The following is a 272,500-nucleotide window of genomic DNA, read 5'->3' on the forward strand; positions in this document are numbered from 1 at the left end:
CACCACCCAAGAACTAAATAAACACCTGGGGCCAGGCACAAGTGGCTGAGGGCCTGGATTGGTCAACCCGCGGAAGGGCAGGAACCCACACAGGACCAATCGGGACCCTCAACCAAAACCAGATCTTCCCAGACATGACACTGTCATGTGACGCTCCACGGGGACTACGCCCTCCCGTTTATGTAAACACTACGTGGATGACATTCTGTAAAAGTAAAACAAGGACACACACAAGATTTAACAGACCACCTCAAAACAATGGGCAGAACTGGAAATATCACGTTCACACATGAGGAAGAACAACAAGGACGAAGAACAACGAGGACAACTCGCTTTTTTGGACATAAGTATTCATCACAAACAGGATGGCAGCATCAAGACCACAATCTACAGGAAACCCACGCACATGGACCAGTATCTACTTTGGACCTCAGAACATTCCATTGCACACAAACTGTCAGTTGTTAGACCATTATTTGAATGCACAAACATTATTATGGACATGGAGGACAGAAAGAGAGAAGAAAAACAAATAGAAACAGTGCAAAAAAACTGTCAATATCCACGATGGGCAATAGAAAAAGGCAAAAATCAGGTAAAAAATAAACAAAGGAAAGAACAAAAAAAAGAGAAACAAATTAAAAGGACAGACAATCAATATGTGGAAACAATCACATTACCATAGATTAGAGCTGTCACAGAACAAATACAATATAGGTACAATAAATACGCCACACAAAAAACTAAGGCAGAAATTAGAGCATCCAAAGGACAGTATACATCCAGACAATAAATGCAATGTAATATATGAAATACCCTGCAAAACCTGCAATAAAACCTATGTTGGGGAAACAGGAAGATCTTTCAACATAAGAAAAAAAGAACACCAAAAGATCAGAGCAGAAAAGGAAAGGGCCACACAAGAAAACCTAAAATCCGCCATATCAGATCACTGCAAACGAGAAAACCACATCATGGATTGGGAAAAAGCAAGCATCATTGGAACAGAAGAACAAAAATACAAAAGATGGATAAAAGAAGCAATAGAGATCAGGAAACGGGGGAGGAAAGAACTTTTCAACATTCCCACACATGGGATCCACTTCTCTGGAGATCATCGAGCGACGGAGGGCGTAGTTGGCGTGGAGCGTCACATGACAGCTCCGCCACGCCGGCTACCCCCAGGAACATCAGCTGATGAGACACATCACAACTGTCAGTTTGACAGCTTCTGAGGAAGGCCGCAGTCGACGCCAAAACTAGTCAATGTAAAGCACAACCTTTTTTTGTCTTAAAAAAGAAAAAACACAGGATGATATAGATTTGTAGGAAGATGATTTTTTTCGCCATCCTTTTGTCTTTTACTGCTTTTGGGATGGAAATAATAACTCCTTGACACATTGTAGGAGGGAGATTGCATGATTCAAAAATATCTGAAACAACATACAACAATTCCTTTATGTCTTCCCAAAAATGACGGTAAAAATTTCCTGTAAGTCCATCTGGACCAGAGGACTTGTTAAGAGATAATCGTTTAACCGCCTGGTCAAGTTCTGCCCTCGTTATATCGTTATCACAAATTTGTTTAAAGTCATCATTAATTTTGTGAATATGACATTTAATACTATTCATAAAGGCATAGCACTTTTGTTCTGAACATTTTGAAGAATATAAATTGCTGTAAAATTAAAAGATTTCAGCTTAAAACTATTTGTCATCTACAGTTTCAACATTGTTTATCATCAAGGAATTTATGGCATTTCAATGTTGTCTTCTTTTTTCTAAATTACAAAAATATGCAGTATGTTTTTCACCCTTTTCTATCCACTTAGCCCTTGACCTAATAAATGCGCCTTTAGCCTTTGAAATATACATTTCAACCAGTTTTAATTGTAGGGTTTGTATTTTTTGTTTTTCTTCAGTTGGATTTAGATTGTAAAAAAGTTTGCAGTAAAAGTTTAGCTGATGGACAAGTTCTAGTTCATTATGCTGAAGTTCTCTTACAATATTTTTGCTGAAGGAAATACACAATTGTCTCACTTTGAATTTGAAGAATTCCAATTTAGTGACAGGGGAATTCAGTTCTTCCAAAACCATAACATCAGAGAGAATGGATCATATACACAATAAGTACTATTATTTAAAAGGTTGGAGTTCAATTTCCAATATATTGATGTTGTCTGTTTTTTGTTTGGAGGTATTAAAATCAAAGAAATAAGGCTATGATCAGTAAGAGGTGCAACATAAATATCAAAGCTCACTTCAGAGGATAACAAATAATTTTGCTACAAGCCAATAGTCAATTCTAGATTTATGGTTTGCGTTAAACCATGTAAATTTCGTCATGCCTCTATTGGCATAACGCCATACAGCAACTAAATTTTGTTCATTGCAAAAGGTATTGAAAGTTGCATTTGGATGACCGGCTGTATATTTGGATGGCCCTTTGTCAAAAAAAAAAATCACCTCGGACAATGTTCATGTCACCTCATACTATAACATTGTTGGTTGAATATGTCAGCCTGAGATGGTCAAGGTGAAGGGCAATTTCTTTTAGCAATAACCTATTCTGGTTAGTAGTATTGTATCCATAAACGTTTGTCAAAATGTTGTTGATGTCAATAATAAGTGTCAGCCAGTGGCCATGTTCATCTTAATAATGGGAAATTACTTGACCTTAAAACCGTAAAACAGCGACCCCTGCAGACCCCTTTACAAAATAAGAAAAAACTTTTCCTTTTGGTTATATCTCTCAAAACCCTTGCATTAATGGATATAAAAAATAAATAGCTTTTCAAACAGAACATAAAACAATTAACAAACAAAAGGAATAGCCACCTATAAAAAACAAATTATAGGTATGTTACCTTAGAGAGAGAAGAATAAAGGAAACAGCAAAACCATGGTTGAAAAAAATGTAATTCTATAACTCACATTTAGGAATTCTATATAACCATTTCAAGTAGTAACTAAAGATACACTCGCTGTCCATTAATGTAGCCGTAGCGCCCTCTGTAGACCAATTTTTAGTTCTTGCGCACAATTGTTTACAAAAATGGTTCAATCATGTTGGCTGCCAATCCAGGAGCGGCAGAGCAGGGGAAAAAGGTATTTGTTTATTTTGTTTTCCAACTTGGAAAAGATTGCATGGACCTCAGGCTGAGGAAATAGCGGAGAAGTCACGTCGGATGGCCTGGATTTCAGCAGTGAGAAGAAAGGATCTCACTTTCAACAAAAAGTTTTGTTTCCCCAAGTGTGTTTGTTCTCGGCATTCTCATAAACGTAAGGGAAACTTTTAATGGCATTTTGAATAATGTTACAAAATTAACTTAACACACCGAAGTCACGTAGAGTGCTTTTATTTCCGCATTCCTCCGCATTAGCATCCAGTCACTGAACACGTTTTCTAGGCAACACTGACATCTAGGGGTATAGCGATACAATTTATATTAATTATTATCTTTATTATTTGAAAGACACGTAAACAACTATATTCAGGTATCAATCGGCGAGGTGAAAGCACTGGTATGACTGCCTCTTTTAAATTATTAATCGTGTGTGTGTTGTTTTTTGTCTTAAATAGACGCAGAGTCTAAATAAAGACTGTAAAGGGTTGTAGTTGGAGCATAGTGTGATCCAGTGTGAACTTTTTCTCTAAATCAAACCTAATGTGTCTTTCAGGTGAGTCAGCATATGGAATGATGGAAAGTGATCAAGACTGGGCCCCATCCCTACATCTTAGACACACATCTATCAAACCAACAGACCCTGGACGCTCTGTGAGATGAAGGACACGGAAACAGACCTTTCAAGCAGCAGAGACAGGGGTACACCATGATGAAGACACTGATGAGCTCCAGGTTTCCCCAAGGACAAAACATTTCATGATATGGTGTCATTTCTGTAGGCAAATTTGAGACATGCTATTATATGGCCAGATAGAGACACTCTCCACAAAGTAATGCCACACCCAGTTAGAGACACTCTCTACAAAGCAAAGGCCACACCAGTCTGTGGAGGCCTTTTGACACAGAGTGGCAGTGAGGTGGCAGTTATTGAATGCTTTGAGATATTTACATAAAAAACATCAAACCTGAAAGCACGTGCCCAAATGTTCTCCAGCTACAAGCACAGCCACGCCATGAAATATTTAATAGATGTAGGTGTGACACCAAAAGGAGCCTATTGTTTTTTTGTCAAAGGGCTGGGGAGGTCGTACAAGTGACAAACACATCATGCTGAACAGTTGTTGCCTGCGGACCTAGTCTTGGCTGACAGGTTTTGACATTCAGGAGTGTGTGGGCATGTTGTGCGCTAAAGTAAAACTTCCTGCATTCACCAAAGTCAGTTAGCAGCTAGAGACGTGGAAGAAACTTGGAAAATAGCACATTTAAGAATCCATGTAGAATGGGTGATTGGAAATATACCAAAAGTATAACCTCTTAAATGGAATTATTCCTATAAGCTTGGTTGTACCATGTGAAGGAGAAGAGGTCACATTGTTGGATAAGGTTGTCACTGTGTGATGTGCCCTGACAAATCACTGTCCAACCGTCGTGTAGATGCATAGATGCCCCAATATGTACAGGTGTTTTGTATTTTATTATTTGTAAAATACCTAAACTTGTAAAGATTCTTTTTTAAAACCAGAATAAAACGAAATCACCAAGACTTTTGAACATTCTTTAAGCATAAAAAATTCTCATGTACATAAACAATAAGTTAAACTCTTTTAAAGTACATTCAACTGATAAGTGAACAGTGTACAAGTACAACACAAGGAAAAGCTTAACATGTACGGTTAGTACAGAGGTAATAACATGAGGTGCTTAGCTACATTTGTGAGGTAAACTCAAATATTATCAATGAAAACCAGCCTTAAATTAACAAATACATACTTTTTTTTTTATCCGAGCACTGAGGGCAAACCCAAAAATCTGACTCAGCTGTTGTGAGGTGTAAGAAAACACAACTCAAATAAAACCATACAATGAGGCATTTTTCATTGTCACAGGCCACCATGTTCGCATTCTTCTAATGTATAAGCACTGACACCAAACACAAGATAGTTGGTGATGTCCACAGATGAGGTAGGAGCAGTAACGTGGCGTCGGAGCTGCAGTCTCTACTTCGGAGGTCATAAGGATCCACGTTGTTAATGTCCGACAATTTAGACATGTAATGGTCCCTGGCTTCCTTGTTAGGTTTTTCCCGGTAAGGTATTTTCTCATTCTTCTTACTTTTTTCCATATGGGCAGTGAAACTGCTGTTTAACTTTTTTGCTAACACGGACTTCCACGCAAAATGGTGTCTTGGCAACAAATGTCTTGTGACTGGCAGAGACCGATAGACCCTTCTCGCTGACGTCACTTTATCCAGAAAGCTTAACTACTGCTTACCCTCCTGGAGGGCAAACAATCAATAGAAATACCCGGAGAGCGCATTGTTTTCAGTTAGCGTTTTGTTTAAATGGTGGAAAAATGGACAAATGTACCAACAAAAAAACGTCCAAAGTAGAAAAGTAGGTTACTGCGACTCACTGGAACCAGACGTTCTGAGCTGCAATCTCCAAAAGCTGAAGTTGGTTGGAGGGAAAGATCTCTTTCTCTCACTCTTTGTGTCTGGATGGATGAAGGATATCGGCTGCGTTCAACATGCCAATGTTTGTCTCGTGGCAGCAAATCTATGTTCTATTTATCTTTTGGTAGACACGGGTTACTGGTGTAAAACGTCATTCATTAAATTGTAATGATTATATACCAGTCACAATCAATATTTCTTTCTCTTCCTTTCCTTAACATTTCACTCATGGAAATATGCGCTTGGTCAACCTAAGGTGGGGTGAGATGCCTCCGTTCTCCCCCTTTTGCCTAAACCAGAGACAGTTCAAAAGAGATTACACTCTTTTGAAGTCAACCACAGACCATCTCACCAGGATGTGAATGTTTGTTTATCACCAGCCAGAACCTCAAGTTTATGGCATTAAAGTATTTATCGGAAAGCATCATCTTCACCCCTGCTGACATTGCAGACTGGCAGTCTGCAAACTCTTATCAAAGTCATAAAACAACATGGGCCAAAAGGTCCGTTGGAATCCTGGTCAGTACATTCCAGCCTTCTTGGAGGTTACACATGACCAGAGTGCCTTCAAGTGGTTACGATCGGAACTGCCCTCACATGAAACACCTATAATCCACAAAGCAATCTTACCCATTTCACATAAGAAATTCATCACATACAAGTGAATTTACGCACAACTGAATGTTTCACATCATGTTATGCCTATAAAGGAATGTCATATGTATTTCAACAGGAATGATGATTGTAAACTCAAGAGATTATTTAGTTATTCCGGAAAGAACAAAATGATCTCATGATGTGTGTTGATATGTGTAACGATAACATGTTTTGCTGGGAAGAACTTGACTTGCCAGCCTGGCCAAATTCAATTCTTAATTATTAATTATTTAAATAATTTGAAATTTAAAAGTCTCTGACTTGGGTTGAGCCAAAAGAAGGACGGCGCCCGCACCCCCTTGTGACAGACAACGCCCAGTAACTTTAAAACAGCCGGCGCGAACTTTGTTCAGCGCTCTTGTTTCCGGCCCTCTGTTCCTGCTTCATTCACCTTTTTCACCTCGTCTGGCCCAGAACTGACAAAATGCCGTACCACGTTTTTCAACCTGTTCTCAAATTCTAATTATTAATTGAAGGTATTATTTGATTACTATCTTAAATGTAATCTTTGCGTGTTCGAAATAATTGCAGATGAGATCTGATGAAGAAGCTTCTTTTGCAAAATATTTATTTTAGGAGCTCCTAAAAGACACAAGACATGCTTACATTCAAAGGTGATGTTAAGCCTCGAGTGTGTCAATATGAAAACGCACAGTCGCTTTATAGATGAAAAAAGAATACTCCTCCTCTGAGGCTGGACAAAGGGTTAGTAATTATAATAGACAGACAAGTGATTTACTGACATGTTTACTCCAGTTCCGTCCAAAGCCGGAAATATATGATTAGACAGGTAATGCCATGCGACCTAGACTCCCTCAGACCCACAGTGTTATCTTCCAGGAGAACTTGAGAACATGACTCCCATGTGCATTCCTATCTCACCAGCTGGAAGGGAGTGAAAAGTGTTATTCATTACAATACAGTTAATATGTCCAATATATTTCACACAAACATTATCACAGTTATATGGCATCTATATACTATAAGTAGATTCATAAACAGTAAAAATATGCATAGAAAATGTTAAATGTCTTCAGCCCCTCAATGAACAAAATATATTTGTTCAAAATAAGACATTAAATCCCTTAGAAATAGTCTAGAGAAAAATTCCAGCCGGATCTTCATCTGATGTCGCCACCGCGGTCATAGCTTTTAGAAGTTACAGATTCTACCATCATATAAGACGACTTGTTTTGTACATCTTGCTTTTCAATGGCTGTGGCAATAAGCCGCGTGCACAACGATCTCAAACAAGGAATACAGCAACAACCGCAAGTTGTCAAAAAAGCTGAAACCAAATTTTTATATCTTCCAAAAGCATCCATCCAGTTATCCCAAATTGACGTATCGATACCGGACTGCTCTTTCATATATATATATATTTTTTTTTAAGTGTTCGGAGTCCCTCAATGGCATTGGTTAAACTTCCACCCGGTGCAGTGTTATTAGGAATAAAAGTACAACATTGTTCTCCGAACATTGAACAAACACCACCCCTTTCTGCAAGTAACATATCAAGGGCTATACGATTCTGATTTAGTCATTTTAGGTTGTTCTGTCTTAGTCATAGTTTTATCAATGCAAATTAAAATTGGAAAATAGGGATCAGTTCCAGAGAACCATGCACACAGCATTAGGCCATAACAAAAGGTGTTATTTATGGTTACATTAGGTGGCCGGATATTATCTTCAGGAAGAACAAAAGTTAATTCGAATTGATTTCCCATTCTACTCAATGTTACTCACTTGCTAAAGTAAACTGCCTCCCCACTGGAACCTGACGGCCAGTATCGGCCACTTTGGGTGGTAATGAAGGTGCTCCAGTCCAGTCGTAAAACACTACTTGTCAAATACCACCAGTACTTGAGCCAAAGGCTTCGTCGGCCCCCCACTACTAAATCCCTTCAAAGATTTAATGGGGAGTTTGACAGATGTTTTTGTGTTAGGAGCAACGGTCAGGACAATTGAGTTACTATACGCCCAGTTCATTATCCATTGGAATTTGGGTAGAAATAACATTTCTTTTATCACGGTGTGTTGTATTCAAACTCACGTCAAGGGGTTTCATGAAAAACCAAAATGGCACAACAATTAACAAGAGAAAAATCGTCACAATGCAGCAATTAGTAGCAGAGTTCTTCATCGAAACCATCTTGAGAAGAAGTTCTTTTGTCGAAGGAGAAGGATGTTTGTCAGTCGTTGGTTGATTATTTATTTTTTTTTTAAGAGGCGTTTTCAGCCTTTTTCCGAACCCTGGCTCACTGCCAGAGATCGCAGGAAAGGTCACGGGACTTCATTCCCAGTGTGACTCTATCCTTGTGAATTGATGAAAAGGGGCATGTGACTCAAATCACCATTGAGTGATTTCTCCCTTTCAAACAGCAGATTGACACTTGGTCAGCTTTGCCCATGGAAAAGGCACTCCAATGAATCTCCTCTCAGGACCTCCTCCGCATGCAGCTGGAAACGGGAGTGGTGGGGCTCGGTGAGATGGCTCCAACTGGTGTGGGCGTAGATCAGCAGATGATTGCCCTTGGAGGCAGCGTTGAACTAGAACCAGCCGGCCTTGTAGATGAGAGATGATACCAAGTAGCTCCTTTCCGATACAAGCGCACCGCACAGGATGTACGCTCCTTGACCTTAAATGGACCTAGCCAACGAGGACAAGACCATTTACTTTTAGTTACTTTCAACCACACATATTCACAATCATTTATTTTTGAAGGAACTTCTGGTTGGTTATCTGTTAGCTTAGAGAATGTAGACACTATCTCTTTAATTACTGGGGGCCTCTCAACGTGTGACTCCCCCAGCGGAACATTGGGGGTGGGAAATGGCCTGTTTTTATGACCCTCAAAAGGAGTCCAGCCTTTTTATATCTTATGAAGTTTTTGTTTTTTCAAATGGGTTTTGTCTAATCCAATATTCCTAAGAAGCCCTTATAATAGTAGATAATGATTAATCAAATATTTTACCATGATATTTACTGTTGTAGATTTAGCATAAATGTACTTTTTATCATACATCAAATTTCTGTATTTTTTACGCTGGTTTTTATTATAGCAGTGTAAATCATTTAAAAACAACATCATCTTAACCCAAAACTGCTCATGTCCGGCCGGGCCATAAACAGTCTGAGAAGAGATTTATATATATTTATACCTTTAATAAACACTGCAGTCCTACAGTTCATTTTTACAACTTGTCTCATAAAATAATGTCCACCAGGTGTCCCAATGTTCCTTCTACACCTAAATGGCAAATTCCATGGGCTCTAGAAATTATACTTTTCAATTGTTTCTGAAATTGAATATACTTACCTTATTTTCACCATGACTTGTCTTCGCCAGCACTTACTTTTCCTCCCATGGTCAAAATCCGAACACCTCAATTCTCCATCTGTGAATTAATTCACTCACATACTATAGAAGTATCACCTCATTCAGACTAACTTATAGTCCTATATTGATTTAATTCAACATGAACTGTTTGTGTGCATACCTTCCTTCGTGACACACACAGACAGACCAGTAACTGACTCCCTCATCTGATAAAGATCAATTTTGATCATTTCAGACCTGAATGTGAAAACTGCAGCCGCTTACAAATTGCTGCTTCAAAAAGGGAAAAAACTGACACCTTGTGTCCTGTTGATAATAAAAACCAAATTGGGGCAATTTGGCCAACACCAAGACTACAGGAGCAGATCCTGCTTAGTCTTGCAACAACAATTCCTAAAAACAAAACCCTTGGAGGCGCAAATTTGAATTCTGTCCAGGCAACACAGAGTGAGGAAAAAACAAACTAACTATAAAATAAGATAAAAGATCAGAATATCTACTTCAAATAAACCAAAGAGTAATCTTAAAATGCTAATTATCCTCCCCTCTTCTACAGAGTAACGGGGCTTGTTAAACACAGTAGGCAACTTTGCAGATCATGACCCAATTAAAAATCAGTGCTACGACCTTAATCAAAAATTAAAAATTTAACCAGCAAATTTGCCGTAAGTGTTCCACATCTGAGTCCAATCCAGAAGCTAAAATTTAAAAGGAAAATGGGCAAAAAATTAGAAGACCAAATTCAACAAGCATCAAACAACGGAAAATATAGTATTAAAGATTAGAATAAATTTTATACTACCCTAATTCACATAAGCCGTTCTCAATTTCCGAAACTGCGTTGCTATAGATCATCTCCTTTTCCGACACAGTACAGAGTGCAAACTGTACTCAAACAGACCAAAATATGGCTCAAAGGCCGATCTCAGATGACTCGAACTTTGAGTCCACACTGGAGTTCATATTCCTTCCTGTCCTTGTTGATAGCAGTTTATGCAGGGCAAAGTTCAAAGCAGGCCTTAGCTGTCACTGGAGACCCCTGACAGTTTCATCAGGACGGCTGTGATGAGAGTTTGAGATGTCTGCTCAAAGAGTTGATGGACATTTTGCTCAGATAATTCATAAGAGTCATTGAACAGTCTCATGGCGAGCGGACTTGCAGTATACCATCCTTTTCGCAGTCCGTGCGATCACTTCCCCCCCCGAAAGTGACCATTGTTCAGTTCGCCGTCCACTCTGTGCCCAACAGCCAGGTTATTCCAGCACGTTGGAGACACCCAAGAACAACACCTCTCGTCAAAGATTGAACCTGCCTGAAACACTTATACACTCGGAACAGACAGAGGGAGATGAGATCATAGCAAGAGATTTATATGCTTGTTATAATTAAAAAAATAATAATAATTTTCTCAAAAAATATGTATTTTGTAGTTTCATCTAAATGTGTTCTACATTATAGCAAGTAGTATTACTATATTTACGCATATGTCTACCATAGACTCCTTCTTCATTACATGTTACCTTAAATTATGCTTCCACATGGAGGGAAGTCTCAAATTCCAGGACTTCTCAGACTTCTAGAATGGGACTCAGATAAGGACAAAGGTTAAATCATTTTCACACCTACGAATAAGTTATCAGAGATGCAGGGGAAATCAAAAAATCAAAAATGAAAAGTCTATTTCAATTAAAATTTGGTTTTATTACTTATTCAACTATATTAAAATTTGGTTTTATTACTCATTCAACTATATAAAAAACACAGATCTGATTTTAAAATAATATGATAGTGGCCTGTAGTTATCATCTAGACCTCTATATCTTTCTGCTTAACAGGAACAATTTGATTTTAACAGATTAGCATTAGAAGACCCCTGCTATTCACACACAACAGACTACAAGTCTCCCAAATGGAGACAATGGGAGAGAGGACTAAACTTATCACACCCCCCTCCCCACGGGAGACAAAAAGGAGAGAGAGAGAAGGGGGGCGGAAGAAAAACTTATCATACACACTCCCCTATCCTTTTTATCTAGTTTAATTTAATTTTAACAGACAACAGTACAAATCACCACCTTCTTAAAACAGCAGCTCACGGCCCCCATCCTTTCAAAATATGCAGATTTCCTGCTACCATTCTTTTTCACCCTTTTTTGAGGACAGAGAAACTGGAGAGAGAGGAGATTTTTCCACCTCTTTTCCATTGAAACCTACTCTTTTCCTCTTCCTACAAAACGCCATTCATATACATCCTATCTTATCTCGCTCATTTTTGGAGACACAAAATACCTGCCTTCCAACAAACTCAGTCCTCCTTTCACTTAACTTCACTTAACACCGCCATCCGCGCAACTTTCACAGAGCTACCCAACGCTAACATTCTAGCACAAACCAACATTTGGTCCACAACCCCACACCGTCTAACTTTTCTTCCATTCGAAGAAACTATAGATGTGTTTTTCACGGAGGTAATCAGCATCTGGCACTGTTTACACAATCAACTTCTACAGACTTCATTAATGCAATCAGACATGTCTCAGATTTTAACGGTGGGAACCAACCTTTATCACAATTAGTCCGCATCCATTCATTTAAAAGATTTTTCATCTTCCGCCGTCGCCGTCGTGGCAGCGCTTCAGCCATGACGAGCGTTGCGGCCGTGACTTGTTCGCTTAGCGACAAGCTTTGAGTATGGACCGGAAGTTTATGCAAATCAAACCATTCTGAGTCTCGGTCAAATATGTCGTCCATTATATGTAGTAATTTAGTTGTTTATAATATTTATAAAGTCAGTGACGTCTCACTTATGATACTACAATAGAACAGATCAAAACTATTCTCATTAATTAAATTAAAATTATTATATATATATATATATTTTTTTTTTTTTAGAAAAAGAAAAAGAAAAAACGAAACAGAAATTAAATATCTTTTTGCGCGACTTAATAAATACTTATCCGGATCTTCGCGGGCGGCTTCTTCACAGCTCTCGCTTCCAATGTGAATGACATCACACGAGCGGCTTCTTCATAGCTCTCGCTTCCAATGTGAATATCACACGAGCGGCTTCTTTATACCAAAATAAAAATAAAAACAAGACAGCCTATTCCACCGCGGAACAAATCTCATATGCCGTTTCCGAACGGCGGAGCGCTCCCACTTGACGTCACTTCCGTATTCAACGGGCCAACCCATGCATGGTTCAATGTCGTAGTAATTGTCAAAATCGAGGACTTTCGCGTCCCTCCGTAACAAATACGACTTCAAAACCCCCCTAACTTGTTCACAGATCTCAAATACAATTTGGTACGGACGTAATGCAGCTCTGAGTAATCCCAAACAAACAGAATTTCTCTACGTGGATAATTTGTCCACTCACCTTGTTAATATTTGCGCATTTAGAAATTCAGTTGTCCAAGATCATCACAGCTGTTGCAAAAACGTCCCAATTTGTCGCCGTCGGAGGTCACCATTTGAAGGTATTATTTGATTACTATATTAAATGTAATCTTTGCGTGTTCGAAATAATTGCAGATGAGATCTGATGAAGAAGCTTCTTTTGCAAAATATTTATTTTAGGAGCTCCTAAAAGACACAAGACATGCTTACATTCAAAGGTGATGTTAAGCCTCGAGTGTGTCAATATGAAAACACACAGTCGCTTTATAGATGAAAAAAGCATACTCCTCCTCTGAGGCTGGACAAAGGGTTAGTAATTATAATAGACAGACAAGTGATTTACTGACATGTTTACTCCAGTTCCGTCCAAAGCCGGAAATATATGATTAGACAGGTAATGCCATGCGACCTAGACTCCCTCAGACCCACAGTGTTATCTTCCATGAGAACTTGAGAACATGACTCCCATGTGCATTCCTATCTCACCAGCTGGAAGGGAGTGAAAAGTGTTATTCATTACAATACAGTTAATATGTCCAATATATTTCACACAAACATTATCACAGTTATATGGCATCTATATACTATAAGTAGATTCATAAACAGTAAAAATATGCATAGAAAATGTTAAATGTCTTCATAATAAATGTTGAATATTCCAACATTGGGTACATGTTTTGTGTGTCGAATTGTTAAAATAAAATCACTGCCGGTAGCCTAAAGTATGATTTCCTATCTCTAACCCGATTAGAGTAACCGTAGGTCGCGCAGAAGTTTACTATTGGATTTATCCTGGATTTAAAAATATAAAATAATAATGCATGGGATTTATATAGCGCTTTTTGAGACACTCAAAGATGCTTTACAATAGAATGGATACATAATGCATGCACTCACACAGGCGGTAAACTAGAGCTAGACCAGAGCTGCCTTGGGGCAGGCTGACAGAAGCGTGGCTGCCAGTGTGCGCCTAACGCCCCTCCGACCACCACCAAACATTTACACTATTTATATACCAGTGTGAGTAGTACTGGAGGTAATGTGTGTGAAGTGTCTCGCCCAAGGACACAACAACACATGATTCGGGGAGAGCCGGTAACGAACAGCAATAGTCAACAAGTAGCCCAGGGGTGCTCAAGTTCGCTCCTCCAGAGCCTCTATCTAGCCTGTTTTCCATGTGCTGAATCTGATGATCAGCTAATCAGCAAGCTTTGCAAAAGCCTGATAACGATCCTGATCATGAATCAGGTGTGTTAGTGGAGAGAAACATGGAAAACAGGCTGGATAGGGGCTCTGGAACTTGAGCACCCCTGAAGTAGCCTATATGATAATAATATGGATCATTATGTGCATATACTATACACCATGTCACAAAGTTAATGCGGCTTGAGTTAGGTTAGGTTACGCCAGCCTATGTGTTTTATATGAAATAAATGCTTTTATACATACTAGTCAAAAACTAGCTAGCTAGCTAGCTAGCTAGCTAGATAGATAGATAGATAGATAGATAGATAGATAGACAGACAGACAGACAGACAGAATATTTATAATCAAGTCATTCGGTACTGGCCAAAATACACATTATTCAAGTTAAAATAATCAAGGAACGACAGAAACAGTATTGGTTCTTAAATGTTAAGTCTCTTGTCAAATTAGGATATGAGACCTACTGTATATCAGTATGTGCTGTGCGCTGTTTTTACTTCTAGGTGTCAGTAGTGCCTAAAGCATGGTGTTCAATGCGGGCATGACGACTACACCCTTCAGCTCCTCTCCATTGTTCATAGCAAATATAATCAAATAATTATTTTAGGTGATTTTATATATATATATATATATATATATATATATATATATATAAATGCCATCCTCTATCAGCTCCCTGTAGTCAAGAATATCCATTATGAATCTAATATTGTTAATTAAGAAAATGGATGTCTAGATTGATATTGACAATCAACTTGACTCCTTTGCATCTGATTTTTTAAATGTTCTTAACTGTATGAATTTTACTCAACATATTTCACAACCTACCCATTTAAAAGGTCATACCTTGACCTAGTTATTACTTTTGGCCTGTCAACACATATTACTACCTCTGTTGTGGATTTAGCTATTTCAGATCATTTTTGTATATTTTTTATAGAGGTGTCAGTCGATAAAAACTTTTAATCGTAGTTTATCGAATGACTTCAATAATTAACTCACGATTAATTGCAAATTAATCACACATTTTATATCTCAGTTTATATCTGAATTTATAATAAAGTGTAAAATATATATTTTTTTTATTATACGGCAGGCCCACCAGGCACCCCACCGGCTCCCCCCATTGATAATGAAAAAATTAGTGACATGGGACTAGAAGAATATGAATTGTTTGCAACAAATAGGGAAAATAGAAGGGGAGGGGGTGTCGCAATAAATGTAGACAAAGCTGTAAGAAGCATTAAAATTGAGTATTTGACTACCACCATTGACAACATAATGGAATGTTTAACCATTGAAAATTGTATGTATAGGACACCAGGATCATGTCTTGACATATTTAATGAAAAACTAACGGACATTCTCAGTAGCCCAAATGATTAAAAAAAAACGCAAATAATGTGTTGTGATTTTAACATTGATTTGTTAAATCTGAATGGGCATCAGAAAACAACTGATTTTATAAATACAATGTATAGTATTCCCTGTAATTATGAAACCTGGCAGAATAACAATTGATACAGCTACACTAATAGATAACATATTTATAAATAAATTTGACCATAAAATAGAAAGTGGACTTCTTATTAATGATATAAGTGATCATCTTCCGGTCTTTGTAATCTTCCAAGACAATTTTAATATATATCTATATTTTTTTTAACAACAATAACTTACACATCCAAAACAAGACTAAAAACACAACGCTCCATGGCTGCCTTAAAGTTGGATTTAGAAAAACATAATTGGTCTGAGGTCTATTCAAACGATGATCCCAATATCGCATACAGTGCATTTCAGTCTACCATTATTTCTCTATACAATAAACATTGTCCATTAATAAAAGTCACAAGAAAATATAAAGGTATAAATAAGGCATGGATAACGGAGGGGATAGAGAATGCATGTAAAAAGAAAAACATTTCATACAAAAGATGTATTAAATTTTGAACTATGGAAGCTGAAATAAAGTACAAGACCTACAAAAATAAACTATTGATATTATATGAACACGTAAGAAAGATTATTACCATTCATTACTAGAGCAGAATAAAAGCAACACACAAGAAATATGGAAAATACTAAATCATGTAATTAAAAATAGCTAAAAATAAAATAAAATAAAAGATTCTCCAGAATATTTTATAAAAGATAAAAATATTGTTATTGAAAAATTTTCAGACATAGCTTATGATTTTAATGAGTATTTTGTTAATGTTGGCAATAATATGGCAAAAGAAATCCCTGAGCCAGGAAACAAACATGAAATAGATAAGCACATAAAAAAAATCCATCCACTATGTGGCTTAATGCTGTTAATGATACAGAAGTATTAAATGTTGTTAAAATATTAAAAAATAAAAAGTCCACTGACTGCTTCAACATTGACATGACATTAGTAAAAAGTATTATAGAATATGTTGTGCAACCTTTCACCTATACATGTAATTTGTCGTTTAAAGCCGGTATATTTCCATCAAAAATGAAAATAGCAAAAGTTATTCCTATTCATAAAAATGGAGAAAGACATATATCCACTAATTATAGACCAAGTTCACTGCTGCCACAGTTCTAAAAAATTCAAAAAAAAAATTTTTCATATAGACTGGACAATTTTACTGAAAAACATAAGCTTTTAAGTGCAAATCAATGTGGGTTTAGAGAAAAACGGACCACCTCAATGGCAGTCATGGAACTCGTAGAATAAATATCTACTAACATAGATAATAAAAAAAATATTGTTGAAATGTTTATAGATTAAACAAAAAAAGCATTTGATACTATAGATCATTCTGTACTAATGAAAAAATTAGAATGATATGGCATAAGAGGTTTGGCATGTAAATGGATGAAAAGTTGTTTTGACAATAAGATAAGATATCAGTATTTACATTTAAGATGTCAGTACTTACAGTTAACACAATATACAATCAAAACACTTGAAGATTACTCATGGAATCTCTCAAGGGTCTGTGCTAGGCCCCAAATTATTTATATTGTACATAAATGATATCTTTTGTGCCTCAAAAATATTCAAACGTGTCTTATTCGCCAATGATACAACGCTCAACTGAAAAGCTGAAGCAGCTTCTGACTACTGTGGAGAATGAACTAAACACATTAAAAAAATTGTTTGATATGAACAAATTATCACTAAACTTAAATAAAACAAAGTTTATAGTTTTTGGTACTAGACAAACCACACAACAGGTCAAAATTTTGGTATTGCTGTTGAAATGGAAATAGTGTATGGAAATAAATTTCTTGGAGTAGTTATTGATGAAAAATTAAGTTGGAGTCACACAGATAATGTCAAAAGTAAAAAATTATAGGGATACTCTCTAAAACTAAGGATGTCCTGAATAAGAAATAATTGTACACATTATATTGTTCATTATTATTACCATATCTGACCTATTGTGTGGAAATCTGGGGAAACGCATATAAAACAAATACCAATCCAAACGGCAAAAAAGAGCCATAAGATTTATAAATCAATCAAAATATTACTTGTGAGCAAGACCCCAAGATACTTGGACTCCTCCACTTGGGGAAGGATCTCATCCCCGACCCGGAGAGAACACGCCACCCTTTTCCGACTGAGGACCATGCAGGTGCTGATCTTCATCCCAACTGCTTCACACTCGGCTGCGAACCGCTCCAGTGAGAGTTGGAGATCTTGCTTGATTGGGCGAACTGCCACGCACCCTTGAGGACCCTGCAGAGGGTGAAGAGCTGGTCCGACATCCCTTAACGCTGGTGTCCACCAGCGGGTTTGAAGATTGCCGCCGCGGCAGGCACCGACAACCTTACGGCCACAGCTCCGATCGGCCGTCTCAACAATGGAAGCGTGGAACATGGCTCATTCGGACTCAATGTCCCCCTCCTCCCTCGGTACAAGGGAGAAGTTCTGCTGGAGGCGAGCGTTGAAACTCTTTTTGACAGGGGATTCCGCCAGACGTTCCCAGCAAACCCTCACAATACGTTTGGGTTTGCCAGGTCTGACCAGCATCTTACCCCACCATCGGAGCCAACACACCACCAGGTGGTGATCAGTCGACAGCCCCGCCCCTCTTTTCACCTGAGTGTCCAAAACATGCAGCCGCAAATCCGATGATACGACTACAAAGTCGATCATCGGACTGCGGCCTAGGGTGTCTTGGTGCCAAGTGCCCATATGGACACCCCTATGTTTGAACATGGTGTTCGTTATGGACAATACGTGACGAGCACAAAAGTCCAATAACAAAACACCACTCGGGTTCAGATCGGGGGGGGGGCGTTCCTCCCAATCACGCCCCTTCAGGTCTCACTCACTGTCATGCTCACGTGAGCGTTGAATTCCCCTAGCAGAACGAGGGAGTCCCCAGAGGAAGCGCTCTCCAACACACCCTCCAAGGACTCCAAAAAGGGTACTCTGAACTGCTGTTTGGTGCATATACACAAACAACAGTCAGGAGTCGTCCCCCCCACCCGAAGGCGGAGGGAGGCTACCGTCTCGTCTACCGGGGTGAACCCCAATGTACAGGCGCCAAGCTGGAGGGCAATAAATATGCCCACACCTGCTCTGCGCCTCTCACCGTGGGCAACTCCAGAGTGGAAGAGAGTTCAACCCCTCTCGAGAGGACTGGTACCAGAGCCCAAGCTGTGTGTAGAGGTGAGTCCGATTATGTCTAGTCGGAACATCTCAGCCTCACACACCAACTCGGGCTCCTTCCCCGCCAAAGAGGTGACATTTCATGTCCCAAGAGCCAGCTTCTGTAGCCGGGGATCGCCCTTGGCTGCCGCCCATTCCACTCCCACCGTTGGTGAACCCATGGGAAGGGGGACCCACGTTGCCTCTTCGGGCTGAGCCTGGCTGGGCCCCATGGGTGTAGGCCCGGCCACCAGGCGCTCGCCAACGAGCCCCGCCTCCAGGCCTGGCTCCAGAGGGAGGCCCCAGTGACCCGCGTCCGGGCAAGGGAAACAACAGTCCATTTATTTTACTCACCATAGGGGTCTTTTGAGCCGTGCTTTGTCTGGCCCCTCACCTAGGACCTGTTTGCCATGGGTGACCCTGCCAGGGGCATAAAGCCCAAGACAACATAGCTCCTAGGATCATTGGGACACACAAACCCCTCCACCACAATAAGGTGCCAGCTCACTGAGGGGAATTTAAAATAGCACAAATAATGTATAAAGTACACAACAATCTACTCTGCCACAGTACTCAGAAGCTGTTTGAAATTAGAGAGTCCTTATAACATAAGGGGTACAAATCTCTACAAATTTTTTTAAACAAGAACAAATATTAAGCAAAGGTGTGTTTCTGTAAAAGGTGTTAATTTGTGGAATGATTTTGGAACTGACCTGAAAGTCAGTCACTTGCTGAATTAAAATAAATGTTTAAAAGCAAAGTTTAAAAAACGTCAGTCATGAGCTGTTAAAAATTTATATATGCTGTAAATTCTTCCGATGTATCGGTATGAGTGCAAGGAAAATTGTATATGTTAGTATGAGGATATGATTTATAAATGTATTATGTCTATGAATTTCATGTACATATGTCGCTGGCAAATGTGCGTATGTTAAAGTGCACTTGTATATGTGATTAGGTTTATACATTTCCTTTTGTTCAAATACATTACCTTAGCATTTTATCAACATAAAACGAATAAGGGGTAGGACTAGATACGTTTTTAACTTCCTCCTACCCCTTTGGAACATATAAGCTGCGTTACCACCGACGTTCGGGTATGAGGAGGGGAAGGGAATTTCACAGGAACCGTCCTCTCAGCCAGCCTTGTGGCTGTGTCTCCACTGTGGAGTACGACCCCTTTCGCAACGTTACAAGTTTTGGTGACGTCATCCAAGCACCGCGCAACAAAAATCACGAGGAAAAAGAAAAACTTTAGGAAGTTGCTGTTTTTCTTTGCTTATTTTATGTACTTGCCGTGGACGGATGGTTTGAGTGAGAGGAGACGGCGTTTAGATGAAGAATTTGAAAAGGCTGACTCACAAGTCACGGGTTTCGATCGATACGTAATTGCCTTGCGACGGTTTCTGTGACGTCACCCAAGTACGGGGCCGCAAAAATCAGAACAACGAGGAAAGACAAAAACTTGTGGTGGTTGCCGGGGTTTTTTTGTGCTTTTTTTTAATGTACTTGGCGTGGATGGATGGTTTGAGTGAGAGGAGACAACGTCCAGATGAAGAATTTGAAAAGGCTAACAGGAGAGTGGAACAAAAATACGCAAAGGATTATTAAGAGAATTGTTTTGGTGGAAGAAATTTAAGCCGAGAATGCATCATGGTTACGCTCTTCACTCGCGGCTGTTTCAGCCGAGTTGGAAACTATTAAAAAGGAAAATAAAACGCTAAAAGAAACGGTTCTGGATGTCCAATCCCGTAGCATGTGGGATAATTTAATATTCTCAGGCATATCCGAGAACACCTCTGACAATACAGAGGCCAAGTAAAAAAAAAAAATTATGACGACATCGTTAAAAATTCCTAAGAAGACAGTAAATAATATCTCTTTTCACCGTGTACATCGGCTTGGAGCCCGTAGGGGCAACAAACCCCTTCTTATTATCGCTAAATTTGAGTATTTTAAACAGAAAGAATTTGTTAAAAGGACGGGAACCTAAAGGGACCTCTTTCGGAATGAATGACCAATTCCCGAGAGAGATTAATGAGGGGCGAAAGGTACTGTTTCCTAAAATGAGACAAAATAGGCAGGAGGGTAAACGGACTACGATGGTCGTTGATAAGCTATACATCGATGGCCAACTATTCCGGAACCCCAACTCCACTCCCTGTCTGTTCTAATTGGCATTGGTGGAACTGAACTTTGTTTGATTATTAGATATATACATATACTGTATATGTGGTTATAAAACCTAAAATATGAATACTCATTATGTTTAGACTATATTACAAACATAATATTAATACATAACTATATCTAAAATATATTTAAACAAAACATCTTACCATTTACTATTAGGTTACCATTTATTGGTGTATTGTTACATGTTTAATCCCCCGCCAATTTCCTTCACATCCACCTTCCTCACCGTTTTTTCACTGTTATATTAACTTACATGTCACCTCTTATCTCACACAAATCACATAAACCACCTAACCACCTATATACACATGACTGAGTTTGTATTGTTTGTATGCATAAATTAGTTGTGGTCCCCTGTAATGTTAGTGGCGCTCGCTCACAGGCAAAAAGAATAAAACATTTTAGACCATCTCTAAAAATTAAAAGCAGATATTTGTCTCCAAGAAACCCACCTACAAAAATCTGAAGAAAAATTACTTATTGACAAGAATTTTAGTCAAGTGTACTTTTTACAGTAGACAAAGAGGAGTCTGTATACTCATACATAAGAATTTACTCTTTACTCTAAATAATACCATAACAGACCCAGAGGGCCGATACATTATTATTCAGGTGACTATATTTAATAAAAATATATACATTTGGTAATTTATATGCCCCTAATAATGATGATACGGCCTTTTTCCATGAATTTTTCTCTCAGCTGTTTGATTTAGCAGCGAACTCTACTATTATTATTGGAGGAGACTTTAACACTCTTAAATCCATTAATAAATCGTTCTAATAATACATGTAAAAGGCGATTACAATCTAATAAAGTTATAGAGGAAATTATGGATTATTTTGGCCTCGTCGACAGCTGGAGACTTCAAAACCCAAATAAGAAGGGATTTAACTTTTTTTCCGTGGTGCACCGGTCTTTATCAAGAATTTATTTTTTTCTTACAAATAATTATTTTGCTGATAAAATTGCTACAAAAATACATCCTATTATTACTGGCGACGACCATGCACCAGTCTCCCTTACCCTACAAGTTGGTTATACCTTTAAACCACCCCCGACATGGCGTTTTAACATCTCACTGCTAAATGACGCAGAGTTTGACAAAATTATAAGAAGAGAGTGGGCAGACTTTTTGGAAATAAATGACTCTCCAGACTGATCTCCATCTCTTCTCTGGGAAGCTGGGAAAGCGGTAATTAGAGGTAAAATTATATCATATTCATTTTATAAAAAGAAACAGGATGAAAAATTAGAAAAAGACTTGGAAGATAAAATTAAAGAACTGATCGATGAGTACGCAATAAACCCAAATAACCAAATATTGACTGACTTACAAAATACAAAAATAAAGTTAGACAATATGTTATCTAAAAAGACAGAGTTTATAATACAGCAGTTGAGATACAACAACTTTGAATATAATAGCAAATCAGGTAAATTTCTTGCAAACCGACTTCAACGCAATCGGGAAAAATCTCTTATAATGGCTATTAAAGGGACAACTGGTGAATGCACACAATCACCAGAAGAAATTAATAAAAAAATTTATAACTATTATTGCAACCTATACTCAGAAACTAACAAGCCTAACCCTGAGCATATTGAGGCATTCCTCAGTAGCTTAAATATAGCTCAGTTATCTTCTGAATATAAAGATATGTTAGATGCGCCACTTACTATAAATGAGCTGTACAGTGCTCTAGTTGCCTAATGGCAGAGCACCTAGCCTGGATGGTTATCCGGCTATATTTTTTAAGCACTTTTGGTTAATGCTTGCTCCATTATTCTTAAGAGTAGTAACAGAAATTTAAACTAATGGTTACATACTTCCACACATGAATACAGCAGCAATTAAACTTTTATTAAAGCTAGAAAAAGACCCCACCCTTCCATCAAGTTACCGTTCGATTTCATTAATTAACACTGATATTAAAATGATCGCTAAGGCTTTCACATCTAGACTAGAAACAGTAATCTCGACAATCATTTATAGCGACCAAACAGGCTATATTAAAGGTCGTCACTCTACTAATAATATTAGGAGGCTCTTTAACCTTATTAGCATGCCACAGCGGTCCACCCTCTCCTACCCGCACCTTTTCTTGACAGAATGATCCCACCAACCAAGGACCCAGCTGGAGGCATTTGGGCTGTCTCGGCCCCACGGCAGCCTCAAGTCCCCGTCCCGGCTCCACGGCAGCCTCAAGTCCTCGTCCCGGTTCCACGGCAGCCTCAAGTCCCGGTCCCGGCTCCACGGCAACCTAAGTCTTGAGCCTGGGCCTCTTCGCCTGTGCCGCGGCCACCCCGTGCCTCCTCGCCTGTGCCGCTGCCTCAAGTCTCTTCGCCTCTGCCTCAAGTCAAGATGATTGAGCTGTCATAAAAGAAAAAATAGTCACGTTAAAGTCAAAGTTGTGTTTGAAAAGTTTGCTTTACAAAAAGCTCTTTACAAAAGTAGTTTTTTTTTTTGTCAGAAATTGGAATTTGGACAAAACTTAGATATAGCTATAGCGATAAAGAAAGGAAAAAAATACATATATATATATATATATATATATATATATATATATATATAAGAAATATTTTTTTTCTGCTGAAAGAAGAGAGTCTCATGTTTTCATCCAAGGGCTAAGATGCATGTCAACACCAGGTACTGAGCAGAAACTGTGTCTATAGTGGGTCAGTAAGTACCTCGTTGTCATAACAAAAGCACCTGAGTTTCGGGTCAACTAACCATCTGTGGTCTAACAAGAAGGGTACCATTGGGCCCACCCTCGGTAATGATGGTGTTTTAATGAACTGATGTAGCCTTTTCGAATTAGGGGCGAAAAGTCTCTTAAGACAAACACAGCAGCAGTTCAGTTGTGATTGGTTCAATGCCCCAAGAAGTAGTTGGCCTGGAGGAATGACAATATCTCCAAGCCTGCTCACAAAGCATTAGAAGTTTAGCCATTACCCAGATAGCAATATGTGGTTGAATCAATGTTGAAAAATAGTTCAACTTAAGTATTGAATCTACGTTGATCTAAAGTTTAAATTATACAGAAAGCGCAAGGTTGATAAAATGTTGAGTCAACGTTTGCTTTTCAACCATAAATCACACAATATCAACGTTGATTCAACCATCATCTAAATTTGAATCTACATCCATCCATTTTCTTAACCACTTGTCCTCAATATATATCAATATATATACATATATATATATATATATATATATATATAGAGAGAGAGAGAGAGAGAGAGAGAGAGACAGACAGACAGATAGACAGACAGATCACAACTTAGTGTCGCAGAGACAAGGGACTTTAGGGAAGTTTAATGGATTCAGTGTCCTTTAAACATTTAGAAATGCTCGAAAGAAAAGCGTATTTTATTGATTTTTAAGGACTCTCTAGGCCAGGGGTGGGCACACTCGGTCCTCGAGGGCTGGAGTCCTGCAGGTTTTGGATGTTTCCCTTCTACACACAGCTGATATATGATCAGCTCATCAGCAAGCTCTGCATAAGCTTGGTAACGATCCTGTTGATTGGAATGAAACCTCCAAAACCTGCAGGACGTCGGCCCTTGAGGACCGTGTTTGTCCACCACTGCTCTAGGCCCTAAATGGAGCCTGCTAAAGGTCCTTTTCACTGGTCCTTTTTCACTGGACCAAGTTCATTGGATTCAGCATCCCTCAAATAACAAGAAATTGTCCTGCTTGAAACAAAATAAATTTCAATAATGTAAATTTGTAAAATTATGGAATATTTAGATGTATGATTGTGCCATAATTATAGCAGGCCTATCCACAGAATACACGACCCCCCCCCTTCCTAATCCTTTCTCCGCTGAAGGAGAAAAAGGAGAAAGGCAAACATAGATTCAACGTTAATTAAACATTGACCTTTCAAACATTGTTAATTCAACCAAAATACAATGTAGATCCAATGTCATCTTTCAAACACAAACTTTAACCAAAAATCAACCCTAATTCAACGTTGATTTAACATCTTTTGCTATCTGGGTAGTAACTAGCTTTGGGGCCACAAAAAGCAGCAAACAATAGTGCCATCTTTTGATCAAGCCACAATTGCAAGGAGAAATGATGCACTATATCATGCAAGATCATCATTCATTAATTGTCACAAGGAGAAGTTATGCAGAAAGGCTGAAAAAACAGTTTAATGCTAATGTTTCTTTTTTTGTGTGAAAAGGCCTGAAAAACAATCACCAACGACATGAGTACCAAAGGTGATTGTTTGGTGCTCATTTTTTGTTGTATGGTGCTCATTTATCCCCCCTGCTCACCGACCTAATGGATGAACATAAATACATACAGCACATCTGGGAAAAGTAGGGCTCGCTGTCTATAGCTTCTGAAGCCTTTATGAAATCAAAGTAAAACATGTAATATGTACTGCTTTTATTTGATGTGTGTGTCAGCAGTGCAAGACAACAAGAGCAGCAACGTTTGCATATTGATTGGTTTTCATTGCTTTCTAAAATCTTGAGAAGCCAACATCTAAATCACCATTACGTTTATTTACAATTACAGAGCCCATGAAGCAGGAATTAGCATATTGCAAATAAAAGTGTAACGTACACAAAAAGGAGACCATGAAACGAATGATGGCTGAAGAAAATGCAAGGCAAAGCATAACGCAGACGCACCGGTCTGTTAGACGATGTTAATAAACTTGCCAGCGAAAGGTGAAAACACCTCCACATCACAAAATATTTAAAAGACAAGCACCCTGACCTGCATAAGCAGCTCAAAGTTCGACAGGTAGGCCTTCCGTACTTTCTGGTTGATAACCTTTTTACTTTTTCCCCTTACGCACTGTAGTTATAATTCATAAATTGTAAATTACGTCATTCATAACTTATGAATGACGTAATTGACAACATAATTAAAGCGGGCTTTAAATTATTTATTTTTGCAGGTTTAATGCTTTTAATGCTGCGAAATGAGCAAGTTTTTTTTTATAAATCTAGGTATAAAATGTGTGCTTTTAATGAGACGATCCTGTATAAATAGGTCGGAAACAATTGCGGTTTCATTCGGAATATAAACTGTCACGAAAACAAGACGTGTTTGTAACTTAAAAGTGTGTTGTGCTTAACGGACTGCCTGAAATTGCATCCCCATGTATCTCTGGTTAGGATGCTCATAGGAGCTTCAAATTTATTTCACTTCCTCTCAGTAGTGCCCTCGGTGTCCGCTGAAAAGCATGTGAGGATTGGACAAACAGAAATGAATTTTTTTGGGGGGGTGAGGGATGGAATCTCAGGCAGGCTGGGAAAAACGGACTGCCTGAAATTGCATCTCCATGTATCTCTGGTCAGGATGCTCATTGGAGCTTCAAATTCATTTCACTTCCTCTCAGTAGTCCCCTCGGTGTCCGCTGAAAAGCATGTGAGGATTGGACAAACAGAAATGATTTTTTTTGGGGGGGCGTTATGGAATCTCAGGATTGGATAAACAGAAATGGGCTTGGGGGGGATGCAATCTCAGGCAGGCTGGGAAAAACTGACTGCCTGAAATTGCATCCCCATGTATCTCTGGTCAAGATGCTCATATGAGCATCAAAATCACTCCACTTACTTTTACTAGACCCCTCGGTGTCTGCTGAAAAGCATGTGAGGATTGGATAAACAGAAATGGACTTGAGGGGATGCAATCTCAGGCAGGCTGGGAAAAACGGACTGCCTGAAATTGCATCCCCACGTATCTCTGGTCAGGATGCTTATTGGAGCTTTAAATTCACTTCACTTCCTCTCAGTAGTCCCCTCAGTGTCCCCTGAAAAGCATGTGAGGATTGGACGAACAAAAATGAATTTTGGGGGTGGGGGTGCAATCTCAGCCAAACTGGGAAAAACAGACTGCCTGAAATTGCATCCCCTAGTATCTCTGGTCAGGATGTTCATAGGAGCTTCAAATTCACCCAACTTACTCTTAATACTCCCTTCGGTGTCTGCTGAAAAGCATGTGATGATTAGATAAACAGAAATAGACTGGGGGGGGGGGGGGGGGGTTGTCCTAGCCTTAAAAGTGAGTACCCAACACACCACTGAAAGAATTTAGACAACCTCGAGGTAATTTGCTATTTTAAAATTTAAATCCAAATCTGTTAGCCTGTTTTCTGACAGTACTATGGCTGTTTGTGATGCTCATCATAAAAGAACCATGTTAATTTGATGGAGAGAAAAACTTTTATTTAAGTTGTTCTATTTAATACATGGATATCGGCATCTCGCTACTTCATGTATTCATCTTAACATATATACTGTAGTAACCGTACTTCTTTTCAGTTTGCAGAGAAATTATTTAAAAAAAAAACTGTCAACATGAGGACCACAATCACGCCAGTGAACAGGATGAGGCAAGATATTGTCACCCGCCTCCTTCGAGAATCTGGTGAATGTTCCTTTTAGTTGAGCAATGTTAATTATCTCATGTTTAAACAGTAATAAATCAATCAACATCAGTTTAAATGTCCCGTAATAGGTTTAGCACAGTAGAATATACTGTAAAACACAGCACTCTTAGTTCACTTCTGAAATAGCCCAACATGTGTAGTGTTTAAATTTGTAAAAAGATAGATATTCTTTTGGATTTCATGAAGTAACATAAACAGTGGTGTGTGCATATGTGGAATCGGTCCTCAAGTGTTTGGAAGGGGTCTTCGAGGATGGGGAGAGGGAGTTCTATTTGTCAGTTTTTTCTTTTAACCTACATTTTAAACATATCACTCTATTAATTTTAAAACAGTTTCTAAAATATAACTTTTTTCCCAGTAATGGCCTAGCTCAAATGATGTTAGTGACAAACTCGATTGAACAGCTAAATACAAGATTGATGATACAATTTAGATCAAATAATCAGGGCAGCCAGAGAAAATACACAGTACAAAAGTGTTTTTTGATTGCAACAATTTAGTTTATTTTTTTTCTTCTTTTAAAAGAGCGCTCAGTATTGTTCATTCATGTCATCATCATTGCTCTCTCTTTTTTCTCTTTTTCTTTTTTTTGAATGTGTGTGAGAATGTGTATGTGCGGATGTGTGTGTGCATATGTGCGTGCGTGTGAGTGTGTGCTCATTAATTCACCAAAAAACTATTAAAAATCCCATACCGTTCACCTAAACCGAATACTTCAGAATCCAGCTAGAGTCGTGAAGTTGTCAGGAGACCTGAGGAAGGATCAAAGAAAATAAAGAAAAGTGAAATCCAGCACCGACCAGACATCACCTACTACCCACCGGGTTACTGAAGGAATTATTTTGATTACTATATTAAGTGTAATCTTTGCGTGTTCCAAATAATTGTATTGAGATCTGATGAAGAAGGATTCTTTGCAAAGATTTATTTAGAAGCTTCTAAAGACACAGTTAGGACACCCACATCTGAATGCAACGTGGAGCCCCAAGTGTGTACTCGAATACACAACATCCACTTATTTATAGTCAAAAGATAAAAGGTTCCTCTTCCCGCCTCTTGATTGAACAAAGGACAGACATATCGACTCCTAGTTGAACAGAGGTGTAATGTTGTTAATAAGCAGACATTTACATACAGACATGTCGACTCCAGGTTGAACAAAGGTGTAATGTTGTTAGTAAACAGACATTTAGATACAGTTCCCCTTCTTGACTGGGGGAACAGATGCAATCAGGATCTGACCCCAGACCTTCAGTCCCTAATGACAAGAGACTCTGATAACATCATGCACATTCCTATCTTCAATAGATTTGAGGGTACGAAGTTCAAATAAAGTTCACAAAATCACCATCATATTCTTTTAAATACTCATGATTATATCACATCTATATGCCTAGTAAATTCAAAAACAGCAAAACTATAAATTGAAAATGTTAAATGTCTTCATTACCAACCAGAATCTTTCACCAAGCCCAGAAACATCTAAATTCCAACAAATTAGGGAGACCTCAAGAGACCAAAGGAAAGGAAGGAAGGGTAGATTAAGCAGAATGAGATCCACGGACATCAGCCTCAACCGATTCAACGACTAGAGGAAGAAGCAGATTGTGTTTGAATTTTGGTAGATGCTGGTGTGGTGGATCTGGCAAGCATGAAAACCTCCACCAAAGAGGGGAGCCGTCGACCAGGACAGAGCATGCACAACCCCCCAGGGGCCCCCAGGCCGCGCCAGCTACACGTATTGTGATATTTCGGGCAACAACCTCTTTCCCCTCAGTCAAGCATTGAAGATGGGTCGTGGTTGGGTCTTGCAAAATGACAACAAACCAAAGTACACAGCCAGTATAATCAAGAAGTGCCTCCATAAGAAGCATATCAAGGTTTTTGTGTGGCCTCGCCAGTCTCCAGACCTAAATACAAAAGAAAATCTTTGGAGGAAGCTGAAACTCTGTGTTCCTCAGCGACAGCCCGAAACCTAAAGAGATCTAGAGAAGATCTGAGGAGGAGTGGGCCAAAATTCTCCTGCATTGTGTGCAAACCTGGTAAAGGACTACAGAAAACTTTTGACTTCTGTAATTTAAAATAAAGGCTTCTGTACCAAATATTGAACCTTCATTTTCTCACGTGTTCAAATACTTGTTTTCAGCACTTACCGTATTTTCACGACTATAAGACGCACTTTAAAGTCTTACATTTTCTCAAAAATCGACGGTGCGCCTACTAGTGAGGTGCGCCTTGTGTGTGAACCAAGGTCCAAAATCTTACTGTGTGAGAGGACTTCCTGCACACATTGCTTATATACAAGAAAGGCGGACCTGACTGAGGACTGACATGAGAGCACAGAAGAGTCAACTTTTCCAGCCCCTCCTCTCCCTCTCCACCTGCCCCACCCCTCACCCCCACGTGTTTACGCTGCCAATCGTGACTTGTTGTGTTCAAACTTATGCCATGGCACTAAAGCATGCATGTTCAGTGAGGATGTGTCCTCTTTTTGCTTGTTTCAGAGCTTAAGAGCCACTTACAAGTTAATTGTTTGATTGACAGCTCTCTCCAAAACAGACCTGTCTGCTCGAGCAGGGAGCGAGATGGAACATACCAAATGCAAAGGGGTGCCTGGGCTAAACTACTACATACAGTAGTGTATTGTTTCCTTTTTTTCTTCTCGTCTTTAAATGCTTTATTGAACAACATGCACTTACAGCAACAGACATCGCAAAAGTCACTTTGAAGTAGAGAAAGTCAACACAGTGTAGCTACACAGATCACACCACATACTAACGACACCAGATTGTTTTTTTCCCACTCGTCACCTTTCCTTCCTTATCTCCGTTACTCAAATGCGCACATTTCTTAGCCGCCGTGAAAAATAAAGTTTGGCAAATGAACGCAGAGCTTGCTTTCATTCCGGAAGGCTGGCGAACACAGCTTTACCAACACTAGGAGGCAGCACTGTGCAAGTTATGCCACAATTTTTCAATGGATCATGAATGCTTGGGCGAACGCAAATGCCGAGGCATCATTTCTGAGGACACGACAACGAGACTGACTCTGACAATGAGACGGCGTGTTTGATGGAGAACCTGCCCAGTTTGTTTCTGATACAGAAGATCAGGAGGACTATAACTGATTCATGGAATAGGATTGATCAAAAGCAACGTGAATACATTGTTATATACTTCAAGTGTTTACATTGTTACTTCAACCGAACTCAGTTTTGTTCCGTTCTCTGCCTTTTTAAAAACATGCGCTAGCACTAGCCCATGTTTTAGCATAATAGCATGATATCATATGTTTTGAGCTACCGTATGTTTAACTGTGCGTGCGCCTTATAATACGGTGCACCTTATGGTTGTGAAAATACGGTACATACAAATAAATTCTTTAAAAATCATAAAATGTGATTTTGAGATTTTTTATTTTAGATTATGACTCCCAGTCGACATGCACCTATGAGGAAAATTTATTTCCTTCCGTCACAATTTTTAAGTGGGTGAACTTGCAAAATCGCAGGGTGTTCAAATACTATACGGATCACAAAAGTCATGGTTCGGATCGGATCACGGATTTGAGTCACAGATCAGATTGTTTTTCGGATCAGAAAAAAACAAAAAACATACAGATATATACTTTGTCTTCATTTATTTTGTAAAACGCTAAATGTCTAATATAGCCATTTAGGATTTAGGAACACAACTTTAAGTGCAACATGATGCAGAAACATTCTTATTTTATACATGGTCCATGTGTAAAATAAAAGGTATGAATGGCTTAAAGTTGTGTTCCTAAAATCTAAACGGCTATGTTTGACATTTTGAGTTGAATGTTTGTCATTATATTTAATAGGCTGTAACAACCACAACTATTTATTTAAATGCTGATAATAGTGCTGTTTGTCTTTATTTATTTTATAAATAAGACAATGTTCTATTTAGCTTTTAATGGGCAGAAGTATTTTATAAAATAAATTAAGACAAACTATTTACTATTTATCTTTTTTTTTTATGATAAGACCTCAAAGTGCAATTTAAGGCACATTCCATTCCTTTAAACATGGAGGGTGAATTACAAAGTAGCCTTGGTCCAAAATACTGAAAAAGGTTCAACTGCATTTTGCACATTTTATTTTCATTGGCACACTATCGTTGTTTTTTGTTCTTTTTTATTTTCTTTTTTTTTGTATGTGTGTGTGTGCGTGCGTGCGTGCGTGCGTGCGTGCGTGCGTGCGTGAGAAAGAAGAAAAAAAAAAAAAAGAATTCCCATACCGTTCACCTAAACCGAACACTTCAAAATCCAGCCAGAGTCGTGGGGCCGCCAGGAGACCCGAAGGGGGACCAAAGAAAAGAAAGAAAAGCGAAGCCCAGCACCGACCAGACACCACCCACCGGGCCACTAACCTTCACCAACCCCAGAGACATCTAAACTCCAACAAATCAGGGAAACCTCAAGGTTTCACACGGACAGGCGACCGCAGCACTGCTCCATACTGCGGCCTGCCCCAACCGATGCCCCCCCCCCCCCCCCCAGTTGTGTGGTGCATTAAAATTTGGAGGGGAGCTGCAGGGCGGAGACGGTGTCTCCACCCCACCCCACTCCCCCCCAAAGTGTGTTATGTGCAAAACTAGTGCAGTGAGTTAAGAGGAGCGACCAGCTGGGCCCCCCCCCAACCGGGCGGGGGGGGGGGGGGGCGCACCCGCCCACCAAAACCCCCACCCACCCCACCGGGCTCGCCCCCCGGAGACCGTTGTTTTTTGTTCTATTGTATTACACCAATGATTAGCATTCCAATTTAACTGTGCACTCCACTGACAGTAAAGGCTACGTTATTCTATTCTATTGTATTCTATTCTATTCCAAGTGTATATCAGACCAAATATATATAAGTAAATACAAGCTAAAAGGTTAAAGGTTGAAGTAACATTGATTATCCCGCCCATCTAAGTGAGGTGAAATTTGCTCTCCGCATTTGACCCATCCACTGAGGGAGCGGTGAGCAGCAGCAGGGGCTTGCGCTCTCGGGGATCATTTGGTGATCTAACCCCCCAATTCCAACCCGTAATGCTGAGTGTCAAGCAGGGAGGCAAAATGGGTCAAATTTTTATAGTCTGGTATGACCCGGCCGGATATTGAACCCACGACCTCCCGATCTCAGGGCGGACACTCTACCACTAGGCCCACTGATCTGGACTCTTTATCTTTTAATGCGAAACCCAAGGTGGGTTTATCTATTTAAACTTTTTTTTTTTTTTTCTTTGTGCTGCAGACAGCATTCTCAATAAAGATCAAATGTATTCACTAGCGGTGTAAATCTCTCCCATCAAGACGATTCGATACGCATCTTGATACGTGGGGCGCGATCAGATATAAGGACGGTTCGATTTTAAAATGGAACGATACGGTTCGGTTCGATTCAGTAGGATTACGATTCGATTCCATTCGTTGTAGCGGTCCATTATTTGATTACTCAACAACTAGTCAATTGTCAAATTAATTTACAATTATTTTGATACTCCATTAATCACTTGAATATATTTTTTTTAAATGATCTAAATCTCTTAATTTGCACATTTGCAGCCATCTGCTTTTATTTTGGAAAACAGTGAGCAACATTTTTGCATATGTTAAGTTCCAACATGTTACACACCAAATTAGTAACTATCAGTCTTTTAAAATGCTGTTTTAAAATGCATCTGCCTAATAAAATACTACACTCCTTAGTTGTAACTACTAATGAATATCTTTTTCAACGTGCCATCTTACTAAATTAAAACTAATTAACTTAAAACAGTTATATCTATGTTACTTTTTTGTTTCTCTTGAGAGCTCAGTATTGTTCATTCGATAATTTTACCGATTCAACATGTCATCATCCTTGCTCTCTTTTTTTTTTTTTTTTTTTGTATGTGCGTTAGTATGTGCATGTGCGGGTGTGTGTGTGCATATGTGCGTGTGTGTTAGTGTGTGCTCATTAATTAACCTAAAACCTATTAAAAATCCCATACCGTTCACCTAAACCGAATACTTCAGAATCCAGCTAGAGTCGTGAAGTTGTCAGGAGACCCGAGGAAGGATCAAAGAAAATAAAGAAAAGTGAAATCCAGCATCGACCAGACATCACCTACTACCCACCGGGTTACCAACCAGAATCTTTCACCAACCCCAGAAACATCTAAATTCCAATAAATTCGGGAGACCTCAAGAGACCAAAGGAAAGACTGAGGAAAGGAAGGAAGGGTAGATGAAGCAGAGTGAAATCCACGGACATCAGCCTCCACCGATTCAATGACCAGAGGAAGAAGCAGATTGTGTTTGAATTTTGGTAGATGCTGGTGTGGTGGATCTGGCATGCATGAAAACCTCCACCACAGAGGGGAGCCGTCGACCCCGGCCAGGACAGAGCATGCACAACCCCCCAGGGGCCCCCAGGCCGCGGCAGCACCCTGTCACTACTTCTTTCATGTTAAGCTCCCTCACAGGACATCAAATGTTTTTGTAAAGGCATCCTTCTCCATAAACGTGCTCTTCCCTCCAATATGCCTCTTATCGACGGTGACATTTATGTTGTCCAGGGTGTCTTGCTCAATCATTGCATATGTACAACACATGGCTGAATGTCCTTGCCTAGAAATACATTATTTTGAGAGGAAAAAAAAGAGCTGAAAAAACATTACCTGGAGAATCCATCCGTCCATCAACTAAAAGAGTAATACAATTATGTTAGCTAATGTTTCATATGCAAAAAAGAAATAGAAAAACAAAAGCTAATGATAAATAACAATAATATTTACTCTTTGACTGCCAAAAACGTTAAATGACGTTTAGTAAAAACCTACGGAGGACGTTGGGTGGACGTTAAAAGACTCCACCCATTTTTTTATTTTTTTGGGGGAAACGGGTGGAGGAAAGCCTTGGCCAGCTGTGCTGAAAGTATCAAGCAGATCCAATTAGTATAATGCCTATTTTTGGCCCCTAGAGGGCAGCGATGACTCTCTTTTGACAAGATCGGGTGGGCGTCAGTAGTAAAAAAGGTGAGGTGGAGATAGAGCCTCGAGGAGAGAATGGCAGAGAAAGGAAAAATGGCGACCGGTGGTAAGCAGCTCACGCTTGATCGGTTTTTACAAAGAGGAGAAGCATCAACCATTGCTAAATTGCACGTTTATGACGACGATGATGATGATGGTGACAACGAGGTTGACGCCGAAGTTGCAGCGTTGACGCGGCGGCAGCTTCGACCACGTCCTAAAGCCTCAGAGGCTAACAATGCTAGCGCCGGAAAACGTGGTGCACGACCGAGCACTTCTCCACACGAGGACGTTGAATCGGACGACGAAGAGTACCCTGAGTCCGACGGATATTCTTCGGAGGAATGGGTACAGTTCGATCACAAAGGCACTGATTCGGACAGTATTTCATCCGCAGAAGACTGCGAAGGTAAGCACAAACTTGCTATGAGATACTTTTCCGGCACGCTGCTAGCACCTCGTGTAACGTGAATGTGCAATTCATAGATCGTGGATCGTGCTCACAGCGACGTCCCACTGCAAAGACGACAAAGAGAGGTATATAAAAATAAGTGTTTTCAATACACCGCAACAACAAAAGAAAACGGTCTTTCGATATTATTGTAATTGTATATATTTCTTTCAGCTGCAGCTCAGAGTGACGCTCCTCAGAGTGAGCAGAATAAAGGTCCATCAACCAGTGGATCCAAGAAAAAAGGTAAACATATATATTGCATCACACTGATCTAAAATGAATATTATATGATATTGAAATGTATATTTGCAGATCCCAAAAATTCTGGCTGGCATGAAGCAGGCTGGCAGCCAAACACATTCCCCTTTACTGCGGAGCCAGGACCGAGAGGTGCCGCAGCAGAGCTGAATTCTACCCTGCCAGCTGACTTCCTGCAGCTGTTCATCACGGACGAATTGCTGCAGCACATTGCCGATGAAACAAATCTATATGCACGTCAGTCAATGCAAAAACAGGCTGAAAGTCTGCCACACTGCAGGAGTCGTGCTTGGAAGCCAGTGTCTGTGTCCGAACTGAAAACTTTTTTTGCACTGCAATTTCTTACTGGGTATATAAACAAGCCCAGTATAGAAATGTATTGGACTCAGGACGAAATAGAGACGACACCGTTTTTCAGTCGCCCGATGCCTCAAAACCGCTTCCAGTTCATCTGGAGTTTCCTTCACTTCAATAACAACGAGACACACAGTTCAGACGACAAACTATTCAAAATTCGTCCTGTGTTCAATCACGTTGTCAGCAAATTCAAGGAACTGTTTCAACCGGGGAGGAATGTATGCATTGATGAGGGGACGTTGAGTTTTCAGGGACGTCTTTCATTCAAGGTATACAACCCCCAAAAGCCGATAAAATATGGGATCAAGTCATACATACTGTGTGACTCCCAAACGGGGTATTGCTTCAACATGCAACCCTATGTCGGTACCAGTTGTTCTCTGCCTGATACAGTGTTCAACTTACTAGATCGTCTGCCAGGAAATGGGTACACACTATTTATGGACAATTTTTATAATTCAATTGCTTTGTGTGAACGTCTCCTGGCAGCACGTACCAATGTATGTGGAACGCTGAGGAAAAACAGGGGTGAACGCAGTGAGATCACGTGCCTAACCAACACTGGCCTTGGGGTGGGGGGGAAACTGGTAAGGCACAACACAAAAGTTTTGATTGTGGCATGGCAGGACAAACGTTTGTTGAGGATGGTGACAACTTTTCATAAAGATGAAATGCGGAGAGTGGAGGTGTGGCGGAAGTGAAGAAGGTATATTAAAAATCCATACTTTTGCGTGTCCAATAAATCTAATTATGGGATAAGAAATGAACAGAGTTCCTGCGCAGGATGATTTATTCCGGAGATTTCCGTTACATCATTGAATCAAACTCCAACAGTTTTCAGATCAATAATGCCACTCCTCTTTCGAAGAGCCCACACTTTATTACAATCAAATCGCAAGAACAGTGTCTCCAACACCGCCCCTCATGAATAAGTAAATGTGTTATAAAATGGAATAATACAGGTTGAAAAACAGAATTCTCAGCACACAGATACAGCTGTATTCGTCTCTAGTCAAAATATACTTTCAAGGCACTTCTCAGTACTTTCTCCCATAACAAAATCTCACAAACAAGTTGAACTCAACAGCTCCTAATGTAACATAGTTATGAGTGTGCGCTCTCTCTCACGAACAGAAATGTGTTTTCGCACAGAGAAGGAACTTCTAGACCAAACAATGGGTCCCACCTTAAGGTCAAATTATACTGAGTTCAAAACTACTTTACCTACTTCACATCTATAAAACATTTCAACATGTTTAATGTAAAGAATTAAAATGTTAATCATGTATAACAGAAGGCACAAAAAAAAAAGAGTGCCTTTCCAAAAACCCGTGTGTGTTCTGGACTACAATTCCACGCTGAATGGAGTGGACAAGATGGATCAAAACATCTCGTACCACCCATTCACGCGGAAAACTTTGAAATGGCACAAAAAGTTTGTTGCATATCTGTTTCAGATATGCATGTTCAATGCATACATCTTGCACAAAGCTAAACATCCTGGGAAGTGTCAACACTTTTTGGAGTTCATCCAGCAGGTGGTGAGAGGGTGGCTGTTGCCACAAGATCAGGAGGAGGAAGTTGGAACTGAAGGGCATGAGGAAGCCAGACAAAACAGGTCACCGTATAATGATCCTGAAAGCCGACTTGATGGCAACATGGCCAAACACACACTGCAATACATTCCTGCTACTCCAAGAAAAAAAAGCCTGCAAGAAAGTGTAGGGTCTGCACGCGAAAGGGCATTCGCAGTGAAACAAACCTGTGGTGCAAATCCTGCTGCGTCCCCTTGCACCCAGGGGAGTGTTACACTGTATACCACACAAAAAGAAAAATTGTGTAGTTCAAACTCCACACAATTGTAAATAGTCACACATGCACAGTTGCACACCTTTGTAAATAGTTTGTCAAATTGTTACACTGTTCTATGTAAATAAACTGTTATTTTGCTATCAAAAGAGACTTTTTCATTGTTGGTGGTAGGGTTTTAAAGAAGTAAAGCACTATTTAGGTGTTTGTGGCATCATTCATGGACAAAAAGAAGTGTAGAATTCACTAGAGTGCATGAAATAACATCGTTTCACAAAAAGCTCTTTTTCTCCGTTTTTTGTTTCAAAACAGAGCATTTCGGTGAAACTAACCTATTTTCTATTGTTGATTGCTGAAAAACGGAATAAGGTAGAAACAAACTTTTTTTCTGATGAAAGATGAGAGTCTTTCATTTGGTAGTATGTGTGTTTCCATAGTCTAGACACAACATTTTCTGTGGACCTTGAAAGATCAGTCAAAATGCTTAAATCGGCTGGCACTGGCGACATCCCGTTTCTGAAAACGTCTGGCAGTCAAAGAGTTAACTTCAATTTTGGACATAGGGGTGTTCTGCCTGACAGTGACATAAACATGCGGTCAGTAATAGGAAAAAAAAAAAGTTAATGCGACTACTCATCTTTCTTCAGCTAATGGCTGTAATATTATATAAGGGAGATCTTCTGCAGAGAGTAATGTCTCCAAATTAGATTATATAGGCAACCTGGTCTCTCAGGTTTCATAAGCTCAAATGTCTGAACATCAGTCAGTCCATAAAGCTTTGTAAAATGAAGAGATTATGTATCTCATTGACTACAATGGTCACTATATATCCTTCTTATTTTAGCTTTACAGGAACTACTGTCCTTGTTCTCGGAATGCAGTACTTAAAACGATAGCAAAAACACTGTGTTCCTCTGGTTAGTTAAAGCATAAGGATCTAAACTAAGGCCCTGTTCACAAGGAAACAAATCCAGTTTTGTTCCTCAAAAGAATCTTGTACACACAGAAACGTTTTAAGACATGTGTGTGTACAAAAGAAGACGCTGAGGACGCTGTAATGTATTTGCCAAGTCTGGAGTAGCGCTGTAGAGCAGCCACAGGGAATCAATGGAAAGCATAGAAGAAGAATCAGTGAAGAAGACAAACCAATGATCTGAATAGCCGATAAGCCAAGACCTTTGTATATACGCAGTGTGTGTGTGGCCCTCTCCGGCAAAATGGTCCACATGACGAGAGGATTAATCTGGAGATATTAGACAGCTGGACATTATTTGTCCATTTTGAGATTTATCCACAAATAGCCTCCTTGAGGTCTCTAGTTTGATTTCCTAGCTGCACAAACGTAAAAATTGTAACAGAAGCGTATAAAAATAAGCAAGTATTAGAGACAATATGCATCATAACTATATATATATATATATATATATATATATATCCCCCCTGGGCGTTATTTTATTTTGAAATGGCTTGGTCAGAACCAACAAAAAGCCCAAAAATGGTCAAATAACGCCCAGGGGTTAAACATACATACAGTGCTGCTCAAAAGTTTGTGAACCCTGCAGGCATGGTCAGATTTTTTTGTATAAAATATTAAAACTAGAAAAATTCCCGCGGAAATTTTGAATGGGACTGATGACTCTTTGGTAATGAGTTGAACAGTTTAAAATTTAAACCACTGGAATCGCTCAAGAAATGTGGAAGTTAACCATAATCAACATCAACTAAAAGTATCTCACTGTCCCTGAAAATGTATTTCAAAAAATGTAAATGAGCTGAACAGTTTAAAATTTAAATGACTGGAATCGGTCAAGAAATGTGGAAGTTAACCATAATCTAAAAATATGTCACTGTCACTTTAAGAGCGCACATGCATTTTTGACTTGGAGCCGTCACTCGCCCCACATTCCATTGAGATTGCATGAGAGAAGCACCCCTTCAACAAAAGCCTCTCACGACTTAACGGTTGAAGAAAGAAATGACTCGTTAGAACGGCAAGGGTTTGGGGAACACGAGCATGTTCTCATTTTCTTAATCGGATAAAAAATGACCAAATGAGAGCAGGTTGAAAACTTATGATTTATCAGAAATGGAGAGAGGAAGGCGCCTGAAATTAACATGTAAAAGACAGGCGAATTAGTCCGACTTCTCTTGCTTAAGGTGAAAATAAAGGTACTAAATGACACCTTAGCCAAATAAAAGTTAGTTTGTCTGAAAGAAGACACTCGTGACTACAAAATGTGAGAATTTGATGTCTAGTGAGCAAAGATTGTGGAGTGACGTGTGAGTTGAAGTGACGTCACGCACCCACATTGCATTGAGATTGAATGAGAGACGCACACCTCAAAGAAGAGCCTCCCACGACTTAACTCTTCAAGATACAGATTCAAGAAATGGCTCGTTAAAACGACAAGGGTTTGGGGAACACGAGCATTTTCTCATTTTTTTAATCGGATGAAAAATGACCAAATGAGAGCAGGTTGAAAACTTATGATTTCATACCTGTCAACCTCTGCTGATAACTGCCCTTATAAATGATTATGATTCCCCTTACAAACCCCAAAAAAACCTTACAAACACCGTACGACGCATGTTTACTCGCGGTAACCAGACAGTGTAATAGAAATAACAAAGGAAATTTGCATACAAAGTCTTTTATTCAATTTAAAAAGTTTACAATGCAATAAACTGTGCCTTCAGTGCTTCCTATTGTAAGCCAATGTGCATGATTTAGCAGACTTTATCTGCTCTAATGAGGGTCTCACTTGTGAGCAACAGTTGTCACAGTTCAATTTCATCTGTAATAAAGAAGTAAGAGTGTCTGTTCCCATTGTCTTTCTGTACTCTGTATGAATTTTCCTCACATGGCTGAAAACCCGCTCGCTATCAGCATTACTGTGAGGAAGGCTGAGTAAAATTAGATACATCTTTCTCATCAGTGGAAAGCGATCCAGCCCCAAACCAGTTTTCATTTTGAACACATGAGGCCAAAATGTCTCTGGACGAATTGGTTGTCCATCCTGACTTTTCTGAGGGAGAAGATCATCAGGTATTAGTTGATAGTCTTCCCATTCATCTTTTAATTGTTCCTGATCAAAGTCTGGTGTAAACCTGTTTGCAAGCTTAACAATACTTGCGTAATCCAACATCTCTCTCTTTCTTGGGTCCAACACCACCAAGTCACTCAGTATTGTATTCTCAAATGGAAATTTTTGTATCATTTTAGTTACAACAGCCTCGTAGAAGGAGCGAACAGAGGGAAAAAAAGTTGCTTGCATGGCTGGTGTGATGCTTTGCCTGATTTCATCCACCTCATTGGTGTCTTGGAAGAGGGCCCTGGTGCCCAAGCCAACAGCAAGCCTGCTATCTTCATGCTGCAGGCATCTGTTTGTATAATCAACTGCCAGCAGGCTATCAGCAGATTTGACATGTTCCATTTGCACAAATTTCACCAAGAGTTTCTTTAAGAGTCTTTCCATTTCTGGTGTCGACCCGATCCTTGAGTTCTTCGTTTCTTACTAGGTGGCTCCTCCATGCTTGCTTCCACGATATTTACTCTATGTATATCTACGCATGCGCATGTCAGCGCATTTTTTTTTCCCCGTACAAAAGTCGGTGTACGGCGTACATGATTTGAAATGGTAAAAAAACGTATAAAATACGTATAAAACGTACAAGTTGACAGGTATGTGATTTATCAGAAATGGAGAGAGGAAGGCGCCTGAAATTAACATGGCAGAGATAGGCGAGTTGGTCCGACTTGTCCGAGCTTAGAATGTATAAATAAAAGAGAAATGTGAGAAAATGTAAATGCCTCTATGAGAAAAGTGTATAAACTGTGTGGTGAGGGGTTTTAGAGCCTTAAAACTTTTATAATAAATGTAAAACATAGAGCTAACTATTTTCCGAATACAGATACAGATAATTGAGATGGTCGAACAGATACAGATACTGCTGTACTCGGCTTGGTGGTTAACTTAAATTAATAATTAAAACAAAATAAATTAATAATTAAGAAAATAAATTAATAATTTAATTTATTTGGAATTATCGACATATGGATAATGGATAATCCCAGCTGGCTTCGGGCCTACTGCCCAGCGCCCCCCGCGACCCTTGTGAGGAAAAGCGGTTAAGAAAATGGATGGATGGAATTATCGACGGCACAAATCAATTCAAAACACCCAAAAATATTATTTTGAACTGAGGCAGCTGAGCAAATAAAAATCAAACTTGATAGAGACATTTAATTTTATTTTAGTTTGCCATGACTATAATACCTTACTTTTCTGGTATGTACAGTTTTTTTCTTCTTTTTTTATGTATACATTTTTGTTATAAGCTACAATATATGACATTGTTGTTGCTGCTGTTGCTTTTTTGTAGTTGTTGTGGATGTTTCTATTCTTTCTTTCTTTCTTTTTTTTTTAGGGTCCAAGGGGTGGGTTTGGATTTGGTCAGATGTTTATATGTTAAATTGTTGTAATGTCTGTTTGGTGTTAATTATTCTCCGTTGTCATTGTATATTTCACTGTTGGTATTGTTTATAAAAAAGAAAAGAAAATACAAATAAAATATTTGATCAGAAAAAAACATTCAAATTATTATTTTTTTAGTTTGTTTTAAAATATAATTCTAAAATCGAACACTATGGTAAACGATTAACATTAAAATAAAAATGTTTTTAATATTTTAGTAATCCAAAACATGTCAGATCCAACGATGTGCGCCACTCGAATGTCTTGTAAATTTGGCATACCTCACGTCAAGCACCTCAAAGAAACATTAAGATTTCATAACATCTATTGTCTTCATAGACAAAGCTTTTTTTTCTCTCCAGAAAACAAGAGACATAAATCTCTCTGCAAAAACTGTCAAAGATTGGATTGGCAGATTGGAAATAGTCTTTATTTTCCCCTCAGAAGTTGTTGACCGCACACTCCAAGTATACACAATGGAACACAAAATTAGCATTTCTGTTTGCATTGTTCAAGCACTGGTGGATAATATTTGGATAAGTTTGGATTTTTGTCTCTTAAACGGACAGTTGACTGCACAATCCAGTATACTACACAAAATGGCATCTGCAATTCTGCGGTGTTGCATTTTTCATTTAGTGTGATTGGGTACGTTTGGATTTTTATTTCTTAAAGAGTTTAGGGTTGAATTGAGTTTTGGTTGTGGTTAGGATTAGGCAATCAGTTATGATGGTAAGGGGTTAGGAAATGCATTATGTCAATGTGATGTCCCCACTATATTAGGAGCTAGAGTGAATGTGTGCAAGCATACAGCGATTGGGGCTATGAGAGCATTACACTGAGAAAGAAAGTGGAAACGTAATGATGATAATAGCAGATTGATGAAGGTGGTGAGTGGGCCTGGGGGCGGTATCTTGGACAAGAGTGGGTGAGGGTGAATTACAAGAGAGATTTTATTGGGGATGGACACTTGGAGTATCGGCTGGATTCTACTTTGTTCAGGTGAGTTCTCTTCTCAGACTTGAAAATGCAGTTTTCTTTCAACTAAAGTTAATGCCATTTTGGGACCAAAAGCTGTAATTGCTAAAGGAATGTGTGCATGCTGCTCCAGTTGTAATCCAGTTAATTAACTATTTAATTTAATACACTCCAGCGCCCCCCGTGACCCTTGTGAGGACAAGCAGTTAAGAAACTGGATGGATGCATGGATGGACTTGATGATGAGGATGATTGTATTGTAATTTATCTGTTGTTTCACATTGTGATCATACCTTCTTACACAGTACTAGCATGTGGTCCTGCATAACTGACTTCTTCACTTATGAAACCACTAAGTCAGTGGTTGTCAAGAGCTGGACAATTGGCATCATCAACCGAGCTGTCCAACTCCTCATCTTCACTTACTTCATTGGGTGAGTATTAGTCTATTACCCAAAATCCAAGCTGTAACTGTTCTATATTGTAAGGCAAGGCAAGTTTATTTGTATAGCACATTTCCTACACAAGGCAACTCAATGTGCTTTCCACAAGAAAAGACAACACTTATAAGCATCAACAAACACAGTAGTTAAATGTCTCATATTATTCAACTTTTAAACATACTAAAATAGTTCTCAAATGTGTAAAAGACATGTCTGTGACATGCATTCGTCAAAATTTACTTTGGATCTGATATTTTTGCTGTCCCTAAATCAGCCCAAAAAAACCCCGCCCTGTTCAAAAAAGCCTGTTTTAGGGGTGTGTCACATTTATGTAAATAGCTGCACCAGGCCACACCTAGGCGATACCCTTCTCTCTCGAAGGGGCAATGATTTCGGTCAAGATAGACATGTGCTAATGTTGTGAATGGAAACAAGTGGCCATGGGAGCAGAAGAAAAGAGAAATACAAACATGTCTTTTACACATTTGAGAATTATTTTAATATGTGGCAAAGTGGCATAACGTTTTACCATAAGAAAAAGTAGCATAACGTTACTACAGAGACTATGTTGAAGCGTTTGTGATTGTTTAGGCAATGGCTATTATGCCGTAACCAGCAAATCTCCAGCGAAAGTTATTTTGCCGTGAATGTCTCTGATTTGCCGTGAATGCTTGTAGACATTTACAAGCGGTTATAAATAACACAAATGTGCACATTTAGGCCACTGCGCAGTCGCAACGTGCAAGCAGTCTCATCGAGACCACTTAGCGGCCGGTTAGCATCACAAAGTCATGTCAACTAGGTGGCGAGTTGCCAGTCACGGCAAATCAACCACCGCGGATTGTATCTTGACAAACAATACGCAACCGCTTCATATTATCCAAAAAACACTTTATCATATCTGACCTCTTGTAACCAAAAAAACTCCACACAACAAATGTGAAAAAAAAACACACTAAAAATACACCAGTAATATGGTAGAATGTGCACATCTCTTATTAGAAAGGATAGGAAGGAAGGCTAAATCAAAAATGTTAAACTTACATCTTTCCCGTTTGCAGTCGTGTCACACTGTTGGGACCGATCCATTATGTTTAGACGTGTTGCAAATCCAGCTCTGAGCAGGCTTTCACTAACAAAACAGTCCTTTGAGAAATGGTGTCGGTACACGCCCTTCAAAAATAAAATTAATCCACTGTCTTCTCAAAGACTTTGGACGAAGGAAGCAACCACTTTTTCCTCATCAATGTTTCCCCTCTCCACGGAGCATTTGCGAGCAGGGAGAAAAAGAAAGGCGCAGCCAGCTTCTTGAATCTCAGTGGGTGTGACAAACCTTTACCAGAGGTGGTGCCACTAACCCGAGGGGGCTGGGTCGAGTGCACTTCCGTGTCTCTTTGACGTCACTAAGTCACGGAAGTTTAAGCTGCCCGTTTGAAGCACATATTTTAGAAAGGAGGAGAAAGCTAAAGAAGTCGTGGACGGACTTTTTTCATGCCTGGTTGGATTGTAGACAGGCCGGGGATGCATATTATTGATAGAAACCCCTACTAAAGTGCATTTTCATCCTATGGGACCTTTAACATTCAGAGCAACAACCAAAAAAAAAAGAGTAAACGAAAGCAGATTACAAAATTTACTAAAAGAACATAGATTGACAATGTTTAAACATAAGACAGCAAACTTTAAAAACATTTAAAGTTTTAAATAATAATAATAATGATGATGGTAATGATAATAATAATAAGGATAATTAAAAGGGGCAACATGATTTAAAACTTTTTAAAATACCTTAATCAAAGGTATGTGAAAAAAAGCAAAATTCTCAATCCGGATTTAAAAGCATTTACACTCGGGGCTGATTTAACTTCTGTTGGCAGCTTATTCCATTTGGGTGGAGCATAACAGCTAAATACAGTTTCACCATGTTTACTTCAAACTCTGGGTTCCACTAGTTGACCCAAGTCTGTAGATCTCAGAACCATGCTGGATTTGTATTCAATCAGCGTTTCTTGAACATATTCAGGATTCAAAGAGACCAGTAGCAGACTTTTGAAATCTATTCTACAGCTGACTGGGAGTCAGTGAAAAGCCTTAAGGACTGGAGTGACACGTTCTGATCTCTTTGTTTTGGTCAGAACTCGAGCTGCAGCGTTCTGAATGAGCTGCAATTGTCTGATGTTCTTTTGAGAGAGTCCAGTCAGAAAACCGTTACAGCAATCGGGTCTGCTGGAGCTAAAAGCATGGATAAGCTTCTCTTGGGATCCATTTCACAAAGCATGTTCAACAAACACCAAGACTAACCCTGAACGGCGAGTTGACATGAGATAGGAAACTCCGCGTTTTCGCTTCCAGGACAGCTGTAGTAGTTTCACCTAGCGTTGCCACTACACTAAAAAGTCCACATCAATGGAGCCCCGATTCGTGGAGTCATCATGGCAACAGGGAAGCGCAGTGCGCGGCGCCCCCCCTCTGCTTTCACGTTTTTTTTTGTTTTTTTTTTACCCCTCTCAACTGAAAACCTTAATGCGATCTTATGGCGAATTTGAACATGTCTTTAGAAAAAAAGTGCAACACCGCAGCGGCTCCCCGTAGGCGGTGTGGGAGAACGTTGCTGCTTGGATGTCGGGACAGTGCATACATTTAAATGTAGTCCTTTGCAATCACAATAATATTACAGGGGAAACCAGTTTAATGGTAATTAATTCATTCATTTCATTTAGGTGCAATCCTGCGGGGGAGAAGCGCACTTGACCTAAGATGAAATATAAAAACATTATTCAAACGGTTATAAGAAAAACAGAGCGAAACAAACAATATATGCTGTGATGTGTGAGCCCATGACTACGGCGCTCGTAATGTTGCAAATGTAAGGACGGATTCCGATGTGTATGTAGATGATGGACTGTGATGTGAAACGGTACCGCTCAAAAAAATAACTGTCCGGAAATGACACCATATCTATGCGCGGTCTGATAACAATCTCACGACGAATATTTAATTCCCTGCGCAATAATGTGTTACTTTCATCAATAGGGTCATTGTCAAAAGTACATGCCATGTTCGTGACAAAACTTGACTTTATGCTATAGAAAATAGGCGTATTAAGGCAAAAACTCGCAGCAGCGGACTTTATGAAATGAGGAAATGTGGATGAAATGAGGCGGGGGCAGAGAAAGCCTTGAGGTTCATTGTGAAAAACCTGCAACCGACCAGGTTCGGTTCATGGAACATGTTATTACGGTAACTGACCGAGAGCTTAAATTACCTCTTTTTATGAAACAGGCTAGAGTTACCTCTTTTTCTCTGGTTTCAATTACCTCCCTTTGTGAAACGGAAAACGCAGAGTTTGCCACATTTCAGGGTTTCTTGACCCAGGGTTCTCACTAAACCTGCTTTGTGAAATAGACCCCTGGTCTGCTTGAAGCATGTCCTTCAGTCTGGATATGTTTTTCAGCTGGTAAAAGGCTGTCTTAGTGATTGATTTGATATGATTGCTGAAAGTCAGGTCTGAGTCTATTACACCCCAAGATTTATTGTACATAACAAAAATGTGTTGGGAATTTTGCTATTGTATTTCAACCTTTGAGCATAAAGATGACAGAACAATTCAATTCTATAGATACACTCTGCATGATCAATAGAGGGCGGTGATTTTCAACCAACAGACTCCCTAGTGGTGCTCCAACACAAGCCCATTTGCCTGGGAAGAAAAATGTGCAAAACACCAGCCAGTCGCAATTACTGAAGTTAAAGGTCACATCGGATTCAACTTTTCCACATACTTAAATAGTTCTCAAATGTGTAAAAGACACGTCTGGGACATACATTCGTCAAAATTTACTTTGGATCTATATTTTTGCTGTCCTTAAATTACTTTTATGTAAATGTCACGGCTTGTGAATGGAGGACCCAGATGCAGGGAGGTAGGAGAGCCACGGCAAGGATTCTTGTGGGAGCGAAACCAGTCGGGTCAGGAGAGTAGCGTCTCGAGGTAATCACCCGACACTCCTTGCTGTGTCCGTCAGGCTTTTATCCTGGCCTGATGGAATGATGGGCAGCAGGTGTGTATGGTGGGCTCCGCCCACCAGCTGTTTCCCCAGTGCCTGCAAGGGAAACAGAACAGCTGACCCAAATCATGAAAGTAAATAGCTGCAGCAGGCCACGCCTAGGCCATACCCTTTTCTCTTGAAGGGGCTTGGCTTCGGCTGTGCTCGTCACGTGCTAATGTTTTGAATGCAAAGCACTTCAGCAGTCGGCAATGGCGAGCTGAATCAGCATGGTGCAACCATACCAATTTGAGCCAGAGTCTGACCCAGAGGGAGAGGCTTCGGCAGAAATTCAGACTCAGCGACAGCAGCAGGACATTTCAGAGTGGTAAGATACAAATACTTTGTGTATACACTGTTACACGTTAGCTTCTGCTAACAGCTGTCTCGTTATTACTTTGAGGTCTTTTGGCGAATGAGTATTTTTATAAACACTGCAGTAACATTATAGTTACCTCTCTTCCGTATATTCTTGAAAGCTAATGATTAAAAAAAAAAAAGGGAAAAAAAGAAGAAGTTGTCATCACGGGGCTGTAAATAACCCCAGCAAATACTAAGACTGCTACCAGCGTAAATGCTAAAATTGAAGAGATACTTAACAATCAAACTATGTCACTAGGCCAAAATTATATATATATAAAGTCTTGCAACATATTCAGCAGAGCTGTCTTGTCTGTGTCCCGAATATAACATGGTCAAAATTAGAAGCAGTGCCATAGTGCTTAAAATGCTACTGTTCAGCATCTCAACATTAGACAAATGTCACAAGTCTTAGCCAATTCTGCTTGTGTTGGCAACTTTCATACAGGTGAAATTCTAACTTTTTTCTTCTTTTGATAGGTGCTCCTGTGGAAACTGTAAAACAATGCCCACGGAGCAAGAATATGTATGCTGCTTGGAGATACCACAGGTAGGTAAAGACATTCAAAATGAAATCTAGTTTGTCATGATTATGGTTTATTGCTAAATGAGACATGATTACATTTATACTTTGTAATATCTATTAGGTTAGCAGACGCCTGTGCAGGTTGAGGGGGACCTCAAATGCATGGTGGACCATTCAGGGTTGAAGCCAGTATGCCTGAATCGGTTCTCCTTGCAGAATGCAAGCCAAATTTATAAGGCAGACTATGGTCTGTTGCGGTTAAAGGGAATTCACTGATATGTTATGTTTGCTAAATGTTATATTCACAAATTAATAGTTGACTTAGTTTAGGCTACATATTTCATGACTTTTCGTAATTTGGTGGGGACTGTTTAATTATCATGATGCAATTTTTTTTTTCAATGTATATATTGCATTGCACGCATATCCCTGGTGTCAAATTGACTACAAGGGTAAAATGTAATATTTGAAAAGGGTTAAAATTAAAATCAAAGATTTTATGGATTACTTCTTCACTTCAGTGGGTAAAGGTACAAAAATGTAACTGTAATAAAGTTTGACAAACAGGATATCTTTGTGGTTATATATATATATATATATATATATATATATATATATATATATATATATATATAAAAGTTCATTAGCAACCAATGTGTATGTAACCAAATAATTGAAAGGGGTCGTTTCAATGTACACACTCAAACATGTAATGCAATTGAATTATTTACAGATAAGTTATAAATGTGATAATTGCAACACAGTATCCATGGACCATCACTTCAACTGAGGAAACAACATACAGCACAAGAAAACTACAACAATATTGTATGAATAGTGCGAAAGTCCATTGAAGAAGTTGAAGCACTGCAAGAAGATGTCATCAGGGAAGTGGGTTCTCATCCAAATCCAGCCCAGTAGGATGGGGGAGCTATGTCCATGGCAGCAACTCCAAGGTGATGGTCCGCCCCGGATCTCGTCCCGGTCAACCAGCGCATAACCTGTAAAGCAGCCTCCAAATCGGTCATTGACACCTAACTCCCTCTTCTAAGCCGTGGAGAAGTGAAGAAAAGAAAGCAGTGGCATTCACCAGGCCCACATAATTCAGCCAAATGTAAGAGTATAAAAATGAGTCTTGAGAAGGCAGCGCTAAGTAATACATCGCTGTCAAGTATAGTCTGTAATAAGAAAAAAAGAAAAGAATCAAAGATGTCAGAAATTTTAGGTTACACACGTCAAAGTTACAAGCAAGCACAGTTTTATTTACCTGCATAGCATTCCGAGAAACGGAAATACAACATTCTTCGGGGCAAAGCGAAGGATGACACTATGGAATGCCTCCAAAGATAAAGTATAGTAATGTGGGCTAAGTTTAGCTACATCCTGATCCTTTTGTTTGCTATCACCTTCTCAAGTCTGCAGAAAACAAATAACCATAATTCAAAATGTTATGTTACTTTTTATTTTTATTTTTTATTTTTTAAATAACAGTTACATGTAATTCCCCCAAAGTGAAGTATTCTTTAAATACAGGGTAATTCAAAGAGAGTACATCATTCATACGCCATTATTTCATCATCATTTCATCATGCAATATTTCAAAAACAAAAACAATACAAATCTCTAGTTTAGACACGTGTTGTACATACCTACAAGTTTTTATTTCATGTTTTACAAGTGATAAATGTGGCCACCACCAGCAGCACGGACAACACATCATGCCGATATGAGAATTCCTCCCATTCCCCCTTATCATATTTGCAAAACATGAAATAAAAACTTGAAGGTATACACAACATGTTTCCAAAATAGAATTTTTCAATTTTGAAATATGGCATGATTAATTTGGCACATTTATTTGGAATATATATATATATATATATAGATAGATAGATAGATAGAGAGAAATCAGAGAATACATTTTTTAGCCAAACCTGCAAAAAAACATGTGTTTTTGTCGCTTGTCTTCCTCTTCCAACGCTTCCTCCATATCCTTGTGAGCCCTTTTTGACGGTCGCTTTACTGGTGTGGATGAAAACTGGAAGGGAGCTGCATCATTGGAGATACCAACACCAAAATCCTCATACAATTGAGATATGTTTTAAATTAGGGATGTTCAATATCACTTTTTGAGACAGATACAGATACCGATACCAATAATCAAATCTTCAGTGCTCACTGATACCAAGTGCTGTTACTATTAGTACTTATATGTAAAATTTCCCAAACAACAATGACAGATAACATTTTTTAATCAATAAAATGAAACAAATAATCCAGTGGCCAGAAAAAATTAAAAAAAACTATCAAAATATGTGGTTGTACAAATTATTCCTAAGGAATACAGTGCCAAGAATTCAATTCAATACGAAAGTGTTTCAAGTACATGTTAAGAATTCCTCAAGCTGTTTAGCGTATGATGTTTAACTAATTTGCTCCCAAAAACGTATGAATACATTCTATTTTAAATGTTTTAAGTGTCCCAAAGATGTTTTTTTATGCTATCGATCAGTTCCAACTGCAGCTCCGGCGGTGCTGTTTCAGGCTCTTGTGACAGGACACCAGCTGAAGTGATGAGGCAATTTGTTTAAAATCAGAGAAGCGACGGCAGAATTCTCTGAGCAGGTCGTCCAGTGATTTGCAGTATTTATCCGTGTTTTGGATGGTCCCTTTCTGCACGGCTAGTGTGGGGAAATGAGCGAAAGATTTGTTTGCCATTTGTCTGGAAAATAAAATCAGCTTGGATTTGAAGGCGCTCACATTTGTGTACATGTTGTGCACAAACTGATCTTTCCCCTGTAGCTTCACGTTCAGCTCATTCAGCTGTGAAAATATGTCCACAGCAAACGCAAAGTCAGAAAGCCAGTTCACGTCACTCAACTCGGAATATTCTTCGGATTTTCCCATTAACTCCAAAAACGAGCTAATCTCCTCTTTGAGCTCCCACACTCATTGTAACACTCTTCCCAAACTTAACCAGCGGACACGAGAGTGGTAAAGTAGGTCCTGGTGATCCGCATCGGTTTCCTCCAACAGTGTAACGAACTGACGATGATTAAGTCCCCTCGCTCGTATGGAGTTAACAAGTTTTACAACTGGATCGACAACGTGATTAAGCTGCAACACAGACTTACACAGAGACTCCTGGTGAATGATGCAGTGAAGGAAAATAACGTCCTGCTCAGGGTTTTGCTCCTTCACTTTATCCCGGATCCTTTTCAGCAGTCCGACGTTTTTTCCTGTTAAATTTGGCGATCCATCCGTGGTGACATTGGAAAGTTTACTCCAAGGAAGCTTCATCCTCTCAATGACAGCGGACACATGTGCATACAAGTCCTCTCCTCGCGTTTTCCCCTTCAACGACTCCATGCTCAAAAGCTCCTCAGTTATCTCAAAACTGTCGTTTATCCCTCGGTTAAAAATTAGGAGCTGAGCAGTGTCTTTTATGTCGTTACTTTCATCAAGTGCCAGTGAATATAACGTAAAGGCCCCCGCCTTTTTATTTAACGTGCTCACTATATCTTCATCAATCAGTTCCACACGGCTGGTCACTTTCCTGCGAGATAAACTGATTTTTTCAAACTTGCCTTTGGTCTCCGGACACAAGAGACTTGCTGTCTCTACCATGCATTCTTTCAAAAACTCGCCTTCGGAGAAAGGCTTGCTAGCCTTCGCCAATTTGAACGCCAGCAAAAAACCTGCCTTGGTACTTGACTCCTGAATTGAAGTTTGTCGGTGAAAAAAATTCTGCTGAGCCTGTAAATTAGCCGCCAACCTCTGTGCAGTAGCCTCCCGTTCTTGTGTTGACTGCTTGCTAGCATAATTTGCATGTTTCGTGGCAAAGTGACGGCTGATATTGTACTCTTTAAAAACCGCAACGGCTTCTTGGCATATCAGACATACAGCCGTTGATCGGACTTCCGTGAAAAAATATCGGGTTGTCCACTCGTTATTAAACACTGCGCCCCCACCGTCCACTTTCCTTTTCTTTGATCCGCTCATTTCTACAGACGGGGTCAGATGGCAACAGGATAAGAAAGTAAATCGCTGTCCTTGCTACCCGCAGTAAAGCACTATTAGGGACGTGAAGGGAATTTTCTCTGGCCCGCCCATTTTTCCTCAGGCCCACCCACAATAAAAATCCTGGCGCCACCTATTTGTGAAACGCGGCATTGCAGGGACAAAATTAAATCAATGATTTTGAATTTTTTTCTAGCCTTATTGGATAAGTTCGGCGGGCCGGATTGAAAAGCATAACGGGCCGTATTTGGCCCGCGGGCCGGGGTTTGCCCATGTCTGTGCTAGAGCATACAGAAGGCTTTGATGCAGCCTCTCAACTGCAAAGAACAGTTGAATAAATTGTAGTTATCACAAAAACGGCCAGGAGGTGGCAGCAGAATATAAGAGATCAATCAGGGCCATGTTGAAAAAAGCTCACAGTTCTAAGATTTGTGAATAATGATGAAACTTAGCTATAGGTGGGTTTCATGTGACGCCAGGACACGTGGCCCAACCAAAGATGGGGGGCAGGAAGTAATTTGTCCATAGCAAAAAGCTGAGGAAATGCCGAAGTTATGTGCTGTTTATCGCCGTACCAACCGGTCTAATTGAGAAAAAAAAAAAAGCTACTTAAGTGTCCCGAAATTAGTAAACCACAAAGGCGAAAATAAAATAAAAAATTACCTAAAGAAGACGGCAGACCTGGATTAAAAACCTTCGTCTGAAATCCGGAGGAGCTGAGACGGTCAACGGTCATATATGCAGTGATCACTTTGTGAAAGGTAAGGCTACAGTAATTAAACTACTTACATAGCTGAATAAAACTCTAAACAGGCCAATGTGGTATTACTGGAAACTTAGCTCACTGTGATATATTACTATGTGGAGTTTGTTCTACAGTTTGTGTGTACATCAAGGTTATTTTAGCTAACTAAAACTGACTAAATTCAAATAACAATTTCGTTAAGGAAATAAAATAAAAATGAAAATGCTTTTTAAAAAACAAAAACTAACTGAAACTGCATTTTATGTTTACAAAACTAACTATAATTATAGCAAAAATTTCCTTTAATTTATTCTTTGGTAATAAATTTAATGCATGAGCCTTTGGAGGTGATTTTAAATGTGATTTTAAGTAGATTTATTTTGATATTAACTAGATTAAGGACATTTAAAAGTGTGTCACACAAAAGTGACGTCATCTAGCAGCAGCCAATAGAAAAGCACCTTCAGATGACATTGCTCCCATGGTGTTTTTTAAATATTGCGCACAAGTAATACACTATTTTTTTTAAACTCATACTAAAACTAACTAAAACTAAGCATTTATGAAATAACTAAAACTAATAAAAACTGACAGAACCACCTTGAAAACTAATTAAAACTAACTAAATTTAAAAACCTAAACTCAAAACGAAATAAAAACTAACTAAAATGAAAAATTCCAAAACTACAATAATCCTGGTGTCCATGCTAGGTGGCTGGGTCTTTGTTTTTTTTAGCAATGCTAGCTACGTTAGCTATCACGAAGAGTGGTTCTTGAATTGAGGTCCTTCTTCCTGGAAGGCCACAACATACTGATAGAAATACATACTTATACTTAAGCATTCATTCACAAGACGTTTACATGATTACAGAACGGAGATACATTACTGATGAGTCTCTGTTTGACCGTTTAAGTCTTTTAAAGAAGAACGCAACAGGAAGTCAGACTCTTGCTCCACCCCTCACTAAGATTTGAAATCGGCGCTCAAAGGGATTGTTGCCTGGAGGACCGTTGGGTTGCGAATGGGAAGAGGGTTGGGCATGGTCTGGCTGTGATTGACAGCAGCAATTCACTAAGAAGCCTTTTAAGGAGGCGTGTACGAGAATGAGCAAGTTGGTGGCAGGGGCGACTACGTCATGCAGAACAAGTGACGTAGTCTGTATCGTCTCGTGTAATGTAAGAACAAACAGCCAAATTGTGTTTATCTCAGTGTTTAACCTTAAGATGGCACCAAACACACAGTTTTTGCCCCCAAATCAAGCTTTAAACAAACATGTACTAATATGTAAAAATAATGACCAGGACATGTAAACGGCATTTGTAGATACCAGTTTATACAGTTTATCAGCAAATAAAGTTGATTAAGTGTTGAGTTGCTTTAAGGGCTTTAAGACCAGTCGTAAAAGTTAGCCAGCTCGCTTGTAACCTGACGCCAGTGGTACGTTTGTGTACGTTTGAGTTGAAAATAATTCAGAATCACTTTTTACTCACCCGAGCAAAAACAAGACGGCAGTCATTTAGTGTTTCTTTTGATCCGAGTTCGCTGACCTAACCACACAAGAAATAGTTGTAAGGCTCCAGGCTTTTATACGCCTTCATTTGGCTAGCGGTGTAGTACAATGTCTGGAGAACGAGATAGTTTGTGATGTTGATTGCCTCCACACCTGGCAATCTCTTTTTGTGAGAGTGTAAGGATCATATCCGACATATTTTACTATTTTTAGAGCGTATCGGCTACGTCCAGGCTCACCCAATGATTTTGCATAGTCACTTTCCATTCCCGCCGGAATCACGTAATTGCAACCCTCCTATATTCTAATGCTAATTGCTAAAAAACAAGGCGAAAAGTTACAATATTTGGAGTTGGGCATGATCAACATCTTAAGGCTTTTCTAAAAAAAATTAACTAGATCCCTCAAACGGGCTCGGCACAATAGATAAAAATGTAAAGTATGACATTTTCACCACTAGGTGGCGCTACATGTATAACCGAATATTATCATATAGATGCTTTCAGGCCATGGCTATTAAGATACATGAGAAGTTTGGGATTTTTGGGAGCTTGTACAGCGGAGTTATTGAGCATTTCCTCTTTTTTGATGAAGGAAATATTAAAGGCAAAATTTGAGGCCCCGACCCCGTCATATAGTATTTCAAAAAGTCAAGATTTTTCCCCCAGTTGTTGTCCCAGGTCTTGAGATGATACATGCCAAGTAAGAAGTAAATCGGAGGAAAACTATTGGCAAAAAGAATGACCACAGTGGATGTGCAAAAATGGGACAAAATTGGACATTCAAAAATTCATAGCTCACTTCCTGTACATTTTAGGATATGGCTTCCACTAACTTTTTTGTGCGTCTCGGGGCGCTTCACGTGCCTGCCAATTTCTGTAGACCTCGGTCAAACGTGCCGCAATTGGTGCATATTTTTCCACACAAGGGGGCACTATATGTTGTTATAATAATAACATCGAATTTTTCGCCGAGCCAGAGGAGTATGCAAAGTTTGGTGAGTTTTTGTAAATGTTTAGGTCCCCAAAAATGTGATCGTTTACAAAGAAGAAGAAGAAGAGGAAGACGAAGAAGAAGAATATGGACGAACAACATTAGGGGCCTCGCAGCGCTAGCTTAAAGTACAAAGTATACACATCATCGTTAGTTTTATTCATTGTACAATATTGCTTTTATTGTCCATACAGGGCATAATAAATAAATAAAAAAGTACAATCTATGGATAGGTCTGATACCACTAAAAAATGTAAGTGGTCTAAAAAAAAAAAACATAAATGACTTAGTTATCGAACTTACAAAGAGTATCCAAATTTGGGACAAAATATCTCATGTGTCGGAATTTTTTTTTTTTGTCGACCCAAGGGCTAGATGGCGCTATATTTATAACCGACTATTGTCATAGAGATACCTTCAGATCGTAACTATTAACATACATGTGAAGTTTAGGATATTTTACAGCATGTACCGGGGAGTTATTACGCATTTTGTCTTTAATGGCAAAGGAAATAAGAAACACAAAAAAATGATGCCCCGCCCCCGTCAAATTGTATTTCTAAAAGTCAAGATGTTTTACCCTATTGATAGGCCAGGTCTTGATATGGTCCAGAACAAGTTTGAAGTCAAACGTGTAGGAGAAATGGGCAAAATAATTTTCGTAGATCTTGTTCAAACGTACAACCGGGGCTGCTTTGCTAAAAATTAGTAGGGGGCACTAGTGAGTCATTTTTGTAAAAATCGGGCAATGCACAATAAAATATTGCTTATTTTGCCAGGCCAGATGTGTGTACCAAGTTTCACGAGTTTCTGTGCATGTTTAGGCCCTTAAAATCAGCGTTGTCTTCTTGCAGAGTGGTGTGTCAACGGTTGTACGTTTAAGCAAGATCTATGACAATGTTTTAGGTATCCGAGGAAGCCCAACACCTACAAAAAAGGATCTTGGAGCCATATGCCAAAATGAACAGGAAGTTGGCTATGAATTTTTAAATGTACAATTTTTTGCAGATTTTTGCACATTTTCAGAGGGCATTCTTTTGCCCATTTCTCCTACACGTTTGATCTGATTGACTTCAAACTTGGCCTAGACCATGTGTAGATCAGGTCCATCAACAGGGGAAAAAATCTTTACTTTTACAAATACTGTTTGACGGGGTGGGGCATCGTATTTTGTGTTTCATATTTTCTTGTAGAGATGGGACGTTTGACACTGAGACTCCGGAGCGTGTGTCAGCCGAGTGAGACAGACTGCTCGAAACAATGTATCAAAAGCCCCGATGAAACCTCCATGATCACGTGCTGATGACGTATGGGGCTTCATTCGCGCTAATGAGATACCGGAAATTACGTAACTGATTCAATTGTTTTGGCGCGGTGTCAGCTGTTAAAAGGAGACACCGAAACAACCACTGCCTCCCCCGTAGTGATGGGATTTTCGGCTCTTTTGGGTGATCCGGTTCATTTGGATCGGCTCAGTAAAAAGAGCCGGCTCTTTTTGGCTCTCAAGTGGCTCTTTAAACTTTAGCTTTTCTTTTAAATATTTACGACAAATTTACGTGAAAAAGAGAGAGCGACATATGTGGAGAGGGACACTTCAACGAGCCGGCTCTTTGTACCGGCTCGTTCGCGAACGACCCATCACTACTCCCCCGCGCCCACAGCCTTTTGAGAGAAAACTGACTTGAGAGAGCTTTAGGATGGAGAATTCCAATGCAAGAAAACGATCTCGTGTTTGGCAACACTTTGACGTTGTGTCACCCACAAAGGTAAGATTTTAATTATTTGGCATAATATTAAATGGTATATTATCAGCATTATCATCATCATTGTAGTGTTGTATTTACTATTGTACAGTTTTGCTAAATGGCTCACCGCAACATTTGCAATAATAAATGCTTACAGAAAATGAATTAATATTACTGTATCACTTTTAATAATGTTAAAACTTTAAAGGATTTAAAGGTCGCTGGGAATCTTGGCTGTGTTACCTACATTTAAAAATATCACAGCCTGCAGTATGTCCATGGTAACCATAATAATATCTTGATTGTTTCAGTATTGCATAACAATCAGAGGTGAGGTACTTACAGTATACATATATGATATGAAAAGTGGCACTATTGTTATGTTGTAATGAATGTAATGTTATGCTGCTGAAACTAAATTTCCCTATCTATCTTTACTTTGATTTATTAATCCAGTGCAAAAATGATTATCTGTCATATTTTTCTTTTCTAGATATTTGAAGGACAAACTGCTTCCCCGGACGGAGAAGCCACTACAATATTGGTTTCTCCACAAAACCACATACCCACATCTGTATCCAGTGGATCTGCAGTACCTCTCAACACCAGCATCTTCAGTCCCCTGTGAGAGGATTTTCTCAAAGGCTGGTGAAATTGTCAGCCAGAGAACAGGCCGCTTGAAGCCGAACACAATAGAGCAAATATTGTTTTTGAATAAGAACTTATAAAACAAATAAATATAAAAAGTTGGGCACAAGCACAATTCCCTCATGTAGGTATTTGGTTCACTTTATGTTCACCTTCCATGTGTACCTGATGATCATTAGACAGACACAAATGTAAGACTGAATGTACTGGTGTTATGTTGGAATATAAAATCAGGCTTTGAAGACTATAGTTGGTATGACTCCAGCTGACCACCAGATGTCACCGGTACGATCTATCTTGTGGGGCTTTGAAGCTTCGACTCTTTTTCCAAAGCAATCAGCCGAAAGCCTCAAAAGTGTCACAAGGCTTCATTTTCCCATCTCTATTTTCTTGGCCATCAAAGACGAAATGCTTAATAACTCCCCAGTACATGCTCCAAAAGATCCCAAACTTCACATGTATGTTTATAGTCACGGCCTGAAGGTATTTCTATGACAGAGGTGGGCAATCTCGGTCCTTGAGGGCCGGAGTCCTGCTGATTCCAATCAACAGGATCGTTATCAGGCTTATGCAGAGCTTGCTGATGATCTGATTATATATCAGCTGTGTTGGAGAAGGGCAACATGCAAAACTTGCAGGACTCCGGCCCTCAATGCTCACCTCTGCTCTATGACAATAGTCAGTCTGCAAAGTTCCACTCTGAACATCAAGCATAGCAGGAGAATGCTGTTCATTCCATTTCCAGCACTTTTTGGTTGAGTCACCCAAGTGAAACACCTTTCAGTCAAAGATTGAACCTGCCCGAAACATTTATACACTCGGAACAGACAGAGGGAGATGAGATCATAGCAAGAGAACACTGCTTGTTGTCATAGCAAGAGAACACTGCTTGTTATCATTCAATTTCCAAGACAAAATAAAATAAAAAATTCCCCCAAAATATTTTGTTTTTCAAACCCCTAATTTATTCATTTTGTGGTTTTATTTGAATTTGATCACTACACTATAGCAAGTAGTAGTACTATATTTACGCATATGTCTACCATAGACATCTTCATTACGTGTTACCTCAAATTTAAGAAACATGTGACAGCTGTCAGTCACCCTGGCCACTTGGATGGAAGTCCTTTCCAGACTTCTAGAATGGGACTCAGATAAAGACAAAGGTTAAATCATTTTCACACCTACGAATAAGTTATCAGAGATGCAGGGGAAATATAAAAATCAAAAATGAAAAGTCTATTTCAATTAAAATTTGGTTTTATTACTTATTCAACTATATTACACAGATCTGATTTTAAAAAATAATATGATAGTGGCCTGTAGTTAACACCTAGACCTCTATATCCTTCCGCATAACAGGAACAATTTGATTTTAACAGATTAGCCTTAGAAGACCCCTGCTATTCACACACACAACAGACTATCAGTCTCCCAAATGGAGACAATGGGAGAGAGGACTAAACTTATCACACCCCCTGTCCTTTTTATTTAGTTTAATTTAATTTTAACAGACAACAGTACAAATCACCACCTTCTTAAAACAGCAGCTCACGGCCCCCATCCTTTCAAAATATGCAGATTTCCTGCTTACCATTCTTTTCACCCTTTTTTGAGGACAAAGAATTTTGGAGGGAAAAAATTACTTTCCCCCCGTCTTTTCTTTCTTTCCTACACTTAAAAATCACTGTCTTAAACAAACTTACACTTCCATTCACTTACCTTCTGCACTTTTCTCATCTCCACAAAGGCAGTGAGGAGAAACAGACCAAATGGCCATTTTGATTTCTAAAATCTCGCTAGAACATCACACAACACACCTTTCCCATAATTCAAAATTGTTGGCATCACATCCACTGGGGAGGGAAAGGCCGCCCTCAGTTCCCGAAACAACGCCTCCGCGATCTCCGCCAGGGGCGTTTCTCTCCCCAGCTGGCGGGTGCCAGCTGCCCCCTTGACCTGCTCTCCTCACTATCGCCCCTCCTCTCTTCCTCACTCAGCGCTCTGAGCATCTGCCGCTGCTCACGTAACATCACCTCACCTTCCTCATCACTCTCCACTTCCCCCTCGCGGTGATCAGCGTTGCTGGGCGTTGCCTGCCCCCGTCTCTGTGTCCCTGTCACCATTTTCTCTAACATCTCTCTTTCCTCAGTCTGCACCTTCTGTCCATCAAACAACTTCCCCTGTGCCTCCTCCCTTATCAGCTTCGGAGTCCTCTTATTCCCTGCACTAGTGGTGCCCCCGTCTCCTGCTAACACCGCCCCTGACGTGCGCACGGGCGACTCACTCCCCCGCAGCCTTTTCCTCTCATTATTCACAGCCTGTTCGATCAACTGTATTGTTGCTGGCGTCATCCGTGACCCGTCATCTTCCACATCTAAAAGCATTCTGCCCCCCAAAGTGACTACGGGGGCCATCACTGACGCCGTCGGATACGGAGGGGGCGCAAATACATACTGTCCCGAGCTCGGCAACTGTGGATAAACGCCTCTAAAACATTCCGCCTTTTCTCCCTTATCAATCACTTCATCCTCTTTCTTTTCCTCTTTCTTTTCCTCTCTTATCGCTGCCAGCGCAGTCGCAATAGTCGCCAATTGGTGAATGCCCCGTCTCTCATTCTCTACATCTTTAACTTCTTTTCCAAGTTTATGACGCTTTCGCCATCCGACTCGGCTCTGTTCCTCCTCCATATCTTGAATATTTGCCAACATTCTGCTCTCCTTTTCCTGTAACTGCCGCGCTAACTTCGACATATCCCATGTTCCAGGTTCTCCGCGAAACAATTCATCCTTCTTTAATTTCCGAAACAACTTCTGACACCGTTCTCTTTCCTTCTTAATTCTCTTACTTTCTATTCCACTAATCAACTGTGATTCCAGCTTAGCGTAATGACCATTAATCTCCGACCAGACTTCAGGGGACCCGAGACCCTCATCACACTTTCTCTTATTTGCCATCCTTAAATCCACTCGCGCGTGTCCTAATCACTTCTCTTGCAGTTCAATTTTAGTTTTTACATTCACACCGCTTCCACACTGATACGTAAATCCCAGATTTTAAACCGTATCGATACGTAAATCCCAGATTTTAAACCGTATCTAACCACGAATAGTTCCAAACTATTCTAGTAGGTAAATCCCAGATTTTATACCCTACTAATGTCCACACTGTTACACTTTTACGCCGTTCCGCTCCTCCTTTCTCTTATAATTTAGCGTTGCCAATGTGCAGAATTTGAAAAGGAATCTGCTTACCTTATTTGACTGTGGATCCAAGAGAAAAGACGGTCGGAGGTATGGCTTCTTTATCAGGTCGTCACCTGGTGTGGACGTGGATCCCAGATCCCCGAGTCCCAGACTCTTGTGTTTTTTCTCGAAGTCCCAGACTTCTTTTTTTTACCTCTCTTGCATCACGTCGGGGTCACCATAAATTGTTGGAATTTATTGCTATATTAATATAAACTTAAGTTAATAATCTGACTCCAATTTGTGACCTTACCAAACTATCACCCATCCAACAATAGCATGCTCGTTCTGCAATAGAAAGGTATCAGGAAGCCGGCATTTTCACACACGAGTGGATTTATTCCTAACACTCAAATCTAATACATAACAGCTGGGGTCCCGGGTCCCTATCAATACAATTCTATACGTCTCTGTCTCAAGCAGCCAACGTAGTCTCATCCGAGTTGCCCCAGTGAATAGTTATACTACACAATATTTAAATGACACAGAAACAAAGGCATCCTGACATTATTCTATTGGCTATGTGTTTTCTGCAGTTTAACTTTAGCTTGCTTTTCATTGGCCGATCTTCATCCGCAGCGTCACTGGGTGGCTTCTCCTGTTTTGTACTTTTCCGCCCAGGTGTAAAACAAATGTGGTTTACAACCTACTCTGACCTTATCGCGGCTCTGCATCTCCCCCTGCAATTAGCATCCTTTGTTCTGCAACATTCCATTCCTAAAACCCCCACTTGCACAAACTCTTAGATTCCTTTATCAGTTATAAACATAGCGCCACCTAAACCTTGGGTTGACAAAAAAAATTACAACACGTAAGGTATTTTGTCCTCAATTTGGATACTCTTTGTAAGTGTGATAACTAAGTCATTTTGAAAAATGTTTTTTACCTCCACCACTCGAAATGTTCAGTGGTATCAGCCCTATCAATGCATATGTACTTTTTATTTGTTTATTTATTTTTGATGACCTCTATGGACAATACAAGCAATATTGTGCTATGAGTAAAACTAACGATGAAGTGTATATATGTAATTTTAAAAAATGCCAATCAGGGCAACTCATTGTCCAAAAATAAAAACTGACGACGATTTTTGAGGGTCTTAACATTGAAAACTCTTTGGCTTTACACACATCACACCTGGCAAAAAAAAATAAAAACAATCCATAAGTAAAGGTGTATTATGCCATTTTCAAAACTATTTGGCTTTGAATGTACCTCTACCCCAACGTGCCTGAACCCCAATGTGCAAGTACCCCAAAGTGGCCCGGGCTGCGAGGACCCTTTAAAACAGCTCGCAGCTGTAGCTCTTCTTCTTCTTCTTCTTCTTCTCCGCAAATGATAATTTTTTTGACTCCCTAGACATAGATGAAAACTCACCAAACTTTGCACACTCTTGCACGATATTATGAAGTTGTCATAATGACATAGCTCCATAGCGCTCCCTAAAGGACAAAAATAAAAACCAATCCCGGTACGTTTGACCTACAGCTACGAAAATTGGCAGTCACGTGTAAGCACCCCGAGACGTCCCAAAAAGTCCATTATGGCCATATCCTAAAATGTACAGGAAGTGAGCTATGAATTTTTGAATGTCCTATTTTGGCCCATTTTTGCACATTCACTGTGGTCATTCTTTTTGTCCATTTGCCAACAATTTTCATCCGATTTACTTCTAAGTTGGCATGTATAATCTCAAGACCTGGGGAAAAAATCTTGACTTTTTGAAATACTATATGATGGGGGCGGGGCCTCAAATTTTGCCTTTAATATTTCCTTCATCAAAAAAGAGGAAATGCTTAATAACTCCGCTGTACACGCTCCAAAAAATCCCAAACTTCTCATGCATCCTAATAGCCATGGCCTGAAAACATCTAAGATGTTGATCATGCCCAACACCGAATATTGTAACTTTTTGCCAAAGGGCGTGGCTGTTACAGTGCCGTGAAGTCTGATGATTCACCATGACAATAAAAGCTGCGTTAACTTGACCCAGATGATCCAATCTTCTCAAAATGTCACACATTTGATGAGAGTCCAGGTCTGAATACATCTACAAACTTATATTTACTTGTACTGATAACGCCACCTACTGGCATTTAAAAAAAATAAATAAATAACTTTTTTTCTACTACTTTTTTCTCCAACCACGTTAACTGGATCTACCTCATATTTGTTCAGAAGAGTGTTTAGGGCTTCATGATGTCATAAAACGAAGTTTGTGAGTTTTCGCGAATCGCTGTGGGCGTGGCAAGGTACTGTTTGTCAAGAAAACAATGCCAATTTTGAGGGCCTAAACATGCACAGAAACTCATGAAACTTGGAACACACATCTGGCCTGGCAAAATGAGCAATATTTTATCATGTATTGTGCGATTTTTTTTTTATTACTCACTAGCGCCCCCTAGAAATTTTCAACGAAGCAGCCCCGGTTGTATGTTTAAGCAAGATCTACGAAAAAATTGTCGTATATGAGGGATCCCAAGACCTACAAAAAAGTCTATTGGACCAATCTGCTAAAATAAACAGGAAGTGTGTTACACATTTTTGAATATCCGATTTTTGCCAATTTTTGAACGCCATATTTTGTGCTTCATATTTCCTTCACTTTGAAAGACAAAATACGTAATAACTCCCCGGTACATCCTGTAAAATATCCTAAACTTCACATCTATGTTAATAGTCACAACCTAAAGGTATCTCTATGACAATAATCAGTTATAAATATAGTGCTACCTAGCCCTTGGGTCGACAAAAAAAAATTACGACACATAAGGTATTTTGTCCCAAATTTTAATACTCTTTGTAAGTGTGATAATTAAGTCATTTATGAATATATATTTTTTTACTTCCCACCACTCAAAATGTTCAGTATTATCAGAACAATCAATACATATGTACTTTTTATTTATTTATTTTTTGCCCTCTATGGACAATAAAAGTAATATTGTGTTATGAGTAAAACTAACCATGATGTGTGTATATGTGTATATGTATATATATATATATATATATATATATATATATATATATATATATATATATACTTTTAATACAATGCCAATGGGGAAAACTCATTGCCAAAAAATAAAATAGGACGCTGATTTCTAAGGGTCTTATCATTGACCAAAAAGCTTTACACACTCATCACACCTGGCAAAAATAAATAAATCCATATATAAAGGTTTATTATGCCATTTTCAACTAAATTCTGCTTCCAATGTGCTACTACCCCAACATGCCAGTAGCCCAACCTGTAAGTACCCCAAAGTGGCCCGGGCTGCGAGGGCCCTTTATAGCTGCCCGCAGCTCTAGTTTTTAAATTGTTTTTTTTAAATCTACATTGTACACCCCCTTTTTCCCTTCCGTATTAATCTTGCATTATTTAAAATAGAACTTATTATATTCATATTTTTATATTATTTGTAAGTGCATAGAGATAAGCAAGGTAAGAATTTCTTTGCTCAGTGCTTGTTTCCTTTTTAGTGTGCACAAGACAAAATAACCTGTTCAATCATGAAGAATCACCTTTTCTGTTTCACTGCTTCATTATTATCGTTATTTTTTGGCCACATTGTATTTCAGATGGGTGTTTGTTTATGAAAAGGCTTACCAAGTGAGGGACACGGCAATTGAATCTTCAGTGATGACAAAGGTAAAAGGTTTTGGAGTCTACAATGACAAAGTCATGGATGTTGCAGACTATGTCACACCAACACAGGTATGAAAAATTGGGTTGCTAACATTCTATGGCATACGTTGGTGATGTGCTCATTTGTTTGTTTAGGGAGCTTCTGTCTTCTGCATCATTACTAAACTGATAACGACAGAAAATCAAGTCCAAGGATACTGTCCAGAGGTCAGCCCGTGTTGTCATGATTGTAACTGATTGAGTATTGCCATTACAATTGATGAAGCGTGATTATGTCTCTCTCCCCTTCTCCTATTTCTGCTCACTATGCCTTCTGTTCTTCCTATATGATTCGGCCTGGTTAAAACTAGTAACCAGGTTATTCTTTTGATGGAGGAGGCCAATTTACAACTAGAAAAATTCCCGCAGAAATTTTGAATGGGACTGCTGACTCTTGTAAATGAGCTGAACAGTTTAAAATTTAAACGACTGGAATCGGTCAAGAAATGTGGAAGTTAACCATAATCAAAATAAACTAAAAGTATCTTACTGTCCATAAAAAAAATGTAAATGAGCTGAACAGTTTAAAATTTAAACGACTGGAATCGGTCAAGAAATGTGGAAGTTAACCATAATCAACATCAACTAAAAGTATCTCACTGTCCCTGAAAATGTATTTAAAAAAATGTAAATGAGCTGAACAGTTCAAAATTTAAACGATTGAAATCGGTCAAGAAATGTGGAATTTAACCATAATCAACATAAACTAAAAGTATCTTACGGTCCCTTTAAGAAAAATGCACATTCACGCACACACATTTGATTTTAACTTGTTGGACACCTTTGACTTGGAGACGTCACGCACACACATTCAACTGAAATGAATGACAGACGCACACCTCGAACAAAAGCCTCACATGACTTAACGGTTTAAGATGCAGATTCCAGAAATGGCTCGTTAGAACGGCAAGGGTTTGGGGAACGCGAGCATGATCTCATTTTTTTTAATCGGATGAAAAATGACCAAATGAGAGCAGGTTGAAAACTTATGATTTATCAGAAATGAAGAGAAGAAAGGGGCCAAAATTAACATTGAAAAGATAGGCAAATCAGTCCGACTTCTCCTCGCTTAAAGTGAAAATTAAGGTACTAAATGACACCTTAGCCAAATAAAAGTTAGTTTGTCTGAAAGAAGACACTTGTGACTGCAAAATGTGAGAATTTGATGTCTAGTGAGCAAAGATTGTGGCCATGGTGACGAGTTGAAGTAAAACTTTTGCAAATAAATGTTTTTGTTCCCGGCACTGTAAGGCTAATTGCTCCACTCTAACCAACGCAATACACAACAATGGGAGAAGGCTATTTGTCTCCTGTTTGCTCACTGTCTTTGAACCCGCACAGAGGGAAGAGCTTACATTCCTTAAAAAAAAACACTGAGCTAAAGACGAGAAAAATTGCTACAAAATGAGCTAAAATTCATATCGCTCGGTTAATGTATGCGCACGCAGCGTGTCTTGGAAAAAGATGCTTGAGATGATTTGATCACCTTCGGTTTCCCATTTTTTTATTTTTTATTTTTTTACAGGAGAGCTCAGTATTGTTCATTCGATTTGACATCATTGCTCTCCTTTTTTTTTTTTTTTTTTTTTTAAAAAATCCAACAAATCAATTAAAAAAAAATTTAATAAATGTTTTTTTTTTTTTTTAATACATATACATATATATATACACATATACACACACACATATATATATATATATATACCCTTTTTTGTATGTGTATGTGCGTGTGTGTGTGTGTGTGTGTGCGTGCGTGCGTGCGAGCGTGTGTGTATTCATCAGTTCACCTAAAGCCCATTAAAAAAAATCCCATACTAATAATATAATATAATAATAAATTGCCAGATGCAGAAACATCAATGTAAGTTATCACGATGTAGTGGCTCTCGCTAACAGACAGAATTAAGTAACCGGAATTAGGTTAAAAAATTCTATATACGTAGACCATGTTTCTATAAATTTTGATATTTGGTTTTTATTTGAGGCAGATATTTTTTCCATTAAAATGTGATTTATGAGGAGGTTAGACCATTGGTCGATATTCAGAGTTTGTTTATTTTTCCAGTTAACAAGAATTGTTTTTTTAGCGATAGTAAGGGCTACAAGTGTAGATTGAAATTGTTTATGTGGTAAGTCAGTTGTTGTTAGGTCACCTAGCAAACACAAGTTTGGAGATAAAGGTATCCTACAGTCCAAAATAGCGGAAAGTTTTTCTAAGACTTTAGTCCAGAAATACATAACCGGAGTACATAACCATAAAGCATGAACATAAGTGTCTGTGTGTTTTGTAAGCATTGGAGACAAATGTCGGAGTCTGAGAGTCCCATTTTCTTCATCATATATTGAGTAATGTATGTTCTGTGAATAATTTTATATTGGAGAAGTTGTAAATGTGTGTGTTTTGTCGTTTTAAATGCGTTTTCACAAACTTGAATCCAAAAGTCAGGTTCCGGTGCTATAGACAAGTCTGTCTCCCATTTCGAGATGGGTAAAGACATTTTATCAGTATATGAAAGTAACTTATATATTTTTGAAAGTTTTTTTGTTGTTGTCAGAGAAAGCTTGTTAATATCTTTAGCTAAAACAGGCGGTTGGAGCGTACCCCGAAGTGTTGGAATTTTTTTCTTTATCATATTTTTAACTTGTAGATAATGTAAAAAATTTCCGTTTTCTATATTGTATTTTTGGAGCAAGGATGTATATGATATAAACATATTATCTGAGAAGAGATGGTGGAGATGTGTAATTCCTTTCTGCTCCCACACAGCTAAATGAAACGGTTGGTTGTTAAGTTGAAAGTCGGGGTTATGCCATAGGGGAGAAAGTCCACAGGGCTCCACTTGGGCTTTTGTCAATTCTAGTGCCTTCCACCAGGCAGTCACGGTGGCGGAAATCATTGGGTTTTTAAAACAATTATGGCGCTTAATTGATGTTGTAATAAAGAGTAAATCTCGAAGTCTGAGGTTATTACAATCCTTCTGTTCTAGTTCCAACCAACAGTTAGTGTCTCTGTTGGGTTGTGCCCATAGAACGATATATTGTAGCTGGTTAGCTATATAGTAGTACATAAAATTTGGTGCCTCTAGACCACCTTTGGATTTGCTTTTCTGAAGAGTAGATAGACTAATCTTTGCTTTTTTTTTATTCCAGTAAAATTTTGTTACGGCTGAGTCCAACAACTGGAACCATTTAGCCGTAGGTTTAAATGGAATCATTGAGAAAAAATAGTTTATTTTAGGTAAAACTTTCATTTTAATGGTGGCTATTCGTCCTATTAGAGAAATAGGAAGATTATTCCAGCGCTCCAAGTCACTATAAATGTTATCCAGAAGTGGAGAAAAGTTTAAATGAATTAAATCAGTTAATTTAGGTGAGATTTTTATGCCTAAGTATTTTAAATTACCTATAGGAAATAAGTAGTGTGGGTCCTGGCTTGCAGGGTTCCATGAATTTTCTGTAATAGGTAGAAGTGTTGATTTTGTCCAGTTAATAGAATAATCTGATAACTGTGAGAATTTAGTTATTAAATTAAATACTTCCCCTAGCGAAGTAGCCGGCTTTTCTAAATAAAGTAAGATGTCATCGGCATATAGATTAATTTTATGTTCTGTTACCCCAGAGTGAATTCCTTGAATCCTTCTTTCCTGGCGTATGGCTAATGCAAATGGCTCAATAAATATTGCAAATAATAAAGGGGATAGTGGGCATCCCTGTCTTGTGCCTCTCTGTAAAGTAAAGCTCTGAGATATAATCCCATTAGTAGTAACTGTAGCTTTTGGAGAATCATATAATACTGATACCCAGTGGATAAATGATTTCCCAAAGCCAAATTTATTTAAAACAGCAAAGAGGAAGGACCAGTTAACTTTGTCGAAAGCTTTTTCTGCACCCAATGATATAATAACTGCCTTTTTATCATGCCGCTGTGACATGCTAATAAGGTTAAAGAGTCTCCTAATATTATTAGTAGAGTGCCGATCTTTAATAAAGCCTGTTTGGTCGCTATGAATAATTGTCGAGATTACTGTTTCTAGTGTAGATGTGAAAGCCTTAGTGATAATTTTAATATCAGTATTAATTAGTGAAATCGGACGGTAACTTGATGGAAGGGTGGGGTCTTTTTCTGGCTTTAATAAAAGTTTAATTGCTGCTGTATTCATGTGTGGGCGTATGTAACCCTTCGGTTTCCCATTAATTCCTATGGGATTTTTGGGGGGATGTTTTTGGGAATAGCGTCGCCATGGTAACTGGGAATTCTTAGAAAAATAATGCCGCACCGAGTCAAATCGAGCCGCATCGTTTGATATCTCATTTGTCCCGGTGCGATCTACGGTACGGGCCGCATTTTAGCGGAAAAATCGTGGAATAATAAATAATAACTAGAACTAGAAAAATTCCCGCGGAAATTTTGAATGGGACTGCTGACTCTTTGGTAATGAGCTGAACAGTTTAAAATTTAAACCACTGGAATCGCTCAAGAAATGTGGAAGTTAACCATAATCAACATCAACTAAAAGTATCTCACTGTCCCTGAAAATGTATTTTAAAAAATGTAAATGAGCTGAACATTTTAAAATTTAAATGACTGGAATCGGTCAAAAAATGTGGAAGTTAACCATAATCTAAAAATATGTCACTGTCACTTTAAGAGCACATACATTTTTGACTTGGAGACGTCACGCGCCCCACATTCCATTGAGATCGCATGAGAGAAGCACCCCTTGTACAAAAGCCTCTCACGACTTAACGGTTGAAGATACAGATTCAAGAAAGGGCTCGTTAGAACGGCAAGGGTTTGGGGAACACGAGCATGTTCTCATTTTCTTAATCGGATAAAAAATGACCAAATGAGAGCAGGTTGAAAACTTATGATTTATCAGAAATGGAGAGAGGAAGGCGCCTGAAATTAACATGTACAAGACAGGCGAATTAGTCCGACTTCTCTTGCTTAAGGTGAAAATAAAGGTACTAAATGACACCTTAGCCAAATAAAAGTTAGTTTGTCTGAAAGAAGACACTTGTGACTGCAAAATGTGAGAATTTGATGTCTAGTGAGCAAAGATTGTGGCCATGGTGACGAGTTGAAGTGAAATTTTTTCTAATACATTATTTGGTTCCCGGCACTGGATGGCTAATTAGCCAACAGAGTGTGTGAGAAAGCTAATTCAGCCACTGTCTTTGAACCCGAACAGGGGGGGGGGCTTTCATTCCTTAAAAAAGATTTCGACACTGAGCTAAAGATGGGAAAAATTCCTACAAAATGAGCTAAAATTCGTATCGGTCGGATAACGTATGCGCGCGCAGCGTGTCTTGGAAAAAGGTGCTTGAAGTGTGATTTTTTTCCCATTCATTCCCAATGGGGAGTTAATTTGGGAGTTTTTTGGGAATAGCGTCGCCAAGGTAACTGGGAATTCTTAGAAAAATAATAGCGCAGCGAGTCAGATCGAGCCGCATCGTTTGAGACCTCATTTGTGCCGGTGCGATGTACGGTACGGGCCGCATTTTAGCGGAAAAATCGTGGAATAATATATAATAATAATATTAACAACTAGAAAAATTCCCGCGGAAATTTTGAATGGGACTGCTGACTCTTTGGTAATGAGCTGAACAGTTTAAAATTTAAACCACTGGAATCGGTCAAGAAATGTGGAAGTTAACCATAAACAACATCAACTAAAAGTATCTCACTGTCCCTGAAAATGTATTTAAAAAAATGTAAATGAGCTGAACAGTTTAAAATTTAAATGACTGGAATCGGTCAAGAAATGTGTAAATTAACCATAATCTAAAAATATGTCACTGTCACTTTAAGAGCGCACATCCATTTTTGATTTGGAGCCGTCACGCGCCCCACATTCCATTGAGATTGCATGAGAGAAGCACCCCTTCAACAAAAACCTCTCACGACTTAACGGTTGAAGATACAGATTCAAGAAATGACTCGTTAGAACGGCAAGGGTTTGAGGAACACGAGCATGTTCTCATTTTCTTAAACGGATAAAAAATGACCAAATGAGAGCAGGTTGAAAACTTATGATTTATCAGAAATGGAGAGAGCAAGGCGCCTGAAATTAACATGTAAAAGACAGGCGAATTAGTCCGACTTCTCTTGCTTAAGGTGAAAATAAAGGTACTAAATGACACCTTAGCCAAATAAAAGTTAGTTTGTCTGAAAGAAGACACTCGTGACTACAAAATGTGAGAATTTGACGTCTAGTGACAAAAGATAGTGGCCATGGTGACGAGTTGAAGTGAAATTGTTTCAAATACATTATTTGGTTCCCGGCACTGGATGGCTAATTAGCCAACAGAGTGTGTGAGAAAGCTAATTCAGCCACTGTCTTTGAACCCGAACAGGGGGGGGGGGCTTTCATTCCTTAAAAAAGATTTCGACACTGAGCTAAAGATGGGAAAAATTCCTACAAAATGAGCTAAAATTCGTATCGGTCGGATAACGTATGCGCGCGCAGCGTGTCTTGGAAAAAGGTGCTTGAAGTGTGATTTTTTTCCCATTCATTCCCAATGGGGAGTTAATTTGGGAGTTTTTTGGGAATAGCGTCGCCATGGTAACTGGGAATTCTTAGAAAAATAATAGCGCAGCGAGTCAGATCGAGCCGCATCGTTTGATACCTCATTTGTGCCGGTGCGATGTACGGTACGGGCCGCATTTTAGCAGAAAAATCGTGGAATAATATATAATAACAATAACGACAAGAAAAATAAACCACTGTCCTAGGTAGAATAACAATATGTGCCTGCTTGCTTCGCAAAGCAGTCCCATAACAAGAAAAATAAACCACTGTCCTAGGTAGAATAACAATATGTGCCTGCTTGCTTCGCAAAGCAGTCCCATAACAAGAAAAAAAATAAACCACTGTCCTAGGTAGAATAACAATATGTGCCTGCTTGCTTCGCAAAGCAGTCCCATAATAACAACAAAAATAAACCACTCTCCTAGGTAGAATACTAATATGTGCCTGCTTGCTTCGCAAAGCAGTCCCATAATTAACAACAAAAATAAACCACGGTCCTAGGTAGAATAACAATATGTGCCTGCTTGCTTCGCAAAGCAGTCCCATAACAAGCAGCCGCATTTTAGCGGAAAAATCGTGGAAGATAATATAATAATAACACCAATAAACCACTGTCCTAGGTGGACAAGCAAGCAGCCGCTTCGCTTCGCTGCTGCTCCGCAAGCAGTCCCATAATAATAATAAGCCCATTTTTCTAGGAATAGTAATATGTGCTGCTTGCTACGCAGTCCCATAATAATAAACCACTGTCCTAGGTAGAATAACAATATGTGCCAGTCCCATAATAACTAGAAAAATTCCCGCGGAAATTTTGAATGGGACTGCTGACTCTTGCAAGGTGGAAAGCATGCGCTGAACCGTTTGCCAAATGTTGGTGTACTTTACCTCTCAATCTGTGTCAAACCACTTTTCTAGGGTGGATATTGATACGTGCTTAGCAGTCCCATAATAAGTAGTGTTTGTAGTTTTAGTAATTTTAATAGTAGTAAAATGGCCAAGATGGCCGCCGACCCAGGTGGGCGAGGGGGAGAGAGTCCTTGGCGTACCTAATCAATTGGCCAAGATGGCCGCCGACCCGGGTGGGCGGAGGGGAGAGAATCCTTGCCGTACCTAATTAATTGGCCAAGATGGCCGCCGACCCGGGTGGGCGAGGGGGAGAGAGTCCTTGAAGTACCTAAATAATTGGCCAAGATGGCCGCCGCCCTGGGCGAGCGGAGTGGCGAGAATCTTTGGCGTACCTAATCAATTGGCCAAGATGGCCGCCGCCCTGAGCGAGCGTAGTGGCGAGAATCCTTGGTGTACCTAATTAATTGGCCAAGATGGCCGCCGCCCTGGGCGAGCGTAGTGGCGAGAATCCTGGGCGTAACTAATTAATTGGCCAAGATGGCCGCCGCCCTGGGCGAGCGTAGTGGCGAGAATCCTGGGTGTACCTAATCAATTGGCCAAGATGGCCGCCGCCCTGGGCGAGCTGAGTGGCGAGAATCCTGAGCGTACCTAATAAATTGGCCAAGATGGCCGCCGACCCGGGTGGGCGAGGGGGAGAGAGTCCTTGCCGTACCTAATTAATTGGCCAAGATGGCCGCCGCCCTGGGCGAGCAGAGTGGCGAGAATCCTGGGCGTACCTAATCAATTGGCCAAAATGACCGCCGCCCTGGGCGAGCAGATTGGCGAGAATCCTGGGCGTACCTAATCAATTGGCCAAGATGGCCGCCGCCCTGGGCGAGCGGAGTGGCGAGAATCCTGGGCGTACCTATTCAATTGGCCAAGATGGCCGCCGACCCGCGTGGGGAAGGGCGAGAGAGTCCTTGGCGTACCTTATTAATTGGCCAAGATGGCCGCCGCCCTGGGCGAGCAGAGTGGCGAGAATCCTGGGCGTACCTAATCAATTGGCCAAGATGGTCGCCGCCCTGGGTGAGCGGAGTGGCGACAATCCTGGGCGTACCTAATCAATTGGCCAAACTATCCACCTCATTGCAGCAAAATCGGGTATGTAAAATCGGTTTAATTTGTGGTTTCTGGTAGTAACATCTCAAAGTCAGTTTTGTTATATTAGGAATGGGCATACATTGAACCCCTGCTGTTATGTGAATTTGGAAAATCCTCAAATAATTGATTCCTTATGACAGGAGAGGGATCATAAAACATCAACACAGAATTACGAACCTATGTTATATAAATAACTATTCAGTAGGAAATTATTCATCACAACCAAACCATTTCACATGGTTCATCAATTGTTTTTTTTAATTTATTATATTTTAAATAGGTATTTAAACAGTTTAAATTAGGGATTAATTTTGAGTTAACTTAAAAGTTCCACAATTTTTTTTTTAATGCGAGATTAATGACAGCCCCTTCTTTGGAAAGTCTGTACTGGGGGAATTCCAGTCGCATCGCAGCAGACACGGATGTGAACTAGAAAAATTCCCGCGGAAATTTTGAATGGGACTGCTGACTCTTGCAAGGTGGAAAGACGCATGTATGTAGTACTTGTAGACATTGTAGTAGTAGTATAGTAGTAGCAAGTACTTGTAGTAGTAAGTAGTACTTACTTCGCTGCTGCTTGCTTCGCTCAGCAGTCCCATAATAATATACGCAACAATAAACCCATTTTCTAGGATGGATAGTAATATGTGCTGCTTGCTTCGCTCAGCAGTCCCATAATAAACCCATTTTCTAGGATAGTAATATTTGCTGCTTGCTACGCTCAGCAGTCCCATAATTAGAACTGTAGTGGGTGAAGCAGCATTTGTCTTTCTTGCAAGCATGGAGAAAAAATATGCATGCGGTGCAATCAGGAGTGGTGTGCAGTTCCACAATATTGATGTCATCAAACAGGCAAAACAGGGGGCATGTGGGGGTAGGGTACTAGTTTGTAAGTTGCTTTTTCGCAACATTTTAAACCTTCATTTTATGTTTACTTGGGTTATCTTTGTCTGATTTTTACATTTGTTTGGTGATCTTAAACATTAAAGTTGGGGGAAGGAGGCGGAAAAAAAAGAGGATTTGAGAAGAGATACAGTTCTTTTTTGTAGTCAAAGTTGACTGACAGGATGAGTCATATTCCATCACTATTTTACAGTCATACAGTATTAGTCATATTTACAGTAAATATCTGTAGGAAAAGCACTTGATAAATATGAAACAGTAAGTACTGCACTAATTCACTGCATGCCAATCATGACCTCGAAACAATGTACAGTATGTCATAGTATGCCTGTAATACACACACACACACACACACACACTGAGTCCGATCGGATATAAAGGTGGTTCGATTCTAAAATGGCACAATTCGGTTCAGTTTGATTCAGTAGGATTACGATTCGATTTGGTATAGCTGTGCAATGATTACATTATTTGATTACTCAATAACTAGTCAATTGTAAAATGTATTTATAATTATTTTGATTCCATTAATCGTTTGAATATCTTTTTTAATTAAAAAATTTCATAATTTGCACATTTGCAAACATCTGCTTTTATTTTGGGAAACAATGATCAACATTTTTGCATATGTACTGCACCGACATGTTACAGACCAAATTACTAACTAGCTGTCTTTTTAAATGCTGTTTTAAAGGGACAGTAATGTGAAAAACTTTTTGGAGCTTTTAGCCATGTTAAAATGCCTAATCCTTTACCAAAAACATCACCGAAGTGGTGTTTTTCTCCATTCGCCCCTCTATGAGAAATTCTAGGTCACTCTGCTCTCTCAGCACCAGCCCCTCCCAACCCGAGAAAACGAGCAGGTACTCACTCTATGACATCATCAGGTGCAGACCCACCCTCGCACCGCCTATGCCTAAACACACGTCCACTTTTTCTGAAACCTCCATGCTTGCAGGATATTGATAAAAGTAGCCAGTTTAATCAGTAAACATTCTGTCCAAATGAATTCAAAGCAATCAATTATCTTTCACATTTGCAATGCCAAAGTGCAATGACAACTGGCTTTCTTAACTTCCCAGAAAGGTTCCATGGTAGCTACAAGTAAAAATTTCTGCGCTATTGAAACTAACTTAATGAATAGTGGAGTGGTCAGCAGCGCGCTCACCCTGTAAGCAGAACGTCCCAGGTTCGTGTCCCACTAATGTTTTTTGTTTTTTTCTCTCCTCCTCCCACTATAATTTATTGCGGCAAAGGAGCCATTTTGTTTCAAAAGTGTATTGAAGAATTGAACATCCATTCAATTTCCACATTTAAAGAAGTACTTCAAGGGCTGGCGGTGTCTTTTGTGACCACTCAGAGTGCTCGATTGCAGCGCTCAAGAGTTTTGTGGGCGGTGTCCACAGCAGCCGTCTTAAGACGAGAGCCTTGTGGAGAATAAGCTGTTAAGAAAATGGATGGATGGATGTCATGGTTTTTGTTCCGTTTCATCGGTTTGTGCCTGGCCTCAAAACAGCATGGTTCCCCTGCAAAAGCCTTTTTTTCCCTCAAAATCCTTAGTACATATCTCAAAAGTAAATATTTGTGTCACTGACCATGTCAGTGCCATCAAAATGAAGATGCTGTTTCTAAGTACTGTCTCAAAATGTTCTCCAATTTCGATACTGTAAATGTATAGGATCGTATGCCGTGAAATGTTTCTTGGGACAGTAATATGGCGGCCTTGTAGCTTCAAAAGTCTTGGTTATCCAGTAATATGTTCAGATCAGTGGTTCCTTGTCTTTGCTGATTTGTCTTCTATGCTTTCCGTTAGCTACAGCGGCACTCCAGACTAAGCATTCATATTACAGCCATTAAACGTCCTCAGCGTCTTCTTTTAGACACTCGAATGTCTTGAAACTTTTCTGATTTCTGAAAGATTTGTTTGAGGAACATAGCCTTTGCTTCCGTGTGAACAGGGCCTAACTAAGTGTTGAAATGGCTTGCTCTTGTTGACGATGCAATGTTAACAGTTGAAAAAAGGTTGACATTTCTGAAAAGTGATGATTTGGGAGCTTCAAGGACTCTGCACGACAGTGTTTTACTGTATGCACTGCAATATGTTGACAAACCATCTCATTGTGATATAGAAAGTAAAACACAGCACAGCATATCACAAGAAAACTAAAACTAAAATAGTAGCAGCAATCCCTGTAAGAAATCCAAAGTCATGGCAAAGAGGGCAAAGAGAATCTGCGAGACGAGGGGAGGGGGTATGCATCATCGAGTGTGCACATCATGCGTGGTCTCTCCAACATTGTTAACATGTTGTTGAAACATCCATCATATTCCCGTTGACAATTATCCGTTTTCCCCGGGCATCCAGCGATGTATGCGCACATCATCGTTCCAATCAAAGAATGAATTAATCATGCTTTAATTGACCTTACCGTGGCACGCCCCTACCCGCCCACTAAATGCGACGAGCAGCCCCCTCTGACATTAACTGGTCAAGATGAGCTTAAGTGCATACACAGTAATAACGAAGTGATTAGATCTTCCTTGTGATTTCTTGGTCGGGTATTTTCGGGACACCAATATTTCTCTTTTAAGTAAGCAGAGGGGGCTTTACATTTTTGTGAAGGGTATCGTCACTCTCTCACCATGCAATTTTGCCCAAAAACAAAGGAAATACACATCACTGTCTGCTGCTACAGAAGTCAGAAAAAGACAGTCGTCTCACTCACTTTGACCAATTGTCAGCAAAACCAAAGTTTCTGGACATTGTTCTTGTCAAGCAGGGTAAGAATGAATTTATATTACCTCATAGTTTCAATGTTTGGTTGGCATTAATAGTAAATAGTAAGTCAACAAACGCGTGGACGGTTAGCTACCCGGAGCTATCATTAGCCTTTGGCTAAAAACAACAATGGAGAACATTACCTTAGTGCAGACGTAGTAGTTTATGGTAATTTTGGAAGGATTCAACTGGTCGTGTGGTCTTCCACAAAGTTTGATCCAGCTCAGACATTCTTTCTTTTTTGTTGTTGTTGTTGTTGTTGTTTTTTCTGGAAAGCTCAGTATTGTTCATTTGGTAATTTTACCGATTTGACATGTCGGACATTCTTGTAGTTGTTTGAAGGTTTAGGGAGGGCAATAAACCGGATACGGTTGTCTCTCTTACACAAGCTGTGACCACAGCAGGACGCCGGTTAGTCGATCGGGATAACGGTTACCACCCTTATACAAGCCGTTTATTGATTTATTTTATTTTATTTTGTATAACCACGCAATGCATCACCGGGAGCTGGATTGCTTTGTTTGTCCACAGCAAAACACACGTGCCGACGCAAATATGACGTCTTGCGTCTTGATTGGTTTACTGTAGGTCATGCGGGTGTGGTTTACGGTAAGGTAAATTCCTCCATCCCACTTAGATCGCAGGTTATTTTTGCATCAATTGTATGGAATCATTTCCTGTTCACATAGCTGAATTCATGTTATTGTGCTTTCATTGAAATGAAGTTGCAATTGATCTATGACTCGAAATGTTTTGGAACTCCTTAATTTTGGCTTGCTGGTGATGTCTGTAATAATGTATCTCCCTAATATCTGTTGTTTCATTGTTTTACCGCAAGGTTTTGTGCACGTGTGGTCAGAGCAGTGTGTAAATTTACGCACGTCACACACCAATGAAATTGATAAATCCCAGACTTTGCATGGCAACGTTTATATGCACACTTCTGTTCGTACCCACACTTGATAAATGAGGCCCCCGTATGGTAAGTTGAATGAACACTAAATTGTCGGTGTGAGTATGAATGGTTGTTTGTTCGTCTATTTGTGCACTGCAATTGACTGGCAACCAGTTCATGGTGCACCCCGCCTCTTGCCCAATGACAGCTGAAATAGCCAGGCACCATCACCCCCATGACCCTAGTTAGGATAAGTAGTTCAGAGGATAGATGTATGGTATATTTTCCATTCATGCAGCTTTAATAATCTGGTGGAACTGTGTGTTTTGTAGAGTGAGGATAAATATGTGTGTACCCATGACAGCAACTGCACGCGGCTTGTTAACAAGCCAGGAAGCTATGGTGAGTTTATCGTCTCTGTACAAGTACATTTCCAGGTAAGCCTCACAATTCAACTATATAAGCAAAGAAAAAACTAAAACTGTTTATTCTGTTGCTGCTCAGGAATTCTTACAGGGAGATGTGTTGCTTTCAAAGCCACGATTAAGACATGTGAAATTAAAGGGTGGTGTCCTGCTGAGGTTGATACCATAAAAACGTAAGAGACTGGGATGTTGCATATGTATTCTTCCCTTACTCATGAACAAGACCTGAAGACGGTAGACTTGAATTCCTCTACTTGGGGGTAGTCAGAGATGGCTATTTAGCCCAAATGCGTATTTAATAACTTGTTGGAATTTATTGCTATATTAATATAAACTTAAGTTAATAATCTGACTCCAATTTGTGACCTTACCAAACTACCACCCATCCAACAATAGCATGCTCGTTCTGCAATAGAAAGGTATCAGGAAGCCGGCATTTTCACACACGAGTGGATTTATTCCTAACACTCAAATCTAATACATAACAGCTGGGGTCCCGGGTCCCTATCAATACAATTCTATACGTCTCTGTCTCAAGCAGCCAACGTAGTCTCATCCGAGTTGCCCCAGTGAATAGTTATACTACACAATATTTAAATGACACAGAAACAAAGGCATCCTGACATTATTCTATTGGCTATTGAAGGAATATTAAATTACTATATTAAGTGTAATCTTTGCGTGTCCAAAATAATTGTATTCAGGATCTGATGAAGAAGTTTTCTTGCAAGAATTTATTTAGAGGCCTCTAAAGACACAGTCAGAATATCACATCAGAATGCAACGTGATGATTCCAAGTGTGTCACAATTTACAGAACATCGACACATTTATACAAAAAAGCTAAAAGGTTCCTCCTCCTGGCTCATGATTGAACAAAGGGCAGACATGTCATCTCCTAGATTGAACAAAGGTGTAAGGTTGATGGTAAACAGACATCTTTATACAGTTCCCCTTCTTGATTGGGGGAACAGAAGTAATCAAAATCTGACCCCAGACCTTCAGTCCCTAAATGACAAGAGACTCTGACACATCATGCACATTGCCCCTCTAACAGCATTTGAGGGTACAAAGATCAAATAAAGTTCACAAAATCACCATCCCACTGTATTCTTTTAAACACTCATGATTATATCACATTGATATGCCTATAAGTAAATTCAAAAACAGTAAAACATCAAATTGAAAATGTTAAATGTCTTCAGTCCTACCATTGAACTTCTATAAGTTCAAAAACGGGACATTTAATCCCACAATAGTCTAGAGAGAAAGTCCAGCGCGGATCTTGATCGTCGCAAAATGAAGCAATGTTTATGTTTGGAGTTTAGAAATAAGAATAGCAGGTGAGAGAGAGAGAGAAAGATAGAGAGAGAAAGATAGATAGAGGGGCTTAGCAGTCAAAATTCAGTTTGATTCATTAAAAAAATCAGTGGAAGGGGCATAATAAATGTGAGGCATAACACTATGTGATGTGGTTAAGTGTCACGACGCAATAGCAGATGTGTCCGTCCCTCGAAGCCATCTCCTGATGAAGGTCTTTGTTGAATGAAAAGTGCGTTCGACAGTTGGTCAATTTTTTGAAAAAAGAGGCGTTTGTCAGCCTCTTTCTGAACCTGGCTGACTGCCAGAGATCGCAGGAAAGGTCACGGGACTTCATTCCCAGTGTGACTCAATCCTTGTGCATTGATGAAAAGGGGCATGTGATTCAAATCACCATTGAGTGATTTCCCCCTTTTACCAGCAGATTGACACTTGATCAGCTTTTCCAGGCGAATCAACTGTGCCCATCTTTGCCCATGGAAAAGGCACTCCAATGAATCTTCTTTCAGCGACCTCCTTCAGCTTCTTCTCAGTCCTCCTGACCAGCCGGGATGCTTGTTGACGCTCCTTTGACTCAATGTCGAGCTGCTCCTCCATTTGAGCGATTTTGGCCTCCAGGGAGGCGATGGTGTACTTGTACTTTGACTTGATGGTGCTTTCAAGCTCCTGCAGCTTCAGCTTCAGCTCCTTGTTTTGGCGATCCAGCTGGGAACGAGTGCCCTCCAGTCGCTGGACGCTGCTGTGCTCGGCTGTGGCAAGATCCTCCTGGTAGTGCAGGGCATCTGCCTCCAAGGCCTCCAGCTCACGGGCTAGCGTTAGCACCCGCGTGTCCTTCTCCCTGGCGTCTGCTTCGGCCCGGTCGCGCTCCTCGGCATACTGGCTGGAGATGGTCTTCTCCTCAGCCAGCATCTGGTCGAACTTCTTCTGTTTCCTTTCCAGGTTGGAAACCACCTGCCTCAGGTTGTCCCGGTCCTCCATGAGGTCATCCAGCTCCCGCTGCAAACGGGTTTTGAACTTATCCAATTTGTCGTAAGCGGCCGTCTTCTCTTCCAGCTGCTGCTGCAACGAGTCGGCGTCACGTTGGACGCGTTTGCGAGCCTCCTCCGCGCTCTCCAGGTTGGCCGTCTCCTGATCCAACTTCTTCTTCATGTCGGCCAGCTGTGCCTGAAACGTAGCAGACCTGCTTCTCCACGTTTCTCTTGCCCTCCTCCTCTTCATCCAGCATCTCGCGCAGGTTGTTCTGCTCATCCTCCTGCTGCCGCAAGCGAGTGGAGATGTTGAGCTTCTGACGAGTCTCCTCTTGGAGCAGTTCCTGTGCATCCTGAAGCTGAGACTCCACTGAAGAAAGGTCTTTGCTGAATTTGATGTTTTTGCCCTCGGCTTCAGTCAGAAGGCTGTTGACATTGTCCAGCTCAGACTGCATTTTGGCCATCTTGTCCGCCATCTCCTGCCTCTGCCGTTCGCTGTCTCCAAATTTGACCTGAAGCTCCTGAATTTGGGACTCTGCTTTCTTGCGACGGTGCTCTGAATCGGATTTGCCTTGCGTCAGGGTCTTGAGCTCGATTTGCACCTCGTTCCATTCGCTCTCTAGGGCCTGTTTTGATTTCTCCATAGACATCTTGTTCCGCTTGGCCTGCTCCAGCTGTTCATTAAGCTCGTCAAAGGCCTGGTTGTGTTTCTGTCTCATGTCGGCCATCAGCTGCTCGTGGGCCTTGGCCTCGTCCTCCACAATCTTCTTGAGATCGGCAACCTTCGTCTCACGTTTGCTCCTCAGCTCCTGCTGTGTTCTCTGGCGTGGTGGGAGCGCTTCAATCATCACGAGCGTTGCAGCCTTTATCTGTACGCTCAGCGAAGAGTTCAGAATATGGACCGGAAGTTTATGCAAATCAAACCAGCCGGAGTCTTGATCAAAAATGTCGTCCATTATATGTAGTAATTAGTCGTTCTTAATATTTATAAAGTCAGTGACGTCTCACTTATGATACTACGATATAACAGATCAAAAGTATTCTCATTAATCCCCCCAAAAAAAAAAAAATTTTTATTTTTTTTTCAGACAAGCAAAAACAAGACGAAAACGAAACAGATATTAAATACCTTTTGCGCGACTTCAACAAATATATCCGGATCTTCACGGGCGGCTTAAACCACACAGCTCTCGAACGTAACAATGTACGGACGGCTAATATTACACCACACACCGTTAATATACGGGTGTTCAACACAGCAGACGCCTTGTGTGATCAACACAGGCCGCTTAAAGCACAACACACACAACAGCACTCACTTAAGTGTGATCAACACTTAGCGGCTAATAACACAACTACAATCAACCCAACAGCCAATCCCCCGTGGTACTCAATGTCACATGCCGTTTTAAACGGCGAAGCGCTTCGACTTGACGTCACTTCCGTAAACACGGGGCATTTCCATGCGCGACTTAATATTTTCCCGGCTTCTCATTTAACACAACATCCACACACCGAGGAATTATGTCCCTCGTTTCAATAACTCCACACAGCACACACCTTGTTAACACACAGGCGGCTAATCCACTCCGCACTCCCAGTATCTTATATACTGACGGCTTATTCATACGAAGAAATAAAAACACAACCTATTCCACCGCGGAAAAAACTCCCATGCATGGTTCAATGTCGTAGTAATTTTCAAAATCGAGGACTTTCCGTCCCACCGTAAGAAATATTACTACAACCCCCCTAACTTGTTCACAGATCCCAAATACAACTTAGCACAGACGAAATGCAACTGTATTGATCCCAAACAACCAGAATTTCTCTACGTGGATAAAATGTCCACTCACCTTGTTAATATTTTTGCGCTTTAGAAATCCGGTGTTCAGGATCAATCACAGCTGTCGAAAAAACGTCTCAATAAGTCCACGTCGGCGTCACCATTTTGAAGGAATATTAAATTACTATATTAAGTGTAATCTTTGCGTGTCCAAAATAATTGTATTCAGGATCTGATGAAGAAGTTTTCTTGCAAGAATTTATTTAGAGGCCTCTAAAGACACAGTCAGAATATCACATCAGAATGCAACGTGATGATTCCAAGTGTGTCACAATTTACAGAACATCGACACATTTATACAAAAAAGCTAAAAGGTTCCTCCTCCTGGCTCATGATTGAACAAAGGGCAGACATGTCATCTCCTAGATTGAACAAAGGTGTAAGGTTGATGGTAAACAGACATCTTTATACAGTTCCCCTTCTTGATTGGGGGAACAGAAGTAATCAAAATCTGACCCCAGACCTTCAGTCCCTAAATGACAAGAGACTCTGACACATCATGCACATTGCCCCTCTAACAGCATTTGAGGGTACAAAGATCAAATAAAGTTCACAAAATCACCATCCCACTGTATTCTTTTAAACACTCATGATTATATCACATTGATATGCCTATAAGTAAATTCAAAAACAGTAAAACATCAAATTGAAAATGTTAAATGTCTTCACTATGTGTTTTCTGCAGTTTAACTTTAGCTTGCTTTTCATTGGCCGATCTTCATCCGCAGCGTCACTGGGTGGCTTCTCCTGTTTTGTACTTTTCCGCCCAGGTGTAAAACAAATGTGGTTTACAACCTACTCTGACCTTATCGCGGCTCTGCATCTCCCCCTGCAATTAGCATCCTTTGTTTGGCAACATTCCATTCCTGCAACCCCCATTCACACAAACTCTTACATTCCTTTAAACTCAACGAAATTTTTAGGGCCCGAGCAGCTACTGCTGCGAGGTCCCTCTTGTTTTTCGTTCGTATTATTATTAGAGCCCGAGCAGCTACCGCTGCGAAGTCCCTCTTGTTTTTGTAAGAATTCTTCTTCTACTTTGTAAACTATCTCATTTTGGGGGACCTAAACATTTACGAAAACTCACCAAACTTTGCACACTCCTCAGGCCTTGATATTATGAAGTAACATAACAACATATAGCGCCTCCTAACGTGGAAAAATATGCAACAATCCCAGCACGTTTGACCGAGAGCTACAAAAATTGGCAGCCACGTGAAGCGCCCCGAGACATACAAAAAAGTCAGTGGAAGCCATATCCTAAAATGTACAGGAAGTGGGCTATGAATTTTTGAATGTCCAATTTTAGCCCACTTTTGTAGATTCACTGTGGTCATTCTTTTTGCCCATTTGCCAACAGTTTTCATCCGATTTACTTCTAAGTTGGCATGTATCATCTCAAGACCTGGGACAACAACTGGGGGAAAAATCTTGACTTTTTGAATAACAGGGGCGGGGCCTCAAATTTTGCCTTTAATATTTCCCTCATCAAAGAAGAGGAAATGGTTAATAACTCCGCTGTACAAGCTCCCAAAAAAATCCCAAACTTCTCATGCATCTTAATAGCCACGGCCTGAAAACATCTATATGATAATATTCGGTTATACATGTAGCGCCACCTAGTGGTGACAAGAAATGTCATACTTTACATTTGTATCTACTGTGCCGAGCCCGTTTGAGGGATCCAGTTGAAATTTTGTCAGAAAAGCCTTAAGATGTTGATCATGCCCAACACCAAATATTGTAACTTTTCGCCAAAGAGCATGGCTGTTACGGTGCTGCGAATTCTGATGATTTACCGTGACAATAAAAGCTGCGTTAACTTGACCCAGATGATCCTATCTTCTCAAAATTTCACACATTTGATGAGAGTCCAGGTGTGAATACAGTACATCTACAAACTTATATAGACCTAGGCCAAAAAATTGAAAAAAGTCTTGAGTTTTCAAAATACTATATGATGGGTTGGGGCATCATATTTTTTGTTTCATATTTCCTTTTCCATGAAATACGCAATAACTCCTCGGTACAAATTATTTTTGTTTTTTGCTTAAAAAAATTCCCAAACTTCACTTGTATGTTTATAGTCACGACCTGACACATAAGGTATTTTCCTAATTGTACAAAATTTTGATACTTTTGTAAGTGTGATTAATAAGTCATCTATGAATTCTTTTTTTACTTTCGACCAATTTTTGTGGCATCAGACCTATCCATACATGTGTATTTATTTGTTCATTTATTATGTCCTCTATGGACAATAAAAGCAATATTGTGCTATGAATAAAACGATGATGTGTATATATGTACTTTAAAATCGGGGCAACTCATTGCCAAAAAATAAAATGGAGGCTGATTTTGAGGGTCTTAACATTGACCCAAAACTCATTGAGCTTTGCACACTCATCACACCTGGCAAAAAAAAAATCCATAATATGTAAAAGTTTATTATGCCATTTTCAAATAATTTCTGCTTTGAATGTGAACTACCCAAACGTGCCAGTACCCCAACGTGGGAGGGCCCTTTATAGCTGCCCGCAGCTCTAGTTTAATTTGTTTTTGTTGGTTTCGACTCATTTTCTGCTGTTCATACTTAGAAGTTAGAACCATATATACATAATACAGTGTGGGTGCTCGTCAAAAGATTTGAATATCCTCAAAAAGTTAAACTTTTAACATGGCTAAAAGATTATAGATTTTTTAAGTGATTTCAAATATTTATTTGTTTGTTTATTATTTATTTTTATATACATTATTTGGGCTTCCAGCTCATAAAACCCACAAAAATTTTTTTGAATAATGTGAAGAAATCACCACATATACTTCCCAGTCTTTTACATAAAAAAAAAGATGGATGGATGGTATTTTTAAAACGATATGTCAATCTTCAGTAGATAGATGGTTGGATTCCCTTTGCCTTAATTACTGCATCGATGCGCCGGGGCATTGCCTGGGGGGTCCTGGAAGCCCATTCTTGGCACTTGCTGTCAGCTCTTTGTTTTTGGATCTAGTGGCCCTCATTTTCATATACTCAACAAAACTATAAACGCAACACTTTTTTTGCTCCCATTTTTTATGAGATGTACTCAAGGATCTAAAAGTTCTTCCACACACACAATATCACCATTTCTCTAAATCTGTGATAGTGAGCACTTCTCCTTTGCCAAGATAATCCATCCCACCTCAGAGGTGTGCCATATCAAGATGCTGATTAGACACCATGATTATTAGTGCACAGGTGTGCCCGCAATAAAAAGCCACTCTGAAAGGTGCAGTTATATTTTTTTTGGGGGGGTGGGGTGTATGTGGTTCATGGGGACCCAGAAATAACTGGTTTTCTGAGTCCCTAGCAGAAAGAGTATCAGCTTTGGCTGATTTACACCACTTGTCAAAAAGTATTCCCTTCTTTCGAGCAAACTCAACGCAAGTGCGGCTTGGGGCTTTTATGTAATTCCTGAATTTTTGACGATAGGCTTCAGGTACCAACTTGTATGCGCATAAAAGGGCCGTTTTGACTGTCTCATAACATAAATTTTCTTTGAGCGACAATGCAGCCATCACTTCCTGTGCTTTTCCTTAGATTTTGCAGTGTAACAGGAGAGGTCAAATGTCACACGGCCATTGTAAAGCTATCGCAGTTCGTTCGAAAGCAAAGCCAAATGCGAATCGATGTCGCTTTCTCTAAAAGTAAGCTAAGCAGAGCTTAGTGCTGCTGAGCACAGAGTCTGCCTGTGGTGTAGTAGTGTCAGTGAGTGGGGGAAATGGCCTGTAATGTGTGGGAAATGACTGGCCAGTCACGTCACGGACTCTGTGATGTGCCTTTTCAAGAGAAAGAGAGAAGCAGCCTGAAGCAGTGAGAGAGCAGCGCTAGAACGTCGAATATGGATAATAAGGGATTATGGGTTATGTTCGTACCCGATGCTTGAGTTGTACGGATATCCTGCTCATCCCTAGTTTGGAGTCTAATAAAGGTACCCGCCCTGAGTCCAATTTACATTCCAAAAGAGAGTTTTCCATGGCTCCATGTTGTCTGCAAATCCACCACACATAAAAAGAGAGAGAAAGATGGCAGGTAGAGGTGGCAATCCTTACGCTGTACCCTGTAACTAATATATTTGTTACCACTCAGAATGACTTGTCCAGTGAAATTGCTAGATCTGCCTGTTACTAACAAATAATGCAAAATGTAAAAGAGGCATGCCAAATAATTGTAATAATTGAAGGCAACGATTAGTTTTTGTTCCTTAAAAGGACTGCAACATGAAAAATCAACTTTTTGGAGCTTTTAGCCATGTCAAAATGCTAATTGCTCACCAGAAATATGACCAAAGTTGTGTTTTCCTCCATTCGCCCCTGTATGAGAAATTCTAGGTTATTCTGCTCTCAAAGCACCAGCCCCTCCCAACCTGAGAAAACGAGTTGTTGGCACTGTGCGGACTAAACGCGTGTCCACTTTCTCTGAGACTTCCCTCCATGGGATAATAACAAAAGTAGCCTTTATCAATAAACATTCTGTCCAAATGAATTCAAAGCAATCAATTATTCTTCGCATTTGCAATGCCGAAGTGCAATGAAATGACAATTAGCTGTCTTAAAATCTATTGGATGACACTGGTGTAAAGTAAAAGTAAAACATTTGTGCTGATGAATTTATACGAATGGATGGTGTAGTGGATAGTGCGCTTGCCCCATAAGCTACAGGGCGCGTGTTCGTGAACCGCTGTGGTGCTTTTTTTTCTCCTCCTCCTTTCCTCTAACCCAGAGGTGGGCATTGAGGGCCGGAGTCCTGCAGGTTTTGCATGTTGCCCTTCTCCAACACAGCTGATATATGATCAGCTCATCAGCAAGCTCTGCATAAGCCTGATAACATTCCTGTTGATTGGAATCAGCTTGTGTTGGAAGTGAGAAACCTCCAAAACCTGCAGGACTCCGGCCCTCGAGGACCAAGATTGCCCACCTCTGCACCTCTCTGCTCCCCTCCTCTTCCACGATTTCTTGCGGCAATGACCCGTTTTGTTTCAAATGTTTATTCAAGAATTGATGGCTTGCGTGACCGAACGCAGAGATCTAGCAACCTGTGAAATTTAGAGGCCATATTAAAAATCTCTAAAACCGAGTGTTTGACTTCCCGGTAAGAAAATTAGACACCAAAATAACTCATATTTCATAAGAAATTACATTGCGATTGTGTCAAAGGTAAGATTTCATCATTATATGCCTATAGGTAACTGTGGAAGGGCTTAAAATACAATGGTGTTGTCCCTTTAACAAAACAAGTTAAACTGCAACACAACAGTATTGTAACTATATAAACTCTCTTCTTTCTTCCTATTCTTGTTTATTTATTATTATTTATATTTTAGACTTGTAATGTGTTTTCTTTGTGTTTATATGTTCAATAAACGAAATCAAATCAAAATAAAAAATAAAAAAACTCTTCAATATTTAAATCCTCTCTCTGTCGTATCCCTTGACATGTATATGTGACCCGCTCTGGCAAAATGATCTAGATGTTTGAAAGTGGCAAGTCCCGTAATTCAGCAAAATAAAGCATTAGGTCGATAATGTCGAGTTTGAGATTGCTCCAAAAATAGCCTCTATAGGTCTCTATTTTCATTTCCCAACAGCACAAAAGTTAAAATTGTAGTAGAAGTGTATTAAAATATTCAATTGTTAGGACAAGTGCAGCGTTAGCCAACATGTTTATTAGCCGACTTTAGCGAGCAACGTGTCTCGGAATAACCCAGAGTTCCTCGTGTAACAGGAACACCTGGAATGTGACTTCACAAATGATTGACATATATGGACATAGAAACCAATAAAAGTTTAAATACACCATAATGTAACCATTCAGCACGAAAGTAAACAGAAGACGCATGACATAACACAGCATCCTACCTTGTTGTACAGTACAGTAGAAGTGCACCGTCATCGCACCGCGACGAAGGTTTGAAATCCAAATCGTAATCATCTTAAATTCCAGAATCTCTTTCTTTGACGAGTCTATTTTTACTTTAATGTAAATGAACTATGCACTGCGCATTTTACCAAAGAGACAGGGAGAGACTCGACAGCTAAGAGCAGCGTGCTCTGGTGCACCTGAAGCATTACAGTGACTCGGATAAGTGTAAACGTTTTGAAATGCCGCGTATGTGATAATGTAGGTTAATCTATTAATGTATTGTAAATTTCCTAAATAATGAAATGTTTTGATCACTCCTCGATGTCACGTCTATGAAAGACCACTCTGACGTGTCACGAATCAACCGTCTGCTTCAAGTCGCATAATATCATCGCATAATATCATTCCATGTGTTACGTTGGAAAAAGAAAAAAAAAACTGTTGAACTATCAAAACAATTTCTTTATGTGACCAAATGCATTTTGAGATATAACATCCATAAACTTGTCACAGGCCACACCAAATAGAAAATAATCTTAATTGACATAAAATTATTAAATCTAATTTCCCACTGCGGTAATATGACCTAATTTAAGCAAGAAAATACCATAAGGAGCAACAATAAAATAACCAAACTTTAACTAATGCCGCAAAAGATGAATTGTAAGCTCTGAAGTCTGATGTCATTTGTTCAGAGGTCAAACTTTCAAAACTTTTAAAGGGTTAAAATCTCGGACTTTCCACAGATTTTTTTAACAGTTCCTGAAAATGTCAGGTTCATATCTTTTTCCCAAGTTACTGGTTGCTATAGACATTTGAAAGATGCAAGTACCAAAACTTTACACCTGTTTTTCTCACAATTAGGGATTTCTACCTTCCAACATTAAAATTGCTGTAACTTTGTAAATTTTTTGAGGTACATCCATTTAATATATATCACTTTAAATGAAATTAAGTCTAGAATTTGAATCTCAATTTTGATTTTTGGGCACATGAGGACCCTTTTGCCACATATATATATATATATATATATATATATATTTTTTTAACAGTTAAGGCACACAAGACAGTGGTCAGGAAGAACTTAGCATACTAGCTACTACTCCAACAACTAGCGCCACTTCTTTTTTTTCGTCAGTGGGATTCAAACTGACCTTTGAAACAGTTTTTAAAACAAGTTTTACTCAATTTTATTTTTCCTCCCTTTCTGTCAGCACACCAATGATGGAAGTGGAAAACTTTACAATTTTCATCAAAAACAGTATTCGATTTCCAACCTTCAACTACACAAAGTAAGTTTATGTGATGAAATATGAAATGCTAACATTATGGTATGACTTTTTTTTTTTTACCAGATATATGGTGTATGACGGAGACGATACACTATATTGTGTTTTGTCTTTGTGTGCAGAGGCAACTTCCTCCCCACCATCACTGACAAATACATCAATGAATGCAACTTTGACATGGTCAACAATACTTATTGCCCTATCTTCAAAGTCGGAGATGTGGTCCGCTATGCACTGCAAAATTTCACGAAACTTGCGGACAAGGTAAAGTTCAGTATTAATGCTTTTTCCCAGTGACTGCATTTAACATTGTTTACATATTTAATCCATTTGCATTAAATCTAAGAAATGTGTATGGATGATGTGGTCAATATCCACATATTGTACAATTTCCTTTTAAACCAGGGATGGCAAACTGCGGTCCTTGAGGGCCGGCATCCTGCAGGTTTTTAGAGGTTTCCCTACTTAAACTGCAGCTGATTCCAATTAACAGGATCGTTATCAGGCTTATGCAGAGCTTGCTAATGAGCTGTGATCATGAATCAGCTGTGTTGAAGAAGGGAACTATCCCAAACCTGCAGGACTCAAGGCCTCGAGGACCAGATCTTGCCATCCCTGTTTTAAACCATTGTAACAAGGGACTTTTGGCGGAGCATGTACGATGTAAGACGTGTGTGATGGGAGCTCTTGGGGAATGTGATTAAGTATACGTTTATTAATATTATAGAGTTTGCCCAAAGTGCGCTGTTGCAAAGTGTTGGGACAGTGACTTGTTACTATACTTTGGCAGAATCGAAATCCCAAGTATTTCAAGTCTTAGTTCAAAGACCGATTCCACCAATTCGGGCCGTGGCAGCCTGACTCCCCTAGGAAGCCGAAGACTAATAATGAGGAGATGCTACGCTGCATCAAAGTAATGTTGGAGGAGCAATGAGCGGAGATTGACTCCAAATTTGAGACTATATTATCTGAGTCTGTCTCGACCGCTCTGAAACCACTGGAAGCAGCACTGGCTTTACAAGGTTTCGTGATTTGGAGCACTCGGCTATCGAGCATAGTGAATATATTGCTAGCGTGCAAGCTGAGGTGGCTGAGATAACTGCGTCAGTCGACTTTCTAAATAAAAAGTGCGAGAATTTGGAGGCACGCTCCAGGTGGAACAATATTCAGTTGGTGGGCCTGCCTAAAGGACTGAGACCCTTTTTATAAGGTTTATTGGGACTTAATGAGAAACCCACGCTGAAAAGGGCCCACGGCACATTTCGAGCCAAACCGACGGACCACAAACCGTCGTGTCCGATGGTCATCAGGGTGACGCAGTTTCAGTCGCGGAGCTTGATCCTGTGCTGAGCCGGAGAGGTTTCCCCCCTGCTACACATCGGGAGAAGGATTCACATTTTCCATACTTTATACCGACTGGCGAAGAGGAGGGCGGCTTTCATTCCAGTGAAGCTCCACAGCTGCAAATTAACTGAGGTCACAATTAACTCATTCACTCCCAGCCATTTTCACTAAAACAATACTGTTTTACTGGATTTTGACTGAATTTGCAAGGCCCACAGAATATTGTGTTCTATTATAAAAACATAAAACCTACCAAAAGAAGGATTAAAGTCTCTTCTTTCATCAGGAAAAAAAAGTATATTTCTATCTGTTTCCGTTTTGCAGCAATTAGCATTTGAATATAGCTAAGTTTCATCATTATTCACAAATCTATTTAGAATTCTGAGTAATTGGGGATTTTTTTAACATGGTCCTGGTTCATTTCCTATGCTCTGGCCGTTTATGTAATAACTACCATTTATTCAACTGTTCTTTGCAGTTGAGAGGCTGCATCAAAGCCTTCTATATCCTCCAGCATAAAAAAAATTAAAAAACATAACAAATGTATAAATATGTCTTTGGGACACTTAAAACATTTAAAATAGAACGTATTTATACATTTTTGGAAGCAAATTAGTCAATATGCAATTGCACTTACACAAAAAGATCGGATTTGAAAAAAAAATCAGAATTGAGCATTGTGTGAACGTAGCCTTAGTCACTCTGGGCTTGGCCATATCTACCAAAAGCACTTTATTTGCTGATTTTGAAACGAACCAGCGGCCCAAAATAAATCGTGCCCTCTGGTGCCCCACCAGGAATTGTCTAGATGGCCTAGTCCTGGTTGGCAGTAGAAGACAACATACTACAGCTTAAAATGTCATCATATCTGTTGTTATAAGTATTCACAAATTGACAAAAATATCCACCAAAAATCAATGAACACACCTTTTATATCCTGATTGCTGTAGGAGTTAGCAATACTATAGAGCACCTGTACAAATTGACATCTGGTGAAACATGATGCATCATTGTCCCTTCTTGTTAGGGAGGAGTGATAGGAATAAAGATTGGATGGATGTGTGATTTGGACAAATCAGACGACCAGTGCAACCCTTCATACTCATTCACCCGACTGGATGCAATGTCACAGAAGAATGCTGTCTCACCTGGTTACAATTTCAGGTATCTCGATCCAAGATCAGGCAAATGTTTTGTAATAACGCTTGACTGAAAGAAACTTATCTATTGAGCCTTTTCAAAACCTTTATACATCAGATAAAATGTCCTTTGAAGTATGACTTCAAATAGCATGGATAAAAAAAAAAAGAGAAGGAATTACATAACTAAAAATATATGTTGAAATCACCAGCTGATGACACTCAGATTCAAACCTCAAGCTTTTTCTTTGTTTTTGAGGTTTGCCAAATACTATAAGATGGAAAATGGGACCGACTATCGTACACTGGTGAAAGCCTATGCTATAAGGTTTGATGTGCTTGTCAATGGAAATGTGAGTTTTTAGTATTGTGGGTTGGGTCTTTACATTTTTTTATGAATTAAACATATTAATGTGTTTTCCAATTTAGGCTGGCAAATTCAACATGATTCCCACACTTATCAATATAGTAGCAGCCTTCACTTCAATAGGAGTGGTGAGTATTGCTCAGGGAACATTGATCTAATTGAATTCTTATGCTACGCTTACACAGCACACGAAATGAATGACGAGTTGCTGCCAACAATGGAGTTGTTGGCAACTCATTTTCTGTTACCAGTGAAAATGAAAAGTTCCATAAATTTAATTTCATAACAGAACGCATGGAATAAGAGTGCATTCACTACTAAATGACTTAACATGAAAAATAAATTGACAATAAATTATGACAAAACCTGTTTTTTATTCTATACTGGCTGCATATTCATGTATTAATTTGTACAGCTGAAATGTAACCTCCTCTTTTTTAGTCGGTGGCACTCTTTGCAGGGCCCGCTGTTTAAGAAAATCACCTTCTCCCTATAACTAGGGTGCAGGTCGGTTCAATTCAATTCAATATAACTTTATTTATCCCCTAGGCCTAAGGGCAATCAAGAAGCAGCAGCAGCTGAACAGCATCACCTTTAAAAGACAATAAAAATAAGTCTAAATGAATATACACACAACATAAAATTTGGGATAAGTGAGTACACCACTATCTGTATCTGTAGCTGTTCAACTATCTAGATAATCTGTATTCGGAGAGGGCGTGGCCTAAACCGGGCATGGGCGTGGTTTGATCGGAAATAAGTGGAGCTTACATCGGACTGACTTGCTCACGGCACGGAGAAAAGAGAGAGAGAAATGAAGCAGCTGTTGTACGGATACCCAGCTCATCCCTACATAAAATACACAATATCAAATAAAGTGATTAGAATGAGTGGGATGGAGTGCAGGAAATATAAAAAGGATAAAGTGGGGATGTGGGCGTGGTGGAAAGGGGGTATGCAGTATGAAGCATAGGGTATTTAACAGCTGTTTGTTCATGTGTAATGAATGATATGATCAAATAACAAAGGCACGTCACTGATTAGGCGCCCCTCTGCTCCATGACTGTCACCCCGTGCAACAAGTAACATTATAGTGGTAACATAAGCTACGTTCACCCTGCAGGCAAATGTGACCCAGATCGGATTTTTTGCCCAAATGCGACCTGTATCTGACTTTTTTATGTCAGTCTGAATGGCTCAATTCAGATTTTTTTCGGAATGTGCTCCAAGATCTGATACGTAACGGCTAGGTCGCATATATCCGACCTTGACGTCATCAAAAATCCAATATGCGCTCCGCGCAGGCGGGGGCATTAAGCTTGATTTATGCTTGATGCATTCGGGAGGTCCGCTCGACTCTGGAGATGTACGTGAATCAGCAAAGTTTTTTCAAGTAACAGTTGTGACTTTATATTTGACTTAAATTTAATCCCATTTAAAACATGAAGTCTAATGATTACATTTGATGTCATTACATTTGTGGTGCTAATTTAGCCACACAGATGGCTCATTTATTACGTACGGCAATGACATGACGTCATCGTTAGAGAGAAAAAAAAGAAGGTCTCCGTGAGCTGAGGTGCTCAACAGGCTCGCCTCATTTTCCCAAAATATTATTTCTACCCCCTCCCGCATCACTCCGTCCTCTGTAGATATGAGATGATAGAAATATGAGCCCCGATGACGGACTTATAAAAGTCCGTGGCCCTGACTAGCTGGGCCATATGTATTTACTTCCGCAAACAGCGTTGTGACGTTGTATCTTCTTCTGCGCATGCGGGTCACTTTGGGGACTGTTGACATTTAACATTTTCAATTTATATTTTTACTGTTTATGAATTTACTTATAAGTATATAGATGCCATATAACTGTGTAGTTAAAGGAATAACACTGTGATAATGTTGTTGTGAAATATATTGGAACTTTTCACTCCCTACCAGCTCTTGAGATAAGAATGTGTATGTTTTAAAGGTAGTTAAGTTCTCATGTCATTACTCATTTGGTCGTACAAATTGAAGGTCCAAGGTCAAAGCCTGTCTACATAATTTCTTGGAGGCTGGTAGAGAGCTGAGATAATCGTATCAGTATCATCATGTCTGCTTATTAAGAACACTACTTCTTTGTCAAGCCTAAGGGTGGGAGTATTCTTTTTTCAAGTATAAAGCATCTGTATGTTTTCGTATTCGTCACACACTTGAGGCTTAAACATCACCTTCGAATGTAAGCCATTCTCCTGTGTCTTTAAGAGCTCTTAAATAAACTCCTTAAGGGAACTTTTTTATACGATCTCAATTCTGCAATTTATTTGAACACGCAAAAGATTACACTTAATAAAGTAATCAAATAATGCCTTCAGGACGCATTACGTTCCACGCAGCAGACAGACTGAGGTCGCAATTATTAGGTAATGTGTATGCTTATTCAAAAAAATCTAATTTCACCCCAAAAAATCGGAGGTGATTATTGGTAGATGACCAAAGATTCAGTGTATCACTTAACTCCGGATGGAATCGGTACCGATGACGGCACGATTCACGTTAAATCAGACGGTGCCATATTCCAAAGCACATCTTAAGTTGTGACTGAGCAAGAGTAGATGTGTTGGTAATTTTCTATGGCGCACTTGAACGCAGCAGTGTACGCACCACCAGTGTACTGACGTCACCCACTCGCACTGGATTTTATTCACGCTACATTTCCGGGTTTGTGTGGAAGCAAGCAAGATTTGACCGCCGACAAGCCAAACGAGAGTGAAGCTTCGCGGTTCCTAGCATGCTTTGGTTGAGCGTGGTAGCACTACTACTAGCAAGCATTACATACTGCATCGGATACATTTAAATAAGTTTGCTCCCGAGTCCCATTTCTTCTCTTCATTGTCATTCACGTCCTCTGTCATTGTAAAGAACTTTCCGTCACACTTTGTAATTAATTTGGTATTATTTAGATATTGTAGTTTTTTTTTTTACTCCACTTTCTCTGGCTCATGTGTTTTAAATTCATGATGTTTTATTATTTGTCAGATTTTATTCAATCAAAAAGTAACTGTTAAAGTGAATGTTCTTTTAAAAAAATATTATTTTATTGTTAAATAAATTAACATTTATTACCACAAACAACAGAACAAAAGTATTGAAAATTGGTACTGTTCAAACCGGTTCAAATGCAAAATAGTGATGGGAATTCCGGCTCTTTTTAGGGAACCGGTTCTTTTGGTTCGGCTCACTAAAAAGAGCCGGCTCTTTCGGCTCCCAAATGGCTCTTTAGATTTTTTGTCGCTCAAATAAATATATTACCAACAACAATTTAAAACTATGCGCAATATGAATTACTAATGTGAAAAAATTGCACTATATCAAATGTTTGTTGTATAAAATACACTTTTATTTATAAACTCGACTATAAACTCAAATAGAAAGTGCAAACAAATTAGATGCAAAACAAACATTTAACTATTTACAAATTAACTTAAATAAGGTTTAACAATAACAATTTTCAAGTGAAACAACAGACAAACAAAATTGCACAGCAAAATATAAATTAAAATGTGTAAAATAAAAATAAAATAAAACATCTGCATCCAGAAAACAGTGTTCTTCAGTCTCGATTTACATTCAGAAATGCCAAGTGCCTCAACTTTGAGGGGCCGATCCTATTTCTTCTTCTTCTCATGTGCCGCTGTAAATTGTTTGTACAGCCTCCCCGATATGAAATTTTAGTCTTGCAGACTTTACACTCTGCCTTAGTTTTGTCAGTTGTTGTATTGAAATGTGTCCATATATTGCTGCGTTTTCTCTTGTCACTCATTTTTGAACTGTTTTTTTTTACCTTTCCGTTTATACAAGCGCTCTCCTCTCTCTCGTCTCCTCCCTCCCGTTCGCGTTTGAGTGTGTGACTGCTTGCAGTGTGCCCCTCCCCCCCTCTGCTGCTCAGCGCTGAGCGCAGACACAGAGACGTCACACACACATACTCACCAATCAAATGTGGCTTTAGAGAGAGAAAAAAGAGAGAGAGAAAAAAAAAGCAGCTCCCAGTCAGGAGCCGGCTCCCGTCGTTCACGTCAAAGATCCGGCTCTCAGAGCCGGTTCGTTCGCGACCGACACATCACTGCAAAAGGTACCCATCCCTACTTAAAGGCATTGCATGCTGTTTTTTCAACATCCATCTATAGTCCAATAAATTTAGCAAAGATGTTCGCATTTTCAGTTTTTTTTTTTGATGCCATAACATTTTGATCATTTTGATTCACTATCCCTTCGTCCACTACAACCTTCAACTGAAGACGATGCAATCATCTAGGCTACCAGTGACATGGCAAAGAGAACAAAGCCTCTTGCATCAGCCAGGGCTAAACGCTAAACATGGAATGCCCAGTAAGTCATTAACTAAGCGGTTTGTGAAAAACATACGACTAGAGGCAGCGAAAACTAGACAAGAAACAGCGAGAAGGGATCGTGAATCAAGAAACGTGGAGCTAGGTAGCTAACTATCATTCATTGGGCTGTGGAGGCAAGCAGATAAATCGTCCGACAATGAGAATGTGTCTTTCGCCTTTCATAGGCAACACAAAAGACACAGTCTGAGAGCACAAACATTACAGACATGACAAAGCTTGTCATTACGGTCGAGGTTCCTTTTACGGCAAATAGGAAATAGGAACAAGATTAAAAAAGGTTAAAACAAACAAAGATAAGAAAAAATCAGCTAAAGCGGTGAATTGATAGAATTTCTCTTATCAGGCAAACATGGGACCAGAAGTTAACCTAACCATTCTACCCAATTGGAAGCACCAATTTGTACAATCTAGTTAATGTCTGCAAAGTAACACTTACAGCTGGTCTGGTTTCTGGTCCGAGAAGTGTTGAGGTTTGCCCGTACTTGAAGTTCAGCAAGCAGATTCGTTAAAGAAGAGATGGGAAAAAAAGTTCAGCAGGGAGATAGTACAAGACAGAAATTTTTGTTTGGCTTCGGAGTGCCTTTGTCGGCCACCCTGAAGGCCTTCGACCCTGAAGGAATTACCATTAATTGTAATTGTTTGCGTGTTCAAATAATTGCAAGATGAGATTCTGGTGGAGAGGGTCCTTGCAAGGTTGGTTTATTACAGAGATCTCTGGTCACACAGTTAGACATCACCCAAGCAGTGTCATCCAATGTGTGTGTCTTCTTTTGCCCACACAGCCTCTTTATTCAAAACATGAGGAAACGCCTCTGTCATCCCGTGACGCACAGAATGAGTTTGCATTTTCCCAGTAAACTAGATCGTCCTTGAACTTTTGACAACCGGATTTCTAATGAACAGCAACTAGACTTCTTAGATAAACATAGAAACATTTTAACTTTCTCATTTCTGGGAAAACAGTACAAAAGATAGCAAGAATGTCAAAAGCATTACTCACACAGGTTATATCAGGTCAACATAATTACACCTTCATCAACACATCTATAATGAAATGTAAAACAGGTAAAAAGTAAAATAAACCAATAAAAATGTTAATAATGTCAACAACCCTAGCACAGACCAAAGAGCGTTGTCCACACATACCACAGCGTTTTGGAGCCATGTGACATAGCCACCTTATGTGCTAAGTACTGATTGAGATCAGTTTATCAATGCAACTCATTCGGCTTAAGGTCTACTTATACTTCTGCAAGAGGCGACAGCGGAGACGATACGGCAAAGTGCCGTTCGTGCGTTTGCCTTCTCACTTGTACGCAATACACATATAGTTGTTTTGAAAATGTGCTGCAGTTTCACTCCAAGTCGTTTCAATCCAAGTGTTGCTACAGCTGGCATTGGCCAGGATGCTACAGAGTGGAGATTGCTCTGCATTTTATGGCCAATTCTGTCATTTTTGTTTTTCTGGGTCAAGGAACAAAGTGGAAGAAAAAAAAAGTTGGCTGCCATTTGTGTGTCTTTTAATGCCTCGAGCTTGCATCATACAAATGCATATTGTCACGTTTGAGCAGTGATCAGGCCAAGCGATTATTTAATGCCAATTTGCAACCGTTACTGTCGGCCGTAACCACGCCCACACGCAACACACTACGTGCTTAGCAAACAGTTGTTGTTGTTTTTCAATACAACCATACAATCAGACACAAACGTGGTCCCCCCGGAAGGGAAGCGAATCCGGCCGCCTGTGCTTATTAACACAGTTGCGTTCCCGGAAACTATCGCGGGGGGTAAAGAAATGCTAAGTACGCCATCACAGCTATAGCATGTTACTAAACGGAAACCGATGTTACGTCCTGCCATCTACGGCATACAAGACTTGGTGACGTGCGCGCAGCACACAGCCGCGAACTACGGCACACTTCTCTGCGTAAATCACGTGATGTGCGCCGGTCATTAACGCAAGCGCAAACGCAGTAGTATAAATCAGGCTTTAGTCTTTGCGCGAATGCAGCGTAAAGCCTGTATCTTACTGAGCACCGCAGATTTGCAAAAGTGTATGTGCGTACGAAGCAAGTGTTGTTTGTTCGTCAGGGTTTTTCAAGGTTGACGTTCATCAGACACTTGCAAGTCGTTTTTATGCTCGCAAACTGTTTTTCTTGTCGCCATCAAATTTTTAGCATGCTTAAACTAAGCCTTCGCCGGTCAGTGAGATATCACCTTAACATGAGGGAGACAATTCAGCACCAACAACTAAACCATCTTGTGGTAATTCAAATACTGTCACATTTTATGGCAACTCTTTTATAGTGTTTTTCTGAATTCACTAAACATTCAGCAGATTTAATCAACATTTGGGCACCTTGTTTCCTCATTTAGTGGGCTTTGCTGTGTAAATGCAGTGCTTCGCTCATGTTCTGATCATCTCTTTATTTAGTATTTTTGCTATCATTTAGGGTACTGTGCTGTGTGACATCATACTGCTGAACTTTCTGAAGGGAGCAGCGCTGTACAAGGCCAAGAAATTTGAAGAGGTAACGTGAATGTTTTTTGATTGTTTTAGATGCGGGTCCCAGAGCTTGGAACCACATTATATGAAATTGGTGTATTACGGTCAGGTATCTTTTAAAACTGGTTGCATGCATAGGGTTCGATTTACAATCACCAACCCTACGCACAACTCACCTGTATGCACTTGCCAGCTTTCCCAATTCATGTGGGATAATTGGATATTCCTGAATTTCACTTTTATCTCCTGCATAGTTCCCAATCAATCATTTTTCCCACTAATCCTAATTTTACCATGAAGTAAACAGTTTACCTTGTGAGGAATATTTGACACCGAATATATATGTTAATAATAGAATATAATATAAAAAAAAAAACTTTACCAAATAATATATGGAGATCAATGCCTTGGATCGCTTTTATTTTGAAGTTGTCTTGCAGAATGTTTTTTCCGCCGTTCATATTGCCACACTAACTATTGCGGGGTGGGAAAATTCTAGTTTTAATTATTTATTTTTAATACCTATATATCCTTCGTTCATGTTTTGATATGATAGATTTCTGAGACTGGTAGCTTTTTAGTGGTTATCACCTCATGAAGTAAACGACTTAGCTGTGAAAACCGCATTTTCAACAAACAAACCTAACATAGACGAATGGACACTGCAATTAATTCTGTTCTTGCAGAATTACTCACCGTTTCCTTTGTAAATGTTGAAGAGCGAGAGCCGCATTTTTATCTGGTAAAGATGTTCATGCTTTTTTTTCTTTCTGTCTAAGACGAGACCGAAGACGACATTTTGACTCCTTTGTGCATTCCGGGCTGGCCGGGAACCAATTACTTCTTTTATGTTTGCATTTTGACGTCTTTTAAATCCTGCCCCTTGTCGACTGCCATATTATCCTTCCCGCCGCTGCTGAAAAAAATCCTACAGCAAACACTGTCTATATGAGAGAGAACGTGCCCGACATGAGCTTCCAGAGAAGGCAATTAGATACTACAACTACCATGCATCATGGAGATGATCCGGATAACTAAATTATGCTTTTGCCAAGCATAATTATGCCCACTGCCTATCCTCTCCTACTACTATGCCAAAAAGATGCAACTGAAATACGCTTCCACTTGACTAGAGAAGTCTTGCATCCACATTTGTAGCCAAAATCCTGTTGTTCCTGTCGATCAGACCATCAAGGAGATAAGGCACTCAGACCTTTAGACTCAAACTTGGAGCTTTATAAACGTATGCCTGGTATTATTCTGATGAATCCATGTCATTTCATTGTCAGAGTCTTGAATAGATCGCAACTGGATGGTACTGGTTGTCTTAGAAGGAGATTCACCTCAGTCAGTTCATGCAACAAATTTATTGAGGACCACTTGCCAGGCTGGTAAAGACAGGATGGTTCTCTCCTATCTAGCCTTGTTGCATACTTGTGTTGATCAAAGTGCTATTTAATGATGACGTAAAGATTGACTAGACATACAGCTGCAAAATATTTTACTGTAACAAGATCTGTCTGCAATAAAACAGTGAAAAACTATATGGGCCATGATGGAATAAATCACACAAAGTTATGTTATTTTCAGTATTAATGATTACATGACACATTGATTACACACATGTTTTGCTAAGATTGTTTTATTTGCATTGTGTTTAGATCAAACATCTTTACAGGGAAATTTAATCAATTCACTTTCAAGTACAAATCAAGTTTATTTACACATAAGCAATGGTCAGGCTGACCAGTATATGGACCAGTACAATCGGTCAGTGGATTTTACTTTTTGCAATATGATGATAACAAGGTCATTGTGAACTTTTCTAATGATACGCTGTTGACTAACGAGAAATCATGAGATGCAGACTTGGGCGGAAAAGGGGAAAACAAACTCCCTTTTTGGTACAAAGTAGATTAGGAGTTAACGTTTAGACTGGCTGTTATTGAAATATTGTATAAACAAGGAGGGCCTTTCTTTGGGATTGTTCACACAATCCTCTTCTCGCGCAGACAGATAAAAAATACTGCCCTCAATTCAGAACTTGTACTCTGACTGAATTCTGGAGATAAAAGCAGTTCAACTTTGACAGACCTTGTGTCCAGTCAGTTTTATCCTCTTTGGGTCCAAAACGAACACACACCTTTGGTAAGTGAATGAATACTATTGGAATACTAAAAAGATAACTTTTGAACATAAGAGCAAATAAATGCTAAAATTCCAACAACCATTATAAAAAAAAAAAGATTTCACACCCCAATTCTTTTTAATGTATGCCAGCTTTTATAGAGTGATAGAAAGCCTACATTGTTTACATATTTGCAATTATTAACAGTAAATGCAATCATGGACTTTTTTTCTGTCTGAGTTTGAAATGCCCGACAGTATTTTAATGCAGCTTGCGGCTCGCCAAACGCTGTCTGATGTTTATGCTCCCGTTAGTGGCTAGTTCCTAAGGCCGGAGACTTTTGCCGTATAATTCAATGACAGACTAATTAACAGACTAACTTTCTTAGCGTCTTTAATTAGCAATTAAATATAATTTCGATGTGGTGTTGTGTTGATGTTGGAAGTCGAGCTGTCAAGCTGGGCGCCTTGAGCCGGAAACGGGCTTCTCAATGTCAACTGGGTCAGCCTGGATCGAGGTTTGGTGGTTCCCATACATCGATTTGCATCACTTTTTTAAATCCACATAAAGGCAGCTTGCTAAATAAATATGACGTGGGCGGTGTCGATTTGTGTGTCTGACCACCCCCGACCCCCCATCCCGATTGTCATTGGCTAGCTTTAGCTGACTAACCAGGGTGGGCACGGCCCCCCTGCCGCCGGGTCCGGTCCTTGGTCGGGAAGGGGCAAAATTGTGACAAAAACAGCCCGATTGTCTTTATGCGTGTAGCCGGCTTAAATTCAAGCTCGAACACCATGTGGACAAAACTTATTTTGACCACTTGTATCCGTGATTTTTTTTTTTCTGCCACGACCTACAGCTCATGACCATAGGTGAGGGTAGCAACGTATAACTGGTAAATTGAGAGCTTCGCCTGACGGCTCAACTCTTGGCTCTCCTCTAGGTGGTGAGCCCATGGGACGTTATCAGTCATCAATTGATTATTAAAACAGTCGCTAGTTTCAGCCCTAAATAAAGGTATTGTTGCAAATTGGCAGATTTTTATTTAGAGCGAGAGACGTAACCCCTGTGATAAATGAATAAAATACTGTAGTTAATATTTAGACATTTAGCAAATTAGTCTTTCTGACTGTATTTACCTGGCATACTTTCCTTGGATCTTTGTTAATGCTTATAATACAGAAGGTGAAATAACCAACCAATGTCTGCCGTTGACGTACTTGAGAGATAGTACAGTACTCTGCGTCATTAGTCCGCAAAATCCATTAAGATCCTTTAGTAGTAGTGTTGTGCCGATTCCGATACCAGTATCCGGAAGGGCCCCGATACTGCATTAAAACGCTGGCATCAGTATCGGCGAGTTCTAACAAATGACAGGTCGATTCCATTTATCGATACTAGTATAGAAATAACGGTGTGATATCGGTACGGTATTGGCATTGACCGATACGGCACAGCCGGGTAAAGGAATCCGCCTGCAAGTCCACTTTCAGCAATGCTAAGTCCATCAATTTTTCTAAGTTTCTCGCCAATCGTCATCAAAATAGGCGTCTGTCATTGAAGGTTTGATGGTCAATATTGATGTAATGCCCAGTCGGCTGTTTAACAAACATTATGCTTCTGAACGCAGTCATCTCATCTAGAGAATTTCCTCCCCCCAAATCTGGATCTCCCTATCTTGAAATGACAATAGTTGTAATGAAAATTTTAAGAATCTGGTGTGCAGCCAGCATGATTTCAGCTCCCATTCAGTGATGGCTACAAATAATAAATAAGAAACAAAATTAAAACTTCAACCAACAACAATCAAAATAACAAAATAGTGAGTAGTAATTTAAGTGCAACAGCAGCAGCGAACAAAACAAACATTATAAGCTACTCACCAGGTCCAGGATAAAATACATTATTTTATTTCAAATTGGCATTTGGAAAAACTAAATACTTCAACTCTTTTCTTCTCTATTTGTTTTCTCCTCTCTCTCTGGCTGGCTGAGACGCAGAGCACGTGCTCCGTTTCTCAGCCCGTCTCTTCCTCTCTGAGCAGCGCACCCAAACCTTGCATCAGACACGTGAAAAAAAGAGAGAGAGAGAGAGAGAGAGAGAGAGAAAGAGAGAGGAAAAATGACAGAGCCGACGGTTCTTGGAGGGAGCTCTCATCGTTCACTTTAAAGAGTTTGTACCGGCTCGTTCGCGAACTATTCAGCTGAGATCCAGCACCCTCTGACCCTGAACAGGATAAGCAGTGTTAAAAACAGATGGATAGACAATAAAACTCTAAATCATATTAGCATAATTTATTTTCTAAAGACGCCATTACGTGTTCCTTCCATAAAACCCCAAAGTCTTAAGGATGGATGGATGGATGGATAACATATCCCGTTGAGTTTATAAAATTGTACCATTTCCATACTCAAACTGTCTCTCATGAATTACAGGTGTCAGACAACGCACTGGATTCACAAAACAACAGACTTTATCGCAGCCACCTTTCTCTTCAAACTAATGACACATTGATGAAGTCCAGTGACTTGGGATCTTATTCCATTGAATATTACAGCTAACACTGTGTACAAAGTGGTGATTTCCCTTTAAAATATCAATAAAGAATGTATTTAAAAACTTGAAAAAAAAATTTGCATGGTGAAAGTTTGTCTGTTTTTTTCCAGAAATACAAATTATTGGTGTAAAACAAATCTTATTTTAGATGTTGCTAAAGGAATAACAGTGGAACTTCAGTTTACAAACTACCCGGTTTAAGAACAAATCTGTTGATTTAAAAAAAAAAAAAAAAGAGTTTGGGTTACACAATTTTTCGGTTGACAAACAGCTTTGGCGGGGCTGCAGAAGCCTCAGAACTGTGCTTTCTTGCTCCACATTGGCTTCATACAGTGTTAATCAACAATTTGAGATTTGGGTTCACAGCAAGGGCATGCAAAGCACCAGGGTTGGGAGGGTTACTTTTAAAATGTATTCCGCTACAGTTACAAGTGACCTGCTAGAAAATGTAGTTAGTAACATAATCCAAGTACCATAATATTAAAGTAATGTAACTGGATTACTTTGGATTACTCCAATACCAAATATGCTCATGAAGACAAAATAAAAATAAATATCACCACAATATATATTTCTATACAGTGCACCCCCTGCTATTTGCGGGTGATAGGGACCAGCCTAAAAACAGCAAAAATCCTTGTATAATTGACAACCATCAAAATGCATGTATGATTGATTGATTGATTGAAGGCCATATGCTGTTTCGAACTGTCACTGAAAGCAACCACACCTAGATAGTGTTAGATTTTAGACTACGCTGGTGACTCCGCCCACACCAACAATGTTTCCTTGAGTTAGTGATACCAGACCATATGATGTGATACTGACTGGTTACACTGCACTCTATATTTTTGACAGACATAAGGTGATAACATTTACAGTAAAACATTACGTAAATAGAACAAACTGATTGGCAACACTCTATACACACAGATTTATTATATTTTAAAAAAACTTTTGATGCTTATTTTGAGTTTATCTGATCTGTCTATTTTAAAACAGTCAGCTTTTTGGACCGACATCAACAAGGGGGACTAGCAAGCTTAATGGTAAAATATTAAAACTAAGGGCAACTTTATGTATTAATAATAATTGATGGATTGGCTGAAAACTGAGGTTCTTTGTAAAATTCATTGGCTTAAGCTACAATATTTCTATAGTACAAAAGATAATACTGGTAAATTTCGTGTGGTTTCAGAAATTGAAAACAGCTAATGTGAATAAAGATAAGATAAAATTTATTTCAATCTTAATTATTATATTTTACGCTTATTGAATTTATTCTTTTAATATTTTCCTCTTTTTTTTTTGAAATTTGAATAGTTGCTTGGGACGCATTGTCAAATTTACTGGTTAAATTTAAAAAAAATTCCCCTCTTTTTAAACAAAAAAAGCAAGCAAAATTTATTTACTGCAGAACTTTTATATATTAGTCTGAAAAATTCTCTAAAGCGATCTTTTCAGATGGGGGAATTATTGGTCAGTCTGGGTATATCGTCGCAAAGGACACAAACAGTCCATGTTGAATTAAATAAATATAAAATTAAAAGTTAGTCTTAATGTGATAATTATAGATAGTCCGTGAGAATGAATGCAATTTACAGGAGGACAATTGGGGATTTCCTTGACCATGGAGAAGGAGTAAATTTTGGCAGAGACGGCGAAAATAAGGTGAATATGTTCCATTTCTATTTTTCCCTGGGGCCCTGGAGTTAGATGTTATTTTTTGATTTTATTTGTTGGCGAAAGTTGCATTTATTTAATGGCTGGAAGCACATTCATGCCATATCTATAACAGTAAATATTATAATAAAACATTCCAATAATCATTACACTCTTGGGTTCTAAAAGAGCTGAAGGATCCATCCATCCATTTCCTTGACCGCTTGTCCTCACAAGGATTGTGAGGGTAATGGAGCCTATCCCAACTGGCTTCGGGCAGTAGGCGGGGTGCAATCTGAACAGGTTGCCAGCCAATCGCAGAGCTGAAGGACTCTGTTTGAAAAACAAACAAACAAACGCAAGAAAAAAAATGGAACTGACAAACGTCCTTCACATTCAACAAAAACTTCCATCGCCCAAAACGACAACAAGTCTTCAATCGCGTCTCCAATTGCACGTACATAGTGACACTCTTTCTCATACTGACTGTCATGCCAATTTGCTATTTCTGGGATCCCCCACCACAATTTTGAACATAATCACAACACATTGTCTTCATATATGATATGCTTATTTCACTGAAAAAATCTTTTAATGAATCACATTGTTTTGACATATGACTGACCTCCTCTCCTGCTAAAAAATAATGTTTTTTTATTCTACTGTTGCACCTGCCATTGCGATGATGCAGATCCTGCTGGAATCTTTGTGTAAAAATGTTTAAATGTTTAGTTATTGGGCTTTATTTAAATAAGCCCAAAGGGCGGACTGTTAGATATTATTAACATTTAAATTCTTTATTTCATATATTAACCATTGTTATACATTATTAACATTTTAATTCTTTATATTAACCATGTCGAAATGCTTGGTAGATGTGAGGTAGTGTTGAACTCAGTATAATTTGACCTTAAGCTGGAACATATTGTTTGGTCTAAAAAAATTCCTTCTCAGTGTTCTGTGCGAAAACACATTTGGTCCTTGAGAACAGAATCTGCTTCGAACACACACACACCCCTGACTCTGTTTGCGCCATCGCTCACGGAAAAGTACCCAGAGAGTATGTTTTGTCTACAAATGAAAGAGAGGCGGTCTGTTTAACTATAAGAAGCCATCTTCCCCGCGGAAGAGACACATTCGGCACTCTGAAATTCCACCTGTTACGTGATGTTTGGAGTCTGTCACGATGTCCAGAGATCTCTGTTTTTTTATTAAATCATTTTTGCAAAGGTGTTTTTTCTTACATTAAAACTGTCTTCATATTTTTGGAACACGCAAAGAGGAAAAATAAAATATTCCTCTTCAATAGACGTAACTATGGTTCTATTCCCTGCCGACCGCCTGATGGCAGTGCTGAAAAGAGCATGGAAATGTGCATGCGTCACTCAAGAAAGAATTCATAGATAGATAGATAGATAGATAGATCAATAGATAGATAGATAGTCATCCAATGAGGTAAAGTAAAGCTATGCCTGCTAATAAAGCTGCTGTTGCTGTAATGTGGAATGAGGAGTAAAGGGAAAATTTTTGCTTTTGAAAGCAACATTTCCCATCGTAGCTCATTTTACCCACACTCATGCATGCACTAATAATGCTATGAGGATGTCAATGCGTGACATCAACTGCAAAATGAACTTTTATCCCAGTCACGAGTTTAGCCTTGTATATGTTGTTGAGTTGGTGGGAGGGATATTTGTTCGGAAGGTGTAACTCACATTATGGTGTAGCGGCAGCTAGCAAGAATTTTAGCGTAGCATGCCGCAGAACTCTCAGCTCAAACTTTTTCTTTGCTAAAAATAAATCTGTGAATACCAGTCGCCACTTCCTCTTTTTGTCTGTGAAGCATTTTCAACTGTCTACATGTAGAGGACACAACATCGACAGTGCAAAACGGTGTCTCTCTCTCTCTATTGTAATTGTAATCCCTTGAAATAATCCCCATTTTTAATAAATGTACCTGTAATCTGATTAAATTTTTTCCTGTACTGTAATGGAATACAGGTAAAAAAATAATAATAATCTGAATACATAACGCTGGTACATGTATTCCGTTACTCCCCAAGCCTGCAAAGCACAGTAGATGTGGATTTTCTTCAGTATCAGTGGCGGACAGTGGCGTTTAAGAATAATTGTGTCAACGGTATAATGGCATGGCGCGATCTACAGTGATTAACTTTTCCCATTGGAACAATTCTGTTACCGTTACTGCTAATTTAGTGATATTGACGACATAAAATCAAGCTTTCAAACACTTTCTGGATAAAATTCAGCGTCAACCCAAGTTAGACGAAAGACGGCTGTTTGCCCAACGTACACATGCCACTAGTGATGATGAATGAAGCCCCATCAAGCATCAATACTTTCAGTCAACATTTACTCTATGGTGCCAGCAAGTGGTCAAAAGACAAAGCAGTAAAATATCCAGAATCAAATAAGATTGTAGGTTTAACAGAGACATGATGCCCATAAGTAGAAAAATTGCAGTTTTAGCAGTAGGCTACAATGTTTATGGGTATAAATAAGAATGAGTTTTAAACTTTCAAAATGTAAGAAGGTGATCGGGAACCAACGACACAGGAAATAAAACAGCAAGGCTTTTATCAATTGCGACAGCTGATCATAATGCATAACAACTTGCAGCAAGCAATGATAATTTCATACAATGACTAAATCGGTCGTTATTGAAAATAAATCAAAGTGCTATGTATTATTTTCTCATGCCCACAGTGACTCTAAAAAGCAGGGGTGGGCACACTTGGTCCTCGAGGGCCGGAGTTCTGCCGGTTTAGGATGTTTCCCTTCTCCAACACAGCTGATATATGATCAGTTCATTAGCAAGCTCTGCATAAGCCTGGTAATGATTCTGTTGTTTGGAATCAGATGCATTGCAGGAGGGAAACCTCCAAAACCTGCAGAACCCCAGCCCTTGAAGACTAAGTTTGCCCACCACTGCTCTAAGCCCTAGAGGAGAGAATTGGCCCCGAATTTCCCTACCCGACAATCGCAAGGTACTGACACGCAAACGATAATCTTAACAGATAATCCTGCCGTGTGTGTTGACACCACACACGGAGCATCCCGATATCGGTACTCAGAAGGACCTTGGAAATCGGGGATATTCAACATATTGGATTGTTTTGGACCGACTTCACTCCGTGTGCGGTGTGCCCCGAGGACAAACCACCGCGCAGCCGGTTGACAGTGATGTGCAGCCAATCAGAAAGCGAGCCGGCGAGGAATCCAAAATCAAAACAGTCAAGACGCAGCAGAAAGTACGTGCTTGCGCTATTACACTCCTCCCCCAATTTTTTTTTTTTTTTAATTTTTTTTTTTTTTAATACTCGCACACACATGCTACACAAATAAACGTGGTCTGAGGGTGGGACAGGAACCCGCACTGCCAGCACCGAGGGCAAGCGATGCCTCGGCGCCCAGAGCCCATTTACACTCCTTTAAACAACGCCTTTTCTTTTTATGTCGCTTTTTCGGCTGAAAACCAGGAAGTATCGCGACTGGTCCTGCATGTTTATTGACTAGGAAGTCACGTTTAATCTTGAGAGGTTTTACGAGACTTCCCGTCACATTCATGAAATGAACTCGGCTCGTGTGTGGTACGTTCAAAACTGTTAATCCCGCGATTTTTTCTCTTCACGTGTGGTGTCTCTCTGTCTTTTAAAATCTTGCCGTGTGAACCAGGCTTAACTCACCAATTATTACCCCTCAAGCCAGAATGAATGCCCGGGGGCCACCACCCCATTGGCCCCGACCTCCGCACTCCGCCAGTTATTGAAATTTGTAAACTGAGGTTCCATTGCATATATATCAATAACTGTACCGATACTTACATTTCATAGGTTTGCAATGTTATGCTAATTATTGTTACTTCTGTATCTTAAAATAAACATACATTTTGACCTGTGTGTATATTCATTATGGGGCATATTCTCCTATTCAAGCTTGTAACAATATTGCCATGATGGATGTCAGATCAACGTGGGACGCTCCACCAGGGGAAACTAAAGATAGTCTACGTATCCCCTCCCAGACACGGCCACACCAACCAACCCCAGGGAGTCTGCAAGACCCTTTTCATCTAACCAGAGAATACAATTGGGGTTGTGTTTATTTTGTTGCCAAACTGGCTCAACAATCCTTGGGAGACACCTCGCATGTGGATTGAAAGCCAGTCGGCCAGGCACCGAGACCCTAATCAATTCTCGCCTGGTATCTGACTGGAACAACTGTGACTATTCCTCCTGCTGGCATTCCGAAAGACCAACATGTAGGAATCTTTCCAACAGAAAGCCTTGGATAACTTTTATGAATGTATTTCTTGCTTTGGTACAGATTGTGCCTGACCGAATGTAATTTCTCTGCCATGTAAATTATCACAACACATGATCATCACGTTGAGTAATAATGTTCATATGTTCAATGTTCTGACTTGAAAAAGATCTATCACGTTTAGATTATCCCACCTGCCAATAATTCAGCCAAGCGTGAATACATTGCTACACATAAGAACATTATGAAACAACTAAAGTTGATATGTTCAGAGATCTAAATTAATTAAGAGAAATAAAATTTTTGAGCCAGAAGAGGGAGTTTCCCCTCCACAGAAAGGTACCGCCTTTCCAAAGCCTGGGGGTAGGACGAAAACTATATAAGGTGAGAGCTTCCTTCTCTCTCCCTGTTTTGCTGCTTCCGCTACGAGCAACACAGTCAGCACACATGCGTGCTGCCCCCTCCCTCTCACATTGCTCCACTTTCTGGTAGGGATGTAACGATAACGGCAATATTGTGATATCGCGATATTAAAACTGCCACAATGACTACGTTTACTTGCAGTCAATATTTGAGTTACGGTCAGAATTCCGGTTTCTGAAACAATTGAGGTAACACGTTTACATGTTTGGCGGAAAGCAGTACTCGCGTCTACATGCTCATTTGTGTTAAATAGAAATAACCAATTCTGACCGCGACGCGTGGACAACTTAATTACATAAATAACGTCATTTCCGCTTTTAACTTACTACGTTCAATAAAAGACATTATATTTACGTCACTCATCATCCTAAATGAAGTAGTCGGTTTCCACCTTGCTGCAGAAATGTGGTTCTTTGCTGGGAGCGTCATGTTTGTTGACAACGGCTTGAATATTTCCGGTGGGTTACACGCCAGAAACACGGATTTATATACTTGTGTTTACTGAATGTTTATATAGGCAAAAACTGGCGTTTTCGCCGTAGAGTCACAAAATCATGTGAAAATGCAGCAGAGAAATCAATGTATTTAAGGGAGGCTCTTTTAGCAAGTAGGACGGAGCTGCGCATATAAGTCATGACTACGTAGACCAAGGCCCAATACCGCCCCTTACCCCTCCTTTTGTCTCTCCTCCTTATGAATGTGCGTTCACGCGAATAAAGGAGTTTCCCAATTCTCCTTAAGATGTAGGGGGAGGGTTAAAGACGAGGGCTGCAGGTCCCTTTTCACGAAGATAGATGCCGACCTCCCTAGGTTCTCCCTTAATACAGTCACGCCCTTTTGGCAACACCGCGTGAAGCAATGGCAGAAGCAATGGCAGAATTAATGGCGAGACCAGGAATTAACAAAAAAACGCAGGAGACATGTAAATGTAAGTATGCTAATATTAGTTGAATGCCATAATAATGATAGTGGTTTTATCGAATGTTCTATACTTTGGCCGAAATTGGCACAATTGTGTGTTTTAGTAAATGCTCGCTATTGTCGCGTCCGTTACGTCACAACCAGCACGCAGCTGCGGCGGCTTTAGGTAACGACGTAGCGTTGGATAGTGTTAGTACGTTCCCAATTCCGAGAAAGATTTTTTGTCTTTGCCTCTCCAAAGAAGTAGAAGGGTGGGGTAAGGGTGAAGAGGAAGTAATGGGATTGGGCCCAAGATTCCTTGCAAATCAAATAAGTGAAGAAGAAGAAAGTAGCGAGCATGTGCACACCGAAAAACATTGCCCCGATTGATCGAGGTATTCCAAATGCGTTAATAAGAGCAAGAATTCCAGTTATGCAAGTAACCCAGTTCTTAAAAAGATCATATTTGGATTATTGCGCTTGATTACATGGCCTTATAAAACCCGAATATTGACAATATTCGGGTTTTTAAAGGGTTATTGCCTGCATGTAAATGTAGTCATTATAAGAAGGTCATCATGTCACGATATTAAAAGTAGCACGTTTTAAAAAAGTCAGATTTCCATTTGTGCAGTTCTGGCACCCTCCTGAGGTGTTTGAATTTCCCAAAGAATGTATTAATATGGTAAAAACCTTGTATAAAGTTCCTAAGGCACACGTTAACACCAATGGTGTTTCATCAGAACCTTTTTCATTAAACCGAGGTACTGCTCAAGGGTGTCTGTTGTTCCCTGCAGTATTCACGATGGTAGAAAGTATAGCTGTAATTACCATAAGTAAGAATGAATATAAATTAAGTTTATATGCTGATGATTTGTTGCTATATCTAACTAATGTGGACAACTCAATCCCTAGTGTGCTTAACATAATAAATAAATTTTCGAAAATTTCAGGTTATAAATTAAATGTTAGTAAGACTGAAATTGTTAGCTGTTGGTTAAAGCCGGGGAAAATTGGATAAAATTTAAACAATTAAGAATACAAAGTTGTGACAAAATATTGTGGCTGTTATATTAGTGCAAATAAAGAACAACTGTATAAGAATATTTTTTAACATTGAAAAGTGTCTTTAAACAACATTTTAATGAATATCGCGATTTAAAGTGTTTCAATTTAATTGGTAGAATAAAGATGATTAAGAAGATGTGGCTTTCTAAGTTTGTTTATCTTTTTCAGTGTATACCGTTAACACAACCAAAATCTTTTTTTTTAAGGAAATAAACTCAATAATGTCTTCATTTATTTGGGCTGGAAAGACTCCAAGAATAAAAATCATTTATTATTTTATTTAAAGCAAGAGGGGGGTTTAAATCTCCCTAGTTTAGATTATCAGGTAGCAGCTCAGATGTATTATATTGATCGTATTATTAATAATACTAACGAAGATTCATGGTTGGATTTTGAAAATCACCAATTGCAACCCAATGGTTTACCATCTATTATGTTTTCGAGGCTAAAAGTTAAAATTAATAATTTTGTCATTAATAATACCTTAAATTTGTGGGGGGAAATAAAGCATCTATTGGGGGTAGAGATAGGTACTCCACTACAGATTAAGATTTGGAATAATCCTTCTATTAGAATTCAAGGTAATAATTTAATGTGGAAAACTTGGATGAATGGTGGCGTGAATACATTGTCAGATATAATTTTTTCAAATAAAATATTTTCAATTTATAAATTATAAGATTTATTTAAGCTTAACGACTCTGAATTATTTAAATACACAGTTAAAAAAAATGGATTAAAGAAAACGGAGTTCCAGTAACAGCAAAGTACCTCTTAGATCAACATAATCAGAAAAATAAATGTATAAGCGCTCTTTACAAATCCTTTATCAATGCTAAAAATAGCAATGATTTATTAAGTAAAATATATGATGGCTGGGACAGTGACATACAAAGTTTATATTCAAAAATAAGATGGAAGGAATGTTTACATTTTACACATATTCAGTTACAACCAATGAAAATCTTTGACTAGTCCAGTATAAATTAATGACAATAATTTTCTTAATTAGTTTATAAGAAGTTATTGTTACAACATTGGAAAAATACAGACCCTCCAGGAATAAGTAAATGGAAATCTTTAATGTAATTTTATTTAAAATATTGAGAGAACTATATCAGCGGACAATAATAAACAAAAACAGTTTGATTTTGTTTGGAAGCAAATATTTGAGGCCCTGTAATTAGCCCAATACTATTAGTATTATTGAGTTTAATTAGTATATTAGATATAGTATTTACTTACTATTTCTATAAATTATTGTTTTCTTTTTTTGGTCTGCTGAATGTCTTTTTTCCTCTTTCTTCCATAACGACTGTATGTTGAAAGTAGCACCAGGAATATATTGTGTTTGTGTGTATATGTGTGAGTGTGGAGTAGGACATATGTACGTGTATATAATAATAATAATAATAATAATAATAATAATGCATCAGATTTATATAGCACTTTTCTAGACACTCAAAGACACTTTACAATGTAATGGATACAATATTCATGCACTCACACATTTACACTGCGGTGTGTACTTAAGTAACCACAGCTGCCCTGGGGCAGGCTGACGGAAGCGTGGCTGCCAGTGTGTGCCTACGGCCCCTCCGACCACCACCAAACATTCACACTTTCTATACACCAGTGTGAGTAGCACTAGAGGCAATGTTTGGAGCAGAACAAAACGTACAGACACACTGCAGTCAGGGGCGGACTTACGGACTCAGGCAAAACTAGGCAGTTCCCTAGGGCCTCAAGCTAGTAGGGGGCCCCATAAAATTCCTCATACGCTAATGGACAATACCGTTTTTACTTATTTGCGCACATTATGTGCAGCATAAGACCACCATTTTGACTTGTGACGACAAACCAAAATACAAACAGTAAATCAGTTAACAGCGCAGGTTAGGATTTTGTTTTGCGCTGCAGACATTTTTTTTGTCGTGGTCGGTCCATTCTGTTAAGGTGAAATAGAAACTAGTGTTGCCAACGCTATACATAAATAAGGGACACCTTATCGACAAGGACGGCCGACCTGATTGCCTTCAATCTTGCTGGCCTGATTTTTTTGCTTTTTTTGTAGGTGAAAAATTTTTTGACTATTTAAACCCAAGTTGAATATGATGCATATTTTTGAATGATATTAACGCATGGAAAAGTTATGATCGAGAAATTTACTTTAATACAAACTAACAAAATTAACCTATCAAAATAAGTATCTCTCAAACAGAAACTTATCCTGCTGGTTAAAACTGTATACATTAATATAAAACAATAAGTAATAAGCAGAACATTCATCCTGTAACTTATGTTTAGCTCAATTTCACATTAGGTGGAGACTATTTTTTCCATATATTTTTCCATTGTCATTCAATGTTCTAATCAATCAGCCTTAGAGCACAGTCAGCTGAGTTATAGCTCAAACCATGCTTACAATGTGATAGATATGGCTACCTCTGCAGCAATCCCCTCTAAATTTGAAAAAAAAAAATAATTTTTTTTACTGTATATATTTAAGGTGTCGTATATCAACTGTCTAAATTAGGGGGGGGGGGCTCTTTAATACTGTATATATTTATAGTGTTGTAAAATCAACTGCATGTACAGTAAAAAATATATACATACCTGTTTTAACTTGTAATCAATGTAAGGCTGTGTATATATTATTCATCAATGATTACTTTTATGTATTATCTATTTTAACGTACTTGTTAATCAATTTTACTTGTTTATAACACCCAAAAATTATTATGTGTTTACTTTTCCATACAACACTGACATTCATTGCACATTTCCATATTAACCTTGATCAGAGGGTTAAAGAATCATTCTTTACATACTATATCTATCTCTGGCGTTGCCTGGTGGACAACACATTTTTTCTAAGGCTCCCTAGTTGTACCTTGTACAGTATTCCGCATGTGTCGACCACTGGAAGTATGTTGCTTAAGATCAGTCAGCCCACCATGGACTATGTTAAAACTACACCGGGAGACAGTACAGTGCGTTTGATAGATGCTTTCTCGCACTTTTTCAAACAAGTGTTTTCTGCTTCCCAGTCCTCTCGGTGTTTTTGCAATAATTTCTGCTGCTGCCGTTGTTCTGTCGAGCTGAGCTCCCCCGTCGAAACCGGTCGTAGCCAAGACTAGGTCCCCAGTCAACTTGTCAAGGAAACCACTGTTCAGCATAATCTGTACGGCCTTCCCAGCCTTTTGACAAAAAAAGGCTCAGTTTGGTGTCAAACTTATTAAATATTTCATGGTGTGGCTGTGCTTATAGCTGGAGAACATTTGGGCACGTGCTTTCAGGTTTGATGGTTTTTCTGGAAATATCTCAAAGCAGTCAATAATCACTGCCACTCTGTGTCCAAAGGCCTCCACAAACTGGTGTCGCATTACCTCGTGGACTGTCTCAAATTTGCATACAGAAATGACACCATATCATGAAATGTATGCAGTCCTTGGGAAAACATCATGGTGTATCCCTGTCTCTGCTGCTTGAAGGGTCTGTTTCCGTGTCTCCTCCCGCATCCTTTGTCTCACAGAGCGTCAGGGTCTGTTGGTTTGATAGATGTGTGTCAAAGATGTAGGGATGGGGCCCAGTCTGGGTCACTCTCCATCATTTCATATGCTGGCTCACCTGAAACACACATTAGGTTTGATTTTCACACTGGATCATACAATGCTCCGACTACAATCCTTTAAAAACAACACACGCACGCACGCACATAAACACAAGAATTTAAAAGAGGCGGTCATACCAGTGCTTCCACATTGCTGATTGATAGCTGAATATGGCTGTTTACATTTGTCTTTTTAATAATAAAGATAATAATTAAAATACATTGTATTGATGTACCCCTAGATGTCAGTACTGTCTAGGAAGTGTGTTCAGTGACTGGATGTTAATGTGGAGGAATGCGGACATCAAAGTATTCTGACTACGTGACTTTGGTGTGAGAAGTACAAAACAATAAATAATTATAGAATACAAGTAATACATTTTGTAACGTTATTCAAAATACCATTAAAAGTTTCCCCTACCTTTATGAAAATGCAGAGAACAAACACACGTGGGGAAACGCTTTTTTGAAAGTGAGATCCTTTCTTCTCACTGCTGAAATCCAGGCCATCCGACGTGACGTCTTCGTTATTTTCTCAGCCTGAGGTCCATGCGATCTCTTCCAAGTTAGAAAACAAAAGAAACGAATACCTTAATCCCCTACTCTGCTGCTCCGGGATTTGCAGCCTACATAATGAACTACAACTACTGAACTGTATGAAATGCTTATAAAATAAGATTAAAACAATAAATGGAGCAAAATCGCGAGAAAGACAGTTTGCTGGAGGTCAAAATGAGTTTTGAGGTCCAAAATAAAATAACAAAATTATCACTATACGCCATTTTGGTTGTTTACTTTCGCCTCGAACGCTTTCAAGTCAAAACTTGGAAAAATCAATTCAACTTCCGACCATTTTTGAATGCAGCATAAATACACCAACACTAAATGACATGACGATACACACTCGGGCAAGACACAAGTAGTTGAGGGCACTGATTAGTTGACACGCGAGGAAGGGCAGGCAAACACAGGTGGACCACATAAAGCTTGGCGAGAGAAGGTACGGACACAGGGGAAACCTAACAAAACAGAGAGATCACACAAAGGACAACAAGAACACCCAAAATCAAACAAAAATCCAACCACACAGAACCAAAACAAGATAGTACCTCCAACTCCCCACCTCTCAAGGGACAGCTCCCAGAAGTTCACAAAGCACAAAAAGACCAAAAAAAAGCACCCAAAAAAAAGAGGCCAGCCCGAAAGGGGCGTACAGACGCCAAACAAGAATTGCCATGCAGGGCCAGTAAGGAGGGCGTACCAGTCGCCAGACGCCCGGCGGGGCCAGTCAGGAGGGCATCCCGGACGCCAAATGAGAAGTGCTTGACGGGGCCAATCAGGAGGGTGTTCCGGACGCCAGACGAGAGGAGCCTGATGGGCATTTCAGGAGCGCAACCTGGCCGCCAGATGGGAGCAGAAGGCGGCAGCAGCTCGTGCGCCGCCGGACGAGGACCAGAAGGCAGACGCGTGGTTTGCGCCGCCAAAACAAGATCAGAGGACGGCCGCGGGTCGTGCGCCGCCTGGTGTGGATCCTGAATCAGTCGCGGGACTTGCGCCACCTGACCAGGAACTTGAGAACACCGTGGCAGAGGCGAGGAGACTTGGCGGAGCAGAGGCGAGTTGACTTGAGGCTGCCGTGGAGGGGACTTGAGGGTGCTGTGGAGCTGGGGCGGGGATTTGAGGATGCCACGGACGAGGATCATGGACTTGGGGCTGCAGTGGACGAGGATCATGGGCTTGGGGCTGCAACATACGAGGATCATGGACTTGGGACTGCAGCAGACGAGGATGGCTGCGGCTGGACGAGGCTGCGCCTGACGTGGCTTGGTTAACTAGATAGACCGAGACTAGGTAAGGGACGTGGGGACATAATCACAACATGAAGGTGACAAGGGGCTAGGTGGTGTGCACGACTGAGGCTGGGGTGATGAACATGCTGGGAACCGAGGTGACGGAGATTTAAGTGTGGAAAATAAATCATCAAAAGAAAACCACGACAAAAACATGCTCTTAAAAAATGTAAGTCTGTGTTGATATTGGAGTCTGAATCTGTGTATGTAAAACAATGGGGTGGTAAAATAGTGCATAGGGCAGGGACTTAAGGGAACTAAGGGGATCGGGTGAATGGGAGACGGAGGACAAGGGGGAACCAGACAGAGAAACAGAACGTACATGGAGGGAATGGGGTTGGGCGGCAGGCTGACGGCGCTTGGGAGCCAACCAGCGGTGTGCCGGTCGGGGACGGAAGCTTCCTGTTCGGTCCGGTCGTGGTTGGTCCATTCTGTTAGGGTTTGAGGTGAGGTTGAGTACCCAGGTGCAGGGAAGCAGAGATGAGGAGGCAGAGGTGAAATCCAAAAAAAGGGCTTTTCTTTTATTAAACAAAAACTAGGAGGTGAACACGAAACTGACCGGCAACAAAAACAAAAACTCAAGTAGCATGGCAAGACGTGGGGGTCAAACAAGGCATGACATCAACACAAACTCTTAACAGCAACAGACAAACAATAGACCGACAAAGACTGAACAAAAGACAAGAGACTAAGGCCCTGTCCACACGAAAGCCCGTTTCAATGTATCTGCACAAGTTTCTTACCGTTTGGGCAGTTTGTCCACACGGTGGCGCAGTTTCAGAGCTTGAAATTGATCACTTTGGGAACCGGGCTCCAGAGTGGAAAGATTTCAAAACGTGCCCCCTACGTTGCAATGTGGACACCATATGTGGGATACTTTTCTAGTGATGATGTAGTGGTTGTAGCTCGATGATGACGTGTTGTCATAGTTTGATGATGTATGCTCCAATTCTCGTGTGACCGTGCAAACTGCAAGTCTGTCAACAACAATGGCGGATAGCCGTGTCGTAGTCGTTTTGAGCAACCTCCTTATCTTGCTTATGCTTTTACAGCAAAATATCTCGCGTGTTGTTGTATTTGAATCACCCGCCATTGTCACTTCTCCTGTGTTCGTCTCACAGGGTGGCCATCTCGCGAGCAGACTACTGTATAAACTACTTTGAAGAGCCCCTTTTTCTTTTATCGCTCAGTTCCTTAGACCCCAATGTTACATTTGGCAGTCATCTTTTGTTGAATTACAATGATAACTTTTAAATAAAAAGATATACAAGTTTAAGCATATAATTCATACATGTATTTAAAGCAAGTTGTAAAATGTCAATTGAATGTTTAACAAATTTAAAACATCATAAATAATGCTGTTTCTACTAAGTACTGTCTCAAATGTTCTCCAATTTCAACACTGTAAATGTATAGGATTGTATGCCGAGAAACATTTCTTAGAAGGAGCAATATGGCGGCCTCGCGGCTCCAAAAGTCTTGGCTTCTCGGCTATACAGTCATATATTCAGATCAGTGATTACCTATTACTTTATCTTGTACATTTAGAGTTGTGCTCATAAGTTTAAGGCTAGGCCAGGGTATGTAAACTTTCAAGTAGTGCTGTTACTACCGAATATTTTTAGAATTGATTAATCTATTGATTATTCAATCGATTAATCGACTAATCATATTCATTTAAATTTTGCATTAAAATATATTACAAAAGCATTTTCCCTTTTATTAACTTGTGATTGGTATTTATTTCATCTTCGTATAGTGATAAAAAAAAGAAGAAGGGGGGATTGATGTTGTACCGTCAGTCATTGTTTTCCAAAGTAAAAACATCTGTTTGTAATCACAGAAGATAATCCGTCTTTTTTCATGAAGGATTTACATAAATCAGTGAATGATTACTGTTGATATGCTGAAATCAGAGGATTTGGACAATTTTTAATTAAAAAAATGGTTCCAAACGATTACTCGATTACTAAATCAGTTGTTGATTAATTTGGCAATCGATAACTTGTCGATTCCGCTAAGTGCCCACCCACAGACTTTGATGGGGTTTGAAGCAGAGGGGATAGGTATGACAAAATTTAAACATGAAATAAATATTGAAATAATTACATAGATGTTGAAACGTGTTTTAAAATAATTAAATACATACACATTTATTTAATTTGGATAATGTATGTAAAATGAAGAGGCATTAGTAGAGGTAAAAAGAGCAATTAGATACTTTCAAGAATATGACTGGGGTACTCCATATCCAGGTGTGCAAAAGGGTCTTTCAGTTGGTGACTGAGAACTGGAGTAAGCAGACCTGCTTGGAAAGCTACAACCACCATCACTACATGAAGCTGGGTACACTGCGGTATTCTGGGGGTGGCTTTGTGTGTACTGGCCAAAAGCTGATCCTGGGTTTGGAACAGAGAAAGTTGACTGAGTTGGATAAGGGCAAGGGACTGAAGCCACAGGTCTGCATGCTGGCCTGGTAAAAGGTAAGCCTGGAAAAGACAGGACCTGTGATGAGGGAATGACTGGGCCAGAGCTTGTCAGTAACGCAGGAGGGAGGCATTCATTCTTATTGCTGGAGGTCTGGCAATTGGTGTTTGCTTGTTCCTGCTGATTTTTTGCTGTTGCTGTTGTGGTATGTGGATTCCATTGATTAACAGGAGGGCCTTGGCTGATGCCTGGTGATGATGTTATAGCTGTGGCTTTTTCCTCTCTTTTCTGTTGCATGGCCTCCTGGAATTTCTCTATTTGCGCACGTCTTTTATGAGCAACAGAACGTAGAACAAGGAAGCGGTCAAGGAATGAGTCCAATGGCAGAGAGCCCTCCAGAAATACATCTGCTAGAACCTGTAGACAAAGTAGTGACTGGTGAGGCACTCAATCCTCTGAGTCGGATATAAAAATTTGAACCCAAAATAGAAGATTAGCATATTAATTGAAACAAAGCTTTTAACTCATTCACTCCCAGCTATTTTCACTGAAGCAACCCTCTTCAGTCCCGGCTGTTTTACTGGATTTTGACTGATTTTGCAAGGCCCACAGAATATTGTGTTCTATTGCTATTGCTAAAAACATGGAACTTACTAAAAGAAAGATTAGAGTCTCTTCTTTCATCAGGAAAAAAAAGTATATTTCTATCTGTTTTTGTTTTGCAGCAATTAGTATTAGAATGTTGTTAAGTTTCATCATTAGTCACAAATATGTTTAGAACTGTGGGGAAATCAGCTTGTTGCAACATGGCCCTGGTTGATCTCTTATACTCTGCTGCCACCTGTTGGCAGTTTTTGTAATTACTACCATTGCTTCAACCGTTCTCTGCAGTTAAAAAGTTGCATCAAAGCCTTCTGTATGCTCTTGCATAAAGAACATAGAAATACGTGTTTAAGACACTTAAAACATTTAAAATAGAACGTATTTATCCGTCTTTGGCCCTTGCAAAATCCAGTAAACTGATGTTGACCGTTTTCTTTGTCGAGGCTATGCTTGTCTGCATCCAATTGAGTGGAATCAGCTGGCACGGATGGGCAGGGGAGTGCAGTGCAGCGCTACTTTTCAATGTTGTGGATCCAAAAAAAGAAGAAGGAAAAAGCCATTTTTTTCAACAAATGTTGGGGCAATCCACTGCAAAAGTCCTGCATGAGGGTCTTGAAGTCGTTTCAAACGTGGTGTGCTATGTAAAAATGATGTCTGCCATGAAAGTACGTTTTTAAACAGTTTATTTGTAAATTGTAGTCACTTGAAAAGCTTAAAAACACCAACAAAAAGGCCGGGTGCCAAAATGACTAAAAGATTCGGGTAAAAAAACAACAACACAAAAACACTTTCAAAATGGTCACATACTTACACGCACTAGCGATTGAAAAAATGTTCCGCTTCCTATGGTCAAAAAACCCTAGCATGCACACCTGTAACTGCCCTTTATAAATTGACTGGTTGATTGCTTCACAAGCCACATGTGTGCAGGTATCCATAGCAACCAATTAGTGCCTCACCAAACACACATGCAACACACAACACAGCATGCATGTAAATTGACTACACCTTATGCATATTCATGAGGAAAACGACATCATTTGAGATCAACTCTATTGTAACTGTAAAAATGATTATTCTCTCTTCTTCGAAATGAATCACATTTTTGCGGACCTAAACATGTATGAAAACTCACCAAACTTTGCTAACTTGTGGGCCTGGTGAAAAACGTTAGATTTTAAAGTTGTCATAAATGATAACTGTAAAATGGCTCTGTAGCGACTCCTAATGGAGCACTATCCCGTCACATTTGGCCTAGGGTTACAAAACAGCAGGCATGTGTAGCACCCTGAGACGTACAAAAAGTCAGTAGAAGCCCTATCCTAAAATGAACAGGCAGTGAGCTATGATTTTTTTTTGAATGTCCAATTTTGGCCCATTTTTGTACACTCACAGGGATCATACTTTTTGCCCCCTTTTCTAACAGTTTTCCTCCGATTGACCTCAAATTTGGCCTGTATAATCTCAAGACCAGGGATAACACTTGGGGGGGGAGGGGGGTAATCTCGAGTTTTTGAAATATTATATGACAAGGGCGGTGCATCAAATTGTGCCTTTTGTATTTCATTTGTCACAAAAAAGGAAATAATAACTCCCCTGGTACATGCTTCAAAAAATCCCAAACTTCACATTGTAAAGGTGTTTTCAAGGATCTTCTCGAAAAGTAGAAGACAACGTCACTTTGTCACTTTTTAAAAAATGCACATGCGGACGACCATCCTACCAGCTCTCCTGCTCGTCCGGGAGAAATACCTATCAAATGTCAAGAACGTACAACCTCATCTTCATTATTATCTTCACCAGTCTCTGCAGTCGCTCTCAGCCATTTTCAAAGTATGCGGTGAGATTGGTGGAGCTACAACGATGAATGGCTGAGTCCGAAGCTCTGCGGCTACATACTACAAACACTCGAAGTGCACATGCGCAGCTAGGAACGAGCACACACGACACCGTTATGGCAGATTAATTGTCGAGATCGACACTTCACGGTCTGAAGACATCTACATGGTAAAATTTGGTTATACAAGAAATGTCATTCTTCACGTTTTTCTCTACTGTGACGAGTTTGCCAGAAAAGACTTAACATGTTGATCAAATATTAAATATCGTGACATGGCAATTACGGTTCCACAATGTCTGTTGATTCACTGTGACAAAAGCTTCTCAAAATTTCACACATTTAATGAGAGTCCATTCCTGAAGACATCTACGAACTTATATTTCATTGTAGTGTGTAACGAATATTGCCCGTCACCCTCAATTTGCCCATTTTATTTGCCTTTTTCAACATTTCCCCCTGGGGAATGTGTGTGCGTGTCTTAACTCTGTGTTTTCAGTTCAAAAAGGACTCTTTGAGTTTCACGCTCCCAAAGCACGCATTAAGCAAGGACTCGCAACCACCCTGCGCATCCCCAAAACGCGTGTGTTTGTCCAGCCGTGAGCCCGAGGCACCCCGCAGCACCCATACCAACTGACTGTGGCCTCTCAACCGCGCAAGTACATCACCACCAACCGGGACGTGCACCAGCTAAGGACCTGCCGCGGCCTCCACGCCACGCGTGCACTTTGCCATCAGCCAGAGACTCCCGTCCAGTCCGTGAGTGCGCTGTTTATTGCAATCTGACCATATATTACTGGTGCAACGCTTTTATTCAAAAAAATAATAATTGACAGGTCAAACGCTTCCATCTTTATCTACCTTTTTCATTCCCTTTTTATCTTAGTTACTTAGGTTGCATGTTTTCTTTTTATCTTTGATTCACATTTTTATTCCATTTCATCAATAGGTTAGACTGTGACTGATATTTGTGTGTTTATTAAATAAATTTGTTGTCTAGAAATTCCATTTTGCGAATCATTTGTGTTTACTGAGTGGATTAGTAATTCTCTTATGAAAACAAAGAACTCCATGATTAACTAAGGTAGCCAGCCACTTCAGATTATGAATACTTGATAATAGGATTTTTATCGTTTATTTTGCTCCTACAAACCAGCAAAGTCAACGTGGTGCCCCAGAGATTGCTGAGGAAATTACAACTCCCCTCAGTACCGTCTAAATTTCTCATAAGCCATTATGGCAACCCAAATAATCGCTCCAAGTGCTAGAGTCACCGACTGGAAAAAAGAAATACATGGTATTGTCTTTTGATGTTTTTTTCCAAGACCTACCTCATATTTGCTCAGAAGAGAGTTTTTGCAGGTATATGATGGAGCCTAAGACCTACAAAAAAAGTATCTTGGAGCCATATGCTCAAATGAACAGGAAGTGAGTTATGATTTTTTTTTAAATGTCAGATTTTTGCCAATTTTTGCACATTTAGACGTGCCATCGGATTTACTTTAAACTTGGCCTGCACCATGTTAATTGGGACAAAAGGGGAAAAAATATTGAGTTTTTTCGAAATACTATTTGATGGGGGCGGGACATTAAATTTTGTGTTTCATATTTTCAAAGACAAGACAAAATGCTTACAAACTCCTCTGCATAAGCTCCAAAAAATACCAAACTTCACAACCATATTAATAGTCACGGCCTAAAGACAGATATATGATAATATTTGGTTGTACATATAGTGCCACCTAGTGGTGACAAAACATTTTTATCTGCTATGGCAAGCCCGTAGAACGGATCCAGTTAAAAAATGGTCAGAAAAGCCTTAAGATGTTGATCATGCCTATATTACCAAGTGGGCCAGATCGGTAATAATGATTAAATGGTATGGAACTTAACTCTTTGACTGCCAGACGTTTTCAGAAAAGGGATGCTGTCAGTGCCAGCCGATTTAAGCATTTTGACTGATCTGTAAAGGTCCACAGAAAATTTTGTGTTTGGACTATGAAAACACACATACTACCAAATGAAAGATTGAACTCTCATCTTTCATCAGAAAAAAAGTTTGTTTCTACCTTATTCCGTTTTTCAGTAATCAACCATAGAAAATGGTTAGTTTCACCCAAATGCTCTGCTTTGAAACAAAATACGGAGAAATCAAGCTTTTTGTGAAACGATATTTCATGCACTCTAGTGAATTTGACACCTTTTTTTTTCCATGAATGATGCCACAAACACCTAAACAGTGCTTTACTTCTGTAAAACACTACCACCAACAATGAAAAAGTGTTTTTTGATAGCAAAATACATTTATTTACGTTCAACAGTGTAACAATTTGGCAAACTATTTACAAATGTGTGCAACCGTGGTACTATTTACAATTGTGTGGATGTTTCAAATACAGTTTTTCTTTTTGTAACACTCCCCTGCGTGCAAGGGGACGCAGCAGGATTTGCACAACAGATTAGTTTCACTGCGATGGCCCCTTCGTGTGCAGACGCTACACTTTCTTGCTGGCCTTTTTTTCCGGGGAATAGCAAGTATATACTGCAGTGTGTGTTTGGCCATGTTGCCATCAAGTCTACTATCAGGATCATGATACGGTGACGTTACGGTGGTGTTACGTCTGGCTTCCTCATTGTCCTTCACTTCCTATACCGGGTGGTTGATCCATCTTATCCGCTCCATTCATGGTGGCATCGTAGTCCATAACCAGTGTCTTCTTCGTGATCAGACTGTACCCACCCACTCCTCCGATGAATATGCATTGGACTCGGGGCACTCTTCGTCGTCCGATTGAACGTCCGCCTGAGCAGAAGTGCTCGGTGTGCTCCGCGTTTTCCGGCGTTAGCATCGCTAGCCGGTGAGGCTTTATGACGTGATCATAGCCGCCGCGTCAACGCTTCCAACTTCGGCGTCAACGCTTCCAACTTCGGCGTCAACCTCGGAGTCACCATCATCATCATCGTCGTCATCAATGTGCTCTTTAGCATTGGACGATGCTTTTCGTCTTTGAAAAAATGCCCAAGCGTGAGCTGCTTGCAACCGGTCGCCATTTTGGCTTCCTCAGCCATTGTCCCCTCAACACTCTAGCTCCGCCTCACGTTTTCTACTGACGCCTACCCAATCTTGTCCAAAGAGAGTCATCGCTGCCATCTAGGGGCCAAAAATAGGCATTATACTAACTAGATCAGCTTGATACTTTCAGCACAGCTGGCCAAGGCTTTCTTTCCTCCACCCGTTTCCCCCCAAAAAAAAAAAACTTGGTGAACGTCTTTTAACTCTTTCACTGCCATTGACGTTTATAGACGTCAAGTAAAAACCTACGGAGCACTGCAAATGACGTCTAAAGACGTCATTCAATGATTTTATTTTTATTTTTTTTAAACGGGTAGAGGAAACCCTTCCGCATGTCTGGTGAAAGTTTCCAGCCTGTCTGTTGTGCCTAATGACTATTTTTGGCCCCTAGAGGGCAGGGATGACTCTCTTTTGACAAGATCGGGTGGGCGTCAGTAGTATAAAAGGCCAGGCGGGGCTAGAGCGTCGAGGAGTAGACGAGAATTGAGGAGAGACGAAAAATGGCGACCGACGGTAAGAAGCAGCTCACGCTTGATAAATTTTTTGGAAAAGGAGAAGCATCAACCAGTGCTAAAGTGCACCTTTATGACGACCGCGATGATGATGGTGATAAGGAGGTTGACACCGAAGCTGAAGCGTTGACGCGGCGGCAGCTTCGTTCACGTCCTAAGGCCTCAGAGGCTAGCGGTGCTAGCGCCGGAAAACGTCGTGCACGACCGAGCACTTCTGCACGCGAGGACGTTAAATCCGACGAAGGTGATGATGATGGCGACAATGAGGTTGATGCCGAAGTTGTAGCGTTGACGCGGCGGCAGCTTCGACCACGTTTTAAGGCCTCGGAGGCTAGCGGTGCTAGCGCCGGAAAACGTGGTGCACGACCGAGCACTTCTCCGCACGAGGACGTTCAATCGAACGACGACGAAGAGTATCCTGAGTCCGATGGATATTCTTTGGAGGAGTGGGTACAGTCTGACCACGGAGAAAGTGATTCGGACAGTATTTCATCCGCAGAAGACGTCGAAGGTAAACACAAACTTGCTATGAGATACTTTTCCAGCACGCTGCTAGCACCTCGTGTAACGTGAATGTGCATTCATAGATCGTGGATCGTGCTCACAGAGACGTCCCACTGCAAAGACGACAAAGAGAGGTATAAAAAAAAGTGTTTTCAATACACCGCAACAACAAAAGAAAACGCTCTTTCGATATTATTGTAATTGTATATATTTCTTTCAACTGCAGCTCAGAGTGACGCTCCTCAGAGTGAGCAGAATAAAGGTCCATCAACCAGTGGATCCAAGAAAAAACGTAAATATATATATTTATATATATATATTGCATCACACTGATCTCAAATGAATATTATATGATATCGAAATGTATATTTGCAGATCCCAAAAAATCTGGCTGGCATGAAGCAGGCTGGCAGCCAAACGCATTCCCCTTTACTGCGGAGCCAGGACCGAGAGGTGCCGCAGCAGAGCTGAATTCAACCCGGCCAGTTGACTTCCTGCAGCTCTTCAGCACAGACGAACTTCTGCAGCACATTGCTGATCAGACAAACTTATTTGCACGTCAGTCAATGCAAAAACGGGCTGAAAGTCTGCCACACTGCAGGAGTCGTGCTTGGAAGCCAGTGTCTGTGTCTGAGCTCAAAACGTTTTTTGCACTCCAATTCCTTACTGGGTATATAAACAAGCCCAGTATCGAAATGTATTGGACTCAGGACGAAATAGAGACAACACCATTCTTCAGTCGCGCGATGCCTCGAAACCGCTTCCAGCTCATCTGGAGTTTCCTGCACTTCAACGACAACGAGACACACAGTTCAGACGACAAACTATTTAAAATTCGTCCTGTGTTCAATCATGTTGTAAGCAAGTTCAAGGAACTGTTTCAACCGGGCAGGAATATCTGTATTGATGAGGGAATGATGAGTTTCCAGGGACGTCTTAGGTTCAAGGTGTACAACCCCCAAAAGCCGGTCAAATATGGGATCAAATCATACATTTTTTGTGACTCCCAAACCGGCTATTGTTTCAATATGGAACCCTATGTTGGCATTAGTTGTTCTCTCCCTGATACAGTGTTCAACTTACTGGATCGTCTGCCAGGAAATGGGTACACACTATTCATGGACAATTTTTACAACTCTATTGCTTTGTGTGAACGTCTCCTGGCAAACCAATGTTTGTGGAACGCTGAGGAAGAACAGGGGTGAACCCAGTGAGATAACGTGCCTAACCAACACTGGCCTTGGGGTGGGGGGGAAACTGGTAAGGCACAACACAAATGTTTTGATTGTGGCATGGCAGGACAAACGTTTGTTGAGGATGGTGACAACGTTTCATAAAGATGAAATGCGGACAGTGTAGGTGTGACGGAAGGCACAAAAAAAAAAAAAAATTTGTGTTGTGGACTACAATTCCAAGATGAATGGAGTGGACAAGATGGATCAAAACATCTCGTACCACCCATTCACACGGAAAACGTTGAAGTGGCACAAAAAGTTTGTTGCCTATCTTTTCCAAATATGCATGTTCAATGCTTACATCTTGTACAAAAAAAAAAATCCTGGGACGAGTCAACCTTTTTTGGAGTTCATCCAGCAGGTGGTGAGAGGGTGGCTGTTGCCACAAGACCAGGAGGAAGTTGGGATGGAAGAGCATGAGGAAGCCAGACAAAATACCAGGTCACCGTATTTTGATCCTGAAAGCCGACTTGATGGTAACATGGCCAAACACAAGCTGGAACACATGCCTGCTACTTCCCGGAAAAAAAAGCCAGCAAGAAGGTGTCGGGTCTGCATGCGAAGGGGCATTCGCAGTGAGACAAAACTGTGGTGCAAATCTTGCAGTGTCCCCTTGCACTCAGGCGAGTGTTACACTGTTTACCACACAAAAGTAAAATTTATGTAGTTCAAACATCCACACAATTGTAAATAATCACACATGCACAGTTGTAAACCTTTGTAAATAGTTTGTCAAATTGTTACTGTTTTCTATGTAAATAAACTGTTCTTTTGCTATAAAAAAAGACTTTTTCATTGTTGGTGGTACTGTTTTACAGAAGTAAAGCACTATTTAGGTGTTTGTGGCATCATTCATGGACAAAAAGAAGTGTACAATTCACTGGAGTGGATGAAATAACATCGTTTCACAAAAAGCTGTTTTTCTCCGCTTTTTGTTTCAAAACAGAGAATTTCGGTGAAAGTTACCATTTTCTATTGTTGATTACTGAAGAACGGAATAAGCTAGAAACAAACTTTTTTTTCTGATGAAAGATGAGAGTCCAATCTTTTATTTGGTAGTGTGTGTGTTTCCATAGTCCAAACACAACATTTTCTGTGGACCTTGAAAGATCACTCAAAATGCTTAAATCGGCTGGCAGTGGGGACAACCCGTTTCTGAAAACGTCTGGCAGTGAAAGAGTTAACGTCTTTGGCGCTCCTCCGTAGGTTTATACTAAACGTTATTTAACGTTTTTGGCAGTCAAAGAGTTAAAAACAATTGTCGTCAATTATACGCAGATTTTCGATACGTGGCCCTACATTATGGAGCTCAACTGTAATCATATTGTTCCAAAAAATAACACAAATGCAAATGGAACGTGGCAACACTTTGCCTGTATGAGTTCCGGACGTGTTTAATCTACCTGTTTGCATAGACACTGTACCCAGAATGCATTGTGTGGCGCAGTTCATTAAGTTATAAGGATGTTAATCCTTATCATATGTTTATGTTACCAGTAATTGAATTTGTGTCTTATTCAACACGTTTATGTCGGTCTATGATTTAAAAAAATAAATAAAATTAAACAAACTGTAACTTTAGGTTGTGTGTAAAATACTGACATCCAGGACGCTTCTGTGTACAAGTTGCATTGCTCATCTGAGGACTGCTTGTGAAATTACGAATTTATATGTATTCATTGTGGCCAGCTGATTCATTTGTCTGACATTACAATTTTTTTTTTTTTACTTTACAAAATTGTCTCACGGGTTGAATTAAACCCCTCGGCGGGCCTAATCCGGCCCGTGGGCCGTATGTTTGACACAACTCGTTTAGACTTTCACGTTGAAACGGTAACTTTGTGATTTTTCGTGAATACTATTGCTGTGGCAACACATTGTTCGTCAAAAACAAAAACAAAAACAAAAAAATTATTTGGAGGGTCTTAACATGGACGGAAACTCATTAAACTGCACACTCATCACACTTGTCTTAAAAAAAATTTTTTTAATCCGTATGTAAAGATTTATTGTGCCAATCAAATATGCTTGTACCCCAACGTGCAAGTACCCCAAAGTGCCCCGGGCAGCGAGGCACTCATAATATTTTCAATTTAACTAACTAACTAACTAACAAAGTTATGGGGCAAACAATTAGCTATATAAACAAAACATTCTAGCTAGCCACACAAGTAAAAATAGAATGAAAATATGTATTTGTTGGACAAAATTAATATTTTTTTCAGGTCATACCACATGATGTTAAATATGACTACTACATACCAGTTACTATATTTTTACATAGTTGTGAGATTGTACAAGCCTGCTCCTATGTGTAATGACTGTTTTGTGGATGATACAAACTCATTATAATTATTATTATTTATGTATTATTATTATTATTATTATTATTATTATCTATTATTTGAACCGCTTATCCTCACAAGGGTTTCGGGTGTGCTGGAGCCTATCCAAGCTGAATTTCACTCGTGGTGAAATAAGTTTTGCTGATGTAGTGTCTTATTAGTCCAGTAGAGGGCCTCATTATTACACTTGTTGCAGAGCCATAGAGCTTTTGGCCAACTCTGTTTCAAGCAGGGTAACAAGATTTGTCATGTGACCAGCAGTTGACCAATCAGCATGATTGGTCAACTGCTGGTCACATGACATATGGCTGATAACAGATAACATATAACAGAGCACAATATGATAAGATGCATGTTTGAGAAGGGGCAGAAAGAAGCTAAACTTATCAAGTTAGACTCCCCTTTACATAATTTAAAATCTGAATCCATAAAGACATACACAAGTATTTCATTGCATTTTAGAATATTAAAATAGTTTAAGGACAAACCTCTTTATGAAGGAAAATAGTAAAAGGATCAACATGAATCCTTAAAGCTTCTGGAGCTTCATTCTTCATAATATGTGTCTCGCTGCACAAAGCTGAGAACGTGTTGTGGGGGCAAAATATTAACTTTAACCATAAAGCACTGATAACAAGACAAAAATGTACTTAAACAGTCAAATGTATTAGTTAATTTTCTAGTTTGTTTTTCTTTTTTTAAATAAAGTTACAAAAGGTCATGTTTGTAACAAGGACAAAATGTAGATGTTAAAATAAAAACATCTTTTGGTTATCAAATGAGTCATTTTTGTTTTAATTGAACTGAATAGAAAATCGTGAACTGAAATTCAAATCAATCGAACTTGAGTGAATCATTACATCCCTACCATGAATAATTGATGGCCAGAGAAATACATTTGGAATAAAAATCTTCACACACAAAAAAGTGTTTTCCATGACAAACGCTGGGAAAATGTGAGGAAAGTGTTTATTGGGTGGAAAAAGCGCAAATCTGCAGCGGCCAAAGCGCGAGTATACAGGTGTCCACTTCACTGATTTAACATTCAAGTAAATTGAGATACAAGCTTGGCCACCTAACAAATTAAACTCACAAGTCAAGTTATTTGAATAGTTTAGCACTGACCTCTGACTCAGCTTCTGCTTTTTTGCCCTCTGTCTTTAGTCTGGAGAAGAATGATTCTTGAGACACCTGGCCAACTATTCCATCTGTGCAAGAAAAAAAAAAGTAGATTTTTTTTTTAAAGAAATAATTACAAATAAATACATTGTATGCATTTTTTTTTATCTACTGAGCCGAGCCTGTTGTAGAGATCCAATTGAAAATTCATCAGAAAAGCCTTATGCATCAGATTAATACAGCACATCTGGACACTCAAGGACACTTCACAATGGATAGATTATTCATGTGCTCACACATTCACACTCTGGTGGCAGTAAACTACATATAATGTAGCCACAGCTGACCTGGGGCAGACTGATGAAAGTGTGGGTGCCATGTGCGCCTACGGCCCCTCTGAATACCACCATTCCTGGCTCAAATTGAGGTAGAGGTGGTACTACCAGGTATACTGTAGGTGCAGATACCAGTCTCATTTTAAGGTATTCCGTTTCACGATGAAGAACTAGAATTTAGAAATAATAGAAATAAAAAAATGCCATTATTTTCATGCAATTTTAAGGATAAATAATAATATATTGGAGTATTTAGGTCTTTCTTTAAATTCATCTGTCATTTTGGGGTAGGGAATTGTATCTACTAGTGGTATAAGTATTTGGTAACAGTATTGGTGACTGCTCAATAGTTGAATATGTACCGGTCGGAAACAAATTGGTATCGAACATCCCTAATCCTGACCATACACTATGACGTGCATGTATTCTGTAAATTCAACTGACTTACTTTCTTTTACAGGTAACATACTTTAAGTTAAGAGTTCCAATAAGAATATGACTACAGACGCTCCCCTACTTACGAACATTCGAGTTGCGAACAACGGTACATACGAACATTTCTGCGCGTACAGTATGTCGAAAAATGTTTGGAAAGAAATGCTGTAAGTTAGATTTTGTATTGCGCGTAGTGCTTCTTTCCACCGCTAATACCGACGATTGGCGCTGTGAGAGCTCATTGGAGGCTGAGCAACGTGGCGAGGAGGAGGAGGAAGAAATGCCGGTCCCCATGAAGCAGGAAATAACTTTTGAAGCCGATTCCAGCGACGACGAAGAATCTCTCATGATATAAAATCCTCCTCTTCCTCCTCTTCCTCCTCCTCCATCATCTCCTTAAGCATCCAGTACATCTTCCAAAAGTAAGTTAAACTTCATTTTATTTATCTTTACGTACATGTACATACTGTGTGTGTGTGTCTCGCTCTCTCTCTCTCTAACATACGTAGTACAGTACAGTACTGTACGTATTCTCTCCATTTTATTAAGTTTTTTTCAGTACAAACCAATGCAGGTTACTTGTACAAGCCTTAAACATACTTATATAAACCTTCAATATACTTATATAGGTTTTAAACATAAATTATAATACAAAATATAGCACTGAAGCAACTTACGAACAAATTCACCTTACGAACGATCGTCCGGAACGTAACTCGTTCGTAAGGTGGGGAGCGTCTGTATTATCATGTTAAAGCATCTTCATTAAAAATGGTTCTGCCATAAAATTTCAGGAGTGGCAGTGCAGTCTCGGCCACTGTTTTTGCCAGGATTCAAAATATGAATTTCCATTGCATGATGTGGCGAGTCACAACCAGGCACCTGCCGGCCGGCCAGCATCATGACTGCACTAAATATATATAGACTACAAACATTATGCATTTTACAACATTAAACCTTATTTACAATTTCATATAAACCACCACGGATGAAATATTGCTGTCATGATTTCGCGAGCGCAGATTCATTCTGAATGGAGAAGCCGCCATTCCTGAAGTTGAAGCTATGACCATGGGCCGGGGAAGTGACGAAGCTCCGGGGCACAACTGGCTGGAGCTCTCATTAAGTGGATGGCCCGACTGCGACCCGGCAGCTGTATGCGCCCGTGAATAATAATAAAAAAAAAACTACAATCATTAAACATGTATTCACTAGGACATATTAAATTGTAAATGTAGTTCAGTGTTGTGATTATGTTTATTGTATATAGTGTATTTTCATGATTTTGCGACAGTTGCAGGGCGCCTCTGATTCGCTTGAAACCAGGAAATGAGCTTGTGCAATGGAGCTGCTCCGTGATCTGTTTCTTCTTCGGTAGTTGCTTCAGGTCTTTCCGGCGCACTGCTGTTGATATAGCGCCAACATAGTGGCACAATTCTGCAACTGCAGTTAAAATACGTTGCTGCCGTGCTCAGTTAACACAGCTGGAGCGCTGTGTTGAGCAATATCAGTCGCTCTGGTTGGAGGTGGCACAAAAATTAGCTGTAGGCGGTCGCCTCCGAATTTTGAATGCAGGAAAAACCCTGAATAGTCCATGTTTAATCATCTTCCCACCAGTGACTCCTCCCCAGCCATTTCAAACAGCTCCTCCGACGGAACACCAAGGCGTTCCCAGGCCAGCCGAGAGACATAGTTTCTCCAGAGTGTCCTAGGTCGTTCTCGGGGATTCACGCCGGTGGGACATGCCCTGAACACCTCTCCAGGGAGGCGTCCAGGAGGCATCTGAACTAGATGCGAGAGCCACCTCAACTGAGATTGAGAGGAACCTCAATGTGGAGGAGTAGCGGCTCGACACCGAGTCCCTCCTGGATGACCGAGCTTCTCACCCTATCTCGAAGGCGGAGTGAGGCTACCCTCTGATCCACCGGGGTAAACCCCAACGTACAGGTGCCTAGCTGGGGGGCAATAAGTATGCCCACACATGCTCTGCGCCTCTCACCGTGGGCAACTCCAGAGTGGAAGAGAGTCCAATCCCTCTCGAGACGATTGGTACCAGAACTCAAGCTGTGTGGTGGTGAGTCCAACTTTATCGAGTCGGAACTTCTCGGCCTCACACACCAGCTTGGGCTCCTTTTGTGCCAGAGAGGTGATATTCCATGTCCCCGGAGCTAGCTTCAGTAGCCGGGGGTCGGACTGCCACGGTCGCCGCCTTTGGCTGCTGCTCAGTTCATTGCGCACCCGACCCCTTTGGCCCCTCCCACAGGTGGTGAGCCCATGGGAAGGGGGACCCACGTTGCCTTTTCGGGCTGTGCCCGGCCAGGCCCCATGAGTATAGGCCCGGCCACCAGATACATGCCCTTGAGCCCCGCGTCCAGACTGGGGCCCCGGTCACCCGCGTCCGGGCAAGGGAAACCGCAATCCAAAATTGACGTTCATCATAGGGGTCTTTTTGAGCCATGCTTTGTCTGGTCCCTTACCTAGGACGTGTTTGCAATGGGTGACCCTACCAGGGACATGAAGCCTCAGACAAAATAGCTCCTAGGCTCATTGGGACACGCAAACCCCTCCACTACGATAAGGTGATGACTCACGGAGGAGTTAACTGAATAATATTTTTAAAACTCTAATGAATTTAAATCTGAAAGTTAACGCTTTAATTTAAGAAAAACACAGAAGCAGAAGTAGAACAATTTGATTAATTGTCAACAGTGAAAATTGTACGATTTATTAGTTAATTTTTAATCGTAGTGCTGTCAGGCGGTTAAACTTTTTTATCCAATTAATTACAGGATTTGTAATTATTTAATCTATTTTAATCTCATATCTGCTAAAGGTCCCTAAATAAAGAATTTGAATTCTAGGACATTACGGAAAATTCTTTTTACGCAAAGTACAAATCACTCAGTTCTTGTCAACACTCCCGTCTTTGCTCTTATTATAAATGAACTTGCTGTTCAAAGGTCCAAGTAAGCTTGCCTCACTCTCCTGTGTCGCACTTGCGTCCATGTCTGTTGTGACCCTGCTTTTAACTAATGGCGCAGGAAGGAAGTAACGTACCACTGCAGCCTACGGTCAATAAATGGGCCAAATTTCAAATGCTTGCGTGGATTTCACTTCACATTCATGGAACCTGACTAAATTAATCCACAGGCACCATTAGCATCCATAAGATAAGGGTCTTTGTTGAGTTGGCCAAAAGGGCAGCCAACTACCCTATTGGTATTGAAATGACAAAAGCCAAATGACTACTATTTAGTTAACTAGCCATTAGAAATTACAAAATCCCAATTGGAGCCCTGCGGGGCTCTCTCCCATCTGGCACAAGCCCAACTTTCAACTTAACAATCAGTAGTTTCATTCAGGTGTGTGGGAGCAGAAAGGAATTACACACTTTCACCATCTTTTCTCAATTAATATGTTAATGTCATATACAAACTTGCTCCAAAAATAAAAAAATTAAAGTTTTTACATTATCTGCAAGTCAAAAATATGGTTACGAAACAAATTCCAACACTTCGGGGTAAGGCTCCAACCGCCTGTTTTACCTAAAGATATTGCAAAGCTTTCTCCGACAACAACAAAAAACTCAAAAAAATATGTTCCTTTCGTACACAGATAAAATGTACCCATCTCGAAATGGGAGACAGACCTGTCTATAGCGCTGGAATCTGATTTTTGGATTCATATTTGTGAAAACGTATTCAAAATGACAAAACACACAAGTTTACAACTTATCCAATATAAAATCCTTCGTAGAACACACATTACTCAATACAAATCTGTCTCTACTGTTCTCAAAACACTGCCGACTAGGGCTGTGCAGATTGATCCAAATATCGATAGAATTGATACTAACGTAGCGCTAGTATCAATATTTTACATAAATTTATTTATTTTGGTTTGTCATGGGCCCGTCACGCAATCCTTTTGTAGCACACGCGCATGTGCCGGCCAGCCAATGACAGCGGTGGGCGCCACTGGTGGTAACAAATACGAAATTATTTTTACAGTGAATGACATAATATGACAATGCATGACATGAATTACGCTTCGTTTGAGCTTTTCCAACTACTAGTTGAGCTAGGTATTAGTGTAGCCCATTAAGCACAACATGTAAGTATTGTTTATTTAATGTAACTAGACTAGAGGAACTTCGGCTGACTTTTGGGTGCAGAAGAGTGACAGGAACTAAGTATAGGAAGATTATTACTACTTTACAAATTTAAATAACAGCCCTGGTATGTTTCCGTTGAGGATATTATATTATGGCATATTTATGAAAGAGGAAGTCTAATTTGCACAACCAAAAAAAAATACAGTGATTTAACTCTTTGACTGCCAGACGTTTTCAGAAAAAAGGATGCCGTGGGTGCCAGCCGATTTAAGCATTTTGACTGATCTTTCAAGGTCCACAGAAAATTTTGTGTTTGGACTATGGAAACACACATACATCATCTTTCATCAGAAAAAAAAAGTTTGCTTCTACCTTATTCCGTTTTTCAGTTATCAACAATAGAAAATGGTTAGTTTCACCCAAATGCTCTGTTTTGAAACAAAATACGGAGAAATCAAGCTTTTTGTGAAATGATATTATTTCATGCACTCTAGTGAATTTGACACCTTTTTTTTTCCATGAATGATGCCACAAACACCTAAACAGTGCTTTATTTCTGTAAAACACTACCACCAACAATGAAAAAGTGTTTTTTGATAGCAAAATATGTTTATTTACATTCAACAGTGCAACAATTTGACAAAACTATTTGGCAAACTATTTACAAACAACCGTGGTACTATTTGCAATTGTGTGGATGTTTCAAATACAGTTTTTCTTTTTGTAACAGTCCCCTGCGTGCAAGGGGACGCAGCAGGATTTGCACAACAGATTAGTTTCACTGCGATTGCTCCTTCACGTGCAGACGCTACACTTTCTTGATGGCTTTTTTTTCCAGGGAATAGCAAGTATATACTGCAGTGTGTGTTTGGCCATGTTCCATCAAGTCTACTATCAGGATCATGATACGGTGACGTTACGGTGGTGTTACGTCTGGCTTCCGCATGTCCTTCAGTTCCTATACCGGGTGGTAAGAGATGTTCTGATCCATCTTATCCGCTCCATTCATGGTGGCATCGTAGTCCATAACCAGTGTCTTCTCCGTGATCAGACTATACCCACTCCTCTGATGAATATGCATTGGACTCGGGGCACTCTTCGTCGTCCGATTGAACGTCCGCCTGAGCAGAAGTGCTCGGTGTGCTCCGCGTTTTCCGGCGTTATCATCGCTAGCCGGTGAGGCTTTATGACGTGATCATAGCCGCCGCGTCAACGCTTCCAACTTCGGCATCAACCTCGGAGTCACCATCATCATCATCGTCGTCATCAATGTGCTCTTTAGCACTGGTTGATGCTTCTCTTCTTTGAAAAAAACGATCAAGCGTGAGCTGCTTGCCACTGGTCGCCATTTTCGCTTTCTCAGCCATTGTCCCCTCAACACTCTAGCTCCGCCTCACCTCTTCTTCTACTGACGCCTACCCGATCTTGTCCAAAGAGAGTTATCGCTGCCATCTAGGGGCCAAAAATAGTCATTATACTAACTAGATCTGCTTGATACTTTCAGCACAGCTGGCCAAGGCTTTCCTCCACCCGTTTCCCCAAAAAAAAAAAAAAAACTTGGTGAACGTCTTTTAACTCTTTCACTGCCACTGACGTTTAAAGACGTCAAGTAAAAACCTACGGAGCGCTGCCAATGACGTCAAAAGACATCATCCAATTTATTTTTATTTATTTTTTGAAACGGGTAGAGGGAACCCTTCTGCATCTTTGGTGAAAGTTTCCAGTTTGTCTGTTGTGCCTACTGACTATTTTTGGCCCCTAGAGGGCAGCGATGACTCTCTTTTGACAAGATCGGGTGGGCGTCAGTAGTATAAAAGGCCAGGCGGGGCTAGAGCGTCGAGGAGTAGATGAGAATTGAGGAGGAAGGAAAAATGGCGTCCAGTGGTAAGAAGCAGCTCACGCTTGATCGGTTTTTTGAAAAAGGAGAAGCATCAACCAGTGCTTAAGTGCACCTTTATGACGACGGTGATGATGATGGTGACAAGGAGGTTGACGCCGAAGCTGCAGTGTTGACGCGGCGGCAGCTTCGATCATGTCCTAAGGCCTCAGAGGCTAGCGGTGCTAGCGCCGGAAAACGTCGTGCACGACCGAGCACTTCTGCACGCGAGGACGTTAAATCTGACGAAGGTGATGATGATGGTGACAACGAGGTTGATGCCGAAGTTGCAGCGTTGACGCGGCGGCAGCTTCGACCACGTTTTAAGGCCCCGGAGGCTAGCGGCGCTAGCGCCGGAAAACGTGGTGCACTTCTCCGCACGAGGACGTTGATTCGGACGACGACGAAGAGTATCCTGAGTCCGATGGATATTCTTCGGAGGAGTGGGTACAATCTGACCACGGAGAAAGTGATTCGGACAGTATTTTATCCGGAGAAGACGTCGAAGGTAAGCACAAACTTGCTATGAGATACTTTTCAGGCACGCTGCTAGCACCTCGTGTAACGTGAATGTGCAATTCATAGATCGTGGATCATGCTCACAGCGACGTCCCACTGCAAAGACGACAAAGAGAGGTATAAAAAAAAGTGTTTTCAATACACCGCAACAACAAAAGAAAACGGTCTTTCGATATTATTGTAATTGTATATATTTCTTTCAGCTGCAGCTCAGAGTGACGCTCCTCAGAGTGACGTTCCTCAGAGTGACGCTCCTCAGAGTGAGCAGAATAAAGGTCCATCAACCAGTGGATCCAAGAAAAAACGTAAATATATATTTATATATATATATATATTGCATCACACTGATCTAAAATGAATATTATATGATGTTGAAATGTATATTTGCAGATCCCAAAAAATCTGGCTGGCATGAAGCAGGCTGGCAGCCAAACGCATTCCCCTTTACTGCGGAGCCAGGACCGAGAGGTGCCGCAGCAGAGCTGAATTCGACCCGGCCAGTTGACTTCCTGCAGCTCTTCAGCACAGACGAACTTCTGCAGCACATTGCTGATCAGACAAACTTATTTGCACGTCAGTCAATGCAAAAACGGGCTGAAAGTCTGCCACACTGCAGGAGTCGTGCTTGGAAGCCAGTGTCTGTGTCTGAGCTCAAAACGTTTTTTGCACTCCAATTCCTTACTGGGTATATAAACAAGCCCAGTATCGAAATGTATTGGACTCAGGACGAAATAGAGACGACACCATTCTTCAGTCGCGCGATGCCTCGAAACCGCGTCCAGCTCATCTGGAGTTTCCTGCACTTCAACGACAACGAGACACACAGTTCAGACGACAAACTATTTAAAATTCGTCCTGTGTTCAATCACGTTGTAAGTAAGTTCAAGGAACTGTTTCAACCGGGCAGGAATATCTGTATTGATGAGGGAATGATGAGATTTCAGGGACGTCTTTCTTTCAAGGTGTACAACCCCCAAAAGCCGATCAAATATGGGATCAAATCGTTTTGTGTGACTCCCAAACCGGCTATTGTTTTAATATGCAACCCTATGTTGGCATTAGTTGTTCTCTCCCTGATACAGTGTTCAACTTACTGGATCGTCTGCCAGGAAATGGGTACACACTATTCATGGACAATTTTTAGAACTCTATTGCTTTGTGTGAACGTCTCCTGGCAGCACGTACCAATGTTTGTGGAACGCTGAGGAAGAACAGGGGTGAACCCAGTGAGATAACATGCCTAACCAACACTGGCCTTGGGGTGGGGGGGAAACTGGTAAGGCACAACACAAATGTTTTGATTGTGGCATGGCAGGACAAACGTCTGTTGAGGATGGTGACAACTTTTCATGAAGATGAAATGCGGACAGTGGAGGTGTGGCGGAAGGCACAAAAAAAAAAGTGCCTTTCCAAAAACCAATATGTGTTGTGGACTACAATTCCAAGATGAATGGAGTTGACAAGATGGATCAAAACATCTCGTACCACCCATTCACACGGAAAACGTTGAAGTGGCACAAAAAGTTTGTTGCCTATCTTTTCCAGATATGCCTGTTCAATGCCTACATCTTGTACAAAAAAAAAAATCCTGGGACGAGTCAACCTTTTTTGGAGTTCATCCAGCAGGTGGTGAGAGGGTGGCTGTTGCCACAAGACCGGGAGGAAGTTGGGTTGGAAGACCATGAGGAAGCCAGACAAAACACCAGGTCACCGTATTTTGATCCTGAAAGTCGACTTGATGGTAATATGGCCAAACACACGCTGCAACACATGCCTGCTACTTCCCGGAAAAAAAAGCCAGCAAGAAGGTGTCGGGTCTGCATGCGAAGGGGCATTCGCAGTGAGACAAAACTGTGGTGCAAATCTTGCAGTGTCCCCTTGCACTCAGGCGAGTGTTACACTGTTTACCACACAAAAGTAAAATTTATGTAGTTCAAACATCCACACAATTGTAAATAATCACACATGCACAGTTGTACACTTTTGTAAATAGTTTGTCAAATTGTTAGTTTTCTATGTAAATAAACTGTTCTTTTGCTATAAAAAAAGACTTTTTCATTGTTGGTGGTACTGTTTTATAGAAGTAAAGCACTATTTAGGTGTTTGTGGCATCATTCATGGACAAAAAGAAGTGTAGAATTCACTAGAGTGCATGAAATAACATCGTTTCACAAAAAGCTGTTTTTCTCCGCTTTTTGTTTCAAAACAGAGAATTTCGGTGAAAGTAACCATTTTCTATTGTTGATTACTGAAGAACGGAATAAGGTAGAGACAAACTTTTTTTTCTGATGAAAGATGAGAGTCCAATCTTTCATTTGGTAATTTGAAAATGTCTGGCAGTGAAAGAGTTAACGTCTTTGGCGCTCCTCCGTAGGATTTTACTAAACGTTATTTAACGTTTTTGGCAGTCAAAGAGTTAATAGTACAAATGATTTCAAATAAGATAAATATTTTATTAACCTAAAAGAGTCGTGAGGACCAAAGAAAAGAAAGGAAAGTGAAATCCAGCACCGACCAGACTCCACCCACCACCCACCGGGCCACCAACCAGAGTCCTTCAACAACCCCAGAAACATCTAAATTCCAACAAATGAGGGATACCTCAAGAGACCAAAGGAGAGACTGAGGAAAGGAAGGAAGGACAGACGAAGCAGAGTGAGATCCACAGACACCAGCCTCCACCGGTTCAACGACCAGAGGAAGAAGCAGATTGGGTCTGAGTTTCGATAGATGTTGGTGTGGTGGATCTGGCATGCATGAAAATCTCCACCAAAGAGGGGAGCAGTCGAACCCTGTCAGGACAGAGCAAGCGCAACACCTCAGGGCCCCCCAGGCCACGGCAGCGCCAAGGGACAACCCCCGGGCCCCGCAGGGGCCACCGGCCGGAGAGCAAACCCAGGAGCAGGAGCGCCCCCCACCCCAACACGGCCCGCGCCCCCAACCCAAACCAGCAGGACGGGGCACTGCAGGCCCGCCAGGCACCCCACCGGTCCAAAGACCCCGCCCCCCAGGGCGGTCAAAGAGTTAACAAGAATTGTTTTTTTTGCGATAGTAAGGGCTACAAGTGTAGATTGAAATTGTTTATGTGGTAAGTCAGTTGTTGTTAGGTCACCTAGCAAACACAAGAGTTTGGAGATAAAGGTATCCTACAGTCCAAGATAGCGGAAAGTTTTTCTCAGACTTTAGTCCAGAAATACATAACTGGAGTGCATAACCATAAAGCATGAAAATAAGTGTCTGTAGTGTTTTGTAAACACTGAAAACAAATGTCGGAGTCTGAGAGTCCCATTTTCTTCATCATATATTGAGTAATTATGTTCTATGAATAATTTAATATTGGATAAGTTGTACATTTGTGTGTTTTGTCATTTGAAATATGTTTTCACAAACTTGAATCCAAAAGTCAGATTCCAGAGCTATAGACAAGTCTGTCTCCCATTTCGAGATGGGTAAAGACATTTTATCACTATACGAAAGTAACATACTGTATATATTTTTGAGAGTTTTTTTGTTTGGTAATATCTTTAGCTAAAACAGGCGGTTGGAGCGCACCCCAAAGTGTTGGAATTTGTTTCTTTATCATACTTTTAGCTTGCAGATAATGTAAAAAAAATTCAGTTTTTTATTTTGTATTTTTGGAGCAAGGATGTATATGATATAAACATATTATCTGAGAAGAGATGGTGGAGATGTGTAATTCCCTTCTGCTCCCACACACCTAAATAAAAAGATTGGTAAGTTGAAAGTCGGGGTTATGCCATAGGGGAGAAAGCCCGCAGGGCTCCACTTGGGCTTTTGTAATTTCTAGTGCCTTCCACCAGGCAGTCAGGGTGGCGGAAATCATTGGGTTTTTAAAACAATTATGTCGCTTAATCGATGTTGTAATAAAGAGTAAATCTAGAAGTCTGAGATTATTACAATCCTTCTGTTCTAGTTCCAGCCAACCGTTTGTATCTCTGTTGGTTTGTGCCCATAGAATGATATATCGTAGCTGGTTAGCTTATATAGTAGTGCATAAAATTTGGTGCCTCTAGACCTCCTTTGGATTTACTTTTCTGAAGAGTAGATAGACTAATCTTTCCTTTTTTTTTATTCCCTTAAAATTTTGTAAAGTCAAATCTACTCAGAAATGAGTAGTGTGGTTCCTGGCTTGCAGGGTTCCATGAATTTTCTGTAATAGGTAGAAGTGTTGATTTTTTCCAGTTAATAGAATAATCTGATAAATGTGAGAATTTAGTTATTAAGTTAAATACTTACCCTAACGAAAGAGCAGGCTTTTCTAAATAAAGTAAAATATCATCGGCATATAGATTAATTTTGTCTTCTGTTACCCCAGAGTGAATACCTTGAATACTTCTTTCCTGGCGTATAGCTAAAGCAAGCGGCTCAATAAATATTGCAAATAATAAAGGGGACAGTGGGCATCCCTGTCTTGTGCCTCTCTGTAGAGTAAAACTCTGAGATATAATCCCATGAGTAGTAACTGTAGCTTTAGGAGAATCATATAATACTGGCACCCAGTGAATAAATGACTTCCCAAAGCCACATTTATTTAAAACAGCAAAGAGGAAGGACCAGTTAACTTTGTCGAAAGCTTTTTCTGCATCCAATGATATAAAAACTGCATTTTTATTATGCCGCTGTGACATGCTAATAAGGTTAAAGAGCCTCCTAATATTATTAGTAGAGTGACGACCTTTAATAAAGCCTGTTTGGTTGCTATGAATGATTGTCGAGACTACTGTTTCTAGTCTAGATGCGAAAGCCTTAGTGATCATTTTAATATCAGTGTTAATTAGTGAAATCAGACGGTAACTTGATGGAAGGGTGGGGTCTTTTTCTGGCTTTAATAAAAGTTTAATTGCTGTTGTATTCATGTGTGGGCGTTTGTAACCATTAGTTTTAATTTCTGTTACTACTCTTAAGAATAGTGGAGGAAGCATTAACCAGAAGTGCTTAAAAAATATAGCCGGATAACCATCCGGGCCAGGTGCTCTGCCATTAGGCATACTATCTAGAGCACTATACAGCTTGTTTTTTATACTAAGTGGCGCATCTAACATATCTTTATATTCAGTAGTTAACTGAGGTATATTTAACTCTTTTACTGCCAAAGACGTTAAATGACGTTCTGCAAAAACCTACGGAGGAGCGCCAAAGACGTTAACTCTTTCACTGCCACTGACGTTTAAAGACGTCAAGTAAAAACCTACGCTTCACTGCCAATGACGTCAAAAGACGTCATCCAATGATTTTTTTTTTTTTTTTTGAAACGGGTAGAGGAAACCCTCCCGCATGTCTGGTCAAAGTTTCAAGTCTGTCTGTTGTGCCTAAGCACTATTTTTGGCCCCTAGAGGGCAGCGATGACTCTCTTTTGACAAGATCGGGTGGGGCGTCAGTAGTATAAAAGGCCAGGCGGGGCTAGAGCGTCGAGGAGTAGGCGAGAGTTGAGGAGAGACGAAAAATGGCGACCGACGGTAAAAAGCAGACCACGCTTGATCGATTTTTTGGAAAAGGAGAAGCATCAAGCAGTGCTAAAGTGCACCATTATGATGACCGCGATGATGATGGTGATAAGGAGGTTGACGCCGAAGCTGCAGCGTTGACGCGGCGGCAGCTTCGTTCACGTCCTCAGGCCACAGAGGCTAGCGGTGCTAGCGCCGGAAAACGTCGTGCACGACCGAGCACTTCTGCACGCGAGGACGTTCAATCCGACGAAGGTGATGATGATGGCGACAATGAGGTTGATGCCGAAGTTGCAGCGTTGACGCGGCGGCAGCTTCGACCGCGTGTTAAGGCCTCGGAGGCTAGCGGTGCTAGCGCCGGAAAACGTGGTGCACGACCGAGCACTTCTCCGCACGAGGACGTTCAATCGGACGACGACGAAGAGTATCCTGAGTCCGATGGATATTCTTCGGAGGAGTGGGTACAGTCTGACCACGGAGAAAGTGATTCGGACAGTATTTCATCCGCAGAAGACGTCGAAGGTAAGCACAAACTTGCTATGAGATACTTTTCTAGCACGCTGCTAGCACCTCGTGTAACGTGAATGTGCATTCATAGATCGTGGATCGTGCTCACAGCGACGTCCCACTGCAAAGACGACAAAGAGAGGTATAAAAAAAGTGTTTTCAATACACCGCAACAACAAAAGAAAACGCTCTTTCGATATTATTGTAATTGTATATATTTCTTTCAGCTGCAGCTCAGAGTGACGCTCCTCGGAGTGAGCAGAATAAAGGTCCATCAACCAGTGGATCCAAGAAAAAACGTAAATATATATATTTATATATATATATTGCATCACACTGATCTAAAATGAATATTATATGATATTGAAATGTATATTTGCAGATCCCCAAAAATCTGGCTGGCATGAAGCAGGCTGGCAGCCAAACTCCTTCCCCTTCACTGTGGAGCCAGGACCAAGAGGTGCCGCAGCAGAGCTGAATTCAACCCGGCCAGTTGACTACCTGCAGCTGTTCATCACGGACGAACTTCTGCAGCACATTGCTGATCAGACAAACTTATTTGCACGTCAGTCAATGCAAAAACGGGCTGAAAGTCTGCCACACTGCAGGAGTCGTGCTTGGAAGCCGGTGTCTGTGTCTGAGCTCAAAACGTTTTTTGCACTCCAATTCCTTACTGGGTATATAAACAAGCCCAGTATCGAAATGTATTGGACTCAGGACGAAATAGAGACGACACCATTCTTCAGTCGCGCAATGCCTCGAAACCGCTTCCAGCTCATCTGGAGTTTCCTGCACTTCAACGACAACGAGACGGCACACAGTTCAGACGACAAACTATTTAAAATTCGTCCTGTGTTCAATCACGTTGTAAACAAGTTCAAGGAACTGTTTCAACCGGGCAAGAATATTTGTATTGATGAGGGAATGATGAGTTTCCAGGGACGTCTTTCTTTCAAAGTGTACAACCCCCAAAAGCCGGTCAAATATGGGATCAAATCATATATTTTGTGTGACTCCCAAACCGGCTATTGTTTCAATATGCAACCCTATGTTGGCATTAGTTGTTCTCTCCCCGATACAGTGTTCAACTTACTGGATCGTCTGCCAGGAAATGGGTACACACTATTCATGGACAATTTTTATAACTCTATTGCTTTGTGTGAACGTCTCCTGGCAGCGCGCACCAATGTTTGTGGAACGCTGAGGAAGAACAGGGGTGAACCCAGTGAGATAACGTGCCTAACCAACACTGGCCTTGGGGTGGGGGGGAAACTGGTAAGGCACAACACAAATGTTTTAATTGTGGCATGGCAGGACAAACGTTTGTTGAGGATGGTGACAACGTTTCACAAAGATGAAATGCGGACAGTGGAGGTGTGGCGGAAGGCACAAAAAAAAAAAGTGCCTTTCGAAAAACCAATTTGTGTTGTGGACTACAATTCCAAGATGAATGGAGTGGACAAGATGGATCAAAACATCTCGTACCACCCATTCACACGGAAAACATTGAAGTGGCACAAAAAGTTTGTTGCGTATCTTTTTCAAATATGCATGTTCAATGCTTACATATTGTACAAAAAAAAAAATGGGACGAGTCAACCTTTTTTGGAGTTCATCCAGCAGGTGGTGAGAGGGTGGCTGTTGCCACAAGACCAGGAGGAAGTTGGGATGGAAGAGCATGAGGAAGCCAGACAAAGTACCAGGTCACCGTATTTTGATCCTGAAAGCCGACTTGATGGTAACATGGCCAAACACACGCTGGAACACATGCCTGCTACTTCCCGGAAAAAAAAGCCAGCAAGAAGGTGTCGGGTCTGCATGCGAAGGGGCATTCGCAGTGAGACAAGGCTGTGGTGCAAATCTTGCAGTGTCCCCTTGCACGCAGGCGAGTGTTACACTGTTTACCACACAAAAGTGAAATTTATGTAGTTCAAACATCCACACAATTGTAAATAATCACACATGCACTGTTGTACACCTTTGTAAATAGTTTGTCAAATTGTTACTTTTCTATGTAAATAAACAGTTTTTTTTGTTATAAAAAAAGACTTTTTCATTGTTGGTGGTACTGTTTTATAGAAGTAAAGCACTATTTAGGTGTTTGTGGCATCATTCATGGACAAAAAGAAGTGTACAATTCACTGAAGTGCATGAAATAACATCGTTTCACAAAAAGCCGTTTTTCTCCACTTTTTGTTTCAAAACAGAGAATTTCGGTGAAAGTTACCATTTTCTATTGTTGATTACTGAAGAACGGAATAAGCTAGAAACAAACTTTTTTTTTCTGATGAAAGATGAGAGTCCAATCTTTCATTTGGTACTATGTGTGTTTCCATAGTCCAAACACAACATTTTCTGTGGACCTTGAAAGATCACTCAAAATGCTTAAATCGGCTGGCAGTGGGGACAACCCGTTTCGGAAAACGTCTGGCAGTGAAAGAGTTAAAAGACGTCCTCCCATTTTTTTTTTTTTGAAACGGGAGCTGGGAAGGCTTGCGGAGCTCTCCTGAAAGTTTTAAGCAGGTCTCGTGAGCCTAATGACTATTTTTGGCCCCTAGAGGGCAGCGATGACTCTCTTTTGACAAGATCGGGTGGGCGTCAGTAGAGGCGGAGCTAGAGCGTCGAGCAGGAGATCAGAATGGAAAACAAAGGAAAAATGGCGGCCGGTCGCGAGGAGCTAACGCCAGAGCTGTTTTTTTCAAAGACCAAAAGCATCGCTGAAAAAGCACATTGTTGATGACGATGATCATCATCGATGATGAAGATGATGGTGACTCCGTGGTTGGAAAGCATTGACGCGGCAGTAGAAGACGTTAGATGGAGCTAGATGGAGGAGGGAACGGGCAATGGCGAGCGTTTGCAAGCAGCTCTACACTTACAAGACAAAAGGCATCGACCAACGCTAAAAGAGTACATTGATGACGTTGATGATGAAGGTGAATCCGAGCTTGACGGCGAAATTGGAACCGCTGACGCGGCGGCTATGACGGTGTCGTAACGCGGAGCGCAACCGAGCACGCACAGGCGGACGTTCGATCGGACGACGGAGAGTGCCCCGAGTCCAATGCATATTCATCGGAGGAAGTGTGTACAGTCTGCTACTTGCTTTTTATTCCCCGGAAAAAAAGGCCGTCAAGAAAGTGTAACGTTTGCACGCAAAACGGACCAATGTGAAAGTGAAAGTAAACTGTTGTGCGAGTCCTGGCGTCACCTTGCACGCAGGAGAGCGTTACAAAAGGAAAAACTGTATTTGAAACATCCACATAATTGTAAGTAGTACCACAGTTGCACACATTTGTAAATAGTTTGCGAAATTGTTTTGTCAAATTGTTACACTGTTGAATGGAAATAAACGTATTTTGCAATCAAAAAACACTTTTTCATTGTTGGTGAAAGCGTTTTACAGAAGTAAAGCACTATTTAGGTGTTTGTGGCATCATTCATGGACAAAAAGAAGTGTACAATTCACTAGAGTGCATGAAATAACATCGTTTCACAAAAAGCTCTTTTTCTCCGTTTTTTGTTTCAAAAGAGAGAATTTCGGTGAAAGTAACCATTTTCTATTGTTGATTACTGAAGAACGGAATAAGGTAGAAACAAACTTTTTTTTTCTGATGAAAGATGAGAGTCCAATCTTTCATTTGGTAGTATGTGTGTTTCCATAGTCCAAACACAACATTTTCTGTGGACCTTGAAAGATCACTCAAAATGCTTAAATTGGCTGGCACTGGCGACAACCCGTTTTTGAAAACGTCTGGCAGTCAAAGAGTTAAGCTACTGAGGAGTGCCTCGGTATGCTCGGGGTTAGGCTTGTTAGTTTCTGAGTATAGGTTGTGATAATAGTTATAAAAAATTTGATAAATTTCTTCTGGTGATTGTGTGCATTCACCAGTTGTCCCTTTAATAGCCGTTAAAAGAGATTTTTCCCGATTAAGTTGAAGTTGGTTTGCAAGAAATTTACCTGATTTGTTATTATATTCAATGTTGTTGTATCTCAATTGTTGTATTATTAACTCTGTCTTTTTAGATAGCATATCGTCTAACTGTATTTTTGTATTTTGTAAGTCAGTCCATATTTGGTCATTTGGGTTTATTGCGTACTCATCCGTCAGTTGTTTAATTTTATCTTCCAAGTCTTTTTCTAATTTGTGATCCTGTTTCTTTTTATAAGATGAATATGATATAATTTTACCTCTAATTACTGCTTTCCCAGCTTCCCAGAGAAGAGATGGAGATAAGTCTGGAGAGTCATTTATTTCCAAAAAGTCTGCCCACTCTCTTCTTATAATTTTGTCAAACTCTGCGTCGTTTAGCAGTGAGATGTTAAAATGCCATGTCGGGGGGGTTAAAGGTATAATCAACTTGTCGGGAAAGGGAGACTGGTGCATCGCTAATAATAATAGGATGTATTTTTGTAACAGTTTTATCAGCAATAAAGAGTTATTTGTAAGAAAAAAAAATCCATTCTTGAAAAGACCGGTGCACAGCGGAAAAGAAGGTAAATTCCTTCTTATTTGGGTTTTTACGTCTCCAGCTGTCAACGAGGCCAAAATCATCCATATATTCCCCTATTACTTTAGTAGATTGTAATCGCCTTATACATGTTGTATTATTAGAACGATCTATTAATGGATTTAAGACTGTGTTAAAGCCTCCTCCAATAATAATAGTAGAGTTTGCTGCTAATTCAAACAGCTGAGAGAAAAATTCATGGAAAAAGGCCGGATCATCATTATTAGGGGCATATAAATTACCAAATGTATATATTTTATTACATATAGTCACCTGAATAATAATGTATCGGCCTTCTGGGTCTGTTATCATATTATTTAGAGTAAACAATAAATTCTTATGTATGAGTATACAGACTCCTCTTTGTCTACTGTTATAAGGGGCAGAGTACGCTTGGCTAAAATTCTTATCAATAAGTAATTTTTCTTCAGATTTTTGTAGGTGGGTTTCTTGTAGGAGGCAAATATCTGCTTTTAATTTTAAGAGACGGTCTAAAATTTTTATTATTTTTGCCTGTGAGCGCCACAAACATTCCAGGAAACCAGAACAAATTTTATGCATACAAACAATATAGACTCAATCCTGTGTATATATCTGTATAGGCTATTTGTTAATTTTGGCATGTTATAGGATTGAATCAAAGTGGTTAGGTGGATTATGTAATTTGTGTAAAATATGAGGAAACGTGTGAGTAAATATAACAGTGAAAAAACGGGTAGGGAGGTGAAAGTGAAGGAAATTAGCGGGGGATTAAACAACAATACACCAGTAACTGGTAACCTAAGTGAGATTTTTTGTTTAAATATACTTTAGATATAGTTATGTATTAATATTATATTTGTAATATAGCCTAAACATAATGAGTATTCATATTTTAGGTTTTATAACCACATATACAGTATATGTATACATCTTTCGCCGCTGTAGGATTTCTTTATCTCCAAGCTTGTGTTTACTAGGTGATTTAACAGCAACCAATTTACCACACAAAAAATCTCAATCTACACTCATAGCCCTTGCCAAAAAAACAATTCGTGTTAGCTAGAAAAATAAAAAAAAACTCTGAATATCGATTACTAGTTAAGCCTCCTCATAAATTACATTTCAATGGAAAAAATCTCTGCTTCAAATAAAAACCAAGCATTAAAATGTATACAAACCTGGTCTACGTCAAGGGTGTTCAATGCATCGATCGCGGTCGAACCAGTCAACCGCAAACGTATTATTGGTCGATCGCATGACAACACACGACCTTAAGAAAAATAAATAAAAAAGTGCCACCTTAAAACAAAACAAAACAAAAACAGGCAATATTCCATCATCGATCCCGCCACTTGATTGGGCATCTGAATTCTTTTGACGCGCACATGCAGCAAATGCAGCAAGCATCGCCGTGGCACACGCACGTTTCCTTATTTTTACGCAAGCGAGGCATGAGGCGCCTGCTGGTCTTCGCCAAAGTCATAAAAATACAGTATATACAATAAATATAATGTTTTGCAACAAGGCTGAACAAGGCTGGATTTGTAATGATTGTGGTTTTAAAAAAAAAAATTCCCTTCACTTTAATGGGATGCTCGCGCTGCAGTTATATGAATGAGGCTGAGCTCTCCATTCAGAAATTGCTTTGTAAGACGGTCGTGAAATCAAGACCGCAATATTTCATCCATGGTGGTCCATATGAAATTGTAAATATGGTTCAATGTTGGCGCGACTTCCGAGTGGTGCGGTAGGGTTGTGGTAGCGTGCCGTGCTAATTTAAATTTAATTCACGGTCGCGGGCGATGTGAATAATTAAGTGCGGCAAATGAATACGGAGCTTGCGATAATTCCGGGAGGCTTGACAAAGGAACTCCAACCACTGGACATCAGTGTAAACAGGGCGTTGAAGTTGCAAGCTTCGTGTGGGCGATAGATGACAGATGGCGAACACAGCTTTACTCAAGACTGGGAGGCAGCGCAGAGCGAATTATGCCAAAATTTGTGAATGGATTGTGCACGCTTGGGCTACCGTGTCTGCTTGCACTATTGTTCGAGCTTCCGCAAAAGTCGGCATCATTTCGAAGTGTCATGCTTTGGGGCTGTTTTTCTGCACAGGGGACAGCACGCACACACACACACACACACACACACACACACACACACACACACACACACACACACACACACACATACATAAACACACACACACACACACACAGTCATAATAGGCTGCTGTGAATTGAATTCTGGGGGAAAACAATAATCCATCTAGAAAAAGGCCTGCAACATGAAAATGTGGACAAAGTCAAGCTTTTTGTTTCAGGATGTCAGCATTCTGTACTTTTCTTGAGCATACCCATAATGACGTAGTGTTCTTTGTAGGTTTCTCTGATGGTCTTAAGCTGTGCATATCTTTCCACCAGAATCTCTCTTCTGGATTCCAAGTGCGGCCTCATGTCCAGGTTTTGCTCCGCAAGGCTGCGATTGGACGCCAAAGCCATTTCTCTCTCCAATTGGATGTTCTGGACCTTTTGCAATGGGATTTCAGAAAACAGAACTTAACTTAATTTGCTGAATTTTATTACATACAAAACAATAGTGTAGTAAATAGGGCTGTGTTAAAAAAAATTAATAATCAATATTGAATCAACTTTCTTTTTCAAGCCCGATATTGATTGAGAAAACCGTGAATCAATTATTTTATAAATTTCTTTTTCCCATAAATTCTTAAGAAAATAGAATTTTAAAGGCAATTTTTTTTTGTATCTTACAGTTTTCTTCAGCTGGGCTCATTAAACTCATACGTCATCAAACTCATTTGAATTAATTACCGAGAACTCTAAGACGCTGTGGAAACACAAATTATAAATTCCTCGCACAATTTTTACAACCAAGAACTCCCTTTATCCAGAACTCAAAGATCCAGGGCTTGTTGGTGGAAAAGCAGCTATTGGCACGTTTCACAGATGCACCATCTGTGTATTAGAATTAATACTATCGCCACAAATGTCCACATTGTGCTTTGTTTGTGATTAAAATGAAGTCAAATATCACCGCTGCTTTGCAGATGTGCTGCCGCTTGCATTACCTTTGATTGGTTGCTAGTAACTTTTACACCAAAAAGCCCAAGAACTTTGAATTCCTGGTACCGACTGTTCCTGGTTATAAGATGTTGTATGTAGCCCACTGCATTCACACACAGCAGCAGTTGGCAAGCTAGTTCATTCCAATGAGACTGATGACGTAGAGGAGAAACAAACTGCACTACCCCTTTTGTCCAGCAGGTAGTGGGAACAAAAAAAAAGCCAGGTTACAGAATCACAGTGGAGCATTTATTTGCCATCCTATGACATAGGGGAGAAATAAACTGCACTACCTCTTCTTTCCAACAGGTAGTGGGGAGAAAAGCTAGGTTACAGAATCACAGTGGCGCATTTATTTTAGAGATAGACCGATATGTTTTTTTTATGGCCGATACCGATAATTAGTAGTCAGGGACGCCATAACCGATATTTGGAGCCGATATTCATTTTCACTAAAAGGGAAAATATTGGCATCAAAAATTAAAAAAATATCAACTCTAGCTCTTATTTATTTATTTATGCATTTATTTATTTTAAGCATATGTTTATTGAACAACATTTAAGGTTCTTAAAATATTGACGTTTAAAAATGATTTTTTTATTACTCAACAATTAGTCAATTGTCAAATTAACTTACAATTATGTTGATGCTCCATTAATCATTTGAATATTTTATTTTAAAATGATCTAAATCTCGTATTTTGCACATTTGCAACCATCTGCTTTTATTTTGGAAAACAGTGAGCAACATTTTTGCATAAGTATTGTTCCGACATGTTAAAGACCAAACCAGGGCCTAGTGGTAGAGTGTTTGCCCTGAGACTGGGAGGTTGTGGGTTCAATCCCCGGCTGGATCATATCAAAGATTATAAAAATGGGACCCATTGCCGCCCTGCTTGACACTCAGCATTAAGGGTTGCAATTGGGGGGTTGGATCACCAAATGATTCTCGAGCGCGGCCCCTGCTGCTGCTCACCGCTCCCTCAGGGGATGGGTCAAATGCGGAGAATGTGACAATCAGTGGTACTCTATCAGTTTTTTTAAATGCTGTTTTAACATGCATCTGCCTAATAAAAAAAAGTTGTAACTACAAATGAATATAAAAAAAACCTTGGCAACACGGTCGCCGACGAACTTTTCCGTGACCCCGTTAGGACCCAGCAATCACAGTTGAACGGACACGCGCAAGTCCTGTGCGTCACTTAACACCCGTTTCCAGTGTCCCATCGCAGCGAGAGCTGGTTCAACGGCTGATCTCCCTTGGGACGCAGTCACGCAGCAGATCTAGGCCTCAGGAGCGGGTTTTGACCAGCTGATACGCGGATCTTCCCGCGTGCCGAGAGGACAACTCTGGCTGAAGTCCCGACCGCACCTGAGTAGAGTTGTGTCGCCCTCGTCCGACTGTGGAACAATTTTTATAATTTTTATTTTTGCTTTGTTTGTTTTTTTGGAGCAGATTTTTTCTTCTTTCTTCAACATATCTTCCCTCCGTCCGCTCGATCCAACTCACTCCAGTAAGTTGCAGATCTCATAACCAATTTGACATATCGCTGGTGCAACTTCCATTTCAAACATTTCACAGATTTGGCAAGTCAAACCTTTCCTTTCTACCTCGTCAAATTGTTCCTTTCTAATTTCTATTAGTTTTACTTTTATCTTTTTTTCCACCGTATGATAGTTAGGTAGACAGTATTTTGATTCTGTATGTGTAACCGTAGTGAATTTTTTTTTTTTTCAAATCTAGTTCAGTCTCAATCGTCCTGGTGTCCGAGTGGATTAGTAATTTTTTTAGTAATACAAAGAACCACAAACTTTGAATGTGGCAACTGCAGATTATGAATAAATAAACGAGAATTTGTATTTTATTCGTTGTGTTTCTCCAAACTGAAAGTAAACAGAACGTTGTGCCCCTATAAGCGATTGAGGGAATTACGAATTCCTCAAGCGCTGATCAAATTACTAATTCGCCCAAAAGACAACATCAATTATTGCTACATCTGCGTATCACCATCAATTTTTAAACATGCCAGAAATTATGGTACAAGCTGCAAAATCTAATTAAAGTTCAATGTCCTACAATCGTAATTGTCTTTATTATTAAATGGTACATGCTTTTAATTAAATAATTCAAAATGTTGGTTTTAAAACAGGCAGCCGCTTTTTGGTGCAATATACTGGTATTTACATATTGTCGCTGTCCTGTGAAAAACACGTCCATTTTTGTCATTTTTTACATTTATGAATGCAGACATCCCAAAAACGTCCAAAAACAAATGGACATAAATGTTTTTCACAGGACAGCGAAGATTTTTTCCAATTAGTCGACTAATCGCGACTACTGTTGGTGATTAATCGACTAACTAAATAATCGTTTGGGGCAGCACTAGTTTATATATGTAATTGTTTTTTTGCCATGTTTTACTCTACTGTCTGCATCCTGGCTGTCACTGCAAATACCACCCAGACCTTACCTGGATAAATAAAGGTTAAAAAAACAACAACACGACTTTATTAACTCTTTCAATGCCACGCGTTATCAGAAAAGACGACCCCTAAAATGTCAGCTGATTTTGAGCATTTTCACTCATCTTTCAAGGCCGACAGACTATGTGCTGTGACCATATAAACAAGGATGGTACCATTTGAAAGAATAAATTCCATTATTTCATTAGAAAAAAAAGTATGATTCTACCTTTTGACGTTCTTTAGTAATCACTATTTAAAAATAGGTTATTTTAGGACATCAAGCTATTTTGGACAAAATACAGAGAAAATTAGCTTTTTGTGAAAAGATGTGTTTTCTGCACAACAGTGATTTTGACACTATTTTTTATTTATTGGGGTTTAGTGGCATTTCAAACATCTCAACATCTTTCTCTTCTATAAAACGTGAAGAATAACAATGAAGATGTGTTTTTGATGGCCAAATAATTTATGTACATATTTGATAAACAATACAAACTGCAACATTTTTACATTTGACAACATATTTACATATTTTTTGTTAGTTTTACAAGAATGTTTGTGCATATGAGTGTGCATATGAGTGTGCATGTGTGTGTGTGTGTGTGTTTATTTTTTTGAGGACAAATTCTGCAATGGAAATTTTGAATTAAAAATGTTTGTGTCAAAAGATTATTTGCCATGCTGTGACAAGGAAGTTTATTGATATTTTATCATTATGGATATTACATCTCAAATACTTTAACCACATAAAGAAAATGCAATTATGACATTTCGGTAATTCAACACAGTTTGTTGTTGTTGTTGTTCAAATAGCAAAAATCCAAGTGTAATTAAAAATAATGTCGGATATTGATTGATTGATTGATTGATTGATGGCCATATGCTGTTTTCGAACTGTCACTGAAAGCAACCACACCTCAGTTAGACAGACAGACAGACAGACAGACCCAATGAGAATGACGATGCGTGACATCAACTGCAAAATGAACTTTTCATTGTTACAAATTGAGCTGTGTATATGTTGTGTATGATGTTTAGATAGTGAATTGGTGGGAGGAAGATTTGTTTGGAAGGTGTAACTCACATTATGGTTGTAGGCTAGCGGGCTAGCTAGCAAGAAACTACAGTGCGTAGCATGCCGCTGGACTCTCAGCTCAAACTTTCGCTCCGATTAAGTTCCAGTGAATACCGGTCGCTATTTCCTCCTCCCGTCCGTGAAGCTTTTCAACCTGCCCGCGTGTGGAGGACACGACTAGTCAGATCATTCGTTCCCACCTCCCCGACATGTAGCAACGGTCCCTCCGTCCCTCCATCCCTCACTCACTCACTCACCCACCCACCCACTCAACCACCCACCTACCCACCCTCCCTCCCTTTTTTTTTGAAATCTGATTACGTAACGGCGTAACATGTATTCCGTTACTCCCCAAGCCTGGTAATGTGTCATCAGTAGTTAACGTTGCATGAATGACGACGTCAAGTGATCAAAACATTACATTATATACATTACATTATTAGAGTAGTATAGCAGTAAATTACACAAACGGTATTTCCAAACTTTTTTTCTTTTTTTACACTAAATCCTGACTCGCTACTCCGCTGGTGGGACGTGCTCTCATGTAAACAATCGTCTATTACGCCCTCGCAACCTAACTTGCTTTAATGCGTAAATAAAAGCATTAAATTAAAAGTGGACATAGGCTCGCTGGAACTGACGATGAATTATATTTGGATTATTTGCTGATGAGCAAATCACATGACGATCTGCAATAAGGTAAGGAAGAGCATGTAGAGCTGTGACGCAAAAATGTGCATCTTGTTATTCAACACGGCTGGACGTCCATCTGGCTTCTGTTTGATTTCGTTATAAGGGACACATTATGGTGTTTGTGACTTTTATGTCCATTTATAGAAATCAGCAGCTCTAAAGATGGTAAAACCTCATTTCTCACTTGTTCCTCACTTTTGTCACATGTCAATTTGAGCTTAGCTGTCAGTCTAACACAATCAGACTCTGTAATTTGTCTACAAGAGCGATCAAATTACGAGGCATGTTTTGCTGACATTTCTGCATTTAAAGCATTGTGGACTTGGTCACTTTTTACTCACGACAGCCATCTCTGGCCTAAAGTGTAAAAGCAGCCTATGTAAAGCTTGTGCATCGCACCCACCCCCACCCCACCCCTCAAGTAACTATGGCATGTTTGGGTTGAACACTCCACACTGAAAGGAAGGGAAGATACAGGCTGATAGGTGAAGCCTGCCGATACGTGGCTCAGATATTGGGGAAAAAATTGATCTGGTATCTGTCAAAAAATTTATACTAAATCCCGACTCGCTACCTCCGGTCTAGATCCACACCCTGATTCACAGAGGCTTATCTCCTGGGCGCGCGCACTTTCACGTCTCCAATGACGAGGTGAAACGGGAAATGGTGAGGTAGATATTTCCCCTTTGCTATGTTGGCACAGCCAATGTCTGTCAAAATTGCACTGGGGAACATCTGAAGCCATTTGGCAGGAAGGCGGGCCCTGCGTCGCCAGCTAGCGGAAGCCGTTCGGCAGCGAGAAGCAGCCTCCTTGCCACCGGCTCGCTGCCTTGCCGCCGTCAGGGGACATTCGCGAGAGAGAGCGGGCACTGGTTGGTCTCACCGCCTGCCAAGCGGGGACCCCCGTGAGAGAGAGCGGGGGCTGGTTGGTCTCACTGCCGGCCAAGCGGGGACCCCCGCGAGAGCGAGAGGGGGACTGGTTGGGGACCTCTGCTCTTTCTCTCGCGAAGGACTACCCCCGAGCCGGCAGGCTGCGTGGAAGGACGGCCGTGTGGGAAGCGGCAACAGTTTGCCGAGGCGGACAAGACAAATAATAATATACTTAATTATGCCTGTTGTAGTGGCATTTTGTACATAAAGGTGGCATTTGGTGATCATCTATTTTCTTAAACTACGAAGAGCAAAAAAGCATGTAGCCTATGAACATTTCTCTCTGTGCAGACATGAAAGACGGTGTGTAGACAGAAACAAGTGGCGCATTATGCACAGTTCCAACATGAACATTGCTTGATTGTAAGAAAATAAAATTGCACCGTCACTTAAATAATGATTACATTCATTCAATATACATTCAATACATGTATTGAAAATATTGAATGAAAATCATACTCCAATAAATGTAAAAAATAAATAAAAATACTTTGAAGACATTAAAGTACATCTAAAAGCATGTATTGAAAATATTGAATGAAAATCATACTCCAATAAATGTAAAAAATAAATAAAAATACTTTGAAGACATTAAAGTACATCTAAAAGCATTTGAGGTTTTTTGGTGGAAATATATAGAATATTATTGGGGGGACTAGTGCAAAGAAAATTTAGTATGGATCGGATTGGTATTGGCAGATACTGAACTCAAGATATCAGTATCGAATTGGTAATGAAAAAAGTGGATTGGATTTCTGGGTGGCTGATGGCTCTCCTGAGCTTCCAGTTATTTCTACAACTCAGATTTTTCTTTGATAGAGTAATTATAGCGTTTGTGGGCATTGGTATCCAATGTGCCCTATTTCAATGGCCTCAGAGAAGTTGCAGTCACTCAAAATCACACATAAGAAGTCGGACTTACTCGCCTATCTTTTCCATGTTAATTTCGGCGAATTTTTCCTATTTTTGGATAAATCCAAAGTTTTCATCCTGCTCTCATTTGGTTATTTTTCATCCGATTAAAAAAATGAGAACATGCTCGCGTTTCCCAAACCCTTGCCGTTCTAACGAGCCATTTCTGGAATCTGCATCTTAAACCGTTAAATCGTGATAGGCTTTTGTTCGAGGTGTGCGTATCTCATACAATATCAATGGAATGTGTATGCGTGACGTCTCCAAGTCAAAGGTGTCCAACAAGTTAAAATCAAATGTGTGTGCGTGAATGTGCATTCTTCTTAAAGGGACAGTAAGATACTTTTAGTTTATGTTGATTATGGTTAACTTCCACATTTCTTGACAAATTTCAATCGTTTAAATTGTGAACTGTTCAGCTCATTTATATATTTTTTTAAATACATAAAAATAAAAATAAAACACATTATTATTATTATTTTTTTAATGCAATGGAATCCACTGCTATTTAAATAGTGCTTTTTTTGCTATACTGCCTGGTCTCTCACTTCTGCATAGCAACTGCCTCAGCCAATCATCTCTCTTACTGTTCAGCTCAACTCACCCCTTTTTTTCTTGGTGTACTCAAAGCTTGGCCTATGTACGGGCGGCCATCTTGGCCAATTGATTAGGTACGCCCAGGATTCTCGCCACTCTGCTCGCCCAGGGCGGCGGCCATCTTGGCCAATTAATTAGGTACGCCAAGGACACTCTCCCCATCGCCCACCCGGGTCGGCGGCCATCTTGGCCAATTAATTTGGTACACCAAGGATTCTCTCCCCTCCGCTCGCCCAGGGTGGCGGCCATCTTGGCCAATTAATTAGGTACGCCAAGGACTATCTCCCCCACGCCCACCCAGGTCGGCAGCCATCTTTGCCAACTGATTAGGTACGCCCAGGATTCTCGCCACTCCGCTCGCCCAGGGCGGCGGCCATCTTGGCCAATTAATTAGGTACGCCAAGGACTCTTTCCCCCTCGCCCGCCCGGGTCGGCGGCCATCTTGGTCAATATATTAGGTAAGCCCAGGATTCTCGCCACTCCGCTCGCCCAGGGCGGCAGCCATCTTGGCCAATTAATTAGGTACGCCAAGGACTCTCTTCCCCTCGCAGACCCGGGTCGGCGGCCATCTTGGCCAATTGATTATGTACGCCCAGGATTCTCGCCAAACTGCTCGCCCAGGGCTGCGGCCATCTTGGCCAATTGATTAGGTATGCCCAGGAATCTCGCCACTCCGCTCGCCCAGGGCGGTGGCCATTTTGGCAAATTAATTAGGTACGCCAAGGACTCTCTCCCCCTCGCCCACCCGGGTCGGCGGCCATCTTAGCCAATTGATTAGGTACGTCAAAGACTCTCTCCCCCTCGCCCACCTGGGTCGGCGGCCACCTTGGCTATTTGACTACTATTAAAATTACTACAACTACAAGCACTACTTATATTAGTACAAGTACTACTTACTACTACTACTACTACTACTACAAGTACTTGCTACTACTATACTACTACTACTATTGCTACAAGTACTACATACATGCGTCTTTCCACCTTGCAAGAGTCAGCAGTCCCATTCAAAATTTCCGCGGGAATTTTTCTAGTTAATTAAAATATTATTATGAAATATTTAGGCCTATTTAGCACTGGCATTTTAACAAAGCACAATATAAATTGAAATGCGTCCACACCACAGACATGTTGGCGAATGGTACATTAAACACCAAACGCTGGGTGAGCAACTTAGTTTGTGCTAACCGGCCGCTAAGTGGTCTCGACGAGACGGCTTGCATGTTGCAACCGCGCAGTGGCCTAAATGTGCACATTTGTGTTATTCTTTCTATTGTATAAGCATTCCCGGCAAATCACAGACATTCACGACAAAATAACGTTTACGGGAGAATTGCCAGTTATAGCAAAATAACCATTGCTTTAACAATCACAAACTAACGCTACAACATAGTCTCTGTAGTAACGTTATGCTACTTTTTCTTATGGTAAAACGTTTTGCCACTTCTCCACATATTAAAATAGTTCTCAAATGTGTAAAAGACATTATTGCATTTCTCTTTTCTTCTGCTCCCATGGCCAGTGGTTTCCATTCACAACATTAGCACCTGGCTACCATGACCGAAATCACTGCCCCTTCAAGAGAGAAGGGTATGGCCTAGGCGTGGCCTGGTGCAGCTATTTACATAAAAGTGACACACCCCTAAAACAGGCGGTTTTGAACAGAGCTTTTTTTTGGGCTGATTTAGGGACAGCAAAAATATTTGATCCAAGTCAATTTTGACGAATGCATGTCACAGACATGTCTTTTACACGTTTGAGAACAATTTAAGTATGTTGAAAAGTTGAATAATAAGAGACCTTTAATGTACAGTAGTTCGCACCGGCGGGAACGGATGCGTGCGGTGAGGATGGCGCATTTATAGGCTATTTGGAGTGGGACACCGTGCAGCACACTTAAAATCGGCACATTCCCATTTTCACCAACATTTAAAAATTAATAAATACATTTCTTTGCAATCAGCTTTGGCAAAGGACTGCAAAGTCACACACGGCTTCCTGTACATGTCTGAAGTCACCCAGAGATAGTGGTAAGTGTTTACATGATTAAAACTGTTGATTGCAATAGTGCTAACTAGTGATGCACCGAATTTTCGGCCGGAAATGTCAAAAATTTGCATTTTCGGCGTTCGGCCTAAATAAAATTCAAGCCGAAAGAATACGGCCGAAAGAGGATGATGTGGTGACGCAAGCAAAAACAAAAAAATGCTGCAAGCAAGTGTCTTAAACACCAAACACGAGAGTGTGTGTCCGCCTTGCTCGCATTGGTGAGTACCCGCAGCTTCATTGTGCACACCGGAGAAGGAGAGGGTCGCTTGGTAGACTATGTCAAAAAAGAGAGCGCTGTAGAGTACTGCACTACAGGTGAGCCACTCTTTCTCCTGCAGCGCCTTCCTTTTTTTCTTTGATGAGAGGCCCTCGAGCGCTTCTGTACAGGACGCCGTGTGTGACTTTGCAGTCCGTTCCCAAAAGCTGATTGGCTGGTGCAAAGAAATGTATTTATTTTTAAACGTTGGTGAATATGCCGATTTTAAGTGCGCCGCACCGTGTCCCGCTCCAAATAGCCTACAAATGCGTCATCCGCACCGCACGCATCCGTGCCCGCTAGTGCGAAGTACTGTACATTGACTATAAAGTGCAAAAAATGCTAATTTGCTTACCCCGCGTTTGGTGTTTAATGTACCATTCGCCAACATGTCTCTGATGTCTGTGGTGTGGCTTTTTTTAAATGCCTGTGCTAAATAGGCCTAAATATTTTATAATAATATTATAATTTTAATTAATTATAATAAATGCAATGATAATAAAAAAATTGCATTATTTTTTGGGGCATTTTTGGCCAAGCATTTCTCATTTTTGGCCAAGCAGTTCTCATTTTCGGCTTTCGATTTCGGCCCAAAAATTTCATTTCGGTGCATCCCTAGTGCTAACATTAGCACACAAGTATTGAGCACGGCCACCAGAATGCAAGTGAAAAAGTGGAAGCACTCGAGGAGCTCTAATCACAGAAAAAAGGAAGGCGCTGAAGGAAAAAAAGAGTGGCTCACCTGTAGCGTAGTACCCGGCAGCGCTCTTTTTTTCGACAGTTTACCAAGCGACGCCCCTCTCCTACTCAGGTGTGCACAATGAAGCTGTCGGTAATCACACACGCCAGCAAGCAGCGAGGCGGACACTCACCCCCACGTTTGGTGTTTAATTCAAACAGACGCTTGCTTGCAGCGTTTTTTGTTGTTGTTGCTTGCGTCACCACAACATCCTCTTTCGGCCATATTCCTTGGGCTTTAAATTTATTTCAACCGAATGCCGAAAATGCATATTTTCCATGGCCAAATATTCAGTGCATCACTACTGTATACAGTGTTTTATTTTACTTTTTACTAATTTAACTAAATTAGTTTCGATAATAAGGATCTTTACGTAAAGTAGAAGCCAAACGTCTGTATTTCACTTTTTTAGTTCACACAGTTCTCCTTGCTCGTCTGGGGGGAAACGCCTATCAAATGTCGGCAACGTGCAAGATCATCTTCATCATCAACTTCATCAGTCTCTGCAGCCAGCTTCACTTCATAGACGGACGTCCTTTTGCGGCTCTCAGCTATTTTCAAAGTATGCGATGAGATCAGTGGCACTACAACGATGAATGGCTGAATCCGAAGCTCAGCGGCTACATGGTAAATGGACTGCTTTTTATATAGCGCTTTAACTACACCAAAGCGCTTTACAAGTTAAGCCTTACATTCACCCATTCACACACACATTTACACACCAATGGGCGACTGCTGCCACGCAAGGCGCTGCCAGGTCCATTGGGAGCAAATCGAGGTTCGGTGTCTTGCTCAAGGACAATTCGACATGGTCAACAGAGTTGAGGATCGAACCCACAACCTCATGGATGGGAGACAACCACTCAAACACTGAGCCATGCCGCTCCCATGCTACAAACACTCGAAGTGCGCATGCGCAGCGAGGAGCGAGCATGCATGACATCGTTAAGGCAGATTGATTGACGGGATAAGGAACCAATCGTTAAGATGATCAACCCGGAAGCCGCAGCGACAAAAGATCCTTGAATGCACTTTTAAAAGCTGAGCTTTTAAGGATTCTAGAAATTTTATTTTCCTCAAAATTCAAGGATACAAATATCCAAGGTTTTTTTTCCCCCATACGAACACACATTTCCACATGACACAACAAAATACAAAGCCTAGGGGTAATGTAATGCTTGAGTTTGAAAATGAAGAATGAAAATGCAAGAGGCTTGAATTTCACATGATAGTTACAATCTACTTTAAGGCCTATCTATACCTGCATAAGTAAAATAAATAAATAAAGTAATTATTTAATTAATTATTTAATTAATTAATTAAATATTAAATCGTATTAACTCTTTGACTGCCAGACGTTTTCAGAAAAGGGATGCCGTGGGTGCCAGCCGATTTCAGCATTTTGACTGATCTTTCAAGGTCCACAGAAAATTTTGTGTTTGGACTATGGAAACACACATACTACCAAATGAAAGATTGGACGTTACGGTGGTGTTACGTCTGGCTTCTTCATGTCCTTCAGTTCCTATATACCGGGTGGTAAGAGATGTTCTGATCCATCTTATCCGCTCCATTCATGGTGGCATCGTAGTCCATAACCAGTGTCTTCTCCGTGATCAGACAGTACCCACTCTTCCGATGAATATGCATTGGACTCGGGGCACTCTTCGTCGTCCGATTGAACGTCCGCCTGAGCAGAAGTGCTCGGTTGTGCTCCGCGTTTTCTGGCGTTAGCATCGCTAGCCGGTGAGGCTTTATGCCGTGATCATAGCCGCCGCGTCAACGCTTCCAACTTCGGCGTCAACCTCGGAGTCACCATCATCATCATCGTCGTCATCAATGTGCTCTTTAGCACTGGTTGATGCTTTTCTTCTTTGAAAAAAACGATCAAGCGTGAGCTGCTTGCCATCGGTCGCCATTTTCGCTTTCTCAGCCATTGTCCCCTCAACACTCTAGCTCCGCCTCACGTCTTCTACTACTGACGCTTACCCGATCTTGTCCAAAGAGAGTTATCGCTGCCATCTAGGGGCCAAAAATAGTCATTATACTAACTAGATGTGCTTGATACTTTCAGCACAGCTGGCCAAGGCTTTCCTCCACCCGTTTCCAAAAAAAAAAAACTGGTGAACGTCTTAACGCCTTTGGCGCTCCTCCGTAGGATTTTACTAAACGTTATTTAACATTTTTGGCAGTCAAAGAGTTAAATCAATATTAACATTCCTCTGAAATTGTGTGCTTCAAAAAGTCTAATTTTAAACATTAAATAGAGGTTTTAGAAATTGAACGTTTAAAGAAAAGAATATACTCAAATTAAAGCAACTGGAAAAACGGTAAGAACAAATACTGAGTGTTCTGTGCGTTTTGGCCTCTAGTGTGGTGGTGTGGATGCATGATGTACACACTTAAAGTGAGTACAGAAGAAAGTCATGATTTAATTCTATTAAAATAGCTCGTTTTTCACACATTGGGAGGAATTTGTGCCTTTGTGTAGAGTTATCTTACCTGTAGGTATGTGTTCCCACTGCATTTGTGTGTGAATATTCGTTATGTGAAGGAAAACCACTCCCGAAGTCGACGCTAACTTCCAGTTAGTGTTTGAATGGGATCCTCCCTTTGCTTTTAGCATTAGCGCTAGGCTAGCAAAGTTGCAAAAATTAAACATGTTTTGGATATAAATATACAGTGGATGTTATTCTTATTGTCGAGTGTTTAGTTTTACAGTTAACTCTAACTGGGATGTCATTAAACAGCTTAAAGGACGCTTGGGGGGCAGGGCCCCCAGAACCAGACTGAACCGCTACAAGAACTCATTCCTGCCGACATCCATCAAACCACTTAACAACCGACATTAACTCAGTGCAATAAGATATATGGTGCAATGTTGTGTGTGTGGAATATTGGAATATATGCAGCCGTGCTGTACATACTCATGTGTATATATATATATATATATATATATATATATATAGGAGTGTGTGTGTGTGTGTGTGTGTGTGTGCAGTCCTCATGTATGTACTTCTCTACACATGTATACTTCTGTGAAGACTTCTGGGAAGTCTTCTACTTATTGCTGCACTTCTTTATCTCTTTCTATTCTGTTGTTTTTTTTCTTTACTGTAAACTGCAGCTGGACGGAGTCCAGGAAAAAGTTCCCCACGGGGAAAATAAAAGTATATCGTATCGTATCGTATCGTATATGCTACACACTTGCTAGTTGCTAATGCTACGTAATCAAAATGGTGCATTCAGGGTACTTTCATAGCGTCGTAAATGTTGGATTTCTTCGATAATAACGTTTTAAGGGTTTGTTTTGGCAGGTATTGAGGGGCAATAATCGGCTGTTTAAAATTGGCGGCCGATTAATCGGACAGGCCCTACAATGTACCATTTGTTAAACAGTTCTTGCATATAGCAAAGTCCTTCTCCAGCATTGTTTGATCCACATTATTATAAAATTCGAAATGTATCCATATTAGGCACACATTTTCCTTATATGTCTTTACTTGCGTCTTGTTTGCCTAAAAACGTCCCCCATTACCCCGCCGCTCTTGTGAGGCGCTCCCCCTAGCGGCCCACCAAGTAATTGTTCAATAAGCATGGAGCATTTATAGAGGCCATCTATTAACTAAAAAATTGGTACTTGGTGTAGGCATATCGATAATCGATCAGGAGACAAAGCACAGTGAAACATCGGAGTTCGAACGTCTCGGAACTCGTACAAATCAGATTTCGACCCAAAAATCTGAGTAAAAAATGCCTCGGAGTTTGATCTCATTCTCGGAGTTTGAACACCAAAGCAAACCAAGCAAAGCCGAACGTACCTTGACCGGGGTAGCTGAGTGAAGCCCAGCAATGCCGAATGCTCACGTTGCGGTAGTTGAGACAATGCATTGCTCATTTCCAATCAGAGTGGGTGAACACTCACAGAGGTGCTCCGTACATTCACGAGTGCATTTGGATTTTTCCACGACAATTTTCTTCGACATAGGCCCAAAGAAAGACAGCAGTGCCAGAGGCAGAAAAGAAAAATGTACAGTGCTATGAGCCTTAGTGGATTTAGGAAGGAGATTATCTTGCCGTTGTGACTACTTCCGTAAATACTGGCACAAGGACCCACCCCCCCTTAGCTGTTCAACAACGTGCCTGATGCTAAACAGCGCACAAGGACCCCTTGGTGGTCTAACAATATGCCCAATGTAAAATACACTAACTCAGCACTGAACTAAAGCATGCATTCATTAATATAGCATTTTTTATCCACTGAGGCTATCACACCACAACAAAAATACTGTACAGGGTGTACATGTTTTTTTACATGAAAAAAAAGAAAGAAAAGAAAAAGAAATTAAAATATGAATTTTCTGTTTTTGGAGCTTGGGAACAGATTAATTGCATTTACATTATTTCCTATGGGAAAAAATGTTTCGGAGGTTGAACAAATCGGACTTTGAACACTTCACAGGAATGAATTGTGTTCAAACTCCGAGGTACCACTGTATTGTGATTCATCTAATGTAAAGTGTCTATATTGCTGACTGAAAGGGGTGTTTTGAGAGTAGTTAGTTATTTACTGATTTTTCTCAAATAAATTGTTAAAATTAAAAATTTAATCTAAAATAATTTACTTACTCATTTCTTTCATTATCCATTTATATTATGTATAGTACAGTATAGCACTGCGGGTTGCAGTCTCCTCTCGTGCTGCAGCTATCGAATATTTTGGTATTCAATATTTATATAAAAAATTCTATTGAATAATCAGGTATTTGGATAAAAATAATATTTTCACAAGGTGAAAGAACATTTATGAGTACAGAAGACATTAAAAATATATTTCCACTTACTAATGACCGACCAACTTTCATTTCTAGATAATCACCTTTTTTTTTTTTACTTAGATTTAACATTATTTTCCTCCAGAAAGTTAGGGATATTTTAGACAAATGTCTCCCCATGGATTTTGGAATGACGTTCTAATTAAAAATTAGGCAACCTCCCTCTCTACCCACTCTTAAAACACATCTTTGTTCTTTGGCGTTTGACTCGGCATGAGACTCATCATTGTTTCAATGTTTTATGGTGCCTGCTGTATTTTGTTATTAATTTATTTATTTTATTAACTTACCTAACTTGTGTTATTTTATTGACTTATTCATTTACCCACTTAAGATAATTATTAATTTATTTAGTGTTATTTTTGTTTTACCTGCCTTTATTCCATGACTGAATTTTACTCCATGTACAGCACTTTGTATGAAATAAAATTCCGAGTTGAGTAGTTTTTGGTCTGTGAGACAAAGTGATTTTGCCGACCGTCAAGTGCACATGTGAAAGAGCTGGGTTTATTTATTAAGAACGGCAACTGCGTCCGGCTGTCAGCACCAAAGTGTGAAAATCATCACGTCGATTAGACTGCCTTTGAAAAGTAGTCCGATGACTCTAGCTGCAGCCGCTAGCACCATTAACACGCTAACACTGTAGACAGGCGCTGTGCAATACAATGTCAGCATACTTAAGTCTTCTTTTAGTGCCCTTAATTGGTGATCAAACGTGATTTCTGTACGAACTTGTTTTGTTGACGTTGGTCGCAATTGTTTACACCGGCAATAAGAACGGCAAAGAAAACATTCTGCAGGACGAGTCAACGGGACGGGAACAACTTCAAAATAAAAGTGTTCATTGGCATTGCGCTCCACATATTACTTGGTATGGAGAGGTTTATTTTGAAGTTGCCAGACATGTCAAATATGTCAAATGTTAACTCTAGATTTGTCATTGCGCTAGTGGCTCTTACGCCGGAAATCCGGGACCGTGGCGGAGTTCTTTAAGCCCTGCATTTAGTCTTGTAGTGTCTATGAACAATTTCCTTGTGTTTGATTTGGAAACAGAACGACTTATAGGTATTAGAGAGGATTCTGCGGCAAACGAGTAGCCCAACGGCTGTTTGTGGTTTTCTCAATAGCGCGCACGTGTAAAAATACCCCTCCTCCTCCCTGCCTTTTACGCAGGAAACACCTGTATAATAATATGTATAATAATGTATAATAATAATAAATAATATTTTGTGTTTGCTATAAATCATTTATTTTAAAAAGATTAACAATTTATACTTTATAATTTATATCTACACGACATACGCTACTTGCAAAACATTCGCTGTGTATATAGGAAAAATTTGCGTCAATAAACAAACCATTGAGCTGCATTGACCCTGGGGTCATACAACTTTATATGTTTACAGTAGCACTAAGGAACTTTTTAAACTTAACAAAATATCTTCATAACTCTTCTGATGAAACATCAACTGAGGGGTCTGTATCATTTTTACTGGCAGTAAGCAACTTTGAGGAGGATGGTAAGAACACTGCCACACAAAAAACTACAAATGTGCTGACTGCTTTATGGCATACGTCACTTCCCCCTTACCCCATTCATTACAAAGACAGTTGTCAATTTGAGCTAAAAAACAACGCAATGTGCTTGTCCTCATTGGAAATGTGATCTTCCTTCAGGCATAACATTACCGCTTTTAGTCCTTATGGTGCGGCCATAATCAATTGAACTGAAAGTTCCTTAGTGTTGCTTTAAAACTAGCACTAATAGAATTCTAAAACAACTAGATCTCCCAGAGCAGTCATTTTGACGGCACTTAGGTAATCATACTAATATTGTTATTACTCACTGTTTTGAGTAACTAATAAAGCCCCTCCCTTGCTTTTCTGTGCTTATACTACCAAAAATGTCATGACTCCATCACATCAAGGAGCCTACTTTTTACTCTAAGCTTTTACTCTACCTCGAGCTGCGTCACCACTTCCAGTGGAGCGATACACGTTTCCTTTTAGCGGCGGTGGGCTGGTCTTGTTTGGACTTGCTGTCTGAAAATGCCGAGCTATCCAGCAACCACTCATTGTGATTCGTCAGACTCTGTCAGCTTCTCAGAATGTAGCTGTGAAAAGCATTAACAACTAGCAAGTGTGTAGCATATGTTGTTCTGGTTATTCTGTTGCCCCCCACCACCACACCCCAAGCGTCCTTTAAGCTGTTTAATGGCATCCCAGTTGGAGTTAACTGTAAAACTAAACACGCCGACAAGAATTGCATCCATTGAATATTTAAATACAAAACATGCTTCGTTTTTAAAACATCGCAAGCAAAGCGCTAATGCCAAAAGCAAAGGGAGAATCCCATTCAAATGCTAACAAGAAGTTAGCATCGACTTCGGGAGTGTTTTTCCTTCAAATAAGGAATATTCACACACAAATGCTGTAGTAGCACAGAAGATAACACTACGCAAAGGCACAAATTCTTCCCAATGTGTGATTTTTATTTTATTTTAATAGAATTCAATCACAACTTTCTTCTGTACTCACTTTAAGTGTGTACAATGTGAATTCACGGCACCACACTGCCCCCAAGAGGCTACACACAGGAACAGTCAGTATTTTTTCTTACAGTTTTTTCAGTTGCTATTATTTTAGTTTATTCTATTCTTATTTCACTTCTTATTGTTTTAATTTGTTATTGTCCTTTTTAAGTTATATTTAAAGTTGATATTATAAGAATTCAAACACTTTCCTCAAAATTCAAGGATGCAAACATCCAAGGATTTTTTATTTATTTTTAACACACATTTAAAACACATTTCCACATGACATGGCACAAAATACAATCCCCGAGGTCCCAGGTTAGCCCAGTATGTCCCAAGATTTGTGAAAATAACACAAGATAAAAATATATAAAAGAAAAGGTTAATGCTTTACAGCAGTTGTAAACAAGTAAGAATGGTTTTATTATTGACCTATAAATCTATACAATAACCTTGTACACTTCATGAAATTTGTTGGTAAGGTCATAAAATGGAGTTGTCTTCAAAACAGAGAATCTTAATAACGAAAGTTTGTGTATAAGTGACACACATTGAAACAGAATTGGTTGGGGGGGATAATTGTATACATTAAATACATACATATATATATATATATATATATATATATATATATATTATTTATTTTTATATAAATCGCAGAATAATCGGTAATCAGTATTTTTCTCTGCCAAAAATCGGTATCGGCATCGGCTTCAAAAAAATGCATATCGGTCGGGTCCTACTAACATTCCGTGTCACACCCACAGTTTGTTTTGTTTTTTGATAAGTACAAGTCTGTTATATAATAATCGGTAATCAGTATTTTTCTCTGCCAAAAATCGGTATCAGCATCGGCCTCAAAAAATGCATATCGGTCGGGCCCTACTAACATTCCGTGTCACGTCCACAGTTTGTTTTGTTTTTTTGATAAGTACAAGTCTGTTACAGGTTGATAAAGCGATTTTTAAGTGAATCAGACAACTTAATTTGTAGTAAAAGAGCCATAGTCTGATATTGTTTTTCAATAGTCTTCAAATTGGATGAGACAATGTGGTGTTACTACACTCCATTAAACAGTGTAAAAAGTGTTTTCATAAAAGAATAAACTAATTCATGCACAAAAATGTTTGTGAGACTTCTTACATGATATCATGTATCTCAGCTCTCACCTCGTCTGACTCTTGGGCCATAGACACCACCTTTTCCGGGAAATCCAGAAGTTCCTGTAACTCGGATTGGCTCAGGTCAAGAATCTTCTCCATTTGATTTGACAGGATTGCTATTCATCATACAGGGGCCAGAAAACAGTTACCAGTATATTTGGAAATGGTTTAGAGTTACTTGGAGTACTTACATGCTGCTAGCAAACCAAATTCCACCGTATACTGACTGGGAGTCAGCTTGGATGTACATCCAAACACCAGCGAGATTTACTATCAGGCAATTTAACGTTAACGTCCACCTGAACACCGTTCTGTTCTGACTGAAATAAATGCTCTCCACGTTGCTTATAAGACAGTCCGTTTTATAAATCAAGTGATGTCCAATTTCACCTGTCGGGCGTTTTTACCAGTAAAATTAGAGCAGTTGGGATACTAGCCATATCAGTGACTACGATCATCAACTTCGAAGGAAGCCCGTGCTTTGATCATCAACTTCGAAGGAAGCCCGGGCTTTGATCATCAAAGCGGAGCAGAAAAAAATATTTCTTGCTTCCGAGTAAGTCTCCGTATACAACTGATTTTGATCAAAGTATGCCTAACTCCCAAAGACTGTCATGCAATTTGAAGTTTCGCTTCACACAAACAGAAACGGGCGCCATGTTGAGAATAATCCATGTTACTGTGTCGCAGGGGTGTGTTCGGAGGGGGGGGGGGGGGACAAACATGGAGAGGTTATTGTGACAATGTTTCCTTTTCCTTTGCGCTCTATCACTTTAAGGATAATGGTACATTCCAGTGCTTTTTTTTTTAGTCTTAAAACTTTATTTTTAAAGGTGTAACAATTCGCAGTGTGGCACCGTGCCACGGGGTAGCGCCTCTTTGTTTTTATGGGCATGTTCTTTTTCGTTTTTGGCTGTTAATGTTTTTAAAGGCAAGTTGTCCTTTTTTCTCCTTTTCTTTTACTTACTTTATTTTTTTTTTTATTAATACAGCATATACAGACATTCAAAGTCACCATATTACAATCAGGATACTACATAACATACAATGAATGTGCAAACAAAACTAATAATTATATAATATAATTAAAACTATTTCAACTCTTGTCAGGGGTCACAGCAAAGGTTTTACTCAGGTACAGCGTTCAAAATGTACGTTAACTTTTCTTATTTTTAACAAGGGACACTGCATTATAAATGATTAAAAGTGCAACTCAACCCCTCACTAATATTTTACAACAGACAGGTGGTTTTTGTGTGTCAATGTGTGTAATCGCCCAGGGCGCAATCAATCTGAGGGCGCACTCCGGCGCCCTAAAAAAAATAATAATAATAATTCCGACAGTTTACTCGCTAGACTACCGCACGTATCCATGTCGGGTTTTGCCAGGCATCCGGATTTAGGCCAGACAGTCCTAATTTTCAGTGATGTGTCCTGCGTAACCCTAAACCGAACACTGAACCCAACATCAGTTGGGCTCCACGTTTGTCACAACTGTGATTGGCCAAGAGTGGCTTCAGTTAAAAATCTCGTATATCAGTGATTCAACAAATATATACAAAACTCCACGTGTGGCTATCTGACTAGTCATTTCCTCGCCGTCTTCTTTGACAGCAGCGCTTGCAAGCAAAAAAATAAAATACAAAATGCAGCACTACCAAAAATGCCAAAACGCCGGACATCTTTTCATATTGAATGGACGAAAGAGCACAATTTCACGGCCAAAAGCAATCGAGACTCGTTTCACAGTTTCTGCACGCTTTGCCGGTGTGATGTGGAAGTGAGCAGTCAGGGCAAAGCAAAGCAGTCATTAAAAGTCATGCGACGGAAAAGCATAATAGCAGGTGAGCAGCATGTGCGTCATCATTGAAGACATTATTTCCTCGTTATTTGCTTTTCATAATAAATTATGTTTTGTGGCACGTTGTACTTTTATGTCACTGCTTAGTGTCTTAAAATTATGGTACTGTAAACTAAATAATTTGTCCAAAAAGTTTAACTCGATGTTTTTTACCATTTAGTTACACAAACATGACCTATAAACCATGCAAAACTTTATTGATGATGAGAATATACCGCAAGTCTGATGTACAGTGTTCCCCCATTTTCCGCTACATTTATTATGTTTTAAGGCTCTAAAACACCTAGCACCACGCAGTTTATACACTTTTCTCATTGATGCATTTACATTTTCTCACATTTCTCTCGTTTAAACATTCTCAATGTTCAAACGAGAGGTGTCTGTGCATTACAGCTTTTAATCATAGTTAATCGCATGACTTCAATAATGAAGTCACGATTAATTGCAAATTAATCACATTTTATGTCTCAATTTATATCTAAATTTATAATTAAGTGTACAATATTTTTTTCTAATTTTTCATACTCTTGTTAACATAAAAGAGGGAATAAATATCAACCTAATAGAAATATGGTTGCATTTTTTTTAGTCATTGATTCAGTAATTTCTGACAATTCATAAAAAATATATATATTAAAATGGGTACTGTACTGTAAAAAAAAAAAAACACAAAAACAAGTGTGACTGATTTGTGTTGGTCATTTTTCTGTCAAAACATGGCATACTTGCGTTTGTAAGACAATGGTGACAGGTCAGTGCATTTTTATTTTCATATTAAGAGCTAACTAATTTTTAACGAGGTAACTTTTGAAATTCTGAACATTTTAAAAACTAAAATACAACATGACCCCAGTCACACAAATATATGCATTGTTATTTAATTTATTACTACTTAATTGTGTTTCAATGACTCCTTTGCACAACGTGAAATGCTTTTATTTTGTTAAGTTCAATACGGATGTGCATTGTAAAATTACGCAACTTTACTGGAGACGAACCATAATATGCGGTGGGCGGAGGCGACGTATCTGCTTTACTTTTTGAGATCAATTATCCCTGGTGAGGGAAGACGTAAATCGTTTATGTTTTGAAGTTAATTTTTTCCTGAATCAGATTTTGTTAGTTGGCATTCGTAATTATTGCACATTTTTCCAAAATCAAGTTGTAAATTTCATTAAACGTGCAGGCAACGCTGCAGACTACTATGTCAGTTGAACTAGCTGGTCACGCTACACGACGAAACATTACACAAAATATGTGCGAAAGGCGAAGCGTCTACGTTTGCAGGTGAGTATACATATTTTTGGAAATGACGAGTGATGCTATTTATATGTTGTATAAAGTTTGGCGATGCAAATGACGATTAAACGGGCCAACTGTTAGCATGTATGTTAACAAATGTGTTGTTTACAAGTCTTGCTCAAGCACTTGTGAAGCTCGAGACCTGAAGCTATATTTCTTTGTCACTGAATATTCATCTCGAATTACTATTACATCATCAGACATGATGTAGGAGGGAAAACAAAAAACAAAAGTTGGTGGTAGTTGTGTGGGTTTAAGTGGCAAATGGCCATGCAGCTTCAGACAGTGAAGGGCTTGATAAGCCACGCACTCACGGTGACAAGTTGACGTTACGGTTTAGTTTATTAAGGGTATTTTATTGATCTTACAGAAATGTAAATGTCCATAGAGGGCGAGATCGGGGGAGGAACGTATATGATCTAAAAATATGATCCTTTGTGGTCGCTCAGCAAAATGAAAAAAAATAAAAAGTATCATGGAACTTTGTTGGACATAAATAATTATCCAATACCACACACCCTAGAGTTTGTATTTTAGCCATCTTAGTAGCATATCAATGAACTAACTATTAATTAAATTAACAACAACAACTTGAGTTAGTCATCTTCAAATGACCTATTGCCACAGATGGTGCACTGGCACAAGTTTGTACATGGCAGCTGCTTCAGTTTGCAGGTGCATCCCCCCATAACATGATTTGTTTTCATACAAGAGCAATGCACCAGCTCGAGTATTGGCTCTGGAGCTGAAGGGAGTGATCATCCAGTCCATTCATTCCACATCGCAGCAGACCTGTCTCGGACTACGAACACTGCGACGATGTTGAAGAAGGCCCAGCAGCGGCTCCACTTCCTGAGGGTTCTCAGAAGGGAAAACCTCAACACCCCTTCTACCGCTCCTGCGTAGAGTCTGCTTATCTACGCCATCGCAGTGTGGTACCCCAGCTGTACTGAGGAAGAGGTTGCAGAGAATATAAAAGTATAAAAGGAGAGCAGAGAAGATCATCGGTTGCTTTCTGCCCTTTCTTCTGGATATCTGCCACTCCCGCTACTTCAGTAGAGCTCAGAACATTATTAAGAAAAGAAAAGAGTCACCCAGGTCACCATCTCTTTGACCTGTTACCCTCGGGCAGGTGTTACAGGTCACTAAAATCAAGAACAAACAGATTCAAAAACAGTTTTTTATCAAAGAGCTGTTCAACTCATACTCATCTTGATCATTTAAATGACAATTTTTTATTATGCACTTTACACTACTGTACTGGGTACTTAATTATTACAATGTATATTTTTTTAATCTACCCTTTTAATCTGAATATACTATTATTTATTCCATACTGTGTGTTGATAATTGTTTTAATTTTGCATGAGGGAGCAACACAATCTCGTATCTTAATGTTACAACGACAATAAAGGCTATTCTATTTTATTCAATTCTATCCATCCATCCATCTTCTCAGGGGCAGGAACAGGCTTACATTCAAGGCTGCTTCTGTGGACTGCAGCCTGATAGTTGGTAAACTAAACGTGCGTAAGCAAGGAGTCTATCTGAAATAAGTGTTTTTTTTTTCCTTCTTCTCTGAGCTCATTTTATGTTTGGATGTTGGCAAAGTGCATGTAGCAGTCTCTGTGATAGCTGCTGTTGGCTGGAAATGCAGCAGATTCCTGAAATTTAACTTCTACATATAACTTATAATGGGATAATGCTTGAACATACATATTAGTCAAAGGTAATTTTCAGTTTCAGTTTCTAGGCAAACAAGCCATCCACATAACATGTAACAAACTTTGTTTTTAAGGTTATGCAAAGCCTCTTCTGCTACTTGTACCAATTGGTCTGTCCACAGAAACACAGAATTTATACAGCAGTCCATTTCTGTGTTGTTAGTTAGAAAACAGTTTCAACAAATGTGGGCGTGTAATTATGTAGCTCATTTTTGTGACATGCAGACTATTGAGAATAATTTTTTTCCTTGTTTATTCAAGCGGAAAAAAGAACACTTTGGAGATCAAATGTGGCAAGTCTGTCATATTTATTATATGCAAAGTTCGCAATGAATTTTAGGCAATAATGTTAGAGAAGCCTTAAATTTTAAGAAGATGGCATGACTTTTCAAAAGAAGTGGCAATAAGGACTATTCCAAGTCAAGTTTAAAGACTAACTTCAACGACGTTGCCGCATTTTACCTTTCTGAAAGTGACTGATGTACAAGTGTTATTTTAGCAATAAATGTGTCGATGTGTGTAAAAATATTTAGACATAAGGTATAAACTACGACAGTGCTTAAACATTACAGGTTATCAAGTCGCTAGCTAAACCTGGAAAAACAAACCAAGAGGGCGCATTTTGAAGCGTGCCATTGGACAATAACCACAACTACGTCATGTATGACGGACCCCGAGCATAGCTGCCTGCTCAGTTCGCCGGAGCCGGTAACCCACAAAAAGTTGCAGATCAATACAAAATGTGCAAGAGATAAGAGTGCCAACCATTTTTGTTTGATTTGTTGATAAATGAAGCTGATAACAAAAAAAAATAAAGTACTCCCTCGTTGGGGATCGTTTAAATACACGAAATCGGCCCACCGCCTATAAAAGATTGTTGTGTTCTTTTCATATGAAGAACTATCTAATCTTTAAAATGAAGTAACTTGCGAACTTCTTAAAAATTTTAAAATTGTAAAATACAACTTCACGCCAGTCCCCACAAATATATATATATATTTTTTTATTACTGCTAAATTGTGATATATATATATATATATATATACTGTATATATATACTCCTTTTCACGACGAACGCTTTTATTGTGTTAAAGACCCAACTTTGAAGTAATTTCATGAAATGCCAAAAAGGGTCACAAGTGATGTAATTAAACATTGTCCAAAAAATTAAGCATGAAAAAATAATTTATATTTTGTATATTTGACAAAATAATTGTTTTTCCGAAGAGCCTGGCAACCGATAAACCAGTGATACCTCACACCGGGGACAACAATGGCAGACATCAACACAGCATACAAAGCCAGTCAAAAATTTATTCAGAAAACGATATGTCGAGCTTAAATGAGGAGATCCAAGACTTTGCAGAGTTGGAGGAAGAGGAGGAGGTTGGCATGTTATATGTTGGACCATATATGTATGAGCCAGATGCTGATCAGGACGCTGAAAATGTTGTGCCCGGAAGACCTGACATGGAGTGGAGACGAGACCAATCGAGATTAGAAGATTGGTATATACGCTAGCATATAGCATGCTTTCACTTGTTAGTGTATGTTTTTAAAAGGGCAGTGAAGCAAAACTGAGTCTGGTTGTATTTAACAATGTACTCGCGTCACTTTTGATCAATCCCCAAAGTGAAAGTCCTAATCTTCTGTATCGGAAATGTACAGGTGGGCTACTTCTCCATCAAACGCCAGGTTCCTTCTCTCGTCATTGTAGTATTGTCAGAGTCAGTCTCATTCCGTGCGGCTCCTCAGAAATTATGTTGCTTTTGCGAAAGCTCCAACATTAGTGCAAGCGTACACGTTTAGCCCAAGCTTGCACATCCATTCACAAATTGTGGCGTAACTCGCTCTAGTCAAGCAGTTCCATTAAATGAAGCCAAAATAATGACACCATAGGTTCTAGTACTATATAAAGGAAATCCAGCCCTAAATAAGGACTGGCAGGCATTAGAACCCAATAGACTCGCGTCGTTAATCAAATGTAAAAAAAAAAAATTGTGCGGTTAAAGGCACTTTAACACGATATTAACATGATAATTTTGACACCCCTAATATATAAAATTTAAATATACGAATATAAACTGTAAATAACTGCCAGAAATGAAAGTTCCAGGTGTTATGGAAAAGGGGGCGAAATTCACATTTGCAGGACATTTTATTACCTTTTTACAGTCAAATAAGCCAAAAAAAGGAAGCCCAGGCAGATATTTTTAGGCTTAGATAATAAAGCAACACTAAGGAACTTTCAGTTTATGTAATTTATGGCAGCACCATATGGACAAAAGCGGTAATGTTATGCCTGAAGGAAGACCACATTTTGCATGAGCGCATTGCATCACTTTTGAGCTCACGCCAGCAAGTGAAAGCTGGGCCAGTGTTGATTCTTGACTGTCCTTTTACAGTAGCTTCCATTTTTCTTTTTTGTCTCCTCAGACAAAACTTTAAAAAAGTTGTTTTGCAGCTTCTGCCAGGAAAGCAGTAATCGTGCGTCTACATTCAAATTGACTTCTGTCTTTGTAACGAAGGGGTAAAGGGGGGAGTTTGTGTGGCAGTGCTCCTACCATTCTCCTCAAAGTTGCTAAGTGCCAGTAAAAATGATACAGACCCCCTCAGGCCATAGCAAAGGGTACCTTTGTACTTTGTACCTTTGGGTACCATTCAACTAGTTTTATGTTGATGTTTCATCAGAAGAGTTATGAAAATATTTGATTATAGTTCAAAAGTTCCTTAGTGCTACTTTAAAGTGTTAACTCAATAGAACAGATGATGCAGTCATTGTGTAGAAAAAAAAATACAAAACATTTACACAACAGTTTCTTTGAATAAAACTCATCCAAGTTGTTTGAAACGTGTGTGTGTGTGTGTGTGTGTAATTATTCTCACATTTTTACGGACTATAGAAAGCTCATAACTGTTCCCTTCTTCCCAACCTGGTGAGGCTCCAAACTGTTGAACTGAAGGGTAATCCTGTGAATCAGGGGGGGACAAAATGTCAAGCACTTACCAAACTTTACATATTGATGTTGCTTGTGTCAAGCATCATCAGTGAATTGATTTGTTCTAAAAAAAATAATATTGCTAATCTCCTTGGTAGGGCTGGACGATTTTGCCTAAAAATAAAATCCCCGATTTTTTAACCACAAATTCAATTTACGATTTTTTCCCCGATTTTATATTATTATTGTTTTTTATTTATTTATTTATTTTGACAGAAACCAAGAAGCTAAAAAGTTTTTCTTTCATTATATCAGTTAACAAAAGTAACCATATTTCTCCTCTTGGAGTTAATGTGCAGAACTTCAACCTTGAATCAAATACTTCTGGAAATGTAAATGTATGTGTTGATAAAGTGGAAAAGTAAAACTTGATTTTTTTGCCAACTTTGTTTTAAAAGATAAACAGCGCTACTCGTGTCCCTCAATATGACACAAATATCACCCTTAGGCTTTAATTTAGGAACCGAGGTCCAACTGTTTGCTGATTTTACAAGTACAAGTACTGTTCTGTAAATTGAGGTGGTTATTTTGCCATGACTGGCAATTTTCCTGTTAGCGTTATTTGATTGGCCAGTTCCCGGAGTAAGAAAGTCTTGGCCTGCCGTAAATCTGCTATTTTACCGTGATTAGACCGCTTCATCCCCTTCTTAAGATCTTTTTTCATTTTTCAATTAGTTTTGTCACTGAAAATAAGCTGTTATTAGCTTTACCATACCAGCCCTAGATACTACATTTCATAAGCAGACGACGCAGAGGCTCAGAGTTGCTGCTGAAAAGCGTCATGGGCACGGCGAATGAAGGTAAGCTTGTCTTTCGTAAGTGACATGACATGACTTTTAACTAAGTGCTTGCGAGGCGAGTCCGTCTTGACGAGATAGCGTACATGTTGCGACCACGCAGCAACATAAACATGCACACTTGTGCTATTCACATAAGTTGTAAATGTCTATAAGCAATCATGGTAAAATATCCAATTTACAGCTCACTAGATTAAGATTTCCTCGCTCCGGCGAATGACCAATATTGGAGCCGTTGAGAGCAAAAATATCGCTAGCATTTGCGTTGCCAGTCACGGCAAAATAACCACTGCCTAAACAAATGGCGTGGAGCAACTTGAGCAGTATACTTGCGGCTAGGTAGCAGTAGCACATACCTGGGTTCTCCCTTTTTCAACAAGTGGTATACCTGTACATGGATGCCATATCATGAGTGAGGTGCAACGTGTCCGCTTTGGTGATCGCTTTCATTGTGCCCCTTTCTTGCCATACGTGTTTCCTTGTGTAAATGACTCCTCCACAATAACAAAGTAAACTGTTTTTATTTAGCGGGACTTTGTTTCCTGTTGTTGAGTCTCTCCCGTATGGAGTGTGTGAGGACACGACTGGCAGAACATAAGTTACAAAAGCAACCAAAGGGGGAAAAAAAACATCGATGTTGTAATTTTTTTAATTGTCTACAACAAAACACTCAAATTAATTCAAAAAATCAATATATCGCCCAGCCCTACTCCTTGGTTTAAGGAACGTCATCGCCAGTGATTGTGAAGTGACGATATGATCAGGCATAGCATGCACAACAAAACAGTAAACTTCAGTACTTACCTGTCTTCAGTCAGAGCAAGTTCTCTGGTCAGAAACTCAAAGAGCTTGGCACTGTGCTCCTTATTCTTGTCAGCTGTGTCAAGTGCCCCGATAGCAGATATCGACAGCACCACACAGGGAGAACAAGATCCTGCCATCAACATTGGTAACCCTGGTTTCACAATCAAGTGCATTCTCTGTAACAGAGGAATGTGTGGATAAATCATTAACATCACTGATCAAAAACCGAGATAGCAACTACTGAAGCTATTGTAAACAGGACATGGCGGTATGTACGCATATTGTGGCTACTCTCTGTACCAATCAAACGGTGATGTAGATGTAAAAAAAAAGTATTTTCAGTATTATTTATTTTATTTATCTATTTATTTAGTTATTTATTTAGTACGCCAAGTTAGTTTCTTTCTTTTTTAATGTGTAACACCTACAATAATTGTTCCAAAATGTACTATTTATTTGTTTCCACTTCTCGTACAATTACGTCACTGTCAGTTTCAGAGAATCTTTCCACCCTCTTTGTCATGATTTCGGATTTCTTACATAACGAGATTGCTGCTACTTTACGGGGTCAAATTAAAGCATTTCTCAACGCAAATGAGGCTAGATGTGCGCAAGCTTGGTTAGTTTAGAAGTTGAACTGGTGGAATTCATCAACACACATTAATTACTTATGTGCATAGGATAGGTGTCTGCACACTTGATAAATACGTGTTTCTTTTGTACTGGATAAAAATTGGTGTAAAATTACTTACAACAACAGGCTTTCCCAAAACAGCCGCAGCGAATGAACAAAGCTTTTCCATAAAATCTTCGGAGAATGCGCTTGCTGGTAAATTGCTCTGCAAATCGACAAATGGCATATTTTTCGATGTGCAGGAAGCAACGGATTTCACTTCTTGCTGTTCAGTCCGTGTTCTGTTCTCAGTTCTTCCCTCAGCCAACCGGAGAGTAGACACGATCAAACTATCGGGATGAACGGGTGTCTCGCGAGAGTAATGTCGTTTTTTTTGTTTTTGTTTCTTCTTTTGGTGGTGGTGCGAAAGTCACGGGTTTACTTATGAAAAATCCATGGGAGTTGAGCGGTTCTGGCCAATGGTTGAGCAGATTCGAGCTTAGTTGTCTCGGCCAATAGTTGAACGAGAGCACTGCGGACCAATCGTATGGCTCCCGCAGACGCATCCGGAAGCGTTTTTTTTTAAATTGCTTTATTTAACAAATTGAAATCAAAAGCCAAACATGGCAAACATTAAGCAAACAAACATCATCACAGTACACAACAATATCACAATAACAGTAAAGGGGAAAAAATGAAATATTAAAAACACCTAAATGAGAACACAAATTTAAGGTCTTGATAGCCTTCTTATTTTTGGAAGGAGAGATGGACTGTAAATATACAGCCATCTCTTTCCATCTCTTTCAAAAACTGGAAGAAAAAAAATAGGTTTCGACTTTACACATTTACATTTATGAATATAAAACTTGGCAAGATAAATTAAACAATTCATAAAATATTATTATTTTTCAAATGAATTGTCATAGTTCAAAAATCCAAACAAAACATTCGGTAAGGAAAGCTCAAAATTCAAAAGGATATTATCCAAAATACATTTGCAAATGTCTTGCCATAGCTTGCGAGCATAAAAACATTTCCAAAACAGATGCACAAGAGTCTCTGATTGGGAGCCACAGAAGGAGCAGTACAGATAACCAAATTTAACAAAAAAGTATTTCACAGGAAAACAACGATGAATAATTTTGAAAGTCACTTCCTTTATCTTGTTCACTAAAACGAATTTCTGAGGCAGGGTCCAAATTTTTTTCCAACATAAATTCTTTACACGACAGTTCCAGTATGATATTGGAGGTGAGTGACAGCACGGATTTTGCGATTGTTTTTTATGACAAGAAGGTGTGAAACATAATTTACCAATTGGTGATTCAGTGACATCAGCAATAGGGGTGTCAGCTACAACACCAATGTGACCCCTATACAGCATTAATACACCAAAAGGAATAGCATCATAAACTACAGCAAATTGTTTAGGCGTCACAGGCATCAGAAAGTGTAGACGAAATTCCTCATAGGTAAATAACACTCCCCTGCTGTTAAATAATTGATTCACCCAGATGATGTTATGATCAAACTAAGACTTTAAAAAAAATTGATTTGTTCTTGTAACAAATGTCTTGGTTATTCCAAATAGAGTAGCGGTGAGGTGAAAAGTTATGCTTGTAGATGAGTAACCAAGCAAGCAATGCCTGCTTATGGAAGTTAGATAAGCGAATGGGGATTCTTTCAATTTTATAATTACATGACAGCAGAAATCTTAATCCACCAATTTTGGAAAAAACATAGTTCGTAATACAGTTCCAAATTGAGTCAGGATTATTCTGAAAATACATAATCCAGTTAATTAAAATGTATTATTTAAGGAGTCAAAATTTAAGAAGTTAAGTCCCCCTTTCTCATACGTGTTCATAACCACAGATTTTTTTAATGCAATGCGTTTTATTCTTCCATAAAAAATTGAAAAGCATCTGGTCTATGTCTTTAATGGTCTTATTATCTACATATAATGAAAGGGCAGCATAAGTAAGTCTGGAATTACCTTCTGCTGTACTTGTCAGAGTTCTCCCTCTTAAAGACAAATCTCTAAGAAGCCACATGTTAAATCTTTTTTTAGTTTTTTCAATAATCGGTGCAAAATTCCGGGGACTTCTGTTTTTTTCATCTTTATTAATAGCTATTCCTAAATATGTAACCGTGTCTTTGACAGGAATGTTCGAAATCGTGCCAACAACAGAGTCTTTTACTGCCATAAACTCACATTTATTTACATTCAGGTATAGTCAAGAAGCCCGGGAGAACACATTTATGATATCCAGAGCAGACGCTATCTGGTCAGACTCTCTGAGAAAAAGAGTGGTATCATCGGCTAATTGACTAATAAATATTTCTCGCTCTGCAACTTTCATTCCTTTTAAAGTGCTTGACTTAATATGGTTAGCTAAAAGTTGCGTAACAATGAGGAAGAGGTATGGAGAAATCGGACATCCTTGTCAATTCCCCGTTTAATGTCAAAACGAGGAGTGGTACCAGTACTCAATTTAATAGAGCTGTTATTATTAGCATACAGTGTGCGAATAGCTTGACAAAAAAAAAAATTTTTTTTTTTAAAAGATTGTAAAATAAACTTGTGTTCAAATTTCAAAAGTTCCCACTTAACACTATATTTTTTATCAGTTTGGGCCTCATTCCAATATTTCTCAATCAGTCTTTTAATTTCGACTCTCACCTCATCATAATTTAAAATAGCACTATTCATCTTCCAATATGAGGGAATATGGCGGTGGGGTGCCTGGCGGAACTGCAGTGCCCCGTCCTGCTGCGTTGGGTTGGGGGCGCGGGCCGTGTTGGGGTGGGGCGCGCTCCTGCTCCTGGGTTTGGTCTCCGGCCGGTGGCCCCTGCGGGGCGCGGGGGTCGTCCTTTGGCGCTTCCGCGGCCTGGGGGGCCCTGAGGTGTTGCGCTTGCTCTGTCCTGGCGGGGGTCGACGGCTCCCATCTTTGGTGGAGATTTTCATGCATGCCAGATCCACCACACCAGCATCAATCGAATCTCAGACACAATCTGCTTCTTCCTCAGGTCATTGAATCGGTGGAGGCTGGTGTCTGTGGATCTCACTCTGCTTCGTCTGTCCTTCCTTCCTTTCCTCAGTCTCTCCTTTGGTCTCTTGAGGTCTCCCTGATTTGTTGGAATTTAGATGTTTCTGGGGTTGGTGAAGGACTCTGGTTGGTGGCCTGGTGGGAGGTGTCTGGTTGGTGCTGGATTTCACTTTCCTTTCTTTTCTTCCTCGGGTCTCCTGACGGCCTCACGACTCTAGCTGGAAGTGTTCGGTTTAGGTGAATGGTTTGGGATTTTTGAATAGGTTTTAGGTAAACTAATGAATACACACACACTCACACGCACGCACACACACACACACACACACACGCACGCACACACACACACACACACACACACACCCACCCACCCACACACACACACACACACACACACACACACACACACACACACACACACACACACACACACACACTCACCCACATACAAAAAAAAAAGAGAGCAATAATGATGACATGTCAAATCGGTAAAATTACCAAATGAACAATACTGAGCTCTCCAGAAAAAAAAAAAAAAGAAAAAAGAAAAAAAAGAGGGAGCATGGCAAGGAGAAGGAAATAAAGAAAGTACAGCTTTGTGATCAGTTAAATGAGTGCCTAATTTGTTAGACCATGTAAATACTCTTTCAGTTGGGAATTTCTCTCTCTAAATATCAATTAAGTCAAATCTTTGCATAAAAAGCTTCAAATAACAATCAAAATTTGTTTTGCCTTGGAGGCCATCGATCTAAAGAGCTATCAAGAGCTATATTAAAATCACCGCCAATTAAAAGTAAAGCATTCGGTAATTTATGTAACCATATCGAAAGTTTTTGCTCAATTGTGTAAAATAAATTATTGTTTTCCTCTCTGGAATTGTATCCATAAACATTTACAATCATTAAGATATTCTTGTTAAAGTTAATACCTTGACATATATAATTACCCTTATCATCAAAATCAGAGTGAAGTATGTTACCTGTGAAGTTATTTTTCAACCAACCCCTGCTGAGTGTTCCGACACATGTGACAGCCATATGTTGTTTCCCCATTGTGATCTCCAAAAGTTTTGCAGTGGAGTGAGTTTCTTGGAAAAAAAAAAGTCAACTTCACATCGCTTAGCATACAACAACAAGGCTTTACGCTTCCCATTATCTCTTAGACCCCTGGCATTTAAAGAAACAAAAGATAAAGACAATTTAACTCAAATTTTGAATAAAACAATTATATAATAGACAATTAAGTCACAAGTAACTTACCACTATTAGAATAGCACCAAGAACTGTACCATAAACAATCAAAATCTTGTGAAATTGATCATGAAAAAATAGCAATATTTTCATCCCCATCTACTGTACTATCAAATGTATGAAGACAACTTCAAAACAGTAAACAAATGAAACCCAACCCATCTGGAGAAAAGTTGCCTATTATTCATAGAATGAACATGATCCCATTAGGTTTTATAGAATCAAAAACAAAATCCCAATATCCAAAGATTATCAAGGTGGGGGGGAAATTTCCCCATTTTCAATGAAACCACAACCACTAAAAAAGTAAGCTGATTTTCCTTCCTTGCGAGCCGTTTCAATCATTGGCCACAATTTCTTCTGGTTTTCTCTGTCGATCTTGCAAAGGTCCTCAGCGAAAGGTATCGTGAGTTCTTAGCAGCCTTCCACACTGCCGCCCTATGAACCCGAGATAAAAACTGGATAATCTCGCTTTTGGGCCTCGATGAATTATTGGAGCCAAGGTGATGGGCGGTGTCAATCACTTCTGGCAGATGCTTTTTATCCTCGGGCAAGACAGCCTGGCAGATTTTGATCACTTCCATTCGGACCTGCAGGTTCTCGATGGATTCCGATATGTCATTGATTCGCAGATTTCAGCGCCGAGAACATCTTTCCATATCATTTATGTCAGTATTTTTTGTAAACTTATCCCCCCCTGGCATGTTATTTGTTTTTGTTATGTACAGTCAACAATTGTTTCAGTCGTTGGTTTGTCATTTTTAAAAATGGCTATTGTATGTTTTGCAATATTTAAAAAGCACTGATCTGAATTAGAGTTGTCAAACGATTATTTTTTAATCAGATTAATCACATTTTAGAATTTTGATTAATCACGATTAATCGCTTAATTAAAAAGGCTTTTTTGTCAAAAAATTTTGCCCGCCAAATTTGACGAGCACCTGTTGTTATGTGTTCATTCTTTCGATATTTAATGTTATGACGTCTTCAACATTTTTTTAACCACTGCACACGCTCATCCTCCTGTTTTTCTACTCAGTTAATTACTTGCATAAACCAGCTTGTTATTTTTTTATTTTATTTTTTCTTGTTAAAAAATAGTGACCACCCCCGCCCCGGCCCTCTACTAAGTGCCTACGAGTTGTATATAATGTCTAATCTGTACTAATACTGGATAATTCTTCTGCGAGGCAGGTGGATCGGAGCAGGGGGGTATCATTTCCCTCTGCTCCATCTCACCTGCTCCCAATTTTAATGCACCACACACACACACACGCACGCGCACACACACACACACACACTTGTATATACACTGGGTGGGGTCACATCCACGGTGTAGGGGTAGAGTTCACCAGTCGGCGAGCTGGCGAACTCAGTAACAGGGTTAACTTTCACTAAGTACGCTGGTGTGACGACCGGGGCCTTTCCCCGCTGGGCCTGGGGTTCGGGGGTGCCGGCCGTCCTCCGGTGCTCCCATCTCCCCTTCTGCCCCCAGTGTTCCGTCCCACCACGCGGCTGGGGGTGGGGTGGGCGCGGGTGACCTCGCCTCTCCGCTGTCTGGCCCCTCTCCGGCACCGATGCCTGGGTACGGGGGGTCCCGGGGTTTAGGGGTCGGAGTTGGTGGGGTCGGGGAGGGTGGCGGCTTGGTTGGGGGGGGGTGGGGGTGCCTGGCGGGTCTGCGTTGGGCTGGGGGCGCGGGCCGTGTTGGGGTGGGTGGCGCTCCTGGCTCCTGGGTTTGCTCTCCGGCCGGTGGCCCGGGGGTTGTGCCTTGGCGCTGCCGTGGCTTGGGGGGCCCTGAGGTGTTGCGCTTGCTGGAAGGGGTCGACCGCTCTCCTCTTTGGTGGAGATTTTCATGCATGCCAGATCCACCACACCAGCATCTATCGAAATTCAAACATAATCTGCTCCTTCCTCTGGTCGTTGAATCGGTGGAAGCTGATGTCTGTGGATCTCACTCTGTTTCATCTATCCTTCCTTCCTTTCCTCAGTCTCTCCTTTGGTCTCTTGAGGTCTCCCTAATTTGTTGGAATTTAGATGTTTCTGGGGTTGGTGAAAGACTCTGGTTGGTAACCCTGTGGGTAGTAGGTGATGTCTGATCGGTGCTGGATTTGACTTTTCTTTCTTTCTTTTTTTTATCCTTCCTCGGGTCTCCTGACAACTTCACAACTAGCGGGATTCTGAAGTATTCGGTTTAGGTGAACGATATGGGATTTTTAATAAGTTTTAGGTGAATTAAAGAGCACACACACACGCACATGTGCACACACACACCAGCACACGCACTTACCAAAAGAAAAAGAAAAAGAGAGAGCGAGAGTAATGATGATGACATGTAGAATCTGTAAGATGACCGAATGAACAATACTGTGCTCTCAAGAAAAAAACAAAAAACAAAACAAACATATACTGAATAATTACTTTATACAATATTCTGCTTGTGAGATGGGAGGAGCATGATGGCCGCCCTGTGACCTCAACGGCTTGCACGGGCGTGTATGGGCTATCGGCTATCCAGTCATACATTCAGATCAGTGGATGACTTCCATAAGGGTCTATCTGTCAGGATGGGTGAGTTTGAGGACCCAAATGCGGGAAGGCAGAGCGAGGAGACAGAGGTTCAGTCAAAAGAGGGATTTAATTAAACCAATAACAAGGAGGAAGACACACCTGGGGCAAGACACAAGTGGCTGAGGGCACTGATTGGTTGACACAAGGAAGGGCAGGATTACATTTAACAAGACCAAGGGAGACACACAAGGAAAAACAGAACCCAAACATGACACTTGCTGCAGATGCTGGGCGAGTGGAGCATCACCGGAAACACGTGACTTAGAGCATTTTTTTAAACAAATCATTTTTTTATACAAATAAACAACTTTATAAACTAACTATTTAGTTAATTTGAACAAAACAGTATACAAAACATGTAGACATTTTGAATATAAACAATGTATACAGCCAGGAGCGTAGCCAGAAAAGTTTTATTGGGGTGGCCAGTGGGATTCTATAATAAATAAATACATGAAATATAAAATAATAGATTAAAAATATAATAATAATAATAATAATAATAATAATGAAGAAGAAGAAAAAGAAAAATCCTGGATACTATAATTTTCCCTTAGTTATGGGGGTGGACAGAGAGTGACAAGGGGTGGCCATGGCCACCATGTAGCTCCGCCCCTGTATACAACATCAACAACACAACTCCATCGGAAACGCATTGCCTCTGAACAAAGCCCGACGTACAGACGGACTTAACATAGGTTATGTGCATGTACAACGTCCTCAAATCAACCGTGATTTAATGTCGACCTTTGTTTATTTTAATTTTATTTTTTTTAAGGAAAACAAAAGTTTTGAAAGAACATTGAGGAGGGTTAAAACAAAGCAAGTCTCGGTGGTATTTGATAATTTAAAGAGTTTATTGTCTGATTAGACTTCTTTTTTGTTTTGTTTTCTTTTCCTTTTGTCTCGTTCGAATGCACAGTTCTATTTTGTGTTGTGTGCTCAGTTTGCAATTCTCATGTTCTATGGAGAAAGACTTGGATGCTGGTTTTTGGATTAATGGGTGGGGTGGGGGTGAGGGGTGTAGTCGGTTAATTTTCTCAAAAAAAAATTGTTTGTGTATTATTACACTATGTCGCCACAGGGTGTTATCCTCAAACTTGTTTACAATTGCATGTGACGCGTTATTCATTTGTTTACACCTAAATAAAAAGTTAGGAGTACTTTTGTGGGTTATTCCTAAGTTTTTAATTACTTGCATTCGCGCCATGTTTTAAAATGCTTGAATTTGCAAGAGCGGGATTTAAAATGGAAAGCTGCTGTGCCTGTTAATGACACCGATCTAGAAAGATGTTCAATACCAAATAACAGGTGTTGTGAACTGGAATGAGCTGCCTGCAGAATACAGAATTATGTACATTACTTCTTCAGCACCCACCTCAACTGCCGATGCTTTTGTTCATAAAAATTTCCATCACAACATAAATCAGAGTTTCAGTTTTGGTCCTCCATAACAGCCGTCTTAGTTAAAACAGCAAAATATACTCAAAAATACAAATAATACTACTTAACGTTAGTTTGAGTTATGATTATAGTTATATTTAGTGTTATAGTTATGTTTAGTGTTATAGTTACGTTTAAGCTTAGTAAAATAATAAGACGGAATTGGAGGTCATGTGTTTCCAGTAGAGCACCACTCGCCCATGGTCTGCAGCTAGACTCTTCTCGTGCCTACCACTGACCTGAATATATGACTGGATAGCCGATAGGCCAAGACTTTTGAAGCCGCAAGGCCGCCATATTGCTCCTCCCAAGAAACGTTTCTCGGCATACGATCCTATACATTTACAGTATCGAAATTGGAGAACATTTGACACAGTACTTGAAACAGCATGATTTATGATGTTTTTAATTTGTTAAACTTCAGACGTTTAACAACTTGCCTTAAATACATGTATAAATTATATGCTTAATTATGGAGGCGGAAACATATATTTTTTAAAGAATTATAACTGTCTTCTTCTTTTCCTATCGGCTTTTCCCACAGCGAATCAGTTGCCTCCGTCTAACCCTGTCCTCTGCATCCAACTACCTTCATGTCCTCTTTAACTACATCCATAAACCTCCTCTTTGGTCTTCCTCTAGACCTCCTGCCTGGCATTTGGAAACTCAGTATCCTTCTGTAAACATACTCACATAATCTCTAATCTAATCTCTAATTTTCTCAGTGTCACTGTCTCCAGACCAAACAACATCGCTGGTCTCACCACAGTTTTATAAACCTTTCCTTTCATTTTAGCTGAAACTCTTCTATCACACATCACAACTGACACTTTTCTCCACCCGTTCCAGCCTGCCTGCACACGCTTATTCACTGTCACGGTGTGGTCACGGAGCGGAGTTGAGTCTGTCGGCGTGTGAAGTAGAGGACCCAAAATGAGGGAGGCAGGAGAACCACGGCAGGAGTGCGGGTTAGACTGTTGTCTTTTATTGTATAACTCAAACTCAAAAACGGCAGAACAAACTCCGGGGGTGACCGTGACAATGGCAATGATCCCACAAGGGACTGATCACCACCCGGGAATTAAATGCACCCACACCAATTAGGGGATTAGTCACACCTGGGGCCAGGCACAAGTGGCTGAGGGCCCGGATTGGTCAGCCTGCGGAAGGGCAGGCATCCACTCAGGACCAATCGGGACCCTCAACCAAAGCCAGCTCTACCCAGACATGACATTCACTTATTTTCCACACTCTCCATTGCTCTGGACTGTTGACCCCAAACACTTAAACTCCTCCACCTTCTTGGTCTCTTCGACCTGTAACCTCACTTTTCTAACCTTCATTCCCCTCCTTTCCAGGGCAAACCTCCACGCCTCGAACTTCTCCACCTGTTCGCTGCTCTCACTACGGATCACAATGTCATTCGCAAACAACATAATCCATGGAGATTCCTGTCTAACCTCGTTTGTCATCCTGCCCATTACCATAGCGAACAAGAAGGGGCTCAGAGCTGATCCCTGATGTAGTCTCACCTCCACTTTGAACTCCTCCGTCACACCAGCAGCACACCTCACCACTGTCTTACAGTCCTCATACATGTCCTGCACCACTTGAACATACTTCTCTGCCACTCCAGACTTCCTCATACAAAACCACAGTTCCTCTCTGGGCACCCTGTCATAAGCTTTCTCCAGATCTACAAAGACACAATGCAGCTCCTTCTGACCTTCCTTGTACTTCTCTATCAACATCCTCAAAGCAATTACTGCATCTGTGGTACTCTTTTTTTTGGCATGAAACCATACTGCTGCTCACAAATGTTCACCTCTGCCCTCAGTCTAGCTTCAACTACTCTTTCCCATAGCGTCATTGTGTGGCTCATCAGCTTTACTCCTCTGTAGTTGCCACGACTCTGCACATCTCCCTTGTTCTTGAAAATGGGAACCAGCACACTTCTCATCCATTCCTCAGGCATCTTCTCACTATCTAAGATCTTGTTGAACAACCCAATCAGAAATTCTACTGCTACCTCTCCTAGACACTTCCATACCTCCACATGTATATCATCAGGACCAAGTGCCTTTCCATTCTTCATCCTCTTCAATGCCCTTCTCACTTCATCCTTACTAATCTTTGCTACTTCCTGGTCCACAACAGTCACCTCTTCTACTCTTTGTTCTCTCTCATTTTCCTCATTCATTAACTCTTTAAAGTACTCTTTCAATCTTCCCATCACACTACTGGCATCTGTCAACACACTTCTATCCCTATCCTATTACCTTAACCGGCTGCACGTCCTTCCCATCTCTGTCTCTTCGCCTTGCCAACCTGTATAGATCTGCCCCACCCCCTTTACTGTCCAACCTAGCATAAAAGCCCCTTGTTTGGCCTTTGCTGCTTCTACCTTCACCTTACACTGCATTTTCCTGTACCCTTGTCTACTTTCTTCAGTCCTCTCAGTGTCCCACTTCTTCATAGCTAACCTCTTTCTCTGGATCCACTTCTGCACCTTCGCATTTGAAAGATATTATAACATTTTTAATACCTAATTTCATATATCAACTATTGTTACACATTATGAACATTTTAATTCTTCATATTAACCTATAAGAAATATTTTGTGTCCTGTGCAGAGCAGATGGTGTTGATTTCGGTATAATATGACCTTAAACTGGGTCATATTATTTAGTCTAAAAAAAGTTCCTTCTCAGCGCTTTGTGCGAAAACACATTTCGGTCTTGAAAACAAAATTTGCTTGAAATAACACACACACACACACACATTGTTTTAATCTTCATCAGTCACGGCCACCGTAAATTTGATTCATCTTGTTTGTGAGATTTTACTATGGGAAAATCCTTCAACTATATAACACATTCTGTCTCAAAAACATCCACCTGACCTTGTTTACGCCATCTGCTCATGGAAAAGTACCAGAGAGTATGTTTAGTCTACAAATGAAAAGGAGGAGGTCTTTTTAACTATAAGAAGCTATTGTACACGTAGAAGAACACATTTGACGCTCTGAAATCCCACGTTTTTTCAAGTGATGAAATCGGAAGCTGTTGTGTGTCTCAGAGATCTCTGAAAAATTAAAAATCATTTTTGCAAAGGTGTATTTTTCTTGCATCAAACCTAACCTCATTTTTGGAACACGCAAAGAGGACAAAATTCCTTTAAATTCCTTCAGATGGTGACCCCCGACGTAGCGACGTTTTACAGCGGGGGCGTTCAGAGACGGGCAGAATTCCCGGCCACATATTAATTACGGTAAGTGGACACTTTATCCACGTTTTAGGAATTCTGTCTGTTTCAGAACGCTGCGGCTGGTAAATTCGTCTTGTAAATTTATATTGAGGATGGAGTTTGTGTAAGAAAAATAGTGATAAATTTTGAAATCGTGTGGTTGGACGCGAAGTCCCAGATTTCGGATTTTACCACGGTGTTTGAAGTACACGTATGTGGTGACGTAAGCATTGTTTACGGAAATGCCGTCACGTTGTTGGGAAATGCGCTAATATGAAATAAAGATGAAGTTGTATAAGTTGTTGAAGTTGAGAGGTAAATCAGTTTGAAAAGTATTTTGTTTTTACAAACTAAGATATGTGGAAAATTGGCTTGAAGTCCATATATAAAGTTGAAGAAAAGTCGGCTTGAAAAGCATCTTGTTTTTACAAGCAGTAGATTCTTGGGTGATTAGAAATGGACCTTGAATGAAGTAAGTCGCCGAATAGACGCAGCAGAAAGTACGACTGCTGACTATGTAATCGGGACTGGCTCAACTTTTGTATGTGTTAAAGTTGAGGAAATGAAGTCGCCGAGAGACGCAGCAGGGAGGTACGACTGCTGTTATGTACTCGGGACACGCTCAACTTGTGTAAGTCGGATTGGCATAAAACGGATTTAATACGCCGTTTTAAGATTAATGCCAAGGTCTTTTGAATAATTGGTTATTGATATTCTTAGACAAGATATAAGATATATTTGCTCAACTCGTGTAAGTCAGGTTGGCAATAAGCGGAGTAAATACGCCATTTTGTGATCAATCGCGAGGTCCTTGGATGATTGAATATGGATATTCATGGACAGATCTGTTCAGCTGACAGACAACAGAAAGATGAATGCGCAGATGAGGATATATTACCAGAGATTGGTACGTAACGTTACGAGGGGTTTCTGCACAATTGAATCGAGTAATTGTGAACAGACAGGCTATATTAGTCGAGAGACTGCTTCGTAATTGACTTAAAGCGGTATTTATTATTTTGAGAGAAGATCATGATATTTGTTGTGTATTATTTGTATGTGGTAGAATAGTCGACGTCATTGTTATTGTTTTTACGGGGGCGCAAAGAGCTATTTTGTCGACTAATTCTGTTATAAGTGAGACGTCACTGCATTAATAAATATTAATACGACTTAAATATAATATAATATAATATAATAACCTATAAAATACGTCAATAATTAAGACGAAACATGGACGCTCTATTTGAACTCGAAACACAATGGTTTGACCCGAATGGGCTTCCGTCGAACTTAGACGGGATGATGCTGGACAAACAAGTTGGAAACGCATGTGCTGTGGCTATTAGAAGTTTACCTACACAACAGAAACGGGAGAATAAAAAAGAACTTCTCGACTGGATGCAAGACGGCTGTAGAAAAGTTTTCAGAGCAGCTGTGCTGAAAGGAATTCCTAAGTCTGTTGTGCAGGCTTTGGACTCAAATCCAGATTTGCCAGGTGGTTGTCTCATCTTAAACATCATTTGAGAAGGTATGCAAAAAATATCGACTCAAAAACTAAAAAACACAAGAATACTGAATATCAACTAGCAATTATGCAATTGCAAACTTTAAAGAAAAAAGAGGAGCCACTTATAGCTCCGGCCTTCACTGATGTCTCATCACCTGATTCTGTGAAAGAGTGCGCTGTGTTCTGGTCAGGTCGTTTTGTGAGACGAGATCAATGCTACAAATGTGGGGCAACTGGCCACTGGTCAAAGCGATGCCGACAGCAACCAGATGAAAATTGGAACAGAGGCCGCGGGCAGCAGAGAGGGCGGGGGAGCCCCTATCAAGATCAAGATGGTGGCCACTTCTATCAACAATATGGCCATGACTTCTATCAACGCCGTGGCCGCGGAAATAACTACCGTCAGAGGGTGCGGGGCCCACGTGCGCGAGCAATGTCACAACAATATCTGCCTTTTTCCCCAAATCAGCATTATCTGCCACCTGCCGGACAAGAACAGTTCCTGTCGCCTCCAGTCGAGCTACAATACCCACCACCACCACCAGATGAACAACATGGGTTCCTGGCGCCACCTGGTGGACAGTTTCCGCAATGACTGGACACTCAAATCACATGTACAGGTCTGGATGAACCTATGATTGACATTTCAGTATGTGGGTCTTCGTTATCATTTATGGTAGATACTGGAGCTCGTCACTCTACCATTATGACACTGCCACCTGGAATATCCCTCACCACTGATGGCATTTCGCTGATTGGATTTAAAGGAGAGCAAGCTACTCTAAATCTAACAGCCCCAGCACATACACAATGCTTCACCCAAACATTTCTACATGCATTTGTGTACGCACCGAACTGTCCCGTGAATCTTATGGCAAGGGATCTTCTCGTAAAAACTGCTCCATTAATCCAGTGTGGGTCGAAAGGACTTACGCTTCAATTCCCAGATGGACATACCTATCACTGCACGGGTAACTCCGCCTCCACCCAGTTTCCATTGGCACCTCAACAAGCTATGACATGTGCCACTTCAGACGTCTACTGGGCCAGAATTGACACTGATTCTCCGGGGTGGAAGGATGCTGAAAAGTTCTGGACAAAATGGACTACTTGGGTTCGTAACCTTCACTCGTACAATATGGTATCTGACTGCATCCATTGTGCTCTTTTTTATGACAGATGTGGTGATGAGGTATACAATGAGGAGTTCCGTGCGATTGTAGATAACGCCTGGGAATTGCGTATAGGTCATCTGTTCGCAGGTGGGCCCGGTGTGGCTTTTTCTGTGAATTTGACTGAAGAGCAATCCCGATGGTACAAAATGGCGGAGCCAGCTGATGAATCCATGCTGGCGTGTTATCCTCATGCATCACTGATGGTGTCATCCCGGCACACAGCGAAAGACCTGGGTCCATTTGTCCTGGCTTGCACAAGAGCTACTGACTGGCAAAACACTATACACACAGATTTACTATATTCCAAAACTCTTGATGCTTATTGGATTAAATCTGATATGTTTGCTTCCATGTCAATTTTAGAACATCAGCTTTTGGACCGCCACCACGGGAGGGAATCTTCTAACGGCGACCTTAAGGGTCTGCGTTAAATAATTAAGCGACATAATATAACTGTTAACATAAATAATTTTATGAGCCCTCATTTAAATCTCCTAGCTGACCGCTAGGTGTCACCCTTTATAAATTAATGACGCAGGTCAGTTTGAAAATTTTAGTTGCTGTGACTCATTTTGACCACCAGATGTCCCCCTTTTTCAAATAAAAAATGCCAACAGCCATCAACCTTTGTAATGAGGTCAAATAAAATGTTTTTATAAAAGGTAATGTTAATTGTGTGATTGTTAATCTGCTTTTAAAGTTTAATGAGAATTTTTTTTTTTTTTTCTGGGATTGTTTTTAGATTAAATAGTTTAGTCTCTACTCTTATTTTAATAATAATAATAATAATAATAACTAAAAACGAATAATTTGAATAGCAACTCTATGTGGAATAATTCTTTATATAGATGATTGTTTTTTCCCTTATGATTTTGTTTGTGCGCGAGAACATTGTTTAATAAATTTTAAATATCTTTTCAGAATCAGGAGACACACCCATTAAGGACAATTGGGGTCCCACCAAAGTGCCATATTCCGGTCCTGGGGATGAAGTAATGTGTTAATTATAATTTAAAAGGAGTTTTTTATTTATTTATTTATTTATTTTCTCCCATGTTTATAAATAGGAAAATAATTTTAATCTCTCCTCAATATATTTAACCTTTGAATTCGACATTTGAAGTCTCATTACAAACAGACTGGGGAAGCTATCTGGAAGAATCACATTTTTGACATAATTTGAGGTGCTATGTAATTAAAAATCATTCCTGCTTTGACGTTTGACCAAAGGCTGACTTTACGGGCTGCGGCCTCCATTGAGAAAACATTAATTGAAAACTACACACTTATTAATTAACTATATTTGTAAATTGTTAGAGTATATCTGTCCTATCTTATCCTAAGTATTATTTATGAAGGTATGCAAAACATATTAAATTAAATATTGTAAACCATAACAAATATTGACATATAATTAGCAATTATTTAAAATTGTAAACTTTCATTGTTTTAATTATTATTATTTTTTAAATTATTTTATTTTTTATTTTTTATTATTTTTTACTTTTAAAAAAATATATATATTTTCTTCCCCTTTCTCAACATTTTTTGAAGTTTTTTTTTTTTTTAATAAAGGAAGTTTTTGTTTTTAATATTTACTGACATGTTATAACCTAAATACTGTTGGGGCAGATTTTAATGTTTTCAGTCGAGTGAGGATTATTGGTCAGGGTTCATTATTTCAGAACAAAGTCAACTGGCGGGACACAGACCTCTTTAAAACCCCCCCACCCACAAAGAAACTGCAACTGCCACCACCATCAGAGGGGCGTGATGCAGCCATCATCACAAAACATCCTGCCAATACCTGATGGAGAGGGGAGGTTCCTGGCGCCACCTGTTGCAACAATGACTGTGCCATCATATACAAATGTGATAAAAGAAAAACTGCTCCACTGCCCAATGCACACAATGCTCCGCACGAACTGTCCTATGAAAAACTGCTCCATATGCTCTGCACAAGCGTCCTTAAAGCATTCCTGCGTCCAGAACTGTCCACTACGATGGTGACTCAACCCCACAAACAATGCTTTCCTTGAATTAGTGATACCAGACCATATGATGTGATACTGACTGTTTACACTGCACTCTATTTTTGACAGATATAAGGTGATAACATTTACAGTAAAACATTTCGTAAATATAATGAACTGATTGTCAACACTATATACACACAGATTTATTACATTTTAAAAACGTTTGATGTCTATTTTGATTTGATCTGATTTGTTTATCTCTGTCTATTTTAAAACAGTCAGCTTTTTGGACAAACATTAACAAGGGGGACTAGCAAGCTTAATGATAACATTAAAACTAAGGGCAACTTTATGTATTAATAATAATTGATGAATTGGCTGAAAACTGAGATTCTTTGTAAAATTCATTGGCATAAGCTACAATATTTTTATAGTACAAAAGATAATACAGGTAAATTTCGTCTGGTTTCAGAAATTGAAAACAGCTAATATGAATACAGATAAGATACAATTCATTTCAATCTTAATTATTATATTTTACTTTTTTAAGTTTGGTCTTCTAGTGTTTTCCCGAATACTCTTTTGAAATTTAAATAGTTGCTTGGGACGCATTGTCGAATTTGCTGGTTAAATGTAAAATTTTCCCCTCTTTCTAAACAAAAAGCAAGCAAAATTTATTTACTGCAAAACTTTATATATTAGTCTGAAAAATTCTCTAAAGCGATCTTTTTCAGATGGGGGAATTATTGGTCGGTCTGGGTATATCGTCGCGAAGGACACAAACAGTCCATGTTAAATAAATAAATTTAAAATTAAAAGTTAGTCTTAATGCGATAATTATAGATAGTCCGTGAGAATGAATTTTACAGGAGGACAATCGGGGATTTCCTTGACCATGGAGGAGGAGTAAGTTTTGGCAGAGACGGCGAAAATAAGGTGAATATGTTCCATTTCTATTTCTATTTTTCCCCTGGGGCCCTGGGGTTAGATGTTATTTTTTGATTTTATTTGTTGACGAAAGTTGCATTTATTTAATGGCCGGAAGCACATCCATGCTATATCTATAACAATAAATATTATAATAAAACATTCCAATAATTATTACATTCTGTAAACAAAATTGGCCTCGTCAGATTTGAACTGGCTAAAGATTTTCATTTTTTGCATTTAAGAATGTGCTCAGGTCATTAAAGTCAGCCAAAGGCTGGATCCTAATTGAATGTCACAACAAACAGAATTTTTTCCCACAGGAGAGGCCCACAGAACTTTACTAACATTTACTAACTCCTAACTATATAACACTACCAAAATGCTCTTTCAAAAAGAAGGGATGTGAATAAATGTTTATTAGTGACTAATGAAAATGTCCTGCGCCCAGAATGAGGTGATGGAAGGGTCAATCTAGTCCAGTCCACGCGGCACCTGGTTCCACATCTGGCCTATCAGACCTGCCGGGTCCACTTTCTACTCACCCCCACAGGAGCCAGCCACCACCGGGAATCAACAGAGAGACCAGCCAGCTGCTCCAGTGACCAGACGTGCCAGCCGAGAGGCCATTCAACTGCTTCCAGTTTCCACCAGACGACCCGAGGATTACCCAATGGAGATAGGAGGAATGTGTCCCTTTTCCGGGGTGTTCCACAAAGAATGAGTCACACCCTGGGAAACAAATCCCAGCGATGAATCCCTGCATCTCTGGCAGTTGATGTGGGCTGAAGGATCCATCCATCCATTCCCTTGACCGCTTGTTCTCACAATGATTGTGAGGGTGCTGGGACCCAACTGGCTTCGGGCAGGAGGCAAGGTGCAACCTGAACAGGTTGCCAGCCAATCGCAGAGCTGAAGGACTCTGTTTGAAAAAAAAACAAAAAAAACAAAACGCAAGCAACAAAACTTCCCTAGCCCAAACGACAACAAGTCTTCAATCGCGTCTCCAATTGCACGTACATGACACTCTTTCTCATACTGACTGTCATGCCAATTTGCTATTTCTGGGATCCCCCAACACAAATTTTTTAACATAATCACAACACACTGTCTTCATATATGATATGCTTATTTTATTGAAAAAAAGAGAAAAAACACAAAAAAAACAAAAAACAAAAAATCTTTTAATGAATCACATTGTTTTGACATATGACTGACCTCCTCTCCTGCTAAAAAGAATGTTTTCATTTTTCCTCTTCCTATGTTGCACCTGCCATTGCGATGATGCAAATCCCGCGGGAATCCTTTGGTAAAAATGTTTAAATATTTAGTTATTGGGCTTTATTTTAAATAAGCCCAAAGGGCGGACTGAAAGATAACATTTTTAATACCTAATTTCATATATCAACTATTGTTACACATTATGAACATTTTGATTCTTCATATTAACCTATAAGAAATATTTTGCGTCCTGTGCAGAGCAGATGGTGTTGATTTCGGTATAATATGACCTTAAACTGGGTCATATTATTTAGTCTAAAAAAAGTTCCTTCTCAGCGCTTTGTGCGAAAACACATTTCGGTCTTGAAAACAAAATTTGCTTTGAAATAACACACACACACACATTGTTTTAATCTTCATCAGTCACGGCCTCCGTAAATTTGATTCAACTTGTTTGTGAGATTTTGCTATGGGAAAATCCTTCAACTATATAACACATTCTGTCTCAAAAACATCCACCTGACCTTGTTTACGCCATCTGCTCACGGAAAAGTACCAGAGAGTATGTTTAGTCTACAAATGAAAAAGAGGAGGTCTTTTTAACTATAAGAAGCTATTGTACACGTAGAAGAACACATTTGACGCTCTGAAATCCCACGTTTTTTCAAGTGATGAAATCGGAAGCTGTTGTGTGTCTCAGAGATCTCTGAAAAATTAAAAATCATTTTTGCAAAGGTGTATTTTTCTTGCATCAAACCTAACCTCATTTTTGGAACACGCAAAGAGGACAAAATTCCTTTAAATTCCTTCACATTCCACTACCAAGTCTCCTCATCTCCTTTCCTTCCACACACCAAGGACTGTCCTACCTGTCTCCCTAAACACATTTGCTGTAGTTGTCCAGTCATCTGGAAGAACATCATGACCATCCAAAGCCTGTCTCAACTACTGTACTTCCTGAAAGTCATACAACAGTCTTCTTTTTTCAGCTTCCACCATTTTGTCCTGTGCTCTGCCTTTGTCGTCTTTGGCTTCTTCAGGACCAGAGTCATCCTACACACCAGAGGTGTGGACTCAAGTCATGTGTCTTGGACTCGAATCAGACTCGAGTCATGAATTTGAGGACTTTAGACTCGACTTGATGAAAATGTTAAAAGACTTGCAAATTGACTTGGACTTTACCATTAATGACTTGTGACTTAACTCGGACTTGAGCCTTTTGACTTGAAAATACTTGCTTCTTCCACCAAAACAAAAAGATTCAAATGCATGTACGAGTAAGTTCCTCTCGGTGAGTGTGCGCGTGTGTGTACGTGTGGAATCTGGGCTGACACAGTACCGTCATTCAGTAATGTCAGGGAAGCCGCAAATGCGCAAACACACGCCGCCTACGCTAAAGCAAACTTCAAAATAAAGCTGACTAAATAATACATTGACACCAATGCAACAGCCTTGGCGGATTTTACTTTGAGGTCTGCCTGCATGGTGGCGTGAACGCTAGTTTGACTACTTCCATTTGACTACTTCCATTTGACTACTTCCATTTGACATTTTGGCTTGCATTATCAATGTTTTTATTGAAATGTAATTTCAATAAAAACATTGATATAATATTTTCTACCAGCATTATCACAATGCCACCCAAAAGTGTTTTAAATAGCGAATTTAGGACGCGAAGATACCGCAAATTAGTTACGCCGTCATTGCACGATACAGCGCAAGTTCCAGGCGTTCGCATTAGCATTGAGTGCCTGGTTACCAACAGTAGTTTGACTCTGTTGCTTGGCTCACTTGCTTTTCTTATGGTTTTCGATACTGTGGACCTATGCTACTTTGTAATCCACTCTCCCTGTTTAAACAAAGGGAATATGCCTTAAATTGCAGTTAGATGTATTTTTCATTATTAAAAAATAAATAAATAGAACTTTGTCTTCATTTATAATTATTTTATAAAACACTAGCTTTAAACAAAAACAAAACAAAAATACATTCAAAATGTCCAATGTGGCTGTTTGGACTTTAGGAACGCAACTTGTGCATTACAAGTGCAATTTAACGTAAGGCAGGATACCTTCACCATGTATCTTGCCTTATAATGCACTTAAAATTGTGTTCCTAAATCCTAAGGGCCATATTAGACATTTTGAGTTCATATATATATATTTTTTTCAACAAACAAAAGCTAAATTTTGAAGTATTTGTATTAAAGACAAGATGTAAAAAGGCAGTGAAAGACTCGATAAAGTCAATTTGTTCTGTTGATGTTTTATATGATATGTCTGCCCATACACAGCCTTATAAATGCATTATTAATATTATTTAGTAGATTCAAGCGCATTTCTTGTTTGATGTGTGTGTTCTGTTTTTTTTTTTAACATATTACAGACAAGCAATATATAGTCAAAAAACAAACATTATGTATTAAGTTAATGTCAGTTCATATATGTTATATGTTGTGTGTTTTATTTCAAAGAACATTTCAAAAACAAGTTCGAAGGTCCATTTTTTGTTAATTCTGTGGGGAGCTGGTTTACTGCAGAAACATACATACTGTACTGTCAATGTGTATGTTGAGGATCTGTTGTATAAAAAAAAAGTACCCTTCCCCATAAATTAGGGTTGGGATATGTTTATATTTTAAGTCCTTCTCCTTTGCATAACTTTTATTACATTCGGTTTGCTCAGCTACTTCCCATGCGATTTTTGGAGCGGGAAGTACCCCAAAAACACAACATGTGACCTATCACAACCCCAAACCCCCCGCTCTTTGTACCACCCAAGCACCTCCAAACGTCTTTATAACACCCCTAAACCTCTGATCCTAGAATCGCCTCTGGCCACCCCGCCACAAACCCCCTACCCCCGGCCCTATACTAACTTCCTATGAGTAGTACAGTATGTCTAATCTGTACGTACTGTATACCGTATAGTTTATACAGTAGTCTGCTATGATCATTGAGCTTGTGCGTGTCGATCTGCTAGGCAGAATATTAGTGCCAAAAATCACGTGACTGTTATCCATAGTATACTATATATATATCATAAGTCCTCCCTTGTTGGGGATCGTTTGAATGCACGAAATCGGCCCTGGGCCCACCATCTAATTTGGAATGGGCAGAGGTAGTGTGTGTGTGTGTGTGTGTGTGTGTGTGTGTGTGTGTGTGTGTGTGTGTGTGTGTGTGTGCGTGCGTGCGTGCGTGCGTGCGTGCGTGTGTGTGTTCTCCTTGTTCTTGTTAACATTATTAACATTTTTAATTCTTTATTTCATATTTTAACTATGTTGAATTTAGTTATAGATGTGTAGAGCAGGTGTAATAATGTTAAACTCAGTATAACTTGAAATTAACCTATCTGGTACCTTGTTTTTGTCTAAAATTTCTTCTCAGTGTCCTGCGTGAGAACATATTCTGTTCGTGAGAGAGAAAGCACACACACAGTTCCCACAACTATACTACATTAGAAGATGTCAAGTTCAATCTGTTTGTGAGATTTTGTTTTGGGAAAAAAGTACGAACTGGTACACTGAAGAATATGTTGTGTCTAAAAGATGAACACAGGTGCGAACTGTGTACTGAGATTCTGTTTTCTTCTCTGTTTTCCTTCTGTTATGTAAAATTGTGAGAACCAATCTGTTTTTCTTATTCATGGGAGGAGAAAAGGGCGTTTTGCTTTCAAACTCGGATTGTATAAAGAGCTCTCTCTCGCAAGGGAGGGGGCACGCACTCTTGGATTGACACACTCTTTACGTGATATTCAATTTGTGTGATCGGAGATCTCTGTAATAAATCATCCTTCGAAGGAGCCTTTGTCACAAAGAAGGCTCATCTCCAATTTTTGGAACACGCAAAAGATGACAAATTATATCATCATTTAACAGATGGTGACCCCCGACGACAAAAGGACGTTTTGCGAGCTGGGCGTTCACGGACGTATAGAATTCCAGGCCACATTAATTACGGTAAGTGGACATTTTATCCACGTTTTAGGAATTCTGTCTGTTTGGGAGCGCTGCAGCTGGTATTCGTCTTGCAAAATTACATTGGAGATGGGATCTATGTGAGAAAGGTAGTGGTGAATTTTGAAGTCGTTTGGTTGGACGCGAAGTCTCTGATTTTGGATTTTACCACGGTGTTTGAACTGTACACGTACGTTGTGGCGGAAGCATTGTTTACGGAAATGCTGTCACGTTGGTTTATACGCAATTGCTTAGGAAGTCAGTTTGAGAAACATTTTGTTTTTACAAGACGAGAGATACTTGGAGAATTGATTTAGAGTCCTTGTATATGTGTGTTATTATACTCAATTGCTTAGGAAGTCAGTTTGGGAAACATTTTGTTTTTACAAGACGAGAGATACTTGGAGAATTGATTTAAGGTCCTTGTATATGTGTGTTAAGCTGAGGGGAAAACAGTTTTTAATGAGAGGTTCTTGGATGAATTTGAGGTTAAGATTACAGATTTACACAGCGGTTAGTACGCCCGCTGTTACGGAATTGTAATAGATCCTTGAATAAGATATATTTACTCAGCTTTTGGAAAACAGATTGACATGAGCGGATTTAATACGCCGCTTTGAGAGCGATCGAGAGGTCTTTGAGTGATTGGATATTAATATTCTTAGACAAGATTGTTCAGCTGAAAGTAAAACAATCATCCGGATTTTTATTTGTTTTTGTGTGTCGCAAAAGGGACATTTCATGTTTGTTTGTCTTTTGTACAATAATCGGACGTCATTATTATTATTTTAAAGGGAGCGCGATGAGCTATTTTGTTGACTAATAATAGTGTATTATAAGTGAGACGTCACTGCATTTATAACTATTAATACGACTTAAATATAATAATGACTATAATATAATATAATAAGACCCGAATGCACTTCCACTTCATGAGAACAACATGAAGTTGCTAACGCATGCGCAGTAGCTGTCGGAGCCATGCCTACGGAAAAAGACGTGAACTTAAAGACGAATTAAACGAGTGGATGTACAGTTGCTGTGAAAAAGGTTTTTCCCACCGTTACAATCTATGGTATGTTTAATATCATTGATGAAAGCCGTTGAACTTGCATGTGTAAAAACGTCATGCACTGGACGAACTCATACGAGACACATCTGTAATTTCTTCGAGTGGAAGAAAAGCGAGACATGATCGTGGATTCGTGGATAAAATGATGAATAATGCTAGAATGCTAGCTTTGGGTATTTCTGTGAAGTTATAACTATTTATATAACTTTACTATAATAATAACTAGATAGGTTAATGTTTAATATAAATTACGGGGGTGCTTTTTGTCTGAAAAACCGAATGGGTTGACCTGATAGTACTTCCGCTAGACGACTTGAGAAGCTTCCGGGGTTTGTAATCGGCCGTTGATCGTTAAACAATGACGTGAAATGTATTTAATATTGAACTATTGGATTTAAATTTATTGTGGAAAAGGTTAGTTTACTCCAATAAGATCTGGGGTTTGTTTGATGTCTTTAAAGGCGGCAGTTTAACTGTATATGTACGTAAACGCCGATCGCTGGTTAAAAAAAGTGTTAGAGATATATGTATTTGTTTTATATAGAGGAAAAACCCGGACGTAACTGTAAGAAAAGTGTATTAAATGATGATTAATGCTGAAATGTTGACTTTGGATGGTTTTGTAAAGAAAGCTCGTATGGTTTTGATATATCTAAGTAAATAGCGTTCTATTTTTTCTCGCTTTGCAAATAAAAACAGTTGTAGACGACGAATTTACGTAATAAAATAAATAAAACCGTTTAGTAAAAGCTGAACGGGATAAATTGATTGGGACGGTAATATTACTAATAAAAATCTCCAACGCGACTCTGTTTTACAGGCCGCGAACGTCAGTGCCTACGTTAAATAATTAGACGACATTACATAAATTGTTGCCGTAACTGATTTTCTAAGGCCCTCAATAACATCTCCTAAAGACTGATGTTGACATACTTGATTATCTGGCATCACAGCGCACTTGCGTCATACCTAAATTATGTTTAATACAAATCAAACGAATAACAGCACATAACATAGATGTACAGTGTCAAAATATTGCAACACTTCCATGTGTACCTCACGTTTATTACACTTACACAACTGTAAGACTGAATGTATTGCTGTGATATTGGAATATAAATTAATTAGGTGAATCACTTTGAAGATTATAGTTGCTATGACTCTGACCGCCAGATGTCACCCTTTTTCCAAATTAAATAGCCAAAAGCCTTAAAACTTTTAGAAAGAGGGAATATAATTTTTTCTATAAAAGAAAAGGTGTTAATTGTGTGATTGTTGCGCTTGGATGTGCTTTAATTAGGTCTGCTTTTAAAGTTTAAGGAGAAAATATATATATATTTTTGGATTGTTTTTACATGAAATATTTTGTTATAGTTGATTTTTTCTCCCTCATAATTTTCCTCGTATGCGAGAACATTATTTAACCTTTATTTTCTCTCTTGAGTTCCATTTCAGAATTTGAAGTCGGCCATTTTGCATGCGAGTCCCTGAGACTGGACAGGACATTACATGAGGGCGTCATCTGGGAGTTGTCACATTTTTGACATAGTTTGAGGTGATATGTAATTAAAAATAATCTCTGACTTGATGTTTGACCAAAAGCTGACAAGGGGGGCTGCGGCCTTCATTGACCGTGCTCTTGTGGAATATTCATTGAAAACTGGACACTTGCCAATTGACTCTGTATTATATTTGTAAATTTTTAGAGCAAAGCTGTCCTATCTCATCTTAAGTATTATTTACGAAGGTATGCAAAACATATTAAATTAAATACTGTAAAACATAACAATACTGAATTATAATTAGTAAATATTTAATTGCAAACTTTTAAAATTTTATTATTTTTTATTTTTTATTTTTTTTAAATAAATGAGGATTTTGTTCTTCTGACTTTTTACTGATATGTCATCACCTAATAATGTTGGGGCAGATTTTATTATGTTTCAGTCAGGTGCCTTTCATTAATCAAGATCATTGTCTCAACTGAGGTCAACTGCCTACTGGACAAATGACTGTAAATGAATGCAGACAGGACACACGTGGCATCTGGAGCAGAGGCTGCAGACAACATGATCACGGCTTCCATCAACAACATGGTCGCGGCTTCTATCAACATGAACAACATGGGCGTGGCTTAAGTACGCGGGCATCATCACAACAATATCTGCCCTTTTCCCCTAATCAGCACTACCTAGCGCTGCCTGATGAACAACAGCAGTCCCGGCCGCCACCTGATGAACAGCAACGGTTCCTGGCGCCACCTGGTGGACAGTTTCCGCAATGACTGTACACTGACATGCAAAAATTTTAAATGCAAACAAACTGCTCCAATACACAGTGCTCTGCACAGACTTCCTTGCATGCATTCCTGCGCCCCGAACTGTCCTGAGAATCCTATGGGAAAGGATCTGCTCATAAAAACTGCTCCACTGCGCTGGTGACTCCGCCCCACCAAGAATGTTTCCTTGAGTTAGTGATCTCAGACCATATGATGCGGTATCTGACTGTGTACACTGCACTCTATTTTTTGACAGGTATAAGGTGATAACATATACAGTGAAACATTCCGTACACAGAAGCAACTGATTGGCAACACTCTAAACACACAGATTTATTATATTCTAAAACTCTTGATGCCTATTTTGATTTAATCTGATTTGTTTGTCTCTATGTCTGTTTTAGAACAATCTGCTTTTGGACCGACATCAACAAGGGGGACTAGCAAGCTTGATGGTGACATGTTAAAACTACAAAACTAAACTAAACTGCGGCACTGTGGTCTATTGACCCAACTGATGTGGGCCTGTCTAAAGTGGCTCTAATAACTTTTAAAATTAATACCCCACCCGTCTGGGTGCCGCAATATTAATGATAAATGAAGGGCGACTTCATATCTTAATAATAATTGATGGTTGGCTAAAAAGGGTGTTCTTTGTAAATTTATGGGCTTAAGCTACAATATTTCTATTTTTATAGTAGAAAAGATAATACTGGTAAATTTCGTATGGTTTCGGAAATTGAAAACAGCTTATGTGAATAAAGATAGGATAAAATTTATTTCAATCTTAATTATTATATTTTCCGTTATTTGACGCTTGTTGAATTTGGTCTTCTAATATTTTGCCCATTTCTCTTTTGAAACTTAAACAACTGAGTTGGGACTCATTGGCGAATTTACTGGTTAAATTTAAAAAAATCCCCCTCTTTTTAAAGCAACAATTTATTTACTGCTGCAGTTCTATTTTTATATACTGGTCTGAAAATGATCGATCTTTTTTCAGATGGGGGAATTACTGGTCTGTCTGTGTATATCATCGCGAAGGACACAAACAGTCCATGTTGAATTAAATACAGAATTATATGTTAGTCTCAATGTGATAACTATATAGTCTGTGAGAATGAATGAATTCACAGGAGGACAATTGATGATTGGTGATTGGACCTACAGACATGGAAGAGAGTAAGTTTTGGCAGAGACGGCGAAAATAAGGTGAATATGTTCTATTTTATCTCTCCCCAGGGTGCTCACGGTCCGGACGTGACGGCCCTAGGGTCAGATGTTATTTTATGATTTTACTTGCTGGTGATAGTTGCATTTATTTTATGGCTGGAAGCATATTCATGCCATATCTATAACAGTAAACATTATGATAAAACATTTCATTAATCATTATAAGCTGTAGAAAAAATTGGCCTCGTCAGATTTGAATTGGCTATAAGATTTTCATTGTTGCATTAATGAATGTGCTTAGGTCATTAAACTCAGCCAAAGGCTGGATTTTGATTGTATGTCACAACAAACAGAATTTTTCCCCAGGACGGACCTACAGAACTTCACTAACATTTACTAACTCCAAACTAACAAAAAACTACCAGATGCTCTGTCAAAAAGAAGGGATGTGAATATGTATGTTTATTAGTGACTAAATGAAAATGTTCTGCACCCAGATGAGGTGATGGAGAGGTCAATCTGGTCCAGTTCACTGGGGGTTAGGGTTAGGGTTCCACATCTTGCCTATCAGACCTGCCGGGTCCGCCTTCTACTCAACCCCCACCAACGGGAGCGACCTGACGAGTCGGCTGGAAGGCCAGGCCTGTTTCCAGTGTCCACCTGACGACCTGCTCTCGCTGAGGACATCATTCAATGGAGATTGGAGGCACGTGTCCTTTTCCGGGCATCATTCCACAAGGGTTGAGTCACACCTTGGGAAGACAAATCCCGGTGATCCATCCTTGCATCTCTGGCAGTTGACGTGGGTTCTAAAAGAGCTGAAGGACCCATCCATCCATCCATTTTCTTGACCGCTTGTCCTCACAAGGGTCGTGGGGGTACTGGAGCCTATCCCAGCTGGCTTCGGGCAGTAAGCGGGGTACACCCTGAACGGGTTGCCAGCCAATCGCAGAGCTGAAGGACCCTCTTAAATAAAAATAAAAATGCAAGAACAAAAACGGAACTGACAAACATCCTTCTCATTCAACAAAGAACTTCATCGCTCAAAACAAAAACACGTCTTCAATTGCGTCTTCAATTGCGGTTACATCAGGACACTCTTTCTCATATTGACTGTCATGCCAATCCGGTAGTTCTGGGATCCCCTCGCCACAACTTTGAACATAACCACAACACATCGTCTTCATATATGATGTGCTTATTTTACTGAAAAAATCTTTTAATGAATCACATTGCTCTTGACATATGACTAACCTTCTCTCCTGCTAAAAGAAAGTTTTCATTTTCTCTTATTCTAATATTGCACCAGCCATTGCGACGATGAAGATCCCGCTGGAATCTTTTGGTAAAAATGTTTAAATGTTTAGTTATTGGGCTTTTTCAAGCCCAAAGGGGAGACTGTTAACATTATTAACATTTTTAATTCTTTATTTCATATTTTAACTATGTTGAATTTAGTTATAGATGTGTAGAGCAGGTGTAATAATGTTAAACTCAGTATAACTTGACCTTAACCTATCTGGTACCTTGTTTTTGTCTAAAATTTCTTCTCAGTGTCCTGCGTGAGAACATATTCTATTCGTGAGAGAGAAAGCACAGCACACACAGTTCCCACAACTATACTACATTAGGAGATGTCAAGTTCAATCTGTTTGTGAGATTTTGTTTTGGGAAAAAAGTACGAACTGGTACACTGAAGAATATGTTGTGTCTAAAAGATGAACACAGGTGCGAACTGTGTACTGAGATTCTGTTTTCTTCTCTGTTTTCCTTCTGTTATGTAACATTGTGAGAACCAATCTGTTTTTCTTATTCATGGGAGGAGAAAAAGGCGTTTTGCTTTCAAACTCGGATTGTATAAAGAGCTCTCTCTCGCAAGGGAGGGAGCCCGCACTCTTGGATTGACACACTCTTTACGTGATATTCAATTTGTGTGACCGGAGATCTCTGTAATAAATCATCCTTCGAAGGAGCCTTTGTCACAAAGAAGTCTCATCTCCAATTTTTGGAACACGCAAAAGATGACAAATTATATCATCATTTAACATTCTCCTAATAAAATATTGTTTGGGGCCCCAGTTTGGTCTTTTGCTATTCTTTGATGATTTTAGCTGTGTTCTGGGTCATTATCCTGTTGTAGGATCTGCAACTGAGACCAAGCTTTCTGACACTGGGCACCACATTTATTTCTAGAATACTTCTATAGTCTTGAGACTGTGTTGTACCTTGCACATTATTCAAGACATCCAATACCAGATGCAGAAATTCAGCCCTAGAAGAATACAGTTGTACCTGCTTTTGATGTCCAGGCTGGCTCAAATTAGGATAGGGTTAACTGACACACTTTCCAACAATCCAAGAGTCCACAATGAAAGCTCAAATAGTGTATTGTGATCAAAACTATTTCCAACCGATTCACAATTCACAGTTCCAAGCGATCCAAAACACAAAATGTATGCAAAATGCAAAGTGGTAAGTAAATGCAAAAGTGGTCGAAAAGAACCCACCTTGCACGTTGCACGCCTCTTTTCACACCTGCCGTGCGTTTGCTAATCAATGGCAACATAAGCCTGCCATACCTTAATAACACAAAGGGGCGTCATCCTTCCAAATTCCAAATATTCCAAAACTTTAATATATACAATGGGTTTACAATTATAGAACACAACATTGAGCCTAAACTATAAACAAAGAACTGTCAAACCTAAAATATCTCAAATAAAGCAATGTGGCTCCAAGAAAAGTATATAAGTACTTGAGTAGTATCATGGAATGAGTCCAAATTTATAGTGAATATTAGCACTAGATGAGGCTTCTTCTTTTCTTTTCTTTTCTTTTTTTACCTCTTCCTATTCTCTTTGAACATTCAACCTCTGATGAACAAAGTTCCCCCCCCCCTTGTGTTCATTTCCCCCCCATTTTTTTTTTAAATTATAAATATGTTACGTTTCTGTATGTTCAATCAATCGCTACTTATAAAGGTATAGTTGTTGTTGCTAAATAGCTATTGAAGTTATTTCAGTGTGTCTGTGTCTGGATATCATTCGGTTTTGAGGGCTTTGAGAGCGCTGACTGAAATGAGGCAGTGCAGGAGAATAGCACCAATATCACAGAGCAGCAGCAGCAGTATCACGCTCCAGCAGTATTCCTGTAATAGACAGGTGCTATGTTATTGACTAGTATGATGTCACTGTCACAATATGCATTATGTTACTCATGTTTGCTACAAGCTGTGTTTGAAAGTAAACAAGCAACTGTAGTTTTCTAACAGCCGATAGGTCGTTCATCGGTGAGTAACACATAAAGAAAGATTGGTTCAATTCTCTAGTGGGATGGAGGAAAAAATGTCTAACTCAGTTAAGTCGACCACCAAAATTTGTTGACAAAAATTTCTGAAAACCATATGTGTACTGCCCGGAACTATGTTTGGCCATTGCCTGTTTAGATATTTGTTGCAGACATCGTACAGTATGCACTCAGTCAATGTAATTGTTGCGATGGACGATTACACAAAAAGATTAGCAATGTTTGGGGTAGATTTAAAATAAAAAAAATAAAAAATTAAGTTTTACAGTATGTAAATACTGCAAAGCGGAGCTTGGGTAGCAACATTTACAACATTTTAGCACCAACTCATCCTTCCCCAAATCTCCACGATGCTGTGCTAAAATCCTCACAGTCGGATCTCCTAGGAGCCATACCATTGGATATATGGGTTAAAGTCACCAAAGTAGGAAAAAAGCTCCTTGATGGAGCCCGGGAGTGGCTGAGACCTGCCTGGTATTCCTAAAGGCCCTGGATGTTGTGGGATGGTCTTCAGGATTGTCAGACTTTACTTGGGAGTTTGAGACCTCCGGCCTGCTAATCCCGAGGCACCCCTTAATTAATGGAAAACATGTCGGTGGAATTGAAGAGGTCTTCAAAGTGTCCACAATGTGAACTGTTTTCCCCTTCAGGGGGCCAAAGAGACTTGACAGGACTCCATCAGCTTGACAGAATCCCCACCTCCGATGTCCACCAAAGGGTTCAGGGATTTCTACCCCAAAACCCAAAAGGCACAAAGACCTTACAGCTCTGGCTGGATGCCTCAACAATGAAGGCATGAAACATGGCCTACAGGGACTCAGTGTCTCCCACATCCCCTGGGACATGGCCAACGTTTTGCTGGAGGTGGGAATTGAAATTCCTGCTGACGAGGTGCTCTATTAGACATTTCCAGCAGACCTTCACATTATTTTTAGGTTTGCTTGATCGGACTGTCATAGGACCAATATACCATTAGGTGGTGATCAATTGAAAACTCACCCCCTCTCTTCACCACAATGTCCAAGACATGCCCAAGGTTTGATTTAGCTTTTTTTTTTGCTTTTTTTTTGAGGAGCATATTTGCCAAGTAATGGTGTAATTTGAGCAGCAACTTTGTAATATTGAGGAGCAGTTTTTTTTGCGGGTTAATCCCGGTGAGGGGTCGGGTGCATAGTGGGCTGGGCGGCAGCCAAGGGCAGGGACCTTGGTGGTCCGATCCCCGGCTACAGAAACTAGCTCTTGGGACATGGAATGCGGTCAGTGAGGCAAAAACTCAGACATGGAGGAGTTCGGTGAGGCCATGGGAAACGACTTCCGGATGGCTTTGAAGAAATTCTTCTCCACCTTCCGGCGTTTCAGGAGAGGAAAACAGTGTACCATTAACACTGTGTATAGTGGAGATGGGGTGCTGCTGACCTCGACTCAGGACGTTGTGAATCGGTGGGGAAAATACTTCGAAGACCTCCGCAATTCCACCGACACGTCTTCCTTTGAGGAAGCAGGGTCTGGGGACTCTGAGGTGGGCTCTCCTATCTCTGGGGACGAAGTCACTGAGGTGGTTGGAAAGCTCCGGCAAGGCCCCGGAGGTGGATGAGATCCGCCCGGAGTTCCTAAAGGCTCTGGATTTTGTGGGGCTGTCGTGGTTGACATGCCTCTACAATTCACATGGACATCGGGGACAGTGCCCCTGGATTGGCAGATCGGGGTGGCCTCCCTGGTAAGGTCTATTCAGGGGTGCTGGAGAGCAGGGTCCGTCTGGAAGTCGAATCTCTGATTCAGGAGGAGCAGTGTGGTTTTTGTCCTGGACGTGGAACAGTGGACCAGCTCTACTACCGTCGGCAGGGTCCTTCAGTTCACCCAACCAGTCAACATATATTTTGTGGACTTGAAGAAGGTGTTCAACCGTTTCCTTTGAGGAGTCCTGTGGGGTCTACTTTCACTGCTTTGGGAGTACGGGGTACCGAGAACCCTGATATGGGCTGTTCGGTCCCTTCACAACCGATGTCAGAGTTGGTCTGCATTGCTGGCAGTAAGTCAGATTTGTTTCCAGTGAGGGTTGTACTCTACCAAGGTTGCCCATTGTCACCTATTCTGTTCACAAATTTATGGATAGACTCCGAAGCACTGAGGGGGTCCGGTTTGGTAGCCTCAGCATTACATCTCTGCTTTGTGCAGATGACTTATTTAAGCCACAATCTCCAACTCTCACTGTAGTGGTTCACAACCGAGTGTGAAGCGGTTGAGATGTGGATCAGCACCTCCAAATCCGAGACCATGGTCCTCAGTCGGAAAAGCGTGGTGTGCTCTCTCCTGGTCGGGGAAAAGATCCTGCCCCGAGTGGAAGACTTCAAGTATCTTAGGGTCTTGTTCACGAGTGAGGGCAGGATGGAACGACAGGCGAATCGGTGCAAACGTCTGCAGTGATGCGGGCTCTGTATCGGTCTGTGGTGGTGAAGAAGGAGGCAAAGCTCTCGATTTAGTGGTCGATCTACGTCTCTGCTGAACCTTGCCAACCACTGCTGCTGTGTTGGTGTGCCATGTAAGGTCTACACTAACATGCACCCCCAAATATTTGGAGGAGACCCTCTCCACAGGAACCACATCTATATGTAGTGGGGCAGGGTTGCTTCTCTTCCTCCTCCAGTCTAGCAGCATCTCTTTGGTTTTACTGGTGTTCAGCCTGAGGTTATTCGTTGAGCACCAGCATGTCGGACTCTGGACCTCCTCCCCGTATAATGTCTCATCACCATTGGAAAAAAAGACCCACCACTGCAATGTCTCCTGTAAAATTTCACTATGAAATCTGAGTGGTGGGCGGGGACACAGTCATGGGTGTACAAGGCACACAGGAAGGGGTTCAGCATGCAGCCCTGGGAGGAACTAGTGTCAGGGTAGAGGATGTATGACAACCCACTCTCCCCTGCTGTGGGCGGTCTGTCAGCAAGCTGTAAATCCAGTTACAAGTGGGGGCTGGGAAGTTCAAATTAGTCAGCTTTCTGATTTGAATACTTAGCAAGATGGTGTTAAATGTTGAGCTAAAATAAAAAAAGTAGTCTGACGTAATTCCCCTGTTGCTCGCGGTGGTATGGTGGACAGTAGTGATTGCATCAGCGCTGTGTTGAATAGTATTGAATGATTTGGAATTAGGGCTGGGCGATATGGCCCAAAAAAAAAAAAAAAATATATAATATATATATATATAATATATATATGTAATATAATATATAAAATAAAAATATAAAAACTTTTCTCCAGTCATTCAGGACAATTACAATTTTAATCGATTTTAATCTAATAAACTCAAAAAAAAGTTTATTTAAAGGTGCCATTTATTCAAAAATAATTCTTGTGCAAAATGTTCAGACAACAATAATGTATACGATACTAAATCAGTTCTAACATTAACTTAACATTCAGTTAACAAAATTACAACTCACAATAACATCTGGATGTAACAGAACATGTAAAACAGAACAGTCTCAGTGCATTCATTTAGTTCCAGATGGTAAAAAACAGACCAGTCCAGTCAGTGTTTTTAAAGCATTCCTGGAGCTGGTTGAGTGGTCCCTCATGCCAGATTTTAACAGTTATCATAGCTGGTAGATTTGTCTGGCTGCCAATCAAAGAATGCGTCCCCCTGACTGTCTGACAGCCGGGCATGCGCCTGAATTCATTTGAGTTGATGACTTTTTGGCTCACAACACAAAGCAAAAAATTAACCAAGCAAGAGCTCATAGCTCAAAAAACTTTTCAGCACTCGTAAGTCAATGGTACCACTGTACTTGATTTCCCATCTTTCACGTTTTGATGTAGAAAAGGCATTCTGATGGCATCAATAAACTTACAAGCAGGACATCCCCAGGACAACCATATTCATCTCTGGACACTGAAGGACATGGATCTTTGCTGTTTACATTGCTGAGGTGGAAGCAGTAAAGGCAGAAGGCAAGCAGTGCACTCAGCAAGCCAACTCCATTACTGCAGGCAGAACCTTGAAGCTGCAGAGTGGATAGAGTGAGACACATTTAAATACTTTTATTTTATGTACATGTGATAATGCAATATTATGAATTAAACTATATGACGCATTTTCTGGATAAATTGAATTTGAAATGCTGAATGAAAAAAAAAAGAAATATGTGGAATCATATTGAATGATGTGGAGTTTTGTCGAAAGATATGGAACTGTGTTGAATAGTATTGAATGATTTGGAATTAGGGCTGGGCGATATGGCCCAAAAATAAAATCTCTTTTTTGTCATTCAGGACAATTACAATTTTAATCGATTTTAATCTAATAAACTCAAAAAAAGTTTATTTAAAGGTGTCATTCAAAAATAATTATTGTGCAAAATGTTCAGACAACAATAATGTATACGATACTAAATCAGTTCTAACATATAAACTTAACATTCAGTTAACAAAATCACAACTCACAATAACATCTGGATGTAACAGAACATAAGAACTACAGCTTTTAATAATCCAGAAGACAAAATTCGATTTAACAATTTAGCAAATTTTTAACGATTAGATTTTCAAAATGACAATTAATCGAATTAATTTGATTTATTGCCCAGCCCTATTTGGAATGATATTAAAAGTTGTTAATACGATGTAGAATTATCTTGAATGGTAGTGGTAAAATGCATGCATCGAAAGATGTAGAATTATATTTAATTTTATTTAATTGTATGTAATTAGGTGACTGCGATTGGCTGGCAACCAGTTCAGGGTGTACCCCGCCTACTGCCCGAAGCCGGCTGGGATAGGCTCCAGCGCCCCCCGTGACCCTTGTGAGGAAAAGCGGTTAAGGAAATGGATGGATGGAATTAGGTGAAATGATATTGGTGAAAATGTGCAAGATGTGAGTGAAAAATGTAAAATATGTAGAATTGTGGGAATGTTGAAAATCACTCCCAAGGTGAACAGAACCAGAAAAACATCTGCACAAGCTATGGCTTATTTTCAATGCATTGCCTTTGTCTTCTATGGGAACATTGCCGATAGCAATCTAGCAATAGCTACAATAGAATTACCATCTAGTTTCTTAGTGCTCCGCTCAAACTTTGATCGCCGCAAAGAGTTTCACAATGGGCGTGGATCGCTGTCTGGACTTGTAGCAGACATTGAAGTTTGGTCTCTGTATTATTCTCAATAATCAGGCCTGTATTCATTTATTTATCCACACATATTAAGTTTAGCAGAGCGCTAATGCAATGACGTCACAGACTTGTACTATTTCATGAAGTCATGTACGTCATTGCGTGGCAGCCACCCATTGTTTAGATACAGAAACCAAAGTTGAAAACTGGTTAAATAGTAACTATTCCTAAATGTTACCTGAAGCACTCATCTTCTTTTCATTGTACTTTTTTTTAAATTATTTATCCATCCATCCATTATCTACCACTTATTAAGAGACGGGTCGCGGGGGCAGCAGTTTTAGCAGGGAAGCCCAGACTTTCCTCTCCCCAGCCATTTCAACTAGCTCAACCGGGATCCCAAAGTGTTCCCAGGCCAGCCGAGAGACATAGTCTCTCTAGCGTCTCTGGGTTGTCCCCGGGGCCTCCCGTCAGTGGGACATGCCCAGAACACCTCTCCAAGGAGGCGTCCAGGAGGCACCCGAACCAGATGACCGAGCCACCTCAGATGGCTCCTCTCAACGTGGAGAAGCAGCGGCTGAGTCCGGTCACCATACTCCACAACATTGCTCCATGTGCTGTGCATAGATCCACACAACAGCAGAAACTTGGAAAATTATTTTTTCCCCCTGTTCGCTAGCCCACAAGCTAATGAGCTCACTCGCTCAATTCATCTTTTAATTGTACATTTAATTAGATACTTATCTATTAATAACCTAAACTGAGAATGGTGTAATAATACGTGAAGTATTTTGATTCTAATTTTGCAGTTGATTCTGATTTTTGGGGGATTATTTTGCTTAGTTGTCTTACCAAAAGTCTTCTGGGATTTCTCTTATTTGCCATGGTAAATGATCCACCAGCAACAATCTGTAAAACAACACACACACACACACACACTAACTAAACTAATTTTCCAGGGGTCAATAGTTTTTCAGTCGATGACTCCTTGAATTTTATCACCGAATTCTGAGTACGCGCGCTAAAGATGGCTGGGTGCCACTGTACTTCAATTGTTGCTTGTTTGTGAATTTATGACTTTAGAAAGGAAAAGCATGATCCATTGTTTTGAGATGTGTTCACCGTTTAAGACATCAAACATCATTACATTAAGAGTGTAGGCACATTTAGTCAAATTTACAATGAAGAAACAGCTTTAGAATGTAAATATGGAGGTTTTACATCATAGTGTATAACAATGATAATTCAAGAACAAAGCCATATTACACATCAGAAATATCTTCTTTTGTTTTTTTAAAAAAAAAAAACTTCCATATTCTTTAATTAGATTATTGTACTTAAAACCAAGGAACACCTGTATCAGAACCACGGGAAGAGAATTGTATGGAGAAGAGAAAAACTAGCATGTTTTGGTTCCTTGGTGTTGGGTTTTTGTGTGTTCTTGTTTTTTGGCTGTGTGATCTGTGTTTTGTTATGCTGTCCCTGGCCGTTTCTCAATATGCGTTCTTGTCTGTACTTACGTCCTTGTGATCTTGTGAAACGTCATCAGTTGCGGTCGAAGTAATGTTCCAATTGAAAGTATGCAAAAAGCCATAAGGGTTGAGCAAAGAACGGACGGAATACCCGGATGTTGTTCTTACTACGAACTTCCTGGTTCTGACGTAACTGTGTACCACGTGACTAGATGTTATATAGTTATGAGTAATAAAGAAGTATCAATATAGGATTATATTGGGGAAAAAAAGGTTCTGGAAAGACACCGATGTGAGTTGCAGGTTTTTTTCTGATTCTGCTGAAATTGTGGTACATCCAGGGATGGACTGCGCTCCAAATTCAGCCCGGGAATTTTAGTTGGAGAGGCCCTCAATGCGCATGAAAAAAAAGTATTTTTTTTTCTCTTGACGCGTTTCAACGTTCCAAATACAAAACAATAAGCGGTGACAGTGAATTTAGGTCTCATCATTTTTGTGGTACAAACTGAAGAGAATCTTATGACGTTGACCTTCAAAGCACTTTAAGATGCCATGTTGATGCCTGCCTTACTAAACTTGGTATACAAATGTTAACGTTGCACAAATACTAGCCTATGGGTGACAGAATCAACCAAGACAGCTACTGTGACTGTACTAAAATGTGAACTACTTTTCAAAAACTTAAACATGGCCTAATAGTGGCCTTAACAGCTGATGTTTCTGCTGCTATGATAATGATAAATGTATATATAATTATAATAAATAATATTAACTATTGTGTTCTTAATACACATAGCAAGCAATGTAAGAAAAAAAAACACACACATAAATGTTCCCCCAAACACACACACACAAACACACAGGCTTATGTGAAAGTAATCCAGCTAATTTGTCCACATATCAAACAATATAGAAGTTCCGTCTAGTGCGGCCCGTGCTCTCCTGTGGGTTGATGAGCTTGTGCGCTAGTGTTTGTAGTTAATTGGCTGCTGCAGCGCTGCTTATTATTGGCCACAAAGCAACAATCCGACGGACCATGAATGGTAAAATAAAATTTAATCGAGTATAAAAATAGATAGCTTTCTTCATTCATAAATATTCGACATAACTTCACGTAACAATGCACGTCACAGTATGCCGCTATATCCCTGCATGAAATTATACAGAGAACTACTGAACTGTATGAAATGCTTATGAAATCAGATAAAAACCATAAATGAAGCAAAATTGTTTGCAGTAGGTCAAAATGAGTTTTGTGGACCAAAATTTTAAAAAATGCTATCATTATACGCCATTTTCGTTATTGACTTTAGCCTCGAACGCTTTCAGGTCGGAACTGGAAAAAAAACAACTTGGATTTATCCGTCTTGCGACCATCCTCGAATGCAACATTACAAACGTGATGCTGGTGGGTGGCAGCAACGCACATGCCGTGCCCAGTCTGCCGGAAATGAAAGAAGAACAAAGAAGAAGAACAAACGTGATGCTCCTCCGCTGCCATTCGTTCCTTGGAAGTATGAAATGCATCTTGAGATATTTTCCCAGCCAAGCCTTTAACAAGCAACAACCAATGCATCTTTGTTTTAAGCAAGCAAAAAAGAACGACATCTGGGAATTCTGTGTGGTCTTGGCTTATGCATACTTTCGATTGGACCAGTAGTTGGGCAGCCATTGATGATGTCTCACGAAATCACAAGGACGTAAGTAAGGTTTTTAACCGATGTATGTTGTACAAACACATTTTGAAACATCGAAATAGTAGTACAAATTAATTGAAAGCTAGTCACATGATATAACTGCTATGAATTACGGAAATACGCCAATGAGATATGCGTGCTTGAGAAGTATATTCTTGAGACCGGGCTTACCAAGAACCTACTCGTGTGTCAAAAGAATGTACTTTGTGTTCTTGATATTGAGAAACGGCACTTGTGTCCTTCCCTTGTCTCGTCAAGTTTTATGTGGTCTACCTGTGTTTGCCTGCCATTCCTCGTGTGTCAACCAATCAGTGCCCTCAGCCAGTTGTGTCTTATGTCAATTATTGTTGGTGTATTTAGTCCTTTGTTTTCTGTCAGTCCGTGTTGGTCCATTGTATGTGTCAGTGTTATTATGTCTTGTCATTCCCACACGTCTTGCCATTAGTGGTGGCCGGATCGATCCAAATATCGATATTATCAATAGTGTTGTTCCGATACCAGTATTGGGAGAGGCCACGATACTGCATTAAAACAGTGGTAGCGGCTTCGGCAAGTACTAACAACTCACATGCTGATACCATTATTTCGCTAATATAGGACTTTGGATGCAGCATCTTGTGTCTTGCTCGTGCATGACTGTCATGTTCATTCAACCTAGAACATTTAAAAATATACAGACACAAGGACTGGAAGACAAAACTTCTTGGGAAACTTACAAGGAGAGCAGAGAGTTGGCTCCCAAAACCCCTCTGCCGAATCTCTTGCTCTCCTCTCTTTTTATTTAGTTAGGTGGACCCTAGGTTACAAGAAAGCGTTGCACCTCTAAAGTGGGTGGGGAAATATGCAATGGTGCAATGCTGCATTGTCTCAAACACATTTGCCTGCTTGGGTGTGAGTGTAAGCGTATAAGCATGTGGTTATCTTGTCAGCAGCTACAAACACCGAAAGTTCCATCAGCGTCCTTATTTTTGGGCGTAGTTCTTCTTTTGATCTTTGGCCCAGACCGCGTGACTCATCATAAACACAATCACACAGGCTAGAGCTCTGAAGCAGTTCATTTAAAGTTCACATGTATAAAAAGCATTTTAGCAAATATATGATAACTTATATACACTTTTATTGGAACATTGACATTTACTTATGTGCGACGTGTTCACTGCATGCCGAGCCAAGATTGGCCCTTGAATGCTCTGAACCAATGGCAGGGCAGCTTTTTCATGTAAAACAAACAAACAAACAAACAGGTATCGGTACGATATCGGCCAATTCTGCTAAACTGGGTATTGGAATCGGGGCCCAAAAACGGTATCAGAACAACTCTAATTATCGATACCAAGTCGGTATCGATATTGGATCGATAGTGGCACTATAATATCGATCTAGTAGTTTAGTTTCAGTTTGGTTCTTTTATGCACTGCTGCGGTTTGGTCAACGTGACAGGCACGTCACAGTCGCCACAGGCAGACTTGCTCTCCCTCCTCTCCTCCTGTGTTTCGATTGTGTGCCATCATGTGACTTAGCATCTCATCTTTGTAGTCAATTGTGTGAATAGTTGAACACATACAGTATTTATTTTTTGGGGTATGTTGTTTTATGTTTTAAGTTTTATTGTTAACATTTTTAACATCTTGTTTATTTAGGTTGAAAAAGGCAGAATTTGTTGTTATTTTTTTGTATTTGTTGTTTCTGAACAGTATATGATTAAGTATTTGTTTAAATTTCTTTTCCTATGATCACTTTGTTTAAGATAATAAAAAATGTTTTTTGTTATGTTTGGAACTATTTGGAAGTATTTTCTATTTATTAATAAATTTTGTCCTTTGTTTTAAAAGGAAACACCACAAAAACACTTAAAGGTTGAAAATTGATTGTGAATAAGAAATTTGATGATACAGATACCTTAATAAAAAAACACAAAAAAAAACCACAGAATTTTCAAAAAGTATCAATATCGATACTGGCCCTGTATTTACTTGGTACCAGATCAATACCAAAATTTGCAGTATCGCACACCATTACTTGCCATGCTTGAGATTCGAATTTTGTTTTTTCCGGCCTGTGCCTTGTTTGTCTCCTTTTTTTTTTCATTTAACCTTTACTTAACCAGGAAAAGTCCCATTGAGTTACAATAACTCTTCTCACAGGGAGTCCTGGCCAACAAAAGCGGCAGATTGTTGCATATCAAATAAGAGACAAAATAAGACTCTTTGTTTTTGTTTAATTAAAAATACCTTATTAGACTCCACCTCTGCCTCCTTGCTCTGCGACTATGAGTTGTGGGGTGTATAGGGCTATACTCACTGCTTATTTTTATTCGAATGTTACTAAATGTACTATATTGGGCAGCGCTTGGTAGTTCATATGGCTAATAACACAAAACTTAAGACAATTTGAAGGCAAAGGAATTTAATATTCTCAACAAAATAGGTTTTCAGGCACTTTCCAAATAATTCTGGACCTAATATTATGTCTTTTATAAACTTGTCTTTGCTGCGATAAACAGATGAGTGCCTGGTAGCATTCTATATAAACATTTGTTCCTTTCAGATTCCTGGCTTGTTTCATCAGTTGTATTTTGGGTTTTCTATTGGCAAAGCGAATAATTATAGCAGAAATAATGTTTTTATCCCTTTGTTTTTCAGACTTGTATGTTTTCCTTATCAATGATTATGTTTTTGGTCTGTAAAAATGTGAGCACTTGATATCTCAGGGGAGAAAAAGTGGACTGGGAGTCATTGATTGACGGGCCCTACTTCATACGTTTAATTATTGTGGGAATGCTGGAAGCGTTCTCACATACGTTATTAGGATTCTTTATTATACTTATTATAGTATTTTATTCTCCACACTTTTTTGCAGTGCGATAAATCCCACATATTACTTCTGATTTAAACCGTTCAAATTTCAACTTGCTTCAAAAATTCACTATTTTGAGAAAATATCGTCTAATTCTACATTACTTACAGTTTTTGCATAATTTAACGTTTAAGATCAATTTTTTTCCCATTAATTTCCAATGGGACGGACATTGAAAGGTTTCATGTGCAAAAACTCCTACATATTACATCCGATTTACACTGTTCAAATTTCAACTTGCTTCAAAAATTCGCACCCTCCTGGGAATATATCGTCTGATTCCACATTACTTACAGTGTTCACACAATTTAATGTTAAATATTAACATCACCCCTTTTATTTTCAATAGGACTGACATTCTGTCTCCTTTCATTTTTTTTTTTTTTTTTTACTTTACTTTGAATTTCAATATTGCTTTATATTGTTTTTTTCTTTTACAAATGAATGAAATCAATTGAATTGAACTTTTTCTAAGTCCCACTTTTCACGCCCAATACCATACATACAACTTACCATTAAAGTAAATTGTTCAGTAACCAGGACTTCCCGGGTTCAAATCCCACGTCCGACTGTACATTATAAATATATTTATGGCCATTATGCTAAGGGTTACATGTATACCAACTGACTATCATATCAGGAAATGGATTATAATTTCTCTGAAATTATTAAATCCCACTTTAGGCAGATTGCAGTTCAAATTTTCTTTTTATTCATTTGTCATTTAAAGGATAACTCAACAGGAAGTCAGACTCTTGCTCCACCCCTCATTAAGATTTTGGCATATAAGATGCAGATAAGAAATTGGCACTCAAAGGGGGTGTTGCCCGGAAGACCGTTGGTTAATGAATTGCAAATGCAAAGAAACAACAATAAATAACAAAAAGGAAGAAAAAAAATCTAAATTTTAACATTGTCAAGATCATTACAAGATTATTGGCGTCTCATGACTCAGACCGGCCCACTATTGTTCACCAAATTTTCCTGAAGTTGTATAATATTTACCTGTACTGTATATAGCTTACCATATTCCTCCAACCTCATTTTTTATATTGTATTCATATGGCATTTGTTCCCCAAAATTTTTTTGGCCCCCAATACCTATTTCGATATTGAGTTTTGCAGTATCGGCCGATGCCGATACCGTACCTATACCTAGGTTTTCCCCCCCCCCCCAACATTAAAAAGCTGCCCTTCCATCGGTTCAGAGCATTCAAGGGCCAATAGGATATCTTTATCGGCATGCAGTGAACACGTCACACGTCAGTGAATGTCATGCATGTAACTTGTTAGTACTTGCCAATGCCGATACCACTGTTTTTAATGCAGTATCGGGACCTCTCCCGATACCAATATCGGAACAACACTAAAAATTACAACTGAATGTGCTTACAAGATCACAATCAGTACATGTTTACTGTGTATTTGAAAAAGTATGGGAGCATAAATGGTTAAAATTGACACAAGCAACCAATAGGCAAACATAAATAATAGGATAGGATAAGACACACATCCCACAAGACGAGCCAACCAACCAACCAATCAATGTCCCCCCCTAGGGGTGCCAACTCGACCCGACCCGATTGGCTTTAATCTTGGCTTCATTCAATTTTTGGGGGGAAGGTGAATAATTTTTTGGACTATTTAAACCTAAGTTGAAGAGTCTGCATATTTTTGAATGATATTAACGCATCAAAAGATGACAAATGGACGCTGCAATTAATTCAGTTCTCGCAGAATTACTCACCGTTTCCTTGTTGAATGTTGAACAGCGAGAGGCGCTTCATGCATTTTTATCAGGTAAAGATGTTTGTGCCCCCCCAAGACGAGAAAGAGGACGACAGCTTTATCCGTGGCCGTGATTGGTCAAAACAAACGTGCACAATACCCCATTGTCCAATCAGCTCGAAGTGTACTGACTATCCTTCCTTTTCCAGATTGATCATGTGAAGAACTCCCTTGAATGAATCACAATTATCAATCTGGCTTTTGAGGTTAGCTCTGTTTACATTTGTAAAATTCCGCACACAAAGGAAATTTTTATCAAGTGAGGTGTTGGAGAAGTCAGAGTTGCACTAATCACACAATGGAAATTGTCTGTTTTTCTGGTGAGAGAGGGGTTGTAGAATCACATTTGCTTACAATGCGAGGGATTTAATTGATAAAGGCCTGTCATCAATGCTAATTTGAAATAAGAAGTACCGGCGACATATAGAGAAGAGATCATCAATCGTTATTTGACTTGGGTATCCCTGATGTTGCAGATGTCATAGAGGTCAATCAATCATCATTCCTGGTTTGACATACAGAAAGTAGCTGCCAACATCCTAGAGGTCCTACAGGCCAAACATCAATCAATCATCAACCTCATCAATCAAATTTGACAGATGACACCCAAAGTTATGAAGGTCATCATCAATCCATCATGAGTCATTAAACTCATAAAGCAACATTTGACAAAGCGACATTCCATATCTCTCACATGTGATGTTGATGTGAAATACTTGAGTGAGATACATACGATAATTCCTGATACAAGGGGAAGGATGAAGAGGTATGGGAGACTTTGATCAGTGTAAGCCAGTGGAGCAGCCAGGAGCAGTTGGAACAGACCCAAAATGATGATCACTACCTAAAGTAACGGACAAGTGACCTCATACATATAAATACTTAAAAAGTCGATGTGCAGCACAAACCTTAAAAATTGTAAAAAATAGTAGATCTCAAAGCTTTTCGTCTTACTCATTGGGAGGAAATCATCAGAATGAGGAAGAAAAATCCTTTTCCTAAGAGGTATATATCGAGCATGGGGAAAAGACAAATCATGGCTCAGACAGACCCCTTATGGGTCAGACAGACCTCTTATGAGACGAAAAAGAAAAATGGATCTAGGTTTCCCTTGCCTGGACGCGGGTCACCGGGGCCCCTCTCTGGAGTCAGGCCTGGAGGCGGGGCTCGAAGGCGAGCGTCTGGTGGCCAGACATTCACCCATGGCCCGAAAAGGCAATGTGGGTCTCCCTTCCTATAGGCTCACCACCTGTAGGAGGGGCCAAAGGGGTCGGGTGCGTAGCGAGCTGGGTGGTGGCCAAAGGCGGGAACTTTCCGATCCCTGGCTACAGAAGCTAGCTCTTGGGACATGGAATGGCACCTCTCTGGCGGGAAAAGGAGCCCGAACTGGTTTGTGAGGCAGAGAAATTCCAACTAGATATATACGGACTCTCCTCCACACACGGCTTGGGCTCTGGTACCAATCCTCTCGAGAGGGCCTGGACTCTCTTCCACTCTGGAGTTGCCCATAGTGAGAGGCGCAAAGCAGGTGTGAGCATACATTTTGCTTGGCGTCTGTACGTTGGGGTTCATCCCAGTAAACGAGAGGGTAGCCTCCCTCCACCTTCGGGTGTTTTTAATGCCTATACACCAAACAGCAGTTCAGAGTACTCACCGTTTTTTGGAGTCCTTGGAGGGTGTGCTGGAGAGCGCTCCCCCTGGGGACTCTCTCGTTCTGCTGGGGGACTTCAACGCTCACGTGGGCAATCACAGTGAGACGTGGAGGGGTGTGATTGAGAGGAATGGGCACCTCTGATCAGAACCCGAGTGTTCTGTTATTGGACTACTGTGCTCGTCACGAATTGTCCATAACGAACACCATGTTCAAACATAGGGGTGTACATATGTGCACTTGGCACTAGAACACCCTAGGCCGCAGTTCGATAATCAAATTTGTAGTCGTGTCATTGAATTTGTGGCAACATGTTTTGGATACTCGGGTGAAGAGAGGGGCGAAGCTGTCAACTGATCACCACCTGGTGGTGTGTTGGCTTCGAAGGTGGGGGAATATGCCGTTCCGACCTGGCAGACCCAAATGCACTGTGAGGGTTTGCTGGGAATGTCTAGTGGAATCCCCTGTCAGAAAGAGCTTCAACGCCCACTTGCGGCAGAACTTCTCTCTTTCGGGGGCAGTGAGGGACATTGAGTCCGAGTGGGCCATGTTCCGCGCCTCCATTGCTGAGGCGGCCAATCCGAGCTGTGGGCGTAAGGTGGTCAGTGCCTGTCGTGGCGGCAATCCTTGAATCCGGTGGCGGACACCAGTGGTAAGGGATGCCGTCAAGCTGAAGGAGTCCTATCGGGCCTTTTTGGCCTCTGTGACTCCGGAGGCTGCTGACAGATACCTGTTGACTAAGCAGAATGCGGCTTCAGCAGTCGGTGAGGTCAGGGAAAACAACTTGCGGACGGCTTTGAGAAAATTCTTATCCAGCATACAGCGTCTCAGGAGGGGGAAGCAGTGCACTATTAACACTGTGTATAGTGGAGATGGGGTGCTGCTGACCTCGACTCGGGACGTCGTGAGTCGGTGGGGAGAATACTTAGAAGATCTCTTCAATTCCACCGACACGCCTTCCTTTGAGAAAGCAGAGTCTGGGGACTCTGAGGTAGGCTCTCCTATCTCTGGAGTCTAAGTCACTGAGGTAGCAAGGCCCTGGGAGTGGATGAGATCCGCCCAGAGTTCCTAAAGGCTCTGGATGTGGTGGGGCTGTCAGGGTTCACACACCTCTACATCACGTGGACATTGGGGACAGTGCCTCTGGATTAGCAGACCGGGGTGGTGGTCCCCCTTTTTAAGAAGGGGGACCGGAGGGTGTGCTCCAACTATAGAGGGATCACACTCCTCAGCCTCCCTGGTAAGGTCTATTCAGGGGTGCTGGAGAGGAAGGTCCGTCGGGAAGTCGAATCTTGGATTAAGGAGGAGCAGTGTGGTTTTCGTCCCGGCCGTCGAACAGTGGACCAGCTCTACACCCTCGGCAGGGTCCTCAAGTGTGCATGGAAGTTCGCCCAACCAGTCTACATGTGTTTTGTAGATTTGGGAAAGGCGTTCGACCGTGTCCCTCGGGGAGACCTGTGGGGCGGTTATTCGGGAGTACGGGGTACCGAGCCCCCTGATATGGGCTGTTTGGTCCCTGTACAACCGGTGTCAGAGTTTGGTCCGCATTGCCGGCAGTAAGTTGCATTCGTTCCCAGTGAGGGTTGGACTCTGCCAAAGCTGCCCTTTGTCACCGATTCTGTTCATAACTTTTATGGACAGAATTTCTAAGCGCAGCCGAAGCGTTGAGGGGGTCCGGTTTGGTGGCCTAAGCATCGCATCTCTGCTTTTTGCAGATGATGTGGTGCTGTTGGCTTCATCAAGCCGTGATCTCCAACTCTCCCTGGAGTGGTTCACAGCCGTGTGTAAAGTGGTGATCGGTGAAGCGTCTGCAGTGATGCGGACTCTGTATCGGTCCGTTGTGGTGAAGAAGGAGCTGAGCCTAAAGACAAAGCTCTCGAGTTACTGGTCGATCTACGTTCCTACCCTCACCTATGGTCACAAGCTGTGGGTCGTGACCGAAAGAACAAGATTCCGAATACAAGCTGCCAAAATGAGTTTCCTCCGCAAGGTGTCCGGGCTCTCCCTTAGAGATAGGATGAGAAGCTCTGTCATCCGGGAGGGACTCAGGGTCGAGCCGCTACTCCTCCAAGTTGAGAGGAGCCAGTTGAGGTGGCTCGGGCATCTGGCTTGAACACCTCCCTGGAGAGGCGTTCCGGGCATGTCTCACCGGTGGGAGGGCCCGGGGATGACCCAGGACACGCTGGAAAGACTGTCTCTCGGGTGGCCTGGGAACGCCTTGGGATCCCGCCGGAGAAGCTGGTTGAAATGGTTGGGGAGAGGGAAGTCTGGGCTTCCCTCCTAAAGCTGCTGCCCCCGTTACCCGACCCCAGATAAGCGGTAGTAAATGGATGGATGGATGGATGGATAGATGGGGGAATGTCTGATTTGTTGGGAAGGAGCCAAAAAAGGTCACTAAATGAGTTTAAAACTGTAAACAAACTCCTTTTGTCTGCATAGATTGCGTTGAAACAACTTAAAGTAGCTTCAAGTGCAGACAAATGGAAAGAATTACTGTGTGCCAGAATAGAAAATTTATAATAATAATAATAATAATTCATTTCACTTAAAAGCACCTTTCAAGACCCTCAAGGACACTGTACTGTACAACAGTTAAAAACTAAATTTAAAACTAAATTTTTACAGATTAGATAGAATAATAATAAAAAAGCAGTGTAGTTTAAGCTGTGTAGGCAATCTCGAAGAGGTGGGTTTTTAGTTTGGATTTGAAAATGGTCAAGGAGGATGAATTGCGGAGATCAGGGGGCAGAGAGTTCCAAAGCTGAGGAGCAGAGTGGCTGAAGGCCCTGCTCCCCCATAGTACTGAGGCGGACAGGTGGAACAGTCCTTCCGGGTAGGTGTTGTTTAGTAGTTAACACAACACACAGTTTGACAGTCAAATAACAGCGTTGTACTGCCACTTTAATTAGCTTTTCAAATTGAGTCGAGACAGCTCCCAGGGTAGGTGTAGATAAACTGGGCACTTGCTGGGTCCAAATTTTGCCAGCTGATTAAATTGTCGAATCTTCTTGGAGAATGTGTATGTTATGATGTGCTCCAGGTAACCAATAGCAAACAGGGTAGATCTGAAGACTACATTTAGGGTTTTGGCTCACGCATTTTGTGGCACCCCCATCGATTTAGGCGACTTTCTCATGACCAAAGAATGTTTTCAGGTTGCAAAAGCCTTGTGAGCCAATAGCGACATTACCAATGGCGCTGGCGTTGTTATCCTTGACTAACACGACTATATTTTGAAGATGTAAACTATCCTTTAGTATACATCTAAATTCGTGACCCTCGGCCCTGCCCGAGGAAATAACAGCGCTAAGATGGAATCTCGCATTCAGCGCTGCCTGTTGGAGCTTAAGAAGGACGGTCTCATTCCTGCTATAGTTTATAGTTTATAAGGTTGGGGAGAGGGGGTGCGTATGTGGGTGAGGGTGGATTGGGCGCCCAGGGCGCAAATCTAGACAGAACCGCCTCTGGACATACACTTTCACTTTCGATCTACCCTTGTTGCTAATGGTTACCCGGAGCATATCATTACATCATGACGACATGGCGACATGACCCAGTGGTTGAGTGGTTGTCTCCCATCGGTGAGGTTGTGGGTTCGACTTCGATCCTCACCCCTGGTGTCCATGTCGAAGTGTCCTTGAGCAAGAAACTGAACCCTGATTTGCTCCCAATGGATCAGGCGGCACCCTGCGTGGCAGCAGTCGACCATTGGTGTGTGAATGGGTGAATGTGAGGCATTGTGAAGCGCTTTGGGCACCATATGGTGTTAAAAGCGCTATATAAAAAGCAGTCCATTTACCATTCACCAAGACGATTCGACAATTTAGTCAGCCGGCAAAATTTTGACTCAGCAAGTGCCCAGTTTATCTACACCTTCCCTGGTTGGAAGCTGTCTCGACTCGATTTGAAAAGGAAATTACAGCGGTAGTACAACGCTGTTATTTGGCCGTCAAACCGCGTGTTGTGTTTACTACAAAAAAAACTCCTACCTGGAACCAGAAAGGATGTACTTCAATATGTGTGCCACTATTATAGTCGGTACATAGGGCGTACATTCCAACGGTTGCAGGACCGTATTAAACAACACATTCCCAAATCGATACGATCTCAACAGTTTTGTCAAGATCGTACTCATTTCTCCTGTGCCTGCAAAGATAATAATAAGAAATTGCTCCATGACTCCGCGATTGGACATCTTGTGGAAAATCCATCATGTGCACACCAGTACAATGATGATTCTTTCCATTTGTTTGCACTTGAAGCTACTTTTATTAAGTCATTTCAACCCAATTTATGCTTTATGTTTGTTTACAGTTTTAAACTCTTTTAATTAACTTTTTTTTTTGAGTCAGACATTCGTCCACGCTCGATAAATACCTCTTTGGATTTTTCTTCCTCATTCTGATGATTTCCTCCCAATGAGTGTCAGATGAAAAGCTTTGCGATGCATCTACTCGTTTTACATATAAATATTTTATTTTGAACTGAAAAAAGGTATAAATAAATATGAACTCAAACTCAATTTTAACTATTTGATATACTCACTGCAGCCGCTTCCGTGTCAAAATAGGAGAAGATATGTTGTATTCTGACTGCATCTGCTGACATCAGCCCTTCCATTGCAAATTTTCTGCAATTTAGAAAATGTATTAAGTCACATATAACAATGATCTGGAGAGGATTGTTTAACTGTTTTTCACATACATACTATCTACAGTAATTATAATTACATACAAGCCTTTGTCAACATTGTTTAAAAATAAATAAATTTCCTCAACCGCAGTAACACTGGAAGCAGGTGTTAAATGGCTTGTATGTATATGTATATATATATATATATATATATGATTATATTGGATAAACCCAATTCCCACTTTACAAATTGTGAATAAAAACTGAATGCAACTATGTGGAAGTTCCAAATTTCAATATTTTGTTCAGAATAGAACATAGTTGACAGGTCAAAAGTTTAAACTGAAAAAATATATAATTTTAAGGGAAAAATACGTTGATTATAAATTTCATGGTGCCAACAAATCTCAAAAAAGTTGGTACAAGTAGCAATAAGAGGCAACGTCAATTACACCTATAAAAAAAAAAAACAGCTGGAAGACCAGTTACCACTAATAAGGTCCATTGGCAACTTGATTGGAGTATAAAAAGAGCTTCTCGGAGTGGCAGTGTCTCTCAGAAGCAAAGATGGGTAGAGAATCACCAATTCCTCCAATGTTGCGCAGAAAGATAGTGGAGAAATATAAGAAAGGTGTTTACCAGTGAAAGATTGCAAAAATGTTGAAGTAATCATCATCTTCAGTGCATAACATCATCCAAAGATTCAGAGAATCTGGAACAATCTCTGTGTGTAAGGGTCAAGGTCGAAAAATCATACTGGATGCCCATGCTCTTTGGGCCCTTAAACGGCACTGTACCGCAAACAGGAATGCTTACTGTAAGGGAAATCACAGAAAGGGCTCAGCAATACTTCCAGAAAACATTGTGGGTCAACATAATCCACCGTGTTAGTCGCCGTTGCCAGATGAAACTCTACAGTACAAAGAAAAAGCCATTTCTAAAGCAGACCAAGAAGCGCAGGCGTTTCTCTGGGCCAGGGGTTATTAAAAATTGAGTGTGGTCAGACGAATCACGATTGGAAGTTCTTTGTAGAAAACGGGCGCTATATCATACTGACTAAAGAGGACAAGGACAACCCAAGTTGTTATCAGCACTCAGTATATAAACCTGCATCTGTGATCATATAGGATTGCATGAGTGTGTGTGGCATGGAAAGGCATCGTCAATGCAGAAAGGTATACTCAGATTCGAGAACAACATATGCTTCCATTCGGGCATCATCACTTTCAGAGAAGATTTTGCATTTCTCAACACGATAATGCCAGACCACATGCAGCACTAACTACAACATGGCTGCATAGGAAAAGGATCCAGGTATTGAAATGGCCAGCCCGCAGTCCACTTCTTTCACTTTTAGAGCATATTTGGCACATCATAAACGGGAAGGTGCAACAAAGAAAGCCCAAGAGAGTTGAACAATTAGAGAGACACGTGTTAGACAAGAATGGAACAGCATTCCTATTTCTAAACTTGAGAAACTTGTCTCCTCGATCCCCAGACGTTTGCAGACTGTTGTAAGAAGAAGAGGGGATGCCTCACAGTGGTGAAAATGGCCTTTTCCCAACTTTTTTGAGATTTGTTGACACCATGGAATTTAAAATCAACATAGTTTCCTCTTAAAATTATATATTTTCTCAGTTTAAATTTTTGACCTGTTCTCTATGTTCTATTCTGAATAAAATATTCAGTGACCGCCAAAGCTGCATTCCGCTTGGCGAGCCGGTACCTGACAGCTGTCAATGGAGTCCCCCAGGCCAAAAAGGCCCGATAGGTGTCCTCCTTCAGCTTGACGGAGTCCCTTACCGCTCATATCTACCAGCGGGTTCGAAAATTGCTGCCACGACAGGCACCAACCACCTTACCCCCACAACTCCAATTGGTCGCCTCAACAATGGAGACGGGGAACCAAGTCCGCTCGGATTAAATGTCCCCCACCTCCCCCGGGACAAGGGAGAAGTTCTGCCAGAGGTGGGCATTGAAACTCTTTCTGACAGGGGATTCTGCCAGACGTTCCCAGCAAACCCTCACAATACGTTTGAGCATCTCCCCCCGCCATCAGAGCCAACACACCACCAGGTGGTGATCAGTTGACAGCTCCGCCCCTCTCTTCACCCGATGACGCAACCACAAAGTCGATCATGTGGCCCTGGTGCCAAGTGCACATATACCCTTATGCTTGAACATGGTGTACAGTCAGTGGCGAGCACAGAAGTCCAATAATAGAACACCACTCGGGTTCTGATTGGGGGCGTTCCTCCCAATCACGCCCCTCCAGGTATCACTGTCATTGCCCACGTGGGCGTTAAAGTCCCCCAGCACAACAAGGGAGCCCCCAGAGGGAGCTCTCAGAGGGAGCGCTTTCTAGCACACCCTCTACACACCCTCCACTCTCCTGCTGTTTGGTGCATAAGAACAAACAACAGTCAGGACCCGTCCCTCCACCCAAAGGCGAAGGGGGTAAACCCCACTGTCCACTGAGGTAAACCCAACGTACAGGTGCCAAGTCGGGGGGCAATAAGTATGCCCACATCTGCTCTGCGCCTCTCACCGTGGGCACCTCTAGAGTGGAAGAGAGTCCAACCCCTCTCGAGAGGATTGGTACCAGAACCCAAGCTGTGTGTAAGAGGCAAGTTCGACTATATCTAGTCAGAACTTCTCTGCCTCGCACACCAGCTCGGGCTTCTTCCCTGCCAGAGAGGTGACATTCAATGTCCCCAGAGCTAGCTTCAGTAGCCAGGGGTCGGACTGCCAAGGTCCCTGCCTTTGGTTGCCGCACAGCTCACTGCGCACCCGACCCCTTTGGCCACTCTCACAGGTTATTATTGTTATTGTTAATGCTGTTATGTAAAATCCAAGTATATATGGAATATCACTTACAAATTACAAATAACAAGTGTATTAATCCTCATTAAGTCTAATAATACACCAGGTAGCCCAATAGTATACTATTTATCCATCCATTTTCTTAACCGCTTGTCCTCACACTGAGTTCGGGCAGTAGGCGGGGTACACCCTGAACTGGTTGCCAGCCAATCGCAGGGCATAGAGAGACGAACAACCATTTACACTCACAATCACACCTATGGACAATTTGGAATGTTCAATTAACTTGCCATGCATGTCTTTGGAATGTGGGAGGAAACCGTAGTACCCGGAGAAAACCAACGCAAGCACGGGGAGAACATGCAAACTCCACCCAGGAAGGCCGAAGCCCGGACTCGATCTCACGTCCTCTGTACTGGGAGGCGGACGTGCTAACCAGTCAGCTACTGTGCTAAGCAAAATTCAGACTTCTGTTCTGCCAACAATGCATCTCTAGAAACAGTTACCTGGAGTTCAACAGGCAACTCAAGATCTTCCGAGAAGCTGTGCTGAGTGACTAATAATAATAATAATAATAATAATACATCAGATTTATATAGATTAATGTAGCCACAGCTGCTCTGGGAGAGGCAAAGGGAAGCGTGACTGCCAGTGTGCGCCTACGGCCCCTCCAACCACCACCAAACATTCACACCTTCCATACACCAGTGTGATTAGCACTGGAGGCAATGTGTCTGAAGTGCCTTGCCCAAGGACACAACAACACATGACTTGGGGAGAGCGGGGATCGAACAGCTGACCTTTTGGTTCTCTACACACTGAGCCACGGCCGCCACGCACAAACAAGAAAAATCTCAGGAGACACATCACAATCTGAAGACAAATCTCTAGGGGGTGCCAAAGACTACTTATCATAACGATTTGGTGTCCTATCAGCTCACACCTTCTTGCCTACTAGGTCATGCTTCAAAATCATGTGCTACTACTCAAAATCTTAATTGGAAATTGCTGGTCACCATCAATCAAAAACACAACACTATCTGAAATAAATGCTGAGAAATCAAGGTTAGAAGACTGAGGCTTCAGCTCCACGTGAATCTGGGGAAGCTCCCCCTTGTGATTATCGACTGCAATGGGAGCAGCCATCACAACCAACTTAACTTGACCGGACTTCTTTGGCTTAAACAACGGACAGTGCTTCTTCCAGTGCCCCTCCCCCAAACAGTACCAGCAAGTATTAGCATTAACAGATGATCGAGAGCCTCCATGACCAAACTTATGCTGCAACTTTTGGAGAAAAAAAAAACAGACAACACTGGAGGCCTACTTTGCTTAGACGTAAACTCCGAAGACGTTCGGTTTAGGAAAAAACTCATTCTTCTGTGGCCTAAAATGACTCCTGTGTGTTAATGCATACTCATCTGCAAGAACTGCTGCTTCAGATGGAGACTTAACTTTATGTTCAATAACATAAGTAGTCACCTGCTCAGGCACCGAGTTTTTTAACTGCTCTAGTATCACCAAATCACACAAAGCCTCAAATAAAGTAACCTCAGAAGCTGCACACCATCGATTGAAAGCACTAGTCAAATCACCCACACACTCTGAATAAGTCTGACCATCAAGTTTCCTCCTATACCGAAAAAGTTGGCGATAGGCCTCCGGAACAAGCTCGTAAACCTTTAAGACTGAAGACTCAACTGTAGCGTAAACCTTACTGTCGGCTACACTCAGTGCTAAAAAAAATTCACGTGCCTTTCCTGTGAGGACACACTGCAACAACGTAGTTCTATCTACATCAGACCAAGCTGTGGAATCTGTAATACGTTAAAAAAGAGTGAAATACGTATCAGGATCTGACTTATCAAAAGAAGGCAACAACCGAAGATTCTAACATCAAACTGTCAACCTCGGGTCTACTACTCCCCCTGAACCTCTCTAACTCCAGTTGCATTTGTAACAGTTCTCTCTGCTGATCAATGGTTAGCGTTGAACAAGACTGAAACTGGCACTCTGATTGCTACTTGATTGACCGCCAAGCACACCTGCCTCAACAAGTCTATGTTTTAAAACAACACTATCCTTCAACTTTTAGTCACCAATCTCAATCCGAAAGTATTCAGCAATCTCAATCAACTGTTCCTTACTGCATAAATGCATGTTGGAGGAGGGGACACAGATGGGGAAGAACAATGGCGGCGTTTGGCCGTTCTCTGTCTGTCTCATAAGCTTATGACAATAAAATCCTTCGAAGGAACTGTTCACCGATCTCAACTCTGATTCTGATAATCAACATTATGAACACGCGGAAAACAAGAAACATTTTCCAACAATACAATGACAGCGTAATTAATTAGCTGTTTCTTAGCGTCCTAAATTAGCGATTGAACATGAGTTCGGGATAGCGTTGTGTTGATGTTGGTCGCAACTACAATGTCAATCAAAGTAACGTCTAAAAGCGAAGTCAAGTTAGCCATCGCGCCACGACGTGGGCGAACTTCAAAGTAAAAGTGTACTAAGGCTTGCATCGCCGTCAATGTATTACTGTATTTGGTAAACTTTATTCTAACGTTAGGTTTAGCCTGTTACGTTCAGCTTCCTTATTGACTGTGAATGCGCACTTAGCTTTTGTTCTGACTGTACAGAGGAGGATTTTGTCACCAATACATTGTAGTTAAACAGTGCGTGTCCGCTAGGCTAACGCTAACGTTATCCTAACGCTAGCAATATGGATTAGGATAATGGAGGGAACCCGCGCAATTGTTAGTTTTCAGTAACTGTATAATTAACCCAGTTTGCAAAGACTTTTATGCCAAGTGTTAGATGAATGAAACTGGAAAAAATGCCCAGACCAGAGATTATATCACAGTGCCCATACACTGTAAAAATTGTTACATGCATTTGTTCATTGAAAGTAATAATTTCCATTCAAAAAGTATAAAGTTATTGATTTGATTGTGAAAACCATTTATTTTGCATTGACATGAACTAAATATACATCCAAAGGACCCAAAATAAAGTCTTTCATTTCCTTCCAATTAAAGATTTTTCTTCATGCCCTCCAGGTGATATATTTAGTTTGAGTCAAATGTACTTGCGCATGTGCATTGAAAACGACAGAACATCAATACCACCATGGCATTGTACTGTAGCTGTAGCCATTTAAGGCTATGCTATGTTGTTGGGCTTCATTGTTTTGATTTTGGTTGTTTGAGGGTCATCTGCTTTCAGAAAGCAATCTTTCATTTGATATTGTTTAATTACAGCTCAGATTAGTGCTGGGCGATATGGAAAAAAACTTCTATCACGATATAGGCTATGTTATCTCACGTTAACGATATACGATAATATATTTTCAGTTTTTCTATAAAAAAAATACACAACACATTATGACTGTTTATTATGGGACTGCTGCGTAGCAAAGCAGTAGCAGAGCTATTGTTTGCGAAGCAAAGCAGACACATATTACTATCCTAAGAAAAAGGGTTTATTATTTCCGATCAATTTTATTCTTTATTATTCCACTGATTTTTCCGCAAAAATGCGGCCCGTACCGGCACAAATGAGGAATCAAACGATGCGGCTCGATCTGACTTGCTGCGGCATTACTTTTCTTGGAATTCCGAGTTACCATGGCAACGCAGTTCCCCAAAAAGTCCCATTGGAATGAATGGGAAAGGGAAAGACAAAATCCCAAATCAAGTATCTTTTTCAAAGCCACGCTACAAGCGCAAACGTTAACCGGCCGATATGAATTTTAGCTCATTTTGTTGCAATTTTTCTCATCTTTAGCTCAGTGTCGAATTTTTTTTAAGGAATGTAAGCTCTCCCTCCTGTGCGGGTTCAAAGAGAGTGAGCGAAAGGGACAAAAATAGCCTTTTAACATTGGTGTGTATTGCGTTTGCTTGAATGGAGCAATTAACCTCAGAGTGAAGAGAGACAAAAATCTACTTTGAAAAGTTTCACTTCAACTCGTCACCATGGCTTCAATCTTTGGTCACTAGACATCAAATTTGCACATTTTGTAGTCACAAGGGTCTTTTTTCAGACAAACCCACTTTTATTTGGCTAAGGTGTCATTTAGTACCTTTTATTCACTTTAAGCGAGGAGAAGTCGGACTTTGTCGCCTATCTTTCCCATGCTAATTTGATCGACTTTTTCACTTCATTTTTTAAAGTCAAAAGTTTTCAACCTGCTCTAATTTGGTCATTTTTCATCCGATTAAAAAAATTAGAACATGCTCGCGTTCCCCAAACCCTTGCTGTTCTAACAAGCTATTTCTGGAATCTGCATCTTGAACCGTTAAATCGTGAGAGGCTTTTGTTCGAGGTGTGCGTTTCTCATTTCTCATTCAAATCAGTTGAATGTGTGTGCGTGATGTGTCCGACAAGTTAAAGTCAAATGTGTGTGCCTGAATGTGCATGTTTCTTAAAGTGACAGTAAGATACTTTTAGTTTATGTTGATTATGGTTAACTTCCACATTTCTTGACCGATTCCAATCGTTTAAATTTTAAACTGTTCAGCTTATTTACATAAAAAAAAAAAAATGTTTTTTTAAGCACAACATTATTATTATTATTTTTTAATGCAATGGAATCCACTGCTATTTAAATAGAGCTTTTTTTTTTAGCTATACTGCCTGGTCTCTCACTTCATCATAGCAACTGCCTCAGCCAATCATCTCTCTCACCGTTGAGCTGAATTCAACCCCTTTTTTTCTTGGTGTACTCAAGGCTTGGCCTATGTACGACTACTACTATTGCAAATACTATTACTACTACTACTACCTTGGACATATGATTAGGTACGCCCAGGATTCTCGCCACTCCGCTCGCCCAGGGCGGCGCCCATCTTGGCCAATTGATTAGGTACGCCAAGGACTCTCTCCCCCTCGCCCACCCGGGTCGGCGGCCATCTTGGCCATTTGACTACTACTAAAATTACTACAACTACAAGTACTACTAATACTACTACTACAAATACAAGTACTACTACTACTACTACTACTACAAGTACTTGCTACTACTAAAAGTCCTACTATTACTACTATTGCTAAAAGTACTACATGCGTCTTTCCACCTTGCAAGAGTCAGGAGTCCGATTCAAAATTTCCGCAAATTTTTTTCTAGTTTTCTTATTTTATTTTGAAGTGACAATAAAGAGATCTGTATCAAAAGAGAAATGCATCCAGTAGGGCTCCTATATAAAATTATTAAAATGTTCACAAAAGAGGCACAGTAACCACTGACACATCTTTTACAAATGTATTTATGAATTTAAATAGGAGATACAAAAAATGTTTTAGAAAGAAATTGTTTAAAAAAAAATAATGATGAGATCTACTGTAATGTCATTTTCAAAACATTTATTGTGCAGATTTCGAGTCAATATCAAAACTCAGGACTGCAGTGTGAAAACAAATATTTAGTGAAAGGTATTCACTTTAGTATGGCCTATCCATCCATTATTTGAATCACTTATCAAGCCTGTTGTTTAATCTTCCTCCTCCCGGTTGACGTATACAAGACGCCGTAACAATCACATCACTTCCTGTTTAGCTAAGTGTGTAGCATTACTTTTTCTCCCCAAAGACTAATTAAAAGGCCAGCTGTTTTTCTATTAAAAGTTTGACATGCTCCGCTTTAACGTGGTACCAGCGAGAACTTTGTAAAAAGTGTAATAATCACCCATGCACTTAAATTAATAAGAAAGTTTCACAATAACGTTAGCCGGTTAGCAAAGCGGTTAGCATAGCAGGGCTTGTTAGACAATCTGTTTTTTGTTGTTGTTGTTGTCTGACATTTTTCGAAAGACTGCCTATGGGATAATATAAATGTGATATTCTGCCTTCTCCATCATCTTCTTTTTCCTATTCTTTCTCCAGCCTCACCTCATCTCTAGTTCATATGTTGCATATTGCTCATATTTTAAGATTAATAAATATATTTTGAGTATACTTTGTTAGCCAAGTGTCTTTTTGCAGTGTTTATAAGACGCGCAATACAATTTTTCATTTTTATTTTATTATTTATTTATTTATTTTAAATAAAATAAAATAAAATAAACCAGCTCAGTGGTCTACTGGTACAGTGTCCACCCTGAGACTGGGAGGTCGTGGGTTCAATCCCCGGCTGGGTCATACCAAAAGACTATAAAAATGGAACCAATTTGCCTCCCTGCTTGACACTCAGCATTATGGGTTAGAATTGGGGGGTTAGATGGCCAAATGATCCACGAGCACAAGCCCCTGCTACTGCTCACAGCTCCCGCAGTCACTCAATTTAGTTTCTGTGAAGTCAAATATTTTAGATATGAGATCTGGACATATTTTATTTTTTTAAGTTTAAGCGGGGCTATAATTTTACAGTGTAGGAAGCCCCCACCCCACCACCCCACCCCCACCCCATTTTTAGGTCTAAATAATGTTAGCCAATTAAGTTACTCTTATACTTAGCCCTATTTTATGGAGGACCAAAAGTTCCAAAATTAAGTAAATAAATGTGTCATGAAATAATTAAATGTGTAATTTATTAATTAAATATGGAATTAAATAAACCAATAATTAAATAAATGTGTCAAGAAATAATTAAATGTGTAATTTATTAATTAAATATGGAATTAAATAAACCAATAATTAAATAAATGTGTCAAGAAATAATTAAATGTGTCATTTATTAATTAAATATGAAATTAAATAAACCAATAATTAAATATGTCTTGTAATGTGTCATTCATTAAATTACCTACATATATAAATATATATATAATTATTTCTGTATTTATTTATTTCATGTTTCTGTGTTGCAGCATTTCATGAATTTATTTTATTTGTCAAACTCGCCCGTCAAAGTTAGTGGGCGGGGCTGATTCACTCAAATCTTGTCTAATCAACTGCTTCGGCCTGAAGAGCTTAGAAACGTGGCGGCTAAGGTGATGGATTTTTTTGTTGGTGTAGAGTGATCAAGGCTTGTTATTGTGCAAAGCCAACATAAAAATAAAAGCGATATTTCTACTATTTCGCTTAAGTACAGTTTTGACTTTTAAGTGTTTCCATTGAAGAGTGATTTGCTTCTGAGGCGTAGTTCTCGCAATGTCCCGCTTCGACTCTCGCGAGATCTTGCAGTTCTTTTAGGTGGTCAAGTCACCCTAACGGCTCCTCATGAACGTCACGAGAATAAATAGAATGCATGTATGGAGCCGCGGCAGTCTTGGCTCAATAAGGCTTGTTGTCCCCTCAGGAAGCAATTCCGACACAAAAGCGAGTGGCCCTGTACTTCCAACTTTCTTTTCTTCCTTTTACTGGGCGGGGTCACATGACTACAGGAAATGCGAAAAAAGTGACTTCCATTTCAACACGTCTCAAAAAGCACCGCATGAGAGCGTAAATTGGAGTCTAATGGTAACGCACCCATTGAGGTCAATAGCGCCACCCAGCCTATGGAATTGTATTTACTAACTACTCACTCTGCATCAATCCATTATTCTGAAATGGATTTGCCTTGACTTGGTGAGGAGGGTGACCAATCAGGTGTTAGGACCTGCCCACCAAACTTTGATGGGTGAGTTTGACAGATAAAATGAATTCATGAAACACCGCAACACAGTGACCATGAAATAATTAATTCAATAGAGAAATATATATATATATATATATATATATATATATATATATATATATATATATATATATATATATATATATATACATACATATATATATATATATATATATACATACATATATATATATATATATATATATACAAATAATCATAGGTAATTTAATTAACTAATGACACATTTAATAATACATTGGTTTATTTAATTCTATATTTAATTAATAAATGAAACATTTAATTAATTATTGACACATTTATTTAATTATTCAATGGTGTATTCATTTATTTAATGTTGCCATTATTGGTACTCCATACTATTTTACATGATGTAGTTTAACTTTATAATAGATAACATATTATTCATGTTTGCCTCATAATAACTGCATTCTACATTACAAACTGCTCGTAATCAAATCATGATAATTTTATTATTGTGACTGGAGTAACTAGAAATGACGGCTTTTTCCTGCATGTCACCGTTTCTAAAACAGGGTGTTTTCCTAGACTTTAAAAAAAGGAGGAAATTCAGAGTATACCCACTTCTCCAGGGACCACTACACCGTCTGTAGTGATCCAGCAACATCCTAAATTCCATAAAGGCTAAGTACTGTACAAACTGTTATTAGGCTTTTCCTTTGCCCCTTCCAGATAACAAACAAGAAAATCAAGCTACATTTCAATTTTGGCGTTTCTATTTTAAAACAAAAATCTAATAATGAGCCATTTTTCTATTTATAATATCTGTATCCAAACGTAATAACGACCACATGAGACAAGGACCGTTTTCCTCATCCACCAATTTCTCTTGCAACACACATTGTTTGTGTAAACTCGTGTGGGTGCACGTTACTTGTATGAGTATCCCCATAACCTAATTGTAAATGTAAACCTTCTATGAAAGCAACATGTAAGACTTTACAGACTGCCAAGTAGCAAGAACAAACGCACAAAACTAAAACTTACCTCTTCCAACCAGGAACGAGTTCAGAGGAGAACAGAACACACAAAAAAAGTGTCACTATGTAAAATTGTCGGTGTGCTCGGACACAGCAGTGAAATCAGTACAGTACAAATTCATGAAATGTAGTGGAGGCGGAGTTTCGCGGAATCAACATCACATACTGCAGCTGTTTTTCTGCCCGCGCCCATAGCTGGCTCGTCTGCCTCGAGGAGAAACGTGGCAGAAATTCAGGAGTGGTTGCGGTAGGGGGGTTCTACTTTCTATTTTTTATTGTTTTTATTTATGATTTGTATTTTGTTTACTTCTACGAGAGTAAATGTTGGAGGTATTATCTTACTTTATTATCTATCTACAGTATCTATATATACTATATATAGATAGATAGATAGATAGATAGATAGATAGATAGATAGATAGATAGATAGATAGATAGATAGATAGATAGATAGATAGATAGATAGATAGATAGATAGATAGATAGATGGATAGTCAACTGTGCAATGTGAAACAGCATTTTGAACTTGGAACAACAAAGTGCACTCTTAAATTGTGCAATGTACAAACCACAACCTTCAACACCCCTCCCCCTTACTGCATTATTATGTAATACAAATAAACATGCAACCCAAACACGCAGGTTTTACATCAGCAGCTTTGGTCAGCTTTAGGATTTTCAGTAATGCTCGATATTTTGTAATTTTTTTGTATATTGACATACAATTTATATTTGATACATTTCTACAAAAAAGGACAATATTTCTATTGATGTTTGGATATCTGCTGCCCTTTTGCAGGTGATGGCTGTTGCTGTCTCAAGGGATCTGTCAGTGCAGGTACTTGAGGATGCGAATACAGTTAAACTAACTGACCGACAACAATGTTTGCGTAATGCTAAACAGCGAGGACAGCCTAAATGTATTGGGGTGAGTTACGACTACAGGCAATGAATCTCAATATTATTATTGCACCAATGCACCTGTTGTGAATGTAAAATTTGTGATTGTACAAACACATCATATAAGTTTTTATATGCTAGGTTACATTGCCACGCACAGTGCCTTGGAAAAATATCCATATATGTTGGAAAAATTGTATAATAAGTTATCACATGAATAAGCACTTGAGGGGGAAGAGAGACAGCTGGCTGAATTACTAACACTGAACAATATACATAGAAACAATGGATATGGACACACTGGATCACAAACATTGGACAATACACACATTGGAGCACAAACACTGGATATTACATACACACTCGATGGATTAAGTACATAAAAAGAACACGTGTTGCTGATCGACAAACATATAGGTGATGTGCTGGTAACCTCTCCCTCTCGAAAGGACAATAAAAAAAATAAAAAACAGATGATTTCTAGCTGCAATTTAACAAGGACATCTTGACTTGAAAGGAACGTGCGACAACACATTGATTGCATTTTATGGACAACACTTTGGATTATATTGTTGTATTGATTATTATTCCGTTAATATGTTTGTGGATGAAAAGAGAATGTTACGTTACGCTCTATGTGGTATTGATATTATTGACAGAACAATAGGATGAGGATTTGGATGACACCAATGTTTTAAGTGAAAGGAACATAATGAGTACACGTGTTATGATTTTTATCAAGAAAATCTGTTGAAGTTTGACAATATGATGTTTAAATGTGCTAATCATTTGATAATTAGGGGGGAATGTTGGAAAAATTGTATAATAAGTTATCACATGAACAAGCACTTTACTATTTGCTGCAATTGAAATACTACACTCACACACACACTAGATGCAATGTTTTTCATCATTGTGAGTATAGTGCCGTCTTTTGTTTCCGCCTTCTAAACTTATGAATAAATGCGCAGAGCAGGGAGGTGGAGGCAGGAAGTTCTTTGGTGCTAAGGGCATCCACTTCCTCCTTTCTGCAGAAAGACAAACTTGGGTGTGGTCCTTGATTCCTGTCTCACGGAGTTGCATCATTTAAGGAAGATTTAAATGTAACCCTGACATTTTTTGGTCCTGAGAGCCGAATGGCAAATATCTGCAGTCCCGGGGCGCAACGACTGTCGACGATCGAAAGCCTGTGCACAGCCAGACTAGGTCTGATAATCTAAGTCGACTTTTGATAGTGGCCGATCGGCCTTCGGTCGGCTCCCCGAGATCGCGGATTGACTGCAATTCAGAACAGCAGCTCCCTGAGATGATGAAAGGACGCATGTGTTGAGTTTTTTGCCGTTGTTGTTGTTGAGTGTGTGTGTGTGTGTGTGTGTGTGTGTGTGTGTGTGTGTGTGTGTGTGTGTGTGTGTGCGCGTGCGTGCGTGTGTGAGTGTGTTTGTGTAGCGCTGAGATAGGGGGTTGAAATTCCTCCTGGCCGAATCCTAAAAAGGGGGAAGTGAATGACTGGAGGTCATTGCGCGTTAAGAAATTAAATAAATTCCGTAGAGAAAGGACGTCGGAGTCCTGTGTACACAATTCCGTAAAATATTGTGTGCTTTGTCCGTGTGAGCTCTTGTGTGTGTCTGTATGTCATGTTGTCAGAATGAGTAATACTTTTATAATGTGAGGGATATGAGTTGGAAATTAGATTGCGGCATTTGTGTAAATGTTGTTTGTAAATTGTTCCCCTCACTTAGTCTGTGTCTGTCTTGTGGGCCCGTACGTGCGTGTGTGTGTGTTTGTCTGTCTGTGTGTTATTGTCGGTAAAAGAAGTCTAGAAGGATTTTATTTGTGTAAAGGGGATTGTTAGGCAGGGTCTATTATGTCTGTACAATTATAAGATGGAAATAAGAAATTTTGGGAGGTGTAAAACCTGAGGTGAGTGGGCCGAAAGTGGTCCTGTCAGGGGAAATTTGTGAGACAAAATAATAATGAAATAAAAACATTGTGGGATTGAATAAGGTTAACTTGAATAACTAAGGGGCTTACTTGGATGGATTGGTACTCAAGGGAGTTGATTCAAGATAGTATTAATTAAAAGTAAATCAAAATTTGCATTGCTGTGAATGGTGAATATATGTACTAAGGGGGGGCGTCTGTTCGGTGACTAATCCTGAGGGAGTGAATGTGTTTTATGATTATGCCCATCTAGTGAGTGGCGATTAATCGGTGGTCGGTCCGTGCTTGTTCTTGTGCCATGCTTGTGTGGAGCAGTCGGATTGGCCATTCTTGTAGCGCAGTTGATCGACGCCTGCTGATTGATTGGTCATCCGCCTCTTTAGAGAGGGGAAAGGTGAGAATTGCACATACCCCAGATGGGTTGCCTTGTTGAGAGGAATTAGTTATTGTAAATGTGTCCTGGAGGCATGCAGCAAGAGAACTATTATGCATGGTTAGTGGTGTGTTTGAAAAGAGAGAATAGTTAAATAAAAAGGAAGGAAGGAAGCGATAAAAATAAGTTAATAATTCGTATTAATATATATACGTATATAATTAACAAAGAGCCATAGATGAAAGAGGAGATTTTGATGAAGAAATATTAAAAAGTAGTTAAATTGACATTTTTTTCTTTTTAACTTAATATGACAAGCGTACAAATAGTAGGAAAATGATTGGTGAGCAATTAAAATTAAAATTATTCATTACACAAATACACAATTTCTATTCTAGGTTTGATTGGCAATAAAAAAAAATGATTAAACGGCAGACAAATATGTGGAGTTCTGATGATTGTTTAGGTGAATTAATTAAAAAAATTCAGAAAGGTGTTATAATATTGAATTTAATAATTGAATGTAGTTCTTAACTCTTTGACTGCCAGACGTTTTCAGAAAAGGGATGCCGTGGGTGCCAGCCGATTTAAGCATTTTGACTGATCTTTCAAGGTCCACAGAAAATTTGTGTTTGGACTATGGAAACACACATACTACCAAATGAAAGATTGGACTCTCATCTTTCATCAGAAAAAAAAAGTTTGTTTCTACCTTATTCCGTTTTTCAGTAATCAACAATAGAAAATGGTTAGTTTCACCCAAATGCTCTGTTTTGAAACAAAAAACGGAGAAATCAAGCTTTTTGTGAAACAATATTATTTCATGCACTCTAGTGAATTTGACACCCTTTTTTTTCCATGAATGATGCCACAAACACCTAAACAGTGCTTTACTTCTGTAAACAACCACCAACAATTAAAGTGTTTTTTGATAGCAAAATACGTTTATTTACATTCAACAGTGTAACAATTTGACAAAACAATTTGGCAAACTATTTACAAATGTGTGCAACCGTGGTACTATTTACAATTGTGTGGATGTTTCAAATACAGTTTTTCTTTATGTAACACTCCCCTGCGTGCAAGGTGACGCAGCAGGATTTGTACAATAGATTAGTTTCACTGCGATGGCCCCTTAGAGTGCAGGCGCTACACTTTCTTGCTGGCTTTTTTTTCCGGGGAATAGCAAGTACATACTGCAGTGTGTGTTTGGCCATGTTGCCATCAAGTCTACTCTCAGATCATGGTACGGTGACGTTACGGTGGTGTTACGTCTGGCTTCCTCATGTCCTTCTGTTCCTATACCGGGTGGTAAGAGATGTTCTGATCCATCGTATCCACTCCATTCATGGTGGCATCGTAGTCCAGAACCAGTGTCTTCTCCGTGATCAGACTGTACCCACTCCTCCGATGAATATGCATTGGACTCGTCGTCCGATTGAACGTCCGCCTGAGCGTGCTCGGTTGAGCTCCGCGATTTCCGGCGTTAGCATCGCTAGCCGGTGAGGCTTTATGACGTGATCATAGCCGCCGCGTCAACGCTTCCAACTTCGGCGTCAACCTCGGAGTCACCATCATCATCATCGTCGTCATCAATGTGCTCTTTAGCATTGTTCGATGCTTTTCGTCTTTGAAAAAAATGCTCAAGCGTGAGCTGCTTGCAACCGGTCGCCATTATGGCTTCCTCAGCCATTGTCCCCTCAACACTCTAGCTCCGCCTCACGTCTTCTATTGACGCCTACCCAATCTTGTCCAAAGAGAGTCATCGCTGCCATCTAGGGGCCAAAAATAGTCATTATACTAACTAGATCTGCTTGATACTTTCAGCACAGCTGGCCAAGGCTTTCCTCCACCCGTTTCCCAAAAAAAAACGTCTTAACGTCTTTGGCGCTCCTCCGTAGGATTTTACTAAACGTTATTTAACGTTTTTGGCAGTCAAAGAGTTAAGGGCTATAAGGGATCTCTGTAAGAACACAGATTTGTCCATTGTTGTAATTTTTGAATGAATAAGTCACATAGTATTAATTTAATTCAATAAGGAGGTAGTAAAGTTAAACAACTTAAAGTTATGAAAATGTACTTCTAATTTTTGATATATGGATGGCATTAAGTGTGAGACTGAGGAATGGCATTTGACAAGATTTTTGTTTGGTTACTATTGTGTTAATAACTCCAAATAGTATAGAAAATGTACTGCTGGGTCTGAGTGGTATCAATGATGAGTTATATTTGAAACGAAGTAGAGGAGTGATTTAATTAATTGAATGTAAATCAGTCATTAATGAGAATGTTAAAAAGGGATAGATAGGCAGATAAGTTGAAGATGCAGAAGAAGAAAGGTCAGCAGAAGTGTGTGCGTGTACAAAGTGCCATAAATATATTGTCATAAATACTTAAGTTAATAGTCTAAACTGTAAAACAAAACAAAACATACTTTACTAAAAAACGGAGAATGTTGGAAATAAGGTTATATTACACTTTTGTAAAACAAGGGTGTGTTAATGTCAGGTTTAGGCAACCATTTAGTGGACAACAATCTCAGGGGAGGACAGGAGATTTATATTATTTTACTCGCCGAGGAGAGTGGACAAGAGAGCTCACATCTCCTCTCGACACTTAAAACACAAACTCGCTTTACATATATATATATATATATATACATATATATATATATATATATATATATATATATATATATATATATATATATACACACACATATACATATATATATGGACAAGAGAGCTCACATCTCCTCTCGACACTTTAAACACAAACTCGCTATACATATGTATATATATATATATATATTCACACATATATACATATATATATATATATATACACACACACATATATATATATATATATATATCATAAAAGTGTCACACCGCGGTGAGGGTGTCTTGTCATTTCCTGTTTTATTGTGAAAAGTCTGACTCCTCTCGTTTCAGGTCACTTGCCCTTCCTCGTGTGGTGTCTGTGTCAACCCTGATCCCTGATTGTTTCCACCTGTTCCCCATTACCCTCATGTGTTAAATAGTCTGCGTTTTCCCTGTCTTGTGCCGAAGTGTTTTCGTTTGAGCCACTGAAGCCTGCCATAGACCACAGCCTTGATATCCAATTGCCTTGTTGCCTTTATTTGCCTTGTCTCGTGAGAGAACCTTTGTTTGTAATTTTGTATAGCTTAGTTTTGTTTAGTCATAGAGTGATTTTTGTTTTTGAATGTAGCTTTGAACTTCCTCCCTTTTGGAGCGCTTTCAGTTAATGTTTGTATAGTCTTTATTTTTTCCCTCTCATTGAAGAGCTTTTGTTTTGTTAATTAAAAGCTGCTTTACCCTCCACCTCTTCCTCTGCGTCTGAGTCCAAAAACAGCCTCGTTGTGTCAAAAAGTAGGACAATTAAGTACAATGATGCACTGGTGATTTCCTCATCTCAAACAATTGATTGAAACAAAAGTAAACAACAATTGTGGGTACACCACAACAAAAAAATTATGCCATCTCGACGAGCATTGACGTTTGTGAATTGTGCCGTTAAGGTCCTCATTAGAGAACAGCAACCAGTGCAAAAAGTACTGAAACATTTAACAGTTGGACAAAAGCTTAGATAAGGTCACACTAACTTCACCTCTAAAGGTTTGAATGCATTTTTGGCTTATCCTAAAATTTCACCATATATACTGTATATTATGAAAATTAAATTATTAACTCTTTGACTGCCAGACGTTTTCAAAAACGGGATGTCGCCAGTGCCAGCCGATTTAAGCATTTTGAGTGATCTTTCAAGGTCCACAGAAAATGTGTTTGGACTATGGAAACACACATACTACCAAATGAAAGATTGGACTCTCATCTTTCATCAGAAAAAAAAGTTTGTTTCTACCTTATTCCGTTCTTCAGTAATCAACAATAGAAAATGGTTACTTTCACCGAAATTCTCTCTTTTGAAACAAAAAACGGAGAAAAAGAGCTTTTTGTGAAACGATGTTATTTCATGCACTCTAGTGAATTGTACACTCCTTTTTGTCCATGAATGATGCCACAAACACCTAAATAGTGCTTTACTTCTGTAAAACGCTTTCACCAACAATGAAAAAGTGTTTTTTGATTGCAAAATACGTTTATTTCCATTCAACAGTGTAACAATTTGACAAAACAATTTCGCAAACTATTTACAAATGTGTGCAACTGTGGTACTACTTGCAATTATGTGGATGTTTCAAATACAGTTTTTCCTTTTGTAACGCTCTCCTGCGTGCAAGGAGACGCCAGGACTCGCACAACAGTTTACTTTCACTTTCACATTGGTCCGTTTTGCGTGCAAACGTTACACTTTCTTGACGGCCTTTTTTTCCGGGGAATAAAAAGCAAGTAGCAGACTGTACACACTTCCTCCGATGAATATGCATTGGACTCGGGGCACTCTCCGTCGTCCGATCGAACGTCCGCCTGTGCGTGCTCGGTTGCGCTCCGCGTTACGACACCGTCATAGCCGCCGCGTCAGCGGTTCCAATTTCGCCGTCAAGCTCGGATTCACCTTCATCATCATCGTCATCAATGTACTCTTTTAGCGTTGGTCGATGCCTTTTGTCTTGTAAGTGTAGAGCTGCTTGCAAACGCTCGCCATTGCCCGTTCCCTCCTCCATCTAGCTCCATCTAACGTCTTCTACTGCCACGTCAATGCTTTCCAACCACGGAGTCACCATCATCTTCATCATCGATGATGATCATCGTCATCAACAATGTGCGCTTTTAGCGATGCTTTTGGTCTTTGAAAAAAACGGCTCTGGCGTTAGCTCCTCGCGACCGGCCGCCATTTTTCCTTTGTTTTCCATTCTGATCTCCTGCTCAACGCTCTTGCTCCGCCTCTACTGACGCCCACCCGATCTTGTCAAAAGAGAGTCATCGCTGCCCTCTAGGGGCCAAAAATAGTCATTAGGCTCATGAGACCTGCTTAAAACTTTCAGGAGAGCTCCGCAAGCCTTCCCAGCACCCATTTCAAAAAAAAAAAAAAAAATGGGAGAACGTCTTTTAACGTCTTTGGCGCTCCTCCGTACGTTTTTGCAGAACGTCATTTAACGTCTTTGGCAGTAAAAGAGTTAAAGCCCCACAGCCAAGCCATTTGGCTTTTCTACAAAGGGCAGCCAAGCGGCTGGATGAGATTTACCATTTATTTGCAAATGAGGCAATAACTGTCTCCAAGTGTCTTAGTTTTGGATTAACATCCAAACACAGATGTAATCAGCTCTGCCAACACTTCTGCATTTTGTGGTGCGAAATACGCAATCGCTGTGGATTGTGATTTCCGGTGTGGTGCACAGCGGCTGTAACAATGCCGTAGGCTAGAAATAAAAGCCACTGTATCATGCCGGGATGCTCTTCCTGTGTTTTAACATTTGTTAAAGCAGCCTTAGCTTTCATTTCATCTGTTTCTCTGCGACACGGAACTAAAACAAAAGTGGATTTGAGTGATTCGGCGGGAGGAAGGACCACATTTTATTATCAGGAAAGGGCAGCATGCAAGTCTACATTAGCATTTCACCTCCGAGGCTGTTCCAAGCCTTTTCCCTTGGAAAGACTTCACATCTTCAATCTGTGTTTGATCGATGCCACAAACAAACGAGCCCCCACCGAAACCATGCTTGGTCATCCATTCCCTGTGAGATGTTTTAAAACTGGGGGCGTTGGGGAAGTCTGTCATTTTGTTCCACATACAGAGGTCACACAGCAAATCATTATATTTATATTTATATTTATATTTATAATTATATTTAGTTTGCAGCATTTAGAAGAGTTGATAATCAATTTATGTGACAAACCAATTTAGCCCAAATAACGGGGCGTCCCGGCTAATACAGGACAGTTGGCAACCCTAGTCGGTACAATTCAACAGCAAGTAAATACACTTACCAGCACTGTATTTTCATGAGGGAATGTGAGTGGATGAGGGATACTGGAGCCTAATGCAGGGAAGCAGGAATCAAGTGCAATGCGTGGCACTTTTATCAACCATAGGCAGAAAGGTGAGCAGACAATCATGACTGTACGGGACGTGACTACATAGGTCGCCATGACTGGATGGGACGTGAGTAGACTGGTCACCATGACTGAACAGGACTTGAGTAGACAGGTTGCCATGACTGAAACAAGTGTGACGTGACAGGACTTGCTGTGGAGTGACCTGATTTGGCTGGGGCTATGGCTTCTTGGCTGTGACGATGACGACTTGGTTAGCTGTGATGAGGACGACTTCGCTGTGATGATGACGACGTGCTTGGCTGTGTCGATGACGACTTGGTTGACTGTGACGATGACGACTTGGCTGGTTGTGACGATGACAACTTGGCTGGTTGTGACGATGACGACTTGGCTGGTTGTGACGAAGATGACCTGGCTGGCTGTGACGATGACGACTTGACTGGCTGTGACGATGACGACTTGGCTGCCTATAATGATGACAACTTGGCTGCCTGTGGCGATGACTTGGCTGGCTGTGGTGGTGATGACTTGGCTGTGGCGATGGCTACTTGGCGGTGGCAATGGCTACTTGGCGGTGGCAATGGCTACTTGGCGGTGACAATGGCTACTTGGCGGTGACAATGGCTACTTGGCGGTGACAATGGCTACTTAGCTGTGATGAAGACGAATTGCTTGTAGTAATGTGCTTCTCGGGTCGAATCCCTGAAGCGTGTGCCGACTAATGTAGATGAGTGGTTCATGAACGGCGAGTCGATGCGTGTGTTGATGACGTACGTGGTGACGTTTGAAGCCCCGCGAAGCGGATTTACCACGTGACTGATTCAGGAAATGATTCGTTAGGTTTGAGTGTAGTTCAAAATAAAAGCGGCAAAGAAACGCTATGGATTCCCCTTCACTTTTTGTGTTTTCGAGTCCCTTATTGCGCTACTTTTTGGCATTCAATTTGACGAGCTTCTTTTTTGCGATGGAACCAGCCAGAAAGAGGAGATTTCCCCCTGTTTAGGAGCACTTTGAGCAGCTTTCACCTCAGAAGGTAATGCACTGCAATGACTATTTAACTGATTCCAATAATGAAGGAAAATAAAATGTGACATCACATAAAATTCACATTTTTCTTTTCTGAATACTTTTAGGTGAAGTGTCTGGTGTGTTCCAAGGTGCTTAGTTATAATAATAACACCTCAACTATGCTAAGGCACTTTAGAGTCTTGCATGGCAACGAGGAGACCAACCAGGTTGAACCCGGCTCAGGTAGGCCATTTATATTCATAGCCCCACACTACACTGTATGTTTTTTGTTTGTTTTGTTTTATAACTCTGACATGTAATTTAATTTAGCTGAAAAGGTTGACTTGGCTGAGCTGTTGGTCGATATGGTAATTGAGGATTCCCAGCCGTTTTCCTTGGTGGACGGCAGTGGATTCAAAAAGCTTATGAAAGTTTTAGCTCCTTCCTACGTTGTACCTACACGGCAGGTATGTATGTCACAACATGAAGCACTATATTATCGGATTAACCATTTCAATACTTTTCAATTCAATAAATTATACCTTTTTTTAGACTTTGAAAGCCATGGTGGAAAAAAGGTACAAGGAAACCAAGGATAAAACAAAAGCCATTGTGGCAAAAGCATCTGTATGTAGTTTGACATCAGATATGTGGACTTCCATCAATACTGATGCCTATCTAGCTGTGACATGTCATTTCATTGATGAAACCACATCTCTCCAATCAGTTGTACTGGGGGTGCAACATTTCCCTGAGGCACACACTGCAGCAAACATGGCTTCTATGAAAACTTCGCTAATGTCTGAGTGGGGTATCAGTGATAAAGTGACATGTCTAGTAACTGATGATGCAGCAAATATGGGAGCTTGTTGTGCCAGAGAGCTTCATATGCGTCACACTATTTGTGTGGCACATACTCTAAATCTTTTGATAAAAAAAGCTCTTGACCAATGTCCTGAATTATTCCACATCCGGAGAAACTGTCGAAAGATAATTGGTTATTTTAAGAGCAGCACTACAGCAAAGGTAAGTTCCTTACTTGTCCTATGTAACATATTTTATTTTTTTCTATATATTGATTTGACACTTGATTTTGTTGTAGGAGAGACTAACTCAGATGCAAGTTCAAATGGGCTTTCCGGTGCTTAAACTTATTCAGGAGGTTGATACAAGGTGGAACAGCACTTACTGTATCTCATGCTTCACCGTATGTACACTTTGAGAGCCTGTCGGAGCAGCTTTGGCTGGTCTACGTACTGATCTGACAGCCTTGTCTGCTGAACAATACAGAATTATTGCTGACTGTATAAAAGTATTAGAGCCATTTAACTATGCTATAATTGAGCTGTCTGAGGAGAAGAAGGTTTCCGGATCAAAGGTAATTCCGCTCTTGTCCATGTTGCATCACTCTCTGGAAGAAGAGGAGATTCGACTGCTTCAAACTCCAGAGAGCACATCCATGGTTGAGTTTCTGCAAAGACAACTAAGAGAGAAGCTGAACAACCTCCAGTCTATGAGCATTATGTTTCTGGCTACTCTGCTTGACCCAAGATTTAAAAAACTAGGCTTCTTTAGTCCCAATAAAGCAGCAGAGGCAGAAAAAAGGCTCACGATGGAATGCGCAGCTATTATGAGGCGCACAGCGTCCTCATCGACTTCATCATCATCACCGTCATCATCATCATCGTCATCATCATCATCGTCATCATCAGAACCTTCCCAGTCTGTTGGAGGTATTTAATATTTCCTAATTGTGCTAATATTTAATAATAATTACTAATATCTGTTTATCTTTTCTAGGAAGCAAACTGTGGCATCATTTTGATACCTCAATTCATCAAGCAAGAACCACAAATGTCACGGCAAATGCAACAGTTAAGGTGCAAAAGTATCTTGGAGCACCAAACATCCCCAGAGTTGAAAGTCCCCTTCAGTACTGGGAATCACAGAAATATACGCTTCCAATTTTATACAAACTTGCTATTTCATATCTATGCACCCCTGCTTCATCAGTACCATGTGAAAGAGTTTTTTCAAAAGCAGGTGAAATTCTCTGCAAAAAAAGAAACCGCCTGAGTCCAAAAACTTTGGAAATAATATTGTTTTTAAATAAAAATTAATAAGCACTTTATTTTACCTCCTTATTTCACATTTTCACTTGTTGCATAAGCACAAACATAGACAAAGTAACACAGAACAATTCATGTTAAAACACTCTTCAAACATATATTTTTTTGTATTCAGAGCATGATTTACACCCCACCAATTTATTGCATGCACCAAGCATGTTATACATTTTTCTGTCCACATGATAGCGTAGTCAAGGAAATGAATCATCTTGAAGCCCCGACGTGTGTGTGTGAAGTATTGCCTGCAGGGCTTGGCTGCTTTGTGGGGCTTCATTTTGCCATCACTAATTGCTTGTGACAAATACTTGACGCACGAACTTCCACACATAACATAGGCAATGCACCCACACCGACTGGACAAACACAACAGACTAAATACACCAACACTAATGAGACACACCTGGGGAAGGGAAGACACACACAGGTGGACGTGGTTAGATATAACGAGACAAGGGAAGAAACCAGGAACACAAGACAAAAAACACAAGCACAGACAAAACAACAGGAACACCCATAACAGACAAAAACGCAACCCCCACAGAACCGAAACATGACATGTATTCTGCTTCCTTGCTCACCATACAGTCCTGGTTGGCCGTGTTGCGCTCCATTTTCGGGTGACAACAGACAGGACGCTGTGTGTGACGCAGCTCGATTTGCTGCTGTGAGGCGAAGTGCGAAGAAAGTAAAAATATTTTAAATTAGGCGAATATGCGGAATGAGTGATTTTCAACATACTGCGCTGCGTCCCACCACTGTCGTGAGCTGTTAATCAGAAGAGTTAGATGTATATTTTCTCATCTATTTTGAAGGCAATATTTTTATTTCTGGCTTTCAAGTTACCACAGTGACTCCTTTCACCTTTATTTATAATATTATGTTCAATTTAACCCTGCAAACAAAAGGTTATTGTTTTTGACAAAGAATGTGCAGGTTTGTAATTTTTAAATACCGATTGAGAACAGTTTAAGCACTGGAAAAGTTTTTAAAAGTGCAGAGTATAGGCACTAGTATCAGATAAAACCCAACCAATACCACACCACAGTTGTAAGGCTGGTGTCAATAATGCAGTATCCACCCAATTTGTGGGCGTCCCAAAATGTGCTGAAAGCCGTTACCCCCCAAAAAGAGTTTTTCAGGAGGGGTGAGTTTTAGTGCTGACATAATTTTTACATACAGACCTAGTATTACAAAACCAATGTTTAGCCCGTTTAACGGTCCCTTTAATATTTTGTGCATGGTCATAGGTGAGTCAGATGATGCTGGGCCTGATGATCATGTCCTACTCTATTCCACTGCACTTCATAAACTTAACTGAGGTGGTTTCCCTGGGTGTGCCATGGTGGAGTGGCCTAGTGGTGAGTGTGCTTTAGACCAGTGTTGTTCAGATTACCTCGGCATTTTGGATTATGGTATTACTGTATGTGATAACATTCTCACTCAATCACCCAACCCAATTTCTTTGTGTGTGTGTGTGTGTGTGTGTGTGTGTGCGTGCGTGCGTGCGTGCGTGCGTACATGTGGACAGTTTGTAACAGCTGGAGTGGTTGCTATCATCTTGGACAAACACTTTAACATGAGGACTGTAAGTATGTAGCCGTCACATAAATGCTGCATAATATAAGCTTGCATTGTCTGTTAAAATGCTTTTAACGGTAAAAGCATTTTTGCAACTATAAGGCGCACCGGATTAAAAGGCACAATTTCAATTACGGGTGCTATTTCTGTATTTAACACAAGCGCACAGGATTATTGGGCGCATGCATGCAAAAAACAAACAGTAGCATACATGCTAAAGCATACAGTAGCATTAAAAAAATGGTGGTGTATATGATTTATGTAAGCCTTTACGTATGTCTAGATGTTTTGCTTTTGATATACACTTCAATAAAAATATTTAAAAAGAAAATATATGGTAGCATGCATGCTACCGTATGTTTTAAAAAGGCAACGGGAGCAAAACAGTGAGTTCAATTGTACTTTATTGAACTATTTAACAATGTACTCATGTAGGGCTGTCCCAAACGATTATTTTTCTCCCGATTAATCTATTGACTATCTTCACGATTAGTCCATTAGTCTAACGATTATTTTTTCCCGGTTTATCTAGCGATTATTTTTGGGTTGATGATTCTTAATTCACAAAAACACTTCTGAACACTTATTTAAATTCTTTGTTTAACTCTTTGACTGCCAGACGTTTTCAGAAAAGGGATGCCGTCAGTGCCAGCCGATTTAAGCATTTTGACTGATCTTTCAAGGTCCACAGAAAATTTTGTGTTTGGACTATGGAAACACACATACTATCATCAGAAAAAAAAGTTTGTTTCTACCTTATTCCGTTTTTCAGTAATCAACAATAGAAAATGGTTAGTTTCACCCAAATGCTCTTCAGTCGCTGTCATCTCCATCTAGATTTCTGGTAACAGCTGCCTCAAGTCATGCAATCCTCTCTAGATCGCACACCTTTGTGACTATGTCCATTCTCCTTCTAGCCATGGCGTCAGTGGATGCTGCTAGGTCATTATTCACCCATGAAATTTCATCACAGGTCTTGGATAGGCAAGCCTGCATTCCAGCAACTGTACTCACAACGCCAGTGGACAGTTCTGTTTCCTTGCTCTGCCCATCCGCCATTATATTCAGCATCAGATAGGGATGCTGACACGAGGAAGGGAGGACCCAGGCGTAGGGAGTAGGTTTACCTCAATGGCAGCAGTTTATTTACAAACTCAAAATCACCTCTAGCAGATGGAAAAAACGCTAAACACAAGTTGCTCAAAACTGGAGAAAAAACAGGGCACTTAAAAAAAAAAGGGGGGGGCAACTAAAAGCGCTCCACTCAGGAGGGAAAAAGGCACAAAAACAAGGCACAGGAGCAAGGCAAACAAGGACTTTGGATCAAGAGCTGTGAGACCGCTTCCATGCACGGAGCGTGAGACACTTCAGCACTGGGAGGTGGCTGATGCCGTGTATTTATTAGGTGGGTAATTGGAGACAGGTGGAAGCAATCAGGAACTGGAACTGAGCATGGCAGGAGGAAGTGCAAGTGACCTAGAATGAGAGTGGTGGTTAGTTCTTTCAAAATAAAACCAGAAGTGGATGGACCAAAATAAGAGCAACACAGGCCCGCTTACTGCGGCATGTCAGATGCAATGATTTACTCAAGCCCGATTTGATTCGACTTTCAGTTCCCGATTTTCGATTCGATTCGATTTTTTTTTGTTACAAAATGACACGTTTGAAACCAAATGATGTTTTTATTTTTTACATCTACATTTTGTTCGTGTTACAAACATTAACTTTTTTTGTAACTTAATATATTTTAAAAAAGGTCGAAAATGATCTAATAATTTTGACTGTTTAACTACATTTTTGTCTTATCAGTGCTTTGTGGTTAAGTTTAATATTTTGCCCTTGCAACACATTCTCTGCTTTTTGCACAAGACAGATGCTATGAAGAATGAAGCTCTAGAAGCTTTGTTGAGGATTCGTGTTGATTCTATTATTGTTTTCCTTCATAAAGAGGTTTGTCCTTAAACTTATTTTAATATTCTAAAATGCATTGAAATACTTGTGTATGTCTTTATGGATTCTGATTTTAAATTATAAAAGGGCAGTTTAACTTGATAAGTTTAGCTACTTTCTGCCCCTTCTCAAACATGCATCTTATCATATTGTGCTTTTTTATTTATTTCCTTTGTTGTGTTTTTATTACTGTGCTTGATTGAGATGAATAAAAATCAAATGACAGACTAAACCGATGTCTGTTCAACAAGTCAGAGCCATATATAGAGAGAGTTTGGCCAACTCGGTTTTTAGCAGGGTAACAAGATGGCGTCCACATGTCATGTGACCAGCAGTTGACCAATCACACAAATGGAGTTGGCCAAACTCTCTCTATAGACAGAAGGGTCGAGCTGCAGACCATGGGCGAGTGGAGCTCTACCGGAAACACGTGACCTACAATTCCATCTTACTTTTTTACTAAGCCTAAACATAACTATAACACTAAACATAACCATAATCTTAACTCAAACCAACGTTAAGTAGTATTATTTGTATATTCGAATATATTTCACTGTTTTAACTGAGAAGATTGTTGGCGCTTTCATCACCACGAGAAACACGTGACCCCCATTTGAACACCAAAGTTGTAGTGCAGCACCATCGAATGGCAAATGTAGCATCATTGCAATACATCATGTCTTAGGTGACCATTAGGTGAAATGCTAGCACTATGCTAACTGTAGGGCTTATTTTAACGTGACACCAACGGTGCCATTCCTTAAATGCTCCGGGCACAACAGTTGGTCTGCTCCTGTCAATCTGAAAATTATCTTACTACTTTCAACATCCGCTCCGTTCTTTATTTGTATAATTTTAATTTCTACTTTTATTCATATCAAATAAACTTTACTAAATATTACGTTAATATACTTAAACTGTTCATTTTTATTTATTTGAATCTCTATCATTCTCTATAAAATTAAAAGAATGTTTGAGACCACTGGTTTGACTTCACACCTCCCACTCGGCCTTCCTAAATCGAAGCTTAGAGAAGGGCGCCTGCTTTAAAGGCAAACTTTCTAGTCTTTGCACATACAGTAGTTCATGAAACATTCAAGATAATGTCCCGACTTGGCTGTCCATCTGTTCTTCAACCGGCAACAAGATGACGAGCCGCCTGACATCCCTCTAGGTTGGATCTTCTCCTTCTGTCCATCAGAGGCAGGTTGGTTGTTTTGCGCTTTCCGAGCTCTTGCCACAGACACATTGTAGCTGGGAAAGATCCTGATGTTAACGTCCTTCACGATGCCTTTGGTGTCTGGATTGGTGCTGACAACTCTGCCTAGCTTGAACTGACCTCTGAGCGCATTGTGGTCACACAGCCAAACAATGTCTCCAACAGCGACGTTCCTCTCTGTCGTATGCCATTTGCTTCTTACAAACAGTTGGGGACCAGCTAATTGACTCCAGAGACTCCAGAATTTGTTCACTTATGCTTGCATTGCTCTCAGCTTCTTGTATGGGTAGCTGGAAAAGTTGAATGTTTTAATGTCCCTGCTTGGAGATGATCGACCGAGCAGCAGCGTCTTTGGTGAAACATATTGAATGCAGCCCTCTCTGCTCTGCACTCTGGCATCAATCGGACGGTTATTTGCTAGGCCGGCTGCTATTTGAAGAGTTGTTTGGAACTCGCTGTAAGTCAGCACAGACTCTTTTCCAAGGCCTTGTAGTGTTCTCTTTACAACACGCACTGCAGCTTATGCAGCCCCATTTCTGTGTGGTGAATCAGCTGGATGAACCTTCCACATCCACTCAGTTCCAATTTTTGCTGCCATTTCCTCCAAGGCTGCTTTGTTCAGACTGTCCAAGTATCTGTACAGTTCCTCGAGGACCGGCTTTGCTCCAATGAAATTCGTGCCAGGGTCTGACCAAATCTTTCGGGGTTGCCCCATCATTGCCGTAAACCTTTGGTAGGCCATCAGAAACCCTTCTGTGGATAGGGTACTCACCAGTTCCGTGTGGATTGCCTTACTGGCCATACAGCAGAAGACAACCACCCAGACCTTTAATGTGACTCTCTTCTTGATGTCATCTTTTACTTGGTAGGGGCCAAAGGGATCAACTGTCGTGAATTCAAAGGGCACAGCAGGTGCAGTTCTTTCTGGTGACCCATAGTCACCCATTACTTGCTGGCATTGTCTTGCTCTTGCAGGTCATCCAGCCATCGACAACTTTTTGGGCAATCCTTCTGCCTCTTATGACCCATGCCCTCCTTCTCATTTTGAGTAAGGTTCCAGCCACTCCATCATGGCTAAAATTGTGGGCTTCCCGAGTGATCAGGGTTGACACCCAGGTGTCACATGGCAGGATGGGGACTCCAACTTGATGTTCTTTGAAGGCTTTCCCTCGGCCACCACAGAGTAGAAGCCCAGAGTCTTTGTCTTTGTAGACTACAAGCCTGTCAGTGGTAGTACTTGGGAAGGTTGTGCCTCTTTGCGCTGTAAGAAAAATGTCTCTTAGGGCATCCTCTCATTCTCTTACAGAGATGACTCCTTGAGAAGATACGACCTCCCACTTTGGACTGTTCATGCCTTGACTTCTTTGCCAGAGGAACTTTTTTGCTGCCTTCCAAATCCAAGCAACTGTTTTGACAAGTCGACTTAAGTCACTAATCCGCTCAATGTCCACAAGACTCTGGATGACTGCTGGTGGTCTCCTTAGCTCAGTGTGGACCTGGCTTAGACTTTGGTTTGACTCTTGTTTCATTTCCTTGGTCCTTGTCAAAGCAGCAACAAATGCCTTCTTCTGCAACATGTTGACAATTTCTCTGGCAGTGGCTGCTCGCTCTTTAGCTGATTTGATCGGCCAATCTTTCACCGGCAGACTCAGAAACATGGACCCATTTTGCCATTCTGAGTCTTCATCCAGGTATTGAGGGCTGCCTCCTGTGGTAATTATGTCAGCTATGTTTTTGTGAACCTGGGATCCACTACCAGTCTTGAATTTGAGTGTTATTTTGAATCTCGCCGATCCGATTTGCAAAAAATGTCTGAAAGCCATAGCTTTCACGCTGTATAGCCCCAATGACTGTTTGGCTATCGATGAAATGGTACCACGCCCCAGCTTGGATTTGGCTATGATGCTCAAAGTACTTTTTTAGCCGTGAAGCAAACACTGCTCCACACATTTCTGCTTTGACGGCGTCGCCTTTCCAGTCCAGGGGAGTTAACTTGGCCTTTGACTCCATGAGCCTGATGATTGGGCCTTGATCTGAGTTCCACCTCAGGTACATCACTGCTTCAAAGGCATGCTCGCTTCCGTTGGAGAATGTGAATGCCACAGGTTTTCCAGTATAGCATGGGGGAGTTAAGGCTCTGGTGAACTTGACTTTACCAAGTTGGATGTACTCCTCCAAAAGCTGAATTGCATCCTCTCTTAAGCCGTGCGAGAGAGCTATGTCCCATGAGTTCTTGACTGGACAACTTTCCTGCTTTGCCTCTTGGAATGCCAGTCTCACTAGTATAGCTTATTTTTGCTTCATAGGAATTACCAGCCCGACCAGGTCATAGAGCCCTGAAACTTGACTAAGAAGTTCTCGTCGCGTCAGCGGGTTTGGTGTTTGGTCTCTTACTTGATCATAATGGAGGTCTTGGCCAAGTCTCATCTTTTTCTTTCTCTTTGAAAAGTTGACTCCGACCATGACATGAAGCTTGTCCTCCTCCACCAGATACCCTAGACCGAGTGCTTTATTGTCCTCATCACGCATTTGATTTGGCAGGACCACAGACTTTATCTTGGCCTCCTTCAGCTTGGTGTTGCTTCCGTTCCTCTCACTTTGCCCGGAAAAAATCCAGTGCTTGAGCTCCAACCCTCCAGCTTTGAGGATTTTCTCCACATTTTCAGTGATGGTCTTCAGCTGATCAAGGTTGTTGTGGGATGTGAGGATGTTGTCAACGTAGCTGTCTTGCTGGAGAACCTGACGTTCCTCTTTGAGGTGGATGAAAGGAGGAAGGTCAGCAGTTTCGCGGATTGCAAGATGTGCAATGCACTCTGCTGGTTTATCGCCAATATTCACCCTTGTGATCGCATACTCCTCCAAGTCCGCATCCTCTGAATCTTGCCAGAGAAATCTATGCAGATACACCTCTTTGTCCTCCAGCCACAGTTATACATATTTTTTATGTATTTTCTGATGTGATCTCAGGGTGCCTTTTGACGTCTTTACTCTGATCTTTAACAGGTACAGCTTTGTTTCCACACAAACTTTCATCCCTCCAACTCCATGGACGAGACAAATTTCTTCACTTCTGAGGTTCAACTTCCTTGCGGCTTTATGGGTTATGTATTTGGTATCTAAGGCCAAATCAATTAACGCCCCAATTTTTTGTCCAGCATTGGCTATGACCTCTAGAAGCATTATGATTACTGGCAGTTCTTGCAGTCCACTTTCCACCAGAAGGCTTGGTTGCTCATTCAAAGTATTGAGGGCTCTTGATGTTGTGTTTAAAAACACATCTTGGCATTGTTTAGCCAATTCTGGTGGGAGTTTGCTGAAAAATTCCTCTTGCTCCTCCGTGTATTTCCTTCTGCTTTTCCCCTCTTCAGAACTGGATTTGCTCTTTTTCTGACTTGTATTGCTTCTCTTTTTTTAAGCACTGGGGCACAGATAGTAGTGATGCTCAGCCGTGTGCTCATCTTTGCAGTCTTGACTTTTACACAAAAAGGAAGGAATGCAGTATGAACCATCATCATGAATCTCAAGGCACCTCCTGCAAGTTTTCCCACAGCAGCTTTCTTCTCTGCAAGTTTTAGCCCTTTAAATTGTGCAGAAGTAGAGCTTCTTCCTGTGCTTCCCATCGCCACAGACCACACAACCTATGTGGCCACTCTCCAACTTTGTGGATTTGGTTCTGGCTTGTTTCAGGTCAGTCCGGATTTCTCTTTTACTTAGTTCCTCTTCCCTCAGTTGCTCAAACTACTCATAAATGTTTTCTTGCTTTTTAAGGAAAGTTAAGAGATTGTTGAACCGGTTGTCTGCTCTCACAGCGAACCTCCTGTCGGCAACATAGAAAAGCCATTCCTTTTTAAGTTTTTCTGGAAGTTTGCTTTCAATTGACTTTGTTAGTAGTGGATTTTTTATAGCCCCCGTGTCCCCGAGGTCACTCAAGTCTTGCAGTGCCTTCTCCACAGCTTGAATCAACTCCACTATTTTGCGTGGCTGGTGGCTTTTGACAGCTGGAATCCTTTGCAGCTCCTACACTATTTCAATTGCAATTGTGATTGGGTTGCCATAGCGATTTTCAAGGACACGAAAGATGTCATCTGTAGTGTTGTAGGTGGTGAGGCGAGGGTCTCTTGTGACTCTGTCGTCCACACTGTCCAACAATTGAACCTTTTTCACTTCCTGCGAACCAGTTGGCTTGCCCTGCCTTTGGAACGCTTCCCAGTCCTTTTTCCATCTGTGAAATTCACGTTTGATGCCAGCAAACTTGGGAAGGGACGTTGGTCTTAGTTTTATAGTTGGTATGGGATAACTTGGGGTCATGGATGCCCGCATTTTGTCGGAGTCCTCTTTTATCCTTGCCTGTATGAAGCCAGCCTTTCTCGATATCAGCTTGGGGAGTAACAGTTCTAGCTCCTTCAAGTGGCCTTGCAGTTTCCTCTGCTCTCCTGGTGGGATCCATCTCTTCCACCAGCCATGCACCTCTTTTGCTGTCTTTACCAGTCCTTGTAGGTGGTTCAGCATGAAGTCAAATGCCTCCTGGTTACCATCAGGCCGTATTGTGGAAACATGATCACACACAGTTTGGGCTGCTTGCAGTGCTGTGGACACCTCAACACTTCCAAAGTTGAACCAAAGAGCCTCCTGAATCAGAGATTTGGCCTCATTTCCTTTTGATTCACACTCCTTTGCAGCTTTTGCCAGGTCGTATTTTTGCTGTTCTGTCAACACAGCTTCCTCGTCTGTGTCCAGCTTCGCCTCCAGCTCTGCAATGAAGCCAGCCTCCAGGTCGTCATTTGCTTCCATGACTTTCTCCGCTTCTTTTGTGAGTCTAATGAAGCAGTCCCTCAGCTCCTGGTAACATTGTTGACCAGACGAGTAAACACTCTCTTCGCTGTGGTTCGCTCCATTTCTCAGCATCAGCATTTTGGTGAGCCATATCCCTTTCAATCTGTGCACTGGTCACAGGCGAAAAGGTACTCGTCTTTACCGGTTGTCCAATTTTCTACTGTTGGTCTGGCGGTTTTTCACTGTCAAGTTATCTGATTTAAGTGCAGTTTCTCCAACTTGAAAGCCAGACAAGCATTCACTTGAAGATTCCAACTGGGATTCACTCAATGACAAGTTTCCCTTTTCTTCCTTTTATTTATTCAAGGCATTGATCATTAGGTGACCATTAGGTGAAAAACCGGCTGTGTTTTCAACTTTTGGAAGCTTGCCCTGCACGCTGATCACTCCACAGCTGTCAGCGATACTTAAAAGTGCAACACGGTGCTGCTAGCTAGCGCTATGCTAACTGTAGGGCTTATTTTAACGTGACACCAATGGTGCCACTCCTTAAATGCTCCGGGCGCAACAGGTGGTCTGGTCCTGTCAATCTGAAAATTATCTTACAAGATTTATTTATTTTCTACACTCTCTCTGTTCTTTATTTGTATAATTTTAATTTCCACTTTTATTCATATCAAATAAATGTAATATTACGTTAATATACTTTAACTGTTCATTTTTATTTATTTGAATCTCTATCATTCTCTATAAAATAAAATAAATGTTTGAGACCACTGGTTTGACTTCACATCTGCTTCTAGAAAGCCTACTCCTCAATTGTGCAGGATTGTTTGATTAAGCATGCTGCAGTACCCCGAGTCTTAAGTGCCATAAAACTCTCATAGTTTTATTTAAAAACAAAACTGTCCATTTCCCTTCCCTTCCCTTTTATCCAGCCCAGTGTCTAGAAATTTTACGGCAGTTGAGGTGGGTGCTGAAAGTACTGTACATCATTCTGTACTTTGCAGGCAGCTCAAGTTCACAACACCTGCATTTTTTTATTGAACATCTTTGTAGATCGGTGTCATTAACAGGCACAACACCTTTCCATTTGAAATCCCGCTCTTGCAAATTCAAGCATTTTAAAACTTATGGCTCGAATGCAATGCTTATGGCTTGAAAATTTAGGAATAACTCACAATTAAGGACTCATAACTTTTTATTTAGGTGTAAACAAATAACGCGTACCATGAAATTGAAAACAAGTTTGAGGATAACACCCTGTAATAATACACAAACAATAAAAGTTTTTTAGAGTAAATCAATCAACTCCAAATATTTCTCCATAGAACATGAGAATTGCAAACTGAGCGCACAACATACCATAAGAACCGTGCATTCAAACAAGACAAAAGGAAAAACAAAAAACAAACAAAAAAAGAGGGACAATAAATTCTTTAAATGATCAAATACCAAAAAGGCTTGCTTTCTTTTAACCCTCCTCGATGTCCTTCCCAAACTTTCGATTTCCTTATAAAAAAAAAAAAGTTCGATATTTAAATCACGGTTTATTTGAGGACGTTGTACATGCACAGACTATGTTAAGTCCGTCTGTATGTCGGGCTTCGTTCAGAGGCAACGTGTCTCCGGTGGAGTTGTGTTGTTGATGTTGTATACATTGTTTTTATTCACATTTTCTACATGTTTGTATACTGTTTTGTTCAAATTAACGAAATAGTTTCTAAAGTTATTAATTTGTATAAACAAATTATTTGCTTAAAAAAAGCGTTTCGTGCGTCGCCCAAAGTCTTTCCAGTAGCGGTCACGTGTTTCTGGTAGAGCTCCATTTGCCCAGCGTCTACAGCTAGATCCTTATGCTATATACGGCTCTGCAACAAGTGACATGTATTTCACCACAAGTGTAATTCATCTAATACAGCGGCCACAGGCGATCAACACACAGACAATAAATTACCTCTTTAAGTAAACGAGGAGCCACTTACAAAACTTAAAACATTAAATTGATTACTTACAAAGATCGAACCAAGTTTTTACTGGTGTCTACAAAGACCCACCAAACAATACTGGATATCCGCAAAACGTGTCTGTCCCCAAAAAGTGTCCGACTAGAAAAGATGGAAAACTGTGCAAGGCATTACAGGTGTTTTGAATCGATGCTTTTATTGGTGATGGTGAAATCCGGTCCTCGAGGGCTGGAGTCCTGCAGGTTTTGGAGATTTCCCTTTTTCAACACAGCTGATTGATGATCAGCTCATCAGCAAGCTCTGCATAAGCCTGATAACGATCCTGTTAATTGGAATCAGCTGCAGTTTGATTAGGGAACCTCCTGCAGGACTCCGGCCCTCGAGGACCGCAGTTTGCCGTCCCTGGTTTAAGCAGTTTACATCGTTATTAAATCGATTTTGGATGCATCGTTACATCCCTAGCATCCGATGATGCAAGAATGCGCAGAACCATCCCGACCACCACAGCACCAAGTCTTCAACTTCCAGCGGGGCCAGGCATAGCGGTCGCCAATGTCCCCAGCTATCCTGCACATATTCAGACATGAAAGTTCCACCTGGGCATGAGTGTTCACCACTACCAGTTCTCCTTGTAGAGAAGAGCCTGTTGAGAGCATTTAAGAATCAGCTCACCAATTCCATATTGTTGTACAGATTTCTTAGTACAGCTAATTACCAATTGTCCAGTAGTCACAAAAGTTCCTGTTTACAAGTGTCGTTTCTATTTGAGTATCTTTCTGTCCTTGTCCTTTAGTCATAACATCTTACATACACAAAAAAAAAAAGTTCCCCCAAAAAATTTGTCAGGAAAACAGTTTATTTTTTAATTTTTTATTTTAATGAATGCAGTACGCTAACATATAGTTAGTTCGTTGACGAAAATGTCAAGAACGCCCCCAGATCAGAACCCGAGTGGTGTTCTGTTATTGGACGTCTGTGCTTGTCACAGATTGTCCATAACGGACACCAAACATAAGGGTGTCCATATGTGCACTTGGCATCAAGACACCCTAGGCCACAGTTCGATGATTGACTTTGTAGTCGGGTCATCGGAGTTGCGGTTGGATGTTTTAGACGCTCGGGTGAAGAGAGGGGCGGAGCTGTCAACTGATCACCACCTGGTGATGTGTTGGCTCCAATGGTGAGGGAAGATGCCGGTCAAATATGGCAGACCCAAACGTATTGTGAAGGTTTGCTGGGAATGGCCAGCAGAATCTGAAAGGGTTTCAACACCTACCTATGGCAGAACTTCGCTCTTGTCCCGGGGAAGGCTGGAGACATGCCTCCACTGTTTAAGCGGTCGATCGGAGCCGTGTCCATAAGGTGGTCGGTGCCTGGCAGCAATCACCAAACCCGCTGCTGGACACCAGTGGTAAGGGATGCTGTCAAGCTGAAGAAGGAGTCCTATCGGGCCTTTTTGGCATGTGGGACGCCGGAGGCAGCTGACAGGTACCGGCTGGCCAAGCGGACCGCGGATTCGGCGGTTGCTGAGGCAAAAACTCAGACATGGGAGGAGTTCGGTGAGGCCATGGAGAACGACTTCCTGACTGCTTTGAAGAAATTCTGGTCCACCATCCGGCGCCTCGGCAGAGGAAAGCAGTGCAACATTAACACTGTATAATGGAGATCAGGTGCTGCTGACCTTGACTTGAGACGTCGTGAGTAGGTGGGGAGAATAGTTTGAAGTCCTTCTAAATTCCAGCGACACGTCTTCCTTTGAAGAAGCAGAGTCTGGGGACTCTGAGGTGGGCTCTCCTATGTCTGGGGTCGAAGTTACTGAGGTGGTTGGAAAGGTCCTCTGTGGCAAGGCCCCAGGGGTGGATGAGATCTGCCCGGAGTTCCTAAAGTCTCTGGATGTTGTGGGGCTGTCATGGTTGCCTCTACAACATCGCATGGACATCAGGGACAGTCATCTGGATTGGCAGACCGGGGTGGTGGTCCTCCTTTTTAAGAAGGGGGACCGGAGTGTGTGCTCCAACTATTAATGGTAAGGGCTATTAAGGGATGCTGGAGAGGAGGGTCTGTCGAGTTCACTGATGGCGTCGTGCAGCTGTTTAGTGCCTCATTAGTATTAGCCTTAGCGTTACCGCTGGGAGCTATATAAACAGCAGCTACAATCACGTTTGTGAATTTCCTCGGCAGGTAGAATGGCCAACATTTAATTATGAGGAACTCTGATAAATGAGAGCAGTGGTACACTGCTTCCGTGGAATTGATACACCAGTCCTTATTGCTGTACATGCACAGGCCTCAGCCTCGGCTCTTACCTGAGCTAGCTGCTACTCTGTCAGCACGGAACAATGACATGCCCTTCAGCTGAATGGCTGTGTTCAGGATGTTGTCATGAAGCCACGTCTCCGTAAAGGCCAGTTTACAAAAGTTTCTCCAGACTCGGCAAGTACTCCTTAGCAGACGTAGCTCATCCAGCTTGTTGTCGAGGGAGCGGACATTATAAGGCCGTTGGTCTAGAGGGATTAGCTTTTAGCCTCACGTGAATCCCAGCTCCTTTCCCCCTTTTGTGTTTACGTCCGCACTGCTTGCGATTTCTCTGCTTACGGATTAGTCCCGGTGCGGACGCCGGTCTCCGTTTCCACCTCTTCCTGATAAAAGCCGGCGCAGGCATGGATGGAATCCCGTGTTCATGTAACACTTCCAGTTGTGTTTTGGCGAGTGCTGACAGCAACAAATTGGCATTAAATAATTGCCATGGCGATGAGACAACTCTCCCCCCGGCTTTGATTCCTTGGTTGTCCCTTGCGCTGGGCTGCCCTTTGTCACCGATTCTGTTCATAACTTTTATGGACAGAATTTCTAGGCACAGCCAATGCGTTAAGGGGTTCCGATTTGGTGGCCTCAGTATTGCATCTGTTTTTTGCAGATGATGTGGTGCTGTTGGCTTCATCAAGCCTTAATCTCCAACTCTCACTAGAGCGGTTCACATCCGAGTGTGAAGCAGTTGGGATGAGAATCAGCACCTCCAAATCTGAGACCATGATCTTCAGTCGGAAAAAGGGTGGCATGCCTTCTCCGGGTCGGGGATAAGATCTTGCCCTAAGTGGAGGAGTTCAAGTATCTTGGGGTCTTGTTCACAAGTGAGGACAAGATGGAGCGGGAGCTCGACAGGCGGATCAGTGCAGTGTCTGCAGTGATGCGGGTTCTGTATCAGTCCGTTGTGGTGAAGAAGGAACTGAGCCAAAACGCAAAGCTCTCGATTTACCAGTCGATCTACGATTCTACCCTCACCTATGGTCACGAGCTGAGGGTCGTGACCGAAAGAACAAGATCCCAAATGCAAGTTGCCGAAATGAGTTTCCTCCGCAGTGTGTCTCTCTGGATGGCTCTCCCTTAGAGATAGGGTGAGAAGCTCGGTCATCCGGGAGGAACTCAGGGTCGAGCCACTACTCCACAATGAGAGGAGCCAGTTGAGGTGGCTTGGGCATCTGGTTTGGATGACTCCTGGACGCCTCCCTGGAGAGGTGTTCCGGACATGTCCCCGGGACTGACCCAGGACACGCTCGAGAGACTATGTTTTGGTCCTACTTATATTGGTTTGTTAAAGTGCATTTGATAAGCAAAGTACAGTTGTATCAGACACCACAGTTTACTTTTAAACAGATCTACGTCCTGGTGAAATGATTGGGTCTGTACTTATAGAAAGAGAAGAAGAAGCTCAGTCAGCAGAAGTGGGCAATTTACAAAATTTTGCCGGTCTGTTATTTGTCATTTGACAGAAAACCGGGCATTCGTTTGTCAGTGGCAGACTGACGGAATGCTCACCTCTGTCTGTCGGCTCTAAAACAGTGGTGACAAACTGTGATGACGGAAGTGCCGTGAAAATAGCATGAAAGGGACTTCCGGTATGCCAGCGAGACGATAAGCAGCAAAAGACAGGAGCTCCCAGCCAAACAATTAAAAAAATAAAAAATAAAATACCCGACTCCATAACTCAAACTCGGAAGACCATGGACACAAATAAAACCCAAAGTGGAAAGGGAAAAGAAAAAAAGAAGTGCGAGAAACACCAGGGGAAAATACACGACAAAGTTGAAGAGGAGCAGGTGCACGTGGCTAACGCTAATGTAGCGCTAGCTAGCGGTATCGAACAACAACCAGGCTGGGCTTCTGCCTTACAGGAAAACTTACTGCTCTGGACAATATACGCGTCAAAATGAATGCAGGCCAAAAAGGTGTGGATGCCAAACTGGGTAGAATTGGCAAACAAATGGAAGAGATGAAGCAAGGGCTGGATAGCCTACGAGAGGAAAGAAATAGGAAGCTTGAGTCCATGAATGCTGACATACGGGAACAGAAGAAAGTCATTGTTAGAGGAAAGAACGGTCGGAGTGGAGCACAGGAGTGCAAGATATTCTCACAGTTTCTCTCGAACAGCAGAGGAAGCTACAGAATAAACTGACCGGAAGGTCGAGGAGGAACAACATTTGAATTTGGAGACTGAAGGAGGGGATCGAGGGAGACTCAGTGGCTGCTAATGTGGATGAATTTATTCACAAAGTGCTGGGAATATCGGATGACATCGAGCTTGATTTTCAAAGGGCGCACAGAGCGCTGGCACCAAAAGCCGCAATCAAACAAACCCCCGCAAGCGATTATAGTCAACTTTCTGAGGTTCAATGTCAGAGAACGTACTAAAGCTGGCCTGGCAAAATCCATTCGAAGTGGAAGGAAGCAGGGTGAGCTTCAATCATGACTATGCAGCAGAAGTGGCGCCCAAAGGTTGGCAGTACACGTTGGGCAAAAAAAAAAAAAAACTTAAAGAGAGGGGGATCCGTTTTCAATCTCCGATGGACACACTGAGAGTCCACTGGGCTGATGGAGTCAGAGTCTACAAGAATGCACAGGATGCGGCGAGGGCAATGCGGGAGAGAGGATGGCAGGTGTCGAACCCCAGAGGAGAGAACCACAAGTGGACGAGAACCGGAAGGTGAGAGACTGACTGCAATTAGAGACACAGATGACATGAAGGACCAAGGAGACCCGTCACTGGACATGGACACAAGGCCAGACATTTAAGGGATTTATCTTCTTTTTTTTTCTTCCTGGCGTTCATTTTGAAAATCTACAGTGGGTGAGTAGGAAATTTATTTCACAAGGAAAGATTTCACAAGGGTCAATCCTTGGTCAAAAAGAGGAAAAAGGTTAGTGATGTTAAAGGAAAAAAAAGTTGATTGTTTGTTATAGATGTAAAAAAAAAGGGGCATATATTTACTTTTTATGGAGGGAAAAAAAGAGTTTATATTTTTAGTTATGGAAGATGAAAAAAGGAGTAAAGAAAAATATTTTTTTTTGGTCATGGCTATTAAAAAAAAGAACATTTTGGTTAAGGATGAAATTTTTACTTAACAGTAACCTTTCACATTAACTTAATGATTTACAGAAAAAGTGTATCTTGATAATGCATTTCAAACATCGACGCCTTCTTAAAATAATCGCCTATGTAATTTTTTCAGATTTTTTTAGGAAACACATACAATTTAACCATTTGCATCATGAGGAGATGGTTTAGGCAAAAAAATATTTTTCTTAAAAGAATGAATCAGGCATTTCTTTTAAGCGGGTGACGATATGTTACCCTAGAAAAAAATATTAAAATAAAGCAATACAAAGCATATATCTGACAACATGGCACAACGTAAACAATTTATTACATCACATTCTCAATGAACATTTGTGGTGCAAAATATTCTTTGAGCAGAGTACGGTTGGTCAAATTTGTATACTGTAAACGTGGCTAGGCAAGGCCCTGTGTAAAAATGAAATACAGCCATTCCCACACCATGTTAATACTTGGGCGGGGCGCCCAAATAAACTGGCCGCCGCCCAAGAAGTTTTCTAGCAAATTTACCGTGTTTTCAAGACTATAAGGCACACTTCAAAGTCTTAAAATATTTTTATGTGTGCACCAAGTTCTGGAGACGTTTTTCTTCAAGACAACCCACGGGGCAAATTTTGCTGTGCCAATGCGCGTTTCTGATTGGTGGGCTGGTTCACGCTTGATGCTAGATGGCTGCTGGCTTGTACTAAGGTACAGTGGCGGATGGAGGGGAGAAGTCAGAAGAGAGTTGCAGCTGTATGTACTCGAAGATGGAACGAGAAAGTTAATAAAAAGAGAAAATAAAACGCCAAATTGCAGTGTGACTTCCCGTCTCCTGTACTTCATTTCGTCTACAGCGTTTGGACCCCACCTTTTTGGCGCCGGGCGCTATCCGCAGGGACAATTCAAACACCGGCCGAGACAGAGCAGGAACGGATAACAAAATACTGCCGGTATTTGCATTGTACAAAACAACATCGGTTTGGCTAAGAAACTCCGGAAAATGGCATCAGCTACATGGGAATAGAGCAGTTGCAAGATAATTCCACATCAATGAATCCATGGTTCGGAAGGGGTAGAAGCAAGAAAACAAAGTTGGAGCTTACCATCATTCCGGGAGGATTTACGAATGAACTCCAACTGGTTGTTGAAACTGGGCTTTGAAAGTAAAGCTGCGAGAAGCATGGGAGCGATCAATGAGAGAAGGTGAACACACTCCACCAAAACAAACTGTGAAGCAGCGCCGGCTGGCCAAGGTGACTCCACGATATGTGAATGGATTGTGGACATCTGGGTTAAAATGTCTGATGTTTTTCATTGTTTTGCTTTCTTCTCTTTAAGGTAAGCATTATTCATTTTGGCTAGAATTATCCCATAATATTTTCTCTTTATCCACCGCAAAGCACTTTGTGCACTTTATGCTCGCAGTTGGGATTGTGTATTCACGTCTGATCTGTCCCGATCCAGTTTTTTCACTTGTAATCCGATATGACAGCCTTATTTTATTTGTATTATTTTAATATAAAGTAACTGCAAAAAAATATGGAGTCACTGAGTTACAACAACATTTTTACTCTGAAAATTCACTAGAATGCACGATATGAAGTGCAGAATGGCATCCCCCCCTTCAACGTTTAGGATGATTCGGAATATTTGAAAATTTCTTCAGTCAAACCACCTCTAAAGGCCACAAATGCTAAGCGACAGAACTGAAAAAAATGACAGAGTGATACACATTTTGTTTGTTTTATTTTAATGCACATTTTACTGACCTGAAACAGCCACTTTTTGATTCCCGCTCACGGCTTACAGCCACAGACTCACAGCATGGGTGTTGGCAATTCGAGATTCTTCCTTGTTGTGTGTGTGTTTGTCTGATTAAGGTG

General features: G+C 40.2%; 7 protein-coding genes, 5 long non-coding RNA genes and 1 pseudogene across 22 annotated transcripts in view; 7 read left to right on the forward strand and 6 right to left on the reverse strand.

Moving 5' to 3' along the window:
• The window catches only part of LOC144055525 (palmitoyltransferase ZDHHC5-A-like), a 109,771-nt gene extending 105,120 nt beyond the window's left edge, over positions 1–4,651 (forward strand). Inside the window, exon 14 of the transcript XR_013294896.1 lies at positions 3,682–4,651. The gene's annotated coding sequence lies outside the window, so the exon portion shown is untranslated. The remainder of the gene's footprint in view (positions 1–3,681) is intronic.
• Positions 4,652–43,104: 38,453 nt separating this feature from the next.
• LOC144055723 (P2X purinoceptor 3-like) lies at positions 43,105–104,046 on the forward strand. Its single transcript, XM_077571975.1, has 12 exons — positions 43,105–43,226; positions 64,657–64,792; positions 64,859–64,930; positions 78,191–78,260; positions 78,363–78,456; positions 89,533–89,610; positions 89,730–89,871; positions 91,979–92,115; positions 92,350–92,443; positions 92,520–92,585; positions 99,305–99,382; positions 103,921–104,046. The coding sequence occupies exons 1-12, from the start codon at positions 43,105–43,107 to the stop codon at positions 104,044–104,046; spliced, it is 1,215 nt and encodes a 404-aa protein (XP_077428101.1).
• Positions 47,435–48,791, forward strand: LOC144055730 (uncharacterized). Its single transcript, XR_013294926.1, has 3 exons — positions 47,435–47,609; positions 48,122–48,191; positions 48,289–48,791. It is a non-coding gene; the product is annotated as an uncharacterized LOC144055730 (long non-coding RNA).
• On the reverse strand, positions 48,172–54,908 carry LOC144055722 (general transcription factor II-I repeat domain-containing protein 2-like; annotated as a pseudogene). Its single transcript, XR_013294922.1, has 2 exons — positions 50,102–54,908; positions 48,172–49,168 (listed from the first exon to the last, which is right to left on the reverse strand). The product of XR_013294922.1 is annotated as a general transcription factor II-I repeat domain-containing protein 2-like (transcript).
• On the reverse strand, positions 78,780–81,069 carry LOC144055724 (uncharacterized). Its single transcript, XM_077571976.1, has one exon. It carries the CDS (start codon positions 80,920–80,922, stop codon positions 80,017–80,019), a length of 906 nt encoding a protein of 301 aa, XP_077428102.1. The 5' UTR covers positions 80,923–81,069; the 3' UTR covers positions 78,780–80,016.
• LOC144055726 (vacuolar protein sorting-associated protein 37C-like) lies at positions 97,535–171,239 on the reverse strand. 5 transcript variants are annotated; one of them, XR_013294924.1, is made up of 6 exons: positions 170,765–171,239; positions 170,580–170,689; positions 151,598–151,769; positions 131,844–132,001; positions 131,503–131,585; positions 120,624–120,685 (listed from the first exon to the last, which is right to left on the reverse strand). XR_013294924.1 is itself a non-coding variant. In XM_077571980.1 (5 exons), the coding sequence occupies exons 2-5, from the start codon at positions 170,670–170,672 to the stop codon at positions 105,797–105,799; spliced, it is 588 nt and encodes a 195-aa protein (XP_077428106.1). In that variant the 5' UTR covers positions 170,673–170,689; positions 170,765–171,239; the 3' UTR covers positions 97,535–105,796. The 5 variants fall into 5 exon arrangements, 4 of the variants coding, with proteins under 4 accessions (XP_077428106.1, XP_077428107.1, XP_077428108.1 ...); XM_077571980.1 differs by lacking the exons at positions 120,624–120,685; positions 131,844–132,001 and adding an exon at positions 97,535–106,036; XM_077571981.1 differs by lacking the exons at positions 120,624–120,685; positions 131,844–132,001 and adding an exon at positions 126,441–126,910.
• Positions 113,201–120,054, reverse strand: LOC144055728 (uncharacterized). 2 transcript variants are annotated; one of them, XM_077571985.1, is made up of 3 exons: positions 117,253–120,054; positions 116,413–116,549; positions 113,201–115,924 (listed from the first exon to the last, which is right to left on the reverse strand). In XM_077571985.1, exons 1-2 carry the CDS (start codon positions 117,752–117,754, stop codon positions 116,527–116,529), a joined length of 525 nt encoding a protein of 174 aa, XP_077428111.1. In that variant the 5' UTR covers positions 117,755–120,054; the 3' UTR covers positions 113,201–115,924; positions 116,413–116,526. The 2 variants fall into 2 exon arrangements, with proteins under 2 accessions (XP_077428111.1, XP_077428110.1); XM_077571984.1 differs by having other exon boundaries at positions 113,201–116,008.
• On the forward strand, positions 144,348–145,243 carry LOC144055729 (uncharacterized). Its single transcript, XR_013294925.1, has 3 exons — positions 144,348–144,889; positions 144,975–145,046; positions 145,130–145,243. It is a non-coding gene; the product is annotated as an uncharacterized LOC144055729 (long non-coding RNA).
• Positions 171,240–173,016: 1,777 nt separating the features above from the next.
• LOC144055206 (uncharacterized) lies at positions 173,017–175,411 on the forward strand. Its single transcript, XR_013294788.1, has 2 exons — positions 173,017–173,721; positions 174,449–175,411. It is a non-coding gene; the product is annotated as an uncharacterized LOC144055206 (long non-coding RNA).
• On the reverse strand, positions 174,060–181,133 carry ddt (D-dopachrome tautomerase). Of its 2 annotated transcripts, none has more exons than XM_077570995.1 (4): positions 180,813–181,133; positions 180,061–180,236; positions 178,347–178,430; positions 174,060–174,685 (listed from the first exon to the last, which is right to left on the reverse strand). In XM_077570995.1, exons 1-3 carry the CDS (start codon positions 180,918–180,920, stop codon positions 178,358–178,360), a joined length of 357 nt encoding a protein of 118 aa, XP_077427121.1. In that variant the 5' UTR covers positions 180,921–181,133; the 3' UTR covers positions 174,060–174,685; positions 178,347–178,357. The 2 variants fall into 2 exon arrangements, with proteins under 2 accessions (XP_077427121.1, XP_077427120.1); XM_077570994.1 differs by lacking the exon at positions 174,060–174,685 and adding an exon at positions 176,761–176,925 and having other exon boundaries at positions 180,813–181,132.
• A 29,302-nt stretch (positions 181,134–210,435) lies between these two features.
• On the reverse strand, positions 210,436–241,565 carry LOC144055083 (uncharacterized). The gene is made up of 6 exons (XR_013294760.1): positions 241,432–241,565; positions 229,938–230,022; positions 224,475–224,585; positions 216,781–216,837; positions 214,669–214,821; positions 210,436–210,665 (listed from the first exon to the last, which is right to left on the reverse strand). It is a non-coding gene; the product is annotated as an uncharacterized LOC144055083 (long non-coding RNA).
• LOC144055082 (membrane-spanning 4-domains subfamily A member 12-like) overlaps positions 241,541–272,500 on the forward strand; it is a 56,504-nt gene continuing 25,544 nt past the window's right edge. The window contains exons 1-4 of one of the 2 annotated variants that reach the window (XM_077570759.1): positions 241,541–241,671; positions 242,224–242,352; positions 255,004–255,114; positions 255,285–255,341. In XM_077570759.1, the coding sequence (XP_077426885.1) occupies positions 242,227–242,352; positions 255,004–255,114; positions 255,285–255,341 (294 nt within the window). In that variant the 5' untranslated portion in view covers positions 241,541–241,671; positions 242,224–242,226. The remainder of the gene's footprint in view (positions 241,672–242,223; positions 242,353–255,003; positions 255,115–255,284; positions 255,342–272,500) is intronic. The other variant, XM_077570758.1, reaches the window with a different exon arrangement.
• On the forward strand, positions 247,528–253,753 carry LOC144055085 (uncharacterized). Of its 3 annotated transcripts, none has more exons than XR_013294762.1 (4): positions 247,528–251,870; positions 251,958–252,094; positions 252,180–252,653; positions 252,730–253,753. It is a non-coding gene; the product is annotated as an uncharacterized LOC144055085 (long non-coding RNA). The 3 variants fall into 3 exon arrangements; XR_013294763.1 differs by having other exon boundaries at positions 247,529–251,870; positions 252,180–253,360; positions 253,428–253,753; XR_013294761.1 differs by having other exon boundaries at positions 252,180–253,753.

The sequence above is a fragment of the Vanacampus margaritifer genome, chromosome 7 (assembly GCF_051991255.1).
Source record: "Vanacampus margaritifer isolate UIUO_Vmar chromosome 7, RoL_Vmar_1.0, whole genome shotgun sequence".
Taxonomy (NCBI): domain Eukaryota; kingdom Metazoa; phylum Chordata; class Actinopteri; order Syngnathiformes; family Syngnathidae; genus Vanacampus; species Vanacampus margaritifer.

Bases quoted from the DNA above. Each gene is read 5' to 3' on its own strand.
- LOC144055723 (XM_077571975.1), top strand. From the start codon at position 43,105: ATGTGGTCCTGCATAACTGACTTCTTCACTTATGAAACCACTAAGTCA. The intron at 64,931-78,190 runs GTCAGCCCGTGT...TGTGTTTTGTAG, and splicing joins TCCAAGGATACTGTCCAGAG to AGTGAGGATAAATATGTGTG. The intron at 89,872-91,978 runs GTAAAGTTCAGT...CCTTCTTGTTAG, and splicing joins TCACGAAACTTGCGGACAAG to GGAGGAGTGATAGGAATAAA.
- LOC144055724 (XM_077571976.1), bottom strand. From the start codon at position 80,922: ATGCACAGGAACTGCTCCAAGAGGAGACTCGTCAGAAGCTCAACATCT.
- LOC144055728 (XM_077571985.1), bottom strand. From the start codon at position 117,754: ATGATCCTCGTATGTTGCAGCCCCAAGCCCATGATCCTCGTCCACTGC. The intron at 116,550-117,252 runs GTACGCCCTCCT...CTAACTTGGAAG, and splicing joins CGCCGGGCGTCTGGCGACTG to AGATCGCATGGACCTCAGGC.
- LOC144055726 (XM_077571980.1), bottom strand. From the start codon at position 170,672: ATGGAGAAGATTCTTGACCTGAGCCAATCCGAGTTACAGGAACTTCTG. The intron at 131,586-151,597 runs GTATGCTCAAGA...TTTCTTGCACAG, and splicing joins AGAACACTACGTCATTATGG to ATGGAATAGTTGGCCAGGTG. The intron at 106,037-131,502 runs GTCAGTGCTAAA...TTTTTCAAACAG, and splicing joins AAGCAGAAGCTGAGTCAGAG to AGTCCTTCAGCTCTGCGATT.
- ddt (XM_077570995.1), bottom strand. From the start codon at position 180,920: ATGCCATTTGTCGATTTGCAGAGCAATTTACCAGCAAGCGCATTCTCC. The intron at 180,237-180,812 runs GTAAGTAATTTT...CCTCTGTTACAG, and splicing joins TTTTGGGAAAGCCTGTTGTT to AGAATGCACTTGATTGTGAA. The intron at 178,431-180,060 runs GTAAGTACTGAA...CCTGATTCACAG, and splicing joins CTTGCTCTGACTGAAGACAG to GATTACCCTTCAGTTCAACA.